This window comes from Furipterus horrens, unplaced genomic scaffold (genome assembly GCF_987537825.1).
Source record: "Furipterus horrens unplaced genomic scaffold, mFurHor1.1.pri manual_scaffold_3, whole genome shotgun sequence".
Lineage (NCBI taxonomy): Eukaryota > Metazoa > Chordata > Mammalia > Chiroptera > Furipteridae > Furipterus > Furipterus horrens.
Genome location: NW_028327173.1, coordinates 172,846,009 through 173,062,659, shown reverse-complemented (window position 1 = coordinate 173,062,659; position 216,651 = coordinate 172,846,009). Strand labels below are relative to the sequence as shown.

General features: G+C 39.7%; 1 protein-coding gene and 2 pseudogenes across 5 annotated transcripts; 1 reads left to right on the top strand and 2 right to left on the bottom strand.

Moving 5' to 3' along the window:
* Positions 1–21,994: 21,994 nt before the first annotated feature.
* On the bottom strand, positions 21,995–132,886 carry GNG2 (G protein subunit gamma 2). Of its 5 annotated transcripts, none has more exons than XM_090270876.1 (4): positions 132,832–132,886; positions 110,104–110,144; positions 36,715–36,830; positions 21,995–22,847 (listed from the first exon to the last, which is right to left on the bottom strand). In XM_090270876.1, exons 3-4 carry the CDS (start codon positions 36,799–36,801, stop codon positions 22,719–22,721), a joined length of 216 nt encoding a protein of 71 aa, XP_090127002.1. In that variant the 5' UTR covers positions 36,802–36,830; positions 110,104–110,144; positions 132,832–132,886; the 3' UTR covers positions 21,995–22,718. The 5 variants fall into 5 exon arrangements, with proteins under 5 accessions (XP_090127002.1, XP_090127001.1, XP_090127003.1 ...); XM_090270875.1 differs by lacking the exon at positions 132,832–132,886 and adding an exon at positions 128,463–128,658; XM_090270877.1 differs by lacking the exon at positions 132,832–132,886 and adding an exon at positions 116,306–116,326.
* Positions 132,887–194,499: 61,613 nt separating this feature from the next.
* On the top strand, positions 194,500–194,886 carry LOC150016752 (cytochrome c oxidase assembly protein COX20, mitochondrial pseudogene; annotated as a pseudogene).
* Positions 194,887–211,541: 16,655 nt separating this feature from the next.
* Positions 211,542–212,731, bottom strand: LOC150016751 (glycerophosphodiester phosphodiesterase 1 pseudogene; annotated as a pseudogene).
* Between the last annotated feature and the right edge of the window lie 3,920 nt (positions 212,732–216,651).

Genomic DNA, 216,651 nt, shown 5'->3' with positions numbered 1-216,651 from the left:
TTAATAGAGCAATCTGCAAACAAACCTTACTTTGTTTTCTCCCATATATTAACCTTCCCATAGTTTGTGGGCCCTGGAGGACTAAAACTGCTTTGTCCTATATGATTCCGCTTACAGGAGGTACCTAGCATAGTCTAATTCACAGAGGCAGGAAGTAGAATGTTGGTTGCCAGGAGCAGGAGTAAGGGGAGAATGAGTGTTAACTGTTTAATGGATACAGAGTTTCTGTCGTGCCAGGTGAAAGAGTTCTGGAGATGATGATGGTGATGGCTGCACAACAATGTGAATGTGCTTAATACCACTGAACTGTGTGCTTAAAAATGGTTAAGATGTTAAATTTTATGTTATGTGTATTTTAACACAAGAAATTTTTTAAAAAACTTCTTTGTCCTGTCGTTTCTCTACACACGTTATTGTTCTTTGTTGAAGATGCTATAAAAGCTGGAATTCTAAGCCTCCATTTTGTTTCTCCCACACGATGTGTTCTGTATGCATTAACAAACTTTTGTTATTCTGTCTTTTTGTTTTTACAGGGATCTCAACCAGGAACTTGGTGTGTGTATGTGTGTGTGTGGGGGGGGGCAGTTCAGGGAAACTCATATTTCCTCTTCTACATCTGTAAACACGCCTGAGATTTAGGAATGAGCTTGAGTGACTGGTCCAGACAAGAGATGCCAACTGAGGGGTCATGAGCCTCAAGTTGTAGTTGAACCTACATGTAGAATGAGCTCCCTGAGAAACCATGGAAAGACCTCACCTTTATGGAGTTTATAGCCAAATAGGGAGCCAGAAAATAGCAGCTACAAGGAGACAGAGAACAGAAAGGAACGTACTTTAGACAGGGTGATCAAAGAAGGTCCCTTAGAGGAGGTGAGATCCAGAAGGAGTTATAAATATGATGAGCTGTTACTGGATGTCCAGATGAGAGAAAGGGCAGAGAAACTAGCGTAAGTAAAAACGTTTGGTTTTTTTTGGGGGGGGGTGGGCAGGAAGGGTGTGGGATAGGGTGGAACTGAAGGCAGATCAGAGTGGTAGGAGGGCAATGAGCAAGGTGCATGGGCAGGTGCATGTTAAATGAGGAGGAAGTGATGGCAGGAGAAGAGTCGGTGACAAAGATTCTCTCATGACCAAACTCTAGCCAGGATCCTCTGAGCCCTCTTCTCAACTAGGTCTCAATCTTGGTCTATAAAGACTTGAACAACCACTAACATAGTTTTAAGGCTGCATCCCTAAGTTAACTCCAGCCCCCTTGAAAGTGCCTGCCTGAGACAACTCGAGGCTCTCAAAAAAACTTTGTTTGTTCTATCCATTACCTGATGATAGGGCCCACCTCTACGGGAAGGCAGAATCCTAACTTTGAGAGTTGCTAGCCTTCAGACAACAGCTAACCTAATCTCATTTATACTGACTAGCCCTTTGTAATTTTTCACTTCCCTGACTGTTCTAAGCCCTTGTTTGCCCTCTGGCCCTACTCCCTCATTTGCCCTTAAAAACACCCCTTCACCAGGTTGAATTCAGCTTACAATGGACTCGTTCTTTTCTATTGCAATAGTTATTACTGATTAAAATTCGTTCCTCCCACATTACTGCCCAGCTTGTTTATCTTTGTCACAGGAGGGCAGAGCCTTAAAGATCATGACAGAAAGTCTGGGTTTTATTGTAAGTACAAGAAAAAGCCACTGAAGGTTTTAAACGGGGTGACAAGAAGTGACTTGGGTTTTCAGATCCTTCTGGCTATTGTGTAGAGAATAGAATGTAGCTGGTAAAGAAGCTGGGAGGTCCTTTGGGAGCTTGCTGCAGGGATGTTTATTGGGAGCTTGCTGCTGTGGTTAGGTGAGTGACTACGAACACTATCTAGAATATTATAATTTATATGAGAGTAATTAGTCGTTGCAAATTACCTTTTGTCCTTTCAGCCACTGCTATGGTGATTGAGTCACCCCCTAAGCACTATTCACCTTTCTACTCTCTATTGATTACTCGGCACTGCTGAAAGAGCTGGAATGCCCATTTAGGTAATTTTTCAACAATAGGAAAATGAATTCTGAGGCTGTGAGAAGGAGCCCATTAGAGGAAGGGGAGAAATATAGCTGCTGTCAGTCAGAACAGATATTTCCCAGCTCTCCCATTCTGACTCTTAATTCAAGTAGATTTTCATATTTTCCAGTGACATGCTGGCCCCCATTTCTCTCATAGGCTCAAGAAAACATGATACTTTCCTTATATGCTTTTTCTTTTATAAAGCTCCCTAAAAATATTGTAAAGCCCTGACTGATGTGGCTCAGTTGGTTGGGCATCTCCCTCGAGGTGGAAGGTTGCAGATTTGACACCCTAGTCTTGTTCCCCTTGATGGGGCACAGTACCCAGTTGGGTTGGGGCATGCATGAGAGGCAGCCGACTGATGTTTCTCTCCTCTTTCTCCTTCCCTCTCCCTCTCTCTAAAAATAAATAAATCAAATCTTAAAAAAAAAAACACCTTATAAATGCGCTACTGCATTGGAGTTTAATAATAAAGAGGGGAAAAAATTGATTCTCCTACTCACTTGAACACTTTGTTTCTCTTTATTTTTTGTGTCTGCTGGGTTATTTTTACTTTAGCTTTGGCAAACGAGAACAGCAGCAGCCTCCTGGGGACTTAATGTTCAGTAGCTAATATTCAGTGCTGGGCGCCAGTGTTACAAATGTCCAGGACCAGCAACCTCTCCCATCCTTTCCTTCCAGCTGTACTCGTACTGTCTCCCTCATGGCATTGCTAGAACCTGAGGCCTGACCTCCTTGGCCCCCCTTACAACTATGTAGGAATAAATTATAGACTGTTAATGAGCATCTGAGTTATTTCCCCAATGAGCCCAACTTTCTGGCAGCTTTAGCCTTCAGGGGTCAGTGGAGTGTGTAGTCTCTAAGGCTGATGTGGTTTTCATACTCTTTCCTCACAGTCAGAAAACATTTGGAATTTGGTTTTCAAAAACAAAGTATAGATCTGCTTCTGATAATGGGCCTCTTTGATAGCACCCCTGGGAAATAAAGTGGGTCCCAGCCTGTCCATTCCAGACATTGCCAGAGAAAGTGATATATAATACAACAGTCTACAAATGGGAACCTAATTTCTGCTTTGAAACCTCTTTTGTACACGTGAGAGAAGCTAAATCACAGTCAGCTTATAATATGATGAGTCCATTTTGATTCATTTTTCTAAGGCCTGCACCTAAATTTGGGTGGCAGGTGTCCTCATGGACTCCCACTGGAACCCCCCAGGGACATTCTCGTTCTATTCAGTCTTTGGTTGTTGGTGCACAAGTCACTGCTGCGCCCACCTTGTGCCCACTGCCAGGTCTCCAGGTTCTTTTTGCTGTGCTGCCCTTAGTGGTTTGGGAGCACCTCTGTGTTCCTGCACCATTCAAGTAATAGGCGCTCCATTTCCATGGCCTCTGGGACCCATGGGACGACCGCATTGTTCCTCTGCTGCAGCCTATGAAACTGAGTAATTCAGCCCCATCTGCCTGCATCGAAGGCTGCAAACTGCTGGCCCACATGTGGCCCTCAGATGTGTATTGTTTGATCTGTACTAATTAGTTAAAAATATTAAAACTTAGAGCCAACATATAAATCAGAAGATTTCATATATTTCAGATCCTCCTCCCAGTCTTTCCTTTCTCCTTGCTTACTCTGAGCCTACAAATAGGCTGTATCATCTTAAAGAAATTCTCTATAATATGCTTCAACCTATCACTTTAAGTTTACTTTTTTCAGTTCTGCTTCACATTCAACACTGTACGAAGCTCGAGACTTTACATTCCCTAAACCCCAGTGATCCTCAAACAATTTGTGATGAAAGATTAATTTTAAAATTTCCAATCTACTTTTGTAAAATGTAATTAAAAAGTGTAATACCAGAAAAATGAAAGAAAAAAATTCATACAAATACAAGCTCAATTGTATAATTCTTAGTTCGAAGAGAAATAAAATTACTTCATCAAATTTCTATATGTTTGTTAAATGCTTACTCCCAGTATCTGTACTTTACTAATTGTGAATCATTAACAATTGTATGCACCCCAAAGCCAATAGAAGAAAGGAAGTAACAAAAATCAGAGCAGAATTGAATGAAATAAGAGAACAAAAAGATGATACAAAAAAATTAATATGACAAAGAGCTGGTTCTTTGAAAAGATTAATAAAATTGCTGAACCCCTGGCTAGACTCACTAAGGAAAAAGGAGAAAAGACTCATATAAACAAATTCAGAAATGGAAGAGAAGTTACCACAGACATCACAGATACACAAAGGATCATACTATAATAGAACACTGTGAAAGACTATATGCCACAAAATTCAATGACCTAGAAGAAATGGATAAGTTCTTAGAAATATAGCTTCCTAGACTGAATCATGAAGGATTGGAAAATCTAAACAGATCAACCAACCATGAGGAAATTGAAACAACCATCAAAAAACCTCCCCCAAAATAAAAGTTCAGGACCAGATGGCTTCACTAGTCAATTCTACCAAAAATTTGATACCTATTCTTCTCAAACTCTTCCAAAAATTATAGAAGAGGAAATACTTCCTATCACATTTTATGAGGCAAAAGTAACTCTGATATTAAAAGCTGGCAAGGGTAACATAAAAACAAAACAAAACTATAGACCAAATATCTCAGATGAATAGAGATGCAGAATACTAGCAAATTGAATACAACACTACATTAAAAAATAATGCATTGCTAATAACAATTGTAAGCACGACCTGAAACAATTCCCAGATTTCTCTGCTTTTGTGCCACTGCTCATGTTGTTCCCTCCATCAGGAATGCTGTGCCCACTGCCATCCACCCTCCCTTTCTTTCCTCACCCTCATCATGCTCATCTTCCAAAGATCTCCTGATCCTTCAAGGCCCTTTCATTCAAATGCCACCTTTGCTAGGAGGCATCTTTCTTGCTATGTGAGCCCCCCATGGAGCACAGACTGACCATCATCCTCTTGACTCTGTATTGTGATCACTGTGTACTTATGTCATTATGCCCCGACCTGATCCTAAACTTCCTGAGCTCAAGGACTTTTTTCCCGTGGTACTAACACAGAGCCTTGTATGTAGTAAGCTTTCAACACACACAGTGCTTCAATTAAAAAAAAAAAAGCAAGGATGACACTGGGTTGGTAATAGAATGTTAATGCGTAGAGGTGGAAACAAAACTCAGGGCTTTGGGCTCTTAGTTGTCCTAAAAGTGAGATAAGTCAGACACAGAAAGGCAAATACTATATATCACATCACTTATATGTGGAATCTAAAAGAGTCAGACTCACAAAAACAGAGAGTAGGATGGTGGGGGGCAGGTAGGGGACTTGAGGAGATGTTGTGTAAGAGTACAAACTTACAACTAATACATATTAAGTTCTAGAGATCTGCAGAGTATAGTGATTATAGCCAATAATACTGTATTATAAACTAAGAGACTAGATCTTAATTGTTTTCAGCACAAAAAGAAATAATTATGTGACATGATTGAGGTGTCAGCTAATCATATTGCAATGTATAAATGCATCAAACCAGTACAAGCTTTACACCATTAATTTACACAATGTTATATATCAATTATATCTCAATTAAAAAAGCAAAATCAAAAATGAAAAAAACTTGCTCTAAATTATAGAGAATCACAGAAAAATCTGACTAACAAAAGAAAACCACAGCTCTCTTTTATTGTTGCCTCCCCCCCCCCCATAACAATCTGAATATCCCATCTAAATTTGAATGAATGCTCAGGCATGTGGAAGAAGCACATGAAAAAGCGCTGAAACTGGCATCCACATGTTCTCTGACTTTGGAACACTTTCACTCAAGGCTTGGTAATTCCTTGATCTCTTTGTGGCTTAAAAAAATACGGGGGAAGGGAGAGGGACTCCAGAAAATTAAGAAATCCAAAAGGGATCTTATGAAGGGGCTGCTGGAAGGAGTGCATCCCTCCTCATGTGACTCCTCTTGGAAAAGAACACCTCTGAGGGCTGGAACACTGAAGCAAGCAGCCAGCGTGAGAGGGACACTGAGAACGTGTGTGAACTTGACTCCCCATTCAGGGCCTCCTGAGAGTTCAGGGAGGTCAGACCACTTCCAGTTTTTGAGGTTTCGGGTTTTATTTTAAAATCAAGCAACACCAAGCCTTGTAAAAATGGTGGTATGAATTAAATGTTTAATATATACCAGATGCACACTTTTCACACACACACAACTGCATATGTAGCCTCAGTTGGAAATTAATCTAAAAGTCTGTAGGGGGGCTGTTTGGGATTTAGCCAAGATGTGGGGATTTGGGTGGGAGGTAGGAAGTCCCACAGCTGGTGGTTTATGGCTGATGCTTCCTCCTTCCTGCCCCCCAAATTGCAGACGTTTGCCTCCTAGTCTATCTCGGGAACGATTTGCAGCCATGTTCCCCTTTACAGTCCTACATTCCTGGGCAGTCTCACTCATTCCTATGGTTTTCTTTGCCATGCAGATACTGATTCTCAGGTCTGGCCTCTTGCCTGAAGTCCAGATCCTTGATTCCAATCTTTGTAACCCAGTGCCCACTGGACATTTCCACTTGTGTGTCCCGTTGGCACTTGAAACTCAACACTTCCAAAAATAAAGTTTGCTCTTCCTTTTACTTTCCTTTTCCAAATCTCTTGATTTCTGTGCACCAAATCCAGTTCCTTGAATGTGGCAGGTCTTGGCATACCCATTTTTCTCTAACCTCTCCTCCCCTGTGCCTGGTTCATGTCTACTTGTCCCTAAGATGGCACTTTCCTTACTCTGGGGAGCTACTCCTAATTCCCCAGAACTATTGGGCCCCTGGTTGTACCCTTTCATCAGACCTTAGTCTGCTCTTCCATTTCACTTATGGTCATGAGTTAATTAACCGTGGACTTCTTCCTTTAATGACTATTCTTACTGCTACAAGATAAGCCCCCTGACTGTAGGGGCCATTTCTACCTTGTTCACTGCTCTATCCCCAGGGCCTGGTGTATGGTACTTGGCATATTGTAGGCACTTAATAAATGTGTGTCAACCAACTGAATACATGAATCATGTCTTTGCTCTGTTTAAAACCCTTCAAGCTGGAAGTCTTCAACATAAAGTCCTATCTAAAGGCAGGCCTTGGGCTTGTATATACATGTGTATGGGTGGACCAGCGACCCCTGTGGAGGGCGGGGACCACCTACAAGAGAGGAAGGAGGTCCCATGCAGGGCCCTGGTACAACAGGAGAAGCCCCTCTACTTCTTGTGAGGGTGGTGGAGGGGGACAGAGTGGAGAGGTTAGAAGAACATGTGCAGCTTTCCATGGGAGTGTCCTGGGCACATTTTGCTGTTCTTGTCTCTGCAATGCTACACGTTCTGCTCATGGCTCTGATCTTGATCTCTTAACTTCAATTTCCTCATCTATAAAACAGGACCTATTAACGACCCTAACTAGGACATTTTTCTGTATTCACCTCTATGGAAAAACTGACTGCTTGGCTGTGTCTGTTCTGGCTGGGCTGTGTCTGTCCATGCCTTTCGGGTTGTTAGGTCTGAACATCTACCCTGACTCCTAACTGCACAGTAAGTATAAATGTAAGGTTGCTTCCTTCTTATGCTCATATTTACTAACCATCATTTGCATACCACTTTCTGATTTTCCTATATTCATATTTTACCTACACTACTTTTAAAAAATATTTGTATTTAAATTGACTACTTTTTACTTATAACCACTTCAGTCTTGTCTTAAACACGAATATTCTTAAAAATCATGAATTTGATATGCAAGTGGTACTTTTGAATACACATGCAAATATATACATTGTTACAAAGAAATAATATTCATCTGTGTGCAGTCATCTTGGGGATCTCATAGCCCGGCTGTTCTCCAACTCTGCCCCAGACTTACTGAATCTAAGACTCTGAGGGTGGGACGAGCAATCTGTGTTTTAACAAACCCTCCAGGTGAAGTGCTCAAGATTGAGAACAGCTGTTAGAGAATTTCAGGGGCTCCCATGGGCTGACCTCTTACACATAGAAGAGTTCCCAGCTCAGACCCTTTCCTGAACCTTGGCTCAGCCCTACCTCCCTTCAGGACCTTTCACTTGTTCAATCAGGGAGACCCGAGTACCTGCACGGGCACACCTGCTTCCCTGCACCTCCCACATCTGGGTCTCCACAGAAGCAGCCTTCGTTTGGAACAATATCTTTCCTGCTTCTATTGTGTCCCAACCTTTTAGGCACTGAGTTGATTAAAGTCAGAGGAAGAAATAGGTCAAATCTTCTGTTGCATAAAAGCTAATTACCTTCTCTGTCCTCAGCGTTCTGTCCTGTGAGGTGGGGGAGTTATTCCCCTCCTTTTTTTCTGAGCACAGTCCTTTGTTGTCCACAGCCCTGTCCACTGGGCAGATGGCACAAGGCCCCAGATATCCATACATGCCATCAGATTCTTTCTGGTCCTCTGACAAGAACCTCTGTCCCTGCAGGGAGAAGCATAGGAACTCGTAAGGCATCTCGCTTCGCTCAGCGGTTGATACTGCAGCCTAAATATTTGCTGTTTTTCCTTCAGGGTGTTTCTTTGTTTCATTCTTCCCTCTCTCATTTGCTAATTTCAGCTATAGATACACCTCCTTTTTTTGTACTTTTCTTTATTGCGCTTCACAGATGTCGAGTTTTTTACAAATGGAAGGCAAGGCCCTCCACCAGCAAAAATATTACTATTTGCCTTATTGTGGTGGTCTGGAACTGAACCCACAATACCTTGGAAGTATGCCTGCATTTCATGGCTTCAGCTGTCTACCTGCCGGTGATGCCTAAATCCAGCTGTTCAAACCCCATCCCTTTGAGAGAAGCTCTAATTCTGCAATTCTAGTCTCATCCTCTGTAATTCACAGCCAATGTATACAGATTAAACATATCACCTTTGAGGAGAGGAACAAAACATTTTTCCTCTACCCTTCTAAATTCTTGGCTGGGGCCCCTATTACAAAGAACACACAAGAGAAAAGCAAACAGAATTTTATTAACATGTATCACTCATGCATATACGGAAGATACCCAGGGAAAAATCAGTGACTTTCTAGGAAAAAGCTTAGAATTCAGGCTGAAATACCATTTTTAGCTAAAAAACAAAAAAAGGGCAGCTCTGGCCAGTGTGGCTCAGCTGGTTGGAGTATCGCTCATACACCAAAAGATCGTAGGTTCAATTCCTGGCCAGAGTACATACCTAGGTTTCAGGTTTGATCCTCTGTTGGGCATGTGAGGAAGGCAACTGATTGATGTTCCTCTGTCATATTGATATTTCTCTCTCTCTCCCTCTTCCTTCCACTCCCTAAAATTTAATGGACAAATCCTTGGGTGAGGATTTTTAGAAAAGGGTCTAGGGAATATCAGTCTTGGGGAGATGACCAGGAAAAGTAAGATCAACAAGAATAAGGTTTGTTAAGCAGATTTAATTCCGTGCCTTAAATTAAGAGCCTCTAGTGATTTAGTCATCCTTCTCTTCCTGGTACAGAGAGGAGGCACCCTTACAATGGAGATTTCCTTTATCAATATACATTTCCCTTACAAAAGGGTAACTTCTGTTTTCAGAGCTTCTCCTCTATCTGCTGTTTCTCAAAATAAAGCTTATGTCAAAGGGGCATATTTTGGGGTGGCATATTTCCACAATAAATCCGCTTGTTCTCTCGCAGGTCCCATCTCAGCTAATTAAGTCGATGTCTATTGTATCATCCAAACCAGTAAATCTTCTCACGTCCTCAACCCAGCTTCAGTGAGTCACCAAGGCACAGTGATTCTACCCCTTCATCGTGAATCTTTCCCCCTCCATCCTCCAAGCTATTCTCTTAGCAAAGGCCCTCGGTCTATTACCACAGCAATAGCTTCTCAGCTGGTTAGTCTCTCTCTCCCTCTCTCTCTTTTTTGATATCCACCTACCTACCACTCTGCAGTGGGAGTGGAATTCTAGATAACAAGCCCAATCATTAGCACATTTAGCACTTTGGTGCTATAACTTTTTCAGGGACTCCTTATATAACCTCCTGGATAAAGATCATTTTTGCAAACAAGGCCCTTGAGCACCTGGCCCCAAACGTCATTTCCTATGTTGTTCCCAAAACACTGGACTCCAGCCACACAAAACCACTTGCCACCCCCAGAACATGCTGGGAGGTTTCAGGCCTCCTTTCCCAGTTTGCTGAGTTCCTGTCGTGCCTTGAATCCCAGCTGTTATAACATCAACTCTGTGCAAGTTTCCCTGACTTCTCTGCTAGGCACTGTGCTCTGTGCATCTGCAGTAGCTCTAAAATGAGGGCCTCTGTAAGGGAGCAGATGGGGGTGTTCTCTCATCTCCTTTGGTCCCCTCAGGGCCCCATGCAGCTACTCATGTCAAACCAGCACTGTAGCAGCCTACAAAGATCAACTCTTTTCCTACTGGGTGTAGGGGAGGAAAAAGTTTTTCTTGACCCTCTTTGGGTCCCTAGCTAGGTCTGAAAATTAAACTGACAAAAACAGATTAAGAGGAGAAAGGCATACACATTTTATAGAATTTTTACAAGTAAGTGGGCCACTTCACAGAGAAGGAAGACAAAGAATTGACCAGAGCACGAAGCTTCTACAGGCATACTTCAGAGAAATAAATTGCAGATTTGGCTCCAGACCACTGTAATCAAACGAATATTGCAACGAAGAGAGTCATAATCTTTTTGCCTGCAATTTCTTAAAAAAGGCAACACTTTGTGAAGCACAATAAAGCAAGGTGCAATAAGCCAAGTTATGCCTATTTACCTTTAAACAGAAACAAATTTGTGAAGAATTGATAGGATAAAAAGGTCTAGGTTAGGGTGCTTCAACTAGGGTAAGCAACCATCATTGTCCTTACCTAGGAAGATGAGGGTTAGTTTAACAAGGTATGTTTGCAGAATCCTCTGGTGCCCTCTCTCGGCTGATAAGAGTCTGTCTCCAGGAAAAGGAGAATTTATTTCCTGCCCTTAAGCAGAAAAGGGGGAGCTTACTCTGCATGTATTGCTTCTTAATTGCCTTCAGATCAAAATAATTTTCATGTCAAAGAGGCATAAAGATTTGGAGTGACATATTCTGTTTTCCTTCACAGGCTACCTTATAGCCACAGAATCCCCACATCCAAACACTCACCCTGAAAAAACCTGGAAGCCCAGGACAGGCTCAAGTCACCAGACATCCCATCCACACCGAGCCTTTTAGACCACAACGACTGTTCTTAAGAAGCTGAGAACCAAAATCTTCTATCTCCTAACCTCCACAGTTTACTGTTTGTATTAACATATCCATACTATTCCATCAACCTTATTAGCATAGCTTTAGTAGTTCAGAGCCTCTTACCCCATAAAAGCAACGTTGCAAATATTTGTTTCATTGTAGTAATTTCTGGAAAGTCTCATCAAATTGTCAGCTGACGGTTTACATTCCTCGACTCCCCTTACTTCTGTCCACTAACCCTAAATGGCTATACCATAACCCATCTTTACCCAATCCTAATCCCTCTCCAAATATTAAAAGACTTGCTTTAAACCAGACGTCAAAGTCTTGGTAAATCAGACCTTGCCCTTTCCCATTCCCTGTCGTGACTCGCAGACTTCCTTATGGCAGGAGGCAATAAACTCAGCTTTGCCTTATTAACGGGTTTGGGGAGCCAGCCTTCAACAAGGCTTTGTGCTCCCCGGCCTCTCCTGCCTAGCTAGGGGGATTGTCAGTTTGCATTCAAAAGGAGTTTGGGTCTCTTTCCAAGTTACACAATGAAGTTCTGTATCTTCAGATGCCGATACTTATGTGTTGCGAAAAAATTGACCAGGCACGGAGATACCTTCTGTGGATGAAAATCGGCCGTTCGCGTCTTCTGCGCCGCAAGCCGAAGTGCAGACGGAAACGCGCTGATCCGGTGCCTTCTGAGAACTGACCTGCAGAGGGTGCTCTTGAGAAAGAATTATTTGGAAGGTTCTTGTCGGGGACTGGAAAATTCCCACACAAGAGGCACCACTTAATTTTAATGATTGTAATTAATGGTAAAGGCAAGCAGAGCTTCCACAGGACATAAACCAGAGCAGCCACGGAGTGATAGAGGTGCCAACAGTGGGAAACCCAGCGAAGAACCTCCCCAAATGGTGCTCGGGCGAGGATTAGAGATTTTGTCTTCTTACCGAGATTCCTGCAATAATAGTATTTCCCTCAAGTAATTCTGAAACCTGACATATTAAGGCCATGCCACCCCGAAATCCTTCAGAACTACTTATTCTGGAATTCCTGAGAAATTATTCTTAACATTGATGTAGAGAGTCACTCTAAGCCAGTAGTCAGCAATTCTTCTCAGGTAACCATAGATATTTTCACTTTTGCAGGCATACGGTTTCTGTCACAACTTCTCACATCTGCCATTGTAGCTTGAAATCAGGCTCAGGAAATACAAAACTAACAGGCATGGCTGTATTCTAATGAAACTTCATTTATGGACCTTGAAATCTGAATTTCATATAATTTTCACAGGTCACAAAATATCAGTCTTTTAATTTTTTCAGCCATTTAAAAACGTAAACGTTTTCAGTTCGTAGGCTATACACAACCAGTTGGATACTACCGATGGCCTGTAGTTTGCCAACTCCTGCTCAAGAATGATGAAGGCACCAAAACATCTTTTTGAGGCTCTACTATGTCTATTATTGAGCAGAGAGCTATTGAAAATTTTGGATTGCGTTCAGGGGTTAATAAAAACTCATGATTCTCAAGGGTCGACATAATGCTCTTTCTGGTGTGACTACTGACTGCAAAATGCATGTTTTGCCAGAGAATCTCTGTTGGATCAGCACTGAACTAGGGGAGAACCCAAACAGAGCCTTACTGATTGAGATCTTGGGCATGTATGTGATTTAATTTCTCCAGCTTCTCTTTCCTCATCTATAAAATAAGATACTATTATCTATATGATGGGGCTTACGGGAGGATGTCAACAACCTGAAATACAGTAGGCACTAAACAGATGGTAGCTTTTATTATGCAGAAGATGGAGATAAACCCTAAGAAATACCTCATCTATGTATGAGAAACAGGGTGCAGTACAACATTACTAATGTTGACAGGCATTCATTTTACACCTGTATGAGAGTCAAGATTTTACTTCCGTGGAAAATTACCTCTATTATGCTATTCAATTGTGAAATTCAATTCAGTAATGTTTTCCTAGAAAACATTTACACAGCACCATAGGGGACGACCTAAAGCATTTCTGTCTCACTCTTTTGATTCATCCTCTCTCATCATTTATGTTCTATTCATGACTCTGTTACTAAATAGCTATAAGAATTTGAATGGCACATTTTCCCATCTGCAAAATAGGAGGTTGAACTAGAAAACTGTCCATAAGACAACAGTTCTCAAACTTTATGGTCTAAGTGTGTTTTTCCCTTTTTAAAATTATTGAAAATCCACCCTGGCTGGTGTGGCTCAGTGGATTGAGTGCCAGCCAGCAAACTGAAAGGTCCCTGGTTTAATTCCCAGTCAGGGCACATTCCTGGGTAGCAGGCTACGTCCCTGTTTTGGGGTACATGAGAGGCAGCTGATTGATGTATCTCTCACACATCCACGTTTCTCTCCTTCCCTTCCCCTCTTTCTCTAAAAATAAATAAATAAAATCTGAAAAAAAATCAATGAAAAGTTTAAAAGCAAAAAATAATGGAAAACTATATGTTAAGTTTTCCTCATCAAAAGAAATCTGGAGTAACTAAAATCACTGAAAATCCCCTACAGTTATTAAGATTTTAGTTTATGTGGGACATATGTATCATTATTTACCACATTAGAAATCAAAACTAAGATTTTTAAAAACAGACATTTTTAAATTCACTGAATATAACTACAACAAAGTCATTACATGTTAACATAACATTTTTATGAACTATAACTATGTTTTCTCAAAAAAAGTAGTGAGAAGAGTGGCATTCTTTTAGACTTTTGCAAATCTTTCTAATTATTGACTTACTAGAAGACCGCTGCATTCAGTCTGTTGTGACATCAATATCATTTAGTCTCTAAAAGCTTGACTGGATAATCATAAGAGAATAAGAGTAGGAAAGGCAAATAACATGCATAGTATTATAAAAATAAGGATCTCAGGGGCCCTCAAGCATTCCTGAAACACTCTTTGAGAACTGCTGTTATAAAGTAAACCAAGATAACCTGCAGGTGGGAGCAGTGATTTCTGACTGATGACAGGACGTGCCAGTGACCCCTTTTTTTCGAGGGCCCTTTTGCTTTTGCAAGCATCTGGAACATTAAGCTTTTCCTCCTGAGCGTGATGTGCAAGTGCAGCAGTATCTGCTGACCTGAGCTGGGCTTCTGTGTGACAGGCTGGAGTAGGATATTGCATAGGGCCGGAGCAGGGGCAGGAAATGGGGTGGGTGAGGGGAGGAAATGAACTCCATTCTTATCTGTTCCCAGAGACCCTGAAGCTTCATTGGCAGGGGACTTTGTCCTGATATTCTTCCTGGTCATTTTCTCAAATGAAGCCCCTGGAATCCTCCACTCCTACTCAGACCCTGCTTCTGACCCTTGGAGGGTCCCTGGGCTCTGAGATTACAGGGAAGCAGTTGTTGGAAAGGGAAGAAACTTTCCCCTCCTGAAGTCCTGAAGGGAAACAAACATTCTAGAACCATCCCTGTTAAAATCACCTTTCTTGATTTTTCTTGTACTTGATACCAGGTCATGTTTTCTGTGCAAGGTGAACACTTTCTAGGTACCAGATGACCAAGTGAACAGAAGGCAAGTATTGACAAGGAAATTCACTGCTTTATTTATTCCAGAGAAGCAATTCAGAAGTTTGAAGTTTTTACAAGCAATCTACTTATTCTAGAAATAAGAACAGCTTCAGAACTTTTCTTAAAACCTCTCTCTTCCATACTTGCATTCCCATTTACTATAAGCCATAGTTAAGAGTTAAGTCTTTGGAATCAAGACAGAGCTAGGCACATATCCTTGATCTCCCACTTAGTAGCAGTGGGAACTCGGGGAAAGACCTATTTAAATATCAAATTCTTTGTCTGTAAAATGGGGTTGAGTGTCCCCCAACACAGAACCAGAGTCAAGGGCATGGGGCCGGCGGTGAGGGTGATCTCAGAAAGCAGAAATGTAGGAAGAAAGAAAATGAGACAGATAAAGAGGAGAGACCAATATGGTTAAGTTATTGGGCTGGTTACTATTCTGAATAATTGAGCCTCAATTCTGCCAGAGACTCTCTGAAAAACCATATAGAATATACTCCGGAATTGTCCTCTGGATGGTGTCTGCCTGAGACATTTGTCCCTCATTGGCTGAGGATTGCCCATGGGCACTAATTTGCCCTGGGGAAGAATGAGATTGTACAGAAGTCTCCACTGCAGCTGTGACTGAAATCAGAAGTGGGTCACCAGATATGACATGAGGCACAGAAAGTACCTGCTATGGGAGATAAATAATACCCATATTACAAAGTTTTTTTGTGAGTATTAACTGAAATATCTATAAAAGGCTTATCATTGTGCCAGGCACATAGTTAAGCACTTAAAGTGTCTACTTGACTGTTGCTTCTGCTGCTATCTTATTATTATCATCATGATTATCATCATTGCACTTATTTGAGTGAGAGACTGAGTTAAATTTGTAGAATGAAACGAAACCCACAGCCTGTACAATTGTATGATTGACCATGACCTCTGGCCATTTGTAGTTATTATTATAGATTATTATGGTACTTCTACTTTCTCCTTCTGTGTGTGTGTCTGTGTGTGTTCACATTTGGTCACAAGGAAAAATCATATTTAGTCAATTGTATGGGGTGGAAAAACATTGCTAACCATTGCTCTGGAATAGCACTATCCAATAGGACTTCTTGCAACGATGAAAATAGTCTCTATTGCTGTCCAATACGGTAGCCATTAGCTGCATGTCGTTATTGGGTACTCGAAATATGGCTAGTGTGGTTAAGGAACTCAGTTTTTTATTTAATTCAACTCTAATTAATTTGTATCTAAAGTCAAATAGCCACATGAAGACACAGTGGAGGATAAATAGAAATAGTGTTCTCAATGGATGGCGGAAAGGACCCTTTCCCTGAAGCTAAGATTATGGCCATGTGGCCAGTGTGTATTTCATCTGACCCCCAAGCCCACCAAATCTCACTTCTGGGTTTGAGAATGAAGTTGTGGGTACACAAAGCTGGTACTGGCTTGGGGAGGAAAGGCCACAAGCTCCCTGCGGCTTGGTTCATTGTTCTATGCAGAGCCGACTGCTGACTGTTGTGCAGGGGAGGGCTTCATTCTCAGCTGCCTTTGCAAACTCACAAGACCCGCTCTTACTACTTACGCCTCTACCTTGTCCAGTTTCTCTACAGGCATTTGCCCTGTGCTCACAATCCATGAACAATCATTGCTGAGTACTTACTGTGACCCTAGGTGCTGTGTGAGGCACCGAGGAAGACTAAAGAGAGGTCTGTCCAACCGGTGTTCCCTATTCCCGAGATTATGATGGGAGACACAATTCTCATATAATGAGTCACTAACTTCAACAGCACCTTCTCTGGTAATCCACCTCTGCCCCACTGCCCTCCGCTTCCTGCGTCCTAGAGCTTGTCACTGTGACTGGTAATTGACAATTTACCTGTCTACTTCCTCTACTAAAGAGCAGCTCCACAGAGGCAGGGACCTCAAACAGTCAAATACCAAACTATTTGAGGCTGATAACAGGGGCAACAAGAGTTGGGAGAAGAAAGAGATGATAGTCCCTGGAGTCATTTGTGGACAACATAGAATTCAGACTGGGCTTTGAAAAAATGAGTAAGATTTATTTACTTGAGAAGTTGAGTAACGGCATTCCAGAGGGATAATATCATAAGCAAAGGCTTGGAGATAGGATTGCAAATGTTATGTTCACTGGAGGCAAGATGCATCAGAAGAGAGTGTAGAAAACTGGGTAGGATTAGTAGGGTGGGCCCTGACAGCCAGGCATTTTGAATATGGATTTGTCGTACGGGTTGATAAGAGCATACTTGAACCACAGCACTCGGTGCTTCTGAGCTTGGTGAAACCCAAGGTTACATCGGCGAGTCCGTCACGGTGTGCTTGGCACCACTTGTTTTTGCCTTTAACCTTGGATCTCTCCTCCTTTAATAGGAGCACTTCAATTTCCTGAGAACCACCGGTTCTGTGCTTGTGGCACAGTGACGTTACCTCTATGCCTAGGTTTGGGAATGGATGGACATGTGAACCAGATCCAGCCAATAAGAGTCTTAGGAAGCTTTTCACAGATACAGCCAGGGACTTCTGCTGGAACTGTTATCTCTCTTCTCTTATTGCTAAATTAGTGAGATGTAAGCCTGGAGCTTTCTGACTCTATCTTGATGTTGCAGGGTAAGAGTCTATCTGAGAATTAAACTAGCACAGAAGAAAGCAATGCCAAGGGATGAAAGAGCTACCTGATGACATCATCTGAGCACCTGGATCCAGCTGAACGTGAAGTAGCACCTATTTCTGAGCCCATCAGCTATTAGCCATTTTCAGTTAGTTTCCTGACACTTGCAATCAAAGGAGTCGATTAATGAATACACAGTGGTAAGTGGGATGGCTTAGAGTGGAGGAGATGAGGGTCAAGGGGCTCACACAAGTGGGTTGTGGCTGAACATGAGTCATTGAGGGTCTCAACCAGGGACAATGGAGGTAAAAAAAAAAAAAAGGGAGGTGAGTCAAGAGGTGAGACGTAACTATGTAATCTTTTCCTCTCTTTGGAAGTTGTACAAGCAGTGTCTAATGAATCTTTATTACCTCTTCCTTCATGGTGCTCTTTACCTGCTCTCTTTTGTTTGGTTTTGACAACTTAGTGAGGCAAGTGAATCAGTTATTCTTGTCCCCATTTTACAGCATGAAGAGATTAAAGGACTTGTCTAAGGTCACACGGGAACTCGGGGCAGATTCTGGTTCTCTAGCTCATGCTACATGGACTCCTGTTTGCTTGCGTACAGTATGGACTGAGGTCACCAGGCACTATCTTTCTGTCTGTCACCTTAGAGTGGAGATGCATTGCCCCCCACCCCAGGTTTCTCTTGTTATGGACATGGAGAAACAGCAGGAGTTCTTACTGAGGAAAGGCCTGGGAGCCCATGACCCCCTTCATTAAAAATAAATCCTGCCTGAGTCTCCTGGTTCTAAATAGAAGAAAATGTAGATTTGGGGCAGAACCAAAGGGAAAGGGATTTCCCTTGGCAAATTATTTGCAATTTGTGGATTGGAGCTGACCCAGCTCCAATTCCCACGTCATCAAGAGCGCTAAAATGTGACCAGCTTATTAAAGAATCGGCGCGGGAGGCAATCCTCCCCCGGTGCACAACAGAACAGGAGCAGAGTTAAAACCCACCAGCTTTCTCCTCCGCGCCTCGTGTCCAGGAGTGTCTGGCTGCTCACCCACGGGTTATATGTTCACTCCCAGGCAGCACTTCCTGTGCTGCAGAATTAGAGCAAACAATTTATAATTGGTTTGTGTCTTTCCTTAGGCATTTTGAAAAGCTACCTGTCACCATACAGTTGACCCTTGAACAACACAGGTTTGAACTAGGCAGGTCCACTTGTACATGGGTTATTTTTTTTTCCAATAAATATGTACAGTACTGGAAAAGTATTTTCTCTTCCTTATGATTTCATTAACATTTCTTTCTCCATTTTACTTTATTGTGAGAATATAGAATGTAATATATATAACATACAAAATATGTGTTGACTGTTTATGCTATCAGTGACACTTCTGGTCAACAGTAGGCTATTAGTAGCTAAGCTTTGGGGAATGCAAAATTATACACAGATTTTTGACTGCATGGGGGGAGGTCTGCCCCCCTAACCCCTGCATTGTTTAAGTGCAGGGTCAACTGTACTTAAATTAGTAGTTCCCAGACTATGGCATACAGTGAATGCATGTTCTTAAGTGCTTCTGCCAGAAATTCTGAGTTATATGGGCCTGGTGTCTGCCTTTTGATATATACTCCAGGTGATTCTGAAGCAGGTGGTCCAGGAGCCACAGTCTAAAAAACAGTGACGTAACTGGACAAATGCACAAACTTCAGTGGCCCCTCCATCAGAGGTGCTGTCATCGGCACAAGTCCCAGGAGAGCCAACACTTCCTTTTTTACTAACATGGTCTATTACTGGCATAACTTGAAGGCATAAAGAAACTGTTCTTGAGTAAGAGTATCTCTGAGGAGCTGCTGAATCTGGAGTTCTAAGAATTTATCTTCTCCAGTACTTTTAAAATCATGAACCACTAATGGAGAACAGCGCTTTGTGTTTTTCTGGTTTTTGTTTTTGAAAAGGAAAAAACCCCATGTGGCACACCTGCAGCGCGTTAGGGTACGAGTGCAGCTCCCGTCTCCACGGTCTAGCCTACCGGAGCCCTGGGTGCTTCCCCACCACTTCCTCCGTGCTCAGCCCTGTTTGTGAGACACAGGGACCAGGGAGAAAGGTTTGTAAAGAGCCTCGTGTGAGTCTTTCCTTCCTTGGGGGCACCTCTATTAACAAAACCCTGTAGAAAATCAATGAATTCCTATTTCCACACCCACCTTATGTGCCATCAACCTTCTCAGTTTAACCAATGGCTGAGGTGGTCCACCGCCCTTCACAATAAAGTTGACTGCATATGAAATGAGTCGGAAAATTCCATTTATTAAAACAAATAAATGGTCCATATGGGATGAAAATGTACACATCACATTCAGGTCTTCCTGCTTTAACATTTCTGTATTTTCCTCTCTTTGAAAGACACACTCCATAGATCTCATATAGGAAAAACATTAACAATTTTGGGGCTGGAAAAACACTAATGTATATGTAACAAGTCACCATTACCAGGAGCAGCTAGAAACAAATGTTTAAAAAAAGAGCGAGAGAGTACAAAAATTCCTTACAACAGCATGCTCAATTTCTCAAAATTCCATTTGTAAGTATATGAAGAAATGATTTTTGTTTTTCCCTTGGTAAGCAATCTCTTTCAAATATTATTAGCAAATTAGCCTCAGATCAAAGTACTTATTTACAACCTCTGATTTAAATAAAATAGTATTTGTCTTAAAATTTGAAAAAATAAAACGAGTTAATATTGAGAATGCAATATTTTTAAAATGTGAGGATTATTGTTACTATTTAACTAATTCTATGGCAGATATCATTACCACTCAATACATTATACACAGAAATTAGGGACTTCAATAATAAAAATAAGTTTCCCCTTAAGATAAAATTATGCTGGTGAAAATGATTGTTGAATCTCTAAAAGAATTAAAACTTTTTAGAGGCATAAGTAATCATAAAAGATTTTTCTCCCCCTTAGTAAGTAAAACTATCAAGCTAAAACTCATATAAAGACTCTTGTATTATAATTCTGTACTGTAGGACACGAAATTATGAAAATCCAAAACATTTTCCTTAAACTTAATTTCAGATGGGCTGTATGTTTACTACTTTCTCTATCCTTTTACAAACAAGGTCACACAAAGTTTGGAACTTCCTTAACTTTTAGTTACCAGAGCTGTATTATGGTGTGATAATTCCATTATCATTGTTTCAAAGATCTAGATTTACATGAAACTATAGAGTCCTTGTGAGAAAAATAAATGGTATGGATTATGAAAATCATCAGGGTCTTATAATGATGTCTTAATCACCACCACCGAGTGCTTATTCACAGCTGTTTTTATGTGAGCACACATTCAATTCATATTTGGGCTCATAGTAAAAATGGACATGGTTTTAACTGATTCCACAGTATTGCTAAGCTAACAGTACAACACTGTAGTTTAATATATACTCTGCCAGGGTTTTTCCTCTCTAAGTCTTCATCTGCATCCTACTGACTATAAGAAAATCCCAAAGTTTAAACAGAACTATCTGGTTACAGAGATGCATTCATTCCTTCGCAACTATTTCAGTATTCTCTTTGCAGCACCCGAGGTATGAACTTTAACTGGATGCTTTTATTCTTTTACCAGCGGGCCCATAAAAAGAAACTAAGGAAAACATGTACTAAGTCTGTTTTAAAATCTGTCCTTGGCATATTAAGTCTTTTTGTCTTTTTCTTTATTTTTAAAAATGGGGGTAAGGAAAGGGAGGAAAATAAAATTAATTTGGAAATGGTCTTTTGGGATCTTGAAACAAACAAGAAGATGTAATAAAGGCTTCCAATGCCTCCCATCACCAATGGAGACTAGAGCTGCTGTGAAAAGTCACCATCAATGTCACCTCTTGGGAAGAGAGGGTTCTAGCTGCAAGGAAGTTGTAAATAAGGACTGAGAGACTCAAACAAACAAGATGGAGAACAATGACAAAGATTCTAGCGGAAAAAAAAAAAAACAACAGGTGAGTGGCACACAAAAACCATCTCAGTGGAACAAAGAGCCAGCCCCCTCGGGTGGAGGTGGCGGCGGGGGCCACACCTGTCCCCTTCTCCCACGCGGACGAACAGCTGGAATTCTGAGAATGGGTTTTCTTTGGTGCCATGGGTTCATTTCTCCTGACACTTGGAAAGACAAAAAAACCGAAAACAAAAATCAAACAAAAAAGGCCCATATTTTTCTTAAGAGTACAAAAAGAGTTCTTGAATTTCTGTGATTCAGGGAAAGAAGGAATTTTGCTCTTAGTCTGTGACAAAAGCACCTCCCTGCTCATGGTGGATCCTTACCTCTCCTGTTTGGTAGTACCTGTCATACCCTGGATCCCGATAAAACCCAAATGCTTTGGATTCTGGAAATCATGTTAAAGAAGTGTTTATACCACTGATAACGAGGAGGTATTTTAGGCATGGCTAAGGCGCTGAAGTAATCTCAATTTTTAAGATACTGAGTTTTTTCCTTCCCAGATTCTGTTCTCATTAATTTTCCAAACTCTAGAGTAAAACAACAAAACTTCTGAATGGATGTAACATAGAGACATGTTCATGCAATAGTACTCAAAAACTGTCACAAGTATATGAAAGCACCAGTCACAACACATGATTTACTTTTACTTGCAGAATCAAAGCTACCAAGTACAAATGTTAGGAATAGTGATAAGAGAACACAGACAACCAGCATTGTTTTTGTTACTACCATGAGGATAAACCACAGGGAATATGTCCCTAAACATTTTGGGTGCTCATCCTAGAGTTCAGTCTCACAGATAAGTCCAGCCTTATCTCTGTACTACTCTAATGAGGAGGGGATAGAGGGAGGGCAGGGAGAAAGAGAAGAGAAAACAAAGGCACAAAGACTAGACATCAGTGCCATTGAACCAAACCACGGTTACACTGGACAACTCAGCTGATCAAAAGGTATTCTAAAGGCAATATTCATTCCAAGAAGGTCATACATATCTTAGCTCAGTACAGCTATCTGTTTGAATTTTTATTCTTTAAATATGAAGCAGGAACAGAAGGTTTTGGGAAGGGTAGCAGAAAAGAAATGATGTGGATTTTATTTTTATACAGTCCCCTCCTCCAGGCAATTCTGCAGATATCAGAGCTCTCAACTCAGGGTGTGGATTGATTTTCATTGTCATAAAGGGGACCAGATCTTTAAACATGCATAGCCTGGAGTTTCCAGGATGGTTCTCCTCCCTCTATTTAAATGCTGTGGACGAGAAAGGCGCCCACTTTGCTAAAAACTCTACATCAGTGTCCCAGGAGCCCTGAGGCTCTTCAGGCTCCTTGTGAAGACTTAAAGGATGGCACAGAAAAACTTCTTCTCCCTGAATGGGTTCTCTGAAGCCGGGACGGGGGTCAGGAGGGGATCTTCCTTGGCATGAGCTTCACAGTAGGCCATCAAGTCTGCAGCTGCCTTCGATACCTGGAAAGGAAGACAACAATGGAAACCTGAGATGAGGCATCAATGCAGGTGCAGTCAGTCAAGGCCCAGGCTTTGGTGTCCAACTTCCCGCAAGAATTCAGGTTCAAACCCTAACCCTACCACTTACGAGATTCAGTGAAAGTGAAGCAAGATACTTCACCTCCACCTGCAAAGAAGGGAGTTGATGATCTTGAGCTCACAGGATTGCAGCAAGCAGGTCCAGGACTAGGGTGAGGGGAACAGGTATTTAGGGCACAAAATTGAAGGAGATGCACATGGTCAGGGTCCCATAAGTATCAGCTCTGCATCTGTATAGCCCTGAGAGTGGGTTATCCAACTTACTGGCATTGAATTATTCATAGTATTGTCTTGTGGTCCTTTTTTTATGGTATTCATGTAGTATCAGTTGTAATGTCTCTTCTTTCATTTCTGATGCTACTTGAGTCTTTCTTTTATTAGTCTATCAAAAGGGTTGTCAATTTTGTTTATGTTTTAAAAAAATAAGCTTTGTTTCACTGATCTTTTGTACTGTTTTTCTGGGTTCTATTTCATTTGTTTCTGCTCTGATCTTTGTTATTTCCATCCTTTTGCTAGTTTTGCATGTAATCTGCTTTTTTTTTTTTTTTTTAAGTTTCTGAAGGAGGAAAGTTAGGTTATTTTAGATTTTTTTTTTTTCTTAATGTTGGCATTTACTACTGTAAACTTTTCCTCTTAGAACTGCTTTTGCTGCATACTATAAGTTTTGGTATGCTGTTTACATTTTTTGTTTGTTTCAAGATTTTTTTTTATTTCGCTTTTTATTTCTTCTTGTTCCATTGGCTGGTTGTTCAGGAGTGTGTTGTTTAATTTCTACATACCTGTGATTCCAGTTCTCCTCCTGCTATCGATTGCTACTTTCATAACACTGTGGTTACAAAAGATTCTTGGTATGATTTCAATATTTTTAAATTTGGTAAGACTTGTTTTGTGATCTATTATTTAACCTATCCTGGAGAATGTTTCATGTGCACTTGAGAAGAACGTGTATTCTGCTGCTGTCGGATTGAATGTTCTATATATGTTGGTTAGCTTCATTTGCTCTCATGTGTAGTTAAGGCCAAGTCCAACATTTCCTCTAATTTTCTGTCTGGGTGATCTATCCATAGTTAAAGGTGGGGTACTAAAGTCCCACACTATTATTGTATTGTTGTCTGTTTTTCCCTTCAGGTCTATTAATATTTGCTTAATATATATTTAATATATTTAATATTTGCTTAATATATTGGGTATATACATACTTATGATTGTTATAGCCTCTGATGATTGAATTGATCCCTTTATCATTATACAATGACTTTCTTTGTCTCTTATTACAGTTTGTGGCTTACAGCCTCACTCTTTAATAGGCATTATGTTACTTATAAAATATTTTTATTGTGTTTCCATTTTGTTCCAGACAGTGACTTAAGTTTTCTCTTTGGATCTACACAATAATCCTAAGATAGAAACTATTATCTTTCTTTGAAAAATGAAAAATTCAGGCTCAGCACATTGCATATGTCATATAGCAAAGTACACAGCAGAAAAAGAACTTGGACCCTTACGTTTTGCCATTAAGGCACAGCTCCCCACATAAAAACTACTCAAATGCAGGGCTAGTTCTAAAGGATGATTAAAATTCCTTGTGCATCTTTATGAAATGCTACTATGACAGAATGAAAGGAAACATCCTGTTCTTGCTTTAGTGCCTCTACATAAAAGCAAAGGACAGACTTTCAGAATCTTGATTACTTTTTTTGGTGCATTTCATGGTTTGATCCATAGTCATTATTACACCAAACAGGAGCTTAGCTGTCAGCAGCATAGCCTGGACAACTGTAATATCTAAAGCTCACTTGTTAAGAACAGATCCAGCATGATCATTACTCATCTGCAATGCTCACACACAAATATGTGGCAGGAATTCTCCAAATCTTATTATGAAACAGAAAAGTGTTATTTTGGGGAAAATTAATAGCTTAGAATTGCTCATGTCTTTTATTTAAACACTTGCTTCTAGAGGATTTCCTTCTCAAAATATATTATGTGTTTTATCTTGTTTCCTTAACTAGATTGCACTCTCCTGTGGGCAATAGTTAAAAACAATGTCAGAATCCTAGCAGTAATTAAAATATTGCTAATATTTACCTGTCCTTGCTATGTGTCAGAACTGTACTAACCACTTTATATACTGTATCTCATTTAATTCCTACAACAATATTGTAGGTCACAAGTTATTATTGTCCTCACCTTTAATACGTGAAGTTGAGGCTTCTTTAGGTAAGTATTTGCCCTAGGTCTCACGGCACATGAGTGGCTGAGTCCTGGGTCTCAGTGTTCCTGACTTAATCTTTATGAATGCCCTTCCTTTCTAACCCACAGCTGTCATCCTTGTTCCTTACCTTACAATGTTTGACAGCAATAGTCTGCCTGGCAAATCTTGCTTTCTGACTATTCCTTTTAATATTTTGTACACAGTTTCTTTTACATTTTATATCCCTAGGTCTACTTTTTCCATGAAGATTTCCCCAATAACTCTAGGTAATCTCTGCCTTTACTGTCTTATTGAGTATTCTTCTAAAAATATCTCAAATTTGTCCTCTATTGTCATCTCTCTTACTATTACCCTAGTTAAAGCCTCCACCGTTTTTCTGCTTGATTATTGAAATAACCTCTTAAGTTAAAATTCCCAAGGGATGGGCTATAGGCTGCATGTGTCTCCCCAAAATCATGTTGAAATGCTGATCGCCAATGTGATGGTGTTTGGAGGTGGGGGTCTTTGGGAGGTGATTAGGTCATGAAAGCAGAGACCCCATAAATAGCGTTAATGCCCTTATAAAAGAGACCCCAGAGAGCTCTGTTGCCTTTCCCACCGTGTAAGGTTATAGTGAGAACACATCCTTCTATAACCAGGAAGCAGGCCCTCATCAGACACCAAATCTGCCAAAACCTTGATCTAGGACTTCTAGGGTCCAGAACTGTGAGAAATAAATTTCTACTGTTTATAGGCCACGAGTCTATGGTATTGTGTTATAGCAGCTCAAATGGACTAACATGGGATCCACGGGGAGAATTCAGGGAGTCGTCTATGAACTTCAATGATTAAAAATAATTACATCTTTATTTTCATTAACCTCAAAGGAAATATAGCATTTCTTTCCATTATAAATGTAAATAACACACAATAGTAGCATTGGCAGTTTCTGTGACTTAGTCACTGATAGAAATCAGATATTTTCTCATATTAGTTATTGCAAACATATCAACATATTGTGGTATTCTCTCCGCCCATACAGGTCTCCTCTAATTTTGCAAAATCTTCAAGTTCTTTTCTTCCTCTGAGCTTCACATATAAAACATTCTTCTCCCCACCACCTCAACAGGCTGGTTCTTTCTCTTCCTCCAGGAGTCAGCTGAAATATTGCCTCTTTGTAGAGTCTTACACTTATCACAGTATATAATTATGATCACTGTTTGTTTATTTTCTTTTTTGATATATGTCTTTCACTTTAAGCACTGTGCTTTATGACATCAGGAACCATCTTTGCCTTATTCACCACTGTATCATTGGTGCCTGATATGTAATAGACACTCAAATAATTGCTGACAGAGTCCTCAAACATTATCTTATTCAACAAGTATTGCATTAAAGTAATATTTACTGAAAACCTAATATGCCAGACACAGTCTGTAGGCTCAGAATTAGGGAACAAAATTCACAAAGATTCCTGTCCTTGTGGAACTTATGTAGTATTGTAGACTTCCAATTTTGATTCTGATGGAGTCACAGAGACCAATTAAACCTTCCTGCTTTATCTTAAAAATTTGACAAAGTATATGAAAAAATGTTTTGAAATGTTATATAACTGGCAACAGAAGACAATAATCCCTGAGAGAATGGAGACAAGATAAGCCTTACTGCCTGAAAGGGTTTCCAGGCCACAGCACAGGTAAGGAGTACCCAAGGAGCTCAGAAGTGTCCCTGAGTTGAGGTGATGGTAGCAGGGAAGAAAGATTTTCTGTATATATGTTGGGAGTCGGGAAGAGCAGTCATGCTCTGGAAGCCTTCAGAGGATTCCTTTGAGTCTTGAGCTGAATACTGATAAGCACATTTGTGGAAGAAAACTGCTTGAAGCTGTGCAAAGAATTTCAGAAAGGACCAAATGAAACAATCCCTGATGAGCACATGAGACCCAAACAGTTTGTGTCTCTATTGGTCAGAGTAGATAAATCTCACAATAAATGGGGGATTGAATAGAGCCCTAAGAAGGGCATTGCTTCAATTGTGATGCCAAATAGGCTGTTATAGACTCACCTATCAAAGTTTAAAAGTAAGCCTTGAATAAATCAATCAAAATGTTTCCAAGCAACTTAACTGCACCCCAAAACAAAATTAAAATATTTAAAGGAATACAAAATATTCAGTATGCCATAAGACAAAATTCATAATGTCTAAAATAAAAACAACAACAACAAATAGGCATGAAATAAGTAGGAAAAAATTTTCTCCTATAATGAGAAAAAAATTAATCCAAAAAAGACCCAGAATTGACAGAGTGATAAAATTAGTAGATAAAGATAATATTAAAATAGCTATTGTAAATATTGTCCATGTAATAAAAAATATAGAGGAAAGCAAAAATGATAAAAAGAGACAGGGAAGATATTAAAAAGCCACAAATCAAATCTCTGGAGATGAAAAATACACTAGATGAAATGAGCATCAAATTAGATACTGCAGAAGGAAAGATGAGTAAACTTGAAGGCAACAAAGGGAACTCCCCAAAATGAAGGAGAGAGAAAACAGACTAAAAATAACACAGCACACACTGAGCAAGGTGACAACTTGAAGCGACCCAATACATGTATAGTTGATCTCTGAAGGAGAGGAGACAGATGGTGAGTAGAGGGGAGGGAAAAATATTTGAAGATATAATGGAGGAAAAATTTTGAAATTTGATGAATACTACAAACCCCACAGTCTCTAGTAACTCAACAAACCCTAAATGAAGAAACATGAATCAAACTATTCTAAAGCACAGCATAATCAAATTGCTTACACAGTACTTGAGTGGGAGAATAAAAAAAAAGATAAAACACAATAAATTGCTATAAATAATATTAGAAGGTACTCAATTTTATAAGAAAATAAAAGTAAAGTAGGGTAAAAGGGATTGAGAATGTGTATATTTGGCGGTGATGGTGTGATGGTGACTAGCAGGTGGTGGGGCATGAACTGCTGGGCACGTCCTTGATTAGGGAGATGAAATTTATGGGCAAGTGAAGGAATTTACTTCTGATAACAGCAAGGATCTCCCAAATCAACAATTGTGCAAAACCTGTTATCCAGCAGACTCATCAAACCAGACTAGGGTTAAGAACCAAGGAGTAAGGGGAAGGGGACCTTAGAGAGTCCCAATAAAGGCCATCAGACTGTGATGTTAGGCGAGAAAGAAAGAAAGAAAGAAAGAGAAAGGCAGACACCCTGAGAGCTGTGAGAAGCAGCAATTTTCTGTAAGGATAAAAACCAGACCCAAGAATTTAAACAGTATGCTAGGATAAAGCTCTGTCTTCATTACATCTTGAAATTGAGACACCTCAAATTATGTAATTCCACCCAAGTCTATCTTTTGAGACTAACCTTAAACATGATGTTGCAAAATGCTCCATCAGGCAAAGAAGAAAGCACTGACAGGCTGTCACGGCCTATGCATGTGGGAAGGCGCTTGTGCATTAAGGGGATCATCATTCAATCACTCCTTCAGTTGAATTGTTGGCATTAATGGAGCCATCCAGGTTGACAACTCTAATTTGTTGTTTAAAAGAACTTCAAAGATTACACTTGGATGAAAGCTTGAAAAGGGGATGTTATACTGAACACTGAACATTGTCCGTTACAGGCCTGGCAAGTAGTTGAAGGCAAAAGAAACCACTGAACCTCTGGGAAGTGATCACAGGATTTTCAAACTAGGAGAGAATGGTCTGACATTTGTGTCGAAAGACCTTTTACTGAGGTCAAAAGCTGCCATCCACTTTAAAGCTTTAGTGTTCTTTGAATCATTAACATGTAATTCAAGCAAGGGAAAAGTTACACACCTAGCATAAGCACTAGGAAATGCAGAAGAAACCTCGGTATTCTTTGCTATGCCTTGGAGTTACACTGAAAACATGGGAGGTGCTATACAGAGCAAACTCACTAATGTAGAGGATGAAGAGCAGTGAGTCACCACAAGGCCTGCATCGTCATGCAGCCATGCAGCACTGCTGGTGGCCAAAGGTGAGTCTAATGGCCTTTCCACTGTGCTTGTGAAGAGCATTCAGGACCAAAATGTGATTGTGATACTAGAGGAATTGTAGTTGTATAGATAAATATCTAGTATTTTTATTTATAAAATAATGTGTGACTATTCTAAGTAAGCTTTCCCTTCCCATTCCTTCAAGGTAATATTAAATTGATGGTACATATCAATAGGATATTTTTAAAAAGAAAATAGAATAATTAATTTTGGAAACAACAGTCATCAAGATAAAGTACCTTGTATTTAATTTACTCTATTTAATCAAAGAAGAAAGGCATTCAAAATTGTTATCCAAAATAGTTACATATTTTAAAGAAGGGAGACATCATCTGGCCTGAAAAAAAAAAAAAGCTATTCAGAAAACTTCATTTCCCAGATATTTCAAATTATCAAGTGTTTACATTATGACTTCTCTAGCTGCAGGTACAATGCATAAGTCTAAGCACATACTTGATGCTTAACAAATATCTATTAAAATTTTAAAAATGATATCAAACCTCATAAAAATAGTTTTATGTTCAGTTATTAATGTGTACTTGAATTAAGTTTTAAAATTTTTGCTTCATTTTCAGTATATCAAATGAATTATAACTGGCCATCTTTGAACACAGACCTTTCCTCTATAAGTCATTTGATATACGATGCTGCTTTTCTTATCCCTGAAAATACTCCCAGTTGGCCTAGAAACAGGCCTGTACCTCATTCTGTCTAATAAATTGAACAAGAGCTTGTTTAGGAAAGAAACGTTGGAACTTTCAATTCAATGCTGGAAAAATACCTGAAAAGTCCCAAACGCAGGATGTATGTCCCCTCTTTAGTAACAAATATGATGACTAACTGGTCCATTTCTCGGTACAGCTTTCTGTGAAGTTCAATTCCAGTCTATCAAGAGCCAATCATCAGAAAGATCATGAGAAATGTTCATATTTGGTTAAATAATTTAAACGTATTTTCCAGTTATGAAAATCAGTCTGTTCTTTTTATGTTGAACTATTTTTAAAAGCTGGCTAATTATAATATATGCATGACATGATAAATTTTACTTACCTGTAAAATTACCAATTCTGCCTTTCTTTTTTACATTTCATTAAATTTTCTCCTATTACCACAGTTCTATTTGGCCCATTACCTTAATTCCTGAAATTTCCTAAACCATAAATGCAATTGGCAACGTCATGCAGAATATAGTTCCTAGTGTTTTTTCATATGATACTCTTAGTACATGAACTTAAAGCTATTCACTAAAAATGTTTTTCTTGACTGCCTGTACACCTCAGCACCAGGAAAGATGCAAAGTAGTAAATAGCATGGTCTTTGACTTTGAGGATTATACAGTCTGGTTGGAAAAATTTATATAATGAAGATAAAATTAATTAGTAAATTGATTAGTAAATATAGTCAGAATGGGAAAAAACATTCATGGACTAGTGAGGATTTAGCTGACCCTTAATAGAGGTGTAAGGTTTGGATAGTGTCTTACAGGACTATTCAGGCTGCTATAACAAAATATCATACACCAGGTGACTTGTAAACAACAACATTTATTTCTCATAGTTCTGGAGTGGGGGAAGTCAAAGATCAAGGTGCTGGCAGATTTGCTGTCTGGTGAGGGCCTGCTTTGTGGTTCATAGATGGCCCTCTTATCGCTGCGTCCTCTCATGGTAGAAGGGGCAAGGCACTTCCTTGGCATCTCTTTCATAAAAGAACACTAATTGCTCTTATGACCTATAACCTCCTAAAGCCCCACCTCAAAATACTATAATGTTTGGAGTTAGGATTTCAACAGACAAATTTTTTAGGGGGACACAAACCAAATAGTCTATAATAGATAGAAAAAGAATAAGGCAGAAGGGTGTTCTCAGTGAGGGACCCACATAACCAGGGAGGTAAGAATTTTCACAGCATATTCTTGGGATGGTAAGGAGAACCAGTTAGAAAGGTCTATTGAGAAAATTTGGGAGAACTTAGTTTGCCATTTTTATGGGGGTCAATTTATTGAGCATCCAATTAGTAAAGAAGCAATCATTTCACCCCCTCTCCTGGCCTTGGCTTTCTTTTGCTCTTACAATCTACATTATCTTTCATGACAGAACAATGGCCTCTGTCAAAGAACTCTTTTCCAGCTTACAATGATTCTCTCCCCTCCTTAAATATCTATCCCCTTCCCATCCATACAGATGAGTTAATTCCTAGGAGCCATGTTTGTACAATGTGGTTCAATTCTAATGTCAGTGGACTGTAGCTGCAGATGGCCCATTCTTGCTAGGACAGAGATGCTACTCTAGGAATATGGAATTGAGAGTAAAAGGGACTGAATCAAAGTATTTCTTCATGGAGCTGCAACTGTGCCATGTGATCCTGGGAGCCATGGGAAGCCATCTTACATCTGCCACTTGGAATAGGTAGCTGAGAAATCTATTCTTCCTCAGAAAAGAAAGAGGCAGACACATAGAGAAAAGCAGAGACATGCCACAGAGCACCCACAGTTCCTGATGGCCTTCCAATTCTCATGTCCACTGCTCATCCAGCTACATTTCTGCTCTCAGATTCTGAGACACTCTATCTTTTACAATCAATCCCGTCTTTCTGTTTAAGCTAACATGGGGTTAGGTTCCTATTATTAGAAACCCAAAGACTTCTAATTTGGTGATGGTAGATTTCCTAAGTCCTGCTGTCCTCACTTCTACGCATGCTCTCTCAACTTGTGCTCTCAGGACAAGGTTTCTTTCGTTTGCCTTAGTGTGAGTATACTGCTGTCTCACATGTCTGAGAGTCACGGTCTCCACAACACCCTCTCCGTGCCTTCCCGCAGACGACTGCCCTGCTTCCTTTGATTTTACTTTCTGTCCCTGAACAAAATGCTAACAAAGAGACACAGGAAATCTGGGAGTATAATTTATAGATGTCTGAGGCTTATGAATAGACAATGGGTTCCACAGCCCAAATCTCCCAGGACCTGTGACACACAGGGATAGGAAACAAGAAGACTTAAAAATGAACATGCAATTCGGATTCTTTTATGGTAGGGCTACTCTATGCTGCCCAAATTACTCTGGAGGCCACATGAGAGATAAGGCCACTCCTTGCTTAAGGGATCCTCAGCAGCTCCAGGGCCAGCACTGCTCCCTTACCCCTTGTTCTTTGTGGCCTCAGCTACAAGTAGGCTCTGTTGGATGTATATAAAGCCACTGCTTCCAGAAATGATGACTTGAAGAGGTCATCACTTTGACTAGAAAATCACAGCCTGCTATGTTCAGAGAGAAGCCCCTTCCTGCTGACAGAATCATGCATGAAAAGCAGGTACAGAAGCCTGAATGCTCAGAAGTCTTGAAGGGACCCCTAAAGGCAGATAACCAAGCCATAAACCAGCTAGCTGACAACTCTGTCAACACAGCCACAGTTTTATCCAACAGCTAAACTAAAAATAATCTGACACTTCGCCACAGCATGCCTGCCTGGCTCCAGTGTGCAGAACAAATGCTGAAATGCAGGCTGCTGCTGTATTTCCAACAATTAAGGTCTAATGATGTCATGAGGAATTCAGAGATTTGAACAGAAGACCATCTAGGAAGGCATCTCCTTGGTGCTTATTTGATTAGGCTGATGCTCTGTTCCTCAATAGTGATTTATTTGGTCTCTTTAGAAGTAGTATATAAAGGGAATCAGGGTGTGCTGCTGGCTTCTTTCTGATGTTATTTGGTAAATGTGCTCCTTTGCAATCTTATTGGCATCATTGATAGATCTTGTTCATACTTTGTGTAACCCCTCACTAGAAAAGGAGATCCTTGAGGGCAAGAATTACCCATCTCTATATCTCTAGTACCTAATGAGTCCTGGAAATTTAGAAAATCTCTCATTAAAATATTTATTAAATATTTTAATTAATTAATGAGCAACTAAAGAAACAGCGAATATCCAACTTTAGGAGGAGTTTCTGGGGAAGCTTCTTAAAGGACATAATGATTGATTTGAGCATTCAAGGGACTATAAATTCATCGGAGTTGGTAAGACAGAAAGGCAAAGAGGATGAGAGAGAATGTTCCAGGTATTTGAAATTCCCATCAAGAGAATTAAGTCGTTTGGTATAACATGTGGGCAAAAGGAAGGGGATAAAGCTAAAAGATGGGCAGGGTCCAGAGGACCTTGTATAATCTGCTAAAGTTGGATTTTAAAATATGATACACCATACAAATAAAATGAAGGATATGATCATATCAACAGATGCAGAAAAACATGTGACACAACCCAACATCTATCTATAATAATAACTTTCAGCTGAGTGGGGATGAGGGGACATACCTCAACATAACAAAGGCCATATATGACAATCCCATAGCTAACATCATATACAACAGTGAAGAGCTAAAAGCTTTTCTTTAAGATCAGGAACAAGACAACGATGTCAATTTTCATCACTTGTATTCAACCTATTAATGGAAGTCCTGGCCATAGCAATCAGACAAGAAAAAGAAATAAAAGGTATCTGAATTGGAAAGGAAGAAGTAAAACTGTCATTATTTGCAGATGGCATGATACTATATATAGAAAATCCTACCGAGTCCACCCAAAACTATTAGAACTAATAAATGAATTTAGTAAAGTAGCATGATATAAAATTAATATTCAGAAATTTATATACTAATTGCAAATAATCAGAAAGAGAAATTAAGAAAACAACCCTATTTACAATTGCATCAAAAAGAATAAAATACCTAGGAATAAATTTAATCAAGGAGGTAAAAGACCTGTACTTAGAAAACAGTAAGACATTGAAAAAAATGAAAGGGATTAAGAAGCAGAAATTAAAAGTTACAAAAATAGTCACTGAGATATAAATTACAGCATAGACAATATAGTCCATAATATTTTAATAACTATGTATGGTGCCAGATGGCTACTAGAATTATAGGGTGATCACTTTATAGGGTATATAAGTGTCTAATCACCGTCGAACACCTGACTAATATAATATTATAAATCAACTGAAATTGAAAAATATTTTTTTATCCTCACCCGAGGACATTTTTTCCCCTTAGTTTTTAGTGAGAGAAGGAGATAGAGAAACATCAATGAGAGAGAGAAGCATCAATTGGTTGCCTCCTGTATGTGCCCAGACTGGGGATCGAGGATCAAAAATCAAACTTGCCCATGGACATGAACAACAGGGCAGGAATTGACTGTGGGAAAAGGGGTGGGGTGGGGGAAGGATAGGGGAGAGCAACAGGGGAAAATGGGACAATTTTAATAGAACAACAATTTAAAAATAAATAAATAAAATAAATTTTTTTAAAAAGGAAAAATCAAACCTTCAACCTAGGTATGTGCCCTGCCTGGGAATCAAACCCACAAACTTTTGGCCATGGGAAAAAGCTCCAACCGAGCCACACAGAACAGGGTGAAAAAATAATTCTTAAAAAAGAATTTGATTTTATTTTACAGGTGATAGCAATCACAAAAAGGTTCTCACTAGGAGAGGAACCTAATGAGATTTCTTATAGATACTTTTCTTTGGCAGCAACATGGAGGGTAATTGAGATGGAATTTCAGAGATCAGCTAAAAGGCTTTTGCAGTTAATAGTTCAGGTGAGGAATGAAAAAGGTCTGACCTAAGGCTGAAAAGGCCTATATCTGTCTTCTTTGGCTGTTACCTTTTCATCACCACCAACACTCTCACAACTGCCTTCAGGAGCCAGGCCTGGGGGTGCTGAGTAGTAACAGGAAATGCCATCACTATAGTGCTTCGCACTTTTATCTTAGTTGGGTCATCCCAAAAGGCAAGGTGGACTTTTCTAGAAGGCCTATGACCAGAAACACCTTCACCCACACACACAGAATATGTGTGTGTGTGTATCTGAAAAACACTTTCTGAAGCCACAGTCCTTGGGCCAGTGCACCTCTCTCAGTGATTACTGTGCCCACCTGCCACAGTGCACCTTTTCAGCAAGGCAGTACACAAGAAGAGGCAAAGGGAAGAGAAGAGAAGAGGAAGGTGGTAAAGAGGCAAGACAGAGGGCAAAGACCCTTTATCTCATTTGTGAATAAAGATGAATGAAATCTGTTACAAGAGGAGTGGAAGCTGTTTACATCTTGTGGTCTCAGGTTTGAAAAAGGAGACTTCAGTCAGATGGAAAAGCGTCCATGGTTATTTGCTCGGCTAATTTATGGCAGACGGCCAGCCCTCCCTTCACTCTCTGGCATGTATTTGATGGGAATTAAAAGGAGCTAACCCCTTCCTCTAGGACTGAGATTCTCAACGTCAGTTATACACTGACATTAACTAATAACTTAAAAAAATATATTCATGCCTGAATCATACCCCAAGAGATTCTAACTTAATTGGTATAGGATATGGTCTCAGAATCCATCCATTTATAGAATTCCCTGGGTGATCTGAATGTACAGATGGGCTGAGAACCATTGCTCTAGACTAGGGGGTCAGTAAAGTTTTCTGTAAAAGACCAGAGAGCAAATATATTCTGCTTTGGGGGCCACATGTTCTCAGCTGCAGTCGCTCTACTCTGCTGTTGCAGTGTGAAATTTTGCCATAGACATTATGTAAATGGGTTTATAAAAAAAGACAGTCGGCTGAATGTGGCTCATGACTATAATTTATTGATACTTACTCTAGACGCACACTCCAAAGGAGGCTGGTTTGTCCAAGATACTAAGTCAGGTATGGAGAAAATAGGAAAAATATTCTAGCTTATACAAAGGACATTTGGAAGAATGTTCTAGTTTTCAGTAAAGTGAGCTATACTTCTGAGTTCCATTTCATAATATGCTTGGGCCCTCTCGGGAAGTGAAATTTTGGTAGTTGACAAAAATTCACTTTACCAACCTGTGTAGGCCAACTTTACATTTAAAATCTGATAACAAAGTATTTAGATTTAAAATCTTGGTTCAATACGAATTAGGCCCAACTTAAGGCAAAGCTATCAGGTTAGATCTAGGCAGTAAGAGAAAGAAGGAAAAGAGTAGACTATAAACTTCCATTAAACCTCTATGCTGTTTGACTTAGGGAGACCCTGTATGATTTTTGTGTTTTGGATAAAAAAAAATCCAGTAAAGTATAAAAAAAACAAAACTCCAATAACTTAAAATGGTGAGTTAGAAGGACTAGACATTAAAGATGGACACTTAATTTTAGAACTTAAATCAGGACACAAAAAAAATTAAAACCCGAAAAAGAAAAGAATCCTATAAGATAAGGGAGCCAGCTGGTGGACTGCTACGTTTCATGTGTTCTCCCATTTCCTTGACTAGAATTCAGTCTTAAGCCTATGTTTTATTTTTACTTTGTTTTGCTGTTATTGTCTTGTTTTTCATTCTACACGGATAAACTACTTAATTTATACTATCATATTATGCTGGAGAAATCTAGAAAAGACAAAGACATTAAAAAAATGAACTTTTGCCTAATCGTTAAGTTTCTCTTCCATCATCACTGGTTTCATTACTCTCTATGGAAAGAGTCGTAGAGGCTAGGTTGCTGCAAATGATGCTCCTTACAATCAAGGCTAGATAAGCTGTGTGGGCAATATTATCCTTACCTTTATCCTGTCGATGTTGGCTTCCATCTTCAGCTGTTCCACCAGTTTCCTGGCTTGTGCTATGCTGGCAGTGTTGTTGCTGGCCATTGGAGTGCTGGGTGCGTTTTTCAGACACACTAAGAAAGAAAACAAGGAGGAAGAATGCATCAGAGAACCCAGGAGTGCCAAAAGTGCAGGTTCATCATAACGAAGGAATCCAGCCTTCTACATCTTCAATCCAGCACTGGCTTGGGTTGTCAGGCAGACCAGAATATGGGGTTTGCTTTCCCAACTGCCTTCACCTTCTGTCCTCTCATCTTTATTTAGGGAAAAAAATAAAGAATGTTACCAAGTCAGTTATAATAAGATATGCTGCCACATTAATAAAGAAGTTCTTAAAATTATCATAGTTGATAAAATAAATTCAAAATAATAAGGGTGATGGTATACATTAAGACTGTTGTTATTTATTGGGTATTACTATTGTCAGATACTGTGCAAGTACCCTGGCAAGCAGAGAGAAGAATGGTAAAAAATTATATAATCCTTCAGGACTAAGGATACCAAGTTTACCCTGTTCTCTTGACAGGCTCACACACCAGCTTTCTGTAACTCTAACTACCTAGGTCTATTAAACTGCACAGACACTGCAGTAGGAAGTGTGGCTTTGCAGTGTCCCTCATCCAGCATTGTTTTAAATAGTCATTTCTCTTCACTCTGTCTGAAATATGGCTTTATTCACAACTCTTCACTTTACTCAAAATTCTTCAGAAACACATCTATAATATCCAGTGGGGAGGGGCTGCGAAGTCTAAATTGTTAATTATATTAATGAGGTCAGGAGTGGCATTCTAAATTAAGTACAACAGACTTGCTACCTTTTAAAATGTGCAAATGGAACACAGATGCTTAGAAAGTGGAGCTCGGTATCTATGTAGATTGTGACATGGTTTCTCTGCCGCTGGCTCTGCCAGACCCCATCCTCATCCTTGCCCCCGCCCTCTCCCTTGTCCTATCCCAATTTCATTTACCTTCTAATTCTTTCTCGACCCACTCTCTCACTTTATTCTTGTTCATCTTGGAATGCATCCTATTTTATTTTCAGTGCCTATTTTCCCTGCATTCTGATTGCGTCTCGCTTCATGCCAAGGTGTCATATGCTATTTCAAGACCGTCTGTGTAAATGTGCCCCTTGAGGTCACTGACACTCAATAATGAAGCAATGTCTGAGAGCTGCAATTTACCTAGAGTGCACGACTCAAGAAATGAGAAGCATTAAAACACTGCTTCAGTCAACAGTAGTTGAATCTTGTTCAGAAGACTTTATATTAAAAACCATGACTTCTGCTAGCTTTGGGGAATATTTTTATCTAGGGATAAAGTAGGATCAGGTTACCATCTAAAAAAGGAAAGAGGACAAATAGAAAACCTGGGGAAAGAAGAATAACCCATAATAAGCTCAATACATACATTTTTTACTAATATCAAAATATAATTTTTAATTACCATAAAAGCAGAAGACTGTAAACTACCTCCTTTGGTTCTTATTTCTCTGTAAACAAAGAAGTCTCTTATAGAGAGTGCTATTTTATAAAGAATACTGCAAAATGAGGCACTTTGGCAACATTTACAGTATAAACTAGAAGATAAACTAACTGTTGCCGTAACTTATTTTCAAAGGGTTTGGAGACAATAAAATTGGAGGGATGATGCAAGGAATTTGAAAGCCGCAAAGATATCTGACTCTGCTTTCATAGGCTTGAGGATCAAGGAACGTGGAAAAACAAAAATAAATAAAAGGAGGCTTTAACAGCTATGATTTCATCAGCATGGTTAGGGACTCACCTGAACCCTACAGGAAAATTAATTATATGCCCCCAAGTCAAACAAACCTCTAACCACCTTCTAAAACCTCACAGGGACAAGATGGAATATTGACTTATCCATTAAAGTAGTCTAACTCTTCCTTCCATTCATCCAAATTTGGAAGCAGCCATGATCTACAAACCCCCGTACACTGTTCTGTGAAGCTAATGTTTCTTACAAACTAAAATTTGCTCACTGGAGTACAGGCTATCACAGAATTACCAAATCCTCATTGGGCTTGAGGGAGTTTTGGCCAGCTGTTCTTCTGCCCTTGAGTATAAATCAGATCACAGAGACCACAACTTGCCTTCAAATACCCCTTCTTCTCTTCTTCATTAGTAATAATATTTTTCTTTTTAAGAGTGACTCCAAGAACCCTGAATTTTAGTTGAGCATATATTTTAGCTGAAAGATACATTCCCCAGCTTCCCTTGCAGCTCAGTCTAGTTAAATAACTAAGTTTTGGCCAATGAGATATAAGCAGAAGTGTCCTTGAAGGGAGGAGGTGTGCCCTTTGCCACTCCCTCCTCCTGCTGCTGGCCTGGAGGTCGTCATGTTGACCATAGAGGTCCATGTTAAATCTCTAGGCTACACTCCAGGGTGAGCAGGAAGGATCTCAGTCCTTATTGACACTGTGGAGCCACCAGGCAAGCTGTAAACTGGTTACTATCTATGTGAAGAGAAGCATTTATCTTGTTTCCACCACCGTTAGCTGTTTCTATGCTATTGGCTGACAGATCTGCCATGAACTGAGTAAATAACCCATCATTTTCATTTGAGTGTCTAGGAAAGTCTATGTCCTGTAATGCCTGTTCCTATTCCTGGGAAAACTGTGGATGTCCTGAGGAGACTGAGCTGGAAAGTATATGGTTTGTCCATTGCTGCTGTAATACATTACTATAAATTTAGTAGCTTGAACAGTAGAGATTTATTATCCCACCGTTTTGGAGGTCAGAAGTCTGAAGCAGGTCTCACTGGGCTAAATTCTAGGTGTTGCTAGGCTGCACGCCTCCTGGAGGCTCTAAGGGAAAATCTGTTCCTTTTCCTTTTCTAGCTTCTAGGGGCTGCCAACATTCCTTGGCTCTTGGCCTTTTCCCTCATCTTCAAAGCCAGCAAGCGTGAGTAGAGTCCTCATGACATATCACTAAACTCTCCTTTAGTTACATTTCCCTTTGACTCTCCTCTGCCCCCTCCTTTGACTTACAAGGACTCATGTAACTACATAGGGTTCACCCAGATAATTCAGGATAATCTCCCTATCTTTAGGTCGGCTGATCGGAAACCTGAATGCCATCTACAAGCTTAATTTCTCTTTGCCATGTAACAACATATTCACAAGTTCCAGGAATGGGGACATGGACATCTTTGGGGGCCCTCATCTTTCCTATCATAGAAGGAGACCTCTGTACAGATAGAGGTGGGGGTTGAGAAGGGAAAAGAGGAATGGGGCAGAATTCAAGTCTAGAAATGCTGGGGAGAGAACATCTTTGAAACCTAAATGAACTTAAGCAGGAGTCCCCAACCCTCAGGCCATGGACCAGTAGCAGTTAGGAATTCCCTGGAGGGAAGCTGACCTGAGCTCTGCCCTCTTGTCTCCAACCAGCCCCCACCCGTCCACAGAAGGAGGTGAGCAGGGCAAGCAAGTGAAGCTCACCTGTCCACCCCCCACCCCCGCCCCCGATCCCCAACTCCCATACATGGAAAAACCAGCCCCTGGTTGGGGCCCGCTGGACTTAGAGAAAAATTTAACATAGGCTTTGATTTGTGCTCCTAGTTTTAAGAAAATACATCCTGAATGTTCTTGTTATATCACATGACCCAAAAGAGTCTAGTGCCATTTTTAGAATCACTTTGTGCATTTTCTCTCTTTTACATCCAGCTGTTTTCCCATAAAAGCAGTGACAAAATCCCCATCCCAAAGACTGAAAACTGTGAGGTCCCAGAGCAGTGTTCCAAAGAGGGATGTGTTTTCCTAAACAGTGGCTGTGGAAATAAAAACAGATGGCCGACCTTCTAAGCCTGAGGCATTTGGACAGAGCATTTTACACTCACACACACACACACACACACACACACACACACACACACACACACAGTTTTTATCATATACCACTGAAACTACATCCAATAAACAATTACTCCCATTCTTTTCTCCCCTCAGTCCTGAAAACAATTATTCTACTTTCTGTTTCTATGATTTTGACTGGTCTAAGTACCTCATAGAGGTAAAATCATACAGTATTTGTCTTCCCATGACTGGCTCATTTCACCTATCATAATGTCCTGAAGGTTCATCCATGTTGTAGAATGTGTCAAAATTTCCATTTTTTTAAGGCTGAATAATATTTCATTGTATGTATATACCACATTTTGTTTACCCATTCATCTGTTGATGGACACTTGGGTCACTTTCATGTTTTAGTTACTGTGAATAACACTTCTATGAACATGGATGTATAAATATTTCTTCAAGACCCCACTTTCAGTTCTTTTGTGTATTCCTAAAAATAGAATTGCTGGGTCATATGGTAAATCTATTTTTCATTTTTTGAGGAACAGCCATACTGTTTTCCACAGCAGCTGTACCATTTTACATGCTCTTCAAACATGCACAAGGATTCCAAATTCTCCTTATCCTCACCAACACTTGTTATTTATTTTTCTGACAGTAGTCATTCCAATAAGTGAGAGGTAATTTCTCAATGGGGTTTTGCTCTTTATTCCCTAATGATTAGTGACAATGCATGTCTTTTCCTTACCAAGCATTTGTATACCTTCTTTGGAGAAATGTCTATTTAAATCCTTAGCTCATTTACTTTTTATTTTTTAAACTTTTAATGTATTTTTTCTATTACCATTTAACTTCCTTATATCCCCCTCCCCCTTGCAATCACCAGGCTTAGCTCGTTTTGAATGTTTTGTTGTTGAGTTTTAGTTCTCTATATATTCTGAATATTAGTCTCCTCATGAAATATATGGTATGTAAATATTTTCTCCCATTCCATAAATTGCCTTTTCACAGTGTTAATAGTGTATTTCAATGTATGTAAGTTTTAAATTGCCATTAAGTCCTATTTGTCTTATTTTTTTGTTTGTGCTTTTGTTGTTATATCCAAGAAATCATCATTAAACACAACGTTGTGAAGCTTTTGCCATATTATTTCTTCAGAGTATTTTATAGTTTTAGCTCTTTTATTTAGGTCTTTGATACATTTTGAGTTAATTTTTGTATATGGTTTTAGGTAAGAGTTCAACACCGTTCTTTTGCATGGGGCTATTTTTTTCAGCACCATTTGTTGAAAAGACTGTCTTTTTCCTATCAAACCCTCATCACCCTTGTTGAAAATCATTTGGTCATATATGTGAGGGTTTATTCCTGGGCTCTCTATTCTATTCCTAAATTAATTCTATTTTAAGTTAGCTTCTAAATATTTTCTTCTTTTGACACTATTGTAAATGAAATTTTTAAGTTACTATCCTTTTCAGATTGTTCATAAGTGTATAGAAATGCTATATTACTGATTCTTAGTGGGGAAGAAGAAGCCTTTTGCCTTCCAACGGTCCCTGGTTTGAGAGCAATTGCCCGCTGTGAGAAGTGTTGTTGGGGAAAGCGTATTGCGCCTCGTTACATAATGGGCCTAAGAAAAAGTGTTGACAGAGTCCTGTTAGCTGCTTAGCAGTTTCATTAGAGAAGCACAGACACAAATCAGATATTCTTGGTTAATGTTCCTGTTTCATTTTACATGTAACCCAAGCTGGGCAGAAATGATGTTTTTTTATCAGAGGGAAGGAAATTATTTGACTATACTAACTGAAATAGCTAAAAGAAAAAGTGAAATTCTGGGGGCAATACCATGCTGATAAAGCTTTAAAATACACACACTTCTTTAAAAACAACTAAAAACTTTTAAGTAGAGGGTGATTCATCTCTATGCATTGCTCCTCTCTCACCCCATGAGCCTGGTCTCTGGACAGCCTCACCTTTGCAGGGCCCAGCCTGGCCCTGGAGCCATCAGAGGGCCACTCCAGAGATTCACCCAGCAGTGAATTCTACATCTTCTAAATCCTCTAAAAATTGGTGGAGCCCAGGGAAACTAGAACTAGTCAGAGTCTAGTTCTCCTGGGAAAACTTTGGATTCCTGGGGTCATTTCTGGAATCTCAGAACATCTCTGGTAGTCAGGTGGGGTGACAATCAAAGGTGGGTACCACTAGAGCGACACTCTTTTGTCTAACAAACTGTTTTTAGTCCAGCAATTGACAGCACTTATCAAGTGCTGGATCATTTGGCAACTAAGTTACGGTGTAGAATATGGGTGATTACACATCTCTAGGTTTGAATTAGAGAACTATAATACTGCATAACAATTCTTTCAGAATTCTATAGCCAAAAGCTCTTTTAAAAAATTTAATAATTTACCCTCTGGAATTCCAAATGGGATTCAATCTCTTCTCCAAGCCCCACACTAGATTCACTGACAGTGGCTCTCAATCAGCAGAGGTACCACCTCTTCGGAGGCATTTGGAATTGTGTGGGATGGTCTGGGTTATGATAGTAACTAGAAGTGTTCCTAGCATTTGTGAGCAGAGGCAGAAACTCTCGTGCCCTGCAGAGGGCCAGGCAAAAATGTCTTGTGCTGCTCAAAAGGCCCACAGCACTCTCAACGGGAAAAAATCTGACCAAACAGCCAGAGAGCCATGCATGAAAAATCTGCTCAAAGAAAGTATCCATAAGGAAAGTTTCAGCTAACTGGGCTGTTATGCCTTATGATCCCTATTACCTTTCCAGTGATGAATAAGTGTTAAGTGCTCATAATTCTCATTAGCATTATGCTTTATGGGTATTTGATTCCTGCTTTTTAAAAGAGCACATAGTCACTTTCTTGCAATGTGCTGGTAGAATGAAATTATCCTGGGTTTTATCTGCCAGTGAGCAAAAAGAATACAAACAACAAAAAATCCCTAGAACAATGATAAGGCTTGTGTATGACAGATTGGCAGGAACCTGCAAGAATGTCCTAATTATCCCACCTGAATTCCAAACCCAAGAATAATGCAGAAGGCATTTTATTCTTCTCAACTGATGAGAGCAGCATTCCCCCACCCCCACCCCAGCAACACCAGAGAGAGGCCTGTCATGGAATAATAACCATTAGATGAATCTTCTCTTTCTAAAAAGACATACAGCATTTTAATTTCTTTCAGGAGGAATTTTCCTGTTAAGAAACCACACATTTTCTTGCCATGTAGGTGTAGAAGTAAACACACAACTCCTTATTTCTGTGGCACAAAGATAAATAAATGTTTTGCTAATGGGATCCTTGCCTTAGAGAGTGCAGGTAAATTGTGGAGGGTTCCATTCTTTTTATACTCTAATGGTGTTTTTTAAGCCTGGTATCTGGCAGGCTTCCCTATGGCCTTTAATTTTAAGTACAACTGTGTGTTTCTCAGAACTGTGTTGTGATATTTGCAGTAGATGCTAAGGGGGTTTGATTTATTTGTTTTGCATATACACAGGTTCAGATTACATTGGCAATAAAAACAACAATTTTAGGTCTAGAGAACAAATTAGAAGTTTATAGTCTCCCAGTCACCTGATGATACCTTCATTATTCTCATTTAATTTAGCCATATCATTCACTGGTGAGTGGTTGTTACTTGCTTTTGAATTAGAGGACTAATTTCAAACTATTCCAATTTAAAATATTTCAGAGATTCTTTCTACAGTTAGTTGCCTAGATAAATATCTTTGTTAACTGTTTGTACCACAACCCAAGTTTAGCTTGGTCATTTTGTCACTCCCCACCCCCACTTTTTTTTTTTTTTTTGATCATTACTTGAATTTATTCTGCAGCAAGTAAGTATACCACCATGAAATTGATTAATTATGCATACGAAGAATAAAGTTAATATGCATTCCTATGAAGGGCTTTAACAGTCAGAACACTAGTGAATTTATGCAAAAGCAGCTGCAGTGTGTATCAAATAATAATTGTAAAATAGTCTGCCAGGCTTCAGTGTAGTTTTTTGTCAGGCATCTCTTTGGCCACTTTGACTTGACACCAAAATAGCACATTTCAATCTGTAATAATAGCACACACTAATTTCCTTTTGGCCCTCTAGCTACTGGGGACATTTTAAATCAATAAGGGGTTTATTTGTGAAGCTTCTTGCTTTTCCCCCAGCACCTTCAAAACCCAGAGTATCAGGGCTGGAATCCATCTTGGAGGCTCACTCTTTCCCAATCATGGGTTTCAACAATCGGAGACGTCACCAAGATATCTTTTGGGTATCACAATACCCTGGGATCCTCACTTGCCTTTGCTCATTTTTGAGCAGTAGTGTGGAGGCTGGAGGTGGAGAATAAAAATGGAGATGACAGTAGGGTAAGTAGGGGGCAGGGAGTGAGGGGTAGGGTAGGGTATATCCACACAGACTCAGGCATGGAGGAGCTTGGGAGTAAAGGGTATGAAATTATTTAATCCTCACCCTAGGATATGTTTATTGATTGGAGAGGGAGAGAGCAAGAAGGAGAGGGAGAAACATCAATTGGGTGCCTCCTGCACGTGCCCCAACCAGGCATCAAACCAGCAATTTAGGTATGTAGGTATGTGCCCTGAATGGGAATTGAACCACAACCTTTCGGTGTAAGGGACGACACTCCAACCAACTGAGCCATTCCGCCAATGCTGAAATTATACTGGACTCCACCAGCAGTGTGTCAGAATATAGAGGTAGCCAGGATGCAAACCTGGTCGGGACAACAACAGGATATATTAATCAACCTGGTTAGAAGATAACAAGATGCAAACTGAATATGCTAATGCAACAAACTCACTCTCACTGAAATGTGTGGTTGGCAAAGCGTGCCTGCAGAAGTCCAGGTAGGTGACACCTACGGGCCTGCGTGGAGGACCGGGAGTCTCCATTCCCCCATTCCCTTGCTACAATGAGCCCTCGAGTGGGTCTGGGAGTTGCCTCTCCCCTCCGCCCCCTTTCCCTTTTGTTCCCTCAATAAACCCAGTTGCCTGCTTCCATAGTGCTCTCTGGGTGATTTCTCAGAGCAAGGCTGTTCTGACACACTGGTTGATATCTGAAGAGAAGAAGGGTACCTGGGAGGGGAAGGGAAGGGAGAGGACCCAGGGAGATGAAGGAGGTATGGGAAGATATCCTCCCCTGGGGAGCCTCAGAGAGTTCCCAGGCAGCCAGAATGCAGAGACCTGGACAGCACAATGCTGGCTAAGGTGAAAGATGGATTTGCAAACAAAACAAACCAGGGGCCTTCCCGTGCCTTTCCCCGACCCTCTCCTCTGTCTTCTAGTGCTTCTCATTTCTGGGAATTCCATTTTACATGCCAAAAGCTCTGTTCTTTCACCACAGGACCAGGAACTCATACTACAAATGAATATTAGCTTACAAAGCAAGGGCTTGCCATGTGCCACGAAGTGGACCAAGTGCTTTAAAGCATTATCCTATTTAACTGTCACAATTCCAGGGGAGTAAGTAACAACTGCATCCCTAGTTGGAGGAAACTGAGGTTTAGATTAAGTCAGAACGTTATTGAGAAGGGTGTTTCTGAATCATGCTCCCCAGGGAAAAGATTTTCTTCCAGCCTCTTAATCCACGTTTTTAGAGGCAGCAGGCTGATCCTGACTTGGGGGCTGCGGTATATGTTTGGTCATTTCACAAACGTAATAGCAATTTTTATGGTCTTTGTAGCTACAGAGAGAGAAAATGCAAATGAGGGTGAGTGTGGAAGCTTTCGCAGGCAAAATTGCTAGAGGGCCAAGGGGGAAGAAAAGGAACCAAGGAAGAGACATCAGCTTAAAATCCACTCTGTACTACTTCCATGCAGGTTTGATGGGATATGGCCACTTGCCGGATGGGAGAAAGGTAGGTGCCTGTCTGATCTCCCTCACGGCAGCCTGGGAGCCACCCATGCTGTGGAGGTGGAGAGTAAGGCACAACACAGCTTCCCTGCTGCACTGGGTGCCAGAAACCATCCTAGGAAATGATAGCTCTCTACTTTCCAGTAAACTGTTGCTTTTGAAACTATATCTCTGCAAGACGCAGCCCTCCTCTTAGAAAAGGCATGATTGGTTAGCCGCTTTTAACGACCTTGACAAAAACAACTCTTGAAAAATGTTGACTCAGTCATGGATTTCACAGATTTTGTAAAACGAAATAGGAATGAATAGGCCATGTTGCAACTTAAAAATGACAGGTAAGCTTTTAGTGTTTATCTGAGCCTTGGATAAGGAAACTTGTTATCCACAAATGGGGCTGGCAGTCTTAGATGTTAAATAGGCTTTGTTCATTCTATGAAAGAAAGATTAGTATTTGGGATGGCATATGTTGAATTTTCTTTCTTTCTTTTTTCTCCTCTATTTTTTTTTTTTTTTTTTTAAATATGGAAGCCCAGACCATGAGCCAGGAGGATTCCAACAAAAGAGAAATAATGAGCTTGTTTCCATAGAAATGGCTCTGTTAACCTCCTGATGTCTTACACTCCCCAACAGCAGGCAAGGGGGATCTGACAGGCAGTGGCCTTCTGTTTCCTTGTAGGAAATTATCTATTGGTTAATTAATTCCTTAAAAAAGAAAACAAAAAACACTGCTTCAGTTCTAAATCCTCAGTGCATCTCAAGCCTTAGGCAGCCCTGGAGTTCAGGGAGCCCTGCCTGTGGGAGCTTCCTTGGTACTCTCCCCTTCAGCTTACTAAATGGTAGCACGAGAAGCCCTCTGGGTGAGTTCCTCAACATGCCCTGCCCCCGCCCCCCAGGAAGAACTGGACCTCCTCCATTCAGAGTTGTCTTTTATCACTGTGTTGTCTGGGGATATTCCCTGTGATGCAACTGATGGGTGGTGCAAGAGAGAAAAAACTGGCTCTAGGAAAGAGGAAACCTGAATTCTAGTGTATGCTGACACTCCCGGCTGTCTTGCAGTGGGAACATCATTTCATCATTCCAGGGCTCAGCCGCGCTGCTGTAAAGTGGCAATAACAACTCCAGGATGGCGCAAGTGTGCTTAATGCTTGTGACAGCGTGTTATAACTTACAGCATGCTATGCAAGCAACAGGCACGCAGAGAGAATGACCGCCATTGACTGAGCAGCTGCTAAACACTGGGACCTAAGAACATTACATACATGATCTCCAATCCTCACAACAAGGAACGTGGGAAAAGAATCAGTGACTAAGAAAGGCACAGGGAAAAACAGATGATGATGACCGACTGTGACTCTGTTGAGTGGGAACTTGATAAGCACAAAGTTCACATTCCAAAGGGAAGGAACTCTTTGGGAGGAGGATGAGTAAATCCTTACATTCAATTTTGAACTTTCCAATTTGCATTGACAACCTATGGAAGAGAAGGAGATTATTTGAAAGACAATTGTGATTTAGAATTAGTAAACAAGAACTAATTGAATGTTTAATGTGTGTGAGCCAGAAGCACGTGCCCAGATTGCACACAGTGTTTCTAAGGAAACCAGGCACCGAGCAGATGTGCTAGCTCAATAATTCTAGGAAAGCACTTTCTTTCATTGGTATCTGCTGGAGGGAAGGGCTCACATGCATGCATAGTGTTTGCAAAGGTTTTCTGGGGCCACAGAATAAACTTGCTGCCTATCACCTGAGGCTAATTGGCTTCGGACTCTTCCTCAGGCCTATCTTCTGTACGTAAAGGCCAGCAGAGCATCTGTGCACACACAGCAAGTGTTTCCATCAAAATCTCCACTGCCTGCTTCTGCTCCACATCACCAGCCCCAGTCTTCAGCCAATCCAGCCTTGCTCTCTGTACTATGGACCACAGTTCATGCCTGTGGCGGCCGTGATTTTGCCATATCTCTCATCCCTTATCCATGCCTGTATCGGACAGCCCAGTTCAAGCCTCTCTTCCTCTGAGAAACCTTACTTGCCAATTATAACAACCTCCTTGGTCCCTCAAGGCCACCCCAGCCCAGAAGCTAGTGCCAGTGAAAACCAAGCCACTTCTCTGTTTAAAATTGCATGCTAAGTGGTATTATCAATTATTAGCATTTTGTCCAGCCTTCCTCCCATAACTATTTATTAAACCTGCTCTGTATCCCCCAAATTGCTCTAAGTTCATCTGTCTTCACTGATTAAATGGGTAAAGCCAGGGTTCACCCAAAGGCCCTGGCACTTGCTGTTTCCCAGGTGTGCACTGCTGCATTGTCCCTGGGTGGGGCTGCGCACAGCCGCAGCAGCTTTCTCCTTTAGACCTGTGTTCACGTGCCAAGTCTCCTCCTGATCACACTGTCTGAAGTGCCCTGTCCAGCCCCTGTCCTTCTCCAGCACACCACCCTGTTTATTTTCTTCAATGCATTACAATAATGTACAGTTATCGAATTAATTTCTGTATCATTAGTCTCTTTTCTTCTCTAAGTATAAACTAAGAGCAAAGACCTTGTCTGTCGTATTTACAGAAAGTGCTCAATAAATATTTAAGTGAATGAAAGTCCTCCAGAGTATCCTCAGCACCCAGACTAATGTATGTATATTAGATGCATCAGTAAACGTTTGCTACTTCTGAGGATGAGTACCTGGCATACAGCATCACCCATACCTCTCTCTGTAGCCCCACCAAACAGATGTTTCTGGATACAGATTGTTAACAATGGCTTTTGTTTGGTAGCAAATAGGTTTATGAAGGATGGTCCTCAAAAGGGCACCTCACATGTTCTGTATTTTATCTGATCTTCAAGTATCCCCACATTCTTGGGGCAAAAGATAAGCTGTGACTTGCACCCCTTCCCTCTCACCATTTCCTGCCAAAAAAGGAACAGATCCTCAAGGGACCAGATGCATTCCAGGTTGTTCTTGGCAACATGTAAAGCATCAATAATTTTCCCAGTTTGCAAAATTACACAAATGCTCTGTTTGAGAGCGTAAATGCCAGTCCGATGCTGAAAGCTCCTCTGTAACTTTGGCCTTGCATCTCCCCCCTCCACCAATCTGTGACCACTCATCGCAGACGGGATCCCAATGTGAGGCCACACCCCAAAAACAGGGCATAGAAGACCTTGTCTTCTTTTTATTAGTTTAATGTCAGGGAAAGCAGGAAGCCCATTTGCCCCCAATTCACTTTTCATTTTTTAAAAAATTTATTTATATTTATTTGTTTGTTTATTTATTTTTAGAGAGAGGAGAAAGGAGAAACATCACTGTGTGGTTGCCTCTCACTCGCGCCCCCAACAGGGGACCTGACATGCAACCTAGTCATGTGCCCTGACTGGGAATCGAACCAGCGACACTTGGTTCGCAGGCCGACGCTCAATCCACTGAGCTAGAGCAGCCAGGTTCCCAATTCACTTTTTAAAGTATTTTTTTCTTATAAATCAAATACATAGCCTTTATCTCTGTGAAAAACACAGAGGTTCAGAAAACAAAAATCTTCTACCAATAGACAACCTGGTTAACCTTCACAGTAACTTTCCGAGTGCCTCTCCCCAGCTTGGAGTGCTTTTTTTTTTTAAGCGCATAATATCATGCTGGGAAGATAATATTAACTAATATACATAATCACTTTCTGGGCCCTGCATAAATGTTGACCTTCTGAGATGTTTTCTCATTATCCACACTGCAAGATTTATTCCTCCTCTGCCCTACATCCTTACAAGAATGAAGGTATTTTAATGTTTCCCCATTACTCAAGTGTCAAACTTTATATCACATCTTTTAAGGCTATTACCTATCTCTGAAATGTCATATAGAGACAATTTTTTATTCTTTAAACAATAGTTTTTAAAACTACTCTAGGTGCATAAAAGAAATTGCCATGCCAAATACCCCTCTGATCATAAGGAGGAATGTAGAGGAAAAATGTAAGAAATTAAAGATGAAGACACAAGTAACCTTTTTTTTTTTTTTAACTTAGTCCCTAAGTAAGAACATAGACAGCTACTGCCCACACTGAGTGAGAAACACCCTGGATTGCAGGAGAGTCATAAAAGGGGCCCTTCCCCCACAGGACTGCTGTTTATTTGCCATCTCCAAAGGGTGAAAAGAATGTGTCTGAAATATTGACTTGGGAACCAGGAGTCCATCTTAGAGATAGTTTTTGTAAAGTCAGTCTTATCATTAAAATTCAGTGTTTTAATGTGCTAATGAAAGGGTTTGATGATTGTACATATATGGTCCCAAAAGTATCTCAATTGCCGAAACTATTTTCAGGAGCGATTTCAGCACCTCGGCTGCTCACTTCCTTCCTTTCCCAGCCTGCCCTCACAGAATGAACACCTTTGAGATCAGTCCCCAGATACCTAGAGCATTTCTGAGAAAGCAAAGGCTGTGAACTGGACTGACCTTAATTAATATACTCTGAAATTCACAGAGTTATTAAATCTCAGAGTTTAGCAGGACCCAGACGTTTATCTTGCAGAACTATCTATCCAAAACAGTAATATTTTTTTTTTATAACAACTGATTTACCACCCTTTAATCACTTGTGACACAGGTTTAGAAAATTCCTCTAAATGTGTGGAGCCCAGAGTGGCACTGAGTTTTATTTAACATTTGGTCCAGTGTTGGCTCCCCTTAGGGGCGCATGAAAGGAGGCCTCTCCAGGATAAGAGTTCAGGATTTTTCTAGGAATGAGTAAGTTAGAAAATGGCTCCTCTGCAAATTTATGCCACTAGCTTAAAGAGAGGCCAAATATGACATTTGAAACCCACTGAACCAAGATTCTTATTTCACAGATTAAAAAGACTTCAGGGCCAGAGTAATTAAATGAATTGTCTTAAGAAACAGCTATAACCCAGCATCAGAATCAAGGACTTCAACCTTGATTAATAAGTTAGACGTGCTTTTCACTGTTTCTTGAATATTTCCAACATTTTAGTACTTCCTAAGTTGGAAGCATTATTAAGGTTCAGGACTCTCACTCAGTTGTCTTCCCTCCGCCCCACATGTGCGGTCAACTAGGGAATCCCTATTAGGAAAACGGGGGGAGAGGAGAAGGGAGCCAATGAAGTCAAAATAATAGCCTACTTTCTCTGCTGACTCCTCACACTCCATGGTGATCACTCCTCAACAGTGAGACATTATGAGTTATTTAGACTAGAGGAATTGGGCTTGAATTTCCCACCTTAGTTATTTTTTGTACTATTTTTACAAAGAATGTAAATAGCCAGCAATGTTGACTACAAAATTTCCCTGATTAACGAGTGACTGGTATTTGCTAAGCAAATCTCTGCACTTTAATAAAATAGGTTCAATGTTGTGTGGAAGGAGAAACATAATTATGTAGATCTCCAAGGAATTTTTTAGAGGACATCTCTTTTTAATAATTGTGGTGTCTCTTGATAAAAATGTGAATGGAAAGACAGAGGGAGTATGGAAGTAGCAGAGGCATGCGGATGCTCAATGAGCTAACAGTCATGGCACCCCAAGGTACTGAACCAATGTTCACGAAGAAAATGAGAATCAGCATGGGGTAATACAGAGTGTTGAATTCTGAGGCTGGAGGTCTGGCTTTGAGTTTCAGTTTTGCAGCATAATTGTTAATGAGTCATTTTACCCGTCTTGGCCTTAATTTCCTCTTCTGTAAAATGAGAGAATTGAGATGTATATGATTGCTTGATTCCTCTCTAGTTTTTTCGGGTTTTTTGCTAGTTGTTCAAGACATATTTACATAATTCCATTTCTGTCACTGTATCATGGGATCCCACAGCTCTGGGGTTCTCTCAACATAGGTACGTTTCAGCCAAAATTCCAAAATTAAATGTCCAAAGAAAGTGGGTAAATATGCAGAAAAGCTGTAAGACCAAGAGGACCCCAGCTGGTTGAAAGAAGGATTCCAAGCTTTCTATTCTCTCATGTACCTTTCCCACTATACCCAAATTCTGAGAATTCAGGACACCAATCTATTGAGCCTCCTGCTTCTTCACTGTCCCTCAAAACCCTCATGTCCTCACGTGCCACTTACCAGGCTTAGAGTGATCCCATGGCCTATGAAGTGGTAACTCCCGTTCAACTCACAGAAACCCTGTCTCTTTCTCCCTCAATCATATCAGCTGACAAAATCCCCAATGCTGGTTGAATCCAACCCTCAAAGTGTCTTTGGGCAACTGAAGAGTGTTGAGTAAACACACAATCACAAATTCACAGACATTAACCTCCAGTTGGTCCTTAGTGCTGCCCGGCATTTCTTCCACATTTTCTTAGTCAAATTCCAATGACATTTTTCATACTTTCTTCTCTTTCCTCAAACCTCTAATATGTCCTCTCTCACCATTCTCATCCTTAGCTGGTAATCTTGCTTCTTATTTCTCTGAAAAAGTAGCAGCATCCAGAAGAGAATGCCCATATTCTCCTATGACTAACCCCACCAACTTACCTAAACCTGCGCTTTGATAAACTCTGCCTTCTCTTTTCTTGTGATGATGAACTGCTCATGCCCTGTTTTTGTTACACCTCGGCGAGGAGCCCCTTCACTTCATCACTGCTCCTATCTTCTCTTATTTACTAAATGACTTGACCTTTGTCCTTTTTTTCTTGTTTTCTCCTGCATCACCAATTTCTCCCTCCTCTTTATGGGAACAATCTCATCAGCATATACACATGCTAAAACATCTTCCATCTTGAGAAAAACAACAACAAAACTGTCCTTTGACTCTACACGTCCTCCTAAGAATCCCATTTTTTCCTGCTTTCCTTTACATATGACATGGAAGACTTGTCTAGCCTCACTATAACCACTTTTCTTCTTCCAATTCTTACTTGTACTCACTCCAAATAGGTTTTCTCCAACTACTCTACAGAAACTACATTTGTCTAGGTCACCAGCAGGTCTGCTGAATCCAAAGGTTACTATCAATCTTCATTTTACTTGACCTTTGCCTTAGTTTTCTATGGCTGCTATAATATATGATCATACACTTGAGGGCTTAAAACAACAGAACTTATTCTCTCACAGTTCTGGAAGGTTGGAGTTCAAAATTAGTTCTACCGAGTGGAAATCAAGGTGTCACCAGGGCCATCCTCCCCCTACACTCTGTAGGGAAGAATCCCTTTCTTGGCCCTTCCAGCTCTGAGTGGCTACTAGCATTCCTTGAGTTGTGGCCACATCACTCCACTCTCAGCCTCTGTGATCACATTGCCTCCTCTTCTGTGCGCTATCTCCTTAGGACCCTCTAGGATAACCTAGGACAATGATTCCACATCAAAAACATTAACTTAGTCATATTTGCAAAGACTCTTTACCCTTACAAGGTAACATTTACAGATTTCAGGAATTAGGACCTTATATCTTTGGGGATCATTATTAAACTACTAAAAAATTCTAGTAGCATTTACTCCCTTCCTCTTAAAGACTTTCTCCACTTGACTGCAGAAATGCTGTTCCTTCTTAATTGGTGATCCATTCATTCATTCATAATTGTGGTAAAGACACATAACAAAATTTACCACCTTAACCAACTTTAAGTGTACAGTTCAGTAGTGTTAACTATGTCTATATTGTTTTTCAACAAATCTCTAGAATGTTTTCATCTTTCAAAACAGAAACTCTATTCCCATTGAACAAAACAACTAATTTCCCCCTCTCCCCAGCCCCTGGCAACCACAATTCTGCTTTCTGTTTCTATGAGTTTGACTACTTTAGATACCTCATATAAATAGAATCATATAGTATTTGTCTTTTCATGACTGACTTATTTCATTTAGAATAATGTCTCCAAGCATTATCCACAGGTAAACATATTACATATGGTTTATCCATTCACTCATCAATAGACATTTGGGTTGCTTCCACCTCTTCTCTATTGTGAATAATGCTGCTGTGAACATGGACATACAAATATCTCTTCAAGATCCTGCTTTTAATTCTTTTGAATATATACCCAGAAGTTGGATTGCTAGATCACATGGAAATTTTATTTTTAATTTTTCAGGGAACCTCTTTACTGTTTTCCACAGCAGCTGCACCATTTTACATTCTCACCAACAGTGCATGCACTGCACATGGTTTCAAATTCTCCAGCTTCTTGCCAACACTTGTCATTTTCCATATTTCTTGATTTTCACCTCACTTTATCAGTTCTTTCTCAGTCTCCCTTCTTGGTTTTATTCATCTCCTTGATCCCCAGGTCTCATTGTGTTTGCATTTTTGTCTTCTATGTTTACACTCAGCCCTTACCCTTCCTTCCATGATCTCATTCAGACCCACAACTGTAAATAGCATCTCTTTGCTTACATCTCTCAGGTTTATATCTCAATTACCAGTCTTGCTCCTGAACTCTAGGCCCATATATCCATCTATCTACTCAACCTGTCCATATGAACGAGCATCTCAGACTTGATATGTCCCACACCAAGTTCTTGATTTTTTTCCCCCAAACCTGCTCCTCCCACAGTTTTCTTCATGGAGATCAATGACAGCTCCATTCCTCTGGTGGCTCAGATTAAAAACACTGAGGACAGTCTTGCTGCTGCTGCTTCTTTGTTTCACATCTCACCTATAATCTACCAGCAAATTTCTGAACTCTTCCTTCAAAGTATCTCCAGAAAAACCCCATCTCTCCCTTCCACTACTACCATACTGGCTTTGCCACCTTTATTTCTCGAACATTTCAATTTCATCCTAACTTCCCTGATTATACCCTTACCCTTTTCAGTCCATGTTTGAAATAGCAGTCAGAGTGTTCATTATTAAAACATATGTCAATGGTGTCAGTTCTCTGCTCATAACTCTTCATTGGCTTCCTACCTCTCTCAGAGTAAAAGCTCAGTCCTATATACGATCTATAGGAGCTGGATAATAATGTCCACAGGTGTTTCTCTGATTTCATCTTCCACCAGTCTCTCCTTCTTTACTCTAATACAGTGGTAGTGTCTCCTTGCTGTTTCTTGAACAAGGTAAGCATTCTCTCATCCCAGGGTCTTTGCACTTACTGATTCCACTATTTGGAATGCTCTTCTTATAGTTCACATCCTCACTTTATTCAGTGTCTACTCAAACATCAACTTATCAGAGTCTCTTCCTGGTTTTCCTGTCTAAAAACCCACCCCTGCTTCTTGCCCTTCTCATCCCCCTGACCCTGCTTTATGTTTTTCTTGGCACTTAACACCACATGACATATTTTTCTCTTTATTTATTGTTTGTATGTGTATGTTACCTGCTAAAATATAAGCCCCATGAGCACAGAGAATTAGTCTGTTTTGATCATTGCAGAATCACTGGTGCCTAAAACAGTGCCTGGATTATGAGAGGCTTTCAATAACTACTTGCAGGATGAATAAATAAATGAATGAATGAGGTACCTATAATGCCTTTATCAAATGAGTCATTTCCCAAAATGGGGTTTGCTTCTATTGATTATTCATAGATGGTTCTTGAGAGCTTTGGCACTTTGGAAGTTTTAAAAAGACATTGCAGGAAGTTAGCTTTAAAACAGGTTTCCTGTTGGACCTTCTAAATATTGTTCTCACCCATAAAGGTTAGGAAATTTGATGCTAACTTCTAAGTGATACTCCTGAGGCTTATTGTTCCATTGAATTTTAAGTATAATTGTGGAAGGTTATCTTCAAGAACATACTGTATTGTCCACTGCTTTGGGGAAACATTTCTGAAGCAAATCAAAAACAGATTTTCAGATGAAGAAACAATAGAGAGAGCAGGTGACTTGTCCAAGGTCACAGATGGTGAATACAAGAGACTTCTTATATCCCTGAGAACTAGTACTTTCTCTAGAAAACCCCAGAAAATAGAAATCTCTGTCCTTACTAGCTCTTTTCTATGCAAATGACTAACTTCCTCCATTAAGTAGGGCCAAGAATGGAGCTCACATTTGGAAACATTTTGCTTATGGTGGTGGTGGGTCAGTCAGGCCTCATTACCAAGAGACACGGCAGGCCAGGGCTGAACAAGCATTTTGGGGCTCTGGAATAAAGCAAAGTTGACTCTGCTGAAGAGAAACAAGGGTGTTTAAACCATATCTGTACAGTGTGCTAATCAAAATACACCAGAGGAACTACACACACAAGAGTCAGAAGAGCAATTCGCGCCTGGTTAGAGCATTATTCACTTGGCTGAAGGTTATTTACAGTGTCATACAGGTGGAGGCTAAGATGAATGGGCCACTTCACAGACAGGGGTGGTGATTAGTAGTCTGCATAGAAACATATTCTAGAAGCCCTAGAGATAGATGCTTTCATTATTGGTGAGTTTAAAATTAGGATGATACATTTTCTTCTGGCTGGTGGAACAGATATTATCATCCTAGCAAATAATTTTCCAGAGGCATTGTATCTTCTGTAAAAATTTTCATTTATCTGTCAAAATGGTATCAGAGCAACCCACGTCAATTACTACTGCCAGCCTCTGCTATCAACATCAGCCTCACATCCTCCATGTGTGCTTCTACGCCCGCCAAGCACAGAAGGATGGAGGAGTCCCTGCAGCAAGTGGATTCAGTCTTCTCTCACCCTAAAGAATATTTCCATGAAAATCAAACCAAAACTGAGTAGGAAAGAGGGGTGGATTGCATTTAGTTTCAACACCTGGATAGTCATTAATCTCACCCACACCCAATTACTTTTGGCTCAAGGCACATAAGGCTTATAGTTATGACTAATGCCTGGTATTGTTTCTTTACCCTTTGCCTTGCTTAGAAAAGCAAATTCTGCTCAAGTTGCTAGAGACTTCTATGTCTTACAGATGCTCATTTCCGGAAACCTTGTGTGTTCAAAAGGCTGCTAGGTGAGTGACTGGATCCTTAGTGCCCTCCCACTTTTCCCTTCTTTAACAAATGTTAGATGGGTTGTGCAATTATGAACTGCATCCATCGTTGGGGGTAGATAGAAATGGGATGAACAAACATCATAGAAGCTATTAAAAAGCTGGAAAAGAACCAATAAACAACTCTGTATTGAAACCAGCTTACCTGATGGGCCTGTTATTCAGGTGACCCCTGATTAAGCAACTAAGCCCAATTTTACAGAGGTCTAATTAATACCCTGACATTATGAAGTCATTTGAAATTCCTAGAATTTGGTCCTAAAAATCCTAGTGTCAGTAATCCCACTTGCTTGTGAAATGCTTTTTATTCCTAAGTGCTCCACATATACACAAATGACAAAACAGAATCTTTAGTAAACGTCTTTTAAAATTACTAAAGTTAGGGTTTAGTGCAAAAAAGAGAGTCCATGGTTTATATGAGACAATGGCTCAGTTCACACCAAGTACTGTGATGGTTCAAAGACCAGCAAAAAGCAAACACCCAAGAGGGACTTCAGAAGAGACTTGGTATTTTCATTAAGTGTTTTGGTGTCACAATAAAACCTTAGGATTTTAATCTCACAGGAGATCAATCATCTTTTCTTCCCATCGTTTGCAAAGAACAACAAAAGACTTAGTTTTAAAAACTTTCAGACTTCTTCATATAACAGATCATTCTTTCTAAACACCTGGGTGGCTTTATTTAATCTAACTGGGCAATTAGATAGAAATCTCGCCACCCTCTGTGGCTACTCTCCTTTCAAATCTCACTGTAATCAAAAAAATTGGGCTTGTTTATGTAATGTGACAGGCATTGCTGGGAGCCAAGGATAGAACAGGGAACTAGACGCAATGCAGTTTTCAAGGAACTTATGCTCTAAAGGTAAAGACAGAACCAAAAACATGCAATTTCAACATGGTGTCTTATGTCCTAAGACAGAAGAAGCCAGGTTTAATGGGAACACCTAGGAGGGGCACCTAATTTTTTTCCAGAGAGAGAGGGGAAGAAATAAAAAAGACTTATATAGTACTAATGTGAAATATAGTGATAGGCTAAATAAGAATTTCTCTCCAAGTAGAATGGTGGTTGTTGGGAACTAGGAGGTGAAGGAAATGAGAGGTGTCAGTCATAGGGTACAAACATCCAGTTATAAGATGAATCTAATATACAGCATGGTGACTATAGTTAACGGTACTGTACTATATACTCAAAAGTTGCTAAGAGGGTAGATCTTAAAGTTTTTCACCACACACACACACACACACACACACACAATGGTAATTATGTGAGGTGATGGATGTGTTAACTAACCTTATTGTGGTAATTATCTTGCAATATATTATGCTTTAAATCATCACATTGTATACCTTAAACTTACACAGTGTTACGTGCTAATTATGTTTTAATAAATCTAGAGGAAAAAAAAAGAAGAATCTGGTGCTTAAAGAGTCCTCCAGGAAAACAAAATAAGTACTACTATAAACTTGCATTGTAATACCTATGTAAGGGACATTGTGGTTTAATCTTGAACAATGAAACAGTGAAGTACAAAAAGAATAATTTATCTCTAGCTAATAAAAGCAAAGCACTGAGTGCTCAGTGCACAGCGTATGATTTGTTCAGGTCATTGGCTTAAAGGTAAACCAAATGTTTCAGGTGACAGTGAGAAAGGCAAGGAATTTAATTTAAATATGTAACAAAAGCTGACAACAGAAGCTGAAAACAAATACATCAACAGTTTTCTTGATCTCTGGACTTGAATTCTTATATGATCCCTGGTCATATGATCAAGACTGACTTAAATGATGTGGAATCATAATTTGAGCCAATGACATAAGGAATCAGACATGACTGATTTTGAAGGTTTAATGTTATTTACTGTAATTCATACAGTGGTAGGTAAGTGGGTCTTAGTTGAACTAGAGACCCTGACTTAAAAAGGAAAATCTGAATTTGAAGAATTTTAATGCTATTACATTGGGAAAAGGGGTCAGAGAAAATAAGTATAACGATTGTAATTCAAAATGACATCAGCTCCAGTTAAGCAACAGACATTTGATCCCAGACAAAATTATTTACCATGTTGCTGGATGGATTATTTACTCAAATGGAATTATCTGACCAAATGGGACCACTAATGGTCAGAGACAAAAATGAGAAGGTCAGTGCAGCCCAGGAAGGAGGCAAGATTGTACTCCTAATTAATAGCCCAAGAAAAGGAACGAGCTGAAGTGTGTTTGGCAACTTGCCTCAAGTCAGACGATTGCATTTGCTTCCAAGGGCCTCCTCTCTCTGAATGCTGTAGAGCATAAGAAAGGTGCCCACACACTGAGTTATTGATCAGGACATAGTGAAAGTCATTTCATATGAATGAGGCTGAAAATAGAGAAATGCAGATATCTGGTACCTATCTCCAAGTATTTTCTCAAAATTTGTCATATAGTGATTTTCATACTTAGACCATTATAAATGTAATTCTATTTAATTGACTTTTAAAAAATAAGAATTGGTAAAGAATAACAAAAATAATCATTCAAAAAATTAGAAATCTCAAACAGAGAACGGTATTGGAGGCACAAATCTCCTGTGTCAGTGGTGACTTGTGGTAGGTCACAGCATGTGGTACATCAACCAGGGGGCTGCATTTCTGCCCACTGCATCCCCCACCCCTGAAAAAATTAGTCCAAAGCTCATTCAAGAGTCAGAAGTAAACCTTACATGTGAATCTAGTTTTTCCTGTAATTTCTATGCCTTATTTAGAAGCGAAGAGATAGGGTATTTTTAAGGGTTCGGGTCTAAAATCCACTATTTTGCTTTGCTCTTCATGACTTTCTCCAAATAAACTTAAATGCACCTTGGTGAAACCTGGTGTTAGAAGCAAACATAATGTCAAACTGATTATTTCAAAGGGATTTGGAAGACAGCAAAACAACTCAGTGTATCTCATCATGGCCAACAACAGAACTGAGAGCTCACTACACAGTACAGATCACTTTTTACAATAAAAATGGACACTTTTATGTTCTCAATGTCCCTACACCTCTGTTCTTCTCAAACCCTCATTTAGCTTAAAAAACAAACAAACAAAAAACAAAACACAACCATTCACTTCCTTGGAGTCTCCTCCTTTTTGGCCCTACTCTATCCTAACCTCTCCAAGTGCATTTAAGTCTTCAATGTCAAGTCTTGCATAAGAGAATTTGAGTGCTGGCCCTAAAGAAGGGAGCGTCCTCTGACTGTCAGAGGAGCAGACTCCAGGGGCTTCCTATCTCCTGCACATTGTAATTACTACCTTTACTTACAATGGCTATGCCGTGGGTTGGGAGGAAGTACAAGGAGCCACAGAATCAGTTCAGTTCTATAGTCACACTGCCTGGTTTCAGTAGAATCTTTTGCCATATACTAACTGGTCAAGTTATTTAAATACTCAGCCTCAGTTCTGTCAGCTGTAAAGTGAGAGTATTACAGTATCCAGTTCTTAGGGATGCCATGAAGATAAGATGGCTCTTGTAGAGAATAGTGCTCGATACTTGCTTCACAACTGCTGCCATCACTAGGATGATGAACACCAGAGGAGATGACAGGCAGTGTCATGAGGAGCAGACAAGACCAATACACATTTTGAAAGGTAAGTGGAACCAGTGATTACCTTCAATTATCTACACTTTTGGTAGACCTTTGCTTTGAGAAATATTTTACTCGGAACTCCATAGTCTATGTCTTGGGGGTTGTCTAACAATTTAAGATGAATCTATGGACTTTTCCTTTATAGTAACTTGGGTGATCAGGGGTGTACTTCGAGATCCCTCTGCTGAATTCCAGAGCAGGACTTCGTTCTGGTATTTACTCAGCTCTTTCTTCTTCCTTCTCTCCTCTGATCTGTAATACATTCAAATACCGAAGCCCCTCACTGAGGTAATGCTGTAGGTCTGATCTTCCTAAATGCCTTGTATTTTAAAATTACCTCTTCTTATACCTTTCTTCCTTATTAGTCTCAACTAAAATCATTAATAGTGATAACAGATAGTTAAATAGTATAATACTTCATAATTTAATAGAGGTCTTTCATGAACATTGTATGTCATTTTGACTTCATAGCTGTACTATAATGGCAAAGCAGGTGCTATCATTCCTAATTTCAGATTAGGAAACTGAGCCTCAGATGAATGAACTGGTTAGGTCTAGACCACAAAATATAAGTGACATTACATCAGGAGCTCCCAGCTTCTGATTTGATCTGTGAAACCAATTGGAACAGAAAGCTGGTGTTTAAGGGAATGCATACCAACATGCGGATAACCAACTGCTTAAGTCTATCAATAGATACATGTTTAAAAAAGAGAAGCCTTGAAAAGATTAATGACTTCACAGTTGTAGAATAAAGGCAGGGATGGGGAATTTAGGTATATTTCAGCAGAGAATCGTTCTGATTTTTGCAGACATAGCTGCTGACCTGCATGGCCAGTCTGAAACTGAGGTGTCTCAGGGTGTCTGCTGAGACTGACAGGAGAGGAAAGCTATACCCTTAGGGAATCTGTGGGCCCCTGCTATCACAAGCAAGGGTTACGTTCCATTTTTACCTTAAATTTGTATACATCTTGCATTCTGTTCCATGCTTACTTTAATATAAATATTTAAAAATAAAAGAGGGCAAAACATTTACCATATCAATCCTGGTATGTGGTAGCATTATCCCAGTTTAAGAAGGTGCTATGAAGTCAATTAAGATTCCCACGAATGTCTTTTCTTTAAATCTAAATCATTCAGCTGTCATATATAATATACATCATATACATAAATATATACATGTACTTTTACAGAATGGAAAAATGTAAATGTGTACATATATATTTGTGCATGTATGGAAAAAATATGAAACTAACCATTTGATTTCATAGCTTCAAAAACAGTTATGACTCACTAAATCAACCTCTCTCTCTACCTCCACAATTTAGATTCAAATCTTACGGAAGCCTGATGACCTTTATGTAATTAAGACCCAAGACCAAGAGGGAACTCTCTCGGAACAGCTCTGCTTCGCTCTGGGTGCCCTCGCGAAGGCTGCCCCAGGAAACGCGACACACTGGCTCGCTGTGGCTGCGACAGGCAAAAAAAACCTTAGGTTCCAGCCATTCCCTGTGTAATGTCTATTATTTTCTCTGCTCAGTTGTTATATTTAAATATGGGTATTTTGTGAAAAATAAAACTGCCTGTACATGCAAAGCCACACACACAAAAAGTTTTTGGCACAAAGAACGGCTCTGCTAACAAAATGAGCGTTGGCCTGTTTGAGGCGGGGCTCCCAGGCGGCTCTGTCTCCATGGCCACGTGCAGACTCCCCTCCTCCACCCGCACCGGCCTTGGAAATGAGCAGTTGCAATCTTTGACTGGACTGCTGTGAGCCTCCCACCCGCGGCTGCTCAGGAAGCACATACCAGCAAACAGAATGAAAGAGCCCTTTGTAAACAGGAGTCAGTTATTTCTTAGACTCCCACATAAAGACTTTCTTGTTTCTTACTCTTGAGGAAAAACTGAACGCCTTCTGAACAGTCTTTGGAGAGGGAGGAGACACTGAAAATGGGGAGGAGGCCCAACGGGGGATACCGCACAGCTAGGGACAAAGGAGGAGCAGTGGAAGGGGCAGAGATCCTTCCGAGGTTAAAGCTCCAGAGTCTGGTGGCTGGCAGGAGTGGGGTCAAGGTGTGGTTGTTGAGGTTAAGAGCAGTTGGCTGGACAACCACTTGGGGTCTTCCCAGAAAGGGATGCATTCATGCAAGGAACATTTAGGAGAAATCTAAGTGCTTTGGGCTCTAGAAAAATTTCAGGGAACTGGGTGCTCTCTCAATAGACTTAATGTCTTGTCTTTTTCTTCTTTTCCTTTTATTTGAAAAGCTACATTTTATATTTTACAAGATCCACGAGCAGTTTTCTTCCCATCCTACTATTGTAATTTGTTTCTTTTTTCCTAAACAAGCAAAATCTCTTGAGCTATTTCAGACATCCCAGAATCTGAATAACTAACTATATAGGAAAAAGTTGCAGTTTTACCATTCCACTTATTTGGCTGTACCATGATTAAACACACCTATGCATGCATGCACAGAGGCACACAGGAATGAAAAGTCTCAATTTATCCTTCATTAATTAAACATTTAATAAAAATATATCATAATTTCACTGAATGTAGGTGTTAATGAAGAAAATGCCAAGAAAACAGTACAAAGAAAAAGTAATAGGGTTTTAGAGATTTGGATTCACTAAGAAATGAAGAGAAAATGATGCTGCTTATTGCAATTCTGTATTAGCTTTACTAAACTGGAATCCCTACAGTAGGCAGGAGTCAGTTGAAGTTAATTCTTATAATTTTAAAAGAACTTTTAATGATTTGAAAAATCCTTCCCAAGTTCAATTTACAGGTCTTATTATGTTGCTTAAACAGAACAAAACTCATTGCCTTAAGAGAACCCACTTCTCAGTGCCTCTGGTAATGGCATGTATCTCTCCTGCTTTATTGCCCTGGCCATAGGTGTGACAGCATTATGAAGCAAGCACTAGTTTAATATCCTGTACACACCTCATACCCAAGGACTTAATTATCTGCCTGTGTCCTAAGGAAGAAGGGAGTCCCTGTGGGTATCAAATAAAGCATTCTGCAGTTATGGCCTCTCTACCAGCAATAAAACATTATCCCTTTAAAACAAAGGAAGGCTTGGTAGGAATTGTGAAATTATAAATCTCAGGTCCCACATATTAGTCTGTTTGTATGGTTGCTCCAATGTCTTGAGCATTCTGCATCTATTAGAGTCCCATCCTTCAAGGAGGGGACTTCCTTTCAGAGGATATTAACAACAGTAACACTTCTTAAGTACTTACATGAGGCAGGCACTGGTCTAAGTACTCTACATAAATTAATGCATTGAATTCTCACAACACTATGTGGTAGGCACTAATGTTACCCCCATTTTACATTTTTGGAAATGGGTGCACAGATAGGTTAAGAAGCTTACCCAAGGTCACACAGCCAATCAGTGACAGCTGGGATTTAAACCCTCACAATTCATTCCAGAGTCTGTGCTTTTTTGCCACTACACTATACAGCCTTTCAGGACTTTGGACCTAAAAATACCTCAGAAATGACATCATCTTAATTTTATCATTTTATAGGAAAAAGAATGAGAGTCAGTGGAAGGTAGGTGACTTTTCTTGAGACATAAAACTAGTTATTAGAAAGCCCAGAGCAGAATCAAGATCAGTCTACTCCTAATGAAACGTGTAAGTAATGTCTTTTTCTCTCGTCCCTTCCCCCAGGAGAATTCAGGTCTTTCTAATTAGCCTGGCACCCTTTTCACTAGGCAACCTTCCCTCCCATATTATCATGGCCCAAACAATTACAATTTGTCAGGTCTATGTAAATTTATGATGTCTTGCTTAAGAAAGATCAATATTGGCAGTAACAAAGGCAAAATTCCTTGAGGCATTGTGATCAGTTATAAAAGATGAAAGGGAAGGAGGGACACTATTCTAAGAGCTCAAAATCCCTGATGCTCTCCTGGACCTTACCACTTATAAGTTCAGTGCACAGTAATTCTTCCTTACTGTATCTCTTGGCACCCGGCTCCTAGCCTTCAGGGTACTTCTATATCACAACTTGAAATTGCATATATAGTTGTGTGTTTGTGTATGTTATAGATAACTGTATGTTCCATGAGGACAGGTGCTAAATTTGTTCTATTTACCTAGAACCTGTACATAGTACGTATTCAATTAATATTTGTTAAATAAACTTATACCCAAGACTCAGTAAAAACATTGTTAAAGAATGTGTTAGGCCTAATAAACATCTGTTCTTCAGTACTTACTAGTTGGGCCACATTCATCACTAGAGCAGAACATGTTCAAATATACAGAGTCTCAATCAGCAGTCAAGTTGGCTTATAAATCTACCTTTCATTCAAAGTTAGAAGCCCCCAGAGAGGGGCTGGTTATAATGTTTACCTCAAAATCATCAAACTAAGTAGAGAACCAGTCGAAAACATCTAAATTATGGACTATATTAGGAGGAAATGCGTTACTTTTAAGTTCTCAGGGTAACTCAAAGTAGGTGAACAGAGTTTTCCATAAGACACTTCTTTGGGGGCCTGCTTGAAAGATTAGAAAAAATAATTTGTGTTTGGCATGTTCATATTTGAGATGCACATTTTATGTAAAGAGCTATTTCAAAAGATCTTCAGGATGTTCAAAAAATTCTTTTAATATTTTAAACATCACTCTTATAATATTGTTTACACATTAATGTATTGTAATCACTTGCATTATTATCCACAGAGAAAAAGCCTGTTGAGCAAAATTGTCAGTGCAGTCAATGTCTGAAACAAATCGAACTGTGAATTAATGGAACTTAAATTAACAAAGTTTTTACACTAGCTGAATTATAAACAGCTTCCTAAATTCTATTTCCTTGACAATTATGTATAAGAATTTTTCCAAAACAATAACACTTTTCTTTTAATTCTTTCACAGTGAATAAAACACATTCAAGTCAGTAGCATTAACTTTGTGCCTAAGTGACCTGTCTGCTTCAGTGTCTATTTTATAGCTGGATCCAAGTAAAATCTGTCTTATTTTTGTGTTATATATGTTAGTGTACTCATTTACTTGTTTTGAGAAGCATAAGTGATTGAAAAGAGAGCCTGCAAAACACAAGGTAAGTGCTCTCTCATAGGGACCATGCCAGAGATGAACTACTTTTATAAAAATATTTTATTTCTTTTTAGAGAGAGGAAAAAATATTTTATTTCTTTTTAGAGAGGGAGAAAGAGAGAGAAACATCAGTGTGTGAGAGAAACATGGATTGATTGTCCCTTGCACGCCCCCAAATGGGGACCTGGCCCACATACCCTGACCGGGAATCCAACCTGCAACCTTTTGGTTTGCAGAATATTGCCCAATCCACTGAGCCACAGCTGTCACGGTGAACAACTACATTTTTATTGTAGAAAATATCTTTGTGTGAGTTGGGATGGATAGATATTTTTTGAAATTTGGATTCAACACTTAGCCTCATCTTATCAAAATAAAACTGCAAAATCTGCCTTTTCTTTTTAAATGAAGGAGATTAAAGTCAACTTTATTGTTTTAAAAATGCTCTCTTTTGGGACTTATGCTTACATAGGACAACTAGGAAGCAGAATTAGCCGGAAGCTGCTCTGTGCAGTGCAGAGGTAGCGTGGCTTCTCACCAGTGTACACGACTACATCTTGGCACTGCAGCCAAATCTTTTTAGGTCCCAACCTTGGCAGGTGTCTTGGACACTAAAAAATGCTTTGGGGATCACTTCTATCCCACTGAATCCCACCATTTTCCCCCATCACTGTCGCTTACTACTCGGTAACTTCAGGCTTCTTCCCTTTTTTGGAGAGGGAGGTGGGGCTTGCTTGATAGTGTTTAAAACAATGTAGTGTTTGATGGTCAATAAGGAAATGATCAAAAATTCAGATTTGCTTTTATGATTAAAATAGTCAAGGCTAAATAGCTCAATGGTATGTCTTATAAAAAACAAAAAACAAAAAACTGACTTTCAGGGAACAAAAAAGCTTCCTGATTAATTCTAAATGCCTTTTATCAGAGGAAATTCTGACTTAAAAATATACCATTTGCTAGATGTTAAGTAACAAAAAAGACATGGTTCTCATAAGCTCAGCACCCAGCTAAGGTTCTGGCACCAACCGCCTAGAGGATGTTGCATCTCACGGGAAGATTACAGAGGAGATTGCAGGATGAAGGAAACCAGTTCTGTCAGGGCCATCTGACAAATGGGATGCAATTTTCTTACGCTTTCCTCCTGGTGCTTAGCGAGTGCATCTGTGGAGAAATTGATCCGTCTTTATCCATCTTCCCAGCAGTGGCTGGGTTTCATGGGGAAGAGGGGTGACTGGGTATTTTGACTCCAGAGCATTTGGAGTCTGGCTCTACTTTCGATGGAAGAAATTTTGGAAATGAGTTATTTTGAAAAGGTGAGGGATCAGCTGGAGATGCATTCACAAGCCTGAGGGCTATCAGAAGTTTAGGGAAAATTCATTAGACCTTATTTTTCCTAGCCACCACCTCTTCCTCTCTAGCAACAGCCTTACTTTTTTAGCAGGTATTTTCTAGCCCTGAGCCAGCCCCGAACAAGCCTGGCAGTGTATTTAAAATCAGATCTCCAGTAGTGGACAAGTTATGAAATAGATTTTGCTTCTTAAGCCATATAGCCAGAAAGCTGGGAACACCTGGGCACCTAAGCTGTGTTCCCTGCATTCCATCCATTTGTCTGGGCCTTCTGCTGGGGCGCAGCACTCAATGGCCAGGCCTTCTTCCCTGAATCTTAAATGCTATTAGATAGGAGGAAGCTTCAAAGCTGACAAATGGCCCTGGGACCCTAACACTGTTCACTACCTGCCATTCCCTGTCCACCACACTGCCCCCTGGGATACCTACACTAACCTAGGTGTGGTCCAAGGTGGCCGCACTACCCCCACCACGCTGCCAGCAGCTGGGTCTCCCTCTGCCCCAACTTTTGCTCCAGGCTTCCTCCCTTCCCACTGGACCCAGATGAAGCTGCATCAGCTATAAATCCTGATCTCCCAGTAGAGTGTTTAATTTGATTCATTTCCATTTTCTTTTTCAGAACCTTTTGGTGGTGAAATTTTAGCACTTTAAAATGTTATAACACTGGCATCCTAGAGATTGAAATATGAAATAACAGCACAAAATAGGTCCTTGAGGGATGCCAAGGTACAAATTTTCCCACCACATTCTGTCAGCAGTGTCCATTTCTCAACTACTCCATTTAACTCCAGGGGGCAAATAATGGCTACGTTCCAGCACCCACTCAGCTTGTGTTTTCTTCTGACTAAAATAATAATAAATCTATGGGTTTCCAACTGAAATTAGCCCTTCATTAGACACTGTAAGCTACCAGTCAACACAAGGAAATTTCATAAAGAAATAAAATGATGTGATAGAATGATGCATGATTTCATTAATTGACTCAATTGTTCTTTGTTCATTTGGTGTGTACTCTATGTAGTATGTTGTATAATAGGGGACAAAGAAATAAACAGGAGGAGGTCCTGTTCTCAAAAAAATTATCTCTGAGGTTGACTATTTATACTATTTTATAGTCCCATTATATCCTTTGTATTCCCAATGCCTCTATTTCTGAAAAGGACAGTAATTCTAGGTTTATCTTACTATGCCCTGGCTGGTTTGGCTCAGTGGATTGAGCGTCGGCCTGCGAGCTAAGTGTCGCTGGTTCGATCTTCCAGTCAGGGTACATCAGAGAAGGAAAACTCTGACTCCAAAAAACCTCCGCTGCCTTGCGGCATACCTCTTCAGGGGAAAGGCTAAGGGAGTAAACCCCGACAGAAAATCCGGAGCCGGAGTCCCTAAGGCGGTTTGACGTTGTAGTCAACACCGGCAACTCCTGCGGCGCACCTGAAGCCAAGCTGTATTGACTCCGTCTTTCCCTTGGACCCTTCAGCTGCGAAGAGAGGGGGGGTCTGCTGCATGGGCAACAGCAGACCCTCCATATCACCCTGCCCAGGCTCTGTAGCTTCAGCTTCACTGGAGAGGACACTCCAGCGTCATCACAAGATGTCGATTCAACACGGGAGGAGACAGATACCGTGTCACTCCCGAGTCGGACTGCACAACCATTCTCGGTGGTGCAGATAGACTCTTAAGAAGCTACACCATCGTCTCTCGAGATGGACGGCTGCCGACGACGATCTTACTATAAATATTGTTGTCACCTGTCACTTACTGCCACACTCCCAGAAGAATGAAAAAGCCTATATGTGGTCTTCTGTTGTATGTTTCTGCCTGAGGAAAGACTACAACATCTGTTTACAAAGTTCTAAACACATACCCTAATTCATATATGTAAGTCAAAATGATCATTTCCTGCTAGGTGCATGCTCCTTTCAAATATTTAATTTAGAGCAATGACAATTTTTTTTCAAACAGTATTTTCTCACAAAACATTTTAGAAGAATATCAGTTTTCTGTGGAGGAGGAATTCTTTTAAAGGCTTAACATTTACAGAGGAAGGTTGAGTTTTAAATAAAAATACACATTAATTCTGATTGAAGGAGGGTGGTATAAGCAAGGATTGGGGTTTATTTGAAAGGTGGTATGATAGACAGACCCCATACTGACAAGTCTACAGAAGACAATTAGTGGCTTCTAATGTATCATATTTACCCATCTTCCTAATAATTTTCCACCTATTTCAATTTGTTTACCTGCTGCCTGTCTGAATCCCGCCCATATCCTACAGCAGCTTAGGTGTCTTCGATGAATTCATTTATCTTCTTCATTCTATTCATTTTATTTGAGGCTATAACAGTTTACAAGGACAAAACACATTATATTGTGAGTCAGTCGTAATTCTTACACACAAATGCATCTTTTCCATCAGAGCAGAGCAGAGATTCAATATCATAAAATATAAATTTCTCAATGAAAAGTTGTCATTTTTGTACACAAGCTAGGTAACTGCCTTTATAAGGCTCTTTTCTTTTGAAGAGGAGGCTCTTATTTTGAAAAGAGAAAATAGGGAGCAGATAACTGAACTGATTAATCATTTGCACTCTAAACGTGGCCAGTTTCTTAATAGCTGAGGCAAACCGGTGAATACTTTGGCCTATACCATTTTCTGTCAAGAGAAAGGCAAAGTAAACTCATAAGTGGAAAAATATGACCCTGACGTTAAACCCAAGGAAGAATTCATGAACTGACAGGCTCTTTGGCCCTTCCTGGTGGCAGCATGCCAGGCAGTGAGGAATGACATCAGTCATGTGGATCTGTTGTCCATTTCCCCTGTTTTATCAGGAGAGATCCCAATCATGTCATCTTCAGGTTTCTTTCAAAGCTATCAATATGTGAGTGGCTCTGGTCAATATAAAGACCAGTTTAGACTTAATATTATATTACACTTAAAAAAAAAACAAAACTTCAAATAAAATCTGATCAAGCTAACTAGCCCTGTGGGAATACGCCCAACAAGTTTCATCAGCTAAGATCTCTCTCTGTTACTGGACACACCAGATCAGGGCCACCAAGGAGCTTCCTTAGACTGCTTTAATTGGTCACTTCACTTACAAATGAATTAATTAATTAGTGATAAGCATCTGAAGCACATTACTCATGTGATCCACTTAAAGCCTTAAAGAGATAAAAACTGCTGACATCTCATATCAGAACACATTACACCGAAGATGATTTAGCAAGCCTCTTGCCAAAACAGTTTGCATTTATTCTAATCCCTTCTCCACTCAGGATACCCTTAGCAGGAAGTATCCCTCAAGAAGGATCAGGAAGAAAGGGTTAAAGCAGGAGCTAGGGTTACTGTGGTCAGCATTTCTTCATCAGCATTTCTTTGGGCCTAACAAGGCCACCCAAGATGGCATTCTTCTTCCCTGTGCCTTGACCTGATGTCTGTTTTATGTTGCCTGAGGATCCCTAGGTTACAGGTTAAAAGTGGTGACTGACATACACAAGAGCCAAAATGGAACCACTATATTCTCAAGAAACAGAAGATCCTTGCAACCTAAGTACCTTCTGCAAAAGTATATAAAAAAGCAAGCAAGCAAACAAATTTAAAAAAACCTTAAATTTTATATTTGATACAGTGACTCTCAGTATTAAGCACACATGGCAATTCCTACCCAAATAGGCCTAGTCACACATGGCAAACTGAATAAAAATTTGAAATTAGAAAAAGTTTTGTGTGTTCTTCATAAAACTCCTTCATGCAAATTTAAAAAAATCATTTGGTTACTCATGGACAAATATGGGCCTAGGGGTGAAAACACGTTTGTCAAGAAGCTGAATGAATTCTTGGCATTGGTCTTTATTCAGGAAACCACTGGAAAGATTCCCATCTGAAAATAATCTTGGGAAAGAGAAATGTCTGAGCAAATAAATCAAGCCATGGTAAATGCACATCACATTCTCAAACAGACTAACTACACTTAGATAAGTTACCAGACCAGGACAATTCTACTTGAGTTTTAAAGAAAGACTGAGATTGTGGAACTATTGGCCAAAGCACTTTTAAAATCAGTACATGTGAAAAACTTCAAAATTAGGCAAATTATTAAGGTGGTCAATTCATAAAATCAAAAGTATGGTTAAAGCCATCAAAGGTTTATTCATTAACTCCTGTTAAGATATAGGGCATACTCCCTGGAAATGTCTAATGATAATTTCTGTGTATAATGGGGTAAATTCCATTTGATACAGTTGTTTATGTGGTAAATACAGAAGACAAGTTATGAAGAGACACTATGTACATAACTTTTATTTCATAAAATACTGCTTTTTTCCTGATTATAAAATAGGTCACTTGAAAAAAATCTGGTAAACTCAGAGAGGTAATATGAAAAACATACAAATCATTTGTAATCTACTATTTAGAGAAAATTTTAGGAATGTTTTTTCCATCATTTTTTATAGACATACAAAATGAAACGTGAAAAAATATTTCATATGTATGTGCAACATTTTTGTTATTATTAGATCAGTTTCAAGGAAATATAGGGAGTACCTTAGTCCTAATATTAGACTTAGAAACATAATGTAAAGGTGGTAACCTTCACTTCCACAGTAACTTCAAGTTCCGCAGCAGTGATGCTTATTTCTTCGTGTGGAGCACCCCTTCCCCATATTCCCATATGCTGCCCTTCCCTACATCCTCGCCAGGTCTCTGCTCCTCCTTCTGCTCCTGTGGCTGATGACAAGGAGAAAGGGGTCACTAATCCTGTACTACGTCCCATGTACAGATCCCATCTGTAGCCACTGTATTTTTTAAATTCTTTCCCTTAACTTTATTTTAATGCTTTTATTTTCCCCAACTTATCATTTTGAAAAATTGTAAACATGAAGAAAAGTTTAAAGAATAAAACAATAAATACTGATATACCATCCAACTAGATTTAACAATCGTCACTTCTGCTTCCTCTGTCCCTCTGTCTCTCCCGACCATTTGGAACTAGGTAGCAGATATCATTAGGCTCCATCCTGAACATTTCAGTAATAGCATCCCTTGAAAAGCAAAACACTAACATTATAGCTTAAAGTACCGGTAATTCCCAGAGAGTTAGTGAACTTTAGCAGTTTTACCTAAATATTTATTTTCAGCTTTTCCTAGGCAATCTCCCACCTCAAGGAACTACAACAATCTGAACCAGGTATTCGAGACATGGACCGCAGCATAATATCTGGTGTAAGGCTTTTTTGCAAAGGATTGTCCACATGATGTTATTCCCTTACGTGGTGACTGGCCTCATATTAGAATCATTGACATATTAGAAAAAAGAATCTAGGCTGGTAGCCCTGCAGGGAATAACTCTCCTCTAGAATGTCAGATTTGGTCAATCATGCAATTCTGTTACGAGACTGTCACCCCTGAGGACTTCTTCTGGCATATGTGAAGAAGCCAGTGGAAATGAAAGTGGACAGGATTCAACCAATAAGCGGGTCCTGCCCTGGAGATGGTGGCAGGCACCCTGCAAAGACCCCTGACAGCCTTCACTCACCAGGCAGCTGTAGCAACAGCAGGACATGGCAGTCTCTTCCTCATCTATCTGGGATCAGGAGGTTTCAGTGAGGATGTCACCTTCTCAGGACACACTCAATATTTAGTCTGAGCCATGAAAATTAAGGGGTTTGGGTGGAGGGTGGAGGTAGTATGAGCAGTAGGGGTGGAGAGTGGAGGGCAGAGAGGTTCCTGGTCCTGCCCAAGATACAAGGGAATCTTAGTGCTTTGTTCTTCCTTTTCTGGCCCTTCCTACCATATTTCCCCCATTCATCCCTCTCCCTCTCCCAGTGATAATGAAAGCTAACATTTATCATATATGGCTGAGAGGCACTGTAGCAAAGTGGTTAAGGGCTTGGACTCAGCTCAACTGTCCAAGATTTAGCCTGGGTTCTAATGTCTACTAGGTAGATGGTGTTGGGCAAGTTACTTAACTTCAGTGCCCCCCACCCCCGGCCTCATCTGGAAAGTGGGGATGATAAGAATAATCACACATAACTCCTGGGATCTTATAAAGATTAAATAAGCTAATATGTTTAAGGTACTTAGAACAGTGCCTGGCCCTGTTAGCTGTACTTTAAGTCTACTAAATAATTATGTTATACAAAGGCCTTTGCCTGCCTCCACTCTTTTAATTCTGACAAAAAAAAAAAAAACTCTTGAGAGAAGGCTATCATTATTTCCATTTTATAGTGAAAAAAATAAAGCTCAAGTAAGTTAATTAAATCTCCCAGATTTCCCAGATAGTAAGTGGTGATACCTGGTTATGAGCTCAGACCACACACTTGGCTATTCAGCTCTGAGGTTTCCCAAGCAGAGACACAGGAATACCAAGTTCATGTTCAGGGACTATTTCATTTTCACAGGGCTGGATGAACATCTTTCCCTGGCCCATAACAGATTTACTTGTGCATCTTCCCATCCCAAATACACACACACACACACACACACACACACACACACACACGCACATTTATAAAGCCTGACCTTAAAAGCATGACAACATTAAAGCATGATGCCAGGCCATGTGATAGCTTTTCTTTAACATGTTTGCAAAAGCTGAAACTGACCATCTTGGTGCACAACACTGACAGGTCCCTGACCCAGTTCCCAAGGTCATGACCATATTCCTCACTCACTTCCCCAGCGGTACTGCTAGAGAAATTCTGAAGCTAGAAGCACGGCTCTCTACTCTATACCTCTTTGTTAAGTAATGGCTTAGAACTGACTTGTGCAGTAATGACGCGTTTCAGAAGTTCAAAAAGTAAAGGCAAAAGGGAGGGAAAGTAGGTTGTTCTGGAAGCTCTACCAGCTAATTCCATGTAGATAGGTGACCCATATTATGTCAATTAAGTGCTGTTTTAGAGGCATGCCACAGTGGACTTTTTAAAACATTCAACATTTAAAGGTAATGTGGAGATGGATTAAGGTTTGCTGAATGCACTAGGGCCTCTCCTCTGTAGTTCAATTAATAGAATTGGGCTTGAACTTTCGTTGGAATCCTCTCAGGCAGCTGAAAGGCAAAGTGGGGCACAGACTTTTAAGTCCATGAGGGTGGAAAGGTAGGCCCTGGCAAGGCTGCTCAGCGCCTGGAGTGTGTGCTAGCCCAACAACGGGTCCCAGCCAAAAGCCATTCTACCCATGAAGCCCAGGTGGATAATGAGGGGAAGGAGGTACCTGGCTAATGAAGCCAGTGTGGCCTTCTCACCCAGCTGACATCTCATCCCTCTGGCCCAATGTCTGTACTCTGCCCCCACACCTTCATACCTGCCCTTCTGAACATTTCCATTCCCTGAATTCCCTTTTTTTTTTTTCAAACTGTTTCTTCCAACAAAACATATAGGCCCTGCCTGGTCTGGCTCCCAGCCCCTTCTCCAGCCTCATCTCTTACTATGACTCACTCTGGCCACACTGGTGTTTTTCAGTGTTTCAAACAGCCCAACTCCTTCCCACCTCAAGCTTTTGCAAAATGTTATTTGTTACTTTATTTTCTGCCCAGTCTGAGTTTCCCAGCATCTCTCCTACTGGCCTCAAGTTCATCCTTCAGATCTCTACCATCCTGGTTCCCTAAAATATTGCTCACTTATAGACATAATTACAGTTTATAAATATATATTTGTGATTATTTGATTGTTGTCCATCTCCCCCGCTAGACTTGACTGTCCATGTTGGTGCCTATTTGGAATCACAATCATATACCCAGGGCCTATGATAGCTTCTAGCCTACAGTGGGTGCTCAATGGTGATTATAAGTTGAATGAATCCATGAATGAATGAATGGTCTCTTCAGATGATGTGAAATATTAACCTTATTTACACATTAGTGGGTAATCTCAATGCACTACTTTTCTCAGACAATATCTGTGCTCTTTAAAGGACCTTGAGTATAAGGTTCCAGGCAGAGCAATCGTGAGATTTTCAGGAAGGGACTGTGCAGGCTGTTGGAAAGAACTGGCAAAGCTGCTTGCTACAATCCACTTATCTGCATGTTTAGGCTATTACTGCCTTCACTCACGCACAGACACCTGGAGACATCAGTCATTTTGTTAAGAGATGAGCTGGGTAAACAACCCAATGCTCATACTCAAGGCACAGAAGCCACACTTGGGCTCTGGAACTTCATGCTGAACTCTAGGGGTTGGGTGGGGTGTAGCCGCCTAGAATCAACTGCTCACAGGGTCCTTTTCACTCTCTCTAATGGTTACTCTGATCTCACCACGAGCTTGTTCTCTCCTTTTTGTCTTAGGTTTCTCTGCCAAGTACAATGCCAAATGCCTTCCACAAAATCACAGCAAGGTGCATCATTAGAAGCTCGGTGTTTGGGGCACTACTGCACCCCTGGAAAGAATGTAAGTACAGTATTTCCAGCAGACACTGCAGCAGTATCTAGTAAATTTTTAATGCACAAACTCTTCACTCAATAATTCACTTTAAAATTTTACCCTTAAGAATTCTCATACAGCAGATATATGTGCATACATGATTATTAGGGACTGGTTAGAAAATTCTGGCACTGGCTGGTATGGATCAGTGGAGTGAGCGCCGGCCTGCGAACCAAAGGTCGCCAGTTCAATTCCCAGTCAGGGCACATGCCTGGGTTGCGGGCCAGGTCCCCAGTTGGGGGTGAGCGAGAGGCAACCACACATTGATGTTTCTCTCTCTCTCTTCCCTTCCCTTCTCTCTAAAAATAAATAAATAAAATCCTTAAAATAAAAAAGAAAATTCTGGACAGTTATTCTATTTACTACTGTCATTCAACAGAAAATTATGCAGCTAGTAAAAAATTTATATACTTACATTGAAATATATCCACAATATACTATTAAGTTAAAGAGAAAAAGATTCAGAATAGTGTATAATGTTCATTAAGCATATTATATAGTGATATATAGATATGTGGTTAGCTACGATTGTAAGTTTACATGAACATTTATATTTCTATATTGTACACTATTACCTATTATTTACAGGTTTTGTAATTATATTTTAATTAAATGTAATAATATTCAAGCTTATACTTTTAAGCAGAAACATAAAATTTGTTTTCAAAATATGGGAGTCATTGTTATTCACTTGATCAACAGGCTGTCATAGATACAGCACCAGACTTACAATGAATACAGCTAACCCATTCTGTGGTTTCTAGAGAAGCTGGTCCTCTGGGCCTATAGTAGCCAGCCTCCAAGATGACCTACAATAACGCCTGTCCCCTGGTATCCACATCCTTGTGGGACCAATAGAATGTAGGAGAAATGATGAGTTGTTACTTCTAAAATTAGGTTAGAAAAGTCTGTGGCTTGTATCTTGAGTTTTCTCCCTCCTAGATCACTTGCTCTGGGGGATGCCATGTCATGAGCAGCTGTACAGAGGCCCCCGTGGTGAGGAATGGAGGCCTCCTGCCAATGGCTTACACGACTGATAAGCTTGGAAGTGGATTCTCCAGCCGAGCCGAGCCTCGAGCCTCGGGTGACTGCAGCCCCAGCTGACACCTGAACTGCAGCTTCGTTGAGAGCCCCTGAACCAGAGCCACCCAGCTAAGCCGCTCCTGGATTTCTGACCCACAGAAACTGTCAGATAATAAATGTTTGTTGTTTGAAGACAATGTTTGGGTTAATTATTTTATGCAGCCATAGGTAATTAATATAGGACCAGATCAACTATATAATTTCTTGTGTCTCTTTCTCAGTCTGCACATATAGCCTATTCAAGTTACCATCTTTATGCTCTAAACTCAGTCTCACACTGGTTCCCACTGCGCACCAACCTCACATTGGTCAAGACCAGTACCTGAAGTTACTATAGGGCATTGTGTTCTATCCACAGGAGGGCCCCGCTAATGAGGAGGGGAAAGGAATTGAATCCAAGGGCAGTCACCAGGGACAGAGGTGTCCAGAGCTGACTTGGTTTCAAACTTTCAAATTAAAATCCTTTGCTTTTTAAAAGACTTCGGCTTTTTTTACCTGACCCAATCAAATCATTACTTTATTGACTCAGCCAGTGGTTCATATCCAATGTCACATGAGAACATCCATAAAAAAGACAAACGAACAGAACAGCTGGAAAAGCGGTCTATTATTTCCTTGCCAAGTAAGGTCTCTGATGAAGGAAGAAATGGACTCCTTTCATAATCGGGTTTAAATCTGCTTAATGCCAAGAGAGGGAAAGGAGCTTCCGTTGCTGTACCAGTCTTTTCTGCTGCTGTTGGTGGTGGGTTTCCACCCAAGACCCTTATTTTTCTGGTTTTTAATCCAGCCAGAAGCATCTGTACAAATAGTTCTAGGAATGGCTTTTATGTTTTGTTTTAAAATGGCTTGCACATGTACTGCACATTCTGTGTAACTGAACAAAACATGTCTATGAACAACAACCTGGAGAATCAGTGAGAGATCAGGGATGTGTGACCAGCATGGCTGGGGTCGGAGATGGGGGACCAGTCACCATCTCCCAAGGCACCATCAGCTCACTGCTAGCATGGTCTAAGGAGCCTTGGCAGTAGCCGCCAGCCTGCATGAAATCTAGGAGATGCCATGCCTGTACCTGCAGTGTGGCTTCGTAAAAATGTCATGAAGTCCCTGTAAAGGTTCCTCACAAAGGCTTCATGTAAAACATACTCAACATGTATGTATTCTTCTATTTTCTAAATATAAATAGATGACAGTATGATACAGCAAATGAAAATTTATTTAAAAGAACTCTTCACTTAATAGCTTTCTTAATCAGTGGATATTAAAAGTATAGCTTCCATTATATGATACATCGAGATTTGAACAAATTTTATTTAAAAAAAGACTTTCTCTTTCTCATTCCTCACTGAAATATAACTGCAATCTAACTCCCTTTTACCCACTCCATGAACATGAAAGTTGTGTGCTTTGATTAAAGCAAGCAAATCATGCCTTCTGTGAACATTTACATTACAGAGTACACATTTTAAACAAAAAGAGCAGTCTCATTATACAGTAAGTGTGGTATATAAAATGTACTATAATGCTATAATTCCTACTATGTCAAAAAATTAACATAGAATAGTAAAATAAAGAAGGAAGGAAGAGGAAAGAAGGAACAGAGCAGGGCCCTGAAGGGCCATGTGGTAGGAAAGGCTAGGAATAGAAACTCCTGCCTCATGTGGAAGATTCTAGAAACTTCAGTGGACTAGTGACAGAAATAAAGTCTACTTAGACAGATGAAAGAAAATGTTTTCTGTCTTAACTCTCTGTCATATCTGAAGGTACCCTACCAGGGAATACCCATCTATTGCTATAGGTCACCCATTTCTGGCTTCTCTTCTTTCTGAGCTTGTCTACAGCTCAAAGTGAGATGGTGAAGGTAATGAAAATGAATCCAACTTCCCTAAATTTTCTCTGGACCAGTTCTGTGGGATGACTTGGATGTTATTTCTAACCATCCTCCATGCATCAAGATTCTTTAACTCTCCCAGAGATTCAGTGAGTGTCACGTATCCTTTTGATAAATCCCATGGAAAAATCCACCCAAGCTAGTTACGACCCCTTATAACTAGGGAATAGAACATAGCTCTCTGAGGTTTGAGACTTTATGTCCAGCACGGGCTCTCTGATTAGGATTTGGGTCACAGCCACCATTTGGGTCACTGAGCTCTTCCCAAATCATAGAACGAGTAGTAGTTATTAGTTCTTGATCTTTAGGGGACATAAGTAAAAATATTGGCAATATCAGGTTCTTGCCATTTTCTTAGAATTTATTGTTCTGGTCTCCACTGCTTAAATAATAATATGTTTATTGATCTTAGGGCATAAAAAGGGAATAAAGGATCTAAAAAATCTGGCAGTCATGGAGATCTGGAACTGTGTATGTTCATGGCTGTCAGGGAGTAAAAACAACAATCTACTAAAACAGATGCTTTTTTCTGCCTTCCCCAAGATTTTGGATATCACTGAGATAATGGACCAGATGTGAACACTTAAGTCTATGCCTCAACTAAAATCACATATAGTCAGTTCTCATTACTTGTGGTAGATATGTTCTGTAAAGTTGCTGCAAATACTGAATTAACAAATGTTGAAGCATTGCACTTAGGAGAAATGTAGGGTTAGATTCCTGGGAGCCTTTAGTCATAACATCTGGTTAGTGGATCAACACATAACCTTGCTTTTATTTGTGTATCTGTTTAAAGACATTTTAAAAATATATTGTTGATTCATTAACATTGAGCTGGGGGCCAAACACACTGTAATTCATGGCTGAATGAAGCTTATCTGTGAGGAGTAATGTAAATTGCAGAGAGAAAACAATATTTGGTTTTAGGAAAATTAATTTTGGGTTAAATTTTAATGTGCTAATAAAGATCTATGGTGACTTTCTAAATTAGCAATCTGTAAGGGAGGTCAATTTTTCTTTAAGAATGCGTTTATTCATCAGCAAAGAAACAATAAAAATTACACTCCAACAGTTTTTTATCCAAATGATAGATGTTGTGTCATTTTTAAACATGGCTGCAGAAACAATATGCTTATTAGTTAACATTTCTCCTAAACTTCTCTATATAAGATTCACATGTGTCATTTTAAATGAGTGCATATTATTCCACTGAGCTGTCAGATATTTTGATTGAATTTTTGCTATTATAAGTAGCTCTATTATAAACTTTTTTAAAGAAAGTATTCATTTTCTTTAACGTTGTTTCCTGAGGCTAAGTCTTCAAAATGGGTGAAGAAAGTGAGCTTTCCTGGTTGCTAGTAATAAATTAGTTGGGTCCCTTCAGAAATCATGAGAAGCGTTCTTGTGTCCCCAATGGCTCTCCAGCATTGGTTTTATTTCTTAAATTCAGTAACTTAATAGGTCTGACCTTGTACCTCATAATTGTTTTAGTTTGCATTTACTTAATTATTGGAGAGGATGAAAAGCTTTTTCATATACTGATTTAGTCATTCACTTAGTCAATTAACATTTAACAAGTCTCTACCTGGTGACAAGGAGGCCAGGTTCACATTAAACCATATCCCTGCCCTTGGGGAACCTCTCCTCTGCTTATCTTTACTTTTATATTCACTGCATTATTAAAATTCAGTTGGAGGTATATGTCACCTTTTTAGTTTTGAATATACACTTTCTTTATGCATATTTAAGCAATACAGAGAAGGAAAACTCTGACTCCAAAAAACCTCCGCTGCCTTGCGGCATACCTCTTCAGGGGAAAGGCTAAGGGAGTAAACCCCGACAGAAAATCCGGAGCCGGAGTCCCTAAGGCGGTTTGACGTTGTAGTCAACACCAGCAACTCCTGCGGCGCACCTGAAACCAAGCTGTATTGACTCCGTCTTTCCCTTGGACCCTTCAGCTGCAAAGAGAGGGGGGGTCTGCTGCATGGGCAACAGCAGACCCTCCATATCACCCTGCCCAGGCTCTGTAGCTTCAGCTTCACTGGAGAGGACACTCCAGCGTCATCGCAAGATGTCGATTCAACACGGGAGGAGACAGATACCGTGTCACTCCCGAGTCGGACTGCACAGCCATTCTCGGCGGTGCAGATAGACTCTTAAGAAGCTACACCATCCTCTCTCGAGACGGACGGCTGCCGACGACGACGATTTAAGCAATAAATCTTTTCCTAGTATATTGCCAATTCATTTTTCTTAGTTTCTTTTTTTTTTAATCCTCACCCAAGGACATTTTTTTCATTGCTTTTAGAGAAAGAGGAAGGAAGAGAGACAGACAGACAGACAGAAACATCGATGTGAGAGAGAAAAAAAAATTGGTTGGTTGCTTTCTCATAAGTGCCCCAACTGGGGATCAAACCTGCAACCTGGGTATGTACCTTGACCAGGAATCGAACCCATGATCTTTCAGTATATGGGACAATGCTCCAACCAATTGAACCACACCAGCCAGGGCCATATTTACTTAATTTTAATGGTTTGAGTAATTTCAATTTTCATATAGCTAGAAATGGATCATATTCAAAATATTTAACAATTGGCAAGCTAAAATATTAGTATGTAATGTAATAAACCTAAGTATTTAACCAAAATATATTTAATATGTGCCTTTTATTTTCTGAATTAACTACACTCCAATAATTCATAAGTGATATTTTATGAAAATGATTCATCAGGATAGTCTAGAAATTTCCAAATCATTTGTTGATCTTTATAAATTGCTGTTGTGATCTTAGTTGATGGGCTGTTACCTAGCTAACTGATGCCCCATAAGAACCACAGCAATGACTTCACCATATATTGATGGTCATTAAATCTCCAGTATCTTTGTTGAACCTGGGCACTCTGAAGGCTTTCACAATGGGTTTATGTCTGGCTCCCAGTGCCTCCCAGAGGCCCTGTGCCTTTTTTGCTGCCCTGACAACTCCAGGCAGCCCTAGGGCAGAGTGAGGACACTGCACACACCTCCACTGTTACCTCCCCCCCCCGGCCGCCCCCGGCCACTCAGTGGCTTCTGGGGTTATCAGCATCTGTGCTGGCACTCCCGCCAGGTCCATTACCACCTCCCTGGCCACTGATGGGTGACGTCATTAGATACCTGATACATAATCCCAAAGACAAGATAATTACTCTTTGCCAACTGATATGAAAATATTTCAGTATTCTAACACATAAAAAATGCTTTATATGAAGTGATTATTCAGAAATGTAATTAATTCCTCCAGATTTGACACCTGCTTAGATAACAGATCCCACACGTTCCCAAATATTTGAGATGATCATCTTGGCAGGATGTGGGAACACATTGGAATCATCCTTAAATGTTTCACAGTTGAACTTTGCATGCACTGGCTGAATACATAACCTAAATTACCAAAACCAGAAGTCAGCTAATAAAAGCATTCCAATGTTGATAGGCACATTTACACCATTGCTTTTTAAAAATAAATCCTCAACCAAGGATATGTTTGTTGGTTTATTTTAATTTTTTTAGAGAGAGAGGAAGGGAGGGAGAGGGAGAGAGAAAAAAAAAAAAACATTGATTGGTTGCCTCCCATATGCACCCTGACTGGGAATCAAACCTGCAACCTAGTTGCATGCTTTGACCAGGGATCGAACCCACAGCCCTTTGGTGTATGGGACGATGCTCCAACCAATGGAGCCACTCAGCCAGGGCTACACCATTGCTTTTATTCAATCATGAATACTGAGCTACTCTTTCTGGTATGAGACAACCAACAGATCCAAACATCTGTGAGGCCAGGTCACTCTGGCCAGGAGGAGCTTAGAAAGATGAAAGTAAAGTGACTGAATAGTTTCTCTCTGCTGTTCCCCAGACCCATCTCTACCCTCTTCCAGAGAACACCAAAGCAAGGACACAGGATTGCTCTCTGAGAGTGAAATCATTAAGTTTGTTAAGAAAAATATTCCAAACGCAGAAATAAGGCATCGAGGTTACAGTGTGCTGTGTCGGTGCTATACTAGGAGCACTGACTAACGGGCTTGCCCAGCTTCACCCAAACTGTAAGAAGTTAGATTTTCAATCTACTATTGATTAGGGCCTGGACTCCGCAAAGCAAGACATTCACTTGTAGACTATTGATAAATTACCAAGTTTTTTTTTTTCTGGTAGAAATGCAAAGTATTTTATTGAAATAGCCCCAAAGGTTATGCCTTTAGTGCCCTGTGGGGCATTAACCAGTTTTGTATGTAACTTGGCAGTATTATTTCAGCATTCTTTCTTTCATTGGCTATATATCCTTCTTGTATTTTTTAAAATAGCTTTTTCACTTGCTGTTTACTTCAGTGAGTTAATTAAATCTTTGATGTGTTCACTATATATTTGTATGAGATTCATGTCCTTAACTTTTTCAAAATTGACTCTGACAATAATAACTTAATGGTTTACAGTGGAGATTTGCCAAGACATCATCAAAGACAGAATTACGTCCAAAAGGGTTGACTAGATTGAGGGCAGTGACTTGACTGAATTAATTTCATCACTTGTCAGGAAAAGGAAATTGGTGGACCAGCAATGGAAGCTTGATTAGTAAATGTTCATCCATGTAAGCACTCGCCAGGGGGATGAGAGGTACACTCAGTCGATGTGTCCCTGTCTGCAGTAGGTTACCTGCCTGCTATCACCAACACACAAACCACGTGTCTAGCTCCCTTTTCCCATGTCCATGCTCACTGAGTAACCTCTAGGTTATAAGCTGGTTTCCCAGGCGGAAATGATTCGCTGGTCAGGCCAACATGAGTAACTCATCCAGTTGGTAGTTTCATTTTTCCTTGCAAACTAGTAAATTGTCATTGACATGTGGTTTTACATTCCAGTTCCTTGTGGAGCTTGACAGCGTGTGTCTGTGTTGTGACTCTGGTTCTTCCACTAGATCAAGTTTCCAGGCCTGCAGGCTGTGGCCTACCTCACATCATGTGATTCCACCAAGGGAAATGCTAACTGGTCAGAACTCTGGGGTCAGTGTTTCTCAAGCTATCTGTGGTTGTGGACATGTTTTTTGTTCATTTGTTTGTTTTTAATTTCAGATCCTTGCAGACCAATACTTTTATAAAATGTAACAAAAATATATTACTAGAAAAATGAAATTTAAAAAAGGAATAAAAAATGCAAATCCATTTTTATTATTAGAGTCAGTAGAATCCAAATTACTGTCTAATATAGAAGTTTCTTTTAAAAGTATATAGTCTGTCAATGCTTACTCTCAATTTAGGTACTTACTTCAGGTCCAAGGACTATACTTCACTTGGGAACTTGTTAGAAATGCAGATTCTTAGAACTCACCCCAGGCCCATCAAATCAGAAACTCTGAGGATGGAGCCCTGCAGTCTGTGTTTAACAAGACCTCCAGGTGATTCTGATGCACACTCAACTGTATGAGAATCAGTCACCTACGATGAGTATACATCAGAAGACACAAGCTTAAATGCTAAAGAGGCCAGGCAGATACAGAAATGCAGTTTTGACAAGATGAGGATTATAAGGAAGGGTAGATTCAGTGGCAAATTACAGCATGGATGTCCTACACAGAAGCATTCAAATACACACACACACACACACACACACACACACACACACACACACCCCACCCCACCCCCTACCTCTGATCAAATACACCTCTGACGAGTGTGGGATCCTTTGGATTATGACTTTTTCTAAATGTGAATTAATAATAATCTCAGCCTTGATAAAACAATGAGTTGCTTTTCCCTGACAATTGTGTAAACTCAGAGTACTATATATTAAATCCTAAGTGTAATGAAGGCTATTCCTGAGGTCTCAATTTCATCACAATAACCTATTTCTCCTTTCAATTCTTTATCACTCTATTTTGAATTGTGAGACGTTAATACATTTTTAATCATCCTTGATTATATCTTTTTCTTTGACAGTTTTAAAGTTAATCCTTACCAGTTAGTTTTAGAATAATTTTGTTATATTCCATAAAGGATCTTGCCAATATTTCTGTTGAAATTAACTATTGGTTAGCTATTAGTTCACTTGGTGTTCGGTTAGAAAAAAACAGACCTTGGGTTCCCATCCTAGCTCTGCTGCTCAGAACGTCTGTGGCTTTGGGTCTTAGCCCATGACCTGGAGCAATAATGCCTCCCTCACAGGCCTGTTAAGAAATTAATAAAACAACATATGTAAACCACCTGTCAGTTGACAGGTACTCCAAAACATTACTGCTTGTTTCCTTCTTCCACTCTCAAACACTGCAGACTGCTACTCTTCTCTATTCAATTAAGTTTTCTTTGTTCCAGGGAAGAAAGAAATGAAGAAGAAAGCAATCCTGAAAGCAATACACTTCTTCCTTCACCTGCTTTTCTATAAACAAAATATTTTATATATTGTTATTTTTATTACAACTATTTTTGGGTGAGTTATACTATGGTCATGAAATGTGACATGATGACATAATTTCTGAATTCTTAGTTCTTATAAAAAAACTTTCATGTGTTCAAGTAGAGAATACATTTTTATAACTTCCTATGTGTCTGAGAGAAAAATATTTTCCACAGTCAACAAAGAAAAAATATATATATATATTTCACTACATCGAAATAAAAAACTTCTGTGTATGAAAGGACACAAACAGAAAAGGCAACCCATTGAATGGAAGAAAATATTTGTAAATCATATAAGGGGTTAATAACCAGTATATATAAAGAACTCCTACAACTCAATAATAAAAAACAAACAACCTGATTAAAAAATGGGCAAACGACTTGAATATATTTTTTTCCAGAGAAGATACACAAATGGTCAATAAACACATGAAAAGATGCTCAACATCACTAATATCAGGGAAATGCAAATCAAAACCAAAGTATTACCTCACACCTGTTAGAATAACTACTACCAAAAGGACAAGAGATAAGTGTTGCTCAGGATGTGGAGAAAAGGGAACCCTTGTGCACTGTTGATAGGAATGTAAATTGGTGTAGCCACTATGGAAAACAGTATGGTGGTTCCTCAAAAATAAAAAATTGAACCATTATATAATTTAGCAATTCTACTTCTGGCTGGTTTGGCTCAGTGGATTGAGCGTCGGCCTGCGAGCTAAGTGTCGCTGGTTCGATCTTCCAGTCAGGGCACATCAGAGAAGGAAAACTCTGACTCCAAAAAACCTCCGCTGCCTTGCGGCATACCTCTTCAGGGGAAAGGCTAAGGGAGTAAACCCCGACAGAAAATCCGGAGCCGGAGTCCCTAAGGCGGTTCAACGTTGTAGTCAACACCGGCAACTCCTGCGGCGCACCTGAGGCCAAGCTGTATTGACTCCGTCTTTCCCTTGGACCCCTCAGCTGCGAAGAGAGGGGGGGTCTGCTGCATGGGCAACAGCAGACCCTCCATATCACCCTGCCCAGGCTCTGTAGCTTCGCTTCACTGGAGAGGACACTCCAGCGTCATCGTAAGATGTCGATTCAACACGGGAGGAGACAGATACCGTGTCACTCCCGAGTCGGACTGCACAGCCATTCTCGGCGGTGCAGATAGACTCTTAAGAAGCTACACCATCGTCTCTCGAGACGGACGGCTGCCGACGACGACGACGACTTCTGGGTATTTATCAGAAAGAATTGAAAGAAGGATCTTGAAAAGATATCTGCATGTACATGTTTATAGCAGCTTATTCACAACAGCCATGAGGTAGAAGGAAGCACACCATGTGTCTATCAATGGATAGATGGGTAAAATGAATGTGGTATATACATATAATGGAATATTATTCAAAGTAATTCAAAAGAAAGAAAATTCTGACACATGCCACAACATGGATGGACCTTGAAGATACTATACTAAGTGAAATAAGCCAGACATTAAAAAAAAAATACTGTATATAAATATTTATATGAGGCACCTAGAATAGTCAAATTCATAGAGACAGATGGTAGAATGGTGGTTGCCAAGGGCTGGGAGCAGAGAGAAATGGGGCTTTGTTGTTTGATGGGTACAGAGCTTCAGTTTTGCAAGAGTTCTAAAGACAGATGGTGGAGATGGATGACGGTGGAGATGGATGATGGTTATAGATGGTGGTAAGGATTCACAACAGAAAAAATGTGCTTAATACCGCTGATCAGTACACTTTAAAATGGTTAGAATGGTAAATTTTGTTATGTGTATTTTACCACAATTTCAAAAAAACAAAAATCCTCAAAAAAATAAAAAAGAAAAAACCCCAAGATGTTTTTCTTTTTCCTACCCTTAATTATGATGTAAATCAAAATTCTGCCATACTGTTGGTACCATTCTTGCTTCAGTTACAATAAAGACCCGAGCTGGGGCCAGCCCCAGCATGAAGAAGGGGACTGGTTCAGAGTCTGAGGGCTGACAGAGAAAAGCTGGACCTTGGCAGATCTGAGGCCATGCAAGAGCTGATGGCAGAAAAGAACTGGAACAGGGAAAAACATCAGGCTCCCTCCAAGAGCCCAGAAGCAAACTCTCAGTTGTCAGCAAGGTGTCAGGACCAGAAGCATGCTGCAGAGCTAGGGGAGGTCTCATCAACAGGCTGGGGCACAAGTCCCGGAAGGTCGATTCCAGAGTAGAGATGGGTTTCCGGAAAGCTGACAAGGCACTCTCAGGGGTGGAGACAGGATCACAGCTACCCTTCCTCCCCTTTCTTTCCTATCTCTCCTCACTGCTGGGAAATACATCAGAACTTAAGGGCCTTATTAATGAGTGGTCTGGATCGCTCTACCTATTTTATTTCCACCAAATCCTTGTGGTATTGCGGCAGGACCCTGAATGTCCAGGTGCTGTGGCAGACTGTCACAGATGTCCAGTGAAAGTGACATGGCCCTAGCAGCAGTTGTCAGGGAAGCTCTTCCCTATGGAGGCGGGGGCTCCCCTAGCTCAGAGGCTGCAGAGTAACAGAGCCAGAGGGCTCTGCAGTGGAATGCGCATTTGTACTCAATACACATCCTCCTGTTTTTTAGTTATTTTTAATTCAGACAAAGACCTTCCCCAGTCCTTCGTGGTTATTTTGTTTGTTCCATTGGTCTTTTGCTGGAGCTATTATTGTAACAATTTTCTCTTCCTTTTTTTAAATGAGTGATCTTTTTAGCTTTCATGTTACTTTTTAAAAATATACTTTTATTAAACAGGGACAAGGAAACAAAGAAAGAACTATACTAGCAATCTTTTCTCCTGGTCAGGCCTGTGGTGTTTCTTCCTATTCAACAAGGGAGACCCAGCACAACCTAAACTCAGGGGCTACTTCTATCCTTAAAAGTTATCATGCAAATCATTCGGAAGAACCAGTAAGGAACAAAGATAATCTATGTCTTTCCCTATATAATTTAAATATTTTATAATCATTTGTAAGCAATAATATTGGCCTCAAAGACAGCTTGGGGAAATAGCTGGAATAAAAACACTCCAAAATTTTCAGAATATGAGATCTGTAATCTAGATTCTGTGGTCTCTAACATATGTAACCACAGGACAGAGACAATTCACTTGAGAGGACCAGGCCATAGATGGAAAAGAAATGAAAACAATACCCAGAGAGCAAGAATCCTAGAAAACAGCCAGAGTGTTAAATGCGTAGTCAGAGAGCTTTTCTGTTTATGGAGTCCCTTTCATATGGGCCTGCCTCCCAAAAACCTCATTTCGAGGCAGGACTTGAAAAGAATGTCACTATCATGCAGATATTTCCGATGGCCTTCCTTGAAGACATTGTTCCTTTACACACTGGGGGACGTGCAGCTGTTATAATCTTATGGGACCATGGCCTCGACCATGACAGGGACAATAACATTCTTTGTCTACTTGGTCACTTTTAGCTCCATCTGACCTTTCACCAAAGGAGTTCCCTGCCCTCCCAGAACCAGATAAGAAGGGACCACAGGCCTCATTACAGGTATGTTTATGTCCCTGAAAAGCAAAGTTGAACATGAATTCACCACCTAATAACGTTTTCATCAATTAAACTCTTCAGTCTATGTTTCGTTCTTTAAGTTATCACTAGGGTTCTGATTCAACTGGGTACCTGGTTCCATCTTTATAACCTGCTCATCTAACACCTTAACTCTAAATCCTTTTTACATCACAGGTTTACTCCCACAACTCACTCCAGAGTTGTGCAATGAAGTAATCCTGCCTTTTAAATCTATTTCCATTCTCTTTAGCTGCATCCGCGGCATGGTTTCTTCCATTTACTATTCTTCACCACAGCGTTCTGCTGCTGCTGCTGCTGTTTCGCTACATTGTCTTTCTTTGCATGGAGGACCAACTCTGCAGGGCAGTTGAACATCTCTTCCACATCGGTACTTTCCTTGGCACTGGTCTCAAATGACAGGATCCCCATCTGCCCGGCAAATTTGTAGGCATATTCTGTCTCTACCACCTTCCGCTCAGGGTCATCATCCTTATTCTCCACACATGGTATTTGGCACACATCATCACAGTTCCCGTTAATTTTGTAAAGTTACCATTTGATGTTGACAAACTGTCTGACCTTAGGAAGCCTCTTTCCGCCTCAAGATGATTAAGTCAAGGAAACTCATACATCTCCTAACTATAAGTGAGTGAATGGTTTGACCTGACTGTATCTCAGTCCAGTTCTACTCAGTGTTAGTGAACCAGGAGGTATGCAATATGTATTTCTATATTTCAAAAGGCCAAAGCCCTTCCCTGACCCTAAGGGCTCTTGGAATATCCCACACAATAAGTCAACCTTCCCTCTTAGAATGATGCCTCTCAGATGAGACTCCACCCTGATATCACCACTTACATCTTTTAAGATTATTTGCTTGTACCTTTTTTTTCTAAGTTTCCCACATCACCCATTTTGTAGTGCAATTAATTCTCAGATATTATTATCCTCAGTTTCCTTATGATGTTTAATTAATGTATCATAGTCCTGCCGTGTATTTTAAAATATGGCTTTTGTTTTAGGTCATCTGTTTTGTGGCACAATTAAGTTTATATCTGTTATGATTATTACATTTACACCATCTGTCATTCTTTACTTGCTCTTACTTTTGCTTAATATATGCCATTGGTATTAACTAAACATTGTATATATACTCCCTTCTTTCTTTTGAAATATGTTTGGAAGGAAGCATTGAATACACCTATTTCTATTTAAAACAAGTCTACACACCAATACACACATACACACAATTTTGACAAATCATTAAATACATTTTTCTGTTGACTTCTAGTTATAGTTATAATAAAACCCAAAATTCGTAGGCTTCTTTCGATGAGTAAAAGAGAACACTTGAGGTATAAACTTTGGTCTTTCCCCTTCATATCTCATTCTCACCCTTTGGACTGTTATTCTGAAACTTCCACTCTTCTTGCGGGTCAGAAAGACATTCTGACTGTCCTACTTAACAAAGCAAGTTGCTTAACCTCTCTGAGAGTGTTTCCCCATCTGAAACAAGGGGTTCATACCACCAGAGTTTTTGAAAATTGAATGAAATAATATATTTTAAGTAAATGTAATACATAGTAGATACTCCCTAAATATTGGCCCCTTTCTTCTCTTCCCTTTACGTTTTAGATCACAATTTGATTCTGCATGGGACTGTGATCAGAAGCACTTATTCTTCCTATCTAGTGTTTTTAACCTCCCATTTCATGAGTTGATAAACCAGCCACAATATAAAGAAGTTCTTGTTTTGGACCCAAAGTGTCAGGGCAGTGACTCTTTAGGGTTGGTGGGATATGTGAAAGTCTTTCAGTAGCCTTCCCAGATGAATGACATCTTGCCTGGACACTTTTTTTTTTCCATGAAAAGAACTGCAGATGTTTCATTTCCTTGGGGAGTTCATGGTCTCAATTGTGGCTACATCTGAAATCAGGATTTTGAATGTTATTGGCCTTTCAATCCAGATGTTTGAAGATTTCTTCCTTACTGAAATTTGAAAATGTAAGTAGTAATGTCTTGATATCTTTCTCTACATGTTAGTTTCTACTTACAGGTTAAGCCTTTTGTCAATGCTGGAAACAATTTATACCTTAAATTGTTGATGCTTTTTTTTTTCTATTGGCACATGTGCTTTTATTATTTGTAAGTTAAACACTGTGCTCAATTCTAGAAATGAGTCATTTGGGTCTGCCATTATTTACACACTTTTAAGCCATCTATTTTTAAATTTGATTCTGTAGTTAATGAGCATGCATCCTTAATTAACTATTTAGCAGTTCTCATTATAACTCTTTACTATAATTGTGATATTACAATTTTCACTACTTTGTTTCATGGCCTTATATCTTATATTTTTATCATTTATAGTATATTTAAGTCATTTTTCAATTATGACTGAAACTTTTTGGTTCTATATCAATTTTTAAAATTTATTATTTTTTATTCTTTTATAAACATTTTAAAATTATTCAGGTTATTTGAAATTTTATTTTTACTTGTTTTCCAGAAATTGAGGTTATGCTATTAAAGATTGTTGTTTGAAACATTTTCATTGGGATTTTAATGGGTTTTAATATGAAGAAAGCTATCTACACTGCTTCTTAGGCCATTAGTTTCCAAGGGTAAAAAAATGTTTCTATTAACATAGTATAGTCTTTAAAAGTAAATACAGGAATGCTGTATTTCTTTAACTGATAATAAAATTATTTTTAATAAATGATATCCTCATTTACCTTATATCTTGAGGTTTTATCTTCAAATAAGTCTCTGTTCAACAGATAAAATTATCCTTCAAAGAAAGCTGAAATGTATATCTTTTAACAAAGTTTGAGTAATCTAGAATTAAAATGTGAAATTACATGCCTAATCACACAAAGGTCATAGTGTTGCCTTCATTGAAATTAACATTGCCCCATAGTAGCCAAGTTGGAATGAGGTCAAGTAACACAAAGCTCTCCTTTAACATTCTTTAAGTCCAGCCTAACACATTTGTCCCTTGGGACCAGAACTAGGGAACCAGAGAACTAGAGACTCCTCTGTAGTTTAGTCTGAGAACAAGTTTTAACATTACTTTTATAGTTATCTTAAAACCAGCCATTTAATAAAATTTCCATTTCCAAAAAACACAAAAAATCTTATATACTGAGGAATATATTTTAAATAAAAACTACAGTATCTATTTGAAAGCCATTCTAAAATAATTTTAAACATATAAAACAAGATTTGAATAGAGAAACATGTTTCCTGGATGAGAAAAAAACTGAATATACAAAAGGTGATCCTTTTCCAACTAATATATGACTTTAATGCAGTTTTAATCAGCATCTTAAATGGTTGTTTCCCCCTTTATAGACTGTAGCAAAATAAATGTAAAGTTTAAATGGAAACAAATGTCAAACAATATTAATATTAAAAAGATGAGTGAAATATGACTCAGTTGCTTTTCTATACAGGAGTGAGCAAAAGTAGATATACAGTTATGAGTATGTGAAACACAGAGTTTATTCTTGTATTGTTATTTAACGCTTGTATTATTTTCCATATGAACAACTGTAAACCTAATTTTGCCTACTTTGCATATTAAAACCTAGAATAAAACTATTATAATCAAGATGGTATAATATTGACACAGGAATAGAAAATAGATCCAGGAAATATAACACAAAGTACAGAAATTAATAGAAGCCATATATGACCAACATCACATTTCAATTCAGTAGATAAAAGGTTTTTAAAGTAAGTAGTGTCATCAGACTGGCCAAACATTTGAAAAAACATAAGGTTATAGTCATACCTTATACCATATACAAATATATGGATTTAATATGTATATAGAAATAAATCAATAAAAAGATTAGGAGAAAAGTTAGGAGGATGTTTATATTACCTTGGATGAGAAGACTTTCCTAAGCAAAATAAGAAATCATAAAGGAAAAGATAGATACATATGATTAAACATAATTTTTATATGACAAAAAATGATATAAACAAAATCAAATACAAATGATAGACTGGGAATTAACATTCAATAACTGCACTACTATCACTAATAAACTAAGAGCTCCCTACAAATTGAGGGAAAAAGTCAAATAATATTAGAAAAATAAGCAAAGGATAAGAAATAATAACTCACAGAAGAAGAACTACAAAAGGGCAATAAAAATATATATGAAAATATACTCCACCTCACTAAGATCCAAAGGAATATAATTTAAAGTAGAATATCATTCTTCACCCAGTTGAGTAGTAATACCAGAATGGCTAGAATATAGAAAACAAGTAGTCTCACACTTGCTAATGAAAACCTGAAATGGTACAACATTTTTTTTGGAAAGAAATCTGGCACCATACTTTAAAATCTAAGATGCATGTGCCTTTGACTCAACAACCACATCCCCCTTGTGGGATTCAACTAGAGTGAAACACAGGTATGAATATAAAGACAGGTTAATTTGACAAAACACAAGTACAACCAAGGAAAACCATGTTAATTTCTCTCCTTAGGAACAGTGGAGTGTACACTAGGCAACCATGAATGTGAGTCAGTTAGAGTCACACCTATGAGCTGAATACATGTCTGTGACATTTGCATGTGAGACATAGTTGCATGGTAATGCTTATATTTGAAAATAATCCTCAAAGACACAAAATGCATCCACGTATTATTGAACTATAAGAAATTGCTGATATGTGTGTGACTGAACTATACAAAATTGATGATATTCAACTGCTTTGGAGCTAATAAAATGGGAATCTCATAAGTTTATATAAATAAGTTTATTACATATTTATGATCATAAAAAATATAGACTGATATACCCCAGGGCATTAATACTGGTTACCTGGGGAGGGGAGAGATAAGAAAAAAATGGGGAATAAACTTCTTTATACTTCTTTGTACTGTTTTACTTGTTTAAAATCTTGCAAATTAAAAATATTTAATAAATTTTTAAAATTTAAATAGAAAACATGAGACTTTCAGTGTGGATATTACTTGAAAACATATATCTAGGGGCACAATCTACAGCAGCAGTTCACTTAACTTTATCAAATGTAGTAAACAAAAACAAATTTCTTTCCTGGTCTCTTTCATTAATATAGTTTAAAATAAAAATCAAACCAATTTTTGTTATTTACAAAAGGAATTTCATAACATAGCTGCAATAAAACTGAAATTCAGAGAACATTACTGACAAGTAGAAATGAAAAGTCAGAGAACATTATTGATGAGTAAGAGGAACACTTTTACACTGCCAATGAAGAGTCAATTGGTGTAGTCACTATAAAACAATTTAGCATTGCTGACTAAAGTTGAACAACACACATTCAACGATCTTACAACTGAATTCCAAAGTATATGTCCCAGAAAATTTCCTGAATGAGGAATAGGAGACATGTACACCACTATCAGAGCAGCGTTTTCATGAAATCAAAAAGCTAGAAGCAACCTGAATATCACAAATGGACAGAATGGGTAAAGGGTGGCATATTTCATATGGTGAAAGAACAGTACTGGTGTACTGATTAGTACTAGATAATGGTGAAAAGGAGAGACCTATAGCTATACACATCCACCTGGAGGAATCTCAAAACATAATGCTGGGTAAAAATTCAAACCAGAGAAAAAGCATGATTCCATTTCAAAAACAGACCACATTAAACAATATAAGAAAAAGCAGAATGACAAATAATAAGTCCTTTTCCTAGGAGGTGGAAGAAAAGAGGGAGGGGTTGGGGGAAGGCAAACAGGAGTCTTTAAAAGTGATCTGATCATTGTTTCTGAGTCTCTTCTTGTTTTATTTGCTTGTTTTGTTTTTAGATTACACATATAAGTGTCCATCTTCTCTGTCTTACAGTTCACTTAGCATGATACCATGTTGTCACAAATGGCAAGATTTCATTCTTTTTATTGCTGTGTAATATATATATATAATCTTTATCCAGTCATGAACTGATAGAAGGAGAATATAGTCAATAATACTGTGATAAGTTTACATGGTGACAACTGATTACTAGAAGCAGTGGGGTGATCACATTGTAAGTTATAAAATGTTGAATCACTATATTATACATGGGAAACTAATATAACCAAACTAATATAAAATTGTACACCAACTATCTTAAACAAAAAATTAATTAAAAACAATTTTTAAGTGATACTGATCAATAAAGCTGGGAGGAAAGACGTGTGTTTGTCTAATTGATAGTCTTTAAGTGTTTGTATATGTATGTATGCTTTTAATGTATAGTGCATTTCACACATGCACACACATGTATGCACACACAAAGAATCTAGGACAGTGTCAGCTCATGCCTACAAAGCTCATCCTATTACTGGAGAAGCCACTTAACCATCTTTCAGGTATACTCTGCATTGTAGATGCTTAACAGATAAATGAACAGATATATTTCTAGACTAATACTCAGAGGCACATCCCTGGGAGCCATGTTCTTCCAATGCCAGGATAAAATGGAAAGTTCTCTTATGCATTTTTCATTTCTTTTTTTTTTTTGGTATTGCACCAGGAGCTGAAGAGAATATAACAGAAAACCCAAGATAAACACTCACACTGACATTAAAAATTTTAAGTCACCTTAGAAGAGTTTTATTTGCTAAGTTACAGCAAAAATTGAAGGTAACATTTTTTAGTAGGATTATATGGATTTTGCTTTCACCTTAGGTTAATACTTCCCATTCACTTTATGCTTCAGACTATTTGATATCAAAATTCAAACTTTGGCTAGTAAAAATTTTAAAAGCAGGGAAAAAATCTTTTTTCTCAATGACAAAACATAAGACCCCAGGAAATACTGATTTCTTGGGAATATACCAGGCGGAGCTCTATTTCCACATGTGACAATGTGGGTCCTGCTTCACAGCACTTGAACAGCTCAAAGCATTCTAAATAAGGAGGTGTTTCACCAGGTGAAGGAAGACAATTAGAAAGGGAGGAAGTCTGTCCTCATTCCCATCCTCCACAGCTGTTTGAAACCACTACAAATTCTGAGCTACTGGCCTCTTTTCCTTTCTAAGGATTATTTCGAGTATTTGGACCTCTCCTTTACTTATTATATCTGCTGCCGCTAGTAGTTCAGAAAATAATATGATTTAGCCAAGATGCTTTACTGACAGGATATCCTATATCTAGTTTAACTAACTAAGGCTAGAGAAAGGGGTAATTACAAAATCTGAATTCATGTTATTTTTAAAAGGAAAGGAAAAGACAAAAATATTAAGGTAGCTACAGGCCCTTTACCATCTCAAGAAAACCAAAAGAACATGATACTGAACTACCTCCCCAAATACAACAGATTGCAGAAATGAACCTTTTTAATTCCTAATGCTGACAAGTTCCACTTTGTGCTCAAGACCTGAAAATGCAGGAGCAGTGAATCAATGAGGTAAACAGCTGTAGGGTTTCCTTTCCACAAAAAAAAAAAAAAGTAAAGGAAGAGAGAGAGAGAGAGAGAGATATTAGATTAATTGCTGCTCTTGAATGTTTTTATCCAAGCAAAGTTTTTATAGATTGCTTTTTGAAAGTAACAGCCCCTCTTGCCCTGTCTGGTGTGGCTCAGCAGTCTGGGCATCGCTCTGCAAACCAAAATCTAGCTGATTGGACTCCCGGTCAGGAAACATGCCTGGGTTGCGGGTTCAGTCCCTGGTTGAAGCAAACAAAGAATGCAATGTTTCTCTTTCTCTTTCTCCCTCCTTTTCCCTCTATCTAAAAAAAAAAAAAAAAAAAAAAAAAAGGAACAGCTTTATTGAAATATACTATACACACTATAAAATTCACTCTTTTAAAATATACAATTGAGTGGTTTTTAGAATACTTACAGAGTTGTGTATCTATCGCTACTATCAAATTCCATAACATTTTCATCACCCCAAAGAGAAAACCCATACCCATTAGCAGTCACTTCCCACTTCCCCCTCCCCCTCCAGCCCCTGCAACCACGAGTCTACTTTCTGTCTCTATGGATTTGCTGACTCTGGACATTTCAAGAAATCATGCCATATAACATGTGGCCTGTTATGTCTGGTCTCTTTCATTTAGTATAGTCTTTTCAAGGTTCATCCATGTTGCAAGCATGAATCAGTATTTCATTCCTTTTTATGGCAAATAATATTTTACTATAGAGATATACCATAATTTCATCAGCTCATCAGTTGACGGGCATTTGAGTTGTTTCATCCAAATTGCTTGTTTATGATAAAGAACAAAAGAAAGCCTAAGGAAGCAGAAGAAACTCAACCAGTTAAGATCTCAATCTAAACTAGGGATTAATAAACACAATTATTGTTATATGTGCATTTATACCTCATTCTTACAAATAGTGCTACTCCTGGATGATGTTAATGGGTGGTAACATGAAATATGTGAAAAATTTTCTCATACTATTAATAAGAGAAGAAGAATGGAAACAGAATTAAAACATAATTGAGTAATTTCTTCTAACAGGTGAGCTGATAAACAAATTGTGATATACCTCCAACAGACCACTATTCAGTGATAAACTACTGATACATGCAACATGGACGTATCTCCACATAATTATGCTGAGCAAAAGAAGCCATTTTCTTCTAGAATTTTATAGGACAATATATAACTGCATTTATATAAAATTCTAGAAGATGCAAACTCTTCTAGAGTAACAAAGCAGGTCAGTGGTCACCTAACAATGAGGTTGGAAAGGAGATATTGCTATTGGGCATGAGGAAACTTTGGATGGCTGTATTCATTATCTTGATTGTGGCAATAGTTTTATGGATTTATGTAGTCAAAATACATCAACTTTAAATATGTATTACTTATTATATGTCAATTATATCTCATGTAAATTACACCTTGATAAAGTGTTAAAAAACAATATTATTTAAAAAGTGAGCACACACACACACCCCAGAGTATTTGAATGACTACTGTGTGGAAAACACTGCCTTTGTTTTGCATATATGGTTTCAATTAATTTTACAACAAGTCAAATTATTGTCATCTTGTACATGAGGAAACCTGAGATCAAGAGAGTTCAGTAATTTGCTAAGGTGGCTGCAGTGAGTATTAAGCAGAGATCCCTTCTTCTTAACAACTGAATCCATGTTCTTTTCAGCATACCACACTGCCTCTCACTGTTCCTATTACAGACCCAACTCTTTGTTCTGAAATCCCTACATCCCAGATTTTCCCAAGTCAGGGAATTCTCTGGTGTATAGAAGAGGTTTATGCTTTAGGGTGTGGCATTCCAAATTTGTTTTCTTTTGCCTATCATCATATGCTGCCACAAATACCTCTCCAATTGTAGAGATTTATTTGGTTAAGTTGATTTATTCATTTTTCAGTGGATCAGAGTGTTAATCTAGATTAGATCAAGGCAAATAACCCTGGTCCTTGGGTCAAAGGACTGAAAATAGTTTGAGATGAAAAGCAAGCTGGACAAAACAAAAAAATGGCCATTCAACCCACTAGCCGGACATTGTACAACAGTCACTCCTTTGATTATGGGAGACCCAAGAATGTGGACTTTTCAGAGTTACCACCTACTTTTTGCTGCCGCTTTCACCAAACTTGAACTTTAAGTTGAGGTTGTCCGCCCATCTCTGAACAGGACAAACATGAGGGTGGTTTACTTCCTCCAGATCATCTTTCACCACACCAACAACTGAACTTCGCCCAAATGCTACCATTGTATTGAGGCCCACTTGAACTTGAGCTATGACTTGGATTAAGTGAAATTAATTAAAAAGTGAAAGTTGGTTAAAACAATTCCTTTCTGTAAGATAACTAGATTGAGGGAGGAAAGAGTGCCATTTCTTTCACAAATGGCTTCAATAATAAAGGTTAACTGTGTTGGATATTGTATGTTCTGCTTTCCCTTCCAAATTCATCCTTCATTCTCCTCCACCCAGCTCAGCTCTATGCCCTAGTAGACTAAACTGTAAGGATTCAGCAGCAAGGATATCTTGTTCTTTGCCTTCCTATTGGGTTTGGTAAATGGGAAACACAAGCAGATCAGATGGAAGGAGGAGAATCATTTCAGGTTATGTGTCCTGAGATCCCTGCCTGCCATGTCATTACAATCTGGCTATCCCCCTTTCCTGGGGGCCACAGGCCCACTCGGGAGGTCCTCTCCTCCCAGTCCTCGTCCCTTTAGGCTAACATAGTAAAGGAGCCCCAGACACATGCACTCTCCCTTGCACGTTCCCTTCACTCTCTCCATGTGCTTGTAAATATTCTCTTTATTAAACTGTGCTAAAATTAATCAACTTGAAGTTGTTAATTGCTTCCAACACAGTTGACATTTTCTGAGGGCTCTTCAGAAAATGAACTATTCCAAGTCTTCAGTTGATAGGAAAACACTGACATTCACAGAGTTGATGCCACCCAGGCAAAAGTACACAACATTCGGGTGACAGGTGGTCACACAGTACTGACTCAATATCACTGCACTGGCCACTGTGTGAGGCAAAGGCGTATTCACATAGATTTATAAGAACAGTAAAGGTAATACATACATTTCTCATTTCTCAGATTTTAAAATATAAGAGACATGTCTTCATGTTGCTAGATCATGCTTCTTTATGCTTACAAATCATATTTCCATGGTGCCTTCAAACGTTTTGCATATGCTATTCTACTCAGATTGAGACTTTAAACCAGTTTTGGAGTGCTGTTATCAAATAAGAAGAGATGCTTGCTACAACAAAAACTGTCTAAACAGCAAATATAAGAGAGAAAACAGATTTCACAGGTACCCTCTGTTCATATGTAGTAACAAATGCTATGAAAGTGAAGTGAGGCATCCTAGGTCATGCATACACTATAATCTCAAGTAGACTGTGATTATTTAGAGCTTATATCAAAGATATAAGTCCATTAAGGAAAAAATGGGTCTTGAGCCCATGTAAGCCCAAAATAACTAACCTCCCATCTCCAGAATCACCCCAACTACATCATTCCCAAACAAAGTACAACTACAAAGCTACTTTAAAGCTGATTTTCTTTGATGATTTTTCTCTGTTGAAGCCAAAGTATCATTTAGCAGGAATCTGTAAAGCTGTTTTAAGCAAAAAAGCTAAAATATTGGAATGTTAATATAGTGGTTTATTTTTGTTTCATGTGTATGTATGTGTGTGCGTTTGCCATATATTAGGGCCACAGGAAGAAATGAGAAATTCATTGAATTAACTTGAATCAGTGAGGCAAGAGCTATCCTTGCATTTATTATGAGTATCTGAAATCAAAAGAAAATCTGGGGAATTCTGGCAGCTTCCATTTAATTCTTCATAACACCAGATGGCTCTTACAAAGCTCTCCTTATTTTCCAAACAAGTGTTAATTTTATTCTTTTGACTTTTTCTAACTCAATGCAACATATCAATGAATAACACCATTTTATATTTATACAGGATTTTACAATTACAAAGTGCTTTCCTATTCATTATCTCAACTAATCTTTATAGTACAGTATTCCCCGCTTGTCCATAGTTTTGCTTTCCACGGTTTCAGTTACACTCAGTCAACTGCAGGTTTGAAAATATTAAATGGAAAATTCCAGAAATAAACAATTCATAAATTTTAAATTGCACACTGTTCTGAGTAACATGATGAAAAGGCATGCCATCCAGCTCCATCCCACCCAGAACACAAATCATCCCTTTGTCCAGAGTATCCTCACTGTATTGCTACCCACCCTTTAAGACACTTAGTACCTGTCTCAGTTATCAGATCAACTGTCATGGTATCACAGCATTTGTTCAACGAACCCTTATAATAGCCTAACTCTACGCCATAATGCCTATGTTATTCACCTCACTTCATCTTCTCACATAGGCATTGTATCAGCTCACGTCATCACAAGAAGGGTAAGTGCAGTACATAAAAATATTTTGAGAGACTACATTTGCATAACTTTTATTATAGTACATTGCTAAAATTGTTCTATTTAATTACTAGTTGTTATTGTTAATCTCTTACTGTGCCTAATTCACAAATTAAACTTTATCATGTGCATAGAAAAAAAAAAAACAGTATATGAGGCCTGTCCAGAAAAAGTCTAGCCATCACTAATAAGAACAGTTTGCACGACATTGATGTAACTTGACAGCCAAGGAGAGTGGGCTGGAATGCACATGTGTAAACAATGATGACTTTACTATGCTAGTCAGTGGGGGTGGTAGATGCCATTGAGTGAGCATGTGCACTGTGTGGCCATCGCATTCAAAATGACTGAGTGAGTAGAACAACGAATCTGCATCAAATTTTGCATTAAGCTTGAACATTCCTCTGTGGAAAGTATTCAGATGATTCAGAAGGCCACAGCTTGGGCAACTGGTGATTGGCAGCTTCACCACAACACTGTATCTGCACCTGGATCATGTCTAGTGCAGAGTATTTTGTTGAAACATCACATTATCCAAGTTACTCAGCCCCCCTATACTCCAGATTTGGTGCCCTGTGACTTTTGGCTTTTCCCAAAACTAAAATCACCTTTGAAAGGGACGAGATTTCAAACCATCAATGAGATTCAGGGAAATATGACAGGACAGCTGATGGTGATTGGGAGGACTGTGTGAGGTCCCAAGGTGCCTATTTTGAAGGGGACTGAGGTGTCATTGTCCTATGTACAATGTTTCTTGTATCTTGTATCTTCTTCAGTAAGTGTTTCTGTTTTTCATATTGCATGGCTGTATACCTTCTGGACAGACCTCGTATATAGGGTTCAGTACTACCTGAGGTTTCAGGCATCCATTGGAGGTCTTTGACAGTATCCCCTGTGGATAAGTGGGGACTACTGTCATTCAGATACAGTCATGACAAATATTATAACCCCCATTTTATAGACGAGGAAACAAAGGCCTGGAGGTATCAGTCAGGACTCTTTTAGTAGCAATTTAAATTAGCTTAGGCAAAAACATTGAAAATGAATTGTCTCATATCAACTGGATTCATGGACTCCAGTTGTTATTTTGCTCTCTCCTTTGCCTCTATCTGTTCCTGTATGTCTGTCTCTCTCTCCTGCTTCTGCTCTGTGCATTGGACTTCATTCTCTCAATAGGCTGAAACATGCCTTATATGATTCTTACTGCCTTGGGACCTCTCTGCCTCAACCTGAGTTGGAAAATTCCAGCGGAAGAAACCATTGGCCCCTGCTGGGTTGTATGTCCACCCTGTGAACCAACTCCTGTGGTCTGGGTTTGTAATACCTGCTTGGTCCAGTCCCCACCCCTGTGGCCAGTATTACCCAAACAAGCAAATAAAACAGGAATAGACATAGCTAGTGAGGAAACTGTGAGGAGAGAGCCAGCCTCCCTAATTTGTGTGTACTTCACTAAATAGCTTGCCCAAGGGACAGAATCAGAACAACTTCATGACCCACCTGTGGACTACAAGCCCAGCACCCTTCCCTTTTACTTCACAGCTTGTCACTGCTGGAGCCACAAAGGTGTTTCTGTGCCTCGCTCTTCCCCACCATTACCAGTGTGGTCTGGTTCAGGAGTGAAACTTGGAAAAGGCTCATGTTCTAGAAGTGACCCTCTCACTCTTCAGCTGTGTTTGTGGGCAAGTTACTTAACCTCTGGGAACCACAGCTTCCTCCTTTGTAAAATAAAGTAAACAATTCCTGCGTCACAGGGTCATCGAAAGGATAAAGGGAGATAATGCATTCCAGATGACTTTGAAAATTATAATGAACTACCGTAAGGTTTATTCCTTAAGTTCTGTATGTAACTTATACGGTGGCTAAAATTACACATTGACATTTTTCAGTTATAACTCCCTCTACCACCAGCCCTCTAATAGAATTACTTTGGTTCTGACATTTTTACTTTTTCAGCTTTAAAGGGCACATTTCAAAAAGAAGTATCAAGTAGTATCTCAAAATGTAAATATAGAGTCCAGAAGAAAAGCTTATGAACAGATGGTTTAATGGCACTTATCATAGTCACTTCTTCAATACATTAATGAGTAGATAAAAATTGCTGGAACACACAAGAAACTATTTAACAGTGGTTACCTGTAGGGAGTGGGGCTAGAAGTTGGTGTTTGGAAAGAAACGTCTAGTTTTCATTTATTCCCATGTCTACCACTTGAATTTTAAAAACCTTATACATAAATGCTTTCATAATTTAAAAAATTGAAAAAAATTAAAAACATGGTCATCACAGAAAAGAAATATGGTATTTACCCAGGATAGTGTCTGACATGTCAAAAGCTTCCAAAACATTCTTATTTGTTGATCATACTAGGTATTTCTAGTTACCACCTCTCCAGCAAAGTAAAGTCAACTTCACCAGAATAAAAGCCAGCTTTTAGCTCTGTGAATATATGTTTTCCACCGATCACCTGGTGAGAAATGCTCATTATGACCTGTTAAGGAGATGGTTTTAAACACTTACACCTTCACACACCAAAAAGGAAACCTACTTTCTTAGTTCCCGATGAGAAAGCATAGTGCACGCGGCGATCGCACTGTTCTCATAAGCACCCTTCCTTACAAATATGGGAGGACACTGGGCTTCTAGGAATCATTCTATTTTAGAGCTAGGAGTTTGCATGATATTTCCTAAGGAATTAAAGGTTACATGGCAGCATATGCCAAAGCTAAAAGACAAATTTAAATAGTATTTTTTTTAAATGATGTAATAGCTACAGACTTTGGATGCTATGCACTGGTTAAGTGCTATACTGGTTGCCTGGTTACATATCTGTAGAAAGGTCGAAATAGTTGTCTCTGAATCCAGAAGGAATTAAAAACCTTTACATTTCATCATTAAACCAAAGATTGTGTGTAGAAACCCTATGGAGTCATCCCTAAACAGTTGCCTTTAGGCTTTGATTGGGTGATAGCCCTTGAGGCTAAGGAGATATTTTAATAAAAGACATTTATGTGAAATTTGTTCCTATGCTCACATTTCATTAAAGTTGCTACATCTTTCTATTTATCATATATAATTACAGTCTGCTACTATAGGATATTAAAAAACTTTCCAGCTTCATTGATACAACTTCCATCCCATGAAGAGGTGGAAGAAAGTCCAGTGTTTTAAATTGTTACACTTAAAAAACAAATTTTTACTGCGATCAACTTGTAAATTATAGGCCAGCCTATAATCCAGTAACAAAAACTATACATCTTAAGAGTGTCTTAATTCTGAGATGTTCCTCTTTTATTTATTTATTTTAATCATCACCCAAGGACATGCTTATTGATTCTAGAGAGAGGGGAAGGGACAGAGAGAGGGAGAGAAACATCAGTGTGAGAAAGAAACATCAATCCATTCGTTGCCTTTCCTACCTGTCCTGACTGGGGACTGAATCTGAAACCTAGGTATGCGCCCTGACAGGGAATTGAACCTGCAACCTTTGGTTTACAGGACGACGCTCCAACCAACTGAATGAGCCAACATCGGCCAATGCAGAGATGTTCCTTTTGCACCTCCTAGAGAGTCTTCTCATTAGTTCTGTTTTGCAGACACTTTTAAGTCTAAATATCATCTCCCAGTAATTGGGATAGGATAGAACAACAATTTTGGTCTAGAAATTTAACATAAGGATATTAAAATGGATTCAAACTTCTTCCAGAATTTTAAGATGAGAAGCAGTCTTAAAAAAGATTCTTGAAGTTCAATTGACATTTTTTTAATGGAGGGAAAATTCACATAGCATAAAACTGACCATTTACCCTTTCAAAGTGTTCGATTTGAAAGCATTTAGTATGTTCACGATGTTTACAGTCATTACCTCCATCTAGTTCCCAGACCTTTCCAGTGTCCCCAAACAAACCCTATACCTAGAGTAGTCATATGGATCTCTTATTTATATTTATGCTCTAATTTCTCTTTGGAAAAGAATAAAATAATCAGTTAAAATGACAGCATCATGATTTGACCTGCTTTCATTTCTGCTGGAACTTGTTTGATTCACGAGAAAACAGCAAAGGTTCAAAGCTGAAATGAGGCTGGTATGAAGATAAAACCAACATTGGGAGCTATACAAGAAAAGAACCCAAAAAGGGACTGTGGAGAATATCAAAATAATTCACAATTCTATCCAAGGCCTACTCGCCATCAGAAACCCAGATTTTACCTCCATGGCTGATGGTGCTCAATCTTTTTGTGGACCAAAAAGAAAAAAAGAATTGAAAGAGAATGTTTTGTACCTATCATCTAGGACAGTTTGGAAGATAGGGGACAATTCAATATATATAACTAACTAACTAACTAACTAACTAAATAAATAAATAAATGCCGCTCCTAAAAGTCAAATGTCTATTATGGGAAAAGCTAATTTATTGCTCTTTCAAGTACACTTACAGTCCTCCGCTTAGTCCCAGTGGTTTAGAGAGCAAAAATCTCCAAATGAAGGTCACAGAAATTTAAGGGATGAGGTCCTAGGACCTTCAGCATTCCTGTTTTCTCAGTCTGGCTTTGCTATGGATGACAGGGTAGGGTCTGGGGGAAGCAGGAAGGGAACAAGTTTACCCAGATGCAGCCACTTACATCATTATGTAGTTTATGCTCCACAATTGGAGTAGGGGAGCGGGGGTCAGGAAGCACCAAGTTCTTAGCACTGGATGAGACTCCCAGACATTATCCACTGTACTCCCTTCTCCTGGGGACATTCAAGATAGACCACCTATTCATCTATTCCTGAATATTCCTGAATAAATAGTCTATGCTGTCTCTTACGGAGGAAAGTTCAATTTTGTTCTACAAAAGGCAGGATTCAAACTAAGAGAGCTTGATGCTGCTTTGGCAAGCTTGGGTTTTATAATTTCCATATATATTGATGTGCTAAATAAGACTCACTGAGGTCCTGCAGTCACTTCAATAATAAAGTAATTAAAGCTGTGATCATCAGAGGCATCATGCAGGACCATGCTGGTGACACTGGAGAACTGCAAGGGTGGGCTTTGAAATATAATATTTGATAAATGATGCTGGTTCTTAGTTCTGACTCTTAGGGTTTTTTTAAAGTTGATTTGGGCAAACATGTAAATGTGGATACAGATTTTCTAAGAGTTAGATTCACCTCTATAGTCAACTCAAACCCTGAGGTTGTTGTCAATGTTTAATTCAATTAAAATTTCAATTTTAATTCATCAACATGACAGTCACTTTCCAGTAGAGCCATGCGTTGGACATCTGGGTTGGCAAACTGTCCCAATTTGTCCTGCAATCCTCAATTCAGCACTGGGTCCCGTGTATAGGGAACACCTCAGTCTTGGGCATATAAGAATGGTTTGGAACTCTTCTTTTAGCCCTAGGTTTGGCCATCAGATCTGCATTGCTGAAGTGTCTACAAGTAAACAGAAAGGGGACTTGCTACAAAAATAGCTGAACGATTTTTAAATCTCTATCAAATACCCTGGTTAGATTCTATTCTGTTAACCCAGTGATCCATTTCATTCACTAGGTAAAAAATACTTTCTTATTTTGTGGGGGAATAACCTATCTAATATGTGGAGGAAATTAAACCATACTTAGAAATTAGCTATAGTAAATACCATTACAGTGAGGCTCTGAATTATGTTATTATTTTCCTCCAGTTTCCACATTTTAGAGCCTAATAAATAAAGTATGACAGGCAGACATAACAGTATGGAATAAAAATTTCACATTTCTTTGCTGCCATTCAAAAACTTTGGAACCTGCACACTGTAGGCAAACCTGTCAGAGTTGGAAAAATGCCAAAAGCAGCATATTCTCCATAGGCCACACCTGTAGTACCAGAACGTCTGGCCAAGAAAGGAGCCCTTGGACTTCAACCTGTCCACTTGATCCAATGCCAAATACTCCAAGAAAACCAAAAGCCTTCATTCAGTGCCTGTATCTAGAAAACAGAATTAGCAGAGTAAAGACAAGAACTTGCCTCATCAATTTAGGAACCACAAAACTTCTCAATAAAATGTTAGATAATCTTATCTCTGTTACCTGAGGCATTAAAACAATTAATTACTATGGAGTAGCAGAATAATAGCCCCCAAATAGGTCCATGTCCTAATCCCTAGAACCTGTCATGTAACCTTGCATGCATAAAGGGACTTTGAAGATGTGATCAAATTAAGGCCCTTGAGAACGGGAGATTATCCTAGATGATGCAGGTGTGCCAAATCTTATAACACAGGTCCTTAAAAGCAAAGAACCTTTCCAGAATGAGTTCAGAATTAGATTTAATTATAGTAGAAAGACACAATAATGCAATGTAACTTCCTTTAAAGATGGAGGAAAGCATACTCTAAAAGCCCTAAGTCAAAGAAATCAGTTCTCCCCTACAGCCTCCACAAAGGAACATAACTCTGTTGATACTTTGCTTTTAGTCCAGTGAGGTCCCTACAGAACCTAAGCTGAAGAACTGTAAAATAATAAATTTGTCTTGTTTCATACCATTGCAACAGTTTGTTACAGCAGCAATAGGAAATAAACACATTCTTCGTCATTGCTGCTATGTAATTTGCATGATGTTTTAAACCTCAGTATTTGACTATTGCTTACCTAGTGTTTAATTTGCTTTTCTGTATAGATTTAAAAAATATATTTAGTACTAGAGCAAATATACTCAAAAACCCTCCAATAGTACAAAACAATACTTCCTTTCACACATTTACTTTATTTAGTTTCTTTCCTTAGTTTGTTAGCACAGAGGCCACTTACATAAGGAACTAGCGAGCATAACTAAAACCAATAATTTTGCAAAAGTGCTTTCAGGTGAGAGTAGAAAATGCCAAATAACCTCTTTCAAGTTGTACACTAGGACACAGTAGTTCTCAATGTCTCTGAATATCACAGTGACTGGAAGATGCCTCTGGCCTTATGTGAGCTAAGGACAGGATAACAAAGAGAACAGTGAAGAATTGTCCCATTCAATATGCCTGCAGCCCCCATTGAGAAAAGCTGCTTGGATTGATTTAAACCATTTGAGAACATTTATTAGCATGAAAACAATCAACTCAAATATCAGACAAAGAATATCAAATACCTATAAAACTCTTCTTTGTTATTAGTAAAATTTGTAGAACATAGGGATGGCTCAACACTCACCTGTAAGATATTAAGTACTGAACTCCAAAGAAACTCATTATGGAGTAGCAAAAGCTATGCACGGTCTTAAAAGCAGACATACAAAGGTCTTTTTGTTTAATAAGCTCTAAACCAGAGATCCTCAACCCTGGCTGCATATTAAAATACCTGGAAAGCTTTTAAAAATTGCAGATGTCCAGGCCCCACCCCCAGGGATTCTGATTCCGCTGGCCTGGGTAGGGCCTGCAGATGCGTGCTCTTACATTGTCCCCTGGAGATTCTGATGTGCAGTCTGGGCTGGGAACCATGGCTCAGTACCCATCTATGAGCAGCCTACTGGATGTAACTGCATGGGTGTGGCCACGCCACAGAGTTGAATCGTTTCTTCCTGTATTTGTATCCCAGTTATCATGACCCATAACATCTCCCTGAAGAGAAATTTGGTAGTTATTCCAGATGTCTTCTGTTTCTTCACTTTTCATCCTTAATCAGCAATTCCACCAGTTCTCGCACCATTTCCAAACCCAAGACCTCTACTGGTCTCCTTTCCAATAGTCTCTCTCCACATCTTTATACTTTATTATGCAGCCTAAGGAATTATCCTCAAAAAGAATTATGTGTCTTTCTCTGTCTTTCTGCCCAACCTAGAATCCACTCTTGGGCCTGGCACTTAAAGAGTCCTACCCAGGCTTCATTGACCTGCTTCTCGAGCCCCATCTCTTCAGTCTGCTTCATCCCAACCATGCCATCACCATTATAAATTGCTAAAGGTTCCACTATGCCTTTGAGGGCCTTTGTGTGCCTTCACATGTGATTCCTTATTCCCAGAATGCCTTTCTCCAACTTTTCAGACTGATAGCACTTCGCATTATAGCTCAAACATTCCTTTGATCATCAAGCCTCTTAACAAACTCCCCACCAATTTAGTCCTCTCCTCTCTCACCCAGAGCACTCTGCTTAGAGACCTCAGTTTTGCAAAATTCTCTTTCCCAGGAGACCAAGCAACACTGGGATGAAGCCTGTGTTTTTTTCATCTTCATATCTGGCATTCACTCATTTGTTCATTCATTCGACAGTTGTATTAAATATATAACAAGTGTCAGGCACCTTGCTAGAGACTAATGGCAAAAATGCTTTCTCAGAGCTTATATTCTTGAAAGGGAGACAGACAATTGGGCAAGCATTTATGATAAAATAAGAAAGTACATGCTAGGGTTGGGAAAAGTGTTTTGTGTTTTTAAGTTTCCAGTGTATTAAGAAGTGAAAAAAATGGCAAAACAGGTTTTAAAAGTTGTGGCACACTTCAAATATTTACATTTAACAATTGAAGTTATATGGCGAGTATCATCTTTTCATTTTGTCAGTGTATCTCCAACAGATAACTTCATTTGGAGATGTCAGAAGTCCAAAGTTGAGCAGACTTCATAAATGCGAGGTGGGGAAAATTGGATCTCTTACCCTAAGAAGTTTCTGACACTAGTAAATACTAAATATTTGTTGAAAGAATAAATGGATGAATGACTAGCTCTAGTAAGCTAAGCCAGGTTATAAATAGGTTTTATTTTGTATTAGCATTTTGCTGTAGCCACTAAATAATTATGTATATAAATAAAGATTCAACAACCAAATTCAAGCCACTGTCACAGATCCAATGGGGAAAGAAGAAAAGAGGGTGGACATATAAGTAAAACTATACTGGCCATGAGTTGATCACTGTTAAAATTAAATGAATAAGGATATGGAAGTTCATTATATTATTCTCTTCTATTTTGGTTTATGCTTGCAATTTTTCATAATAAAGTTAAATTTTAAAAGAGGATGACAATTCAAGTCACTGACTCGATGTATTGATTGGGGAGAGTACACACATTATCACCTGTCTCAGCAGTATGGTGACCTTCCAAATCTACAGCCAGATTTAAATGACTTTAGCTAGTTCAAAAGCCAACTCAGATTCTTCAAGAAGAAACCCACCAGCATTAAAGTGACCTTTTATTGTAGTTATTGTTGTTGCTACTATCGGTTAATGGGGTTTACCCTTCTCTGATCTAATCTCTGATCTAACTAACATCTCTCACAGAATACGTCCTCAACAGCTGCACCCAGTTAGTCATGTTTAGTGCAACAGGAATACATTTTGTTAAGGCGGCCACCTCAAAGGTCTCCAACTTGGGTATTTAGGAAAAAATGGGGAAATCTGGGTGAGAAGTCTGATTTCAAGAGAGCCATTTTCCTGCTTTAAATCCTGAACTCATCAATATTGCTAAAGATGCTATGAATGCTTGTTAAATATCACATGTTAAATGTTTTCATTGATAGCATCACTTAAGATATTTATTTTCCTCTTGAAGTTCTGCTTAGTCAAGAAGATCCTAGAAGAAAATATTTCAGAAGCCTTACCTTTTCAGTTCCTGAAGCCTGAGGCTCACTGGAAGATCTGCCTGTCAAAAAAAAGCAGAGAGGAGAATGTGTTGTTTAGAAAAAGTAGAAATAACATGATACATAAGAGCTGAAAAAGCCAATGAATACTTCCATAAGGGATTGGGTGGTGATGGCCAAATGGCTCTAGGAGCAGGAAAGTCTAACAGGTTTACATTTCCGAGCCAAGAAGCAGACATTTTGTTAACTCTCTTCTTTTTAACAACTATATTTGGGAAAATAGAAGTTCTTTTCTTTGTGAACATCCCTAGCCTGCCAGAATACATGAAAACACAAAGTTGTTTTGGGATTCTTCAGGGAAACAGCTCTCTGTGACGGAGGCTGTGTACTGGGGAGATGAATAAAAACAAGCTTTCCTCCTGCCCTAACCTGATTTGCTCCCAGCAGGACCAAAGTGTCAGAGACAGAGCATACTCTTTCTCTAGGTGTTAGGGGCAGAATTGGAGTACCTTTTGTGTGTATCTAGCACTTTAAGAAGGTAGATGAACAAGTTAGTGGTTACCAAAGCATCTTTATCATCCAAAGCTTCTGCAGGCTGTTTAAAAGTAGAGACAGCTGTATCCCAAGGCACTAGTGACTTCTGAGGATGTAGAGCAGATTTGGCCTAATTTCACCTACTGTGAGCATGGTTCATACATAAGAAAGTTCCAAAATTGAGGAGCATCTTTACTCCTGAAAAGCTACCCAGCACCCAGCTCAAAGGGAATTGTCTCCGCCTCAGAAAGGCTTTACCATTCCTATTTTGATTGTCTCAGAACAAAGAGGTGCCTCCCATCTAAAGTACCAAAGGTGAAATTCCCATTCCCATGGGGTCCTAGGACCAAACGAACATCAGTGTCTCCAAAGATCTCACATTGCTTAAGAGTGGCACATGTGCTACAATCTCAACTCAACCAAGCATATTCCCAGATGTATTTAAGGGATCATACGTTTTTAAATAAGCCAAAGTTATTAGAAACTATTATTATGATTAATGACAGCAAAGGGAAAAAAAGCAAGCCAAGAGCAAAAACAATCTACCTTCAGAGAATGAACCCCAGGGATAACAATGATTAGCGGGACTTGCACAATAAGCCTGTTCAAGGGTGCGGCAGTGCTCTCATGCATTATTGCCAGTAGCATAAATCAGCACGCCCTCTCTGGAAAGCTGTTTGGCACTACTTAACAAGATCTTCCAATATATTCCCAATTATTGTCTTAGTAATGCCACTCCTTGACTTTGTTCAAAAGTAAATAAAATTCAAAATGTAGAAAAAAATTATTAGCATGTGTTTAAAATAGCCTGAACACCAGATACAATCTATTAAATAAAACAGAGAAACTCTACCTAATGGAACTTTAAAACAATAAATACAAAAATTAAATAAGGAGAAATGCACACGATATAAAGTTAAGTAAAAGAGAATATAAAATTTTATAAATAGTATGATCTCAACTATTTTTCTAATATATACTTATAAATACATATTTTCTAATATATTTTCTATATTTTGTATGTGTGATATTCTTGAAGTAGCAGATATTGCTAGATATGCCTCAATATCTGCTCTCTTCTTATTCTATGCTTAAAATTGAATTCTAATAGCACATGCCACATACATGTCAAAAATAACTACTTTTCCCAGCCTCCCTTGCTGCTAGGCATGTGGCCATGGGTCAAATTTCAAAGGAATGTCTGCAACAGTGATATGAGCATCTCTGGGTTATGCTTTTCCCTTTTAATTTTCTCCCTTCTTGCTGGTTACGGCAAGCCATGTTAGACCATAAAGCAAGGGAAACATGCTAGGAATGATAGAACAACGTGCTATAAGAAGCCTGGGTTCCTCAGTGATCTTGTGGCATAGGGCTATCTTACCAGCCCTGGACCACCCGCCTCTGGATTGTTATACAAAAGAGAAATAACTCTTAGGACCTGACAGCCACTGTGCAAACAGGTCTCTTACATGCAATTCACCAACAACCTAATTAATGCAAAGGGTCATTCTTATTTTTTCTTTACAACTTCAGTATTTTCCAAATGTTCAATAATTATTATGAGTTACTTTGTCAGAAGAAAAATTTAATCTTTGTTTACTAATGTTAAGAAAATTAAGATAGCACAGAATACATTTGGGCGATATGTGCCTTCTTTGCACATATGAGAAAAAAAGGAAATCTATAGTTATGAGAAGTAGTTATTACATCATATGCTAGTGCACAGATTACACACAAGCTGCCTGAGTTTGTATGGCCCTTAGTCACACCTCATGGCACTTTATTTGAAACCTTTTGAAAAATAGTTTTAATAAGGGAAAGTTGTTCAACTCTAAATAAAATCTGCTTGAGGACTACTCTAAAAAAACAAAACTCTAGTCAATGTATTGCAGTAGTTCCCCCTTATCCATGGTTTCACTTTTCATGGTAAACCATGGTTCAACAATATTGAATGGAAAATTCCAGAAATGAACATCTCCTACGTTTTAAATTACATGCCATTCTGAGTAGCGTGAAGAAATCTCGCACCATTCCATTCTATCCTGCTTGGGATGAGAATCATCTTTTTGCCCAATGTCTCCACGCTGTATATGCTACCTGCCCATTAGCTGCTTACTAGCTTTCAGTTATCAGATTGACTGTTATGGTATCCCAAGGCATGTGTTCAAGTAACTCTTATTTTAGTTAATAATGGCCCCAAAGCACAAGAGCAGTGATGCTGGCAATTCTGCTACGCCAAAGAGAAGACATAAAGTGCTTCCTGTAAGTGAAAAGCTATGTAAGTAGAGGGGAAAACATTATATATATATATATATATATAGATAGATAGATAGATAGATAGATAGATATAGATATAGATATAGATATAGATATATAGATAGATAGATAGATAGATAGATAGATAGATACACAGAGAGAGAGAGAGAGAGAGGGTTCGGTCATACTGATGGTTCAGGCATCCACTGGGGGGTCTTAAAAGTGTATCCTGCACAGATATCGGGGACTATTGTATATTTATCCATTTAAGAGGAAACACAGAACTTCTTAAAGTGAACTTAGAAACATTCTTAAAACCAGTTTTGTATGTGTACTAACTCATACCTTCACTTTAAGAGTGTCGTTTGTTCTCCATGTAGAATCATAATGAATTGCTCTTATAGCAATTCCACTGGTCCAACAACTCTGTTGACTGTCCATCAACAAAGTTCTTTAGTTTATTTTCCCCTAGAGGGGTGAAAGATTTGGCAGAGCTCACATAATCTTCCTGGTCTCCTCTGTAACTCAGGGGCTTATAAGATGGCTCTCCAAGAAAAAGAAGTCACATCTTTCTGGTCTACTTGGGGATCAAATCTGAAACAATGGCCTCATTAAAACCAGTCTCTAACCATATTAGAATAATGCACTGAGGATCCTTTAAATCTGCAATAATGTTATGCCAGTGGCATTACATGCCTTTCAGAGGATAATTAAAGCCCTATGCACCTGCATACAAGACAGTTCACCAAGTAGACCCTAGAGACTTATGTGTAATTATATAACAGATTTAAAAAAAAATCTTTTCCCCTTCTTCTCAAGAGAATGCCAAACAGTCCTTTTCCCACCTGTGAATCACAACACCCAACACTAATATGGCTAACTCACATTCAATAACAAAGGCAGGATGCCAGAGTTTCATCACTTCCCTCTGAGGATGATTGTGCCAATATGTTTTCAAGAACACCCTATAGTCTCTCCTGCAATTGAAGCTGATAGTCAAAGCTCTGACTTCTCAGTTTCTCTCCCCTTTTTCTCTTTACAGGAACATAAGCAAGCGAACTCAACAGGCCTAATTACCATGGCAACCACATGCACTGCGATGATGAGTGTGTTTGTTTTTTAAAATGACTCACAGATTGTTCCCCCAGAAACCCCAGACACACAGGTTTCTGGCTGGTTTATAAAATCAATTCAAAGTTTTCTTGCCAATTTCTTACTCCTATTAGCATAATTGTTGTGATGAAGAGAGATTCATCAAAATCAAATATGCCCTTCTCCTTAAGGATAAAAAAAAATTCACTTGGTTCCTTAAACACTCCAAGATTAATCAATTTAAAACTCAAGTTAATAATGAAATTAATTTGAGTTTGTACACCAGAGATAATTAATCTGTTTCTAATTTAAATAATTAAGGTATTTCATACCGTAGTTTCAGAGACCCAAATGGAAGAATCCACTGAAATTAAATCAGAAGTAAAATAATATCAAATAAAATATCTAAAATCTGTGGGTCCATGGTCGGTTATATGTGAAGTGTTACAAAAGAATAAGTGTCTTAATACTGAGATGTTTCTAATCTAATGTCCAAAATAAAGACATTTATTTTTAAAGTACAGATATGAAAGTGTACAGACATTTGGAGAACTGTGGAGTGCTTCCATTTATTTATTCCATACATATTATTTAAGACCTTCTAAGTACTGAACACCAGTGGTTATAACTGGAACATTGCAATAAGGGTGAGGGAGAATTATGTTATTACTGGAGATAAAAGCCCATGTACTCTCAGAAGGACCCTTAGCCTCACAAGATGCCATTCTGAATAAGCTCTCAGTGAGAGAATCTATTACTTAATGATCAAACCACACCTTGAATCAGAGTCTTGATTTTGGCATCACAGTTGACTCCCTCAAAAAAAATTTATGCTGGTAATTTTGGTATGTTGATATCCTCTGTATAAAGTAGAAATAAATATTATTTCACAAGAAATTTAACAGGAAATTTTTATGTAAATCTGTTTAACTTAAGAGTCTAAGTCTCCTGGTGCTTGCATATAATATGCATGCATACACACAGAAAATAGTCACTGAAAATTACGATTTCCAAACAGCTACACATTTTATACACTGTTACCGATATTTTTTTTCTCTAGGGTTTAAAGGGGTAACCTGAGTGTATCTGTCAGGATAGGCTAGATTATACTGTGGTAACAATCCCCCAAATCTCAGTGGCTCAAGACAGCAAAGCTTATTTGTCACTGTCACTACCTGATGGGTCAGTGGAGAGACCATCTCTGTGTCGTCTTTGTTTGAAGACTTAAGAGAGCAGCCACCCTTTCTTTCTGAGCTCTAATACTTTCAATTACCAGGTAACATGTTTATGCCCTGGTTCTTACAAGCTTCTTCCTGGAAGTGATAAATGTCATTTCTGCTTACATTTCACTGGCCAGTGCAAGATACATGGCTATACCTAACTAAAGTGGACAGAGAAGCAAAAGCCTATCCCGAGCTGAGAAGGAAAGCTGGAAATATTTATGAGTAAGCACATGGATTACTGGACAAAGAACACATGCCTGAGACTGACACTTAAGTCAGAACATCAACATGTGACTATCCCATGCAAATAGGCTTCCTTAGGCAATTCCTTACCCCAAGTTCTGAGCACCTGTGATTGATGTTGGACCATAATCATTTCTGCTAGAAATTTGCTAAGAATCCCATGAATAGAATAAAAGATATTCTACTCCAGCTTGTGGTGACAATAACAACTGTAATGAAAACAGCTACACAGCTGAATAATTACTGTAAGTCAGGCACTATGCTAAATAAATATTCTACATACATTATATAATTTTCTCCTGACAATGTTGTAAAGTAGGCATTGTCATTATAATTTCCCATTTTATAGATGAGGAAATAGGTATACGAAGTGTTAACAACTTTCCCAAGAAATTCTGATGCCCGTGTTTTTTAACTACCATGTTCTCCTGTGTAGGAAGCCTTAGGATGTTATTTTTTATACTGTATTTTAGAATTATTTTGAGACATAATAAAAGACATTCTGTCGGGTTTTTTTTCCCCCCAACTAGGACTTTTCACCTTTGAGTAAATTTTTGTTATTATTGTAATCAAAAAAAATCTTGGAGCTGTTCAATATCAAGTTTTTTCCCAAAGGAAAAAAAACCAAACTGTTAGTGAAATATCTTTAATGCCTATACACAGCAATGTTCCCTAAGCACAGCCATCATGTATAAGTTTTTTTAAAAATGGCAAAGGATGGGACTTCCAGCCAAGGTGGAGGTGTAGACGAACACGCTGCGTCTCCCTCCACAACTAAGAAGGAATACAACTACCTCAAAACTAGAAACAATCAGAAGTTCCAGAAAATCAAACTACATGGAGGTCCAGCAAACAAACATACAAAGAAGAAATACTCAGACAGGTAGGAGCGGCAGAGCCAGGGCAGAGAGGACACAGTGTAGTGGCTGCAGCAGTAGCAGCAGCAGCAGCAGCAGGCTGGCAGAAAGCGCAGTCCCACGTTTTAAAGTCAGGAGGGACACCTGGGGAGCATTCCCAGCTCCTCGCCTGACCTCACAGCTCATGGTCCCAGCACCGGGGAAAATCAAGCCTCATTGCTTCTGACTGTGCAGATCAGTGAGGGTTGAGGTGGAGGCAGAAATTGCCGATCTCGTCAGAGTCCACTTGTTTAAAGGGACCCCACGGTCCTAGAACGTCTGCAGACCCACCCACTCTGGGAACAATGGCCAGGGTAGCAGCTAGAGGGGCACCAGTCTGGTGCAGAAGTGGGAAAGGTGCCTGGAAAAGGCACAAGTGCTGGGCTGGCGGCATTGTTCCCCCTTGGACCCCTCCCCCATGATACAGTGCCACAACGTGGTGAAACAGGTCACCGTGTACTGACGAAACCCTAAGGCTCCACCCCTTACAACATAACTGGAGCGACAGCTCTACCTGGGATGTGGAAGCAAACAAAGACAGGAGCCTGTCAGAATGAGGAGACAGAGAAGTATGTCCCAAAAGGGGAAACGGATCAAGGTTCCAGTGGGAGAACTAAGCGACGAGTAGATAGCCAACCTCACAGATGAGGTGATAGACAATCTAACAGATGCAGAATTCAAAACACTGGTGATAAAGATGCTCACAGGCCTGACAGATATGCTTGAGTACGATAAATGCATAAGAGAAGAAGTGAAGGATATGCTAAGTGAAATGAAGGAAAATCCACACAAAACCAATGGTGAAGGTAAGAAAACCGGGGTTCAAATCAATGATTTAGAACATAAGGAAGAAAAATTCAGTCAACCAGTGCAGAATGAGGAAGCAAGAATTGAGAAAAGTGAGGAAAAATTCCCAAATTTTGCAAAGAAGATGGACATACAGGTCCAGGAAGCATGGAGGGTCCCAGGCGAGCTGGGCCCAGAGAGGACCACACCAGGATGCATCATGATCGAGATGCCAGAGGTGAAAGATAAAGAGAGTCCTGGGTGCAGTGAAAGAGAGGCGGAGAGTTGCCTACAGGGGGCTGCCTATAGGACTATCAGCTGATTTCTCAGAGGACACTTTGCAGGCAGGAAGGGACTGGCAAGCAGTATTCAATGTGATGAAAGGCAACCTGCAACCAGGATTACTCTATTCAGCAAGGCTATCATTTGGAATGGAAGGGCAGGTGAAGTGCTTCCAAGACAAGGTGAAGCTAAAGGAGCTCATCATCACCAAGCCATTATTATATGAAATGTCAAAGGGACTTACTTAAGAAAAAGAAGATCAAAGCTATGAACACTAAAATGACAACAAACTCACAACTATCAACAAAATCTAAAAAATGAAAACAAAATCCAACTAAGCAAACCAGAATAGGAACAGAATCATAGGTATGGGGATCATTTCAAGGGTTATCAGCTGGGAGGGGGCAGGGGGAGAAATGGGGAAGTGGTACATGGACTAAGAATCATAATTGGTTGGTACGAAATAGATAGGGGGATGGTAAGAATAATACCAAAAAGGGTGAAGCCAAAGAACTTATATGCATGACCCATGGACATGAACTAAGAGGGGTGGGATTGCTGGAGAGGAGAGGATTACTGGCCAGAGGGGAGCAAAGGGGGAAAAAATTGGAACTACTGTAACAACATAATCAATAAAATATACTTAAAATATATATATATAAAATTAAAAATATAGCAAAGGATGAATTGAGTTTTCTAAGAATAGCCTTCAAAATGAGATATTGTTTTTTCCCATTTAAATTTTTCACAATTTTTTCAAATGGTTCTGCACAGATAAAATAAATATCCTTCTTAAACAGAGCTCTGTTGGCAAAGTCTAAAAATTAACTTCACTTTCCTGTTTAAAAATGCAAATATAAGAGTAGGAAGCAGTCAGTCATTTATTACAGAAAAGGTACTCCTACCACTAATACTTAGTCTGTTATGATGAGAAAGCACAGAAATACACTTAGAGATGAGCAGTCAAAACACTATAAAGATGACAATTTCACTGAAATTTCCCTTTTCCAATATTGCTGCCTCACATATATAGCCTCTGAAATGCAACACCAAAGTAGAAGCTAGGATCCATGAAGAAAATGCAACAATAATGAAATTGCATGCTGCCTCAGAGTTGGAAAGTGAAAACCTATTTTCAAAATAACTCATAATCGAAAATTCTAGAGATTACTCATTCTTCTCTTACAGGTGCTGTGATCAACAAAATATATCCCTCTCTAGAAAAAAAAAACAAGGTTTTCATTTAAGCCCAACAGACACTATACACAGAACCTTGGCCTCTCTAACTCATTTCTTGGTCCAGGGTGGATTTTATTTTGATCAAATTGATTGAAATGACCAGCCAGGAAAACTCAATTTAATTATATATTTTTACAATACAGACATGCAGGACTGGTTGTCTAAATTAAATGCTGTTTTTATTGCTTTATAGAACCTGATGTATTTTCTTCTGGAATAATTTGTTTAGACGGTTCTTCTTTACTTGATCTTACATCAGCCATTTTGTATTTTCTTCTAGGATTCTTTTTTTCAGTCTATGTAGATTATCTCCATCAACCAAAACAAGTTTTTGGTCTGTGTGTACGTGTGTTGTATATGTGTGTATCAAAGGGAAATGCATGAAAACACCGTTCAACTCGAAGTTGTGTGACCTTGATAAGTGATTTAGCCTTTTGAGTCTTGGTATCTTCACTTATAAGATGGGAATAATAATAGTTGCAGACTGCTGACTCCCTACTTGATAACAATTAACCAACTCTTCTTCCTTGCTAATAAAACCAATCCCTTTTTCTGGGGGTTGATGACTGTTCTTCAGAGAGGCAGGCTGCTCCAAGGCCTCCGAAGGAAATTCATATTTTTAGCCTATCACAGTGGGCTATCTGTCTATCCACTAAGAGATAAGCATATGGGTTGTGGGGGGAATTCTGCTGGAGATAGCTTTACCTGTAACCTTTAAAAAAAGGTACATGAGAAGAAACTAGCCACTTCACTGTGTCTCTAGACATTGAAATCTTCCTGTAATTATGAAATTATAGAAACCATCTTAGCATAGTGACAAGACGGGCCTAAGAGGGTAAACGAACCTACTGAGGATGTCAGAATGGAAGGAAGGAAAGAATTCAGGTTGTTAAGAATGTTGTTCACCTTTCAGGAGGTTTTGAGATAAGTTTCCTATTGTTCAAGCCATTTCGAAAGGTGCTCTTTTACTAGCAAATGTGTCCCGATAGAAAAGTCCTGTTCTCACCTTACAGGCTTATCTTTAAAACTAGTGGGAAACTATAATATATATAAAGTATCCGGCACACGGCAGCACAAATGGGATGTGCAACAAGTGCTAGGTCTCATCTTGATTTTTGAAACGTGTTGATTGATCTTCACTCATTCAAACATGTGTGAGAGCTGGACTCCATGTTGTTTGAATGACTCCTCTGTGAGTTTTCCCAAGTTCTCCCAGACAGAATTAAGGGTAGAAGTCACTGTTTCCTCTATTTATTCAGCTAAAGGTAATACCAAGTACTCTAAGTTTATTTTGAACAGGGAAATTGGCATTTAATTCAGACAACAAGCCCTGTAGTGCTGATTGCAGTGTAGAAAAATACAGTTCAACAGAGGCATCTTCCTGTGTAAATCAATGAATCTAAATAAAATTCAGCCCTGACCAAGTACTCAGCAGAACAGCCAAGTGTTCCCCATCTGGAGTGGGTCTAGGTTAATTGAAAATCTTCTTTTGTAGATGAAAGACATATTTTATAGATTACTGTACACATATGTAAAAAGGCCACATTTCATCTGGAATTTTATCTCAACCTTATTTCAGAAACCAGTGCCTTCTGCTTGGGAAGCCTTTCCTCCAATATCTTCATATGGGTGACTCCTCAACATAATACAGTCTCTGTTAAAATATCACCTCCTCGGAGAGGCCTTCAGGTATTACCCAACAAGAGTAAACTCCCCAATACCCACACCATCACACACATGTTTATAATTCAACCAGTTTCTATTTTAATCCATCTCAGCACTTACCACTACCCAATATTTTCTTGTATTGTAATTTGTTTCTGTCAATGGGGTCCAATCCTGGCTGGTTCTGATCTAATGAGACTGGGCCAAAGCTTGGGGCATAGGTATTTTTTCAAAGTACCCCTTAGTGATTTCCAAAGTGCATCCAGATCTAAAATCCACTGGTTTATGTGTTTACTCGGTCTCTCCCAACATTAGAATGTAAGTTCCAAGAAAATAAAGGACTGGACTGTTTTGTCTGTACAACTTCCCCTAGCCCCTCGAAGGACACGTGGCACATTGCAGACATTCAGTTAAGACATGTGGAGAGACTGACTAACTGTATTGTAGTTACATCAGTAGTTGTTCACCATAGTTTATGAGTGGGCTCCTAGAGTTTCTAGCCCACACTGCATCAAACAATAAGTGACTCAAGAAATTTCAGTAAATAAATGAATAATAAGCAAAATGCATTTGTGGAATTAAATGTTCTCATCAAATAAAAATAAACAAGTGGATAAGGTGGTGGACAATGAATGTGTTAATTAAATAGATAAGAGCAATCTTTTAACAGTATATATCAAATCACCGTAATGTACACTTTAAATATATTATAATTTTGTCAATCATACCTCAATAAAGTTGAAGTTAAAAATAAACAAATATGCCCTGGCCAATGTGCCTCAGTTGGTTGGAGCATCACCTGTAACCAAAGGGTTGTGGGTTCAATTACTGGTCAGAGCACATAACTAAGTTGTGGATTCAATCCCCAGTCCAGGGTGCATTTGATCCCTGATCTGGTCTGGGAGCACACGGGAGGCAACCAATTGATGTTTCTCTCTGGTATCAGTGTTTCTCTTTCTCCTTTCCTCCCTCCCTTCCTCTTTAAATGAAAAAAGGTCCTCAGGTGAGGATTAAAAAAATAACTTAAACAAAAAAAGAAAAGAATCCCCAAACTGTTTTTGTGTGCTATAAGGAAGATAAAGATGAAACTCTCCTCAAAGATCTTGCAAACAAACAAACAAACAAACAAAAAAGAATGTCATTATACACACTAGAATGTGCTCATTATTGTGATGAAAGAACAAAAGATTTCCAGGGAAGTAAAGATTGTTTCTTATTAGGGAGGGGAGGGAAAAAACCAAGGAAGGCTTCATGGAAAAGGTAGCATTTAAACTAAGTCTCACAGGACAGACAAAATTTGGCTATTTAGAGAAGAAGGACGGTGCGGGTGACATGTGGAAGAGGAAGCAGGAAAGTTATTCTAGGGAGAGGAAAGAACATAAACAGCAAACCAACCCAGCTGGGGGTTAGAAGGGCCTGAAATAAAATACGGCTATCAACATGAAAAAGAGCAGATAGTGTCATGATATGTTTTTGATGACAGTGCAAAGGGCTACGCAACTGACTACAGCTTGGGTTGCTGATGAGGAAAATAGTGAAACTGAGTTTTTATAATTGAGGGACTGTGATAATGGGTGTCCTTGATAGTCATGGAATCAGGTGAAGAGCTGGTTTTGAGGAATCAGGGAAGGTGATGGCCAGTGCTGTTTTTGAACATATGAGTTTCACTGTCAGTGGGTTGCATATTCTGGGAGGTTTGCTGGGAACTTGATGTATACGTTTAGAAAGGAGGTGAGAGATCAAGATGGAGAATTGGTTTGGGGACTGACTCATACAGCAACAATGACTGAAATCATAGAAAGGGATTTGATTAAAGGAGAGAGAAATTAAATGGCAGAAGAATCAAATCTTGAGAACACTCATAGTTAGAGAGAATTCAGAGTTAGTAGAGAAGTTGGATGTCTTCAGAGAGGAATGAAGGGTGGCAGAATATACCACCTCAAAATCTGCCTCTTTGGCATAAGAATTATTTTGAGCAGATTATTTTGGAAAACAGCATATATAGGAGGAAGTCTGAAAACAGACTAGAAGTTACCTCTTTTATGAGGAAAATTTACATTTATGAAGGAAATTTCCATTTGTAGCAGTGCCTTCCTCTCTATACCAGAAGGAATGACTAAATAACTAGACTCTTGTCTATAGAGAGGCACCAACTTGAATGTACATAACAATCTCACTCTTATTTACTGTGCTTTTCCTGATCATCTCCCCAAAAGTGGCCTCCTCCACTTCTCATCACTTTTGTCTTTTAGCTGATGATGTTATTTAAGCCTGAATTCTAAACCACTTCTGAGAGTTCTCATTTTTCCCTGGGTATCTCTCTTGTATACATGAGGTATACATGTTAACAAATGTCTGCTTTTCTCTTATTGACCTGTCTTTTGTTACTGGGCACTCACTGAGAACTTAGGAGGATAGAAGGAAAACTATTTTTCCTTCCTTACAGGTAGGAGGAAAACAAGCTTAGTAGAGATTTTAAAAGTCCAGAGGAAGCTTTGCTGGGAGTGGGGTTGTTTACATTTTAATTAATTTATGTGTGTAAACTAAGCATGTTTGCAGGCAAAGAGGAAAGGGTCAATAAAGAGAAGAAACCAAATATGTAGGAAAGAGACAGAGTTATTGTCAGAACCTAGGTCCCTAGAAATTAAAAGGAAATGGAATGGAGATTCCAAGTGTGAGTTTACTCCTGACTTGAAAGAAAAGGCTGTGTTAATTTGACCTAAGAAGGAAAGATAAGAGAATGAATGAAGACAGAGGAATCTTGAGGTGGTAAGGAATAAGGTTGAAGAAACCCTGTAACATATGCCTTCTCAGAAAAATAGAAGGTGGATCATCTGTAATGAATAAAGGGAGTGGGACTTGGGTTTAATGGTTTTCATAGAAAATGCACAGGGGATAGTCAAAGTGAAATAAAAAAAGAAAGAAGAATAAGATTTTCAAAGAACAGCAATACTCCTTCAGCTTTTGCCATGAATCTGGAGTAGAACCAATCAATCCAGTTGCCAGACCCTCTCTATTAGCTCTGAGTGCCAGGCACCTGCAAGCAACAATCATGGGACTGTTTGACGCTGATGACCAGGTTGGCAAGGTAGTGAGGGAAGGCCCAAGGAACAGGAATCAAGTGACTGGTTTTCCTTTAAGAGCTTGACTGTTACATATATTTGCCAAGAGATAAAATGATCAGTTCTGTCTTATCTTGAACCTTGGTATACAGTGGTGCCACTTCTAAGAAGCATGTTATCGCTAAAGTTTAAGAATTGACCTCCCTCTTTTTAAATGTTTAAAGTCCTCTAGAGATTGTCTGAACACTGACTCACATTATATATAACTTGTTTTCTTTAACATGAAAGTTTTGCAGAACCATATATATATCTAATACTCTTACCTGAAAATCTGAATATCATTTCCACAGTGGAATCTTTACCCTCTTCTTTTTAAACAAAATTATTTGGTCATAAACAATTTTAAAAGTGACAAAGTACAAAGAATTTCTCTATTCATTTGCCCTATTATGGAAGAAAGTTAAATGCAGATTGAATTGGGAGGTTGGGTATTAATCAACTGTTCAACTTTGGACAGATAACTTAAATTCTAGGCCTATTTCATTATCAGTAATGGAGGAGCTGTTACAGGCTAGGTTGTTTCCCAAGTCATTTTCAGCTCTACCATTCCCAATGTCTTAGGCCAGAGACTAAACCGTAATACAGCTCTGCAATTCCCCTCTTCCTTGGGTATCCATAGAACCAGGCATGGATCCTCCTGGAACTTGAGAAATGAATAGATTTGGAAAGTAAACAAAGTCAGGGGTCATTACTGCCAGCCCCAACCCCCCAACCCCCAACACACACAGAGTTAACATGCAATCATTCAGAAACTTTTCAAACCATTCAAGGTCAACAACTGCAGCTGCAGCATACAGCTCAGATATTGTCCCTGTTCAAGAGAGTCCTTCCTCCCTCCTCTTCTTGCCTGGCTCTCCTCAGCCCCATTTATACCATACCTCACCAGTTTGGGAATCAGGAGTGAAATATGTAACGGGAAATTAAGCACAGAAAGATTCTTTATTTTTGAACATGAAAGTTAGATTAGCATCACATGTCATTAGAAGAAACCTGTAGTCTATTATTGTTGTTTAGCTACTATAGCCTTTTTCTACATGTTAGTGCTCCCCATTATAACATGTTTGGAAGCAATTTGGTACTTTAGTATCTCCTCCCTTTCTCTAACACTGTTACCTGTTGGCCATTTTTTCCTCATCCAGCTGAGGGGAAACTGGAAAGGCACTTAGGAGATAGTAGCAGCCTGGTCCACACTTGGCCAACAGGGTCCCTGGTGTGACCATCTACATAAGGGTTTGAATTTCATTATTGGTTCCTGATATCACCAAATATCAGGAGCTTTACAGATTTGCTACTTTATCCTTTTGATTTTAAAAGGTACTTTTGAGAGAAATATTTTACTTGGGCAGGAATAATATTGATGTATTAACAAGCTTAAATACAAATGTTATAATCATGATCTTTATGACACACTATATTCAGAGATCCCACCATTTAAAAATACCTCTTCCAACACAATCCAAGTGAAAAATGAGCAAAGGACTTGAATAAACATGTCTTCAAAGAATATATACAAATGGCCAATGAACACATGAAAAGCTACTCCAAATCACTAATCCTTGAAGAAATGCAAATTGAAACCACAAATACATACCAATTCATACCCATTAGGATGGCTACTATCAAAAAAAAAAACAAGCAAAACCTCCAGAAAATAAGAAGTGTTAGTGAAGATGTGGAAGATGTGGAGAGAAGGGAACCCTCTACACTGCTAGTGGGAATGTAAAATGGTGCAGACAGCTGTTTATGGGAAACAGTATGGTAGTTCCTCAAAAAATAAAAGTCAACATATGACCCAACAATTCTACTTCCCAGTACCCCAAAATAAATGAAAGCAGGGACTCAAATAGATATTTGCATGGCCATGTGCATAGCAGCATTATTCACAATAGCTAAAATGTGGAAGCAACCCAATGTCCATCAAGTGAATAAACAAAACCTGGTAATTCATACAATGGAATATTAGTTAGCCTAAATAGGAAGGAAATTCTGACACAGGCTACAACATGGATGAACCTTGAAGACAAGTGCTAAGTGAACTAAGCCAGTCACAAAAGGCAAATACTGTATGATTACACTTATATGAGGTATCTAGCATAATCAAAATCATAGAGACAAAAAGCAGAATAGTGGTTGCCAGGGCCTGGGTGGAGGAGGGAATGGGGAGGTAGTGTTTAATTGAAACAGAGTTTCAGTTTGAGAAGATGAAATGGATTTAGAGATAGATGGCGGTGATGGCTGTACAACAATATCAATATACTTAATGCAATAGAACGATACACTTAAAAGCAGTTAAAATGAGAAATTTTATAATAGATATACTTATTTTATGACAATAAAAAGGTCTCCTGGAACCTTTGTGATAGTGGCAAAGATCAAGAATATGCTAACTTTTCCTTATGCAATGCAGGAATGAAAAATGGCATCTGAGTACCTACTATGTCCTAGGCACCCACATATGCACAACAAAGCAAAAACAAAATAAAAATCAACAACCCCAAAGGAATCAGAACAAAAATGTACCACCTTGATTAGGTACTATTAAACCCTCTTTACAATAAAGAAACTAAGGTTCGTAAAGTTAACATACTAGGTCAAGTAGTAGGAATCAGCAGTAGGGTTCAAAGGTAGATCTGCCTGACTCTCGAAGCCTGCATTCCATATGATGTTATTTTCTTTTACCCACAGTTGTCTTTTTGAACAGGCTTTCTGTTTTGACTATAGAGCTTTTATAAGTAAAAGTTGGGCCTACCTTCAGAAGGGGGCTAAAAAAGTCAGTCGACCAAATACATTCACCGCGTGCCTACCATATGAGGCCCAGGGCTGGCTATGAAATAATGGAGTCATGTTTCCTTTCAGCCATTGGCCATATGGCAGGAAAAAAAAAACATTCAATTAAAATTTCAGTGTTGGTAGACTCCCTCAAAAGCCACTGAGTACCCTGGGCAAAAGTATGATGTCTTTCAATATTCCATATGGCCAGGATAAGTGGAAACAGTCTCATTTTATAGCGTAGGAGCATTTTCATCTTTTCCCTAAACCTTCTACCGTTGTTGTTACTGATCTGCTGTTACTCACTAATGTTGTGCCTCAAGCTGGAATTTAACAATTAAGGAAATGTTTTGTGCTGTGCAGAAGACAGGCACCTCTTAGTTGTTCTCTGAAAGAGAGCAAGGGGCTCTCTTGATTCTCCAGTGGGTATGGGCCAAGGTTTTTTATTATTTTCTTACTCTTTCATGAAACACACAGAGAAGAGGAATGCTGATTGTCTACACACCCCCAAACACAGCGAGTCTTGGCATTACCTAATGAACACAGCCTGTAGATGAGTAAGTACCAGAAAATGAGCCCCACATTCATTCAAACAGCCCAGATTCCCAACTTTCTACTTTATTTAATGACAGGCAACTTGATCAGAGAACTCCAGTTAGGGGCATTCTGGATCCCACATCTAGTCTGGATGCCCTCTCTGGACAGATATCCTTATACATCTTACTATAAGAGGCAAATGGGAAGTGGAACTGTGGAATATGTGGCGTGACTTGTTTTGCCCACAGATTTGATTAAATGCAATGACTCTGTCAGGGGAGTTCCATGGTTTTGGCTCTTAAACATAGCACAGGTTTAATTTAATAAGTAACCTCAGAAAAGTAGACATATTTCCCCCTTTGGTACCAAAATCTTCTTATCTCTCAAAATGTGCTGCTACACTATAAATTTTGAGAAGCCAAATCAATTTCATAAAATAGCATTACAAAAAACCCCATAGCACTTCACAGTTGAGAGTGGTGATAAACGAGGAGACACATACACTCTCAATGGCTTATTTAGTGTTTAAGAACCTATATTTTAAGAATGTATTAGTGTCTAAATGTAACATTTTTATTATTTTTACTCCACTATAAGCAGTTCTTTTTTTCCTTTGAAAATTTATCTCCTTTCATTCTTAAAACTCAAGAAAAACCTTTTATCAATGACTATTATTGCTTAACCACACTTCCTTTTGGAGACAAAGCTTGATTTTTAAAGCCAGCTACACTAAGATATTAAACTTTCTCCTACATACCATGCCAAAGGACTCCTCAATCTCCTTTCTTATCCATTGGACCTATTTAATGCACTTTTACATATCATTCATAAATATGAATAACTCATGGTCACAGATTCTCATTAAGAGCATCCGTTGCTCAAGAAAATAAAAGGGTAGAAATCATCTTCTGATTTTACTATTTTAGTCTATCTACGGTGTTTTCAGGTAAAGAAAAAACCCAGCAACAGCAACACTTTTACGTTTTGTTCCTCACCGAGATTAATATGCATCTTGACCTAGAGATGAATAAAATCCATATAAACATAAAATCCACGTATACACTGGTATCTCATGCTGGACAAGTTAAACCCGCCACCCTCCTTTAAGAAAGGATGCAACTTTAGGATAAGACCTATTGGCAAATTGTAACTGTTTCTGAGGTTATACTGGAAGCCGCTGCACAGAGCAGAGGGAAGAAGACACCGTTTTTTAAGGGTAAATACTGCCTCTCACAATACGCAATTCTACAGCCTTTGTTGGCAAATTCTGAGTACAAAGGATTTAATACCCCCTCCCCCCAAAAGAAGCCAAATCACAGTCATTATGCTGCAAAACAGATGATACCCCAGTGCAATGTGTGGGAAAGATAATGCAATTAACATTTTACACCACTTACACCCCTGAAACAGGACTGCAACGCTCAGATGATCAGCGCACGGCTTCACAGCCCTGGCTGATTTCAACTCAGCCCCTGCTTTTCTTCCGAGAGAACTATGCAAACGGCTTCTTATTAAGTGTGTTTTCTTGACTAGTCACCAAAGATAAGCACACTGATCTTTTTTTTTAAGCAAATGTGGTCATTCCCCAAAGCCCTTCTAAAAGAACCCATCTTAATCATTTTCCCCAATCCTGAAACAATATCCCTATCTTCCCTTGGAAATCTGCCCTTAAAACCACACGCGATGGTCATTTTACTCACTTAAAAGGGAGCGACAATGAAAAGCCTTTCTTTTACCTTGGCTCTGAGGCTGGTCAGAGAAGAGTGGCTTTTCTCCTGTCTCCGAGCTGATCTGTGCAGGCAAGCTCCGGCGCAGCCCGCCCAGCCCAGCCCAGCTCAGCAGTAGTAGGAGCTGCCCACAGAGCAGCGGCCGCTGTGTGTATGTGTAGCAGCTGCGCCTGCAGCCCAGGGACTAGTCCCCACCCAGCTTTGTCTTCAGTCATCGTTCTTTCTACAGGAAGCAGCACATCTCCCACTTCCTCCTCGTCTTGGTAGCTGTGAGCAGCTTTCTTCTTTCCCTCTCATTCCATTTCAGGGCTCACTAGCAGTTTCACCTTTTCCTGGGCAATTTGACTAGAAGAATCCCCTTTACCCCTTTGTTCCAAATCCCTTTGGTGGTGTCTGTTCCTTCCTTCCCCTTCCTCATTCCCTCACCCTCACCTCCATGACTGACCACATTCAGCAGCTGCCTCAGGGGCGGCCCCCTTGCCAGCACACAGTCTGCTTTCTTAGTCTGAACTTGGCTTGTTTTTTTTTTCACTGCTGCTGCTGCTGCTGCTACTGCTGCGGTGGCTGTCTTTTGGGGGCATCAATAGCCCCTGGCCAGGTTCTGGCCCTGAGATCCAGCACCAGCCTCAAAGGCTCCTTCTGATTCACTGTAGTCCTTTTCAAATGAGCTAGCTGGAACTTAGTGTCTTGCTGCAGCATTTTTCTCTGGACCAACATTCCAGATGACTAATTTCTCCAAGGTCCCACTACCACTGAAATCTTGCTTAACCCACATACTCAGAAAAGAATGACCCCTATAAGTATTCTTGTGGGGCATAGGAGCTAAACCAAGTCCTGCAATGCTACCTGTAGCCTAACCATGAAGACATAGTGCCAAGGTTCGTGATGGTGGGAAGGAAGGACATGGTTCTAAAGGCTATACAGTCCTGGCCCAGAAATAGAGTCCTCTTCTGCAACGTCCCCCCTGCCCCAACATGCTGGTAGAACTGAAAGGACCTACAGAGTCCTTGCTAGTCACTCTAGTAGGTGGGACAACATTACAGATAAGGGTAGAGACTGCACAAGAAGTCTGTTCATCCACCAGGATTTGAATCTAAGCTGTCATTAGTGACTATGAACTTGGGCAAATTATTTAATTTCTACTTGCCTTGATTTCCTCATCTGCAAAATGGAAATGATCATAATCATACCTCACAGCAGAAATTTAAGGATTAAATGAGATGGTATACAAAAAGAATATAATAATTCCTGAAATGCAGGAAGTGTCTGATACATATTAGCTCTTATTATTTTTAGAGGAAAGTGAAACCCAGAGAAGGCAAGTAAGTGACTTCTGCAGTCAAACCAGGGCCAGGGCTTGTTTTCAGGATTCCCCACAGTTAGCATATTCAGGGCTACACTCAGACGCTCCTGGTGGCTATTTATTCAGCTCGCTAGTCATTCTCCCCCAATACCAACACAGGATGCTTTGCAGAAGCTAGAGATGAAACACCGCTGGGGGCAGGGGAATCCTAGTGTCCAGGCTGCAGTGTTAAGACACCTCTCCTCAGGAGTCAGTGACTGAAAAGTTAATTTTCCCCAACAAGAGTTAATTCCCCAACTGCGCTTTAAAAATCTAGCCTTGCCTTAACCATTCCAGCAAGTAAACTAACAGGAAATGTTGGAAATCTAGGATTGATGTGGGATAACTGGGTCATCAGGTAAGTTACCAGGTAAGTCTTCCTATACCACCTTTGGGACTACAGCACATTAGCTGTACAAAGTTTACAAGATTTAATTTCTATAAAATGCCCTGGGACAGTCCCAGGACACACTGTTGTCATTTGAAAAGTTACTTTATTTCTTCCTGGAAATCTTATATCAAAAAGGACCCTGATGTAACTCACTGATATTAGAAAATTACAAACAGATTGTTTTAAGATTTAAAAATGAATAACTACTTTTGAACCACCAGCAAATAGAATTTTTGTAGTGGGAGAGGACTGAGGACTGGACATAGATTCCCAGAGCCTCCAGCAACCCAGTCAAAGTCAGACATGACTTGCCTCCAAATCAGGGATCTTGGTGCCAAGGGTTACCAGTAGCTCCTATATAAAAGTTTAAATATATATGATGCTATGTCTAAGAAAAATAAGAAGCATAATTACTAATGGTTGGAAAGATTAGAGAAACAAATCTTTGGTTAATTTTAGACTAGTCGATTCTGGCATTAACTCTGGATTCAAATGGGTCTTTTTCATTTTTTAAAAATCCTCTCTATTTTCCCTTCTCACTCCTCTCAACAGAGTGGTTTGTACTTATCTTTTTGTCTATATAGGAAAAGCTCTCTCAGACAATAGCACCTCTAGGTATTTGGCTGCCTTCTGCTCGGTTCTTCACCTGCGGCCCTTACAAAACTCTCAGTAGCTCAACCTGGCTATTGCCGGGAAGTGAAAACTAGATTTTAAGATCTTTCTCTTCCTGTTATTAACGTCATTGCTTTCAAGTGGTCCCAATAGCCTCTTTCTCTGAAGAGAAAAGAAAAATGTGGGGGTGTAGACTGGCTAAGAGAGAAGATTAATCCAGTTTAGAGCTCTTAACACAAGTGTGTTAAGTATGCATGCACACTATGTCTGCAAAGTGTTTATTTCTTAGGAGATACAATTACATCTCATCACTAACAGTTCATGCCATCAGTAACTGAAATAGGAACCTATCCTAGATACATTTTATCAATGCATAAAACAAAAGCCTGTAAAATACTCTAATATTCATCAGAGACCCAAGCTATAGTCACTGATACCTTGTATTTCTTACATCTGCTCGGTCGAAGAGGTGAGAGGTAATAAAGAGAACATCATTTTGGCCTGGCATCTCTCCTGCATTATTGAGCATTCTAGCTGGATGTTCCTTGGAATTCCTTAATATGAACATTCCCTAAACTATATCTATTGCTTCATCCCAAGCTTGTTCCCTTTTCCATATCACCATTTATTTGAATGAGGTGGGAATATAGGAAGGATATCGGAGCCATTTATCTTTGTTACCCCATGTCTGATTTCAAGTTCTTCATCCTTTCGTTCCCACCAGCAAACCATCTCTTTGACCAGCCCCACCCCCCACCCTCTCTGACCCTGCTGTCTTATTACAGAATGACTGCAATACTACCCTCCTACCTTCAGGCTTTCTTCTTAGCCAGAACCACAAGAAGCATGTTCCTGAAATGAGTTGAGCATGTGACTATGTGACTCTGCCTCCCCTCTCTATCGCTTACAGGTTACAAATTTTAATTCTTTTGCATGTCACCCAACTACACCCTAACCTTATTATTTAATCTATTACAACCCTCCATCCACCCATCCCACATCCACCTTTATGGCAAGTTTCCCATGGAGCCATGCTCTTTTTTTCTTCTAGATCTGCATATGCTCTTCCTTTTGCCAAAAATGCCCTGTTTCTCCCTCCATTTTGACTTCTGGCAACCCCTTTTTACCCTGGCCGACTCAACTTCTCTCAGAAGCCTTCCCTGACCACACAAGCAGAGCCGGGTATGTCTTGCATGGTCTCATGCTGCGATTTCGGTTTCTCCACCAACTGCATTGTTTTAATGAGTTGGTATAAGTCCACTTCACTCATTATTTGAGCCCCTTAAGGCTAGGGCAATATTCTGGTCATCTTTGCTTGTCACAAACTAGGTATTTAACAGATGTTTATATGATGAAAAGACATCATTGGCAGAAATTCAAAAAATGCTTTTCTTTGAGAAGCTGCTCATGCAATAAGAAACAATGGTCCTTCCTTTTTTTTCTCAAGTTGCAGAAAACCACAGTACATCCATACCGGCAGCCGTCCGTCTCGAGAGACGATGGTGTAGCTTCTTAAGAGTCTATCTGCACCGCCGAGAACGGCTGTGCAGTCCGACTCGGGAGTGACACGGCATCCATACCAAATTCTACATATTTGTTATATAGGTAATCCTAAAGAATCCTGGGGCAACTCTCAGTACCATTATGCAGTGAATTGCTTATAAGAAGCACAGTCTGGCAATAAAAAGTAATTAAAAAAATAAATTTTAAAAAGAAATAGAAAAGAAAGAAAGAAAATTATTCTTTACTTGCATTTCTGGATAAACTTTAAAGAAATGAATTTACAAGCCAGAAACACTTTTCCCATTCCCTTCTGTACTCTCCAGTTTTTGCTACCTCACAGCTGTTTCAGAGCTTCTCATGTGTCAAATCTTCCAACTCTTCCTCTAATCTCTTTACACTACTATTCCTCTCTCCCTCCTCCCCCAGCTAGTTCTTTATTATCTTGATTGACTTGCCTTCTTTGGCTAAGACCTCCCTACTTTTTTGGCCATGTCTCAAATATGGTCTCTATCATTTCTTATTATACTTACCAGAAAGGAGTCAAAAACTGTACCAGCAACTCCACTCCTTTAGTGTATGTGTGAGCTGTGAATGAAGAGGGAAAAATGAAATGAGTTAAGATTTACATTAATAAATCTTGTCCACTCATATACATTGATGATACATTTAATAACTTGCTTAATTGGGCCAAATAGTAATTAAAATTTAAAAAATCATTGAGCTATTATTTTGTCACATAAAAGGCAGAATTCTAGGCACTTCTTGGATCAACTCAAGGAAATAGAAGTCTCTCTGAAGACTTCTAAATAAAGAGGCATAATCATGATATGATCTGTGTGTCACATCATCATTTCCAACCCCCAGACAACTGAGCCAATCCCTAGCTCTTAGGAGCCAAGGAGACTGAATCTTATTCAGTTTAAAGAGAGTCAGGGGTAGAGTGAGCAGAATTAATCTTTCTTAATACAGAGGCATTGATCTTCACAATTGAAAACTGTCAATCTTTGTCCCATAGCCCAGCATAAAAGCTAGTAGGTCAAGGGGTTTGCAGAGTGGTGACCAACTCTTCCTCCAAAGAGGGCAAAGTGCTTGAGGCAAGAGTTCTTCCCCTTCGCCCTCAGAAGGGCTAACTAGGGGATTAAGTGGAATGTTATGAAGCCCCCCAGATTCTTCTCTGATTTTGCCTGAAATCTCACCAAAATTTGAATTCATTTGGGTTGTTAACCCAATTGTATATGTGTATGTGTTACATACATAAAGCCTTGGGAGGTTGTCAGTGATGAATGAGTTCAACAAGTTTGCTTTCTTAACATTTCCTGAGAAAACAAATACACATGTGGATGGGAAGGAGAAGGGGATGGGCTCGGAGGCTGAGGGTAGGTGGAAGCTGGGCATCTGGAGGAGGCTAATTGTGAAGCAGGAGGTCTTGTTGCTGAATGACACCGAGTATGTAAGGGCATAAAGAGGAAGAAGGCAGGAGATGGTTGAGAGTAGGTAAGGAAGAGCCACACATGTATGGATGTGGGTCCAAACAGCTGTGCCTAGGGGGAGTTTGGTCAGCTAAGTAAGAACAAAGGTTAGACACTCCTTGAGTAGAGATTGCCTGCTATGTGTCTGAAGTTCTGGTCTTCCCATAAGCAGGAAGTATTCCAAACCATCCACCAGCAGAAGTTGAAGCTGAACTGTCAACTAGTTTAGTAGAAGGATTTGAACCAAATGCATTCTTACCATAAAAACAGAAAGTAATTCTGTGAAATACACATCCCCTTTAAAATGTCTCTGAAGATGCATAAAGAGTATCAGGGTCAGCAGGAAAGGAGGAACGAGGTCAAGAACAGGGAGACAGCAACAAAGCAAGGCAGAGGTTAGGAAACATTGTGCACAAGCAAAGCCTTGGAAGAACAATCCTTTGGATATAATGTCAGAATTAAAGGGAGAGTAATATCACAAGAGTAAACCATTTTGAAATGTCTTGGGAGAAAAACTATAGAATAAAAATTCCAATAATTTGTATGCAAGGCAGAAAGGCAAGACTTGATTTTTCTCTGCCAAATATGTCGACCGGACAGGGAGATCTAATTTGATAGTAAATAAGCTGGCAAAAGTCTGGAGAATGAAAGATGTTTGGAGGTATTCTATCTTTGTTGATTTTCATATTATAAAGAATATCCACAGGTTTGCTTATGGTCTCCCCAGCTCTAGTTTTCTCCTAAGTTTTAAGGTTCTCACTTTTCCTATGACAGAATTTCAGAACTGAACCAAAGGAGTTGAGGGAATTGTGATGTTAAGTGTGGGATGGTGACTCTGTCTCTTCTCCCAGAGTCCACTTGCACCTAATAACTAGACTGAGTGCTTCATGAAGGCAGGGTTGTGTCTCTCATCTGTTTACTCAGTGCCCTGTATAGTGCTGGGCATGTTGCGAGTGCTTAGCCCGTGTTTGTTAACTTTAAGTGAATCTAAAAAATTAGGCCCCATTGAAGAAAGATAAGAGTACTACTGACCACTTTGAAAACACAAGAACATACATTTCACAAAATTCTAAGAGAATGAGCAAACAAACAACCAATGCTTCTTAAAATAGTACCAAAAATGTTCTCAGTAATCAGAAAATGAGAAGGGGATGTGGCAAGGAGGAAAATGTAACATTGATGTTGAAAAAGGAACGAACCTGAAGAAATAATATTAAACCAGGAGAAAAAATCTGTTATTTACTTAGATTTTAATGAAGTTCCACTACGTGGAGAAAGCTCTTATAAAGTTTGGTCAGTGGATTGTTCTTCTTGCAAATCTGTAAACTACAGGTACATTTTGGGGAATGCAAAACATTTGCTATAACTTCCTATGAAATGTTACAAAAATGATTGCAGTTACATTAGGAAGAAGTTCTTTGACACTCTTTAAGTATTACTTGTATGGTTACACAGGGAAATTTCAACAGATAAGAATTGTGTGGTGTACAGTAAATTTGGAAATCTCAAATTATTGACTTGGCAAAAATAATAAGATTCCTTAGCAAATTGCTATTTTTACTCGTATGATTTTCTAAAAGAAAACAGCTGTGTTAGGTGTTCCCCTCTCCTCCACAAATCACCTCTTGCTTATCCTGGTGGTAGTTGTTATCACACTGTATTGTCATTGTGTGTTTCCTTTTCTCTATCCTCCACCATATGTGGAATTCTAGAATACACAGGTAATGTCTTACTTAGTCTTGTATCTTTAGTACCTCCCACTAAGCTTGGTGAATAGCACACAGTAGGTATGCAATAAATGTTTATTGTATATATGAACAGAAGGAAAGCATGACAGGTGAGGCACAGAGATAAATTCTAGGAGGAAGATTATAAGCCAGACATCTGTAGGTTTATTTACGTATAATTAAAAAAATTAAGTCCTATAGTTAGTTAGCAAGCAAGTTTGCCATTATTTATACATTGTCATGTATGGCTGTGTCTTAAAATGAAAAGAGTGGCTTACCTGCTCAAGCTCAGTTATTGTCATTGAGTTCTTCCTAGGTCAAGATACTGGAATTCACCCAGACCACAGCAAGTCATTTGTTTTCTATTAAATATTTATGAACATTCCTCCTAACTTTCCACCCCCAAATGTTCGCATCTAGAACGTAGAGTTATGCTAACTGAAAATTGACAGCATGAATATGACTTAAACACCCACCAATACACTATAAACAAACTTGGCATTCTGCCACCAGAGTGGGGAACTATATTTCCTGTACCCTTACTTAAGGATTACATACACCAATGGTTTTATATCTGAAGAAAGTGACAGCAATAACCTTTAATAATATAGTCAAAAGAGAAAGAAGTTGTACATGTCATAACTGAAGAGACACCCTGGAGAAAAAGAAGATTTCAAAGAAGAAAAAGTGTTCAGAATGAATGAATCTGCTTAACCATTAGCAAGACATTTTATTCTGTACAGTCTAGGAATTCTTCAAAGACCCACTATTTCAAAAGACCATCAGGTAGGAAAATAAAAACACCTTTCTACCCCTAAATTTCTAGGAAGACAGCTGTGTGCCTATCTTGATTAACCAGGGTCTTGATGGTGCCCAGTACAGAGTAAGCACTCACTAAATCTTTGTTAAGTGAATTAATAAACTTTATTTAAAAGAATAGCAGAAACCCACCATTCACATTTGTAACTTGTATACATGATGAGGTTTAGGATTAATAAGAAATAAAAGCAGCTAGATCTGATATAGATAGTGAAACTAGGAGCACTCCATTACCAAAAGGAGTTGCAATGAAGACCTCTGTGTAGATTTTGTGTGGAGTGATAATACTTTGAACATGTATCATCAAGTCATGTCTTTACAGTTCTAACTGGGTAGCTCAGCTGGTTAGAGCACTGTCCCAGTAAGCCAATGTTGCAGGTTGTCGACCCCTGGTCAGGGCACTTACGAGAATCAACAATGAATGTATAAATAAATGGAACAACAAATCAATGTTTCTCTCTTTATCTCTCTCTCTCTCTAAAATAAATAAATATATAAATAATTTTTTAAAGTCCTATCTTTTCACCCACTTTAACAATCAGCTTGTCTCCTCCACTGCATTGGGTCTTGCTTCATAACATAATAAAGATGTTTCTCCAGCTTTGAATCTGCAATGGTGTTCACTTATAATAGGACTGACGGAGGAGAAAAACCATATTTCTACTCTCTCTAGATTGGATGTCCATGTTCCTGAACCTGCGTCCTTCTGATCAGGGAGAAAAAAATCATGAATGTGGGCTCCACAGAGGGCCCGGGTGTCCAGGAGAAACATGTTCTGCTGTGATTTGCTCTCTTCCATCTCTTCAGCCTCACAGGTGACAGGAAATTCCCTAAGGTGCCCTTGGCAGATTTCAGGAATAAAGGGGACATAAGGAGGAAGATTGAGTGGAAGGGTTTTTTTCATGAAGGCCATTTTAAAAACAAAACCTCTGAAAAGAGAACTCAACTGAAAGCCTAATAAACAAAACACAATTTAATTTACTTTTAAGAGGAAGACATGAAAACTTGGTTTTAAAATTCAGGCAAAACAATAACAACACCTCGAGAGAATGACAAAAGAGAATAAAAAAAGAAAGGACCAAGAAGAAACCATGTTGCTTGCAAAGCTTCCAGAGGCAGACTCCAATTGGCTGAGTTGTATTACTCTTTTTTTGAGTAGTATGACTCTTTTACTCTTTTAAAAGAAGATGAAGAGGGAGAAAGGACCAAGAAGAAGCTGTGTCGCTTGCAAAGCTCTCAGACTCCAATTGGCTGAGTCATATTACTCGTTTTTAACTTTTAAGTATTTATTGGAAGCTTATTAGGTGACAACAGGAAACAAAATAGAATAAGGGAATAAAAAAATAAAATAGTTAGTATATAAATATATGATATGTCAGGTGCCATTAAGTCCTGTGAAGAAAAATCAGACAGAGTAAGGGGGATTAGAGTGGTCAGAATGCAGGCAGTATTTTATGTAGGATGCAGTATTTTACGTGGGATGGTCCAGGAAGGGTGCTGGTTATTCTCTGATTTCCATCCTACCTCACCAGCTTCAATTCATTCTCCACCTTTCTTTGCTTTGCCCTATGCCCCATGGTATCTCAAAAATAGCCCCCAATTATTCTTGGCTCCTGGTGTTCGTACCCTTGTGTGGTCTCCTTGCAGATATTAACTCAGAACTGATCTGTGAGACTAACAGAATGAGGCTGAGGTGACGGTGTGTGATTTTCAAGGCTGCATCCTAACAGGTACTGTTGCTTCCATCTTGGTCTCTTGGCTCACTCACTCCGGGGGAAGCTGGGGTCACATGGGAAGGAGACTCAAGCAGCCCTGGGGAGAGGCCCATCTAGGGAGGGTCTTCAGTTTCCCACCAACAGTTAGCAACAACTTGTCAGCCCTGTAAGTGAGCTACCTTGGAATTGGATCTTCCACCCTGCATAAGCCTTCAAATAACTGATCCCTTGACTGCAATTTCGTGAGACCCAGCACTGGAAACAACCTGAAATCCTGACCCACAGAAACTATAAGAGATAATAAATGCTTATTGTTTGAAGTCATTATGTTTTGGGGTAATGTCTTAGCAACAATAGATAACTTGTACAGTACCCAATACCACCTTAACCTGACTCCCTTGGACTCTGGTTTCCAGCGATGTTTGGCCAACATGCAGAAAGTGATGTCATTATGTTTAGTCCTTAGCGAGTTTACTCTGCTCTGGTCCCGGTTTTCTCCCTCAGTCACGATAGCTCTTTCTGGGCAGCCCCATGAGTCTCCAGGCCTGCAGCTCTCTTTGTGCTCCTACAAGCCTAGCCATGGCATCAGATCTTGGTTTCCTTAACCCTGCACACACCTCTGTGACCAGTCCTTTCATTCTCCTAAAAAGGATTCTTAATAAATGGGGAAGAGTACTCCAGCAAGTGCAAAGAGCCAGAGATGACGGACTGCTTGGTGTGTTTAAAGAACAGCAAGGTGGTCAGCATCGGTAGAGTATAATGCACAAATGGGAAAGTGTTAGGGTATGAGGATGAGAGGTAGTCAGAGGCCATATCACGTACAGCTTTGTGGGTCGCTACTGTATTCCATGTGTCGTGTACAGCCATGGCGTTGCATTCTGAGTGTTATATACAGCCCCAGAGTGTTATGGACCATGGTTGTATTCCGAGTGTCATGTACAGCCATGGCATGGTCTGAACAGGGTATGAAATGATTTATCTTGCATTGAGACCAGGATATAGGGAGACCTTGTGGAAACTGGGAGAACACTAGGAGACTCTTTTAGAATTTAGAAAGATGATGATGGCTTAAGTATGATGGGTAATAAAGATGGAGAGAAGAGACTAAATTCAGGATATATTTTGAAACTAGACCTGTAAGAATTGCTGCTAAATTGAATGTGAGGCAAGTAAGAGTAAGGAAGACTCTAGCATGAAGGATGAATGCTGGAGCCGTTTACTGAAATGAACACATGAGAATGGAGGTGATACAGATACAGGTCTGGTCAGGTCACTGGGCAGAGGAGGGGCTGAGTGAGGGAGGGGCGACAGGAAATGTCCAAGGCAGCACAGGTGAAGCCATGCTGCTGTGTCTGATGACAGACTTCCCTACCCCTGGGCAGGGACACCGCAGGAGGAAGCCTGGCACTGTATGGAGCATGTGCAAGGCTAGTGAAAAGCCCTCCTACTCCCTTCCAGTACATAGTGGCAAGGGGAGGCACTGACCTGTCAAGTCTAACCTGGGAACCGGATTGGCTGAGGAGCTGGAAACTTCTGGAGGGCATAGAAGGGTGGGCCAGCAGATTTAAACAGAGGGAAAGGAGAAATATGCCCTTTCTTCTTCCCCATGCTTGACTTGTTGGGGTCGGCTGGTGCTGAGGCAGAGTTTTACACACTGAGCCACAGCCCTGGCGCCCTGGCAGCGACCCATGGGATACCACATTGCCTTTCCCTGCTGCAAGGTCAGACCTAACTGCAGCTCTTTTTCTGGAATCTGTGGCATGGGTGGGCAGGCCAGAGCACTTGAGGACCAGCACACCCAGGAAGCTGCATGGCTAGGCAGCAGGCCCCAGGCCCTGACACAGGAAGCTGTGGCAGTGGTTGGTGGCACGCCCCACACGCAGAATCCAGAAAGGAAACTGAGGCCTGACGGTGATGGGGAAAGAAGCTGAGCTGCTGGGTAAGTGGTAAATGGTTGTGTAGCAGCTGCCTGCAGTTTCCCAAAGGATGGTATTTTGAATGGAAAAAGGAACTCTGGGTGCAGCCTTGGGCTGGTCTGGCAGAGGGTAGTAAGGTTTTTCTCTGGATGTTCTGGAGGGGACGAGCTCTGAGGCAGAAGCCCGTCATTCTTCCAAAATTGTGTAGCTTTTGAGGAAAAGCTTCCCCTTTTCCTTCTTTACCAAACCTCTGCCGCCAGCGTTTTCCAATGGGGGATGGTGGGCTGAAGAACCCCAATTCCTGTTTGGTAACAGAGGGTGCAAGTTTGGAGGAAAAGGGGGTGGAAATCAAGAGTTTGTTCATTTCGTCTTCAAAAGAGAATAAAGAGTAACATTTTTTAAAAAATGAAAGGATTTTTCTCACTTTACAAAGAAAAAGAGGTACACAAAATAACATTTCTATCTCCTGGACCAATCAAAATCAAGTAGTATATTCTCAACTTTATCTAAAAATGTAATCAGTTATGGGTCAGTTCTGGCTCCCCAAAGGTCAGACTAAAGTCCAAGAGCCAAGTCTGTTCCCGGGGTCCATGGCCCCTATTGTCTATTATAAAACATAATCTAATTATCATGCCTATAAAAGATCATCTCACTGGCTAACATCGCATGACTTTTCTTTTTCAAAATTTTGAAATCTGACAACCTTCAGCTCCAGAAGCAGATGTGGCAGGAAACAAGCCTTAACAGACATTTCCGTTTTTCTTCAGTCAGCACCCTTTGCCCTACTTCTGCAGTTCAGAGCTGCTTCTTCCCATAAGACTAGGGCTGTGCCCCCACCCAAACAGAGGCGCTCACTCTCCTTACACGGCGTGGGTTACCTGCTTTTCCTTTGCAGCCCTGAAGTTTGAGGGCGACTCGGTGTGGGGCTTGTGCTTGCAGACTTCGGGCTGCAGACTTGCCAAGAGACCAGGCAAGTACCCTCGGTGCCCTGAGCGGAGGAGGCCACGTCTCTCACCTTGTTGTAACGTTTGCACACCCGCTCACTCACACCCTCACCGAGAGCATGCTTTGTGACGCCAGTACACAGATGTCTGGATGCCAACAGGCACTTCTGTTGTTGCTGTGTTCAGAATAACCTCTGTCTAAAAATCCTGTAGGCTTCCAGGAAGGCGCACAGCCGGCTGCGATAAAATGGACTTTTCCCTCCCCCCACCCTTGCTACCATGGCAACTCTGAATGACTGATTTCCCGGTTGCTATGTAAATGCAGTGGGATCCCATCCATTGCACCACACAAAGATGGCAATAAAAATGGTGAGGAAACAAAAATCATACTTAAAAAGACAAAGACTTTCATCTCAAGGCTTTTTCTCACACAAAAGTGGAGGAAAGGAAACTATTGCAATTAGAAATAGTGCTCTTCCCAAGGTAGGAGGAGTGAGTGTCTCTCCCTCATTGAAGGAAAGAGGGAAAAAAAGGGGGAAATCCCTCATTTGTAGTTGGCATGGTGACAGGAAGGCAGATGCCATTCTCTGGTTCCTAGAACTCTTTAGTAATCAGACCAAGTCCCCCTGAGAGGAAATCTGAAATATTTAACTGGAATGAGAGAATTCAGTTATATTGAAAACAACAAGAAAAAAATCAGTCTCATGGACATTTTTTAGAGTTTCTTTTATTTGTATAGTTTAATAATTTTAGAATCAAGTTTCCAAATGCTCTAATTTAATGTTTGCTTGATGATAAATTTTTATTTCTATCCAAAACTCTGGGAAAATAACAAAATGCCATCGTTTTTCTATATTTTAACTTGAATCGTAACACCCTAATAAAACCACATGCCAAAATTTGATTAATCCAAATTTCCATGATTTTCACAAGCCTGGGTATGTTTAGTAATATCTATAAAGAACACTGGTGTGTAAAAAATACATTTTGTATGATCATCTATGTATGCAAAAACTAAAACCTTAACTTTTCATCAAATCTCAGAATCAAATAATTTAAAATAAATGTGTTGTTCCACCCCCCCCACAACAACAAAAAAATCTTTCTGCCTTTGACAAATGTTTCATGTAAAAGTTTCAAAAACATAATCAGGAAGAATTTCCATAGGTTCACTGATAAACTCACACTCATTTTTTAATTTTTTTTTTTTTTTGCTATTAATTGTTCTGTTGATTTTTGGAAGCTGAATCAGAGGGTCATTTTTGAACAAAAGCAAAGTTGGGGCTTCAATGAGCTAAAGCGTCCCATGTTTTATAGACACTAGCAAATGATCTGAGGAATAAGACTCTATGCCAGGGGTAGTCCAGGGTACAAAGTAGACAGACCCAGACAATCTAACTGCCATTTCTTAATATTCTTTCTGGCATTCAGCACTTCCTCATCAAACTGGGTCAATAAGTGTTACACAGGGTAAAATGTGGGGGCAGGAAGTTCAGAGCTCAAATAATTTTGCAAAATCTTAGGTTCAAGAATGTTAGGTTTCTTTACTGCAAAACCTGTCCGAGCTCTTGATATCTGTGGTGGCTCTAGAGAATATGATGTTTCAAAAAATGTTTACCACTGAGCAATGTCTTGACAAAACATCTCTTAGTTCTTCTGAGCTTACTTTGAGAAATGCTGGGCCAGATTTACTTTAAAGATACATGGATTTTTACTTGTGACTTAAAATTATAAAAATTTTAAAAATGATTGGCTCCATATGATTCTCCTAGGAAAAAACCAACAATGCTCAGGGGACCTTCTTGGGACTAAGTCTTCTTCAGTGGAGATTTTGAGACTTCCGTCAGACCACACTGACTCTTTATACCACAACACCCCTCCCCCCCGACACACAAACCAGCTGTGAAAAACAACAGGGTTGCCAGCAACCTCACCACCACTGAAGCCAATGAGAAAAGTGACTCCTGCTTCTCCACCTCACTCTGATGCTTTAAGTAAGAAGGGGACCATGTCAGAGAGCAGACATGCCCCTACCCAGCCTAGTCCAGTCTGCTCAAAGAGGATGAAGAGAGGTTTGAGCCAAATGGGAGGCAGTTAACAGGACCAGACTGTTTTAATACACTGAAGTGGCAGAAGAGTTATGGGACAGAATGAAACATTGTTCAGGGAGCTTGCTGTCCAGGGGGAAAGGACAGCTGACTTGAACAAAGTCATTGGTAGCAGCCATTTCAAAGATAATACAGGTCCATGTTTTTACCTGAACAAGTTGAGTGTCTGCAATGAAACTGGGTAAGTAGTTGAGAAAGCATGTAAACAATGGAGGAGCCCAGATGGGAGAAATGAGAAGAGGAAGCATAGCGAGGAGATGGATATAGTTTGCCTGAGTTACCGGGAGAGTCTTTAGAACAGAGGTAGTAATTGAGATGGCAGCCTAGAGCCACATAAGAGAAAGGGGGCATTGCGGGCTGAGGTAACTGCCTGTCCTGAGGTATGAGGTTGGGACAGAGCATGGTTTATTCTGTAAACCATGAACGGTTTGGCATAGCGAGGGCAAATGGCCAACGTGTGTTGGTGGGGTACATTGGATTGAAGAGGTGGGCTGGGGTCAGTTTGGGAAGTACTTTCCATAACGTTTTGACCAATGGGGAAAGTGAAGAACCAACAAAGATTTTAATCAGAGGACTGATAAGACCAGACTTGCAGTTTGGAGAAACCATTCCATGATGATGTGGGGTAGACTTTGAAAAGGAGTAGGGTGGAAGGTGAGAGCATAGTAGACACAAAATATTTGAGTGGTTTCCATAGCAGTGAATAGTCAAGTGTCTAGGAATGCCTCATAGAAGAACAAAAAAGAAGGGATGAGGACTACTCTCAAGAGTGAAACTATCAGTGTAGACAGTGTGCCTTTGTCTAGCTATTCAACCACTATTCATTTACAGGAATATAAAAGCAATATCAAAGAACTTCCCTATGATTTATGGTAAGATTGTGTTGATTAGAAGCACCTGAAATAGTTCAGGTAATTATAATTTAATTGGGTTGTTGGTCTCTTCTGCTTTACAGTAACATGGGTGGGTTTTTACTGTAACATCTAACTTTAGTGGTACCAAGATTAGCAGCAGAGTTCTCCAGAAGAAGAGGAATTTTTTTCCTGTTTTTGGTTCTAGCAAATAATGGTGATCTATGAAAAAAATAAAAAGTCATATAACAGCCCTCCTTATGGCAACATAGGCCAACTGCCATCTTGTTAAATTAATCTGGACTTTGATCAAGTCCATGACTACTCTGGTGGGACCTCAGGAAATGCCATTCCTATGCTGGGACAGTGAGTGGCCAGCTTCTCCGCACTTTTGTTTAGGTGAACAGAACTCTGTGGCTGCAGCAAAAGAAATTCCACGTGTCATTCACAGGTTCAATGATTTATGCTGACAGCTTTCAAAGAGGCAGAAAAAGGCGCACGATTGCTCTGGGAAGGATGTTTGCTCTCTCACCTTCTCTCTAAAAATAACACATATTAAAATCAGATTTTTAGAAATCGTATTTTAAGACATCTACTGCAGACTAAAAGGTACTGATTGTACCTTCTTGAGTGAGTCCCTATGTCTAGACTAGATGCTATCAGGACAATTGTCTCATATCTGAATAAGCTTTTAGAGAGTCCTGGCTCTGAATATGAGGGTTTCCAAGGACCTCACTTTCATTATTGTTTAGGTCAGGAGAGGGCAAATCAGCATGACATCATGGTGTCCATCTAGGTTAGACAAGAAAGGAAGCCTTGTAGACAATAGGAAAATAACATACAGTGGAATAAAAACTTCCTTAAGCAGAATATTCAGAGATCAGCATGTTTCCCTCATGAGACATTCTGGATGCTAAGATGAAGAATGAACTCATGTTGAACATCTTTCTCAAATATATCAGTATATATTGCATGTACAGCCTATGGCCATAATTTATTCCTTTTTTGTGACAGAGTTTGCATTGTCTGGGGGATGCTATTAAAACTATTGGACAGCCCTGAAAAAAAGCATCTCATTGAACCTGTACCTACCTCTGCAGGTTTCAAGTCACGTCTGTTTTCACAATATTTTCCTAATTCCTATAGAATGATTTTTTCATTTTCTTCTCGTTTCCTCCCATCCTTTTTCTTCCATGTGCCCTAATATTTCGTTTATCTTCTTTCCTTTCAATAGTCCTGTTGAAATATTATCTTGGACTCCAAAGCCAGATTCCCTGGTTTCAAATCCAGGCTCCACCGCCTACTGGCTGTGTGACTGCTCTGTGTTTCATTGTTCTCATCTCTAAAATGGGGTCAATAATAGTACCGTCCTTACAGGATCATAGTGAGGATTATACAAATTAAGATAGAATAGCAAGGGGCTCTTTTCCTGCTGGAGACTCTAAACATGGGGGTGCCAAACTTGGGCAAAAGGCAGAATTAAATGAAGAGATATCAGTTAAAGTACCAATTCCTGGGTCCAATGCCACAGACTCTGATTCAGTCCATCTGGAGTAGGGTCCGTTGTAGCTGATTCATGTGTAGCATTTAAGAACTACTACTTAAAATTTAAATGTTGGCTCCTATCCTCATGAGCTTTCCCTATCACATGTTGTCTCCCAATGGCAAGTCTCAGATTTTATAGATTTTGGTCAATTTGCGTACTAATGGTGAACCTCTATGGAGCTACCCATCTTCTTACTTACTAAACTGGTTTTATATTATGCATCTGTGGTCACTCCTCAGGGTCTGTCTGTGACATCTACTCTTGGAAAAAAATTATTAGTTACATGAGGGCTGCAATTAATCCATGTTTGCTATGATGAGAGGTAACATGTTTTAGGCATTGTGCAGCTGAACCTACCTTTAGGGCTCACAATATAGGAGAATTTTCAGGGCTGTGTTTTTATAATGTAAGTTATATAGAAGAACATGGAGTGCTCTCTTCTATTGATAGCTATTAGCACAGCCAGTCATGCTAAAAGTCATCACCAATAGTGTTGTAAAAAGTCAGACTAGTCTCTTGGATGCTTAACCAGAGGGCAGAAGAGCAAAGGAAGCTTTCTTCTTTCTTCATCTATGCACTGGATCCAAAGCCTTCTTCAGCTGTATCCAAGAAAAATCCTGAGGCAATGGAATGAGTGACAACCCAGGCACAAGGCTGTGGGGCAAAAGTAAGGATGTAGAAGCTTTTAGAACATTGGGAGACAGTGGGAAGGAGGAGCATTTACAGGCTCTGCATCCAGAGTGAAGAACTGAGACAGTGCCCATAAGGAGGTAACCACCTAACAGCTCACGTAGCCACTTCTGATTTTCTGTTGAAGGTAGATTTTGTGAGGAATATTTCATAGAAGTCATAGGGGACATGATTGATGGAAAGATGCCAGTAGACCATACAGGAACATGAAGTTGCTTAATGATAAGGGATAAAGAAAGTTCTGGAGTGAGGTAAAGCAGAAGACAAACTGGCATGTTCCCACACTGATGTATATGCTCTGACAATGATATATAGCTACCGATGAAGCCACCCAGGTGGAGTAAAGATTTCACCAGACATGAAAAGCTCATCTTGCCCATTCTTACAAGTATTTTTATACCTTCTTGAGTGCTTCATAGCTCCCTGGTTGCCAGAAGTAATTAATTGATGCAAAACAACTACAGCATACTTCTAACATCTACTGCAAGATAATTAAGCAAAGACAAGTCCTCCAAGAGCATTCAGCAATTGGCCGAAGTTTCAGGATTGTTGGAGATCTAGTCCCAGAACTGCCATCATTGCCTTGCCTCTGAAGTTAGACATGGTTCTGCACATATTACAGGACCCCTATGTGTAATTGAATGACTAACAGTAAAGCTTTTTCTTTTTATTTTTTTATAAAGAACTGTGATACGTCTTACTTTTTTCTTTTTTTAAAATGAGGTATGATTTGCATATAGCAAAATTAACCTTTTCAAATTACAGTTATGTGAGTTTAAGAAATGCATACAGTCGCACAACTGCCACCACAATCAAGATAAAGAACAGCTGCATCACCCCCACAAAATTCCCTCATTTCACTTTGAAATTAATTTCTCCTCTGACCTCTGGTCCCTGGCAACCACTGATTTGTTTTTATTCCAATGATATTGACTTTTTTCAGAATGTCCAATAAATGGAATCATGCACTATGTAGCCTCTTGTGTCTGGCCTCTTTTACTCAACATAATGAACTGAAGATCCATCCACACATATTGTGTGTATTAGTATCTTATCCATTCTCAACAGAGACATGAAAAGGTGCTCAAGATCACTAATCATTAGGAAAATGCAAATCAAAACTACAATGAGATATCTCACACCTGTCATAATGGCTATCATCAAAAAAATACTGATCACCAGCCCGCAAACCGAAAGGTCACTGGTTCAATTCCCAGTTAGGGCACATGCCTGAGTTGCAGGCCAGGTTCCCAGTTGGGGGTGTGCAAGAGGCAACCAATCAGTGTATCTCTTGCACTTCAATGTTTCTCTCCTTCTCTTTCTCTCTCCCTTCCCCACTCTCTAAAAGTAAATAAAATCTTTATAAAACAAGACAATACAGAATAAGTGTTGGTGAGGCTGTGGAGAAAAGGGAATCCTCATGCACTGTTGGTTCCTCAAAATATAAACAAATAGAACTATCACTGGACCCAGCAATTTCACTTCTGGATATTTATCCAAAGAAATTCAAAACACTAATTTGAAAAGATATATGCACCTCTATGTTCATTGCAGCATTATTTACAATTGCCAAAATATGAAAACAACCTAGGTGTCCATTGACAGGTGAATGGATAAAGAAGAGGTAGTACATATATACAACAGAATATCAGTCATAAAAACAATGAAATCTTGAAATTTTCAACAACATGGATGGACCTAGAGGTATTGTGCTAAGTGAAATGCTCGTTAAGTCAGGCAGAGAAAGACAAACATATATAATTTCACTTATATGTGGAATCTAGAACACAAAATAAACAAGCAAACAAAACAAAGCAGAAACAAACTCATTGAGAAAAAAACTGATGGTTATCATAGGGGAGAAAGGTGGAAAGATAGGTGAAAAAAAGAAAAATAGATTAAGAAGTACAAATGTCCAGTTATAAAATAAGTCACAGGATGTAATGTACAGCATAGGGAATATAGATATTAATATCATAATAACTATGTATTGTGTCAAATTGTGGTGATCACTTTGTAAGGTATATAAATGTCTAATCGTTATGATGTATACCTACAACTAGTATAATAGTGTAGTAATTATAATAAAAAAATAAAACATAACTCATCAAATTATATACTTAAAATTTACACACTCTACCATATGTATGCTGTATTTCAATTTTAAAAAATTAAAACATTTTTCTTTTGTCAATATATGCCTTGTAGCAAGAGAAGCAAGGATTTCATAATTAAACAGATACGGGTAATTATTTGTTATGTTAAATTTGGACAAATATTTTTATCTCCTTGGTTTTCATTTTCCTCACCTGTGTAAATAGGATTAATAATAATCACTTTTCAGAACTGTGTAGATCTCATATAATAAATATTAAAATTTTCTATATAATATTCATAAAGTGCTGTTTATAGCAATTACCCAAAATTTGGAAGTTAGCAAATCCTTCAGCTGACTTACTCAGCAGGTAACTTGAGCAGGAGTTCTGTAGATAGACCTGTTTGGGGGATTATCTAGGTGGTGAGTACTTTGTTTGATTTGCTACTTACTGATGAGGATATTTGCTAGTTAGAATTCACTATTATTGATTAGAATATTTTACAACTCTGTAAATGTAAATGTTAACTTGTAGAACATTACTAGCAATAGAAATTATTCTTGCCAAAGAACAATGTGAATGAATTTTGTCCAGAAGAGATGAAAAGGATTTCTGGGTTGAAAAGATAACCCCAAGATTACACTGTTACTGCCTCCTGGGACATGAACCAGTTTTGTATCTAAATTACAAGTTTTTTTGAAGCATTCCTCTTTGTTTTTCAGCCTCTATAAATACTTCCATCTTTCTAATTATTTTTGCACCATCTTGCTGGTTCCCTCATTAGTGAGGTAAAAAAAAACTTTGATGTGCTGCTCACTTTATAGTTGAATGAGCTGTGCTTTTAACTTCATGACTGAAACAGTTAACAGAGTGCTTTGCTCATAGTAAGTGTGCCATAAATTCTAGCTCTTATTCTCATCTAGCTTTTTATCTTCCTTCCAAGTCTAGGCATAGGAAACAATATAAAATATGGTATATTTAATAACAGGTTTTCCAGTTTAGTTTAGTTTTATTTCATAGTGTTAAGATGAGCTCACTTAACAGACTAATACTGGAAATACTTTACTACATTTATATGAACGAACTTTTCATTATAGGGTGGCATCGAGTCTTTTACTGATTGGGAAGTTGTATTTTAGAGGCAGGAGTGGATAGTCCTATACATTTGCCTTACAATGTTCTTCTAGAGGCACCTATTTAGGAGCATGGTAGAGAGCATGTACTAGGAGAAGGAGAAGTAGGTTAGACTCAGTATATTTTGGTCAGGTTATCCAAGCTGAGGCAGGGGACTACTGGGTGCTTATGCGAGTTATGGAAGAAGGAGGGGGCAGGTGATATAGATACTGAAGTAACTATAAAAACATGTTTGTATGACTTTTTATAATTCTAAAGCATTCCATATACATGATCTCATTTGACTCTCAAAGAAACCCTATTTATCTTATCAAAGGAAATAGAGGTATGAAGAGTTCAAGGTTACTCAATGAATTAATTAGTGGCACAGCCAAGAGCATCTCATTCTGAAATTTCCAAGGCTGGACATAAGTGCTTCCTTTTAAGCACCTGTCAGCAAAAGATCTGGCAGTTAGTAGCAAGACTAATATTTACAAAGTGATAGGAAAAAGAAAAATATAGCACGCTAGTTAAGATTTTCTACTTTGTTACATGTTTGCATTTACTTCCAATTCTGAAAGGACGACAGTTTGGGAGCCTCGTGAATGTGGGCGTTTCCTTTACTGGGAAGTTGTAGGTAAGGAGCAGGAGTGGATGATCCTGTAAGTTTGCCTAAAAATGGTTTTCTCTAGGTGCACCTGTTTGAGTGTTTGTAGAGGTGCATGGCACCTGGGAAGGAGGAGCAGGTTAAGACATCGGCCGGCCTGGGTTAGCACATTGCCAACCGCAGTGGGTGATGTTCTGGAGCTGTGGGGAGGAAAGAGGGAACATAGTATAGTCCTATTTACCTAGGTAGCCTTGGATCTCTGAAGAGAGCTAGAAGAGCTGGAGGTCTAAATGTAAAAGTAATTTTTCTCCTCAAAATAAATGAAGTGGGGTAAGAAGGTAGGTTAACTGTAGAAACAATGAAAAAACCCAGATGTCTAGTCTTTCTCTTCGCTTCATATTTTTTGACACTTTATGTCTATTATCCAATATGATTAAGTCAGAGTTCCCTCCTGCCTCACATGATAATTACCGAATCTCCGCTTCACTTTTCCCCTCAGCTGAGCCCGGGGCCATTTATAAACATCAGGTTAGCCCAAAAGCTTTCTCCTCTATTGCTGGTTCCTCAGAGAGAACATCAAAAAGGCTGAGCCTTGGTAATAATTCTGGGGGCTAAAGTCTAATTCTACAGAGATCGCCCTCTGTTAATTTGCATTTTACTACTCTGGTGAAGTCCCTGCTGACCATCAGTGTCCCCAGCTCTTTTTAGTGCAAAATGTATCCTTATTCGTTTATACAATAACTGGGTGGGCATTTCGGGTATCATTAAACCAGTCATATAATAAAGAGTTCTAACTCAGAGCATACAGGCAAATGGGTCTCTCTGGACATAACAGAAATAAATTGAATGCCCTAAAGGGAATGGAAAAGAAAATCTATTTCCAGAACATTTGCATTCTATTAATGAGCACTTCAGGCCATGTACCCAATAACTTCACATTTATTACAGCCCTAGTTATGTTCCCAGAATTTACTTAGGTGACATCCCTTATGCTTTCCTCTGCCCTTTCCATGAAAAAGACTCTCCTCAAAAATTAAAGTGGCTTTAACCACCTCAGTGATAAGTGGCCTGTGTTTTCCTTTACCTTAGACTCAGTGGCAGTGGCATCCGCAGGTCACAGCAGCACAAAGACTATTGCACAAAGAAGGGAACCTTTCTTCTGACTTGCTACCCTCTGGAGGGAATAACATTAGCTCCTTGCCAGTCTTTCATCTGCCTCCTTTCCTAGCATTTGACTCTTGTCTCCCAGCTGGTTGACAAGCTCTGTCATCATTCACCAGGGAAGTCCTAGCTTCCACGTGGCTCTGACCTCAGCAGGTGGCCCAGGCCAGCCCCGGGATGGAGACCAGCCCAGCACTGGCAGCCCCCACTGCTGTGTAGGATCTGCATGCTGAGGGCCAGGCATCCTCTGGAGGACTGTTTATATACAGAAAAAAATAGGTATACTTGCTTTCTTCTAGTTAACAGAAAAACAAGACTTTCCTGAGGTAATTCCTGCTTTCCTTCCTCCTGCCGGCTCTGAAATGCCCTTCCTCTGCCTCCCCTACAAGCCTCAGTGTGTTCTTCATTTAATGCACTTTCTGAACAAAGTCAACATTCTGCAAGTGTGTTTGTCTGTTTATTTTGTTCTCCAATAATTGTCCAGAGAGCAGGAGCATGTCTCTAACACAATGCGCCATTGCGTGATGAGGGAGTCTTAAGGGCATTCTCATGCTCTTGTTGAGTGGATCTCAAGCTGGTGACTGGAAGTGATGAAAACAGTATACCTCATGCTACCCATATGGCCACCAGTACCACTGTAAATAAGAAGGAGAAGGGAAATTAGAAGGAGAAGGGGAAGGAGAAGAAGAGGAGGAGGAAGAAGAGAAAGAAGGGGAAGAGGGGAAAGAGGAGGAAGAAGAGGAGGAGGAAGAGGAGAAGGAGAAGGAGAAAAATGGCAGGGAAAGCGGTGGCTGTTCTGATGTGATGGTAATTTTGTTCATCATCCCAGCAGATGGCACACAGGAATGAAGTGATGAATTGGGTACAGTGACAGGGGAGTAATGTTCTATAGAATGTGTGTTCCTGCTGGCTTTTCTAACAATCAATATTGCCGTTCTTTATGCCCCTCAAATATCATATCATCTTCTCATCCCCTCAGCCTAAAATTCCACAAACAGTGGTTTTCACTCCTTTGATTTAGGGCTTCCTGATCATTGTTTAAAAAATTCCCAGGGAATATATGCATTAAGCTTTATTAGTCATCTCTACTTTAGCTTAAAAAAGCATTTGAATTTTTCCTAAAGAGTAAATGTATATTTACATACCCTACTTCAGGTTCTAAGTTTTGTGTGTGTGTGTGTTGCTTGTTTGTTTGTTTGTTTTTCCTCTTGTTATAGCAAGAACTAAAAGATGTCTGGTGAGCTTAAAATTATTCATATGAGAAAGATATTAGAAGAAATTCATGGACCAAGGAGAGCTGGATAAGAGTTTTGAATGGGGAAGAAAGAACCAGGAAAAGATGAAGATTTTTATGGAATATTTAGAAGAGACAAGAGATTTGATGGCAGGCATGAAAATTGCTATGAAGGGGACCAAAGGTGGATGAGATTAATTTTCCATGAAGTTCTCACTAGCACAGACTCCTTCTAAGTCCCTGCATTTACATGCTCATTTAATATTCCTTTTTATACAGAGTACCCTCCCCCAAAATTGTATAAACTTCAAACCTAAGAAACCTGACTCTTGAGTGGATCTAGAGAGAAGTAAATGAGTGATGTTAAAAATAATTTTCCAAACCCCCAAAGGCAAAATGACTTCCTTATCATTCTAGGACCCTTTTTAATAAGCCTGCCTAAGAGTCATCTCAATTCAGAAGGGTCTAAATTTGTCTTTATACCTACCAATTACTTATTAGACCATTTTATAATTCCATAAGATATCTTTAAACTTTTCAGAAAATTGATAAAATGCAAATGTTTTGTCTATTGCTATGAACTGAATTGTGTATCCTTCCCAAATCCATATGCTGAAGCCCTAACCCCCAATATGATGATATTTGGAGAAAAAACATTTGGGAGATGATTATAGTTAGATGAGGTCATGAGCACGAAGTCCTCATGTTAGAATTAGTGCCCTTTTAAGAAGAAACACCAGAGAGTTCTTTCTCTCTCTCTCTCTCTCTCTCTCTCTCTCTCTCTCTCTCTCTCTCTCATCCACAAATGAGGAAAAGAGATCTAGCTAGAAGTGACCAAGCTGGCACCCTGATCTTGACCTTCCCACCCCCAGAACGCTGAGAGAACAAATATCTATTATTTAAGCCACCCAGTCTATGGTATTTTATGGCAGCCTAAGCTAAGACATGTATAGAAAATAAATTTTGTCTTATAGAGAAACAAAATATTTCTCAAAGTAGAAAAGAGAACTCCAAAGATAATGGATTTTTTCCTGTAGTAAATAAATTAATTTTGCCTCTAATAATCTTGTTTCTGCACTCCTTGTTGCCTTCACGATTTATAACATTCTCTTATTATACTTTGACATGGCTTCCATAATCATTTTTAATGAGTTAAAAATAAAGCTTTGACACAGGCTCATTGTGTATTTGTATAAGAACTGTGTTTTTCATTTTGAAAATAATACTTTTGACTATGAAGAAAAAAATTAGGAACTATGCTGCACATTGGTATCTCTTTGTGAGACTTCAGAAAGATTTAAATTATGTTTTGGAAAAATAATCTTAAAATTCATATAGGATCACAAGAGACCCCAAATAGCCAAAGCAATCCTGAGAAAGAAGACCAAACCTGGAGGCATCATACCTCCTGATTTTTAATATATGATAGAGCTATAGTAACCAAACAGTAAGATACTAGCAAGAAAACAGATACATAAACCAATAAAACAGAATCTAGAACCCAGAAATAAGCCCATGCATATATGGTCATAATATCTTCCAGGGAGCCAAAAATAATCCATGTAGAAAAAGCAGATTCTTCAATAAATGGTACTGGGAAAATTGGATATTCAGATGTAAAAGACTGAAACTAGATGTCTATATTATATAATTCACAAAAATTAACTTGAAATGGATTTAAAACTTAAATGTAAGACCCAAAACCATAAAAATCCTAGCAGAAAACAGAAAAAGCTCCTTGACATGGGTCTTGGTAATAATTTTCTGGCTATAACACCTAAAACACACATGCAACAAAATGAAAAATAAATACAAACGGGGAACCAAAAAAACTGGAATTATCTTCTGGAGGGTGGGCCCCTTGTAGTATAGGCTTCTCCTGCTAGGTGAGTATCCTAGGAATACATCTGTAGCAGTGTACCAGCTGGTGTTGTTGTGAGAGGTTGCATTTGGCTTCAGTGAATTTTTTTGAAGACTCTTTCAATGTGTTTGCCCATTTCATGATGAGTGATTTACGAGCACACCTTCCAACACCTTGCTGACTATTCAGCAGGTTTTTACCAAAAATGTCATGACCCCTATGCTCCACCCTCCCTATTCACCTGATTTCATCCCGAGTGACCTTTTTTTGTTTCCCTGGATGAAAAAAGTCCTCACAGGGAAATGTTTTGCCAATGTGAAAGAGGTGAAACAAAAAGCAGCAGAAGCACTTAAAGGCATAAAAATCAATCAGTCCAAAAACTGCTGAGCACTACAAAGAAAACCTCTTGAAAGGTGTATTGCATCAAATGGAGAGTACTGAAGTTTTAAAAACACAATTTTTTATAAATAAATTCCAAGTTTTGGGTGCCCCCTCAGATGTGTGACTACATGATATTAAAAAGCTTATGTACATCAAAAGAAACAATCAACAAAATGAGAAGCCAGTTGACAGAATGGGAGAAAATATTTGCAAATCATTATTTGTAGGAGTATATCCAAAATATATGAAGAAAAACATAATTTAAATCTTTCTGAAGTCTCACAAAGAGATACCAATGTGCAGCATAGCTCCTAAAGATTTTCTTCATAGTCAAAAGTATTATTTTCAAAATGAAAAACACAGTTCTTATACCAATCAAAACCACAATAAGATATCACCTCACACTCATTAGAATGGTTGCATCAAAAAGACAAGAGATAAATGCTGAGAAGAATCATTATCTTGAAGAAATATCTGTACCACCAGAAAAGAGAAATAGAAAGTGTCAGAGCAGAGGCTGAGGAGGTAAGTTGAAATATTACTAAGTACAGTGGTCTCTGGAAATATGACATTACAGCTGTTGGAGTAAAACAATATTTGGTGTTGGGGAAGTACAAGCAGATGTCTGGAGAAGAGCATTCTGGGCAAAGGATGTGGCAAGAACAAAGGCCTTGAGGACAGAATATGGTTTGCGTATTTGAGAACGAGCAAGGCAGCCATTATGTGCCATGAGCAAAAGGGAGAGCGGTAAGACACAGGTCAGAGAAGAATGGGAGGAAAGAGACAGATCATGTTGTAGGGCCTTGTCAGCCATTTTAAGGATTTAGTTTTTGCTTTGAGTGAAATAGTTATTTTTTGGAGGATTTTTAGAGGAGAAGCTTTGTCATCTAATGTTTGAAAAGGGTCACTTTGGCCTCTGTACTGAAACTTGAGTTAAAGCAGAAAAACCAAATAAAAAGTTATTGCATTAATTCAGGTCAGAAACACTGGTCACTTGAACCATGGTAGGAGTAACTGGAGTAATGAGAAGTGATTTTCTTCTGGATATATATTGAAAGTTTGCTGATGCATTAGATGTAGGGTCTGAGAGTAAAACAAAGACATATGGAAGACTCTATGATTTTTTGCTTGCGCAATTGAAAGGATAGATAAAGCCGCATTTACCAAGCTGGAAGAGCTTTAGGAAGAACCATTTAAAGGCAAGAGGTTCCATATTGAACATGTTAAATATTAGATGCCTATTACCGATCAAGTGGAGATGTTCTATAGGCAGTTGGCATGTGAGAGTGGAGTTCAGGTGAGAGGTCTTTGCTAGAAATATAAAATTGGGATTCATCAAGGCAAAGATGGTATTTAAAGCCATGAGGAAAAAAAAAAAAAAATCTCAGTAAAGGAGTGAGTATAAGTAGAGAAGAGATTCAAAGACTGAGCCCTTAACTTCCTATTTAGAAATTGATAAGAAAGACTCAGCAAAAGACTCTGAGGAGGAATAGTCAATGATAATGGAGAGAAACCAGGAGAGTGTGGAATCCAAAAGAAGATAGTTGCTTCAAGATGGGAGTCATCGACTATGACATGCTACCTACCAATCAAATAAAATGAATGCTGGGAACTGACCACTGGATTTAGTAACGGATGTCTCTGGGGGTCCTGATGAGAGCAGAGCTGTTGGAGTGGGGGAGATAAAATCCTGACAGGAGTGAGTTTAACAGAGCATGGGAGGAGAGAGATTGGAGACAGTGAGAATAAACAACTCTTTCAAGGGATTTTATTAGTAATGGGAGCAGAGGAACTAAGGGTGATGTGGGATCAAGACATGCAAACATGTCTCCATAGTCTGCAAACATGAGTCCATAGTACGTGGCCCATTGGGTTTAATGAGAATGCAGTTGCCACACGAGCATGGTGGAGCGAGAGAGAGGCAAGTGCGATGAGAGTGTAAGGGAGTGACGGTGATGAGCTATGGACTCTGAGCTCAGTAAGAAAGCAATGACAGTTTGGGGTTTGGGGGGAATAGAGAAAAGGTGGTAGGACCAACAGCTTGTAGTTGTGCCAAAGAGCTGTTGGAATTAAAGAATTTGGAAGTATGCTTCTTGATCCCTGCACCAGGAAGTAGGGGAATAAGCTGGAAGGCCAGCAGATGATGACTGAATGGAGAAGTGGCCGTTGTCAATGGTAATGATAAATGCACAGCTGAGGCAGAGAAGGACATACCTACAGAAGTGGGTGGCTGAGGCAGGGGTGGACAAGACCCCTGGGAGACTGGGGGCTGGGTAGGCAGGATGCACCTTGCTGCTTTACCGAGGTGTCTGCTGAGTGATCAGGGCCTTTGCTCTGTCAGTTGTTACACACTGTGAATATTATTCCTAAATCCAAGGAATTAAAAGGCCCACCATTATGGTGGACCTTGATACCCACAAGAACTGTGACAGGAATATTTGGCGTAGTGTGGCAGTGAGCTAAGAGCCTTCAGGGAGTGGTGGTTTGTAATGACTACACATCAACACCTTAGGTAGAAGGAGAACAAGCTTTCCTGCTGTCCCAGGCCTGAGCCCCTGGGGACGTTCCTGAAGAAGGGTGAGCACAGAGCATAGAGTGAGGAAAACCCAAGGACAAGGATTTTGGGAGGAGAAAAGGTCCCTAATGGCATACAATCAGAGACAAATTTCATCAGTTTCACAAGTTAGCCTTGGAGCAGCCCAAGCAATTGTTTTGTTCTGTAAACTAAGCTACATCTTGCAGCAGTTAGAATGCCTCATTCACACCTGGGCACAATTCATTCCAGAATCCTCAGTGAGACCCTGAGCCAGGCGGAAATCATAATCCAAACTACACAGCCCAGCAAGAAGGACCTGTTTTCTTCTGCTTTTGTTGTCATCTTGATTAATTTCTTCCTCCCTTTCTCATCCTGCCTCGATTATCGGTCAGACCCAGGATAAGCGATATCTAAAAGCATTCAAGGTCCTTCTGATTCTGCTTTCCTTTATGATAACAGTTGGGCCCTGCAACCATTTTCAGGCGGGCACATCCTGCTGGGTAGAAGAACCAGAGTTCTGGGAAGGAGGTAATTCTCCCAGCTGAAAGAGCTAATCACAGACTAGGTCCATCCATGGCCCACTCATGGTCCATCCACACTGAAGTCCATCCACCTTGAGGCTGCTTCCTGAGGCCTGTGGTCTCTCTGCCTGACATGAAGCAGCCTTGCCAGGGACTGTGGCTTTCACCACCAGGTGACTCAGCTCCCTGGGGTATAGTGACAAGACTGTGTGTGACCAAGTAACTCATGTTGAGGAAGTTAGTCATTTCTACAAAGACTTCTCCTACCAATAATTTATGGCCACTGCCCTAAAGACTAACGGTACCTGCCTTCCTCCCCCTTCCTTTTACATACACCGAAACATCTATCCTGTATTATTCTCTCATCTTCTGCAGCTTTTTGACCCTTCTTCTGATCCTCCCACTCTCAACCCTTCTCACCAAACCCTTTACCCTTCCCACCACACCCTCTGAAATCACCATTCCATAGAAAATAAATGCTTCAATATGTTCTCCCTCCCACCACCATAAATATAAAGCCTACTTTCTCCTAAAGGTGTAGGTCCATTTTCTAACACTGAAGATCTAGACCTGCGGTCTGGGCTATAAGTTTTCTCAACATGCCCAAATCCTGATGTAACTCTGGGATATTTAAATATATATGACCATCCAATAAACCCTGGCTGGTTTGGCTCAGTGGATTGAGCGTCGGCCTGCGAGCTAAGTGTTGCTGGTTCGATCTTCCAGTCAGGGCACATCAGAGAAGGAAAACTCTGATTCCAAAAAACCTCCGCTGCCTTGCGGCATACCTCTTCAGGGGAAAGGCTAAGGGAGTAAACCCCGACAGAAAATCCGGAGCCGGAGTCCCTAAGGCGGTTTGACGTTGTAGTCAACACCGGCAACTCCTGCGGCGCACCTGAAGCCAAGCTGTATTGACTCCGTCTTTCCCTTGGACCCTTCAGCTGCGAAGAGAGGGGGGGGGTCTGCTGCATGGGCAACAGCAGACCCTCCATATCACCCTGCCCAGGCTCTGTAGCTTCAGCTCCACTGGAGAGGACACTCCAGCGTCATCGCAAGATGTCGATTCAACACGGGAGGAGACAGATACCGTGTCACTCCCGAGTCGGACTGCACAGCCATTCTCGGCGGTGCAGATAGACTCTTAAGAAGCTACACCATCGTCTCTCGAGACGGACGGCTGCCGACGACGACGATGACCATCCAAGATGCCAGTGTTTAGTTCTTTCACTAAAGGCTTTTGCAAGGCTCAAGGCTGAGATAGTCATTGTCTGGAAATGCTAGGTGCTTCCCCTTTCTCACTTCACCTGCTTTTTAAGGAATCACCAGGAACAAGATTCCTTTTACTTTTAATTCAGAGGTTGTCAAACTTTAACAAGCATCAGAATCACCTGGAAGTCTTGTTAAGATACACAATTGCTAAATCCCAATGCCGGAATTTCTGACTTAATAGGCCTGGACTGGGGTTCAAGAATTTGCATTTTTAACAAGTTCCCAGGTGCTGCTAATGCTGCTGGATTCAGCAGGATTACACTTTGAGGGCCACTTTCCTAATGTATGTGCCCAATGGTCCCCAAATTATCTTTGTTGTAGAACCACCTGGGGATCTTCAAAAATTACGATGTCTGTGCATGTGCCCCATGCCACTGGATTGTAATTTAATTCACCTGAAACGAGGCTTAGGCTTGGCAGTTTTTAAGAGATCCTCAGGGATTCTCTGTACAGATGAGCTTGGAAACTGCTGGTATCAACACTTTCTCACCTCCCTTTCTCTCCTACTCATCCCAGAAGATAGGGTTAACCATCCAAACTATGCCTCCCACCTGGATATTCCCCTGTATTCTTGTGTCAGCTTCCTCCCCCAGGAAACCTCAAACCTGTGACAATACAGTTTCTCACTGCTTTTAAATACTTGCCATCAAGTGCTGCAGGGGGTGGGGGGGTGGGGGGGGGACCGAGGAGCCTTATCATCCTATGACTCATGCTAGCTGCACTTCCTCATTGATCTAACTTTTTTGTTCTCTCCAGTCTCCACCTCCCCCACGGATAATCCCAAAACTTCATTCTAATCCCCCTGCTTGAACTCTTCAGATGACTTCATCTCGTACTTCATCAAGTAAAATCGATTCCATCAGGCATGATCTCTTTCAGTTTTATACTGCACCCAAAAAACCCGAGTTTATCTGTATCCACACCCTGTCTTCCCTTTTATCCTTTCATCTCAGAGGATGATGTATCCCTCAGTTCAAGGTCAAGGCCTCCGCCCTCTCACACAAATCCCCACACTTGGCTGGCACTCAGCATGATGAATTACCGGCTCTTCCCATACACCTCCAGCCTTCCTCTCTCAGCTGGCTCTGCTCCAGCTCTTAATCCCTCTAGACACTGACTCCCCCTCCTCCCTATTGCTCTCTCATACACAGGCGCAGCTTCCATTTGTCAGCTCTTGCTGCCCACTGATGGCTGATTCAGGAGGGGTAGTAAATGCTTCCAGATGCCAACTTTAAAGGCTTTTTGAATTTTGTATTCAGAATCCTTTTTTTTCTTTCCTTTTTTTTTTTCTTTCTTTTTTACCTCCTGCCTTGCCACATGAAAAGGGACTCTGCATGCACTGTCCATACAGAACTTCTCTTTATTTTCAGAACCTGACTTCTCTGCTTAGTATATATTAGGCACTAATGAAAAAGCTGCCTCAGAATCTTAACACATTATATGAATGATAATTTGCAGCCACCATGTACTTACTGCTCAACAAAAGGCAGGCACAAGGAAGAAATAACAAATCCAAATCCAGCAACACTTTTGGGAAACCAGTTGTTGGGTGATTTGAGGGTCTCCTATTCATATGTGACAACTCCAGTGGGGGGTGGGGTGAGAAGGAAAATGACAAAAACACGCAGGAAGCACAGTACAGGAAGGAAGTCAACAAGGCAGAAGAGTGCCTGTGCAGTTTTGTTTGTTCATCTAAGACAATTAAATAAAGCTTGGTTTAGGAAGTATGCCTGCATTTGTACTGCGGCCCAGGTGTCAGATTGGGTGTCTCCAGTGCTAGGTGTTACGTAGTGGATTCCATTCATTGTGGCTGTGGAAACCTTAACACTAATTTATAACAGACTACTACTGTTGCTTCTATTCAAAATACAAAGTAGGTCAGAAGAGAGAACAGGGAAAGGTTTGGTACTAATTTTCCTCATAACATACATTTAATAATATTAAATGTTATATTTATAGAAAATAATAAGCACATATAATGTTAAATATATTTATATAAAATTTCTTATATTGACAGTATAAAAACAGTTCATATCAAAAGCATGATACTTAAAAAAAGTATTGCTGGCTCTGGCCAGAAGTTCAGTTGGTTAGAGTGTCATCCCTATACACCAAGGTTACGGATTCAGTCCCCCATGTAGGGCACATATGAGAAGCAACCATTGAATGCATAAATAATTAGAGCAACAAATCAATCTCTCTCTCTCTCTCTCTCTTTCTATCAAACCAATCAATAAAAAATTATATTAAAAAATTGCTAAATTAAACCTTATCGAAATTAAACTTTGTGCCTCAAAAAACACCATTTAAAACATGGAAAGATAAGCCATAGACTGGCAGAAAATATTTATGAATTACGTCTCTGTAAAAGGACCTTTATATACAACTGTGAGTTAACACTGGGGAACACAATTTTCATTGAGTTAGATCTGACACTTGTTTTTGACTAACTTTTGGCATCTGAATCCAAAAATAACCCCAGTTTTTCTACATCATGTCAACTTTTTAAGGTATAGGATACCCCTCTTTGTCCCCAAAATCATACAAAATGTACATACAAAGAAAAATATAGAAAAAAATTACCTGAATATACTGTTTATTTAGAATTATTTTATTCATATAAAGACTGTATATTGTTACTGTAAGTCAAATTGTGTACAAGTAGTAAAGTTCTGCTACCACACATACATATTAAAGTACTTTATCTTTTCAAATGACAGGCTAGGAAATGCCAAAATGAGATACTTGAAACAGTCTCCTTCAGTTGGCAAAGCTTTAACAAATTGCTTCATGAGACCCAGTTTTATGTGCAGAGGTGGGAATATAATGTTCTTTCTGTCAACAAGTGGCTCATGTAGAATGTTTGGATCACCTGGTTTGAGGCCAATTCAACTCCATCCAATGCTTCTCATGAGCTCTGCTGTCCCACATACACAGAAAACAGGGATACTTGGTGTATCCGCGTTGCTGATCAAGAAGGAAGCAGATCATTTTAAGGTCAACACAGATGATCCAATTGTGCTTGTGATATTGCAACAGATCAATGACTCTCTTTATGTCTTCATATTCTTCACGAAAACAAACTGAATGGTCAATTGGGATTGCACCAAATAAATGGCCATTGTGGAGGAGGACACACTTCAAGCTTCTCTTTGAGCTATCGATGAACAGTCGCCATTCAGTTTCATTATAGATTAGAATTCCCAATTCCTCCATTAAACCATGTATGTTATGGCACTACACAAAGTCACCGTCACTTCAAAAGGACTGCAGAAATGCACTTTTTCTTGATCAAAAGTAGGATGCCTTTGCTCTTTTTTCAAGCAAGTTTTTCTCGTGTAGTCTTGATGCTAGGAGTTTTGAAGTCTTTTTGGATAGCCCCAAATCTTGTGCCAAATTATTCAACTCATGCTCATCAAATCCCTTATGAACTGAGTCCATTTTCAATTTCAAAATCTTCATCATTGCTGTCACTTAGTTCTTCACCATACTCCTTTTTTTTTTCAAAGAGGGTAGTTCAGTGAAAACTGGCACTGGGATTTCAGCTGAATGAGGCACTGGGTATATAGCTGTTGGTAGACTAGGCTACACTATTTTACATTTATTTTTCTTGTTCTATACTGACGTTTTCACTATACAAAAGTAACAGCCACTTGAATGATCTCTGGGCTCTCACCAAACCATAGATATACCAAATGACAATTTATCACATGTTTTCTTTGTCCGCATCCGTAAACTCTCGATATACTGCTTGCACACCTTGTGAGGGGCCCAAGACCTATCTTTATCACCAAGTTTTACTTTAAAATATGCAAAATAGGCTTGCCTGACAAATGCGCTGATGTTTGTCCTTTGGGAGTGGTAAACTACCACTGATACAACAAAATGAATCAGAGTTGTTTAGGCACTTATGATGAGAAATAGCAGAGGCAGACATGATCTGAAGGAAAGGAAATAAGTACATATGTAAATAAAAAAATAAGTTCTGCTAATTCCTTGTATACAGACAAGAACTCGGACGACACTTCAGAATATGATTCACTATATAGAGCGGCACACAACCTCTCACCACACTGTCTCATGTGTAACCGAATAGCCTAGACAAGTATGAACCTGTCGCTGGTCTCCAAGGTTGTCCCCCATCCTTCCCTATTAGAGGGAGGTTTCTCTCAGCCAATAGGAGAGCACTAGTGCTTCCCTCAATCCAAGCTCAATCCAGGCTTGATCCAGCCTAGAGTGGTCACATTTAGATAAGCTGAACAGAAAAAAACTTGATGTAATAGAAGAAAACTAACTCCAGTTTTGAAATCAGCATGCCTATTTAAGTCTAAAGCAGCTGAAAAATCAAACTCAACAGGAATTATGTTAAAAATTGTTTCCCTGTGTAATAGAAAATAATGTTAGTCACTGTCCCCAGTTCCTGGGCATAGTGCCCCTGAAACCCTTGTCATTCCTTGGGAGCATCTTTTGTTCTAATGAGGTGACTCTGGGTGGGCTTCAGGATGGCTCTTGAATGGGGCTGGTCACCTAAAGACAAAGCCATAATTAGAAGCTTGGAGTTTTCAGCCTCGCCCCATTCTCTTGAGAAGGGAAAAGGGCTGAAAGTGGAGTTAATAATCTCTATCATTCCATGTGATAAAATCTCCATAAAATCCCAAAGGTGTGGGTTTCATAGAGCTGCCAGGTTGGTGAACACATCTAGACTGGGAGGTTCTTACACCTCAAATTCATGGGAGCAGAAGCACCTGTGCTGGGAACCCACCCAGACTTTTACCCTGTGTCTCCCTTCATCTGGCTCTTCATCTGTTTCCTTTAATCATACTTTTTAATAAACTGGTAATCATAAATGAGTTTTTCCATGAGTTCCATGAGCCACTCTAGCAAATTAATCTAACCTGAGAAGGAGGTTGTGGGAGCCTCTGATCTGTAGCCAAATCAGACAAAAGTTGTGAGCAACCTTGTATCTCCTGTTTGTGATTGGCCTCTGAAGTTGGTAGGGAAAGGTCTTGTGGGACTGAGCCCTTACCCTGTTGGATCTGATGTTATCTCCAGGTACATAGTATCAGAATTGAACTGACCTGTAGGACAGCCAGCTGGTGTTGGAGACTTGCTTATTGGTGTGGGGGGAACTTCTACACATTCGGTGATCAGAAGTATCAGAAGTAAAGTGCTTTGTGTGAGTAGTAAAATAAACACACAGGATATAGGCTGAACTGAGGTTTTCCCTTACAACAGGGGAAAAATACTTTTTTTTTCATTTTAGTAATATATAAAAACCTGTTACAATTCAATAAGAAGATAACCTAATATTTTTAAATGGGCAAAAGATTTGAATAGACATTTCATTAAAGAAGATATATGAATGGAAAGAACAGAAAAAGATGTTCAACATCATTGGTCGTTAGGATAATGCAAATTAAAACCACAAGGAGAGACCATCCCACACCCATTAGAATGACTATAATAAAAAAAAAATAGACGATATCACGTGTTTGTAAGGAGTGGAGAAATTACAACCTTCACGCACTGCTGGTGGGAATGTAAAGTGATACAGCCACTTTGGAAAAGAGTTTGGCAGTTTCTTAAACATAAGCTTATCATATGAACCAGCAATTCCCCTCCTAGAAATCTTTACAAGAGAAACAAAAACATGTGTCCTAAATAAGCAGATGTGAATGTTCATAAGAGCATTATTCATAATAGCTCATACTGGAAACTTTTCAATACCCATCAACTGGTGAACAGATAAAATTATATTCAACAATCAAAATAAAAGAACTGCTGATTCATGCTATGGCATGGATGAACCCCAAAAACATTATCCTAAGTCAAGGAGGGCAGGTGCAGAAAGCTGTATATGGTATGTCTGATTGTATTTAAATAAAATGTGTACAGAAGACAAATTTAGAGAAACAGAAGATCAGTGGTTGCCTAGGGCTGGGGGTGAAAGCTGTTATTAACTATAAAGTGGCATGGGGAAACTTTGAGGTAAAGAAAAAGCTAAATATTTTAATTATAATGATCAAACTATTAAAAGATTAACAATTCATAGTTCTTTAAATTACCAGTGAATCAAATTTCCATTTTTAATTACTAGAAATAAAACATGAGTAAAGACTTTCAAGTATGGTAAAGAAATAACCTCTCCCCAAACCCAGGCTCAGCCATTTACTACACACTGAGAGAAAAGGCTTCAGGGAACTTCAAGGAGTTGAAGATGGTCAACCCTGTGTTTGACGGGACTGAGGTAAGAAATTGGCCTTAACACTCAGAGAGAAAAGTCTGAATTCCTCTATTCTCACTTCCCCTTGCACAGGAGAAAAAAGCCAGAGACCTGGACGAACCACAAACTGGGTCATTATTTTGAATAATGTGGTAGCTAACTCATTTTCTGCCAGACATCAGTTATTTTCACCATCATCATATATTAACTATGGTTAAAGCATGTCTTTGTTCAAACAGCATGGAATAGATTCACCTGTAGTATTTTCTTACCCAGGATTGTACTAAAAGCTGTGAGTAAAGCACTAGGATCATCTTCAACATCTCCTGAGCATCTTTCAAGCATGATGCACTTAGACCTGTGAGCCACGCAGCAAAGACAACGCAGACTCCACGCTCAAGGAATTTGTAAGCTGGCCGGGAAAGAAAGCTAAGAAATAGTAAAGAGTAGACGGTAAAAAGCATTGTACAATCAAGTTGAAAAACCTCAAAATGTAAGACAAGGGAATTGCACTACAATATGGTTTGAGTTGCTTCCAGTGTCAATATTGTACCATTTTTTAAGAGAAAAATCTGGATAGTTTGCATATAGACTATGACTGGGTAACTTAGAGATTTGTTATGTTTCTGTGGCAAATACTTATTGAGTGATGTGGGTTTTTTTTTTTTTTTGATCTGCTTCTTAAATTGCATGAATTACAAAATTGTTTCATTTCTAAGTCAAGAGCTCATTAGTAAAGCTGTGCCAAACGTGTGTGTGTCTGTGCAGCTGTAAAATTTTCTTTATTTTTTCTGATGCACTCAGTTCTGCAAAATGATAATTCTGATATTATGAGAAGTAGTCTTTCTATTATGACAATTGAAAAGGGCACAAGGCAAATTCCCCAGTGCTGGGCATGGGCACATGAGCTGACTTTGGTACACCAAATCAGACAGAGGTCCTTGGCAACTGGTGCTAAGTGCTGTACTTGAGTTCCCAAATAAAACCCAGATCTGTTAAAGTGAAGGCCATCTGTACTGATGCTCTTGATCCACATCCATGGTGGAGGGAGTGGTCTCATTAGTGATTCCTTTCCTATGGGAAAACCACCATGACTTTTGAATAGACATATGAATTGCACATGTTCATGATGGCAGCCTAAATTTTTGCAAATTTGCATAGTCTTTAAAATATTCAGGAACTTGTGAGATATGAATCATTTTCTAATATAGGGTCAGGACTGCGTTTTGGGTATGAAGTGATGCAAATTAAAATAATATCTTCCCCATCTGCTCTCTCTCTTTCCCATCTCACTGTATTTATAGATCTCCATAGAAATGGAAGTGGCAACATCTTACCTCGGCATTGCTAAATTAACCCTTTGTATATTTGAATGCTCCTGGGGCTGAGAGGTTCCATAGCACATTCTTACTTTTTGTTTTGCACTTGCACCAGCCTGAATATACTTCAAGAACTGGGACTTTCCTATTTCAAGGCATAATTCATAATTAGCCACAACCTGCCCTGGATCCCTGGAATTCCATATCTTTCACTCATGTTCCAAATTACATTATGAAGTTTTATTTAATCAGAAGCATTATCCTGACTCCCTTTTAGCAATCTTGTCTTGAAATGCAATACAATACAGAAATTATATTATTAAAAATGATGCTTACCTGACTACTTAACCCTGAAGACAAATAAATCAAGTTAGACCTTTATTTCATGTGACATACCAAAATAAATACAAATGAATAAAAACTTTAAACATAATAATCCACCAAAATGTAAAAATACTAGAAGAAAGAAAGATAAATATTTGTCTGGTTTATGGATAGAAGAGCTATTTCTAAGGTTACAGTCAATTGAAGAAATCCTAAAGGAAAATATTGAATTGACTACATAAACAGCAAAATCTATATATAAGTAAAATTATTAATAAAATTAAAGAGTAAACAATAAGCTAAGAAAAAAATTGTGAAACTATCAGTAAAAGTTATTCTGATATTGAGAACTTACTTAAAAATATCAATAAGAAAAATAGCAATATTTCTATAAAAATTAATATCCCAAAAGCACAAGCAAGCAATTTATCAAAGAAGCCAATTTATAAATATTGAAGGCTTCAACCTCATTAGCAATGAAAGTAATAAAAAGATGTGAGTTCTTTTTTTTAAAGATTTGGCAATCTGATAGACAATAACATCCCAAGATTGGGGGAGACTGCAGTGAGAAATGCCTTCTCATGTTTGGTGGAGGGACAAACTGGTAAAAACTTTCTGAAAGGCCTTTTGACAATATATATTGAATGCCTTTAAATAATCATCTTTTGACAAATTAATTAAACTACCAGGAATTTTTTAAAGATTTTATTTATTTATTTTTAGAGAGAGGGGAAGGGAGGGAGAGAGGGAGAGAAACATCAATGCAGAGATAAACATTGATTGGTTGCCTCTTGTATGTGCCACCACCAGGGAATTGAACCAGCAACCCAGTCATGTGCCCTGACTGGGAATCAAACCGGCAACATTTCACTTTAGAGAGTACAGTAAAATGTGTGAAATATTAATAACTGTGAGGTCATTACAGATTGTTATTTATTCTTTATACTTTCTGTACTGATAAAATTATCTACTATAAGTAGGCATCTGTTTATAATAAGAAACAAAAACATTTTTATAATGATACCATGAATATTTAACAGTATGAAAAACTTATGATTTTCAACATTTTGTGAGACAACTATCTCAAATTAAAAAGCTTTTAAAAAACAAACAATCAACCAAGTGAAAATGCAACCTATAGAATGGGAGAAAATATTTGCAAACCATATATCTGATAAGGGGTTAATATCTAAATTATACAATTAAGTCATACAACTTAATAACAAAAACAAACAAACAAACAAACAAATAACCTGATTTAAAACTGGGCGGAGGACCTGAAGGGACATTTTTTCCAAAGAAGATATACGAATAGCCAACAGGTACATGAAAAACTGCTCAGCCTTGCTAATTATCAGGGAAATGCAAATCAAAACCACAATGAGATATCACCCCACACCTGTTAGAATGATTATTATCAAAAACACAAGACCTAAGTACTTACGAGGATGTAGAGAAAAGGGAACCCTTGTGCACTGCTGGTGGGAATGTAAATTGGTACAGTTTTATAGAAAACAATATGGAGGTTCCTCAAAAAGTTAAAAATAGAACTACCATATGATCCAACATTTCTACTTCTGGGTATATACCCAAAGGAAATGAAATTACTGTCGCAAATAGATACCTGAACCCCCATGTTCTTTACAGCATTATTTACAATAAGCAAGATGTAGAAACAATCTGTTTTTTGACAGCTGAATGGATAAAGGCAGTGTGATATATATGTGTATACAATGCAACATTACTCAGCCATAAAAAAGAAGGAAATCCTGCCTTTTGCAACAACAGAGATGGACCTTGACAATATTTTGCTAAGTGAAAATAAGTCACAGAGAGAAAGACACATACTGTGTGATCTCATTTATATGCAGAATCTAAAAGAGCCTAACTCAAAGAAACAAAAGGAGAATGGTTAGCGGTTAGGGGAACGGGAGTGTTAGTCAAAAGGTACAAACTTCCAGTCTGGAACCTAATGCACAGCCTGGTGACTATAGTTAACAATACTGTATTATGTTCTTGAAAGTTACTAAGAGTATAGATCTTAAATGTTCTCACCACACACACAAAAAAGATAATTGTAATGGCGGTGTTAACTAACATTATTGTGGAAATCATTTTTGCAATATATACATATATCAAATCATCATGTTGTACACCTTAAACTTACACAATTTTATATGTCAATTATATTTTAATAAATCTAGAAAAATATTAAATATAAAAATTATGATATTCCTGGTAGACAAACAGGATTCAAAATTACAAGTACAATATGATTATGCTTGGGTAAAAATAAATCTTATCTATGGAAGTAAAGATAAGAAAATATACACAAATGTGACTATACATCAGTTGGGAGGTGGTACTGTAGGTGGCTTTTTTATCTTCTATATAGATCAAAATGTATTAATAAATTCTTATAGTATAAAATGTTGTCATCCTTTTGCCAAATAATTCATGCAATAAATATTGATTTTGTAATTATATGTGCCAGGCCCTGTATATACTGGTTGCTGGAAATTCCAAAAATTGCTATGGCAGAATCTTTGCCCTGGAGGATACCACAGCCTAGTATAGGTGACGAGGAAGGAAAGATATAATTAAAATACCTAATCATAGTTCTATAACAGAAGAAGGGGTTAAGCATTTTTGGTGCTATTGGGTCCCATAGGCAGGGCAACTAATTCAGACTGGCTTAGAGGGGAGGAGGCAGGAGTGGTGTGTTTCACATGAGGGACACCAAATAATGGCATGCTGTGATGGGAAGTTTGAAGGAAGGGTTAAGGATGTCACATATTCAGATGGCAATATCTTAATAAATGTAACCGTTTTATGAAACGCATCCCCAAGAAGGATTCTAGGATGACTCGGATTATAGATCTGGTGTCCTTTTGAAAGACAGAAATCCCATTCAGGGGGCAGAGGTTGTCTTCTGTTTTGACCACGCTGAGTTCAGTGTGCCTGTGGGCTGTACTCGTGGAGATGTAATATACGAGTCTGGGAGAGGGATTAGGGCTGGAGACAGAAGCAGAGGTTTTAGTTGTGAGTTTAGGTGAAGGACCCAGGGATAGAGCTAAGGGCCTGGGACAGGGATAGGAGGAAAGTAAACATTTAAAGACGCACCTGAGAAGAATCCCTCAAGGAACAAAAGTCAGGAGAGTGAGGTCCAGAAGCCCAGGGAGAGAGCACTGCAGTCAGCGGCGCTGAGTGCTGCGGAGAGTGCCAGAGAGTGAGAGCTGAGATGCCACCTGGGGGTCAGACCTTCTCTCCAGCCTGCGTATGAAGGGAACGTGAGGCAGAGGAGAAGCTGGAGGTGGGGGAGAAGATGGGAATGGGGGAGACAGGATAGTGTGATGTTATAATGCATTGTTAAGGTCCAGGAGGAAACCCACATGTGCCAGAGGTTAGGGTAATGGTATAAGGGTAAGTAAGATATATATATATTCCTGAATGTAAAACGTTATGGGAGACAGGCAACACCCAAATGACTAGCTAAAAAAATAGCTACTTTTCTTAAAATTCTTCCAAGCTCAACTCACGCTCATAGGTTGTAATATGTCTATCGAAGGCTGCAGCTGTAGATGTCTGGCCATCTGCAACTTGAGCCGAGAGCCTACCCAAGCTCAGACAGGTCACTGCCAAAGAGGGCCTTATCCTCTGTTCCACCCAGTCACACCTCAGCTGCTCTGCGGCCAGGCCCATTAAATGCTCTCTATTCTCAGCTTCCCTGGACCCCTGCCAGGATTATATTATCATCTGAGAGCCTCTAAGACATTTATTTGCCTTCCCAACAGAAAAGCAGTGTCCATTTAAAGGACAAGTAGATCTGCTCACTTCAGGTGTGCAGGCCAAGATTCTGGAAGCTAGCCTGGAACTGAAACAAGCCCAGTGAGCCAACAGGGCTGTGACAGGGAGGGCAGGAAGGGCAGGGAGGCCCCATGTGGGGCGGGGTGGGCAGCCATGAGGTCCCTGCTCTGGTTCATAGCTGTTTACATACCTCTCTTGGTACTGACATTGTGTGTGGCTCCTAAGGTGAGTTTTGTCTCCCTCTGTAAATTGTGGACCCTTGTAAGATAGGGTGATTGAATCGACTTTTTCATCTGCCCTGCAGCTTCCAGCACAGAGTACTTTATACACCCTGTGCCCTTTTCCCCTTTCTTCCTGCTTTGAATCCAGACATGATGTATGGAATTTGAACGGCCATTGCGGGACCAAGGAGTGACAAACATGAGGGAAAGGTCAAGAGCATCACTAATTTTCTAACCATGACATCATTAAGCTGCTGAAGCAATGCCAGGAACTGGCTAATGCAACAGCTTATCTTAGAAGAGAAAAATAAAGTTTGGCCTAAGCATCCCTCCCCAAGATTCCTGCCCAAACAGTTGTTTTTTTTTTTCCCCTGTGAGTACATATAATTTACCCAGCAACCATCCCCCCACTTCTTCACTAGAAGAACCCTGAGTTTATTCAGATATCCATCCTTCCCCACTCAGCGAGGTGTCTTGGGCGACATTGGTTTCATCTGCAGCTCTGGGGTGGCACTGACTGGCCGAGTGTAGCCCCAACTCTGTGCCACCGTTGAGTTAGGGAACCAGTGAGGCATGGGGGCTGAAATCGGTTGGGGCTTCTGGGGGACGTTTCCTTTGATATAGCAGCAGGAAGAGTCTGTCTGTACCCTTCTTGTGAGTGTCGTATCCAGGTTTGGTACCTGGAACTGTTGCAGCCACCTTGCTACTCTGCTGAGGACGATGCCAACACAGACTGGTGGGGGGAAGAGACGAGCACAGCCTGGCTCCTCGTGGACCTTGTTGCTCCTGAGCCCACTGGTGGGCTGCCTGAGCCTCGCACTTTTCTGCACTGCCACATGTCAGTTTCTTTATTCTTTAATGTAGTTTAAGTTGGGGGCTTCGTTACTTGCCCCTGAAAGCACTTCTACAGATAATGAGGGTGTTTTTATAGGTTTTGTTTGTGATTATCTAACTTTAGCTTTTTATAGGAAAAGGTAGAGCAAGTATCAGCTTGTATATTTAGCATTTTCAAATGTTGAATATTACTGTTTCCTCCCTCTTGAAGGTAGAAGCTTGAGGTTTAGAGAATGGTTAGCTCAAATGTGTCCTGAAGAAAACGTTAATTTTGTCCTAATCAACCTGACCCAGCAAGAAGAACGCTCCGATTGATTAAACATGTGTCTCTATGTCAGGTAGAGAAAATGAACCAGCAATAATGGACTATCTTGTCTCCGACAGGATGTAGGGGGAAATGAGCCATTGACAATAAACACTCACACTTCTGTGAAGTCTTGAAGAAGAAAGACCAGTGACTCCTTTATAGCAGGAACTGGGGCTGCTGCAGCTGCTATTTCCTGACCCCCAACCCTCTCCCTGTCCCCTCTGGGGCCACAAAGATGGGGACTCCTGAGAATGAGCTGTGGTAGGTGCAATGAGTAATAATTAATTAATAAATACTAAAAACTAATACTGCACCTGGGAGTCATTTCATCCTAAAGACAGGAATGCCTTCAAACCTTCTGGGTTTGCATGCTGGCACGGTCCCTGCCACATAAAAGGCATTCAAAACTACGTGTTTAATGGGTAAATGATGGGGGCTAGGTAAGCAGTACCATTTTTATATCTTCTCCCCCTGGCACCATCTTTAATCCAATATATTGTCCTCTTTGTATTGCTCAAGTGTCCATTGCTCAATACAGCTAAACTATGAGGTGGCTTGGAGAAGCTTAGGGTAGCCTGTCTGAGGTCACTGAATCAGTCCACAAATATTCTGCATTATACCTCCTCAACCCCTGAGCTAAAACTTTAAGCCCAGAACATTCTTAAAAGCTGTGATCTAGAGGAGATCCCTTCCCAAAATGTTGCTTAGGGGCCCAGAAGTTAACTACATGCTGCTGGCTGCAGTCACTGAGAAGACAGCTACGTGAGTCTCTCACCATTGCAATGACAAATCCTTCAACAATAAACGTCACACATGACAGGGATACAGCCATGTCCCTCACCCACTCATGGTGAGATGATCTGAGAGTACATTCCAAGGAAAAGCTAACGGATGCCCGCCTTGCCTTTGAGCTTCTCTGTAAGACATGTCTTCTTAACGGGCTTAGTTCTTACATTTACTCTAATATTACACTTGCTTAATAAGCAGCACTATATTCAGACACATATTCCCACTTTGAACCCTGAACATTACCACAGGGGCCTTGTCTATGTTCACCTTTTCTGAGATATGTGCACCTTCTGTGAATGCTCAGGATTCAGCACAGTGAAGCATAATAAAGTACTCAACACATGTTTGTGGAATCAATGAATAAATTGCATTGATAGCTAGAGTGGGAGTAGACATAGGAGATTCTTTCCTAATAAATAATTATCTCACATTGAAGGCAACATATAAGACAAAGATTCTAGCTTACAAATTTTATTTGAAAACAATATAATGGGAGCATGGATCTGAATGCAGAAACTGGAAGGGTTTCGGTCTTAAATATATCATCACAAATAAATACTACTATTTGTTGTTTTACATATTTATATAATTGGCATTCGTGCTACATACTTGACATTGCATTTTATTCGTCCAGTGACTTAATATAGTAGATATCATTGTTGTAATTCTTGTTCTAAAGATGAGGGAAGTTAGGACCCAGGGGATTAAGTAGTCACACAGCTAAAAGTGGTCTATGCATGTGCTTGACCACTTCAGAACCCTGTTGGGGTGAGCAGGGTACCTCCAATAACTTTAATAAGTCTGAAAGAAGACCCAGAGTGGAGAGAACCTGGAATCAGGCGGACACTGAAAAGATCTCAAAGCTGTAAAAATCTCCGTGGGCACCATTAGAGCCGAGCCTGGTATGGGTTTGGCTAATACTTTGTCCACTTCCCAATGAGAAGTTTTAAACTATTTCCCTATTTAAAAAAAAAAAAAAAAAAAAAAAAAAAAAACTTCTAATACTTTCATTCAAGTCAAAAGAAACACTAGTCTTGTGTATGCAGAAACATACCAGAGAAGATGGATGGGAGGTAAATGCTTCCCCTGAGCTACAATGCTGTCATGAGAGCAATGTTTCATCTTCACAACATAAATACTCACCCAGCTCAACAGGTTTTCTCAGTAAAACCTGTGTACTGAACACTGTGCTAAGGTTTTCTCTTTTTTCCCAGAACACTCCTCAGTCCCACCACTGTCAGCCCAAGTCTTGCTCTTCCATGAACAGACTGTACCTACAGCAGCAAACAAAAGCCCCTGCCTTCAATGAGCTTACGTTCTAAGGGTGGTGGTTGGGGGATGGGAGGAAGACTGACAGTAAACAAATAAATATGTATCAGGTGATTGTGTCACAAAAAAAGCAAGGAAGGAAGGAAGGAAGGAGGGACACAGGGAAATCAGAGAGTGACAGGGGGTGCTATTTTAGGTAGGGTGGTATGGCAACCTTGGCCCCTGTGGTGGAGTCACATGCCCACCCTGAGCCACAGCAGATCATCCCCAGGATTGAAACCTAATGGGATGTGCCTTACTGGATTTCAATATTGCTTAGGACCTGTGACTCCCTTCTACCTTCGATTTTCTCTCTTTTGTAATAGGAATGTCTATAGCCATTATCCTATGCCTGTCCCACCCCTGTATTTTGGAAGCAGGTATCTTTCCTAGTTTCACAGGTCCACATAGAGAGAAATTTTATGTCAGGAAGGGCCAGACTCAAAGTCTCCCCCAGCACTGGTTTAGATTATTTAGAAGATGAAATATGAAACTTCTGAGATGATACAATTTAGATAAGATTTGGTCTTGAAATGATGTTTCAGTTGGTTGAGACTTTTGTGAATGTCGGTATGTGGTGAGGATATTTTGCATGTGGGAGGCACATGAATCTTTGGGAGCCAGAGGGTGAATTGTGGTAGGCTAAGTATTCTCCCCCAAAGATATCCACATCCTAATTCCTGAAGCTGGTTAATTCCTACATGCCATCAAGGAGTTTGGGCTTTTGACCATTAGCTTCCTATTCTCCTGGGTGGCACCGCTGAGTAAAACAGCCAATATTTCAACACTGCAATTCTCAGTGTTTAGTGTTTGGTTCTGGTAGCACTGGGTGGATGGACTCTTTTCATTCTGTAACACTTCTTTACATCTGACTTCCAACAGGAGAAAGGCAGTCACTGTGGTGCCTCTTATAACTTAGGCCTCTATCCTGCACAATGTCCTTCTGCCACATTCCATAGGTAAAAGCAAGTCACGGGGCCAGCCCAGACAGGCTCCATTTCTCAAAGGGGAAGTGTGGCAAAGAACCTGTGGCCATCTTCAGTTCCCTGTACCACTGCATTCCTTCCACGCACTTCCTCCCCTGTTCTTTCTCTACCCAATATTACAGTGTTTGAGGACTGGGCTCCAGGGCTGGATTTTTCCATGTTTAAATTCCAACTCAACCACCTACCTATTCTTGGGCTTGAGCAAGTTACTATACCTCTGTGCCTCAATTTGTTCAAACATTAACTGGGAGGTGGGAGCATAAATTCTACATCATGGTGTTACAGAAACAGGGGAGTCCAAAAACAAACCCCAGAGTTTGCGGCTGGGAGGTAGGGAGCAGGAAGCAGCTTCCAGGATGCCCTTGCATGCCTGGGGCTAGTGGCTGGAAACATTGTTGCAAAGATCCGCTTTACTTCTAAGACTCAGGAAGATGGGAGGGATCTTGGACTGTGGGTGGGTACGGAAGAAGCAGACAGAGCCTATGCAGGGTTCTGTGAATGGTCAGGACTGTTTGCAACACCCACTGCATGAGAGGACACAGGGGGAGAGAGGAGGCAGGGAGGAAGAGAGGAGCTGTAGACATTTTGGGCTGGCTCTGGCTCTAGGAGGCTCTCTCTCTCAGGCTCTCTCTGGCCCTCACGCCCTCACTCTCTGGTTCTTGTGGGCTCCCTCCATCTGGCTTGGAGCAGGGGTCTCCAGGCTGCTTAAAGAAGAAGCTCTTGCCAGGCGATTTTGAGGAAGAGAGGAGATCCACGTGGTTTACAGGAAGAAGGCAGTTTGCAAGGAGGCTGGAATCCAGGCGGTCCTGCATTGAGAGCTGAAGGGCACCACAGCACAGAAAGTCTAACAGAACCCTTGGGCTGCTTCGATTGAAACAGAACCCCACGGGCTGTTTAGTTAGGGGCCCGATTGCCCGCTGCCAGAATTATAACTCTGAATACCAGAGTTTGGTGAAAAGAAAAAGAATTGTTTATTTACACATAGTCCTGCCTCCCCCTCCCAGACCTGGCCAGTCTTAGGAACGTCAGAAACACCGTTTCCCTACTTCCTAGGCACAGTTCAGCTTTATCAGTAGCTGCCAATCACTCAGTTCTGATTGGGGAGGTCCTTTCTGTGCTGTGGTGCCCTCCAGCTCTCAATGCAGGACTGCCTGGATTCTCAGCCTCCTTGCAAACTGACTTCTTCCTGCAAACCACATGGATCTCCTCTCCTTCTCAAAGCAGCCTGGCAAGAGTCTCTTCTTAAAGCAGCCTGGAGACCCCTGCCCCTCCAAGCCACATGGAGAGAGCCCACAAGAGCCAGAGAGTGAGGGCGTGAGGGCCAGAGAGAGCCTGAGAGAGAGAGAGAGCCTCCTAGAGCCAGAGCCAGCCCAAAATATGTCCACAGCTGCCTCCCTTCCTCCCTGCCTCCTCTCTCTCCCTCACTGCGTCCTCTCACGCAGTGTGTGTTGCAAACAGTCCTGACCATTTACAGAACCCTAGGTAGGCTCTGTCTGTTTCTTCCATAGCAGTCCAAGATCCCTCCCATCTTCCTGAGTCTTAGAAGTAAAGCGGATCTTTGCAACAATGTTTCCAGCCACTAGCCCCAGGCATGCAAGGGCATCCTGAAAGCTGCTTCCTGCTCCCTATCTCCCAGCCGCAAACTCTGGGGTTTGTTTTTGGACTCCCCTGTTTCTGTAACAAAAGGACCTCCCCAATCAGAACTGAGTGATTGGCAGCTACTGGTAAAGCTGAACTGTGCCTAGGAAGTAGGGAAACGGTGTTTCTGACTTTCCTAAGACTGGCCAGGTCTGGAAGGGGGAGGCAGAACTATGTGTAAATAAGCAATTCTTTTCCTTTTCACCAAACTCTGGTATTGAGAGTTATGATTCTGGCGGCTGGCAATCGGGCCCCTAACTAAACAGCCCATGGGTTCTGTTTCAATCGCAGCAGCCCAGGGGTTCTGTTACAATGGGGTTGTTGTGAGAATTCAATGAGTGAATACAAAGTGCTGAAACAGTGCCTGGCTTTAGTGAGCGCTTCATAAATGTTATCTATTATTAATATTTGGTGAATCTAGTTCTTAGCGGGTGCAGAACACAGAGGAGTGAGGCTGGGCCTTGGGTTTAGGCTCCAGGCAGCAGGTGTTAGAGGAAGCAATACATACATTCCATAAGAAGTCACCCTGGCATCAAAATGCCTCAACTTAGTCGATTACATGAGGGGTATTTTAGGAGAGGGTGTCTTCTTTGTCAGTTTCAGAAAGTGCTCCCTCTAAGACAGAGCACTTATTTCTGTAAAGTTGGAATTCTACATCCTATTCACTAAAAGGTAATCTCAAAATCATCTGAAGTTCAGCTTTTCCTGATTTTTTTAGTGCTTCAACTTGATCCTATCAAGCCTTGGACCCCCAATACTTAAGAACCCTTTCTTACAAGGGCACTTTTAGGATTCAAAGGAAAAGCCTACAATAGAAGCTTTCTTCTAGATTCTGGATATTGGCAATTCCACTCATGGCACACAGCACACTCAGCCCTGAGCAGCCATGATATATGTACGGCAGCAGAGTCTGGGCAGGAAATCCAGCAGCTCCCGCTGCACATGACAGAACGCAGAACCCCAGGCACACAGACCCTGTGGTGAGGGGAGTGGGCAGAGCTGCAGGAATGAATTGGGGGAGCCGAGGGCAGACCTCTGTGGGTGTTGCTAGTCTCTCTCTCTGACCATTAATCATACTCTGTGGTTGAGTCTTATTTTTCCAGTTCCATTCTTACACAAACAGGTTAATCATTGCTCTAAGAGAGAGAGGAAGGAAAAAATGATTTAAATCCACTCAGAGGCTAAGAGTAATCATACTATTGCATTAGTTCAGATATTACTCTGGGGCAAGATTGCTATTAGTCTGCCATAAGTCATCTGAACATTCTGTAATAAGCCTCCTTGCCATTATTTATTACTTTTTACAGCACAAAATATTCAAGTGTAGTCTGAGAGTAAAAGTAGTTATGCAGAGCTTATGCCTAAAATTCTGAAATAAACATGTGTCCTTACTGTCTTCAAGTAATATTTTTGTCATATTAAGTACAGATATAGCACTGTGCTAGGCACTGACGGATGGGGATTAGATATAGGAAAAGAGAAGCAGATGTTTATTGAGCCCATATTCTGGTCAAGGCACCCTGACAATATTGGATACTAATAGATCCTGGAAGTCACAGTCTGTCCTCAATAGCTTATAGTACAGATGTGGAGATGACACAGACATAAATGGGTAGCATTTTCATTTTACCCATATTTTCTTCCAGATTTATTGAGGTATAATGGACAAGCAAAAATTGTATATATTTAAGGTGCACAATGTGATGTTTGACATTTGTATACATTGTGAAAAGGGTAGTCCAGTCAAGCTAATTAACATATTCATCACCTCCCATAGGTCCTAAGGACAGGGTAAGAATAATTAACATCTAATCTCATAGCAAATTTCAAATATACAACACAGTATTATTAATTATCCTCACCCTGCTGTACTAAATTAGATCTCCATAACTTATTCATCCTGTATATTTGAAACTTGTACCCTTTGGCCAACATTTTCTTATTTTCTACATCCCTTAGCCCCTGCAAACCACCATTCTACTCTCTGCTGCTGAGAGTGAAACTTCTTAAGATTCTAGAAGTAAATGATATGCCATATGTGTCTTTCTGGGTCTGGCTTATTTCACTTAGCACAATGTCCCCACATTTATTCCTGTTATCACGAATGACAAGATTTTCTTCTTTTTAAAGGCTGAATAATAGTTGCTCTGTGTGTGTGTGTGTTACATTTTCTTTACCCATTCATTTCATAATGAATGCTTAGATTGTTCCTGTATCTTGCCTATTATGGATATTGCTGCAATGAAGTAGAGTTGCTGGATCTTATAGTAGTTCTATTCTTAATTTTTTGAGGAACTCCATGTTGTTTTTCACAATGACTCTACCAATCTACATTCCCATCAAGAGTGTGCAAAAGTTCTCTTTCCTTCACATCCTCCACACTTATCTTTTGTCTTGTTGATAGTAGCCATCCTAGCAGGTAGGAGGTGTTATCTCATTGTAGTTTTAATTTGCATTTCCCTGGAGATTAGTTGTGTTCAGTACCTTTCATATACATGGTGTTCATCTGCATGTTTCCTTTTTAGAAATGTCTATTCCTTTAACCATTTTTAATCAGAATATTTGTTTTCTTATTTTTAGTTATTTGAGTTTCTTATATATTTTGGATGTTAACTCCTTATCAAATATATGATTTGCAATATTTTCTCCAGTCTATACATTTTCTTTTTACTCTATTGATTGCTTCCTTTGTTGTGCAGAAGCTTTTTGGTTTGATGCAGTCCTGTTTGTCTATTTTTACTTTTATTGCTTGTGCTTTTGGGGCCACATCCAAAAATTCATTGCCAACACCAATGTCAAGAAGCTTTTTTTCTGTGTTTTCTCCCAGTAGTTTTATAGTTCTAAGTCTTATATTTAAGTTTTTAATCTATTTTAAGTTGGGTTTTATATATGGTATAAGTTAAGGGTTCAATATCATTCTTTTACATATGGAAATCCAGTTTTCCCAATAGCATTTATTGGAGAGAACATTCTTTCCCAATTGCATGTTCTTGGCACCTTGTCAAAGATCAGTTAACTGTATGCCCGTAAATTTAGTTTTAGGCTCTCTATTCTGTTCCATTGGTCTAAATATCTGCTTTCATGCTGGCCCCATACTGTTTTAATTCCTGTAGCTTTGAGTGCATTTTGAAAGTAGGCAGTATGATGCCTCCTGCTTTGCTCTTCTTATTCAAGGTTGCTTTGGCTTAAGACAACATATTAACATTAAGAAACAGTTTGAGGCTAAGTGAGAGTTTGGATTGTAAGTGTGAGCTCTTGTTGTCGTGGAAGCCTTTCTCAAGGAGCAGTGCTTTGGGTTATGAACATAATCTAGAGGTTAAGGAGCATGGGCTCAGCATCCAGATCCAGATTCTGGCTCTATTATGTACCAGCTGTGCAAATCTGGCAAGCCACTTGACTCCTCTGTGCTTTGGTTGCTTCATCTATAAAATGGGCATGAGTTACATCTCCTTCTCACAGAGTTGTTGTGAAAGTTAAATGAAGTTAAAATACTTAGACTAACCACATCATTAGTGCCATCAAGTGCTAGATATTAATATGTTTATTGTTTTGATGGGCAGAGAGGAAGGAGGAGCAACAAAATCAAAGGGTTATGGCAGGGGATGATATAAGCCATCTTTTATGGGACAGGAGTAATTAGCACAGGGTTGTCACAGTCACTCCCACTCCCCATCCTCCTGCCTAGCTTGGCTCTTGGAGCCAGAGTGTGTGGGAAACAGAGGTAAATGGAGAGGGACACAAGATTTACTGTAGTCAGACTCTTGTATTCCCTTTGACGTTCTTCAAGAAATTCCAGTAGGGTTTGTATTTCTTTTACATTATTCTTGCCCTCTAACTTCTCTTTATTTAAATGTAGAACAGGGGCAGAGACTGGCAAGAGGGACTTCTGATTATTGTCCCCTAATCTGAAGTGATCTCAGCTACCTCTGAATCTTCAAGGCACTTTGTTTGAACTAAGTTTTTGTTTGTTTTTTTTTAACCCTTGACATAGTCTATATTATAGTATGTTTATATTTGTATATCTTGTGTGCCCCTGATAAACCACATCAAGATAAAGGCTGGGCCTTACTTGCTGTGTATTCTGACCACAGTGCTTGACACAGGGTATCTTGCACTAATTATTAAAAAAGGGTATTTTCTAGGGTCAGTGATGAACTCAACTTTAAATAGTCTTAAGAATTTTATAGTTCCCATCTTGAACAGGATTTCTGTTCATTTCAAAAACTTGGTGGGCATCTTCAATATGAAGGTAAAATGTGGTTTCTTGTTTTCATTTCAGATTCCTGGCACTGGGCAGATTTGAGAAACCTTGGCCAGCCTTGGACAAGCAACGGCAGCTCCACACTGGTTTTCTCCTGAGGTACAGCAGCTTATTAAGAATGTGCTGGAACTGGGATTGTAATACTGTTAATGTAATTGGCTCCCTAGTCTGATAGCTGTGAGCATACTTTGAAAGCTCGAATAGGTATTTTGAGATAAATTGCACTTTCAGCCTATGATGCAAAGAAACCTCTTTACTGCACAGTATTTAAAAAGCAACTCATCAATACTGCACTTTAGAAAATATCACAGGACTGGCAAACACCCAGATAAATTTTGGATTTGTTATTCTTTCCAGTGATATCATTGTATAAGAAATTCTTATAATTTCAAATAGAAGTTTAGAGAAATAGTTTTATAGTATTTAATTTACTCCTTCCCAGTACCCCCCAGGCCAGTGGGGATTAATATATAACAAGGCAAGTTTCAGTGGGGTCAAGAAGGATTTCAGAGAAATAAGAGAGACAAGAGAGTCCCATTAAGACAGCAGAGTGTGACCTATTTATTAAATGCCATTTGAAGCTGCAGGTTACAAAACAGTGGTTTTAATCCTGTTAGAGACAATTTTTCCCTATTTGTTTTTACTTTTTATTGAAAAATGATATACATTCAGTGAAGTACATTAATCCTAAATGTAAAGCTTAATGAATTTTTACAAGGACACCTACTTGTATATAGCATCACGTCAAGATATAAACCATTTCTAGCACCCCAGGGACCTCCCTGAAGGTATACTCTCCTAAATTCTATCACTGAGACAAATTTGCCGGTTCTTAAACTTCATTTAAATTCAGTCATACAATATGCACTCTTACGATCTGCTTTTTAACTGAATTTTATGTTTGTGTGACTCATCAATGTTGTTGCATGCTTTACTTGTCTATACTTTTATCTTATATATAATATGTGTATATTATATGTATAATAAGTGTATATTATACATATAATATATGCTGTGTAGTATTCCAGTGTATAAATATATCACAGTTATTTAATTCTGTTGTTGATAGACATTTGGACTGTTTCCAGATTGGGGCTCTTATGAATAAAGCTTTTGCGAATAAATAATATTGCACATGTCTGTGGTGCCATCTTTACCAGTCCTCTTGGGCACGTACATAGGAGTGTAAGTGCTGGAACACAGGAAGGCATATGTTTAGTTTCAGTAGATACTCTCAGACATTTTCCAAAATAGTTATATCAATTTATATTCCTACCAGCAATGTGTAAGAGCTCCAGTTGCTCTATCTCTTCTCCAACAGTTGGTTTTATTCAATTTAAAAAAATGTCAGCCAAGAGAGCCTTTATAAGACACCATCGCCACAGAATTTTACATAATTCTCTGGGGGCAAGACTCACGCATCGGTACTTTTAGAAGCTCTCCCAGGTGACTCTCCTGTGCATCTGTCCTAACTTGGTTGTCAGTCAGAATCAGCTGCAGAACTTGAAAAGGTATAGGCTCTGGGGTTCTGTCCCAGACCTGCTGAATCAGATTCTTCAAGGGAGAACCTGTGATTTTGACTCTTCTGAGAGGTGATTTGAATTCAACTAGTCCTAAATTAGGCAACCACAGATTTAAGACATGGTCATTTAAAAATTTAGATTTCTTTTTTAAATTGAGAAAGATATATATTGTAAGAAAAAAAACAAAAACAAAAAATAACAGTTCATTTGTATATACCATGGAAAGTAAGTCTTCTTCCTAATCTACATTTCCAGTGTCCTTCCATAGAGGCCACTGCATTGTTAAGTTTCATGTTCTGTGCATATCCTTCTGAAAATCTTCTGAATGTACGGTATTTGGCTTTTCCTTTATCATCAGGCCTCAGAACTTCACACCATGACACCTAGGTCACCACCATGTTCTGATCCCTCCTCTACAAGCCCTGGCTCATATTCACTCTGTCTCATTGGTTGGAACTGGGTCACACATTCACCCCTGAATTAATCACCATAGCTGGGGAACATGGAAGATGCTGATTGGCTTAAGCCAATCCCTAGAGCTGAAGACTAGGTGATTTTACCAAAGTAAGTGTTTATAAATGTGAGTAAATTTCCCAAAGGAAAATCAAGTAAATGGTCTCCACAGAGCCATGATGGCTAACACTTAATACCATTAAGACAGTGCACCCTAGAATTATCAAAGACCCATTATGATAGCAGGTTACAGTCTTCTGGTCAAGAGAGGTTCCCCCAGTAAGTCTGGCCTAAACACCACAAGGTGCTCATAATGTTTGTTTTCTTGTCTTCTTTCCCCTTATCTTACTAGTAGGAGAATGGAGGCTATGCTTGGGGACATAAATATGCATATATTTAACTGTAGTATATAATGCCAAACAGGTCTCCAAAGTTGTGCCAATTTACAAACCCATCACAATGTAAAAGATTCCATTTTAACCACATTATCCCCAACATTAGTTATTTTCCATCTTTCTCTTTAAGCCACACTGGTGGATGTATAGTGGAATTATAACATGGTTTCATCTGCACTTTCCTTATGACAAGTGCACCTGAACAGCTCTTCACATTTTGCATGCCCATGTGGATATCATCTTTTTTGAGATATCAATTCTATATCTTTTTAAAGAAAATCTTATGGTGTTTTCCTCCCTGTTCTTTCTCATTTCCCTTGCTGTGTAAAAACTTCCTCCTTCCTTTGTTTGCCATGACCCCTAAAAAGTCTTTATAACATTTGAATTTTTAGGGTAAATTTTTTTCATTTTATCTGGGGGCTTATACTAAATCATCCTTCGTTCCTCTTTTTAATGAGAATTATTTTATTTTAGTAATCAGTTATTATGGCACTAAAAATATAAAATAAAGCACCTCATTTCTTCAGAAATGTTAAATTAGAAGTATAACCTACTAGTCAAAGCAAATCTGCTCAAGTTGTTTTCTGGAAGATAGTTGAGCTTTAGACCAAACCAGTGAGAAAGAAATATCTGGTAAATTTGTAACTTTAATTTCATTACTGTAATCTGACTAAATTGAAATGTGATTAAAATGTATATCAATACTTATTAGTGAAATGTATACAAGATTATAAAATGCATACATGATTACAGAATACAAGGTTACGTTCTCAGTCAGAAACATGACCTAGAATGATTCCTATGAAGCTTTTACAATGTGATTTGAGTCCATTAATATAGATATATTAAAAACAAATATGTAGACCAATTAGAGCCTATTTCAGTTAAAATTTCACAGCCACATTATGTTAGTTCAATTTTTATAAAATATTTTTGCAGACAATCTTCACTCATATTTTTTAAGTCTCAAATATTTTGCATGAGTTTTAACCAATAAAGTTTGGTTGCCATTGTTTTGATACAGGTATCCACATTTTCTGCACCAAGATGCTATGCTGTGCCAGAACCCCCATTTTGCATTCTGTGGGAATTGTATATCTACGTCCAATAAACTCAGCCAGTAGAAATGTATTCCTAATTTCACATGGACTTATCTTAGAAAATACCTCAGAGAAACTGGAAATAAACACACCCATATGTGGTCAATTAATTTATGACAAAGGAGTGAAGAATATATAATGGGAAAAAGTCTATTCAATAAATGGTATTGGGAAAACCAGACAGCCACGTACAAAAGAATAAAACTGGGCTTCTATCTTTCACCATAAACAAAAATAAACTCAGAATGGATTGAAGACTTGAGCATAAGACCTGAAACCATAAAACTCCCAGAAGAAAGCATAGGAAATAAACTACTTGACATGAGTCTAGGCAACAACTTTTTGGATTTGTCACCGAAAGCAAAGGCAACAAAGGCAAAACAACAACAACAACAAACAAACAAGGGGGACTACATGAAACTAAAAAAGTTTCTGTACAGCAAAGGAAAAACCATCAACAAAATGAGAAGGCAACCCAGCGAATGGGAGAAAGTATTTGCAAATAATAATTTTCTAAACATATATAATCACTCATAAACTACATAGAAATAAACAAACACTCTGATTTTAAAGTGAGCAGAGGATCTGAGTTGACATTTTTCTCAAAGAAGACATACTAATAGCCAAAAAATACATGAAAAGATGCTCAACATCACTAATCCCCAGGAAAATGCAAATCAAAACAACAACAAAATCACCTCACACCTGATAGGATGGCAATTATTGAAATGACAACACACAATAAACGCTGGTGAGGATGCAGAGAAAAGGAAACCCTTACACATTTTTGGTAGGAATGAAAATCAGTCCAGCCACTATGAAAAGCAGTGTGAAAATTCCTCAAAAATTAAAAATAGATCATATGATCTAGCAATCCCACTTCTGGGGATATACTTGAAAGAAATGAAATCATTATGTCAAAGAGATATCAGCATTACCATGTTCACAGCAGCATTATTTAAAATGGCCAAGATATGAAAACTACCGAAGTTTTTACTGACAGAAAAAGAGATTTAAAAATGTGAGATAAAAAGATATACATATTTATATACACATGATGATATAATTCAGCCATTAAAAAAAAAAAAAGGAAATTCTCCCATTTGCAATGACATGGATCAGACAGAGAGAAAAAGAAATCTGATTTATATGTGGAATCAAAACAAAACAAAGCAAAACAAAACAAAATAAAACAAAATCTCGACTCATGGACAGAGAGAACAGACTGGAAGTGCTATAGATGGGGGTGAGGAGGAATGAGCAAAGCGGGTAATGATGGTCTAAAGGTATAAACTTCTGGTTATAAGATAAATAAGTCCTGGGGATGTGATGTCTAGCCTGGTTACTATACTATACTGTATTAAATATTTTCAAATTGCTAAGAGAATAAATCCCTAAAGTTCTCATCACCAGAAAAATTACTTTTGTAACTACGTGTGGTGATGAATGTTAACTATACTTATTGTGGTACTCATTTTGAAATATATACATATATCAAAGAGTTATGTTGTACTCTTAAAGCTAATACAATGTTATATGCTAATTATGTCTAAATTTTTAAAAAGAAAAGAAAATCCTTCAACGGAAACATAACAGGTTTTTTTATTGTTAGATTGTTTTCTACCATCTTTTAATTTTTAATTTACTAAAAATTTCAAAATTACTTTGTCAGTACTGTCATAGAAGAAAGGGATCAAAGCTGCTCCTCTCCCCTGCCCAAATTACAGCCCGGCAGGAAAAGCACAGACCAAAGGCCAAAATCGTAAAAACTTTCAATTAACTAATAATTGCTGGCATGTTTCCTTCCATTTAAATATCTTTGCCTCATTATCTCTGGTGGATTTTCAAACCCTTAGGTCACTAAAGTCTGCTTTTGAGACCAAGACAATTCCTCCCCCAAAAGTCAGGGGAAATATAAAAAAATGAAATTAGTGATTAAGGATATACATTAATTAATACAATCATTTTGGCTTAATTATTTAAAGTCCAGTTTTTTTTTTCCTTCAGGACACCTGAAAATATACTATCCCCCAGCTATCAGAATTATACTGAGATCTGTCATTTCTCACTGACAGATTTTTAGCTCTTGCATACACAAGGGAAGAAATAGAAAGACTCTCGCAGGTGATCCACACAAAAGTTATTGTGCGACGACACATACACACACCACTTGAAAGGAAGGAGGGTTTTATACACTTGAAATATCTGGGCTGACAGACTTGCTTGTGTTTGCGTTGTAGAACTGACTGTGGCAGTGGGAGCGGGGAAGAGGTGGTGGTAGCACAGGGTGCATTTTTCCAGGGGGCGGGGGCATGACTCTCTGGAGTTGAGCATCATATTCATTTGAACTGATGCTGCCTGGGGACTCTCCTGTGGATCCTCCTCTAGCTTCCCCTATGCCTTCTGAAAGGTTCCTCTTTCAAACAGATCTGTGGCAAGAACTGGGGCTTTGAGTCATAATTTATATGTTTTTTCTTCTGCCTCCAAGGCCAGCTCCTCTGGGTCTTCTCTGCTGGATCCCCTCCCTCACAGCTTGTAAGTATTGGAATGCCTGGATTTTGTTCTTAGACCTTTTTTCTTGTCTAGCTATGTTCATTCCCTAGGGGATTTCTACCCATCTCATGAATTAAACAGATGCACGTGCTGATAACTCCCAAATGTGCTGAATCCATTTATCCAACTGCCTATATAATATCTTAAATCGAAGTTTCAGGAAGAATTTTGAACATATCTAAAATACAAACCTATATTTTTCCACCCAAGTAAAATTTAACCTTTTCTCTCGTTCCTAGTTCAGTAAATGGCTCCATTTATCCAGTAGCTCAGGCTTGAATTCTTATTGTAACCTTTTACTCCTCATTCTCAACTGTTACATCTAATTCAATCTGCAGATATTATCACTTTTATCTCCAAAATACCTACCACTTCTCACCTCCTTCACCATAACAACCTTCCCCTGTCACCACCAGCTCTTCCCTGCCACAGCCTCCTACCTTTCATGTTGCCTCTCTTCTGTCTAGTCTGCAGAGGGTTCCCAAGACTGACCATTACAAAATATTAATCATATCACATCACCTCTGTCTCATACCTCTAAGGGCTTCTCATGTTATTCCCAGAATAGGGCTCGAAGCGCTGGTCCTGACCTGTGGGTCGTGTAAGGCTCTGTGTGATCTGTCCGGCTGCCACTCTCATCTCCTCTCTCACTGCTCTTTGCCCCTGTGCCTCTGCTGTGTCCACATGGGCCTCTGCACGAGCCTTACACACACCCAGTATTCCCACCTCAAAGCCGTGAAACCTGGAACACTCCTCCCACAGTCTTTCCACAGCTCATTCCCGCGCTGTGTCCAGGTCACCGATCACCAGTCATCTTCTCTTGAGAGGCCTCTTCTCACTGCCTCTGTAAAATCTCACCCTTCCCACAACACAGTAGGTTGCTCCATAGGCAATTGCTGTTTCTGTAGGCCCAAATGGTAGAATATTGTCAGTTTTAATTAGTTCAACACACGCATATATAACATTGTACTTACCTGTCATCCTTTGCATATGTATGGGCTTACTGTTTGTTTATTGATGTATTGTCTGTCTCCTCCTGATGACTGCAAGTATCTGCAGGGCAGCCACCTGGATGGCTGATCTCTGGACAGCTCCTGGAACAGAGGCATCCACAGGTCACGTGCTGTGCTCTCCTTCCACCCTTTGCTGGCCTTTTGATAAACTAAGCTCAGTAAGCTGCTCTCTGTGCAGACGCACTGCCAATCCCTTTCTGTAGGGACCTTTCAGCAGGCCAATCCCTCCCGCTCCTTATCAAGAGCTATACTCTTGTACCCTCAGAATTTTATTTTTGAGTTCCTGTGGTCCCTTATATTGGTTTCTTTTTCAGATTGTCTATTTATAGGATTAGACTATAATTTCCTCTGAATTCTTGAGAGCTGTGCACATACTCACATTTAGGACCCATTCAGAGGCTCTTCAGAATGGTTTTTCTTTGTCATTTTAATTCCCCCTGTGACAGACACTCCCAGATGCCCAGCCTTTGGGTTCCTGTACTTCTGCTTCCATAACCAGTTCACCCTGGGAGGTGAGAATTGAATCTGGGAGAGAAGTTCCTTTTATTTCTTCCTCTTCCTCTGCATAATGAAATTATCAGCAAGACAAAGTTGAAAATACATTATATATTCTGCTTTTATAATATGTTCTCTATCCAAACTCAGAGGGCTGCTAACTTTCCCTTAATACAATGCCTTGCAAATGTATCAAACCTTACTTAGCTGAGGATATTAGATCTGCTTATGTTATGGCAGGTGCTTTACAAACCATTTCACAGTGGGTGGAAGCTTCAGTTATGAATATGACAGTGTTTAGGACTCTCCCCAAGAAATGCACCAAAGACCATAACTCGAGTTCTCAGTTATAGTTGATTCAAAGTATTGTTTGAGTGCCAGCATTAAAGAAAAAGTAGCTAATGTCACATGTTAAAGATGGTAAGGCAGACCATTCAGGACCATTGCGAAGGTCCTGGAACTATTGCAGTGGGGTTTTGTGGTGGGGAGCATAGACTGGGCTCGGCTCCAAATGCAGCACGGACAGTGGAATTTATAGCCACAGAGTAGGGTGAGGGGTCAGCAGATGGAAACTTACTAAGAGGAAACATCAGCTGTAAGGGGTTGGGGCAGTGGGTTCTGGCTAAACCGTTCTAAGAGGATTCTTGCTTGAAGATAGGTCAGGGTGATCAGACATCACCTGGGGGACAGTGGAGGATGAGAGGCTTGATTAGATATGGAGGGTGATCAGGTATTGAGGGTGAGGGTTCTGGTTGAACCAACTCAGCAGAGTTCTTGCTTAAACTGGATTTTCTGAGGCAGTGCACAGATGGGCCCGGGAGAAGGTTCAGGAGTGTGAGTAAAGTTTGGTCAAACGGAGAATCTTTGTCAGCAGGTTGCAAGTGAGGTGGGGAATAGCACAGGGTAGGAATCAAAAGTCTGGGCTTTGAGTCAGACAGACTCATTTTTGAATCTTACTGCTCCTGTGTGTATTAGACAGAAACCAAACCAGTAATTTTAACAGGACATAATTTAATAGAGTATGAGTATTAGAGACCCAAAGAGCTAAGAAAGGGTTACTAGGGCACCAGAGAGATGGTAACCTTGGGAAGCAGCAACTGCCCCTGGGACTACTGGAAATGAAGACAAGAGGATGAGTTCAGAACCTGGAAGCTCCAAGTAGGACCCTTTATAAATGGGACCCAGACCTCCAGGAAGGAGGTGCTGGTCTACTGGTGCTTGTACATCAGAGGGGCTAGCTCTGGAATGTGGAAAATCACTGTTACTGAGGTGAAATGTTACAGGGCTGGTGGGAACAGTACCAGGAAGCAAACAGAAGACACCTTACCCAGCCTTATCCTGCTAGAGAGCCAACAAAGAGCCACTGACAAAGCAGAAATGGCGTTTGCAAAGTCCCAGTCTTAGAGGCACAGGGCAGAGCATTAGGAGAATGGTTTTTAAACAGAAAGAAATTGCATAGTAACCAGTACAATAGCCTTATATGAATGAACTTTTCTAAGCTTCAGTTGCTCTATCTTGTATTGACAGCAGCTTCAGATCTGACTATGTCCCTGATACCTCACAGAGCTCACTCCAGCGACCAGACCAGATGGTGACAAGGGAAGAGAGAAGGAAAAAGGAGAGAAGAAAGATGCGAGAAAGGAGAAGTGGGAGGAGAGAATGGAAGGAATTTGAGAGGTGCCCTGGGCACATGTAGCCACTTCTAAGGGGAGATTTAACACCACAGGGGAAACGGCCAAAGCCCTGTGGTCCATCCGTTTTTAAAATGGGAAAAGGCTTTTCCCATTTTAAACAAATTACATGCTCTGAGTACTTTTAATGACTCCTAGTGGTTGTCATGATTTTTGCAAAATAAAGGGAACAAATAAATGTAACTGGAGGTACTTGATCATTTGCTAAAAAGTGAAGGCTCATGGCTCAGCTCAAGATGACAGTAGGAGGTCTTAATGAGTTAGACCACAAGTTAATCCTGCCTTGTTTCTCTTTTAACTGATCCCCCCTCCCCCCTTTTTTTTTTGTCTTCTGTGTCTTTGGCTGGCTCTAGCAGCTGTCCCAACTGTGTAATTAAGTCATTTCTAAGGGAGCTGAGCAGCTGGGTGAGCACTATATGTTCTAGTGATCAGTGGCTGTCACGTTGAAGCTTAAAGGAATATTCTGAGTAGTTATCGAACTTATGGGGCCCTATCTTCATGGAAGCCAGCAATGGAAACGTTATTGGTACTCAGACTTCAAGTCTCATCAACAAGTTCAAGGAGGGTTAAAATTCAGAGCCAGCCTGACATCTCCAACAATATTTCTTAGACTGGCTGCCAATGTGGAAAATAGGTGAGGCTAAAAATTTAGTCCAAGGAATTGAAACTGTTCCTGTTCACACCATGCTGAGTTATCTCCCTTTGCCTCTCAGCCTCATTTCCTTCCCAGATAATAATCATAAATTTCCTGCAATGCAAAAGGGTTACTTTCTGGAAGTGTAAATTGAAATACACTGGCTGTATAAACTTATGAAATTAGTTTTGCAGGTGGAAGAAATCTTAATTAAATGGCTGCTTTGAAGTAAGAAATAGTCGTGAAGCATTTTTATTATGTTCACCTTGGCACCAGCCACATTCACTTTAATGACCTAATTTCTATTTTTCTTATTTAATGGATGACATTAGATTAGCTTTCCCAACAGGTTCATTTCCAAAAGGTTAATAAAATCAAGATAAGTACACAGGGTAGATATTAGGGTTTCTGCTTAAAACCACCAATACTCCACAGTCCTGGATTCCACTTTCTGTTTGGGGAAGAGATGAGATTTATCAGAAAAACTAGTCCTTCTTTTTATACTAAATGGCTATGTCCTCTGTACGAGGAAATCACTTAGCTATTGAAATGAGTAAATTTTACACAAAATCAGGTTTTATGTGACTTTCCATAATAAAAAATTGAACAAAAGTAATAAATTTAATGTACTATCAGAATCAAAACTTGGAAATTTAAAAACTGATGTGTAATAACCCAGTCTTATCAGGGAGTTAGGGGACAGGGTTTTGAAGCATTTATTAAGGGCAGAAACAAAAGTAAAACTTAAGTTTTTAATATACTTTTAAAAGGTGAGACCATACTCACCCTCTATTACACCAGGCTTCTTCTGGAAAGAGCATAGGATTTTTTGGTCAAAGGCCTTCGTTTGTTGTTCTGTCATTTCCAGAGGAGATGAAATAACAGGGACTGGCTTTACAATTCCTGCCTGAAACAATAAAAAAACTAGAAAAAATGACACAGTGGTTTTCAAAATATGAACATTAGGAAACAAAGGACTATGACTCTTGAAAAAATGGTAAAAAAAAAAAAATGAGGTGAGTCTTACAGTCTATATATAGTCAATGCAATCCTAAACGAAATCTCAAAAGTATTTTTTATAGAAACTGGAAAGCAAATTCTAAAATTGGTGTGGAAATGCAAAGGACCAAAAATAGTCAAAACAACTTTGAAAAAGAATAAAATTAGAGGGCTTAAATGACCTGATTTCAAGACTTATTATAAAGCTATAGTAATCAGACAGTACGGTATTGGCATAGAGAGAGCAAATAGATCAAGCTGATATTCAACAAAGGTGCAAAGGAAATTCAATGGAGAAAGAATAGTCTTTTTCAACAAATGATGCTAGAACAATTATCCATTTTCAAAAAAAGAAAAGAGGAAAACAGGTTAATGAATAAAAAAACTTCAATACATAGTTCACATCATTTTTGGTAAAAAAAAAAAATACACACACACACACACACACACACACAAACTGAATCATAGACTTAAAACTAAAACCCCAAACTATAAAACCTCTACAACCTTTGTGACCTTGAGTTAGGCAGACTTTAGTTATGGCATCAAAAACAACCTACAAAAAGAAGAAAGAAAAAAAGAAAATTTTCATAAATTGGACTTCCTCAAAATTTAAAAGTTGTTTTCAAAAGACAGTAAGAGAATGAAAAGATAATCTATAGAATGAGGAAAAATATTTGAAAAGTCACATAACTGATAAATATTCATATCCAAAAATATATAAAGAACTCACAAAACTCCACAATAACTCAGTTTTTAAAATGTACAAATGATTTGAACAGACACTTCAGTAAATAAGATATATGAATGGCTGATAAGTACATCAAATGACACTTAACATCATTAGTCATTAAGGAAATGCAACTTGAAACCACAGTGAGACAGTATTACAAAGCTATGCCAATGTATAAAATGGAAAAGACTGACCATATCAAGTGTTGGCAAGGATGTGGAGAAACTGGAACTCTTATACACCATTGATATGTGAAATGCACAAGCACTTTGGAGAACAGTTTAGCTTTTTCTTAAAAAGTTAAAAACATACCTATCTTTTACCTCAGATATCCCATTTCTAGGTATTTACCTAAAAGAAATGGAAGCTTATATCCATTACAAGGACTTGTATATCAATGTTCACAATAGCTTTATTCATAATAGCTCCAAAACAGAAATAACTCAAATGTCCATCTCCAGGGGATAAATTGTGGTATATCCATATAAAAGAATATTGCTCAAGAATAAAAGAGAATGCACTACTGATACACATAGCAACATGAATGAATCTGAAGATAAGTATGCTGAATGGACAGAGCAAGACCAAAAGAAGTGCATACTGTATGTTTTCATTTATATAAAATTGTATAAAATTAAAGTTATAGTCCTAGAAGGCAGATCAATGTTTGTAAGGGGTTGGCAGTGTAGGGATGGAGAGAAAGCAGGGGGTTGTGAAGGCCTTGGGAGGATCCCCAAGGGGACTGAGGAAATTTATGGGGATAATGGATACATTAATTATATATTTTTTTCCAGGCAATATTTACTTATCACCTAGCCTCTGACAGGACATAAATGAGGAGGCTCCCAACTCTGCTATAAACAAGGACCCTCAATCGTGCCTGCCCCTACCAGCTGGAGGGGAAACACCAGGTCCCCTGAGCATCCCTCAAAGCCTACTCCCATCATGGCCACACTGCTGCCACACCACTCACTGCAGAGAGTCACCATGCTCTTATTACAGTCACTTATTGCACCCCTACTATGTGCTAGGCACTATATACTCTATTGGATCGTGTCAACAACAACCCTTTCAGAAATGGACTCTTGTCCCATTTTATAATATAAAGCAGAGGCCACCAAGCTCAACAAACAAGAATGTGGTTCTGTTGGTGGTCAAATGACACCAAGTGTTTGACCATGAACCAGGCTAGACCTTGTTTCAGCAACCTCAGTATTTGAGTTCTGGCAAGAAAGAATTCAGAGCCAAGATTCAAACTATAAGAGAAAGTTTATTTAGAACGTCACAGAGGTAGAAGAAGTGAGTTGTAGAAGAAATGGGCTAAGGAAACAAGTTACAGAGTCAAAAGGAGGGCCCTTAAATCTTAAGAGAAAGAGAGAGGCAAGGAAAATGCATTTGGGAAAAAGGGGGTGGGGAGAGAGCCACACTCATCTTGATTGTAGTGATGGTTTCATCATTTTACACATGTCAAAACCTATCAAACTTTACTTTATGTGAAGTCTATTGTATGTCAATTATATTTCAATAAAGTTGTTTTTAAGAAGGCCTGTGTTCAAGTTATACTTGTGTGATCTCAAACAGGTTTCTTAACCTCTCTGTACCTGAGTTCTCTCAGGGGTCAAACAGGGACATTTATAATAAACATCTCACAAGATGATGTATCAGGTGAGATCCTGAAGTGACACCCATCAGAAAAGCACTAAGTCAGTAGCAGGTAGGGCATCTTGTCCTCCCTGGAAAGTACTTCATGTTCCTATTAATCCCTCAGACAGAGTTCTCTCTCTTTTATCTTCAGAAATCAAAGAGCATGATTTTTGAAGCTTAGGTACTTTAATCTCTTAAAATGCCTTTATAAAGTCAGATGAGAAGGAAAAAATGAGAACACATGGGGAATTAAAAAGCAACAATAGCGTCTGTAGATCTGTTGAGCACTCAGGTGGAAACAGCTTGCCCGATCATCAAGGGACACAGTAAATTCAAGCCATCTGGCTATGTGTGACCCCCCCTTCACATATACATGACATTCACATGATAAAACATTATAGGTCCCAACTTGTTCCCACGGCCACCGTGCCAGAGTCTGGAGAGGCCAGGAAGAAGAACCCTTTTAAGCTCCTAGGAACTTTAGACATCGAGAAAATTCCCTGTGCTAGGGACTCGGTATTTTATGGTTCCTTAAGATCTGTTGTGGCTGGCTTTGGGCATTTTTTGTTAACTAGTAGAATTAAAAGATCATGTGATATTAGAGTAGGAAGATTTATTGTGGTGACTTTAGAATACTGGTTCCACTGTAGCTATAATTATGCAAAGCTAAGAATCCAGGAAAGAACTGCTGGAGAAGGAATTAAAAATAAGATTTTATATGAAAGCACCCACCTTGATCCTGAAAAAAAACAAAGCAACAGTAGCAACTGAACAGAGTCTCAAGCATAGAAACCCGAATACAAACTCACTGACACTGGTGTGAATAAAGCTGAGATCAACTATGTAAAAACATTGTGTGTCCCATACAAAGGCTTTCAATCAAGTAAATAAAGTATCTGTTAAGTTGTAGTCTTTTTTACACTTGTATAAATAATTTATGTACTTATTCTGGCCCTGTTAATCTACACCAGTATAGCATACGGTGGACTTGTCATACTTATTAAGTATAAATGATGGTATTTTAAGAAATAGAATCTCTTCCAGATGGATTTTAAAACTTGCCTTAAAAACAAAAGCACAGGGACTTCCGGTCAAGATGGAGGCACAGCGAGACATGCTTCGCCTCCTCACACAACCGCAGAAAGAATTACAACAAGATCTCAAAAAAACAAAAGTAATAACCAGGACCATCAGAAAATCAAACTACATGGAAGTTTGACAACCAAGGATTTAAAGAAACCACATTAATCCAGATGGGTAAGAGGGATGGAGTTGCAGGGATGGGGTGGACAGGTGGTGTGGATCAGACAAGTGGCAGTGGTGGCAGTGGAATAGACAGTCCCACATTCACATGGAGTGGATAAAAATCGGGAGGGACAACCTGGGAGCGAGTGATCCCAGCCCCAGGTCAGACCGCACAGCCCAGGGTTCCAGCACTGGGAAGATAACATTTCCTCTGTCTGTAACAACCAGTGGGGTTGGGGGTGGCAGAAAAAACTGCCAGGTTTTGTCTCTTAAACAGCCTGTATGGGGCAGCAGAAGAAACTGACAGGGTTTTGCCACTTAAAGAGCCCACATGATCAGACTTAGAATGTATGCAACCCCCAGGGCAGCAACTGGAAGGGCACCGATTGCATATGAGAAGTGGGTGAAGTGACTGCAAATGGGGCAAGTGCCACGCAAACAGCCAGAAGCCAGGTAGCAACATTGTCCCCTTTTGGAGCCCCCCACCACAAACAAAACCACAAAGAGGTAAAGCAGGTGGCTCCACCCTGGCAATTACCTAAGGCTCCAACCCACACAATTAAAAGGTGCCTTTGCTACATAGGCCATACTGCTAAGATAGAGAGTAAAAGCAGCTCTACCTAAAACACAGAAACAAACACAGGGAGGCTGTCAAACTGAGGAGGCAAAGAAATATGGCCCAACTCAAAGAACAGAACAAAACCCCAGAAAAAAAAAAATACTAAATGAAATGAAATGGAGATATCTAACCTTTCAGATGTAGACTTGAAAACACTGGTGATAAGGATGCTCAGAGAAATGACTGAGCATGGAAAAAAAAATAAAGGAAGAAATGAAGTTTACACAAAGTGAAATAAAGAAAAATAGAAAGGGGATCAACAGTGAAGGGAAGGAAGCCAGAATTAAAATCAATGATTTGAAACAAAAGGAAGAAATAAACATTCACCCAGAACAGAAAAAAGAAACAAAAATGCAAAAACAAAAACAGAATAAAACAAACAAAAAAGAAACAAAACAAAAAACAAGGAGAGGCTTAGGAACCTTTGGAACAACTTTAAATGTGCCAACATCCAAATCATAGCATGTTAGAAGGAAAGAGGAAGAGCAAAAAGTTGAAAACTTATCTGAAAAAATAATGAAGTAAAACTTCCCTAATTTGATGAAGGAAATAGACACACAAGTCCGGGAAGCAGAGAGGCCCAAAAAAGTTGGACCCAAAGAGGACCACAGCAAGGCACATGATAATTACAATGCTAAAGGTTAAAGATAAAGAGAGAATCTTAAAAGCAGCAAGAGAAAAGCAGAGAGTTACCTACAAAGGAGTTCCCGTAAGACAGTCAGCTGATTTCTCAAAAGAAACTTTGCAGGCAAGAAGGGACTGGCAAGAAGTATTCAAAGTGGTGAAAAGAATGACCTACAAGCAAGATTACTCTATCCAGCAAAGCTATCATTTAGAATAAAAGGGCAGATAATGTGCTTCCCAGAAAAGGTAAAACTAAAGGAATTCATCATCACCAAGACATTATTATATGAGATGTTAAAGGGACTTATTTAGGAAAAAGAAGATCAAAACTATGAACATTAAAATGACAACAAACTCACAACTATCAACAACTGAATCAAAAAAACAAAAACAAACTAAATAAACATCCAGAACAGGAACAGAATCATATGTTTAAAGATCATTTGGAGGGCTATCAGCTGGGAGGGGAAAAGAGGAGAAATGGGGAAATGGTGCAGGGATTAAGAAGCATAATTGGCAGGAACAAAATAGACAGGGGGATGTTAAGAATAGTATAGGAAAGGGTGAAGCCAAAGAACTTACATTCATGACCCATGGACATGAACCAAGGAGGGGGCATTGCTGGAGGGAGTGGGGATACTGGGCAGATGGGGGCAAAAGGGGAAAAATTGGAACAACTGTAACAGCATAATCAATAAAATATACTTTAAAAGACATTATAAAATTATATCAATTTTAAAAAAGAAAGACTATGCTTTGAAGTCAGGTCTCGGATCAGATCCTGAGTCACCATTCACTGGGTCTGTGACCTTGGACAACTCACTCACCCTTGCGGAGCCTCAGTTTCCTCATTTATAGAACCACTGTTCTGTAGGTTGGCTATGAGGAAGAAACAGGAAAAGTACCTTGGACAGCACCTGGCACAAGGAAAGTGCTCAGTAAGTTTCCCTAAGGTAGCATGCTACTTTGTAGTAGCGCTTGGGTAGGAACCTCCTGGCCCCTCCTTTCTACTGTATTCTGTTGCTACCTCGCCTGTCTGTGGCAGAAGGGTGATTAGACACCAGATGTCTTAGCTCTTATTCTGGTATTCTTGCCACTGTGTAAGGTCTTTTGTTTTTAAAACTCCACGAATAAGAACTCATTTACTAACTAGGGGAAAATGGCATCTAGAGATGAAATCATACTGCTAAGAGACCAGAAAAAAAAACCTTAGGACTGTAATCCAATGCTATTAATTACTAGTTCAACCCCTGGTGTCTCTCTACAGTGCATTCGCATATTGCTATTGCCCTGAACCAGAACCCTTTCTAGGGCTTTACACCAAGTAACCCCCAGTGGCTGGACTGGGCAGGATGCTGTGGGTGCATAATGGTTGCTGTGACGGCCATCCACCACGAGATGGCACACAACTCTCTTATTTTAGAAGACAAACGCTAGCAAGACAGTGTAAGTCTAAAATCAGACATGTTTCAAATCAGATGAAAATGCATTTATGTTTTAGAAGTTGCCTTCCTCACTCTTAAAATGGTACGGAAAAAAACAAAGATCATGAAAGGAGGTTCTGCTGAGGCTCAGGAGATAACGGGAGGAGGGGAGACTGTTGTGGGAGAATCCAGAGAATTGGCTAAAAGCTGTAAGACTTGCCTTCTTGGTGTTTGTACTTAGCCTGTTTGTGGTCATATTCCTGCCAGAGTTCAAAACGTCAAAATGGGCTAGGCAAGGGGTCTCTGTTTCTGATCCAGGGTTTATCTGAATCTTGACTAAACATTAAAACCCCCAAATTCCACCCATAAAGATGTGAGTGTGATTCCTTAATTCTTTTCCCATAATGGCAACAGCATGTTTTTCCATTTCTCTCATGTCCTCTGCTGTGGTGTGTCCACTTCAGACATTGCCTATCATTGTTGTCATGCCAGCAGAAGGATATGGGAGTGGGTTTTAATTGCCATCTCACTTCAGCCACACCTGAGCCTGGGCTACAGGTGCCCTGCCTATTCACAGGACCACAGGTCCATGCAGCCCCTCTGCAAATGGTGGTGACAGGGGGGATGGGGGTGTTGTCTTCTCTCTGTGCCCTTCTTCCTCACCTAGAAGCTGAACAACTTATGAAAGGCAGATAATGGAACCTAATGCACTGTATTGCCTCCTCCATAGCTCATAAATCTTACTTTGTAAGCAAGAGAATATCTTGAATGCCTAAACGAATCAGAAGCCCTGCACTTATATCTGCCACCATCATCTTTCCTGTTAAATCTTGAGGAAATGTGATACAGACACATAGGCAAACCATTGCAATATACACCTGAGGGAGCGAGGAAGCAAGTTTAGAGACGATTCCCAGAGACCGAGCAGGAGTCAGTGAAGACAAAGTGGGCTGAGGAGCGGCATTCTCCTTGGACACCACTGCATGAGGCGGGGGAGTGAGGCAGAGCAAAAGGCAGGCAACGCTGTGGGCAGTTCTGCTTGGCCAGAGAGTGAAACGCAGTGAGTCATTGAGAAAGCAGCTCCTGCAATAGGCAGCTGCCAGACACAGGTCCCTTGTGCGCCACACTGGAAAGCTGGGGCTCCTGCTCTAAGTGATGGACACCCATAGAAGAGTTTGATGAAGACAGTTTGTATTTTACATAGAACCCCTAAGGTGGAGGACAGATTTAGGAAGGCTATTCCTGTATGCAGGGAAATTAGCTGGGAGGCAATTGCAGTAATTCAGGTAAGAAATGATGGCCTGACCAGAACAGTGGCAAGGGTAGAGAGAGGAGCATTTACAAGGCTCTTTCAAGAAGAGCTTATCAACTAACTGAATGCTAGGGGTCAAGGGTGACTCCTAAGTGTCTGGCTTGTGTGAGTAGAAGACAGTGGCATCAGAAGGAAGAGCTGATTCAGAAGGCAGGTGATAACATCGTTTTTGCGCAGGTTGAGTATGAAGTGCTCAGAGGACATCCAGGTGGAGATGCCCAGCAGGTAGACATACACAGCAGAAGCTAGGGGGAGGGAGACAGCAGCAGACAGGTACCGTTACAGCTGGGAGAGTGGAGGAGACTGTCCTGGAAGAGAGTGAAGAGGAAGAAAAGCTGTGGGTCAAGGAGGGATTTCTGGGAACAACGACACGTAAGGAATATGTAGCAGATGAGAGGGGTTGGGAAGAGAAATCCATAAAAGAGACAGAGAAGGAATGATAAAGAGGTGTAAGCAGAATCAGGAAAGGGCATTGCCAGAGACAATAAGTAATTAGAGACCCTCCAGGAAGAAGGAATCAATGGTTTCAGATGCAGTAAAGAGCCTGGCAAGGTAGGGACTGCCACTCTCTAAGCTGTTCTGCGGAAGCTGATGGCCGTGGACCAGAGAGTGAAGGGAACTGAAAAAGTGGAGCCCGTCTGGGCAGCTTACCTCTGGATGGTGAGAAGGGGAGGCAGGAGGTGGGTAATGGGATGGAGGCCCATTGCAGGGAGACTGGACAGGGCTGACCTGGATAGACAGTAGAGGAAGCTATTGTTTTGCTGTTTTATTTGTTTGTGGGTTTGTTTAGTAAAGAAGAGCCTTTATGGGCTGAGAAGGAAGGAGTAGTGGTTGAGGACTAGAAGGTCCAGGAGAAAGGAGATGAGTGGACGTCGTCCCAAGAGGGCTGGAGGAGAGAGCGGAGTGAGGAGTGAGCTTTTATCCTGTGAGACGGGAGGAAAGGATGTCAGGATGGGTAAGTGGACAGAGATAAGTTTGTAAGTGAGAGGGCGAGAAGCTGACTCCAAACAAGGGAACAGCAGAAACAAGATTAGAGGTGGAAGATCCTGGAGGACATTGTCACCTGGTGGGTACCCGCATGGGCTCTGGAGTTCAGGCTGATGTGGATTCCAGTACAAGCTCTATCACCTACCTGTGATTTGACCTTGGCACAATTTGATCTCTCTAAGGACTCGATTTTCTCATTTATAAAATGGGGAAATAATAGGACCTCCCTCCTTGTAGGATTATTATGAGAATTATATATGATTCTGCAATACTCTATGAATGAAAGTGACAATGGTCCAGCAAATCACAAAGCTAAACATGCCAGATAAATTTATAGCCCAAATAGTTTGATAACGTTTGGTTTAAACGTCTTTTCCACTGCCTCCCACAAGACTGAAAATAACTCGAGGGCAGGAGCCTACTATGTCTTGCTTGTCTTTGTCTTACCCTGCACTGGTTCAGCACCTGCCTCATGGAGGGCTCTCGGTAACGTGTGTTAAGGGACTGAGTAAACGGATTGCACCGCATCAGCCTGACAGTAGCTCAGGCTCCCGACTCCCAGGTGCCATTTCCCTTCCACCACACTGTCTCTCCTGTCAGGCTTTCCCTTCTCTGTGTTTGCCACCCTTGTGACACTAACTAATCTTTCTTTGTGGTCATGAAAGGATAATGACTCCCGGTTTGGGCTCTACGCAGGTATACCTCACTTTGTTGCACTTCACTTTATTGCTCCTCACAGAGGTAGGTTTTTTTTTCTCTCTTTTGACAGATTTCGTTTTCTTTCTACAACTTGAAGTAAAAAAAAATCCACCAGGAAAGAGATACACCTCAATCTATTGTGATACTCACTTCACTGTGGTCTGGAATGGAACCCTCAGTATCTCTAAGGCATGCTTGCATTTCAGTTCTGGAGATACAAAAGTATATTATTATTCATCATTAAAGTCAGGTGATCTGTTTCGGATGGTGATAACTTCCCAAGAATTAAAAAGGAAAGAAAGAGGATGATATGTTACTGGAGAAGCGTCTTTAAATTACCTGTGTCTATGGCCACTTGCATCCTGGGAGGGACTGAGCTGTAGGAAGTTGAGCAGGTTCAGTGTCCTTCTGTTGAGGCCAAGACCCAGAGGGACAGAGAAAGGGCTGCAGCAGCAGGGCAGCCAGCTCATTTCACCCTCAGGCATGCCAGCCAAGCGAAGAGGCAGAGATGGATCTAGACTAATGAGGGAAGGCATCAATCAGCATGAATAGCAGAAGCCACAGCACACCTGTGTCTCGTCGCTGGTTGCCAGTTCGTTTACCTTGGCCACCACATTAGAAGACACTCAGCTTCCCCTTGTTCTCTCTCTCCCTTTGCTTCCTGGGATGAGATGCACAAATACAGCTAAAATGCCACCTACAGGCATTCAGGGATAGGTGTGCCAGCAAGATGAGTAAATAATGGAGACAAAACAAGGAATTTGGAAAATCTATAACCTGAATATCAGCCCCTCAGATTATCCCAGTCTTGGCAACGGAGCCTCTGCAAAGCTGAGGTGGAGTTTCTAAGGGTCTAACTCTCCCCCAGAATACCAAGAAGCCAAAGGCTCTGGGTTCTCCCTACCAACCACTCACTGACCACCAGAGGTCAGTCTGCAGCTAGGAACAGGCAGCAGACACCCCAAAAGCAGAGCTCTGTCCCCGTTCCCCCAAGCCCCACCCCATGAGCCTAAGAGGTCACCCAAACTTGGCCAGGCTGATCCAGCAGTGGCCTGTGGGATTCCTTTCCCATTTGCAATAGAAGTTGCCAGGAGTTGGGTTAGTCCCCAAGTGAATCATTGCCTCCTTTCCACTTGTTAAGTTTGAGAAACCCTCACCTCAGAATCATGGCAGGGGTCGAGGGAGCTTATTAAAAAGCAGACTCTGACCCCTGCTTGTGGAGGCCAATTCTGGGGTGGAGGGATTGGACCGAACAATCTGCGTTTTCTGCAGACTCTAAAGTGGTTCTGATGCAGGTGGTGCAAGGTGACATTTCAACAGACAATGCTTTAGGCAGTTGTTCAACCCAGGGCAGCCCCAGAGCAGAGTGCCTGGCTTTGTGCCGCACCCAGGACCCCAGCAGGCAGAGTCCTCAGGGCTGCAGACCATCAGAGAAGTATGGTCTCTGGCACACCTGAGGTGACACGTATGATCTCTAGCATACTGGAGGTGACACAGCTACTCGTGGCCACATGGATAAACGTGGGATGAAGAAGACTCCTGATGTCCAGTGCAGGATGAAGACTGCAGCCAGCCAGCCCTGCCCGTGCCCAATGCTTTTCATTTTTGAGTTGTTCTAATCATTTCTGGGCACTGGTTCCCTTATTTCCCCCTTTGAGGTACCTCCCTCCTCCTCGTTGCTCAGAAAAAGCATCCTGGATTCAGAGGCAGCTAAGCTCTCAGCTCAAGATAATCCTTGTTTGTCCTCCTTGCTGGTGCTAAGAACCATCTACGACATGAGCAGCCTGATGTACTAACAGCTTCTCAGGGAGGGGTGAAGCAAAACCTGACATCAGACAAGCACATCCACTGTAAGGTGCAGCCCAATGCCAGGGTCAGTGAAAGGTATGCTTTAGAATTGAGAAAATTTCTCTCTTACTTGATTCATTCAACTCAAATTCATTGAGTTCCCATTGACCATGAACTTGATCTAGGTTCTGTGGGAGGGTTAAGCAAGATCCATGAGGTCATCGGCCTCACGGTGTTGACATTATGGTGTAGGAGGCAGATAATCGAAGAATAACATAAATGAAACAGTGAATCAGAGTTGGAGATTGCGACTATTAAAGAAACAAATAGGGTTATGTGGGAGAGATACAATGAAGAGGTCGACTTCAGATGGGGTGTTCAGAGAAGAACTTTCTGGGAGGGGTCATGGAGTGGAATGAAGAGAATGACCAGAGGAAGAGGATTCCAAATAGAGAGGACCTTTGTGTGTTTTTTCCCAAGGCTACCTGGTACCTTGGCCCTTGGCTACAGAATTGGTACTCATTGCTTAGCTCAACATTTATTGAGTACCTTTTCTATGCTGGCAAGGTGCTAGTTCCTCAGGACACAGTTGTGAGCAAGAAATAGTTTCTGCCTTCATGTGCAATTTTTAGAGCTAAGATTCTGCTATCCCTCTATTTCTAAGTTTACCATTTATCTTCATCATAAAAAATATATTTTAGATTTTGGATTAGCATGGCTGTGGTGGGGAATCCTTTGTGATTACAAATACCAAACCCAATGGGAAGATTATCTATGAAGGTCCCAACAATGTAAAAACAGTGTCTAGTGGCTCAGATTTTTAAAAAATTCAGCCACCACTTCATGCCCACTTTTTTGGGGAAAGAGCTTCTGTTCATTCTCTAGAACTCCCTTGTCTCTCTAGAATTCTTTTCATACTACCCCAGTGCTGGGTGAGAAGAAGAATTGGGTTCCCAAAGCAGAGCTCATGTCTCCCATAACCGAATGCAGTCCATGCAGCTATTGTCGTTTGTGGGTGCCATCTCTTGGGATGCTGAGCAAAAAAAGCACAGCAGCCTGGCCGCCCCAGATGGCTCCCTGACCACATCTCAGACCTTGGATGCTGTCAAAAGAAATAAGTATTTGTCTTTGAACCTCTTGGTCCCCTTTCAGAGGTTCTCACTGAAGGTGGATGATGAAAATAAAAATGGCAAAAATCTAAAGAAGACTTTGTTCCAACTTCTCCCAGAAAGCACCTGCTTCTTCTACAGCACAAATCCATAACTGACAGATGCTGTCAAACTGCTAGCAAAAAGCAGACTTTTACTCCTGGGTTTCAGAAAGTTCTCTATCTGAACTGCTTATAAAATAGGAAAAAGAAAAAGAGCTCAGACAGAGGATTAATGGACTTGGGGCCACAGGCAGGAGTGGTCTGGAACTGGCCCATGGAGCTTTCAGGAGTGGCTAGAAGTATGAATGGTGCATAGAAGCGTTGGGCCTTATACCGAGCAGTTCTGATCAGTAAACGTGGCGGGAGGCCTGGAAATAAAGCTATCTTTTAGAAAAGCTTCTTTGGAACTTCTGTTAATCGTTTGGGTTTGTGAACCCTTGTACTAGGGAAAGACTGATCAACAATATCCTAGGCAGCTGTCCTTCCATCCTGACATCCTCTGTGTCTCTACCCCCTTTCAGTCTTCTGCCTCACAGTTTGTCCAACAGTCCCTAGGGGCCTGTGGCTGAAACCTAAGTCAGCCCCAGCCTCATGCCAGGTGGAACAATCAACTTGGGCCAGTTCAATAAAGGCTTTAGGTTACCAGACACTCATCTGCTGGCTGTTCTCACCAAGGAAATGGGAGCCAGATCACTTTCACTGGGCATCAACCCCATGCTTCCCAGTGTGCAGGGAGGAAAGGAGATCGTCCCCACCTTCTGGCGCTTTCACTACAAACAGCTCCCTTGTGGCTCTCCCAGCCCATTTCATTAATATCTCAACACCTCCCAGAATAGCCTGCGTGCGTTGTCAGGAAGAGCCCACATCCAAAGGAACAGCAGCTTCACTCTTCCACTCCACCTCCTGGGCTCGGCGCCCACGGACTCTCTTCGCTGGAGACAAATTGAACAGCCCACTGCTCCAAATACTTTGCTTCCATTTACTGGTTCTTTTCTCTTTCTGGCCTCTGCGAACCAAGGTTTCTATGCTAGTAATTGAAATAATTTTTATCATTCTAAAAATAATTTTAAAATCATTTTTAAAGTAATGCATCTACATAATTTGAAAGTCAGATGTAGTGCAAAGCCTCTAACAATGAAAACAAAAAGCAGTTTCTTCTTCCTTCCCTCCCCAGATGCTGACACTTTCAACTCTTGAGGTAGTTTTAGAAGAAAGGTATTTACCTCTATATTTCTAAGTAACAGTCTTATGTGTGTGCTGATTTTTCCATTTGAAATATTATCTGTCAACCTCCTATTGAAGATGAAAAGCTAGCACTTTCACACACACTGACTCTCCCTTACCACCCCCACCCAGAATTTCCCTCTCCTCCCAATAGTTATGGCATATTTTTTATTAAATCGATATTATAATAATATTTACAGTGATTATACATGTTAATTGTTGAGCCAATTATAGATGCTATGATTGTTTTTCTTCAGTATTTTGTTTTCAGAGTTAATAGTTTTCTCTTTTAGTTCAGTTATTCTGTCATCAAAATTTCTCAAGTTTTTCACAGAACTACAAATGCCCTCTCAATACTATGTTCTACTTGGTCAAATTCATTGACTGATTCACAGTTTTACCCCTCCACCCCACCCCCACCCCCAAGACACTCCTCTCGGGACCCTCCATTTCCCTGCTCCTATGTGGACTGGAAGCTCAGCATTAAACCCATGTCTTTCCATCGCTCCTTCCTGTACTGGGGCTCCTGTTTCCTGGATCTCATATCTATCTTCCTCTTAAATTTACTCCCCCATTTTGTGGGAGCACATACTTCAGTAGCTTTCTGAGAATGAAGCTATTAGACATAAATTTTTAAAAACTTCAATGGCTTTATTGTACTGTTATACTTGATTAATTTATTATACAATCCTAGATGAAAATCATTTCCCTCAGAATTTTTAAATCATTGTTCATTGTCTCCCAGTTTCCTGCGTTACTGTTGAAAACATTGATTCCATTCTGTGTCCTGATTCTTTGTACATAACTTTCTTTCTTCCTTTCTATCTTCCTTCCTTCCTTCCTTCCTTTCTCTCTCTCTCTCTCTTTCTCTCTCTCTCTCTCCCCCTGCCCCTTTCTTTCTTTTTCTTTCTTTCTTTCTTTCTTTCTTTCTTTCTTTCTTTCTTTCTTTCTTTCTTTCTTTCTTTCTTTCTTTCTTTCTTTTTCTTTCTTTCTTTCTCTCTCTTTCTCTCTCTCTCTCTCTCTCTCTCTCTCTCTCTCTCTCTCTCTCTCTCTCTCTCTCTCTTCTTTCTTTCTTTCTTTCTTTTCTTTCTTTCTTTCCTTCTTTCTTCCTTCCTTCCTTCCTTCCTTCCTTCCTTCCTTCCTTCCTTCCTTCCTTCCTTCTTTCTTTCTTTCTTTCTTTCTTCTTTCTTTCCCTTCCCCCTTTCCTTCCTTTCTTCCTTCATTTATCTAAGAAAAATCAATGCTGTGTGGGGGCAAGTGGTATACAAGAAATCTCTGTACAGAGGAAATCTTTGTACCTTCCCCTCAATTTTGCTGTGAACCTAAACCTGTTCTCAAAGCACATACATACACACAACCAATCAGGGGTCAGAGGGATACATGAAAGCTTTTAGGATTTCTTTCATCCCTAAGTATTTAAAATTTTATGAAGTGTCCTGGATTGGTCTTTATCTCATTTGCTAGGCAATCCCTGCATTTTTTTTGTTGTTGTTTGGAAATGCAGGTTTTTAAATTCTAAAATTTTTTCTTATAAGATTTCCTCATTTCATGTATGCATGCACATAAGCTGTCAATATGTATGTATGTTAACATCTACCATTGGATATTTTTGTTCTACTTTCTGAGAGGCTCCCTTTATCTTCCAACTCTTCCATTGGAACGTTTATTTTACCTATCATACCTTGAAGAGCTCTTACAGATTTCTATATCTGTATTCATATAGCAGTGTTTTCCAGTTTTCTCAGTGCAGTATTTTTATCTCTCTGAGAATATAAATAGGTTGTTTTCTCTAAAGTATTTTTACTCTCTGCATTGCCTGTGTTTTTTTTTCTGAGAAAAATATGGAGTTAAAACAAAGAAAGCTGAGTCCCCCTTCCTCCCCTGTCTTTAATCACTCCCATCTTCAGAGTTACCCATAGTTTGCTTTGTTAGATGTCTTTCAAGGTCATTTATCTCACACTTATAACTACATACTTTATCTTTTTTTGTAACTACAAGAGTGTGCTGTATTGTGTCTTTGTTTTCCTACTTAACAGCATGTGATAACGATCTTTTAATGTCTGTACTTTTAAACCACTTATTTTTAACTGCTGCATATTCTACCACAATTAAGATTGTGCCAGTATCTATTTAACACAGATCATAGTACATATTTTTCTCTTTCAAATTAATACTCTTTAAGTCTTTTTTATTTCTATAGAATATCTAGAAAGAAATTTCTGGGTTGCAAGGTAACTTTATTCAAAATTATCCTACAAAACACTGTACTAATTTATTTACACTCATAAAAATTATGAAAGAATCTATTTCTTCACACTCTTACAAACACTAGGTATTATCAATTGTTTTAACTTCTGCCATTTCATTGGTCAATTTGCAAATAGGTAAATAACATCTTACCAATATATATTTTTGGTTACCTAGTTATTGGTGAGATTGAACAGCTTTTCATTTATTTATTAGTTGTTTCAAAATTTCTTCTTCTGTGAATTGCCCAGTCATATTTTCCTCATATTTCTATGGTGTTGTGATTTGCAGAATCTCCTTATATACTATAGATGCCAATTATTTGTTTGTTTAAAAGTTGCAGATGTTTTCTCCATGACCCCTATCATTAGGACACCTATTTTTAGGTACTACACAAGATAGTTAAAAAAAAATTTTGTACTCAAATTTAACAACTTTTTTCCTGTGACTTGTGTTGCTTGTTTTAGGAAAGATTCCCTACCCCACGTTTATAAACATATTTTTCTTTATTGACCTATAATACTTTTAGAGTTTTAGTTTTTAATGTTTAGCTCTTTAACATATTTGTGAATGGTACAAAGTTGAGATCTAATTTTATTTTTCAGAAGTGCAGCTCATTTTTCTGAAACTAACTACTGAAAAATCCATCCTTTCCCCTGTGACTTGAAATGCCACCTATTTCATTTACTAAGTTCTCTTTTATATATTGGTCTGCTCCTGGTCTATTACATTGTTCTAAATCAGGAAGTGGCAAACCACAAGCTATGAGCTAAATCCAGCCTCCTGTTTGTAAATAAAGTTTTATTGAAACACAGCCATGCTCATTTGTTTACACATTGTCTATGGCTCCTTTCATGCTACAAAGGCAGAGTTGAGTAGCTGCAATAGATAACACTCGGCCTGCAGAGCCTAAAGTATATACCATTTGGCTTTTTATAGAAAAAAAAATTGCCGACCCTTGAGTCAGTATCATTAAAAACAGAAACTCTACAATGTGTTTTACATTTGGAAGAGTAAATATGTTCTCATAGGGTTCATATTTCAAAAATTCTTGGCTATTTCTTACAAGTATCTTTGCATGAATTTTACATTTAATTGATTATTGATATGTTAGGTTTAAATGTACCAACTTTCTATTTATTTTTTACTTGTTCTTTTTTCCCCTCTTTACCTTCTTTTGGTTTAGTAATTTTTATTATTTTATCTTTTATGCCTCTTTTATTTTTAGTGGTTGCTTTAGATTTTATAGTATGCATCTTTAAATTATGATAGTCCACTTTCAAATAATATTATATTACTTCAAATATAGTATCAGAAACAACAGTATAGTACTTTCATTTCCATTTTCTGGTCTTTTTGCTAATGTGGTCATACATTTTACTCTTTGGTATGTTATAAACTCCATGAAACATTGTTATTTTTTGCTTTAAATTATCAATTTTTTAAAAAGATTGAAAATATAAAAAACTATTTTGTATTTACCCACATATTTATAATATCTGGGGCTCTTTATTCTTTGTCCACATGAAGTTTTCCATATGGTATTTTCTTTTTGCCTGAAAGACTTCTATTAATATTTCTTGTGCAGATCTGCTGGCATTGAATTCTTGCAGCTTTTGCAGGCCTGAAAAAGTTTTTCATTTTTCATTTTGAAAGAGATTTTTGCTAGGTATAAAATTAATTTTAAGTTAGTAGCCTTTTTTTTTTTTCAATATTGAAAAAGGCTTGCTTTTTAAGCTTTGTTAGGCAGGACCAGTGCAAACTTTAGTCTTTACAAGAGTACTTTACAAGAAGCCCCGTGTATTACAAGGTTTTTTCACTCCGGCTGGTGAAAACACTATTTCTGGCCTTATATGAGCTTCAGAGATTGTTTTGCCCCCTTCTCATGGTTCTCTCCTTAACTCCAAATGCTTTTCTCACATGTGTGCTGATCAGTACTCAGCTGGAGACCCCAGAGCAGAGCGAGCTCTCTCAAGCTCTGTCCTGTCCCCTCCCTCCTGCTCTGTGCAGTGGTCTCTTCTCTGCTGCTCCACCCTGAATATTTCCCTCCACATCCTCTACTCAGGGAGACCTGTTGTGGCTTGGAAACTCTCTCCAGAACAGTTAGCTAGGGCAATGATAATGCTCATCTTGTTTCTCTCCTTATGGGACTTACTCTGCTGTGCTGCTTATTATTGGATGTCTACAAAACACTATATACAGTATATATTTTATCTCAGGTGAGGAGGTAAAACTGGCCCCTATTAATTTACCACTGTTAAAAACATTTCATTTGGGGTTTTAATTGAAATTGATGGGGAAAATTGACATTCACATTACTGACTCTTTCCTTTTAGGAAAATGACATATTAATCTATGTAGGTCTTCTTTTCTTTCCCGCAGTGGATTTTATGATCTCCCACTTTCATACTGATGTAGCACTTCAAGTCCCCAATATGGGCTCTTTCACTTCTCTCTTACAGCATCTTATTTATACCCTATAGCAGCAATTCAGGGATAGTCTAAAGGAGACCCTGGGGCTTCTGCCTCATCAAGTGGCTCCTAGGCCTGTCCCCTTCCTCCCACCTCTGTAGGTCATAAGGAGAAGGGAGCCCGTGCCCTGACCTGAACTGCTTACTCAGTTTCTGATCGCTCTTTCACAACAGTGGAGCAGGGCTGAGCAGCTCTGGACTGGGGCCTGGAGTCTTGATGAGAAAACACTGGAAGCACTTCTACCCCAGAGTGGTAGAAACTGGCTTACAGCGTTTTCATTTTGACATGGCTTGCCTGAAGCTCTTTTTCTTTTTCTTTTCTATTTTTATTTATAGTTTGGCATGGACGAATACTGAGAAGTAAACCCTGAACACTGAAGTCCTGGTCTATTGGGGGTACTGCCATCTCTGTCTGACTGTGAGATTGCTGAACCTACCACATCTGTACTCTGGGTCTCTTCTTTGACAGATGGTTACTAATGCACAGAAAGAAAAAAAAGAAAATGTCTCTAATAATATATCTGTGATAAACAGTTATTTGTGAACTAGTTAGGGAAGTTGGGGATATGTGTTCCAAATATCAAACAACAAATTTAGAAGCAAACCTGGAACATAATCCCCTCCCAAGCTGGGAACTGCCTGTTCTTAGGAAATCCATCTCTTGCCATAATGATAGTAATAAACTGAGGAGACCTTAACTGACTGCAGCTCACAGTAGAGGGGTAAACAGTCATGCTAAGTAATGGGGCAGTTAATTATAGATGTCGTGTTTAGTGATCTTCAATTAATCTCCTGAGAGTATATAAATCCATCCCCCAAATGGCTCACAGCTTCTGAGCAGAACTTTTTAGAGGTCAGCCTCCTCCATTAACCCAGAATACATGTCTTAAGAATCAAAGGGTGAGGTGGAATTTAGCTTATTTTTCACTATACCTGTGTGTGTGGATCAACTTGTATGAAGCATCCGAGTAATGATGAGGCAAATAAAACAGTGGCAGGGAGAGTTTAAAGTTTTGTTTTGTTTTTTTAGGATTCTGCAATTTTTTATTTACAGAGAAAATTTTGGTGAATGTCGTATGTTTTTTCAACGATCACAGAAAAAGGGAGCGTTCGCATTCTAACGATAACGGTAGAGACGTTAGCTTGCAGTGAAGACTACATTTCCCATCATGTACCGCGCTCTCATAAGTACCACGCTCTCCGTCTCTGGGCCAGGACGCTTACGCACCTCCGGGATTGTAGTTTTCGTCCGGCCGGCGTGGCCGTTGCCAGGAGCCCGCGCTGCCGCCCGAGACCGGCAATATGGCCGGGAGGAGGAGGAGAAGGCAGCGGCGAACTGAGCTGCTCTCTGTCTGTACCAGTTGAGCCGTTTGCTTCCTGACAAGGCCCGTGGTGACGGAGCGAAAGGTGACCGTGCCCTGGGACAGCAGATGTGTGTAGGTGCCGAGGAGGCTCGACTCAGAGGGTCCCTGCTGTGAAGCCAAAGGCAAATATTTTAAATAAGAACATGTGTCAAGTTTTAAAATGTCAACTTTGAATGATCATGCATTTCCCATGCATTTGCATTTGCACCCCCAAACTGCTCAACTCAATTTGTGCTTATCCTCACTGGCGTATGCCTCAGCTAGGGCTGGGCAGGGGCTGTTGTGCCTTTTTGCAGACCCAGGTTTTCAAGAACAACAGTGTTTAACTCAGGCATTCTCCATGAAGCACAGTGGCAACATCAAGATTTGCTTTGGTTCAGGTAAAAATGCAATTACCCACGACTGCTTGGCTGGCTGCCTGATCCCCCATGTCTTGGGCTAGCACAAAGGGTTTTTCAATATCCCTTCATGAGGCCAGCAGGCGATCTCTGTACCCATGGTCTCCTCCCTGGGGAAAAGTCTGGAACTGAGATGCGCAGTCTTCCAACATGCTGTTGGTGATATAGCTTGAACCAAGATGGGACTCATAGTAACTTTTTTCATCAAAGGTATTAACAGTCCAACCAACAACCTGAATGCCTTTAGCTGACCACTTCTTTAAGTAGTCCGGGGATACAAAATCCTTCTGCATGAGGAAAGCTGAAATTCCACATAGGTACCACAAGATATTGTGCATGCTCCAATCAAGCAAAATGGCCATGACCACAAACATGGACTGTTTCCAGAAAGCATCATAGCGTAACCACCTGTATGGCTAAGGCTCCAAGGTCTGTGAGTTAAAGCTATTCCTACATTCTGGTCTGTTTGTCTCATCTTATTTGCATGGCACTTGGCATCAAAGAAGATTGTGAGGTTTTGATTTAGGCACTCTGCAACTGCCTCCCTCAGGGTAGGGGTTTTTTCATCAGGGAAATCATTCCTTAATCTGTGATTTGCTGCAGGATTAAGCTTCCTAATTTGTTCAAAAGTCAAATCACAAAATCGACCAGTGCCATCTGTCGTCCTATCTACTGTGTTATCATGCATTAAGATAGGAATCCCATCAGAAGTAAACTCAATGTCCAACTCCATCCACGCCTGTTGCTCCATTCTTAGCTGCCTGCCGAACAGCCAGCAGCGTGTTCTCGGGAACATTGTGGCTACTGCCGTGGTGGGCAGTGGCGGAAACGCTGTTCCGAGGCTTGAGCACCTGCAGGGCCCTGCGGGGGGGCAAAGACTCAAAGCTGAAGAAGCGCAGCAGGAGGTAGAGACTGCCGGTGAAGAGGCAGGCATTGAAGGGGCTACGTGTCACCAGCAGTATGAAAGAGAAGGGGCCCAGGAGGCCCCCCTGTTCCTCCCACAGCCACATGCCGGCGCCCGCACCGGCACGGACGGGAGTCCCGGACCCGCCGGGCTCCCAGAACAGGAGAGGGAAAAGCAAGGACAAGACCCCCAGGTACTTTCCTAAGAAGAACCTTTCGAGGAGTACAGCGCCGCACAATGGCCAGTTTAGAGTATTTTTACGATACTCATGTAACCCCGGCCCTTTGGCTTAGCCAAACAGCCATACCCATGTAACACCTAAGTCTCCAGAACGTGGGTGTCCAGACCTTCTGTAACAGCGAGTTCAGTGCCTCACTTGAACTCTGATCTACGCTCTGACAGCTATATTGGCAGAAGAAAAAACAATGTCATTCGCACAAAATGAATATACCTGGACACTCTGGAGTTGCAGCCCACCCCAAGTATGGGTCATGCTAGTTCAGGAGCAGATAACCTGATTGGACTGTACTGCTTGGGATTAGCATCGCTTGCAAAACCTTTTATAGCACCTTGCCCACCCCAGAACTAATAAGTCAGAAGCTCTGTTCTGGGGCCTAGGCATTGCTGTTTCACACTCCAGGTCATTCTAATGTACAGCCAGGGTTGAGAACCACAGCCAGACTAGACTGCTGGTGGCCAGTGTGTCAATATACAAAGTATCCGTGGAGGGCATATTTTTAATTTATAACATAAAGCAGTAACTAACTCTTTAGTCTTCCAATGAATATTTCTGATTACGGCAAAACTGCCTGTCTCCAGTATTTAGCTTAGGAGGTGACAACCTTGTGTGTGTGGGTGTGTGTTACAGTCCTGTTATTCCACATCCCACAGAGCTTTTGAATTTTCCCATTTCTCCTGGCTGCTGCATGCTTAGTCCATCTCTAGTGTAGCTACCCCCTCCCCACCTTCGACTAGCACTGCTCCCATGATTTCTCTCAAACCTCAAACACATCTTTCCCATCAGGCCCCTCTTCAATGGGTCCTTGCTATTCAGAAAAATCTCAATGTCCTCATCTGGGCACCCAAGTCCTTTCATGATGAGGCTGGAGAGTCTTTTCAAGTCAAAGGTCCCTTGTGGGTCCTTGCAGGTTGTCTCCAACTTCTACGCCTTTGCCTGGACAGCTTGTACCTCACCCCATCCTGCTAGAAGGCCCCATTCAAGGCTCTTTATCCAAGTAAAGCCTTCTCTGTTCTTCCTACCTCCTGTTCCCACACCCTAGGTCTGCTCTGCCTGTGCCAAAGCAATACAGAAGTCCCATGTATGTCTGGCAGAGCATGGGTGCACAAAAAAATAAAATAAAAGTGCATGAACAAATAAATCTCTTTATCACACTAGCAAAATTTTAAGTCTGTCTTCTCTATTAGATTCTGAGCTTTCTCTAAGCCCAGTGGGTAACATGGTGTATGTAACAGAAAAAGGAAAGCTTTTGGAGACAAGTTTGAGTTTAAAACTCCACTCTATCATTTACTAGCTGTAGGATCTTAAGCAAGTTTAAGAATTTCCTCAGCGACAAAATGAGGGTGACAATCCCTTGAAGAGTTGTGAGGATTAGACATGATGTGTGTAGTATCAGACACATAGTAGGCAAACAGATAGTATTTCCCTTGCCTCTAGTTTACTTACAATTTACCAGATACTTTGCAAAATTCATAACACCCCACTAGGAAGCTTCTGTTTTGGATTTTATCATCCAAATGACCAAATGGCTTAATACTATAAAAGTTCAACGTTTGTCAGATGTAAAAAACTTCCCCTTTCCCACCTTAGTCATCCAGGGCATATTACACCTATTATCTTACGTAATCCCCAACAGTCCTTTGAAATATTATTCTTGTGTTTATAACCAAGAAGACAGGAGCAAAGAGAAGGTAATGAATTTTCTTTTAGGAGAGCCAGGACATCTCAGAGTCCTGTGTGTGGACTCTTAAGCTCTGGGCTCTGTCCTTTATGCCCCGTTGCCTTCACATTCAGTCTGTGAATACATGCTTTAAATGCAACCAGTTTGTTTTCTGACATAAAACCATTCCAATGGTGATTGTTTTAAGGGCAAAATTTTATAGTACAACAGTTATTTTAATTTAAAAAAATATATTTAAATAAGTAGTCATTTCAGCCCCACAATTTGGAACTGAAGAGTGGCTGATTGCTACAACCTTGCGGACTGGACTTAGCCTCTTGGAGCCTTGGTTCCTTCATCTCTAACTTGAGAATAATAACAGTACCTGCCTTCTGGGAATATGAGGATTAAGCAAGTTAACAAATGAACTTCTAACCCATGTGGAGCAGGGCCTGGCACGTGGCAGGACTCAGCATTCCATCACACTGGAACTGTAGGTTGTCCTTTAATGTGCTCTAGTATAGGAAAGAGCACAAAGAAAACATTCATTCTTTAACAGTTTTTGTTTATGTGAGAACTCAACTAACAAACAACACTCAAAGACAAATAAAAAGTAACTTTATTGACTGTTAATCTTGCCATGAAATGCCTATAAGAATAATTACAAAATAATGAAGTTTTTTTTTTTTACACACTTTTGGTATCATCCCGATATGCTGATCCTTTCACAGAAAGGATTATTTACAGTTTATGTAGATATAAAGCTCACTGTTGCAAATACAAATGTAGAAGCAATATATACCCAATGGGTATACTAACTAGCAATGGATCTTAACAAATGCAGAATAAATAACAGCTTTATACTTTTCTTTTTATTTTTTAAAACAATTTTCAAATACAAAAATGTATGTATTCAAAATGGATTTACATATACATATATATAATTCTACTGCAAACAGTGGATCAAAAAGAAAAAATGTCCTTAGCACGTTCATTTTTGAAAACCCACAAGACCATTCATCAATTCAATTAGAAAGAAGGTGTGCAAAACCACCAACAGTGCTGGCAAAACCCTGAAGACTTGATTCTGGTTAAAGTGGAGAAAAAATAAAAGTATAAAGCGCTACCTAGTTAATAAATTTTTTTTCCTTGATATTTGCAAGAAACACTAAGAGCTAAGGAAATGTGGCAGGTTATGATTTGGGCTCGTTACTTACAGTCAGACTTCGCCAGGACTTGTCCCTTAAGCATCTATAAGAATGGTGGATTATTTAATGACGCTTAGGTAAGACAGTCACTAGATGATCCTTTCATACTTCATCATTTTATACAGAGACTGAGATACTTTTATACATTCTGATATCTGAAACTTTGGTTCTATCAAAACACTTAATAAAAGTAAAATAATTTCATGACAATAGAATTCTATAGAACTTATTTCCTTTTAAAGTGTCAAGTTAGACTGATCTGACCAGGCTTGTTGTGTGCACACTGCCCTGCCACCTCCGCGTGGGGACATGCAAGGGACAGCACGGGAAAAGTTTGTTCATGTTCTCTACGTGTTTATAATACTGACTCCCATCCACGGGTAACACGGCATGTTCTGCTGTACCCTAACTCTATTTCTTTGTTACCTGAAGACTTAATTTTGTATAAAAATATGATTGTTTCTTTAGAAAATAATATATAGCTCTTTTTCATAAAACCTGGTAGGTAGAAAAATGGTATATCAAAATATGGTAAACAAATGTTTTAAATATGAAATTATTAAAAACACCGCATAGAAAAACATTGTGCTAAAGTACTCTCTTGAAGTGTGAGCAACATTGCTTTTGTACATCTGAAGGTTAACAAGTTCACTCTCCTGACTTGGTTTCATTACATAGCCTAACTGTAGTGGCAGTAACTATCTTAAAAATGGCCCTTTCTCAAACACTAACATTTTCTCTATGCTTTTACTTCAAAATTAATAAAAAGACAGCTTCCTGATCAGTGGTTTTCAACTCTGCTGCATATTAGCTCCGTTTGGTATATTTTAAAAGTAGGGTAATTGTCCACCTAAGTCTCACCACAAAAGACTAATTTAATTCATTGGAGGTTGGACCCATACATGATTTTTTTAAACCTCCAAAATAATTCTATTATGCAACCAGGGTTGAGAATCACAGCAAAAGACACATGA

Excerpts from the sequence above, each read along its gene's own strand:
- GNG2 (XM_090270874.1), bottom strand. Across the intron at positions 22,848-36,714 it reads CCAACATCGACAGGATAAAG|GTATCGAAGGCAGCTGCAGA; the intron begins GTAAGGATAATA and ends CTTCCTTTCCAG.